Raw genomic sequence first — 278,222 nt, forward strand, 5'->3', positions numbered from 1 at the left:
TGGAATGGGCTGTTCTTCCACCTTGTTTGCCTTCATTCAACTGCATGGTGCTGGTTTTGGTTTCTGCCTCACCAAGGCACCTAGCTCTATTTCTGAGTTAAACTACTTTATGGAGGCTAGAGGGAGACCTTCAAACAAAAACCTTTCTTCAGCATGTCCTGTTGCCTGGCTCAGTGCCCTGAATATTGAGATGCCTGACGTCAACATCAGCTTTAAACATCTGCCCGTACCTGCTTGTTGTGTAGGGCACCCCACTTAGCACTAGGGACCTCTCTGGAGGTGGGCACACACAATTTAGGAATTAAATATCACAGTCCTCTGAACCATTTCAGAGAGGGTCTTCTGAGATACTTCAGAAACCATACACCGTATTTCAGATGCCCCCAATCCTGCTTTGATATGAGCCATCTAGGAAGGACTTTAAAACCCAGGGAAGATACAACACTTAAACAACAGGGGAAGCAGAAGTCACTGTGGAAGAAACAGCTGGACTGATAATCATGGATTTGGGAAACCCTAATACATCTTATTACTTGCACATTAAAGCTATCTGCAAATGATGTCTCAATGCCTTATTTTCTCCTCTGCAAAAGGAAGAAGAGTGTTGGTGTGTCCTACAGGAGTGCTGTGAGCTTAAACGAAGTGTGGAGATAGCATGGGAACAAAGTTCTAATACAGAAATGATAGTCGAGTTACAAGTTGTTAAGTCAAGTTACAACAACTACTCACATGCATAGCGAGACTGGGAAACATGTCCACCTTGGGTAAAGCTTTTTCATTTGTCCAGGCACTGTCATGTTGCAGCTATTTACCGGCTTCTGGGAACACAGTAATCAGTAGTAAATTCTTTGAGCTTTACTGGGAATAAGAATCCTCACGCCTGAGTTTTTCCTTTCTGACCATCCTGATTAACTGCCAGTATTTGAGTCCCAGTCTTACATGTGTTCATAGGTAAACTACAGTTCTGACCCACAACACCCTCAGGTTGCCTCCACATCTGGGTCTGCAGAGCAGAGAGGTCCAGACTTTGTCAGGAACAGCCATTTCACAGGTGATTGTCAAAAGCTCAGCAGAACGTTAGGATCTGTATGAGAGCTTGGTTTCTTTTGCACCCTCATCAGGCACAGTTTCCAAGTCTCTTGAAGCAAGGTAAGAGCAATGGCATTGTTCACTATTATAAATAACTCCCATCATTCAGTAGATGTGTTTGTGTCCTCAGATGAGATCAGGTGCAGCTGTATGTCTGGAAGGGAGGTGCCTAAAATGTTAGATGTCAGACAAATGGTGAAAGAAACAAATTAATTGGAGCGGGGGTGGGGGGGGTGGGGAGGGAATAGTAGAACAACAGAGACACTTTTCAGCTGGACAGTTAAGAGAAGGAGAATATCCAAGTCATTTTCTACTACTTTACAAGCTTGTATTTGGTAGATTATGTTATAGAAACAACCTTCTGGGAAAGGTGTGGTAGGAGAGACACCAGTATTATAAACAGAAGGGGAGGGGTTTCATGATAGAAAAGAAAACAGAAAGGTGAGAGAGAGAGACTTTGTTCATGGCACAGGCCATTGGCTTGCCCTTACTGTTCATTTAGAGGAAGTCACAGAACTTTTCTTTAGTAGCAGTCATCCGTTTTATAATAGGAGTGTCTCAAATTCACATGCTTATCATATTCTACAAATGCACTAGAAGATAATTAACCAACTCTAATAACCTTCTGCACAGTCAAATATTTTTCAAAATCCAACTGGGTAAAGGTCACCATGTCTGAAAAATTAACTGTCTGATCTAATAAGGCCCTGCATCACCCTTCATTTGAACTCCTCATATAAGGGGTTCAAATTAAGTGACCCTAAGATATTATTTATCTATCATTTATATAAAGTCAATTTTATCCTGTTGTTTCTAGTACCTTACTTCAATTAAGCTATTTTGTAGCATCATTTTCTAGTATTCACTTTATTCCTCCAGATAAATCTTAAAAATACTCTCTCTGCCATCATAAAGTTGGAACATTTAGCATTCAAGTTCTGCAAAAATAAGGTGATAATTCTTGTTATTATTGGAAATCACAGTGACATTACAGTAGTAGTAGAGCAGCAGTAGCCTGCTGGGTGCCCAAGAGGAAATTCCTACTGCTGGGGAGAATGGAAGACATTAAAAATCAGTGTGTTACGCTGTGCAATCTTATTTCATGTGGTCTTATTCGCCAGTCACCACAGAGAGGTTGTATCAAATGGGGAAAGTGCATGATTTTATGGCTTCAAGGAAAGAGAGGATTTAAGCATAGCTAGAATTAAGGGGATGAAGCATGTGATAAAGGACATAAATGGGAAGAAATTGAAAGACCAGAATAACATAGGCAGAAAAGAAGTGTATGGAGAGAGAAGACTAGGATTAGGTGTATAGGAATAACATTTTAAAGCTGTTTACACTTGTATTCTTCACCTGAGCTACTGGTGGACAGTACAGACATCTCTGATACATAACTGGATGGATATCCTAACTGGTTCTGCCTGTCCCTGACAGAAGCCCTCAAACCCAGACACAGAGATCATATGGGGAGGGCCAAAATCTACTTGAAATAGGGATGCACTTGCACGGGCTGCTGGTGCAGGGTGCAGCTCCAAGTTTTCCATAGTTATCCCATCCAGTGCATGTCACTGTTTCTTTAAGAGAATCCATACCAGCAACCCCAAATATTTCAGCCCCCATTTCTATAAATAACAGAAGAATCACTTGGAGACCATATAGCCTCCTTTATATTTAACTAGTTGCCATAGCATCTCTCCTGCAAAACTGTGATAGCTGTGGCTTCCTAAAGGATTTCTAACCCTCGTCAACTGTGTTTCTCTCTTCCCTTAGAGAAAAGGAGTAAGGATGGAAAATTAAGCTTCAAATAGTTTTCTTGAAGCATAGCTAAGATTATGTGATGAAGTCCCAAGTCTTTTTAGAAAGAAAGTTAGAAAGTTAGAAAAATAGAAGTTTCTGAACACTAGAAAGGAAGAATTAAAGTACATGTTCAGGCAACCTTTACCCTGCCTGGCTTGTGCATCCCGGCTCCGGGAATCGCTCCCATACCGAAGGGTGGCTTTGAACTCTGCAGGGGGGTGGCTACGTCTGCCCTGCAGCCAAATTCCTGACGCAACTCACCCCCAGAACAGCAGATCACTCACATTTGATAAACCCTTTGCTCCTCTTTTGTAGTCTCTCTGCCTTGATGTACTTGACACATCCACCCTACACTCACCTGCCATTAAGCCTCTGAACAGAAAGCTGCTGGGACCGATTCAATGCAGTACTTAAATGAGGTGTGTAGGAGCTCTTGAAGTTACAATAAACCCTCTTTGGTTCAATTGAAGGACCTGGGAAGGAATTTTTTCCTCCATTCACAGGTGGGAATGGTCCATCCACATCAGCTTTTAACATGAATCAGCTTTGCTGAATTGCTGTGACTAATCCTTCTGGCTAATCACGCCTTACACAGGCAAGGTAGCTGGATGATTTGCATATCATTCCAGTGCTACTGACAGGGAAGGTCGAGTGTCAAGGTTTCAGATATGTCCTTTAATCCTTTATTTCCCATATTTTCAGATGTAGGTGCTAGACTTGAAGAGCATGAAATACCAGGAGACAGTTTTAACTCTGCATTAATGCTGCTTTTTCTCAGTGACTATAAGATCTGTCAATGAATTTTGGAACATCCCCGACGTGGGAGCCGTCTCCCACTCTAGAAGTACTAAAATGAGGCAGAAGGCTGACATGGGAGATGTTAAATCATCAAAGGTTCGTCCTTGTTATTGCAAGGATTAAAAGGGAGAACTCAGAACACCCTTCGAACTAGATGTACACGGGAATTTGAATTAACAAGGTTTGAGGCTAAGAGATATTCTTTTCCTGCTATTATCTTTTTAATGAAAATACCTAATCCCCAGTACATCTATGGCAAACCATTCCCCAGTACTATTGCCTAGAAAAGACTGTTCAATCATTTGTCTCATAAAAGTGTGCATCAGTTTTATATAAAAAATATTTTTTATGTGTTTCATGATTCAAATGAGGATGAAACATAAAAGAGGATTAAATGTACCTCGTTTATGACAGTCCACTATTTTAAAGTTCACCCTGTTTTAGAAGAAATTACTTTTAAGTCATAGGAATGGGTAGCTTTGGTTTCCTCTGTAGTATGTCAGTGAGCACTTTGGAAGTTGTGAGCTACAGAAGTAAGTTAAGTCAGCTGCTCAGAAAATTAAAAACAGCCTCATGTTCTGCTGTGTATCCATCACCTGGCTGCTTGTTGTAGGTCTCTTTCTTGTGAGTCACTGTGAGCAAGACAGTTTGCTCAGTTGAATGATCTACCTGGGCTCAGGCTGTTATGAGCAATGTGTGTTAAAATGAAGTTATAGGCAATGTGATGCGACCAGATGTTTGCATACCACTCGGGTATAAACGTGCTCTACAAATACAGAAAAGCAAACTGACACGGTGTTTTCCCTGGGGTCACATTGGTTATTTACAAAAGCAGGTGTCAGCCTCTTGAACAACTAAGATACCAAGTAAGTTTAGAAATGGCTTGTATTTACTTATTTCTGTCTGTCAGGGATGCAGGTAGTACTGAGAAGTACCTACCACTAAAGGGCACTCATCAGCATTGCCATTTCCAAGAGAAGTCTGCCATAAGACAGTAATACCCCTCAGAGCTGTGCTCCTCGCATTTCAGTTTTTCATTAGAACTTAAGAGAACATTTAAGTCCGCATTTGTCTTCTAGCTTTTGTGGGCATGTAACAAACAGGAAGCAAAATCTAAGATTATCATGTGGAAATTTCTAAGGAACTAATAGAAATTTGTTCTCAGTAAACGTATGAGTTTGAGGTTAGAGCAAAAGACCAGGAGCTAGGCTTCCGGGGCTTTGTTCTCTGGTCTGTTATTAATGCTGAGCATTCTTGGATGAACCCCCTGACAAGCTCCTGGGGTGAACCCCTGAAAGCACTGCCCTACATTTGCATTGTCCTCTCTTCCTCCTCTGAGGGTGCATTTCAGCCTGAGACATGGAATGGATTATTCCTGGTATAGTACTATGAGATCCACTGAGGAAAAGGACTAAACAAATTAGGCATATGGATAGAAAAGAAATATGTGCATGTCCACATGACTTCGCTTCTTTGCCCACTCCCTTTTCAATACAATAAAGAACTCACAACAGACCCCTACAGACACTAAAACCACTCAAGGCAACTCTGAACACACTACAGGGTTATCAGAACTCACAATTTCTTTCCTATTTATCATGTTACAAAGGAGAATTACATTTTAAAGCCCTGCAGAGAGTTGATCAGCAACTGAAGTTCTTCAAAAGATTAAATTCTAACACATCTTAATATAACAAAATATATCATAATATTATAAAGGCTGATTATGGACTTAATTTTAAGAACTCCTCTCCTAGTATCAAAACAGAAAGTACAGCTGTTTTCCCAACTTTCTCCATTTTAAGTGGAGGACAGTAAGAGCCTGCTTGACTGCTATAAACTTTTCATCTGAGATTCTGGGGTATATCTGGATGCCAGGGAATACAAAACTTTTTTTTTCAGAGCTGGATTGGTCCAGATTTTGTTCAGTCAAACTGAAAAGGAAAAAAAAAAAAAAAGGAAGAAGGTGAAAAAACCAATTATCTGTTTGGCTGTTTTGAATTACAGTACCTGTCTTCATCTTTGCTCCCCAGCTAAGATAAGGAACTATTGTCCTGCAGAAATAATTCCCTACCAGGTTGGACCTACACTGGGAAAAATTGAAATTTCTCTTTTCAGAATACATTTTTATAATGTATCATTACATTATAGAAAGAGTTCCATAGGTTTAAGTAGGAGATAAATTGATTGCACTAAGATGGTTTTTTTTCAGCTGGATTTTTCTGAAGTTGAACAAGGGAATTGTTACAATTCTTCTGCGATAAATACCTATTAATTCATAAGCATGAATTCCTCAAAACATTTTATCTAACACTTTACAGCACCAAACATTTAAATCCAAAGAAAGATTAAGTAAAGATTTAGTTTTTTGTGGATAAAGTGGGCAGAGGGAGCTTCAATCATCAAAGGGTGTGCAGTAACAACTTTCTAAACCAATAGCTGGAGCACAAAGCCTTCATGAAAGAGTCAAAAGGGAATAAATGTGGGCTTTCTAACATCTCATAGTGGCATCTCTTCACAAACTGTGGCTGACATCTGTTCCTCTTCTTCCAGGTTTCCTCCTGTGCTATTTTGTTAGACCATGCGCTGGTTTCCAAATGATGATCTACCTCTCATGGCACTGTGATCAATGCTTGGATTGTCAGTTGTAACTTCAATGATATATAAATTAATTGTATTGATTTTGTGTGGGCAATGCAGGCACACCTGAACTGAGAAAGACCGTCAGTGTGCTTTCCACTAACAGCACATTTGATCACAGATCACAAAGCCTATGTGACAGTGTGAGTTTGGACCCAATTCATTCCCAGTGAGCTGAAGTTGAAAGCAGTCCACTGAAAGCAATAAAATTTGCAGGCTTGCTTTGGAATCCGTAGTCAGTGGCTTCACTTGCAACCAAATTTTAATTTATCTCACAAAGCACAGTGCTTTCCCAGCTGTAGTGTAAATTCCATGTAGCAGTTTTAGAAAGCTTTACAGAGTAGCTTTCACTTTTGTATCTCTCAGATCCTTCTTCATTCCCAAAACAGAGAAAACATGGCAATTATCTTCTTTCACTAGAAGCAAGACAGAGCTTGTGATTATACTAGGCATGCTGTGGTAGATGGTAAGAGTTAAAACAAAGCAGGTCTTCATTTCCTACCATGGCTAACTTGATTCCTGAAGTGATAGAGCTGTGTGTGGGGAAGGGAACTGCCAAGAACTCCACAGTGACAGAGAGAGTGGTAGGAATGAAGGAATCTGGGAACACAGAAGAAACTTTGGATTTTTTACTACAAATGTGCAGTTTTCAGATGTGAATGCCATCCATATCTGAATAAGGTATATATTGCCCACATTTCTGTTTCAAAATACTTATAAAGCTTTTTTCCTTTTGCTTCAAAAGGAAAACCTACAAACCCTCCTTCTGTCCCTCTATGTCTATGCTGGGCTGGGTCAATATGCTCCTGTCCTCACAGCTTTGGGCTGTGGCAGTGACTGACATGGAGCTGGGACTGCCAGACCTCTTTCAGAGCTCCAGGACTGGGAGCCAGCAGAGAAGTGTCTGGCAGTGACAGCACAGCATTCAGCTGTGCAACAGTCCTACCTTCCTAATGCATTTCACACTCAGCAGATTGAATTGCTTTGGTCTTCTCGTTTCTTTTTCTTCCAGCAAACAAAACTTTCCGCCCTCCTTTTCCTTGACAAAGAGTTTTGCCATATGCTCCAAATCAATTGCAACCTTTCTGATGCTTTGTTACCGCCCACATCTTGGGCTGCATTCAAGAAATTAAAAAAAAAAAAAAAAAAAGCTGCTTAAGTGTTTCTGTTTCTGCTCCAACCAAACTAAAATTGAAACATTCTGTTCATTAATTCAAGGGTTAATGTGTCTTATCACTCCTTTCTTACTCTGAATTAACTAGAACTGAACCATTTCTTTGCTGTAACTGACATATCTGTCTGAGACATTTTTGTCTTTCTGCATGGGTAGTTGTCATGAATAGAAAAGAATTTGCTCATATTCTTTCACTGATCGACATTATTTGTTGACTTAAGTTTTACTTCCCCAATTATCTTAATTTGATTTAATGCTGCACTTCATGCAGTTCTGTCCCTTCCTGTGTGCTGCCACTACACATTATGTGCTGTATACACACGGACAGTCAGGCCAGTCAGCTGAAGAAGAAGAAACAGAAGCTTTTTATTGATAAAACTCATTTTCGAGCAGGAGCAGTTCCCACATGAGCATCCCCTCATAAGCATCACTGTGGCCCACAGAACGGGCAGAGGTGGGGCTGCCCTCTGCTTTCAGCAGCAGTGGGATCTGAGATCAATTTCAGCTCCTGCCTGAATCCGGCAAATAGCTTTCAGACTACGTTATTGTAGGTGTTACTTAGGGCATAAGGCTTCCCTATCCCATACTAAGGCATAGTGAGGACACATTTACAGTAGTAGAACAGTCATACATTCACATATTATGAACCACCTATTAATTGCACTGACAAAGGCATTTCGTTTGGGAAATAATTGAGTCACCCCCTTGGATATCTGCTGGCACAGCACATATTGGTGAGGAATCATGCCTCTTTCCTTCCCACAGATGATAAAAGTAAACCCACAGAAATCTGCAAGGTACTTCAGGATGTGTTTTACTTAGAGGGCTAGGAATAAGAAGGCAAATATTCAGAGCATGAAAAGGTGATTGTTTGGATTTTATCCAAGATTTCTATTACTCCACTTTGTTCCCTCCTGCTCTTCCTCCAAGGGCACAGGCCACTGGGGAGGTCACTCTGTACCAAGGGATGGGAAGAAGCGATGTCAATGCAGTCCCTCATACTCTGTGTCCAGCCCTGGTGTACCATGAGTACTGCTTTGTACTCCCAGCCAAAATGTGTTTTACAGGTACCTGGCTGCTACTTTTGAGATGGTTTTCACTGAAACCTTCCAGTTATTTGATATGTTTGGTTTTTTTCAGTGCAGTTGTTCTGGGAATGGAGAGCTGCATTTTCAAGATCTATATTAATTTTTTATTTGCTACGAATTTATTTTGTTTCTATTAAACTACTTGAATCTGCTAATGAGAATTTTCATAGAAAGCAAAAGAGAAGGTATGCAAGCTCAGAAGAAAGAATGAAAGATGAAATCACACCTCTGCTCATACAGATGAAATTAAAACAGAATTAGAAAAATCAGTGGAAGAAATTTAAAAAAAGGAAAATGAATCCTTTGGGTCTTCTGGTTTATTTAAATCAGCTAATTAGTTTATACACATTAGGTACAACTCCATTAGGGAGATTGTCAGTGTAACTATTCTGGTATAATTATATTCATGGATAAAACCAATTTAAATGTTTAAACAAAAGGCTAAAGCACATTTTTCCTCTACTACTCCAGGTTTACTTTTACACTGTAAGAGCATATGCAGCCAAAGTAACCTTAGTTCATGTGATAGAAAGCTGTCACTGTCACCTTTTAAATCACAGTAGTTTATTTAATAGGCTTAGTCCTTAGGTAAAACAGATTAAATACCTTCCTAATGTTAGGAATTTTATATGACTGCAAACAGAAGAAAACAGCTCTTCCAAGAGGAAGGAAAATGTAAGCCATTTACTGGAAAATTTGAGAACAGATGAGTATGGCAGACAAAACTCAGGAGGAGATAGGTATTTTCTCCTTGACTCAACATCCATCTTAACCCAGTAGATCCCATGGAGCTAAAGCTTACAAAACAGACTATCTTTCTCTCTCTGTCTGGAATGTTAGGAGTTAAGTTCTTGAAGCTGGTACAGTACCTTTGCTTCTGGAGACACTGGACCCATAGAAGTATTATCACTTCAAAGAGATCAGCAGCTCAAAAAAAGGATGAGCTGAAATGACATGAGGCTGTGAGGTGAATCTGCACTCATCTGAGTGAGCAAAGGCAGATGTTATTCAGACTCATTACAGATTATTACATTTATAAGGCACAAAGCTCTGAGTAGCCAGTCTCTTCATTTCAGTTCAGTGTTTGTTTCCAATGGCTGTTTCCATAAGTTTGCAATTTAGAGAAGGTAAAGCAGATATTCAATCCAAATGCATGAGGTTTAACTCATTCGAACAGCTCAGTCTCCTAAGGGCTTTGTTCCACAAATGTCTCAATGTTCTTAACACCACTACACCCTTAAAGCAATTTACACATTGTAATTACAGATGCATTGCACAAGTGTAAAGAAGGAGCTACACCAGTACAGATGTGCAATTTTCTAGATTAAAATTTAGACATTTTGGTCTATCCTAAAGAGATTATGAATACTTCAACCAGACACACAATATATTGTTTTTAACCAGACAAATGTTTAGACCCTAAATAAAGCTTCTGACCAATATAAACTTTAGTGCTTCTCAGGCCAAAATCAACTGTGCAGCACTTTCAGCTGATATCTTTATATTTGTGATAAAGTGTGGGGAAAGGTTGCTTACCTTGACTATACAAATACAGTAAAGGCTGCAAAGCTCCCTATAACTAAGAAGCTCTTGCTCATTGAACTGCCTTTTCCTCAATGCAATGCATGTTATCCTGGTGAGATTTTTTTAGTTCAGTGAAAATAAGGTTTTATCATCCATCTTGAGTGCCAAATGTTGGGGCAATTGCAATTAACCCTTTGCTGGCAGAAGGCAGCTGCAGGGTGTGTCCCTACAACTTCAAATTTTTCATATGCATCAAAGCTGGATAAGGAAATGGGTCTCTTTGCCTGTAAGCAATAACAAACATGGAAGAGGAATGCTGTTTATTTGGTGCAGCTGGAAAGAATGAAGATGATCATCTTCTTTTATCCCTTTTAGGAATTCAGACTGCTGTTAGGTAACAAGAAAACTATGCTAATAATTTTCCACGTAAGTAAGCAAGCATTTCACCACTGATGCTGCAATGGGCTTCTCTACTGCTGCCAAGTTGCACAGGTAATGAATAAAGCTTGTACAGCGATTCCAGATCCACAGACAAACTTTTTGCCTAACTACACTGTAGTGATTAACGCATTTGGAGATGCTTAGCAGAAGACTCTTGAATTATGGCTTTTTTTTTTTTTTTTGTTTAACAGAAATAAAATAACATATATGTTTTAGCTTTAAAACAAGATCCATTACTAGGCTATATTCCTTCTCTTGCTCAGACTACAGTCCTTTTCACACCAGTAGGTGTAAACCTTGAGTTTCTCCCTTTAGGATGTGATTCCCAGAAGTAATGTTTTCAGGTTCTTTATTCATCTCCTAGTTGCACTGGACTTGGGGACCCGGGGCTGGGAGCTGCTCCCAGTGTCAGGGCAGCTGGACATGGGAAGCAGCACTATGCATTGACACGAGGGTCTCTCTAGACAGGCAGATGCAGGTGGTCCCAGGGCTGCTCTGCCTGCTCTCCAAGCTGCCAGGACATGAGCCAGTTCTGGCACAGAGCCTTAGTGTGGTACTCACATCTGAGCTCAGATGCTCTGCTCTCAGCAAGGCTTGTGTGCTCGGGGGCAGGACCATGCTATCACGATTGCTCAGTTTCTGGTTTAGGTCTGGTAGCCAGGAGAGGCCATGGGGATAGCAGATGTGTGGATGTCTGCACTTGGAATGAAGCTTCAGTTTCAGTAATAAAGGATTCCATTTCAGAGGAACCTGGGAAGACTGACAGAGATATTTTGGGTTGGGCAGACAGTGATTTTACTCCTATCCACGACATGAAAACCATGAGTATGGAAAAACAGTGGTGTGGGGTGATGCAGTCTTTAGACCAATCCATGAGTGAGTCATATGGGCATCCACTGTCAGGAGACTGAGACACGGAAGGGAGAATTGAACAGCGAGTTATGGGAGTGCCAGTGGAATTTCCAAAGGTATTTTAATGGAGGTCCTGAAGAAAAGGATTGTTGTAAGCAGGAAAAAGTTCTAATCATGAAATGGCTTTTTGTCATGCCAGAAGATAAAAAAGCAATCTAGTTTCAGAAACCCAAGATATCCCTTATATATTGTGAAAGGCAAAGGATGTAAGAAAAAACCACAAGGGGAAAAGTTGGTAGACTCTGTTATTCCATTTAACATGCAAAAAAAGCCTCATTTGTGGGACAACAACCTTGATTCAGTACCTCTGTAGCTCCAGACAATGCTGCTCCAAAAAACTCCACGTGCCATCTGCTCCACACCCACCATGGGCCACAGAGCATTCTACCATACTCCACAACAAACTTCCACAGAGAAGACTACAACAGAAACTGTGCCATAGGAATACATCAGGGTATCAAAGAGTTCCTAGTTCCCTGCATCATTGCCCTATAAAGGATATATTAGATAAACAATATGCAGAAGATTTAAGAGTGTGGCCCTACATTACCGGAGAAGATTAAATGAATAGGCAGATAGATAATTAGTTAGTTAGTTAGTTAGTTAGTTAGTTAGTTAGTTAGTTCTTAGCAGGTTGATCCAAGCGAATGTTCTTTCCATACTCCATGTTTGGTAATGAACAGATCTTAGTCAGATACTGGAGGGGGCATTTGGCTTTTCCAGTGCCAGTATTACTGGGTGTAATGAGGCATGCCAGTGGCCATCTGGCCAAACTGGGGAGGTGCCAGTAGAAGCAGAGACTTCCCACAGCCAAGTGATAGGAGCAGGGAAAATTCTGAAATGGCAAAACAGAACTGTTATGCACCTCTCTGACATATGGGGAGAACTCAGGGCAAATGCAGTATTTTCCATCATCAGCAGACTTTTGAAGCATTCGAAACAGGATACACCTTATTCTCTGCCTATAGCTGTTTGGAAAAATGGGACACTGTTGTTAGTGCTACTGTAACGCAACTCTGTATCATGGTACAGCCCTTAAAACAAGGCATGTTTTTCCCTCAGGACCTTTGCCTGACAGACAGTCTCACTATCACAGGAATAGCCCACATCTTTTCCTTATCTCTCCTGAGTCAGCACAGTCAGCCAGTAATTCAGCACTGACCCCACCTTCAGCTGGGACTGGGTGTTGTTTCAGTGGCACCATCTGCCCAGGCTGCACTGCCGCAGTGCAGGCACTCAGCAATGAACTCATCTGGCTGGGTTGCTCCTGCCCTGATCCCTTCCATCTCCAGATGCTCCTTCATGCCAGCCCCTCCACAACCACTCACGGGTAAAGGGAGGGATGCAGCCTCCCTTAAAACTCATCTACATTCAGTGGTCTAGCTCATGGCATGGCACCACAAATTGTTGTCAGCATGAGAGAGGGACTAGTCTGCAGAGGTGTGAGGATGGTGGTCCCCAAACCATAATAGGGTGGGGCCATTTTTACCTTGTACAGGTAAAGATGGTTCCGCACTCTGTTACCAGAGTGCTTATCCCAATCTATGATGGTTTCTGTGCTTCTGTTTCTTTCAACTACAAAAGGAACAGGTGGAAGGAAATTGCTAATGTTGATCTTGTCAGCAGGTGCAAATTTGTAAGATAGAGGCAAAGACTTATCCAGTATCTCTTACATACTCTTAATCACTTATTTTTGAATGACTAAAAATAAATAGCCTAAACTCCCACTACCAGGTTGAGAACAATCTTGCATTTTCTTATAGGAGCATGACTTTGCTCACAGTTTTATGTGGAGGGTTTGGAGGGTTTCATTACATGTGGGCTAAAGTAGAATTCAAGAAAAATTAACTAATCTTGTCTAGGTCTGAGACTGGGAAAGGAATAGCAAACTCTAAACAAAAAGGTGTATCATTTAGTTAAACACTGCAATTCTGCATAAGGACATTCTGACATTGCCTTATGTATTGTTTTCTCTGGATGTATGCCACAGAAGACAGATATAAACTAAAACTACACTTGCCAGTACTGGAGGTTGGAATGATATAAGACACAACAGCATCATAACTTCAGTTTAAAACCGCAAATCTTTGAAAGATACATGCTTTAATTCTCATGTATATCAGGAAACTCTATCTTCATGTGGGATCTGATTAGTTCTTGATATGATTAAGACATAGCTTGATCTTGCATGAAATACTTTTATGTATTACATTTTAACCAGGTATCTTGGTACAGATAATGCATATTCTACATCTGTAGAATAACCTAACTAAAATAAATCTGCAATCTTATTTGTGATTGGTGCAGTGTGTGTGAAGTGACTTGCAGGTTGGTCAGCTGAAAAATGAAAAAACAGATTTACAGTATGGTAGATTTATTTGTCTAATTCACAGGGAGAATAAACAAAACAAGGAAAGACAAAATCCCAGCATGCTATTCCATGGTCAATTAACATGTAATATTGTTTTGCTTGGGTGATGGCTGCTGACAACTGTGTGGTCGCAATAGCTGGGTGGTCATTTTTCAGCTTATATAAACAAACACTGCAAGTTCTGATATGGCTGACCAGAGTGAGTATAAATGCCATCCTCACAAGAGAAAATACATGATGGCTGAGTTGCTGGCAGGCACTTTTTTTTTTCTTGGGCTGGGCTTTCCTGTTATGGTAATTCTACTTTCAGGGTACATAGTTGTGGACCTAAAACCACTGTAGCCTCAAAATGCAAGGCACTGAACTATTCTTACTCTCTTTGCTGGCTCAAGGATGTCCAAAATGTTTTGAAGGAGTAGCTTAGCAGGTAAGATCTGCTCTCCTACAACTAATACGCCCAAAATAGTATCCTGAGCTCATGATCTATCCGTATCAAATGTGCACTGCCACATGATCCTGCAGAGCACAAAAACTGGCATCGATGGACAGGCAGCTGCAGCTTCCTTGTTCCTGCTCAACTAGAAGATGGATAGTGCATTTCTCCACCTTTCAGCCCAGACTCCATTTGAATTAATGAAGGAGCATTTTGGAGACTGGAGTGGGAGCTGAGTAAACAACCTCAAGGGTGAATGTGGCTCACCGACTAAGAAAGGCATACTCAGAGGAAGAAAAAAAGAAGTCAAGGCAGACTTTAAAAAGTTATCTCTATTAGGTAGGGATGGGGATAGACACCTATCTTAAACACTGTATAATATCTGAAAAGAAAGAAAACTCAAGATGAAGACTGTCAGGACTGGTAGGTGAAGTTAGGATTCGGATTCCTGTTTGTTCGCTGATCAGATTTCAAAGTAGCTTTACACTCAGGAACATAGTTCTGCTATTTTGGCAGACTCTTGGCACAAAAATGAAAGTTATTTCCTTAATATGAAGGCAGCAAGACAGAAATTGCTTGAGATGCTGGAAGTTTGGCTTCACTGCTTGTTTTGGGGGTATTTGTAACATTAAGCACTTCAGTGTCTGGGGTCCCTCTGTAATCAATGGAGATAAGGACTTCTGCTCTCCATCACTCTGAAACAGCTTATCTCTCCCTAGTGACCACAAAGAAAGCCCAAGAAGATGAACTGACTTCAGCTGTAGTTTACATTACAAAGAGTTTCACAGCTATTCTGATTTAAAATATACTCTCCTTCCTCTCCTTACAGACTCCTCCCCAGAGATGAGAGTCTCATTTACACCCTGTCCAGTGGCATGCTGTCCCTCAGTAGTGCAGCTGTGCTGTAAACAGCTTTGTGCAACCACTCCAGTCAGAAAATAACAAAAAGGAAATTATTTTTCAGATGGAGTCTCCCAATCTGGTTCACACAGTGACCACACAAGCAGCTGTATCAGCACAGCTGGCGCACCCTTTTCAAGGGCAGAATACAGCAGCAGAGGGAAGAAGGAATAGCACTGGGTTAGCATAGTCCTAATGCCCCACAGCACCTCAATCTGCCTCTGTGCTTCTGGAAAACACATTTGTATTCTTAGGGCTGGGATAGGTTCTAGTTAGGTCCAAGGCCTAACTCTTCTAACAAAGTAAAGGCTCACTCCTCTTTCTCTTCCTGTTGTCTCTGTGTTCATGGGAAAGAAACCCAGAAGCGTGGGTGAGAGCACAGCTGGGATGTGCTCCTGTGCAGTGGTGCCAGAGCAAGATCCTCTGGCATCTGTTGTTGAATCTACAGGTATCTACTGTGAGCCAAGTCAAGCGCCTAAAAACACAGTTCAGCAATTCCAGTCCTTATATTGATGTGACATCTTGGGTCAGCATTTACTTGAGAAACTCCTTTTCCCATATCAAACTGGAACAGTAACTCTATTCCAGCTTTCCAACACATAGCAATGCTGCTATGAGGGCAGAGGTCACTAGATCACTGAGGTTCAGGCAAACTCAGAAAATTTAGAAGAAGATTGCGATTCCTTTGATGCCAAATTTGTTGATAAGAGAATTCAGTGTAGTGTGAGCCAAATTCTTTTGGCTGCCTATTAAAGGCAGCCTCATGACAGATCCTCCTTATGATGTGGCTCTACTCTGTAACTGCTGAGTGTCAGCCTCTATTGTAACATCTTCTGCAATAAGGCATCTGTTCCTTGGGGGCAAAACAGAATGGATGCTCCATACCACTAATGAAAGTGCCATTGATTTTGTTGAGAATTGTTATTACAATTATAAAAAGGTCCCTTCAGGCTTGCAACTGACACATAAGGAAGTGAAAATCAAAATCACACTCTCAACTGCAAACAAGCAGTGTACTGGAATGGGATGAAAGAGAAATGGGATTCAACTAAAACAACTATATAGTCATATTCTGAGATACTGTCAGAAGCAAAGTTTGCCGGGGCTTTCAGAAAAAAAAGGGGAGTGACAGCCAGTGTTTGATGGTGGGCCCAATATGCATCAGAACAAGAGCATCAGATTTTTTAACTCCCTCAATGGAAAGAGTTACAAGAAGTGTTCATAGTTTTAAACAATAACAAAGTCCCTTGCCTTCAAATGCTTCTGCAATTAGACAGCCAGAAAATATGAGTCCCGTGATGGGGGGAAAGCTGGTAACAGATCTTCAGAAAGGATGTGATAACATGCACTTTCTCTGTGGCTTAAAATCAGTCATAGGATAATACAGGTATACAGCAGGTACCAGCTCTCATCTCATGGCAGGGGGAAAAGGGTGAGTGGTCTGCAGTTACATTTGGGGATCTGTGTCACTTAACCAGGGGCTTGCCTACCACACTGGACTGAGCTTATGAGGAGAGGACACATCTGCACCCTGCTACAGCTGAACAACAGCTCTCCATCAGTGAACATAAAAGAAAACAAACCTAAGTGGTCTATATTCAATAGCTGTATTTCTATTTTCTCAGGATTAATGGTGAGCTATCACAAATGCACCAGGCACAACTGGCAGTGCAAACAAATTGACAAAGAGTCATTGGTTTAGACTCAGAAGAAGACATTCCCGATTTTTAGGAATCCTTGATGAAGCAACACCAATTCTCCCTCAGCATTACTTGGCATTTTCCTACTTTTTGTTCCTTTACATTTTGTTTATGAATAAGTGGGAAGCAAAAGGCAAATCTATTTGTTGGCGTTGGTGCTTGGCACCAATTGATGGTGGATGTGAACTGACTGCCACCATTAGTTTGTTAACAGTGATGTTCTGTCTGTCAGTTTCCATGGGCAGCTTCTCACAACACTGACTCCTTTTTTTTCTTCTGCACAGCCAGCTGACTTCTTCCTGTCCCTAACACGAACACCTGACCCTTTCTGTCCCTTGCAGCACATACTAACCTTTACTGTCCCTAGCACAACCACCCGACCCTTAGTCCTCACAGCAGCACAGCCAACTGACACCAATGCCCCTCCCAACCAGCTAACCCACTCTTTTATTAACCCATCCTTACTGGACACAGCTGTGACCTATTAAGGGCAAGGCTATTCCTACTCTTTGGCAATTAGTACAGCTGCAACTCCTCAGGGGTAAGATTGCCTTCAGCACCATCTCTACTTTCCTACAATCCATCCTCCCACATGTATTCACAGAAGCAACAAAACTTAAAGAGTCATCACTGATGGCCTCTTTTTATTTAGTTGAAAAACACACTCAGGGAGACAAGTCACTACTGACTGCTCTGCAGTTTCTGCAGACATGTGTCACCCCCCCTGGAAGTGACCACTTGAGTGTAGAGGACTGACAAAGTTATTCCATCCCTGCTGATTTACCTTGGGGTTTTTTTTGGGGGGTCTTTTTTTCAACAGAACTTCTACTTGTGATGCCTAGATGTCATTTTGCCCTTATTTAAATTTAACTAAAATATTTGATCTTTTGTCTAAATTTCTTATACCATTTTATCATATATACCTGTAATCTGGACATGATGTTCAACGTGATTGTTTATCTCCTAAGGCTGGTTAAATCTATCTCTTGCAGCCTCTCACAAGTATCTTCACTGAAGTTCTTTACTAGTCTATTGTCATCTCACACCTCGATGACTAGCATTTCCTCTTTTCCTTCCTTCTTTACTCTAAAAGCAATTTTTATTGAGTCCTGCTTAATTCTACACATGGTTTCATCCTTATTTAATGCTATCAGGATTTCCTGCCTTCAAACAGCCCGATGCCTCATAAGAAATATATCTTAGGGTGAAAGTACTCAGATGATCCATCTCTTACTACCACTCCAGTCCTGAGATGAGTTTCATATAGTATGTTTGCACTCATCCATCTGGACTCTGCCTGATTAGGGGGGCTTGCTGTCAGTGGTAGAGTGCAGATTCAGGGCTTGAGAAGATGCTGTTGTGATGACTCAAAGTAATATAAGAAACCAGGGGAGAGTTTAGAAGGCTGATGAATGAAATCTGATGCTTTTGCTTGTTTCAAGATACAAAAGCTCACTGTGAGCTCAAGTTCTCACAGGTTTATGCAAAGAGTACTGGGTATATTGTTCTGTACAGCTCTCTTTGCCCTGTGAAAGCACAAGAAGGTCCATGCAAAACATTAGCAGAGTTCAATAACATGTAAGTATGTTGATATGCAAACTACCTAGACAATTCATACAGTATTCAAGTAACAAATGTTCAATCTGGAAAGAACCCGAGAGTATTAATGCCACCGAACACAAGAAATTGCTTCTGCTTCTTGAAACATAGAATGTTTGGCTTTAATACTGTTTTCTGCATCCGTATGCTCAACTTTTTAAGCTTGTGTCTTACGTTTTTTTCATTAAACTGCGTACAATAGTGTAGAAGAGAGAAACAGTTGTTCCTTTGATTAAGAAAAAAGCACAAGGTTGGAGAGACCATCCATGTGCAATACACAGGAGGCTCTCAACTGAAACACCAAGGCATGAGTACAGGGTGGGACTTGTGCTCACACTCACGAGTAATGATGCTATTACCTAGTTATACACAAGTTCATAAAGGTTTGATATTGATAAATGCTAAGAAATAATGTAAAGGTATGTGGAGGAGAAGGAAGAAGAAGAAGGAAGACATGATATTTCCTATAAATCAGGGGTCAAAGAAAAAAAAAAGGTATTGCAAAGAATGGGGACTTTAAAGCTACAGAACGTTCAGCCATCAGAGATAATGAAGATCTTGCAAGTGAACTGATAGCTCCTGTTTGAAGTATAAAGTTAATTACAGAAGGGAGCATCTGCCCTAAAATTGATGAAACTGTCCTGTTGGCAGATGTACCCATATGCAAGCATTCAGCCTTAAACAGCTTTTTCTTTTAGGGCCTGCAGAGCATCCCCAGATTGGGTGCATGGCAGTGGTGTAATGAAAACTTTGATGACCCAATTGAAACCAAAGCAGAAATCTCGCTGCCATGTGGGAACTTGCAGGTTCAAGGGTCTGTGTAATCTAAGCTGAGCTGCAGCCAGGAGGGGAGGAAACTCGGCTCTGCTCTAGCATTGCACTGCCAGCCAGCTAGGGACAAAGTTCTAAGCATCTGCTCTTGTGTAAGACGTCTGGGTTTTGGCAGATTTAGATGCAAAAAATGTTTCTAGCTTGTTTCTGGGCCAAGAGATAACATGAACAAGAAAAAATAGAATTAACCTTTTATTAGAGAGTTGGATCATTATTAGTCCATGAGGCTGCTAAAGGGACTTTTCTGGATTCAGAGTCTGAGTATTAATATAAGGTGGAGCACACAGCATCATAACATCAGGCACACCAGCTAAGCAGGATGAATTGCAGCATGACTTAGTGTGTATGTAAGGCTCCCAGGGGAGGTGTATGGGAGCAGCTCTTACCATGACAAAAATGAATGACAACATTTTGAGAGGACATTTTTTTGTGGGAAGACACAGGAGCTGAGGCTACTCAGTGAGGACTGAATTTGGATCTGGCCAACAGGAGGAAGTGTGTAGTTGGGAAACATCAGCCTTCCAAGCAGGGTGGTGTTCAGACACCATCGAGGCACTGGAGTGAGATAGCTGGTGCAAGGATTCTGCCTATGGCTGTGCTTCACAGAAGTGCAGAAAACAGACCTGCCCTGTCATAAGAGACTGTCCTAATCCATTATTGTACTTGGCCAAGGGCTAGCTGAGAGTGATACTGGACATTCAAAATGCTTGGGAATACGCCTATTGCACGAGCAATTAACCATTTACTAGAAGATGAGCCCAAACACAGGGAAAATTCACCCAGACACAGGCAGGAGTTTGGTCTCATTTCACACTCAGAAGAGAATGATAGTTAGCTTTACTTTCAGGTGCTCAGGCTGTTTCCAGAGAGATCACTTCTCACTTCTGTACTAGCACTGTCAGCTGAGGGAATACCTGTGTACTGCCACTGCGTTAACTAGGCTGGGAACCTCAGATGGAAAAACTGTAGCTATGAATATACAATGAACAGCATATGAATAACAACAATTAATTGACTATTTTACACTATGCCTGTGTATGCATGTGTTTGTGTGGGTGGAGAATGCAGACAAGATGTTCCTACAGATTCTTGTAGAACGGAAATTTGAAAGTGGAATTGAAGGTGGTGAAATTTACTGTGTGCTGCATAGCAGTAATAGAAATGCGTGGAGCCAGATGGTTTTTCCATAAGTGTTTGCTACAGACTGGTATTGGCCTCACTTATTAGTAAAATTATGCTTGCTCGTAAATGTCCATACCAAACTGATGATGCATTAAGGAATATTGTTTTTAATCAATAAGTGTTTGACTGTCCATCATATTGATTTTATTCTCCCCAGCATATTTACTTTCATTCTGGAAAGATCTTAAATGAGCTCCAGTATCGAAGGAAGATGTCAGAAGAATCTTTAGAGGTTAGCATCTTTTATGTGGATTTGGAGGTTTTAGACACTTATTAAATTTAGGACTTAAATGAGAACAGCTTTGAGTGATGATGCAATGTGATGTTTGGATTGCAAGAAAAGATCCCAGCAGAAGGCCAGCACACAGATGTGTCAGATGAGACTGCATTCCACACACCAGAAGTCACCATCTCCTGACCCAGCCACCAGCAGCAATGATTTGGACTTCCTTATATTTGAAAGCATTCAAACACACTGGAAGAAATTCCAGTCATTGCAAGTAAATTTAAGCTACCATTAAAAAGCCAGAAGGTATCTTGCAAAACATCCTTACTTTTCTAGAAAGCAATTGTTCTTCACCAGGAATCATTACCCTCCAGACAACAGCAAGCTAAGAACAAAATATATAATTTGGTCCATTTCAGTACGTATTTATTTTCCTTATTTGCTCCAATGGGGTAAGGGAATATTTTTGGTTTTTGATATTTATGTATATTTTCCTGTCTTCTCTTTTTGGGAATACACACAGGAAAGAAAACCCATGAAAGACTCTCAAGCCCCAACACAAGAGTCATAGAACCACAGACTAATTCAGACTGGAAGGCATCCCTGAGGCCACCTGACAGGCTACCTGCTTACAGCAGGGCTAAATTCAAAGCTAGGTGGGGTTGCTCAAGGCCTTGACCACCTGAACTTGAAAATGTCCAGGACTGAAACTCCACAGCCTCTCTGCCCTGTTCCAGTGCAGTGTCATGAAATACTTACCCCTGCAGCCCCCTGGAGTTATTAGGCTAGCCCAGATCTGAGAGAGCTTTGGGGGAAATATTTCAGGGTTAAGGCAAAAGATTCCAAAAGAGGCTCTAACCCCCGATGTGGTCCAAGACGTTTATTCCATGGGAGGAAGAGGGAAAGAGAGCGAACAATGGAAGAGCATGGCCTTTTCTAGCCTCCTGCTCAGGAAAGGACAATTGGCTCCCAGCACAATTCTGGACCCAGCCAATTGGGTCCAGAAAGGAAGGAAAAAACTAACATGGTTACAGCTACAGGGGTCTCTGGGGGGGGGGGGGGGAGAACCATTCCCCAGAGTGATGCAACAGTGTCACTTTCAGGACCACATTTTCTTTTCTTATATTTGGTTAGAGTTTGCTGTACTGCAAACTGAAAACATTGTCTTTTGTACCTTCCTGGTAAATGTCTGAGAAGAATCTGGCTCTGTTCCCTCTGTAGCCTCCCCATCAGCGGAAGATGGCAATAGGCTTTCCCATTCTCCTTCTCTTTCTTAGGCTAAATAAACCTTGTTGTCTCAGTGTCTTCTCCCATGCCCTGTGACTTGTGGTCCTCTGCCAGATGCCCTCCTGTAAGCTGGACACAGTTGTTCAAATGCAGGCTCGTTAGGCTAGGAGCAAATTGTGTTCCTAGCAAGGCTCCTGCTAAGAAATACACTCCTTCTTGCCTTTCTTGGAGGTGGGTGTGACATTTGCCTTTCTTCTTGACCTTGGGAACCTCATCAGATTATCATAATTTTTCACATGTGATAGAGTATGGCCTTGCTATACTCAATGACACCAGCCAGCTCCTCCTAACTCTTGGATCCATGCCATCACATCCCAAGGACTCACACACGTCCCCATGCTTACGCTGAAGCATTTGTTTACGCAGTCTCTGACTTAATCTTCCCTTCCCATTAGTAATATTTGTCTCCTTCAAGCTCTGCCACGAGGCACGCAGCTCTGTGAGGCTGAAGGCAGACTCTGACAGCAAAGACTGAGGAAAAGAAAAAAATAAGATCTTCAGCCTTTTCCATATCCCCCATTACCAGGTCTCCTGCTGTATCAGGGATTGTTCTGAGCTGGCGACACTTCCTCCAGGAGAAGTTTGGATATCCAAGTTCTGCGGATTTTTACTTTTGAAAATCTGGACTGTTTCTGTCATAATTTTTGTTAAAATGTTTTGTGAGAGAAAAGAAAACAGGAGGCTGTGGATGTGTTTGCAGCAAAGGAAAGTTATGGACACAGACTATCTTTTACTAGGCTGTTACTAAACAGATTATTCCTCACATAATGGCAAATATTTCCCATTTGTAAAATTCAGTTCATAAAAAAAAATCATTATATAGGGAAAAAGAACCCCACAAACCCAACAATTCCTAATTTATTCCCCAGACTGTAGCTCAACACAAAAAGAAAACACAGATGTTTCATAACACAGCTGTAGAGTGAGCTTTTCCAGGTTTGTGAATTTGGCACCCTCCTGCCTTTTTGGGACCCAAATTCACAGCTCAGGGCAGACAGCCCTACTCTGGATGTAGCCCTGAATGTGCAGCTTGAATAGGGATCAGGAGGCAAGCACAAGCTCCATCAGCACAAGCTCTTAGGATTCAGTGAAGACTGAACTAGAGATAATTTGTGCCATGGTTTACAGGCTTATGTTATTCCACAAAATCGTAAGTAATTTGTATAATACATGAGTAATAGACACTGATTCCACAGCCCTGTGCAGGCTACCAAGATTAGAAATATGTCACAGGGGAATCTGTAGGGTTTGTCACCAGTTGAAGCCATTTGTGGAATTTATATGATAGTGAAAGGGTGCAGCTTTTGCTCAATCCTATGTGCATTAGCTGCAGTTGTAATTCAGTTGCCTGAGGGCTGCAGTGACTGCTGTTGATGTAGCTGTAAATTATTACTTGCTTCAAGTGAAGAGAGGGTAGGAAGGCTACTATTGTCCAAAAGGGCGTTCCTGAGGCAAACCCTTGATCGTTCCTGTGAGCACTGATGATAACAGTGCTGTTAACATGTAATCCTTGCTGCAGGCAAGGTAGGTACAACTGTTTGCCGTGTGGCTGCCCAAGGTACGGCTGCTTCCTACTCCCATTCAGCGACGACACTCTGAGAATTTCACTGCTTTATGAGGCACTACTTTCCAAATCTCTGCCATTCATTAACTACATCATGTAGCCTTTTTCATTTCCTTTTTCCTGCAGCCAGTTCCTTCTGGATGTAAAGTCTTCCCACCTCTCCCTGTGTCTCAAACCCGACTTGAAATTCACCTGCATTCAAATACAATTTTTCATAGCTAAAAAGACCAGAATTCTATGCCTAATATCAGGGAAATTAAGGGACATAATGCTTAAGAATCAAATTATCATTGTTGGAGTGAATTATCTGCAGTCTGATCCTGCAAATTAATCAGGACTATCAGTTTCCAGTGAGAAGGAATGTTTACCAGTGGTTCATGGGTTCAGCTACACTACAATACAGGACTAAAGGATTACTTGTTGGACTACTGAACAAAGATTTCCTCTGTGAAGAATTAAGATTAATGCTTTGTAGGAAGGGAAAAACTCTGGGTACCAGGCAGAACCCTGTCCTGTAGTCACTACAGTTTATGCAAGGAAGCACAGTTCAGTTCAGCAATGCACTGAACTTCCTCCCTTTGAATTGATAGGAGGAGGAGGGATAGATCAATCCAGGAATGGATCAATCTTATCTTTTTGATGTGTTATATCCACATTTGTTTGGCACACCAGCAAGCAGACACTTACTGATTTCTTCTGAGCTTAGAGTTCCATCCTAATAGAGTCAGATTTTTCACAAGGGATTACTTAGCCTCAAGGCACAGAAGCACACAGGAAACCAACATGAAATTTTTAAGAATCAGACACTGCTTTTCTGCAAATGGAGTGCACAACCAAAACATGCTTAACTTGCTTCAGGAAAACGGATGAAGAAAAAAAAATTGGATCAAGCAGAAAAGAATGGGATTTGCTGGTAGCAAATAGAGAATATTTTTCACCTTCTGAAATACCTAGCATGCTATTTGAAGTAGTTGTAATTATGAGCACTATGTCAGTGCTCAGAGAGACAGAAGAGAGGAGTCACACTGTCCCTCACTGGATAATTAAGCTCCCATTGCTATTCAAGATGGTGGGATGAAATAAATTGTGTATATTGCAGGTGGGAGGAACAGGGCAGAGTGAAGAGGGTCAGAGATGTATGAAGGCAAGAAGCCAAGCACTATGAAAAAATGCAAAATAAGAATACAGTAAAAAGAAGTGCTTCAGCTCACTGCCTCCTCTTTTCCCTATGGCAAAAGACACAACATCAGATACAAGGATGTTCTCGCCATCCTCAGGTCTACCTAATATTCTCTAGCAACACTGGTGCTCCAGAGCTCTTTATTTCCTAGCAAGGTCTCGTCATTGCCTTTAAGGAAATGGGCAATTATGATAGCTTTCATTTCACTGATGGGGTAACAGTGACCAGAGATGTAAATGCATTCAGAAATCTTCTTTCTAGGATTTTTTCAAAGCATTAAGTCATTTGACATTTGCTTGATAGAAGTTACATACAAAACTACTCTGAAATATTCACTAACTACTTACCTGCCTTTTTAGGCACATAAATATCCTTAAAAATGAGAGGCAAGTGTCTCATTTCTGAAAGTGATAAAGAAGCTTAAAGCTATGCCTTATGGTAGGTCTCCAAGGAAAAAAGTAATAGGAGTTAGGCTTTAAGCACCCTCAGGCATCAGGTCTTTGCAAGTCCTCTGTGGGTCCCAGCTCTCTACTTGCCTCTTAGGTCAAGTTTGTTGCTTAGCAAGAAACCTGAACTTCACTGTTCATAGAAGAAAATAAAACAACAACAACAAAAAAATCTGGCTGGTATAACATGTACATAACATCCTCAACTCGGGGCCCTTGTTTTCTCTAGAGAATGGCTATGTCACCTGTGACATGGAGCGTGCTTTCTTCTCAAAACCCTTTAAGCTTTTTAAAGTTCAGGAACAAATGTTGTTACAAGGCCCAGTTAATAAATAGGAGATGCTACACATGGGAGGGCTGATTCATTTTGTTTGGCTAACTCTGTGGACCAAAGAGGGAGGCTTTTCACAAGGACTCGCTTGGCTTGGCCTTGTGTCTTCAGTTTCCTGGGTCTGCTTCATAACAACAAATTCAGGGTCTATAAAATAACTCTGGGGCATTCAATATATTAATCTTGTTGAAAATACGGATGTCCATTTCTTCAATGGAACAATAATAATAATAGCTTGTCTTCCTTAGAGACTGGAGTGGTGTGAATAAAAGAGCTCTGCTAGACAGTGAAGTATGCCAAATAGACATATTTTACTAGATGAGAAAAACAGCTTGTCACTTCTAATTGTTCAAATTATGTGTGATTCAGTTCTTCCTGCAGTTATTTTAAAATTGTTGTTAAGAGGGTATTATGTGCAGCTAATAATAAAAAGTGTGTGAAATTGTTAGCTGCCCTGGTAGGTAGGTGGTGATAATGAAGATTTTAAAAAGTTCTTGTTAACAGATAAATCTCTGTAGTGCTCAGGAGGACTCTTACAGCATTACCAGTCTCTGATGGTTCTTAAAGAACACACATGGGTTTAGATCTCTTGTTTTCCTTTCTTTTCCTTAATTATAGAAATGAGCTGAAATCAGAGTGATGGGTCAGAACTCCGGGATACTAAGTGTTATACTGGCGTCCCAAAATGTCATCTAAAACTGCTGATTGGGACCCCAAGGCATGATCTGCAGCTGTCTCACCAGTCACATCCTGTGCTTGGCACCATGCCTGCCTCTCTCCATTAGGAGAGCTGCAGCAGTCACTCCTCAGCATGGCAAACCTCCTAACACAGATTGCTTTCACAGTATGGGTCACAAGTCTCGCATCTGGGAACTACTGGCTTAGACCCCTTCTGGCCTGTTGAACACTGTTGCTGTAAGGTGGGTATATGAAAGGCCTGCTGTGGTAGCTAGATTTGTCTAGGATAACAGAGGAACTCAGCTCACACTTATAATGAAGACATTGGTCAAGACTATTTAGGTTACTGAGCCACTACAGCAAACAGCCAGATCTCACACCTGCCCCTCTGCCTAGTGTGGCAGGGCTGGGGCAGAAGCGTAGGACAAGGTAAACTTGAAGAAGCACTTAACAGAGCATATAGGAAAAAAGGATAGACACTGTAAGGTAAACATCCCAGTCCTCATGTCAAGGCATTAAACCACTGAGCAGGACACCACAAACAGGTTGCCTCAGCTGACTTACGAAGTCCTGTTGGTGTCAAGTGTTCCTGTCAATGCAGCTGATTCAGCAGTCAGGTTGTTGTCAAAGTCAGAAGAGTGTTCGTGGAGTGCGGACAGGAGGCAGCTCATCAGCAACTGGACTGGTAAAGTTTCCAGGTGGAGTGCACACCTGAGCTGTCATCACTACAACTCGTGCAGCAGTGCTGGAATTAACTTCAGTCATGTTAGCCTGGGTGCAGGGAGATACTGACTTGGATGCGGGCGATGGAGTCGTGGCATGAAAGAGCTCAGCAGGAACCAGCTACACCAGCACCTGTCCAGACTCAGAAAGGCCACAGCCATTGCTGCTTGCAGGGCTATGGTGACTACAAATGGGGACTTTTTGTTCTCTGTGGAGAAAGCCCAGGAGCTTACTTTTAGTCTTTCTGGGACACATAAATCACTGTATGTAACAGAGATTGAAACCTGGGATATGGAGGGGATGGGGAGAGGGAAATGGCAGTCTGGAGTGCACCCACTGATGGGAACTTGAAATCCCACTCAAGCAGCCCCAGTGCCCTTGGAATATGACTAATTTATAATGTGTGCTTTGGGGGAACACCACATCCTCACACATGCAAGTGCACACACGGCTTTCCCACCTGCATCTCTGGCTTGGAGGTATTTACAGGCCAGGTGTATCGGTCTCATGCACGCACCCGAATCTGACTAAAGGGCTTTTTTCATGCAAGGTTCCTGCATGGCCTTAGCCTGCTGACCTTTGTTCTTGTTCTGTTAACCAACCTGGTGGATAACCAGACCCTTTCAGCCTATACAATAGATTGCTTTTCTAGCAGGTATCTTGGAAATCTTGTTATTGGCATTTTAATACAGCTTCCTGTACAAACTGGAGCTTTTGACTGTGGGCCTTGCAGGGGGTGACTTCTCCAGCATAATAATTTCTTTCCTGACTGTGGGCTCTGGCACTACAGAGTTCACATTGCAGGGTGACCTCCACATTTCTATTTGTGGGATCTCATTCTCTGAGGGATCACATCACCTTTAGACAATTGTTATGTGAATGTCTACCTAAGGTAATAATATGAAGTTCATTTTATAGTTAATGGAAATAGATACTTTTATAGTCAGATTTATCTGCTGTCCTTTCATCAACAGTTTGGGAATTAAATTAATCATGCCCTAGGTGTATCTTTTTTCTTTCCATTAACTGTCATGGGCACTTAATATCTTGTTCAGATGTGTCTGCACTGGGTGAATCTCACCTCCCTCTGCCAGGTACCTTGTAACATCACACGGTTGTAATTTAGCTTTCACTGATATAACCGTAACTAAAAATCTCATCATTTGGGTCTAATTTGAGGTTAATGAGGGTTTTTCTTCCCATGAACAACTTGTCTGGGTATTAGAATTGTTCTGGCCTACAAATTGATCTGGCCTACAAAGCAGAATGAAAAGGCATGGGAGTGGGCTAAGGTTTTTTTTTGAAATTGTCATGATATTTGTCCTTAAAGAAATATGGATAACATATGTTTGCAAAAAACATTACTGAGTAAGAAATAGTTTAAGACTGGAAGAACTGTCATAGAGACAGGATTTCTGAGTCTGTAATATTGACTTTGCAGCCTTCAGGTCACTTACAGCTAGCCAGATTCTCAGGAAATAATGTGTACTTACAGCACAGACAATAAAGAAATTAAATTAATTCTCAGCATCTTGAAAATTAGTTCAACAAAAGTCTCAGACTACATGTAATTAAAAACAATTCAGAGAGCTGATCTGAGGCTTTTCACAGCCATGAAAGTCTCTGTGACCTAGAAAAAGACAAGAAATAGGAACCCCCAGTCTAACCTCACTGATGTCAAGCTACAACTAACTAACATGATCTGATCTTCTGAACCTTATTTTGAACCATTTGTTCTTCCAAGCACCCACAAAATAAAGGGCACCTGATGGACAGTTCGATAGGTATTTTTAGGTAGGTTTCTTTCTTGCAGCTTGCCACGCTCTTAGAATGCACCATTCATAAGCCAGTTTAACTTTGAGGTAAAGGATTTTGGCTGTCCACCCTTTCCGGGAGAAGCACTCCTTTTGGATGATCTTATTTTTAATGATGTTGATAGTACCACATGAACTGTGATTCAGAGCAAGAAAGGGAGAAGGGCTTATGAGTACACAAGCTAAACAAAAGCTACAATACCAATTTTCTGCCCAACCACTTGAAAAGGAATGAGGAAACACCATTTACTTTCTTTAACCATGCGGTCATCTTTCAGGTTCCTGGTTCACATTCCCAGATAAAGGTTAAACTATAATACAGTGGGCAAATGACTTTAAAAAGAGTGATTAATTTATTCTGGTGAATAACAGATGTTTGTCTCATGGATAGAACACATCACTGATCAGATCTGTATCTTGAATTTTCAGGGTCCCTATGTAGTGGTGTAAGGAAACACTAACATGGGTGGAGAAATAAGGGTGTTCAGGTGGATCTTCCTACATCTCAACTCATCATCAAAACTGTCATAAACAGTCACAGTTTTGGCACAGGCAAACTGAGTCTTGTCATACAGTAGCTGAGAAACTGGGGCAGCAATAGTGTTAGTTTTCAGACATGAAACACAATGTTTGCCAGCAATAATTATTGACTTTTAACAAAAACTGCCTAGTAATGAGAGTGGTGAATCATATTCTCTTAAAATATTATTAAAGTGTTAAGAAATTTATGGAAGAACAACTACTGTACTATCTTGCCAAGAAAAGAGACTGAAACCAGCACCAGTCATGGATGTGAAAGACTTAACTTGTGCAACACTTGGGAGATAAATGGTCTTTATATCAAACCAGTACATTTATTTGCTAAAGTAATTCAAAGCTGAAGTAATTCATATCAGTTAGCAGACATAAGCTAAAAATGAAGAAAATGCTCACAGTGGGGTGGGTCCTACTCTGATGGGAGCATTTTGGAAGGACTCTGCAGGACTCCTGACCACTTCTGTGAGTGAGGGGGCAGGAGAAAGGGGGACAGATTGGAAATTCCTGCAGTCACTCACACCAGGATGCTTCACTTTGCTACAGGAATGAGGTACACTGGCCCATAACTGCATGACAAAGATTGTACTGCTCGTAGAGAAATGTATGTATGTATCTCACAAATAATGTTGGTGTCTGCTGTATTTACTTGGCTTTTGCTTGGAGGAACCAGCGGCTCCTGTGACCCCGGGCACAGGATGGTGCCTGGAGAGACAAGTAATTTTAGCCAACAGTTCTTGTCAAGCCAAGAATACATAACAAAAGGCACTCTCAGGAATTCACTGATTAGCAGCTGGGAATAGTTTGAGCTTTATCACTTAATCCAAGCCACATAAGCAAGATTTTTGTGCAGACACAGTAGTGGGTTTAGGCAAATGCACAGGCAGGAACACAGCTTAAAACTGCAATTCAGATTTATCCTGAAACCCTGGTTCCCTTGAGTACTTCCAACCAGTACAGACTTGAGTGAAACCCATCAATCCGAATAGACAAGATGAACAAAGAAAGGTCCCGGGGTCAAGCACCAGGTTAAAATGAAAACAGAGAACAGAATCCAGACCTCTAAACTACCAGCCAACTACACAGTTCACTGGTTTCCACTCATCTTTCTACAACACATTGCTGAGATTAACACAAGATAAGGCAAAGCAGGCAAAGTAAAGCAAGTAAAGCAGGCAAAGAGAAAGCTGAGATTTAGTGTATGAATACAGCTTTTTTTAGTGTAGATTTACATGTAGGCATGCATGCTTTAATAACAGAAAATAGGATCCAAACGGATACCTGGCTTGCCTGCATGAGTGTGTATGAATGACATGTAATAATAAAGTAATCCATGATAACCCAGCATTCACAAACAATAGTACAATACAAAATACCACATAGGCCAGATCTTGCAGGCGGCACTGTGATAATGCAAGAGCAGGCATAGCCAGCATTCACAAATCACCTTAAGTGATTCACACCTACTACATATGACTTCCCCAACAGCAAGACAGCTTGTGCATCTCTTGACTCTTACAAGCACCCCCTCATCCCAGAGTATCACAAAATTCCCACCAGAGGCAGGCAAAAGCTGGGATCAGGTAACCTTTATACTGCATGGCTACAAAAGATGTATAAAGAGAGGGAAAAAACAGTGACACTGAAAGTAATGGAAAATGTCATCTGAGATGCCTGCTGCAATAAACAGGGTGTTTTGTCTTTGTTTCAGAGCTATTGAGACCTGTAACAATAAGCAGTGGGATAACAGCAGGCCTGAGTGTGGCATCGGTAAATCAAGCAGTGGGGAAAGAGAGACATGTTTGTAGCTGTTTATAGAAACCATTCAAAAGAAACCAAAGCGTTTTACAGCCTGGATAACCTACATCATTTAAAGCTGGGAAATACTGCCACACATCTTCACTTCAAAACACTTGTAAACTGTGCAAGAAGACAGGGTGAGTTAGATTTCATCACTGCCTCACCAACCTCAGTGCACTTTGCCACTGGCATTACTTCACCTCACCTCTGAGTAGCTGCTCTGCAATCTCATTGCCAGGATCTCATTACGCAAAACATCCCTGAACAGCCTTCAGGACCCAGCTGCCGTGTGGCTCTGTAATGCCTGGGCAGCCCTGAATGAAAGGCCTTGCCCCCAAGGCAGCACTATGTCAAGTGAAGGAGCTCACAGCAATTCCATAGCTGAAGCCTTAGTAGAAGGATAGGGACCTATCTCAGGCCCCAGGGACAGCTCTGCCTTTTGGTGGGCTGATTCAGAGAAGGGGGATGGACCTAAACCCACCATTGCCCACAGTGGCTTAATTGGCATCCCTGCATCCAGCAGCTCCCTCCATTTGTGCACTCCTGTACAAGGCAACCATGATTTCTGAGCTATGCTCATGTTTCACCCACTAACTTGCTCATACATCTATCGATCTACTTACCAATCTATCCACCTTAAAAATCACTTAGAAACTGAAAGTGCATTCCTCAGATACTGATGACAATTTAAATTAATAAATCTGGATAATAATTGGGTCTGATTCTCATTTATATTTAAAATCACATTTCACAGATCCAGAAAATGGAAAATTAGGTCTTTCCAATTAAATTGTCACTTTCCATAATGCCAGAGGTCTGTTTGGTGTGGCATCAGCATCAAACAAGCCCGACATGTTGATTTCTGTGCTCTCCAACACTGTGAAGAAAATTATCTTTAAAGAAAATGATTGAAAACAATTTTTCAGCTGAAAAGACTAAACCATCCAATATGTCTGTTAAAAAAAAAAACAAACCCCAAACCACATAACCAAACAAAAACCAAAAACAACTTAGTCTATGCAGATAACATTATTTCATTTGGGGGTCTAACGGTGTTATCTTTGAGCTGATTCCTTCTGACCTGCTTTCTTCATCTCTGGTAGTGGTAGAATTGCTGTCTTTCTTACCCATTGGGAGTCATCCAGCAGGCCTTATTCTACTCATTCTTTATTATTCTATGCAGGAGAAGTCTATGCTCAAAAGATATAGAGTAGCAAAGCCTTTCAACAGTCTCTATATGGAACACAGAAAACAAGGAAAGAATTAAAACAGATATACTCCTCTATCTTATATCTATGCCCTCAGAGAGACTGGAGAAACCAAATAAAAGACAGATTTGTCCAGCTTCTGAACAAGAGAGTATAGAATTTTATGGTCAGATAAATTCCTAATTTAAAACCATTTGATTAAAAAAGAGAAACTGCTCTGGGTACAGATGGACTCATCAATGAGCTAAAAGTTGCTCTTGGGCTGCTTTACAAGCACCCCTTTTATTTGGGTTAATTGTGCAAATGAGAATGTGAACATCCCAGATGAAACACTCCTTGAACAACAGCACAGACTGACCAAACTATTTCAAACAGGTAAGTGTCTTGTCCAGATTCAGTGCCTGCTTTGCATCACAGGGAGTGTCTCTTACTTCAGTGGATGTAGCAGCTGCTGTGTGTGCAGAAAAGGAAAAGTGTAAGTGGAAATCAAAGGGGTCCCTCCTGCACCAGGAATGTGAAAGACACCACTATGAGACTTGGGGCTTAAGTGGAAAAAGCCCAGAGCTTCTACCTGGTCTCCAGCATGAGAAAGACTGGACAAGCCTGATTGACCTGCTACCTAAATCCCTCCCATTTATTAGTTAACTTTCAATTCCAATTGAAAGTATGACCGTGGGCATACATTCTTGGCTGAGGTAAGTTTGTACAAATTTACATTGTTTGAAGATATGATTCACTTCCTTTAATGACAATATGCTCATTTATCCCGTCAAGTATCTGGCATATATTTAGTATTCTTCCATTATCTTGGAAGTAGATTATCTTGATCTCTAGACTTTCATGAGTGGGAGGAAGCATGAAGACTGGATTGGCAGTTTAATGGAGAACTTCTCAGTGGGAAAACAGCTGAAGTGAGACCTGGCTTTTATAAACAGTGATGGCTTTAAACGCTCCCTGTGATTCCTCTTTGGAGGCTCCTCAGAACAGCACTTTCCACTGCATGGCAACAAAGCAGGGGTGACAGCAGTGCTACATGGTGGCTACTGGGACCTCTACATCACCCAGCAAAGCACAGGCACAGAGATACCTAACCCAGCAGCAGAGCAGCACAAAGTGTGAGGGTCCCAGTGCAGCACAGCACCTGGAAGGGAGCACCTTTCCTAGGAAATCTGCTGCTTTTACACCAAAGCCAGCTCCTCCAAAGAGCTGCTCCGCATCATTCAGACACATCAGCTTAGGTAGCAATAGGTCAGCCTTAGTCCATGTGCCTGTGATGAACAGGGTGGATGCGTCCATGCCTTTTTCAGCTTCTAAAATGTCTAGGCTGCTAACAAAGAGCTAAATATACTTCTACCTCCATAAAAGTCGAGCACAGGGCCACACAATAATCCTGAGTAAAGTGTGGAAAGAGGAGATCTTTAAATATGTGAATGGTATAGGAACTGAGCCTGGGCCTTTTTGGGGTAGAAAAACAAAAAAATGTTTTACAAAATGTGAGAGTAAAGAAAAATGTTTGAGTTTTTGTCTCTTTGTAAAGAAAATAATTGGCTTGGATTGAGCCCTTCCCTGGGAGTGTTTGCAAACCAAACATTACACAGCTGCCAAGTGCCTGAATACCAAAATGTGAAACTGACCTAAAATAAAAGCAAAAGTGATTGCTTTATTAGCATCCACACAGAACAGTACTCAGAGGCCTAGGTGCAGGTTGGGTAAAGACCTCTAGGCTGTGATTCATCTGCCATCTGAATGTGCACAATGCTGGAGTCTCCTGTAAAACCAACTGAATGACATACACTATTAGGGGAAATTCATCTTATTCTAGAAGTGGGTCAGAAAAATCATTAAGTCCTTTGATTAATTTGCATATAGATGTCTAATACTGGCTGAGATTAATTCTTTCCCTGATCTTTAACAAATCAGTCTGCTACATCACAGTGCCCTTTTCAAGCAAACTAAGCGTTTTAAAGAACAGTAGAAGCAGAAGGAAGACTGGAACTGTTCTGTGGTATCTGTGCAGTGACAGTGATTCCCTGGGTTTCTTGTACATCAAAAGATTTTAGCAAAGCTGCCTCTGGCATATCACACAGGACCACATGCTTACAGCCACATGCACTAGCTCGAGCTTCACATGATGAGTCTAATTAAGCTTTGGGTGTGATTAAACACTTTTTTCCCTGTAGAAATTCAGTATTTGGGAACTAGATTATCGCCAAGTAATTGGCAGCCAAGCAGACCACATCTAATATTCCTCAACTGCTGCCACCAGCTAGAGACAGCAGGCAGTCTAAGGGATTGTGTGAGTGCTCACAGCATGCTAACAATACACCACTGCATCAGTAGAGTGAATTAGAGATGTACAAAGCTCAAGTAGTGACTTCTCTTATTATTCTAGGGAACTATAGAATAAGAAACATTAATCCCATTTCGTGATTGAAGTTGACTTACAAAGAAGTGAAAAGATAAAGAAAGGTCTTACGTCTCCTTCCAAGATTGCCAGCCTAAATGTGTTGGGCTAGAATACAACAGTTTTTCCAGCAAGATAAGCCTTTCTTTCCTTGTGGAAAGTAATATGAGCTTTATACTTGCTAGGAGGGTTTCCTGGTACAGCAATACCAATTGAAGTTACACTGGCAAATACTTCCTTGTGCTGATAAGGTTTGAATTACTCCAGAAACACATGTTCTTACAATATGATCTTAGGTTCTCCCATTCTACTTCACTGATCCTCATAGACATATCCTATTGCATTCCAAATCCTGCTCCTACCATATTGCACACACCTGTGTGTGTCTGTGTGCAGGCAGTGTTTCATCTCTCATTTCTCATGCTAAAATTGCCCTGAGCCACAGCAACTTGCTGAACTGTGTGGCAAGTTAGCAGACATCTAAACCAAGACCTAAAATAACTCTCCCATGCCCATCTGAATGAGGGCATTGAGGGCTGCAAACTTGAAAGTTACTGCCTGTGTTAGAATGAATCAACAGGTTGCTCTGCAGGTCTCTGACTGACCTCAGATACAAGGTCAGTCACACCAGACGCTGCTTAATCAGCTGGCTTTGCTCAGAAATACGATAAGGGAGGGCAAGGCTGGGAGACACAGCTCCCATTGGCAGTCTCTGACAGCTCCCTTTTATTGCAAAGCAAATGGTAAGGAAGATTATAGGTGAGAAACTTGCTCACCCACCCACAGGTTGATTTTATTTCTGCACGTCATTTATTTGTGTAATGGCATTGCACAGTTGATCCAGCTGTATGTACAGCTACATCCTTTAAAACAGATCATTCAGGTCTGATGTAATCTAACTGAGCTTAGCAGAGCTTAACTGTGCTCTACTGCTTTGTAGCTGGCATCCTCAGGGCTCTCCAGTGGCAAATGCTTTGTAGGTGCCTCCATGCTGACCTTCTCAAAATTGCTAATAGCTACTCAGCAGGTGATCACTTGGGATTTGAGGCCAGGATTTGAAGGCTCTGCCCCACCTGAACTGGAGTTGCTTATGTACCTTGAATTAAATCTTTTTCAGTCTCTACCAGTACACTTATCCCACTTGGTGTAACTATTTAATATTCACAGGAGTGGATCCTAAATGTCACCTTTTCACAACCCCCATACTTCTATTGCTATAGTGAGCAATAGATTGAACCACTGGCTCTCTATCCCTGCAACAAGTATCTAGCAAAGGAGACTGTGAAAGACAAACTTCCATTTAGCCTGGGGCCTTTACTATCATACAGATTTAAACCCTTGGATTTTAATCACACAGAAATATGAACACACATTGCTTTAACCTAAATGACTTCCCTAACCATTTAGCTACTGCCTTTGTAAGGTGTCTCTGTTGGGTTTCTACAAACAGAAAAGTTGCAGGTCGGTGTTTGCCAAAGAAATTGTGGCTGCATTCTGTGTGGAAATGCCAGTCAGCTACTTCTGTATCTATCCTTTGCTGTTGTCACTTCTTGTTTTGCAAGCTCACATGGACAACTCCTTGGTAAAGAAATGTCTCTGCGTATTGCCATACATTATATGGGGAACATGTATACCATTCTTAGGGCTAAGGGCTCCACTATGGGATAAGTCCATCTAATACCAAGGCATTCTTACAGTGCCTGAGAACCAACAAGCATCTAAATTCATGAAAGCTAACTTGGTGACACCTGTGATGACAATCCTTTACACCACGGACTACTGCTATCCAAACTGGATATTCTTTTGCTTCCTATTGTAGTAAATCCCTAAGGACTAAATCCACATAAAGATTTACACATATAATGATTGATGAAGCAAGAGAGAGGATAACTAAAGTCCTGTACCTCACAGCCAAGTTAATAATTTATGAGCAGTGAAACAGCTTCAAGAGTGGCAGAGATGGCCTGCCCATGAACCTTAAGTAGGTGGCAATCATGTCATACTGCTGGCCTGCCCTACCTGTGTCAGACTAAAGACTTAAAAACAGATCCCTCCTTCCCAGATACCAGTTTCAAGCACTTTACTCCAATTTTGTCATGACAAAGCACTGGCTTTACACCTAATATTTGGTCCTAATTCAGAGAAAGGTATTTCACTATGATTAAAAGCAAGGTTCACATGTTTGACTTTTTTTTTTTCTCCTTTTTTTTTTTTTTAACTGACTTGGTTAGCTCCTTTAATTATTTTCTGGATTCAGTGATTTCCTCTGTTAGCTACTCCAGGCATAGCAGGGAATATTGTACTGCTGTCCTAAGAATTAGAGGTTATCTAGGGTTGATGCAGATAGAGTGGTAAATGTTCTTATTTATGAAATCATGAAGAAATTCTGGGACAGGTTCTAAACTTCAAAAGTTTTAGTCCAGAGTCATAACAAGAACATTATGCAGTACACTCTCTTGCAGCTACTTGCTGTCATCATTAATTTTATGCCACATCAAAAGATATTCTCAGATTCAATCCTTGTGCCTTCAATGCATTGCTCAGCTGAAACATTTTGTTCTAAACTCCAAAGGCAACACTATCATGGAACAAATAGCAATAACATACAGAGCTGCTGGATCTCAAGAGAATCCATGGGGAGAACTATTTTGGGCTCAGTTCCCGGTGTCACTCGTTGCCGCCTGGCACTTCCTGGAAAACTACAGCTAGCACTCTCTCAAAAGGAAGACAAACTTGTGTGAAGCCATCACCACCTTCCTCCAGGCTTTTCCTGAAGATCTTAAGTGTTGCCATTCTTTCAAATTCTCCATATGCCAAATGAGCTTGGAGCATGGCTGCAGCTGACAACAAAAGCTTCAGCTTTCCAGTACATTACAACCAACCTGAAAGCAAGCCAACCACCTGAGACTGTCTGGACCCCCTTACTCTCCTCAGAGTAAAGACCAGCAGACCAGAACTGGTGCAGATACTGGGGAGATCTCAGCCCTCCTCAAAGCTAGCATCCTATAATTAACATCATTAAGAGAAGAGAGCAGGAGCAGGAAAAGTAGTTCCTACAAACCCTCTGCTCCTACCTTTTCTCTTTGTATTACATACAGACCTGGCCCCAGCACAGTAAAGTAGTAGAGAAGACTCTGCTATACATACCCGGCACAGGAGAAGGGTTTGAGCACACAGAGGTAATACAAGAAGAGCAGAGCTGAGTTTGGCTCAGGAGTTTTGAGGTAACTAATGTAGGATCAGAGCTGATTAGAGCATGGTGCCAATTATGCCAAAGTTGCAGATCCAATCCCAGTATGAGCTATTTACTTAACAGTTGGACAGGATGAATCTTGTAGGTCCCTTCTAACTCAGAATATTATGTGATTCAAGATTGAAAACACTAATTAGAAGCAAGACCAGAAAAAAATGATGAGAAAGAAATCATTTATGAAGAATAAATAATGAAATATTGTTTTATTTGCTAGGAAAGTGGTGAGAGCCATATGGAGAATGCACTGTAGGAATTAAGATGACCATAATATGATTTGCAACACTAGCAGGACATACTCTTTCACTCTTTCATATAAACACAGAGATACAATGTTGTGTACTGCAGTAACAGTTCAAAATTCAAAGGGCAGACTCAGAAAAGTGTAACACAGGATTTTTGGAATCCCTGGACTTCAAAGTGCTGTAAGACTTCAAAAGTCCTCTCATCCAAATGGTGTCAACACTTCGGTCTCCTAATTAAGTAATATCTGAGATGAAGATTTATTTTGAGTGCACCCAAATGGGCTGTGTTGCATTAAAGTCTTGTCTTACATTCATTGATTACTAAGGAGCAATTCTCCCTTATTTTAAAGCCCACAACCAATTAAACTCTGCATTGTGCTTTGTTGACAGCAAAACCATATAAAAACAAGAAGCCAGACACTTTTAATGATACTTTCAGTACAGCATGCACTCATCCATCCCACTTGCCTTCTAGGAATGTATTTTTCTGTACTATACTCTGTAAAATTTACATTTTTATATTCTAACCAAAGCTGAATCAACAGATTTAAACCTGTATTTGGAAGACACCCTCAGTTTGAGGTGCAGAGGATTGTTAGTACCACAACAGTGCTCTAACTCAGCAGATCCAAAAGAGTAGCCAGAAAAGTGATTAACATTTACCTGGAGAACAGAAATGTTATAAAAACAGCCTTGCAACTCCAACCTGTAATAGAATTAGGTGTCAAGTAACAGCAGTTGTGGTACAATCATGACTTTTTGATCAGTAGTTAACCAAATTAGGTTACTTCTAATTTTTAATTATACTGAAAGTTCCCTCAATGACCCATTTCTTATTTACCATAGTCAGCTGGGCAAACACTACCTCACTGGATTTCTCCTTTCCTCAATTAATCCTTCCTTTTTGATCCTATCCTTACTGTGTGCCTGTTTGTTCAATTTCCACACCTGTGTCTTCTTTAGTTTTGCCTCTGGGGCTGCTTTGTACACCCTAAATTTAAGCATTGGGCCTTCCTATTCACTCAGATATGTGGATGTCTGAAGCATTTCCATAATCACTAACTAAATACAGTTGGATTCATTTATTTAAGGCATAACCAAAAAAGAAGGAAAAAAAAGTATGAACCTAATCAAATTTTATAACCAGGTACCTTAGGAATGAGTAATAAACTCCACAGCCTTCTCTCCTCAACGTTTTCTTTCCTGTTATTTCCCTTTCCTTTCTGTTTTAATCTGTTATAGCTTTCTTTGGTAAGCATGCTCTTGTTTTAATTTAGAGAGCTCAGAAACTCATATTACTTGAGAACTAAATCCTCTGTTCCAGTGAATTAACTCAGTAGCAGTGAAGAAACAGGTTGCATATTACCATAAAAATGAAAACATTTTCAAAGCCTCTCTAGTTCACACTCTGTATTGCTTCTGCTTTAAGAGGTAGCTCCAGTACCTAGACTCAAGCAATATAGATTTATTGATTTTCTACTAGGAATATTTTCTTGTACAACTTCCCTTAAAAATAAAGGTACCTTAGTTCAAAATTTGAAAGGGAGTTTTGAAGATCACATCTTCACTTATATTAACATAAAGAGTTTAAGAGTATGGTAACTCACGTTGCTACTGTCTCCTCCAACAGTGACAGCTTTTCATTGGCTCTTACTGCAACACACATTCACTTAAGAGGTACCAGAGATCCTCTCTACCTGTTTAGTACTAGCTTAAACACTTATCAGTTTCTCTCTGAAAAAAACCCCACCTAAACATCCAGTTAAATCTCAGTCCTGAGAAATGAAGATTTTTCAGGGCATAGATATAATTTCATTGTAATTACCCATCTTTCCGAGAAACCTTCGCCCAGGATCATCCAGTGTGACAGCTGCCCAGATGTTCAGACCCAACTCCATTTCATCTGCAAGTTTTCCAAGTACTTTTCTGAGATATTAAAAAAAAAAAAACAAAACAAAACAAAACAAAAAAAGAAGAAGAAGAAAAAACCTTCTAAGACCAAAAAGGTGCTCAGATGCAATCACAAAAACTATCTGCCCTGATGCTACTAACCACAGCCAGGACCCACTGGAAGGGAAGACACTATCAAGTACACAGTTCCCTAGGCCATGGCATTAACAGTACTGAAAAACACCATTTGTTTATTGCATTCACCTTTTCCATCAGACAGAATATTTATTTTACACAGATGACAAGCTTATAAGACCTCAATACATTAAAGTTTTGCCCTAATTCAATTGGTAAGTAGCCACCTGTACCAGTGTAAGCCTCTACTTTAGAAAGGGTAAACCAAAATGAGGTTTGCCTTACCTGAGGTGTGTCAGAGATGAAGTACCAAATCTGTCTTCTAGAACTTGCAGGCAGATACATAACACTGACAGGAGGCTATACCAACCTGAAAAGCTGAACATCGTTGCACATTTTTGGAATGGTACAATGGTATCTAACATATGGACAAGATACCCTCCCTACCCGCAAATAATTGAATTTGCTCCCTTCTTACAAAGTGCATTTCTGACTGTGAGATAAAAAAAATAATTAGCATCAACAAAATTGCAGGAAGGTCTATCAGGCCTGCTGGCAGTGCAACCTGGATGTTAATGGAGACAGTCTGGAGAGAGGGGAAGGTTGTGTACAGTGGACTACTACAAGGAGGATGGTTTGAACTTAAAATGCATAAACATGAATGGTTGTGGTTGGGAGGGATCTCTGGACATCATCTGGTCAAACTCCCCTCGTCAAGTAGGGTCATCTAGAGATGGCTTTTGAAGATCTCTGAGGATGGAGACTCTACCACCTCTCCATGGAATATATGCCAGGTCATCCTCATAGTGAGAAAATGTTTCCTGGTGTTTCAGTTTGTGCCCAGCGCCTCTTTCCCTGTCACAGGGCACCACTGAAAAAGAGCCTGACTCCATCCTCTTCACAACTTCCCTGCAGATATTTAGATACATTGATGACACATCCTACTGAACCTCCTCTAGGCTAACAGATTTTGGTTCTAAACTTACCTGGGATATCAGTTGTAAGACAAGACAGCATCAGCCATACACTGCAAGAAAAAAAACATCCTGGACTTTTTCTGAAGCCATAGACCATCATGGGAAAAGAGCCTCCTTGTTCTACTCTAGGGACCTCAAAATATTGTAGTCAACTAGACAAAAACTGTGTAGTTCTGAGCAGTCTGTACTACATTGCTGTGACATCCTGTTGTGGACTTCTGGGCACATCTCTCCCCAAGGAGTAAACATCTCTTCTGGCATAGCAGAAAGCCAGCATAGGAAATACTGAGGTTGAAGCCAGAACTTGTCCTTGAAGTAGGGGAGATAGCTCCCTCTCTATTTTCTTGCTTCATGGGATTGATTTCTTGGGAAACTGTATAAAGGTCAGAAGCACATTATGCTCTATGTGATTGTGAAAAAGCCTCTGGAGAGTGATGTTACATAAATATTTACAACTACCACTACTAACCAAACCTGTTTCCAACCTCTGCTCTTTCCAAGGAAGAAAATAGGATAATAAGGAAAAATTGACTCGTGGAGAATAATAGCAGTGAAAGTCAATTTGAAATTGCTAATGAATACTGCATACTTATCTGAACAGAAAGAGACAAAAAAAACCAAAAAAACTCCAAAAAAACCCAGCAACACAAACCAATCAAGGAGCATCTGTAATTTTCCAATGCAGACTACAGAAGACTGCAAGTCAGCTGTGACAAGAATGATTAACAGGACCATGCTTTTGTTTTCTTTATTTTATCCTTGAGAAGATAACCTTTCATATTTTGGTATAGTAGACACATTGATGATGGTGTTTTTGTGATGTTGTAAAACTCCACTTTCTTCTCATCCCCCTGGGAACAAGTACATTCATATCATTTAACCACAACACATCTTTATAAAGAATAGAAATATTCTTTATAAAGAATAGAAAGACCAGAGGCACAGCACTTTGTGGGGACTCAGATATACTAATATCCACATCGAAAGCTAACTGAGAGGAATTGTCAGAAAAAGGATATTCATAAGAGACAACATGCTAATTCAGTGTCAGAGATCCCAGTCAGAGATGGTATTTGACTCATTTATTCCTAAAATTTTTGGTGAGCAAAGATCCAAGCAAGAACTTGTGGCTCTGGAGGTACGTATGGCCTGCTAGCAGTTCTGACATGTCTCCCATAAAATATGGGATATCAGACTGTGGGTGGCAGGACTCTGCTGGTGGTGAGTGGCTGGCCAGCAGGGCTGCAGAAAGATGTGACTCAGAAAGGACAGCTGGGGCAGATAATGAGGCACCATGAGACGCAGCCACGTGCCTAAGTCTGTGGCTGAACCCTGATATACAGTGGAAGCACAGAGATCTGCAAAAGGCTTTCATCCTTTTTTTTTTTCCAAGACTATTCCTTGAGTTCCTCTCCCCTTTGCCTCTCAGAAATATACATTAGCTGCCCAAAGACACGTAACTCTGCTCTTCAGTAGGACCAGGGTGCCTAAACTTCAAAGGCACTTTTGAAGACCCCACCCACAGCCTAAAAATAGATGAGAACATTAATTAATGAGATTAATATAATAGACATTCAAATCCAAAAGAAGAAACTCTTCACAAATCTTCTACAAGCATTCTCATCAAATAGCAGAGTTGGTAGAAATTCCCAGAGTCTGTGACATTTCAAGTAAAAGTTGAAACAGATTAACATAGTCACCCCTGTCATCGTTTTGACAGCAGAAACTACTACCTCCTGGGCATCAGGATTTTACAATACACCTATACTTACTAAGTTTTGCATGTGAAAAAGGGTGCAAAGGATATGCATTAAAGGGTATCAGATTTTGTGAAGTGAATTGTAATTTACTCATGTTTCAAGAAATACACTTTCTTCTTCACGTAGGCCAATAAAACCTACATTGTGTATCCATCAGTGAAAATAAGCAAGATGAAACATGGAACAGAAAAGTTTATGCTAAAGGTTATTAAAGAAATTACCCAATGTTCAAAAATTTGAAATGTATTTATTTTGCATCAGTATGATCCAAGAGGTCCACTGCCTCCCTTCCTGATCACTGCTGCCCCTTCAAATAGTATTTGTGAGAACATTTAATTCTATGCAATCAGAAAAAGGTCATCAGACTGAATTTCATTCAGTTGATGCTTTTGCTACATTTTTTTCTGTAATCAGTTCCACCAGATAGCAATACTCAGACTGGCCTCTTCTGGAAACACTTTTTTCACAATGTATGTTTCAGAACTTGTTTTCCTGAAGACTGTACACTTTTCACTCACTCCATTTCTGTGAACATAGCTATGGATATTTCTAATTCCTCAGCCCCATACTCCAATAGACTCTGTTTTCAGTCTTTTCTCTAAGAACCCCATCAAACCTTGGTTCATTGCAAAAGCTGAAGGTTCAACCAAATGCTTCATTCTGGTTTGCTGCCATGGTGAAGTTTTCAAAGTTAATGCTTAGGATGCAAATAGCACAACAGGAACTACAAAATGAGAAGAACAGATAACGGAATACAAACAGCACCAGGAGTTAGACTCTGTTGCGCCTTTATAAATGGCATACTATTTCAAAAGATTTTTGAGAATTTAATGGAACTAAAAAGACCCAACTAAGTTCTGTTTCATGACTGACACAAAGACCAAATAAACATGTCATTCCACAGATCAAAGACAGTTGTGATTATATATATAGGATATTAGATAGAACATGTGTGCTAATCATTCATGACATGAGAAGTTCATCACAATAGCATCTCTTGACCATAATTGAAGAAAATTCAGTTTCTAGACTGAAGTAGCCCTTGTTAATAGTGGCAATAGGAAAATGTTGGAACCACTGACTTTTAAAATTGCCTCTAGTCCTCCTTTTCTGACTTCCAAGATGTGACAAAATATAAATCTGAAATGTGATAAAATACAAATGAACTGTCACATTCAGCTGATGACATCTGGTCTGCAAAATACTTCAAAGAATGAACACACATGTTCTGACTGAAGTAAGGAATAGCATACCCAGTCTCTTTCTGTTAGCAGACTTCTGATGTAGAAATTATTTTTTAAGAAATGGAATGATCTGTTTTTATCAGGCACCTCAACAAGCTCTTCCTCATTGCCATCCCTCTATGAATGATCAGAGAGCAAAACCATGTTACCACCTTTTGCAAGCACAAGTATATAGGTGATGGTGCACATCTGCCATGACTGCCAGATAGCTTTAAACAGTGCTTTTCATTTCTTTTGGCAATATGCCATTTGTTTCCTGCATTAAATGGCACTTGCTTTTATGGCTGTGGCATTTGCAAAGTGCCATACGTATAACTAGAGGCTGCAAGAATCACATAAAGAAATGGACAACAGCGGTGTTGCTCAGGGATGCCAAAGATTACCTCATAAGTTGAGGTGGGAGGGTAGGTGATATTTCCTTAAATCTACTTTCAGCTAAGAGTCCTGTTGGTAATACTTGGTGGTGCTGGAAATGAAACATTCTGTCATTGCTCAATTAAAAATAAAAGCATTTCAAACTCAATAAGCGAACTTTCACCCCATTCACAGGTCAGGACAGCTCCACTGACACATTTCTAATGGTTCATCTCTGTGCACTAAAACCTACAGGACACCGAAAACATTTTTCTTCCCTAGAGGGCTTCTGTAGGAGCTCTGTAAGAGTGAGATTCAACTGGTCCTTTCATTTTTGTGTCTTTGTCACTGCAGATCTCCACATTCTGAAGTCCAGTCATGCTATTTTTGTTACCATCCATTAAATCTTCTGCCATCTCCATGTTCTTCTTGTTGCATTGACAGAAGTCACTGGAGCTCTCTAGAATGTTGATGCAAAATTTGATAACCAGTGCTAGCCAGGCCATCCCAAAGAGGATCCACAGAGAGATTACATTCTTGTACCAGCTTGGATAGGTGCGATCTGGGTTCATCCCTACAACAGAATCACCCAAAACATTTCTACACTGGATCAAGAGTGCCTCAAAGGAGACATTACATGTAAAGCAAAGACAGTTGAAATATCAGTGAATATTGGTGACTTCTACATAAAACACAAGTATGCCATCTACTTAGTATGTGAACTGATGTTGTAAGTATGTTTCATGACGTGTCAACAACAGCCTAGTACTCCTTAGGAATTGAAAATATCACTCTCAAGAAAGAAAACTAAATCCTAAATTACATTCATGTCAAAGTGATTATTCACATTCAAGCACACAGTTTAGTTTCTCTGCTTATCACTCAGCACCACCATATTCTATTAGCATGTAACAGAGGTCCCTTCAGGCAGAGAGGTAAGCAGGTTTTATGTACCACTATATGTATTTTGTTAAACCAGATACAAGCAGGAGAGTCTCTGAGAGCAGGAGAAAAGAGGCCTGAGCAGTCCTAAAACCTCCAAGAACAACCAAACCTTGGAAAACAATTTGAAATTATCACCAGCCTTCATGGCCACAGAGGCACTCTCTGCAGGATCATGGACAGCTTGGTGCTCATCAGGACTGCCAGGTCCTTTTCTGCAAGGATACTTCCCCGCAGGTAATTTATTCCTCCCAGCTCTGTATCGCACTAGTGGGGAAACAGTGTGAAGGTCACTTGAACCTTATTTTTGAGGCATAAACCACACATAAAGGATTGTAAGGCAAAATTCTTTAGCCTCTACACATACAACAACTGACATATTCAATTATTCCCAAACCAAACCTAGTGTCTCTATGGCAGTATATTCCAGTCACAAAGGTACTACGCAGGGCACACCTGGAAGAGGAAGGAATACCAAATGCATTACCAGAAACTGAGAGAAGTAAAACTTTTGTAGCACAGAGTTCAGCATCAGATCTGTAAAATCAGTATAGGAGAATGCTGAGCTGACCCAGCTTTTGTCAAGCTCCATCTGGCTGCCCTTGCCCAAGCTAACTTTATTCCAAACTTATTTACATGTGCCTACACAAGCTCTAATCATAAGTTTGATGCATTACAGACAAGTTCTAAAGTAACTGCCACTAAGTTGTCTAAGCATCAAGCAAGTGCTATCAAGAAAAGAAAATAGCAAATCCATAATAGGATGTTTTAGTCTTTCTGTCTCTCAGGAATTCAAGAGTGCATGTGTTTCTATAATCAATTTGTTTATAATGCGAAAGTCTTTATCAAAGAGGCATGTCCTGTGTTTCAGCAAATGCAGTGGGTGTGGATCCAATCCCATTTCCTCTGGCAAAGGGGTTTGGCATCCAAAACTAAGTAGTGCCTGGTGCTTGACAGTCTATACCTAACTGACTTAAGTTGCCTTTTAGAAAGTAGTTATCTAGGGTTTTGACAGAAGAAACAGCCCCTGTCTGTCAATGAAAATGCAGTGTCTTCTGCTTAAAACTAATGGCTGCCAATGCACTGAAGTGTGATAGGAGTGCCCTCAGCAACCACTGTGATTAAACCATAGCATTCCTGCCTCATGGTGTAGTCATTCAAGGGACAGGCCACTTCAATGCCACTTACTGACTGGGAAACAATGCCTTTGTTCTTCCGCAGGTGGCATTGCTATGGCAGAAATCATGTCTTTTCCAACCTGCCAAATGCACACCACAACATATTAATCATCAGGTCTAGGGATTGCTACTGGTGCCTAATTGCCAAGTGGGACGCTTTGAAAGTCATGGATTTGCTGTTCAGTAGGTGAAAGCAACGAAATGTGAACTACTCACCAATCACATAGTCTCCAAACCCAATAGTGCTGAGGGTAATGAAGGAATAGTAGAAGCCTTCTTCATAAGACCAGCCTTCTTTGTCAGAAAATAACAAGGGAGGTAGCAGGAGGAACAATAACAAGCCGGTTACCAGTGCACAGGTCTTCATCAGGAAGGAAGCTTTATTCTAGTAAAACAGGAAGGAAAAAAGGAAAAAAGATTGTCACAAGAAGTGCAGCAAGGAAAGTCCAGCTTGTTTTCCAACTGGAGATGATGATGATATGATGATGATATGATGATGGACTCCACAAAAGCATACAAACATTAATTGAATTCCATTGAATTCAACAAATGATGTGTCCGTCCTACATGTGAGCTGGCTTCAGTTGGGAGTTAGTTGGGAGTTACTTCTTCACAGTAGTTAGTAGAAGGTTGTGCTTTAAATTTATGTTGAAAACAGTGCTGGCAATACAGAATGTTCTTATTGTTGCTGAGTAGTGCCTGCACAGTGTGAAGGCTTTCTCTGCACCCCTCCAGTGAGTAGGCTGGGGATACACAGGAATTTGGGAGGAGATACAGCCAGGACAGCTGAGCCCAAGTGACCAAAGGGATATTCCATACCATATGGCATCATGCTCAGCATACACAGCTGGGGAAAGAAGGAAGCAGGGAATGTTCAGAGTGATGGAGTGTTTCTTCCCAAGTAAGTGTTATGCATGATGGAGTCCTGCTTTCCTGGGAATGGCTGAACACCTGCCTACTGATGGAAAGTGGTGAACAAATGCCTTTTTTGTTTTGCTTGTGTGCACAACTTTTGCTTTACTTATTAAACCGTCTTTAAACCCAACCCATGAATTTTTTACTCTCTGGATTCTCTTCTCCATCCCACAGGGAAGGGGTGAGTAACTGTGTGGTGCTTAGATGCCAGCTGAGGTTAAACATTGACACCAAGCCAACACAAATCAGGCATCACCTTCATAAGTCCTAAATTCATGCCAGTTTAAAGCCTGTTCCACAAATGTTCCCATATAACTTACACATGCAATTCTAACTAAAACTGATAATAAACAGACTAGATAGTCTAGGACTGTGCATTGCTCACATGCTTTATCACTTCTGTTGCTGTATGGGAAGTCATTCATCACAGAATTTCCCTCAATTAATAAACAACCTTATCTGACACCTCATAGGGCTGTCATAGACTAAATTTATTTGCTTCCAGTTATTCCTGAGTATTACTGCCTTTTTGGTCAAATAGTCAGCCAGGCTGTCCTTGTTAGTCATAGGATCTCAAATACCAGACAATGTCCCCTGTCTTTTTTTCTTTGAGCTATGCCTATCCATACTGCTTACCTGCCAGTGAAACACCTCCTCTAGGTGACGGGCACAGTGCTGAACCCCAAGCAGCATCAGGTGCCCAATTTCGTTCAGGAGTACAAGGTTCAAGGGGATCCCAAAAAGTGCAAACATGATGCAGAAGATTCGACCAACTGCAGTGCTGGGGCTCAGGTTTCCATAGCCTAGACAAGGGAGGAATGAAGCATTAAATCTAAAATATTCTTTGCTTACCTCTTCCCCCTGGAGGGGTGAACCTCCATCATCTACAGAAGTTAGGTGAGAAGGTCACTGCTCCAAAAGGACCTTTTTTATAAATAACTGTAAGTTACATCCATTGTTTGTCATATCCTATTGTGGGCTGGAAAATAACATTTCTTTCCCTGCCAATTTTGCTTAGTTCTTTTCCATTTACCAGTCAATTTCCTCTCCCCTACCCACTGCCCTGGCTGGGATCTGACGTAAATGCAAACCTTCCGTTTAGTTCAATTTTTGTAAGCATTGTTGGCATGGGCTTTACTGGTACATGATCCTGCATCGCTGTCAGATGGTCTTTGAATCACAACAATAGTGTTTTAATTATAACAACCACCCTTTTCTACCTCTGTCCCACAGGACTAGTGAATTTAACACTGCCTCTTTGCTTATACTCTTTTGCACCACAAGTACCAAATACACCTTAAATTGTCAAAAATATTATCTAGAGTCAATATATCCAGAGAAATTATATTTAACCTGTGTAAAATACTTCAATTTCCAACCTAAAGAAAAAAATAAAGTGCTTTAAATTTTTCCTCTTTCTTCTAGTCATAGGAAGTGATCTAATAAAAGGTCCTGCCTTGCAATCAGAGCCTTGCTTGTATCCCCAGATTGTTCTGGCTTCAAGATCACTTGTCTTCATTCGCCACATGTTCTTTTTAAAATGTCCCATAAATTTGCAGACTTGCATTTGTAATTTCTAGTGTTTTGTGCCACAAGAAAGTCAGATTTAACTGAGGTATATTTCAGAGAATACTTTAAAAGACAGAAGAACTAGCACACCACAAGCATTACAACAATGACTTAGCCAGTCAGAGACCTATGGCCTTGACTACATTCCAAAATCACCTCTGCTCATTAGAGATTGGTGTCCACAGAGGAGATTATCTTTTTACCACAAATAATGTTATCCCCTCCCAGCACCACCCAGCCACCGACACAGCAAGCAGAGAGGTGCTCTCTCCACTGCTGCCTTGCTACCCTGCTTTTGAGTGCTGTAGTCTTGGGGCAAGTGAGCAGTGCCCAGCAGGGAGAGGCCCCAGGGCTGGGCTCTGTACCCCAGATAAGTGAGAGTGCAAACATCTGTGGTTAACTCAAAAGTCCCATTTCTTCACTAACCTCTGTCACATGCCAGATGCAATAAGCCACTGACTGATGATGTAGAAATGTGTGCAGCTATGAGCTGGAGATATCTACACATACAAAAAATATCTCACCATGGACAATTCTGCAGTTAGTTGTGCATATCTGCCAGCAAACTACACCCAGAAAATGGTCTTTGGGCAAACTATTCCTAACTATGCACTCCACAAATCCCAAATTTGATTACATGGAGGACATTCCTTTTGATAATTTTATGCACACAATACACCTCTACTGGAGCCCCAGGAGCATGTCCTTGGTAAGGGGAGAGCATCCCCAGGAAAGAATGGGATGCTGTTATGTAACTAGATGTTTTGAAATATAGTCCAAAAAGGGGCTAAATTAAGACTTCATGCCAGTGCTACTTCTTCTTTGTTTGTGACCAGCTTTGCAATATTAATGCATTTTTCCCCAATGACTGCTAATTTCTGCCATCTTTCACCATTTCTAGACTACCAAGTGTGGTAAATGAGACATATAGGCAAGTACATCTGGTAGATGACCCCTTCTAAGCAAATTATAGAAAGATGTGTCTGGTGTGATGCAGTTCACACTGGCTGTGACATTTCAGTGGATTAGTTCCAATTTTTCTTTTATGGGATTAGGGTGTTTTGTGACCTGACCTGGCCCAGGAGAAAGTGCTGGGGGGCATTTACTGTAGGGCTGGAGGCTGAAGATGAGTCACATACATTTATGGCCAGTTATTCCCCAGGTGGTTTCCCCCAACCCTTCTCCCTTTTTTCCTTCTATATCAAGTTTTAAAAGACTGTGTAATGTCTTGGGCAGTTCTTTTAATCACAGGTTTCTAAGTTTCTCTGCAGAAAAGCATAAAAGAAAAAAGGCCCATGTTCTCTAGTCACTGTGTGAAGCACAGCAGCATTCAGAATTGTGGGGGTGCCACAGAGTGCTGGATGGCAGAGCACCTAAACTTAACTTGTATGTTGCAATTCATTTGGAATGGCAAATTGAATAATGTAGGAAGGTCTAATGTACACAGTAAACCTATTATTCCAAACACTAGATATGCTTTGCATTCAATTTCCCTGGCTTCAGTTTCCCTTGGATTGAGCAGCTTGAGACAATTTTCTGAAAACTTGGTACATAGTTGCTATACACCAAAAAAACCTGCTGTACATGCCAAAAAAACATGCTATACATGCAAAAAAACCCATGCCCCACCAGCTTTTATATAGGATACAAAGTATAATCAAATAGGAGACTTTAGATTATGCAAAATACCCATAAATTTACTCCTGTCTGGTTACATCCACTTGTCCTTGCACTAGACAAAGAAATGCCAACCTAATTATATATAAAACTCAATTGTTTTAAAACTCAAGCAGGAATGGGAAAATAGGATTTACCCTCTTCAGTATGAGTTGGTGTCTTAAATCATCATGAGCTAGATATTAGAAGATCTGAACCAGATTCAGAAATTAAAACTAAACTGCCAGTTGTGTCACATCCCTCATGAGCATGCTGCTAGGATGCCATGTGGTACACGTCTGAGCAAAGAGACACTGAGACATGATCTCTAAAAACTGCAGAGACATCAAAGTGTATTTCCACTGAAGCAGCTGGATAAAGTACATGTATAGCTCCTCTTGTTTTGAAATAAGGTGTAATGTAAGTCAAGTTTCTTTGGAGGAAATAAAAGAGTGGTTTTATTTCTAAATGCTCATAACCATGTGCTTTAACTCATGTGCTTCTGTTACACGCATTAAGTAATTCAGGATTTTTTTCCTTCTTTCCCGTTACATTCCAGCCCATAAGGGATTCAGAAGCTCTGTAGACTTCTTAAGAAGATAAGACTTATTAGTAAAAGATCTTTTCATTCACAAGACAGTACTTGCAATGCCCTCAGTTAACTGAGGCAGCTGCAACTTCCTGCTACCCACAATGAAAGGTTTGTTCTCACTGTCCAGATATAAGAGTATTTTCAGCAAAAAGTGCTTAGAACAAAAAGTGTCTGTCATAGGCTGAAAAACATCTGAAAATTTACCAAAAAATTTCACATGCAGAAAATTCCAGGGTTAGCATAAAACCAAATCTACCCAAAAATGTGTTTGAGTGCTAAAACCACTGATAAAGCTACTGGTTAGAGAAGCAACACTTCTTGTTTTATTAAATATTTTCTCCTACCTCAGAGTATACAAGCCATCACTTCCTACAGACATAGGTCTAATCCCAAATTTGCAGATTGCTCTTGTTGAAAATATTTTGCTTTGAATAACCAGGAATTCATCTAAGCCTGGGGGCCAGGTATCCATTGTATAGTTCACTGAGGGGTGTCAATGCCAGAATTATTTTATTTTGCATTACACATTTAAATACTCATGAAAACTTCTCTGCTTGGCAGTTGGGGTGATGTTCAGTGAGCCACAGGCCTATTTTCCCAGGCACTGGAGGAAATTAAGTCCTTAAGCCATCCAGCTCCTCCCACCACTAGCTCCTCCTCTAACACTTTTCAGGAAATCTATAATTTCTTTCCTTTGTGGTCTTTACAAGTGATCTGGATGTTTTAATCCAGCAGAAATGAAAGTTTTTTTCCATTAAATATTCAAATGTTTCATTAAAAAAGATTCACTTTATATGGAAAAGACATCTTTGTGTAATTCCAAGTGGAAGCACCACAAACACACCTACTGATCACCAACACAGCCTTATGGTAATGTTTGTCTGGTTCCTTAAAATGTGAGCATGGCCCCAGCTTAGCTGGAAGGTGACCCTAACAAAGCACTCATTAGCCTGCTCTGACCTCATCGTTGACTGCTTTAAGCAGACAATTGTACTGGAGATCTCCTGAGGTACCAGGAAGCCTGAGTTACCTTATGATCTTACAAGCATTAGGATTTTCAGAGGTCATTTGGTACCACCTATATTCATGGGAAGATCAGCAAGTCGGGGTTCCTATCCTCCCTCCTGCTTTGAATGCCTCCTTAGCTATAAAAAACACATTAACATACTTGGCTTCTCAACCTTCTTGTGAGATTTCACATTGTATCCACCAAGTCTGCACTAAGTTCAAGAACGCTTATCAGCTGGACACAGCTGAGGACACCTGGCATGGGAAGCCAGTTATTTCAAATTCATCCATCCAGGGAGGATGCTACAGGCATGGAGCCTGTACATGTAGGACAGGAACAGGACACAGTCCTGAAGCAGCCACACTGCTTGCATTGGCTTCTCAGTTTTATGGCTAGAACAAATCAAAAATTTGAAGAATTTCATTTTAAAGCTAGTGGTGGCAGAATCTCAGGAACTGTGTTTATATGGGGAAGCTCACTGGGATCCAGGCAGTTGAATCAGGGAAGTTATTAACAGTTTTAGCCCTATGAAGTTCCAGATGAGATAAAATTTGGTTGCACGCTCCTTCAGTGAGTGAAAAAAAATGCTTCAGATGAGTACTGCAGTCTTTGACTCATGCTGTGCGTACACTGAAATCTGTATAGTGGGCTTAGGCTCAGCTGGGTGAGATAGCATGCAGTCAGGAAAGCAGACCACATTTCCAGTGCTCAGGAGACAGCTCAGAGGATGCTGCTGTGAGTGGCTGTCCCCAAACCCATCAGTGACCTCCCACGGAGCACTGTGCCACATCCTTCTTGGCCAAGCCTACAGAGAAGCTCTGCCAGCTGGGCAGGGTAAAGATCAGCACATCAACAGTGGCAGCTTTTCAGCAGAGAACTCCCCTACACAAGAGGTTCCTGAGGTTCACAAAGGATTCAAATATGAAAGTGGTCCCAAGATGTTACTCTGTATTTTAACCACTTTGAGACATCAAGTTAGTTTAATTGAATTCCCCAACAGAGCATCAGCCAGCAATGGGCAGGAACCTGACCATTCTTCAGGAGCTCCACCAGACACTGGGCGGTGTCTGCAGAGGGTCAGAGTCTTCACAAAACTCTTGCTGCCCAAAGCTTTACCCTACCAGAATTTCACAGCCCTGAACTTGCTACTGTTTTATTCCCCGCACTGGAATCCTCTAGGGCAACTACTAAATGTCTGTAACAGTGTGGTTAATACTATCACTCACTGAATAGCCCGATCCATGCCTCTGTTGTCTCCCAGTCCTCTGGGGTATTGCCTTTAGGAGCTACGTACTGTGCTAGCCAGAGAAGGAAAGAAGAGGAAGAAGGTCTTTCCCTTCTTTTATTCACTGTGAGATGGTTTACTTGCCCCATTTTATATTTAAAAAAGGGCCCTTGAAATTCACACAACTGAATTCTGGTGGCATCAGAAAATGGCAATACAGCTCTAGGCAGTGGCATCCATCTACCCAATATTAAGTGGGATATTCAGGCTAGAGAGGACAATACTCCTTACTCCTTCTACTCTACTTAGGCTTGCACAGATGAGTCAGCCTCCTCACTGACCACAGAAAGAGCCTTTCCCTAGCACCTTCTCTGAAATTACACCACCCTGTGGTCGTTTGACTTTAGGAACTTTGATCTTGTGCCCCACTCTGAACTTGCTTTGACCTCTGCCCTGTTAGTCCAAACTAAGTAGGAGGAAAGTAAGCACAGAAAGGAGAGATTTTGTGTCGGCAAGGGATAAAGAAGTCTGAGAGATAAAACCAGCAGCAAAAGTTAGCTTTTCTTTCTTTAATCATGTTTAGTACTACAGCTCCACAGGAACTCTGAGGATGACCCTTCAAGGCATTGGAGAAAGGTTCTTATGGAAAAATCTGCAGAAAATGAGATAACATAAAATCTGGCATGATATGACATGTCAAGGACAGCAACAAGGAAAGCACAGAAGCCTAACAGTGGGGAGAAATAATCAGCAGGTGGCCAGGGCTGCCCATCCCAAATTTATAAATGCAGTTCCATTGAAATTATGAGATTGGCCAAAAACTACATAAGCTTTGAGGCACTTCTTTAGACAAGAGATTTTAGTTCATACCTATCTGCTCTTCAAACATTTGCGACTGAGGCACCAACTATGTCCAGCCTGCAGGTTAGAACTCACCTTGTTTTTAAGCAAAGTTCATATGCTGCTTTTAATCACTAGTAGTGAAAATAGATGAGGCTTTCATTTAAATGGAAGAAGGATACAGTGCAGAAGATGCTGCAACAGGAGACAGGAGGATTTAAACTTTGTCAGTGAAAGAAGCTAATGCCCCTCAGTTGGTGTTAATGGGAAAGAAGTTAACATCCCCTCCTGTATCCCAGTGAAAAAATGTTCTGGTAAGGACTTGAGAAATGGACCTAGCCTTCTGAGGTGGGGGGGGGGGGTTGGTTAAAGCACCTAAAGTAGAATACAGGACCTGGCAGAACAGAAAGAGCATCTCAAAGGAAAGTGATTAAGGTGAAAGTGATAGTGGTTTTGGCAGTGCTGTTTGAGAAGACTAAGGACAAGAGTCAAAAAGATGTTGTTTTGCGTAAGAGGCCAGCAAGGCATGAATGGCATTAATTGCAAAGAAAAAATGTGGAAGAGACAAAAAGGCCAAAGGGCTTGCAGCAGCTGGAACACATGGAATAGAGGCCATCCATATTCTTCAAAATCTTTATATAGTACCCCTAAATTCCTGAGAATCTCTCTTCTGCATTATCATCTTAACTCTACCCTTCCTAAACTCATTTGCCAGAATGCCTTGGGTTTTAAGTCCTACAGTGTAATCTTGTGCAGATGGACCTGCTTTCATTGGCTCCATAATCACAGCCTGAGATAAACCCTTCCTTGCCATGTAAGAATACTAAAACCTCTACAAATCCTCCAGAAGCCTTCTCAATTGTCATTTATCTCATTGCCATACTTATACACGAAGTTTCCTATTGTGACTCACCACTTTGAACTTCACTGAGTTCTTTGGAAAGGAGCTTGTCTCTTTACTTGACATAATCAATTATCCTTCCCAGTCACACTGTGGTATCCTCAGTGAGGCTGAACACCTCAACTATCTCAAGAATTTGCATAAAGAGAGATTATGATAACAGACCCAGAGTGAGGCTCTGTTAAACTATTTGTAGTTTTCTCTTCTACAACATACTGTTATCAACAGAGTGTTATGACACTAATCTGTATGCAACTAACAATTTCACTTGAAAAAAGCAGAATGGAGGGTCCAGTCAGCTAAAGATTTCTGCACAGAAGTCGCTTGTATGGCATTCTCAAATCTGCAACCGAAAATCATTAACAAGTGTCTAGAATCATAGCACCAGCTTTAAAATCATGAGATAAAGAGCTGTAAGATTTGGTCCTTTTCAATTCTCAATTGCCTCTGCTATCAATTCAGCTGTGTCATGCCCTGTCCTGTCCTCCTCTCCTATAGCCATCAGGGCAAGGAATTTACTTAAAAAAAAGAGGGGAGTGGGGGCAGGGAGTTGTGGTGCGAAGAGTAGTTTAGCAGCTACTCTTAGTATAGAAGAGCAGAAATGCTTAGTTTAGGTCTCTGCCAACATCACAACATCCCCTTTTATTTTAACATGATAAATTTGATTCTTCCTGAATACCATTAACTTAAATTTGCCATGGTGAAACAGTCACTCTGATCGCTTAGAAACTTATCAGGATTCACTACTGAGGCATGCAAAGCAGCTCTGAGCAGATGCTGCTTTGTACCAAAGGCTTGAAGGAACCGACCAGGCTCTCCTGGAAACCCACAGCCCTGTGTAACCCTGTCTAATGAGCCTCCACTGCCATCATCTGGTGCAACCCTTGCCTGGCAGTGCAGCACACTGAAAGTGTGTTCCCAACCAGAACAATGCATGTGCAAAAGAGCAGGGCGGAAAGACGTACTGAGTCACAGGAAGATGACACACTACCACCCACTCACCTCCACCCCCACAGAAAACCCACAAGCCCTCTCTTTCTTTGAGCTCCTGCTTTGGGGCTTAGTGTTCTGGAGGCAGTGTATCTTCAAAAAGAATCAGAAATCAAAAGAAGGTTCAATTTGGGTACAAAAAGAAAAATCTTAATTTTAAAATATACTTAAAATTGAAGAGAGCTGACAAATCAAGAAACCCGTGAAGGATTATTGATATTCAACAATCATCTCTCCACATGCTCTCCCCTCCATGTTTTTTTTTTAATTCTGAGTCACATCATAAGAAAAAGACATCAGGGCAAGTTATTAATGGTTTTGGGGACAGGGACACAAACTGACAATAATTGACAGCATCTGCCTTAACTAGCTCTGTACCCAGTACATTTTATTTTTTTCACTTTCCCTCCCTCTACTTATTTCCATAATTTATTTGTGGTTTTGCATTACCCATTTGCTGAAACCTGAGTCAACTGAATTGTGATGTTCTCCCAGCTATTTAACTTCCACTTGAACAAGCAGGTCCTCATCTAATACAGGTAGTAACAAGGAAGAATAATTCATAAATACAGTCTCTGAAGACACAATAGCCAGTATCAAATTTTCCAAAATCATTCCTGTCCTTGTGACTGGAAAAGCCCATTTCAATGCACAATTCACCTCAGACCTCTCAGAGTGCATAAGACTTGGGAAAGTCCAGGCAGCACAGCACCATGAAGTTCAGGCCCCAGAAGCCATGTAACTTAGCAGGAACATGTCCTGAGCTAATTATCCCTGTGTCTGATCAGTTAGAGATCATTACTGCACTGGTACTGACAAAGCACTCCTAGGGCTGGGTTCATGGGTGCTTCCCTACTGCAAGCTCCAGGGAACCACACAGTGCTGGAGCAGCATCTGAGTACAGGCCCTCATTCTCACGCTCTTCCCACCTATGAGGTGGCCCTGTAAGCAGGGAACTCTTACCAATGGTTGTTATTGCAGATATGGAGAAGAAGAAAGACCCACTGTAGTCCCACCTGCCCAGGCTAGTGGTGTTTCCCTGGAGCGTTATGCCACTCTTGTATGCTTGGATGATACCCTGCAAAGAGACAAAAACATGAGATCTCACAAACCCCTTTAAGGCAAGTTCATGTGACTGGCATTTCCACTTCTGGCTGGTAAAATCCCAAACTACAACCACTTCTGATTCTGTTGTTTCCCTTTTAGTAGAGGAGCTCTTTTGCCTTAGAGCCCAAAGGGCTGCAAGGTCAGAAAAGCCAAAAGCCAGCATACTTCTTCTAAGAAAAGGGCATCTATAGCAATACAATAAAGTTGCACATGGTAGATTATAGAGATAAATGTGGAAGAGATTGGAGGGTAAGATCTAACTAGAGAAGGCCTAGACAGACAATAATTAAGACTGCCTTATAACATATTCATTAAGAAAAATCAAATGTTTCCAGATGGGATATTTCAATGGCAGAAGTCCCAGAGCAGCAAATATATATGCATATGTAAATTATACAGATCCCTTGCAGGGAAGACCCTGGACTGGGGAGGAATGTATCTGGTGTGTTACAGGAGACTGAGACTACTCAGTTTGGTCAATATGTCCCCACACTGGGACTACAAATGTGAATGAACACATCAGATTAGCATTATGCCCAATTATGTTCAATCCTCCCAGGAAAGACTTAGACGTCATTAGCCGAAGTGTGCAGAGTTATGCCAAAATAAGATATCAGATATCTTTAACAGTGCCCATATCTGACTACACCTTCCCATGTCAACAAAATGAATTGTGTCCAAAACAACATTATTCACAGCACGGACAGTAAACATTTCACACTTCACTTGACAGTTGATTATCTTTGAATGCAAAGTGGAAGACATCTTGGAATGCCAAGAAGACATAAAATTAATAATCTCTGAAAAAGACATGTAAATTCTAAATAATACTATCCACATCCTAACAAAAAAGACTACCAATAAAACTTTCACCACTGATAATAAAAGGAATCACACTCAGACTTTGATCAGTTTTTGGTTTTGCAAAGGAGTTGTCGTTTATACATCCACCAAGCAAACTGGCGTGCCAAGCCTGCAAAGCGAGGAAGCTTTGTCCCATTTTACTGATGTAATGTGCTCTACATAATTGATATGATTTATATGGTATTATACAAGGCTGTGAATTAAAAACTCTATCCAGGGTCTCAAGCAGCAGCTTAACTACAAGGATCATTATCTCTTTTCTCTAGAGCTACTAATTCTCACACTAAGAACAAGGAGCAGCTCAGAGATCAACACATTTTTCTAAGCAATAAACACAGTTTGATAATGCATTCTCAGAAATACCTTCATTTACTTATAACTGAAGGCAACTTAAACCCCTCAGAGTCACATAATAATCTATTAAATTCTAAATTATGAGACAGAGCAGAGAGCCTGTGCTCTGAGAAGGGCTAAGGACCACACATGTTGTATTGCATTTTGCTTCCTTCTGCAAATTGTCACTATTATGTTGAGTGGGGCAACTCAAAAAAAAGATTTTGTATATAGCATTAATGAGATAAAAGAACCAAGCCCTGCTTCCCTTCTTCATGCAACTACCCCTGAAAAAAGAAACAAAAGAGAGAGAAAAGGTTGTTTCAAAAGCCTCCAGAAGGATTTGTTTTGAAGAGTTGTGTGTAATTCCCCCACTCATCGTTCTTCTTCCAGGTCTGGTGTCTGCATTGAGGTTTGTCAGGTTACATGGGGTGCAGGCTGACAATACTTGGCCTTCGGTTTAAGAAGCGTAAGAAACTCTGCAGACAATGGCCTAGACAGGAATCAGTGTGAATGAACATAAAAGAACTCCCCAAGTAAGTTAAATGGCAAGAGAGACACTGGAAAATTATACAGTTGACCTATTTCCCTCCCCCCCTCCAGAAACCAGTAGTTAAATTTGAAATAAAAAGCTTGATATTTTCCTCAAAATTTCCTTCTGTAAACTGTGATCTCTGCAGTTCTTAGTCTTGAACACATTATATACCTGCTGGAACAGCAACAGTCCAGTTATTGGATAAATTTATTATCAGCTGGATCAGGGATACTTGAAAAACTCAAACATGCAGCATGTTTGTTGTCCATTCTCCTGCCTGATGTCTTGCTGGTACAAGCTCAGCAGTAGAAAATATTAAACTCAACATCAAGTTTTTAAAGCCAGAAACACTTAAGAACCAGAGAGGACTGCAAGAACCTGTGGCACAATTGGCCCAAAGAAACAGAAAAACCTTCATGCAGAAAAGGGAAACAAAGAGCCTGCAAAAGACATAATGCAAGAAGCAGGCAGCAGTAACCAAGTCATTAAATGTTTAATTTCACATTTTTGCAGCACTTCTGTTCTGCTTGGTTTAGAAGCAAGAGGCTGAGCAGTTGTGAGCACCTATGCCAGCTTTGCAGAGACTTGTAACAACTCAGAATCCCAAGGTCACTATTAACCTTCCCCAAGTAGTGATGCTACTGCCAGGAAGCACAGGATGTGTCTTGAGGCTCTGAAGACAGGCCACAGCATTTGCCCTAAATGGACAGTGACCTGCACTGCTGGCAGTGGGAAGGAAGTATCATGTAACCGCTACTCACTGGCAAAGAGCGAGTCCTGAGCTTGCAGCATGCCAGCTGCTTTCTGTTTCTGCTACTGAGGCACTTGGCATGCTTGCTGAGGTCTCCAAGCCCTTTCAGCAAGAAGTCTCTAAGAACTTATTTGTTAAATCTTGTTATCAAATAACCAGATAACATCATTAACCATTACGCCCACCCACCTGCTGAAGCCAGCCCAATGGGGACCACATTCATACAAATCAAAGCCACTTGAATAAAGCAACACTCCCAGAAAAAAAAAAAAAAAGTCAAGTTCATTACTGTTAGGAAGAAAGAGCTACTGATGCCACCCTTAAAAGGGAAGATTCACAGTGGCTGGAGATAAGGATACAGTCTTTGTTTTCCTAAAGTAAAAAATGTTTTATTGTACTATCTAGAATCAACCTTTGACTTAGCAACAATGACGACAGAAAACTAAAGATTGACTCTCCAGAGAATGGTAGAACTAATGGAGCTTGCCTTCCTGCAGATGTACCCACAGGGGCGAATTCATGAAAGAGAAATCCATAGATGGCTATTAATGCACAGAAATTACTTCTGGCACAGGAAGTCATTGCATTGCAAACTCCTGAAGGCTGACCGAGCATTCAGGGAGATATCGGTGAATATTCTCCTTAGTTTATTATATTCCTTTATACTTTTGCTTTCAGCTATTGTTATTTTGCATAGAAAAAATAGAAATTCTTTATAATTTTAGAGAGAACACAGGAAAAAACCCAGCCGATAAACACTCTATCAGAACAGCTGAATTCTCCCTGCTTTTTCCATTGAAGAGGTGTTGAGGGTTCAAGAGGTACTAAAAAGCAAGTGAATCATACACATTGCACCATAAGTGCTTACTTTCCATAGCCAGCCTTTTTGAGAACCAGAAACTTTGTTTTACTTTATGGTTACTTTGAGGTGAAATCCTAGGGGTTTTCCTTTTTCTCTTAATTAGGCTGATTTGTACACTGATTAGGAGACAGGATAGAGGATTAGGAGATTTGTACAGTGTCTGCCTCAAAACCAAATGCATTAAAAGGTACTACTAGAAGCAGCATCTTAAATCTAGCATGCAAAAGCAGTTATCTGCCTAATCTAAGACCTCAGTCAATACCACCAGCTGCTCAAACCCAAAAAATACTGAACTTGCAGAGCTTGGGCTTGATGTTTTGGGAACTTTAAAGGTCATGTGCAATTCAAAAAGCAGAAAGGAAACAGGTGGGTGGTTAAAATAATAGGAAAAAACCAGAATGCAGTGGTTCTTTGGTTTCTACTGGCAGACAAGCCGTACAACATAAAACCATAGTTTCACTTCTCTGCACTTATTTCCCCCTCTCTAAAGTGGTAATAATTTCAATAAGTTCATAGCAACTACTGCATATTTAGCTGACAATACTTGCATAATTTTAAACTACAGATAAAGGTTTGTGGGAATTATTGTAACTCCTATAGGATTTATAAATTGAGATTTAAAATTCTTAGACCTTCAAGGGTCAATGAAACTTCATTTGCAGGCTGCTGCATTTTCTCATCAAGTAGGCTGCTCTGGTTTTTGACCACGCAAGTAGGCTTTGCTTGGTGCTACTTAATATTGCCATGGCTGGTGATTAGAACACCAGCATGATGTCCACTCAAAGAGGTTTATTTAAAGTATAGATGCCTATTCTGTAACCTTTGTTATAACAACGTTATAACAACGTGCCTCGGAATAGTCAAATTGAGCTTCTAGCTCCACCTTTCTCAAGTATAAGCTCTGAAGTTTCAGTTAGGAATGGCATAAGCTAATGCTTGCAAATACAAGTTCTATGTTAGATTACATCCCAGTACAAAAGCCTACTTCATGCATATTTTTGCAAGGAACTCCCTCCTTGAATTCAAGCTAAGCGGTAACCCTGTGAGGAAGCTGTGGATTTCTGTTGACTCCCTTATCACACTTATTTTTAGGATTGCAATACTCCTCTCTTTCCTTATCCTTTACTATCAGTTGCTGGTTCTTTCTGCAGCAACATCCAAACACAACACACGGTTACCACAGTTTCCTTATCTGAGTCAAAAAATAAGAAACTAAAAAAATTAAATCATTCCTACAGCCTGAATTTTAACCCTTCACAGCTCTGGGGCTGCATTTCCAAAGATGACGGATAACGTGTGACTCACCTATACTGGAGTTTTACCACTCTACACAGCTCTGCAGTAACAAACCCAAAGTAGTTATTACAGTCATACTAGCAAAAATTAAACCATATACTTTGAATTACACTCAAAAGATCTGTTCATGCTGTCTAGCTAAAAGAAACCAACTTCAAAACAAAACCACCAAAACCCAGCCCCAACAACTACAGTTTGGTTCCCACTTGACATTTGAGTATTGCATCTTCCTCCCCAAAAAATGTAGGTTTATTCTTTTGTATTTGCTGCAGAGCCACTCTATCCTTCAGCCATACCCATAAGTCCCAGTTACCATGTTTGCTGTGTTATCAGCTCTGGGCAACTCCCAGCTTTCTTAGCTTACACACTTCCTCTCTTCCACGATTATCATCACATGTGGGCCCCTCCACCACCAGTCTGTGGCTGCAGGACAGCTTCTGATCACCAAGTACTGCAAAAGGAAGGACCATTATTTAATCTGACCTCCTTGACACCAGCTAAAAGTTCCATCTTTCACCTCTGCACTGAGTCACAACAGCATGTGACTAGGATACAGCTTTCAAAAAAGGTACTTAAGATCAGCAGTAAAGAGTGAATGAATGTGTATATGTAAACTAAGGCACTCTGTTCTTTACAGTCTCTTTCTTCAGAACACTATGCTTCTCTTTCCTCCCATAATCTTTACAGCAAAAAATAAGCTTTATAGAAATGATTAAACAGACTGATTCTAATCTGCCTGCCCTCCCCAAAATTAGCAAGTTAAGTGAAAATGACAAAAGCAAAGCCCCAAAAGATTATGACCCTACCAAACAGATCCATAAGAATTCATGACTTCTTTTTTCTGGAGGAAACCATCAGGGAAAGAGTCGTACAAATGACCTTTTTATAAACTGTGGCTCCCATCACTGCTGTTGTCCCCTGCTTCTGAACTGTGGCATTCTGGCCAGAGGTGACAGTAATCTTGAGATACCTTTAAAGGCAAAAGCAATATTTACTAAGTGTATTTGAAAGCAGTTCTCCAAGAAGGCAAAAACTGATTGGTGTAAGAAACTTTATTCTCAAGTTTAGTTGAAGTTTATATATTCATGTACAAAAATCAACTTTTCTAGGGCATACATGAAACTCCTGAAACTGGCTTGCCTCATTTCAGACACTTTTTCTCACCTTTGCCATATATAAAGGAGGAAAAGAAGGCGTTCAAAAGGCACCAAGCTACTATTTAGATTAATGAGAAAATAACTCACAAACTTTGTGCACTGGAAATTCTGTGTAATGTTGACATTCATTTATGCCTCACAGAATACCAGATGTAAATCAGAAGAAAATGGTTAGCATTAACCTTGGTCTCAGATTGCAAGGACACAGGTAAATTAATTTCCAAATAATTGGCAAATAGATTATTAATCACATCTTTCCCAGCCATAAGCTCTGATTCCTTATCTTTGTTGGAAGAGGAAACTTACATGAATTCTGCCTGAAAGAAGAACTGGCACAAAATACAGAAAAAAAAAAACACAAACAAAAAAAACCCCAACAAAAAACCAAAAAAAAACAAAAAAAAAATCCAAAAAAACCACACACACACACAAAAACCTAGCTGGGTTCTTTTGAATTCATAGTGTTGGGGTCTTTTTTCTTAATTTTATGCCACTTGAATAACCTGAAAGCAGATCAAGTAACTGCTCCCCTGTCTCCCCAGCAATGTTTGCTAATGTAATTGGCAGTAGTTCCTTGAAACCAAAGGAACCCTGAGAGCAAAAGCACTTTTACTTTGCAGCTGGATGTGCACTACAGTTTCTAGAATTCATCGAGACTTACTCACCAACAGGAAAGAGCAAAAGATGTTGTCTAGTGCAGTAATGCTGCAACCAATGCTACTGTAAACCACTAGTACTTTTTCTGGAAATTAAGCTTTTATATCAAGGAAGAATCGGTGGCATGATTAATGAGACAAAGTGTTGCTGAATTCCAGTCACTTCCCAAACCCCAATGAAAACAGTTACTCGACAGCTGGGCTGCAACAGAAATAGGCAGGGCCTGTTGAAAGAAGTTCAAAGAAGCTGTCTGTATAATTTACAGAACACAGAAAGGTTGCATTGTATTATCCTTGTAAAACTGAGATTTCTTTCCCTAGTTGTTTTTCTTTTAATTGCATTAAAAAAGATAAAGTATGAAGAACAAGTACCTATAAGAACAACCCACATCTTCAAACAACTGACAAGAATTATAATTTCTCTTTTTAGAAGGCACCCCCAGTCTTTAGCTATTCACTGCTAGTTGTGTGTCTCAAACCTTCTGGCAGGACAGATTACTGAGACACTCGCCACTCAACGCCAGCTGGCTACACTCCCTTGTTACTTCCCACTGAGCCTGACCAGCTATAACTGGGAATTTACTAATATCAAAAGAACATATCTCTCTAGGCAGAGGTAGAATAGGCTGCCCTGCTTTTTCCCTTGCCTTTCTCTTTTTGAACACAGGTACTAGACACTACCAGAAGACCTAGGGCTAAGTCAACTAACCAGAAAGAGGTCATCAGTATGTCTCCTCAGCACCTTCCATGAAGTCTGATGATGTAGTGCCAGCCTGCTGCCTTACAGAATAATTTTACCTTCAACAACTTCTGTCAATCATATGCTAGAAGATGGTATTATTAGCACAGAATGCACGTTCTTGGTATGGCACCCACAGCTCTTTTAATCAACAGGTCCAGAGAATGATGAATTGGCTGTAGCTTAAGCAAAGTAGTAGTACGTTTTGATAATCATGAAGTTGGAAAGAACGATTACAGGGGATCAACCCTATTACATCTGTGACAAGTTAATTTGACCAAACTGGGTTCTATATAGGTACTACACCTCCACAATACCAGGAGCTATTGCTGTTCCTTAAAGACCCTCACCACTGTCAGGTGATCTCTGATGCTCACCCCTTCCCTGTTGCATTGTCTGAGCACAGGATTATTTTAGTAAATTTTGTTTGCAGGGTTTTATTTCCTGACAGCTGTCACAATTCTCTGCTGGTTCAATGTCAGTTCAAGCCAAGGTATTGATGAGGATCTTTCAGTCACATGGGATCTCATAGCTCTTGTAAACATCTACTCAAACTCTCTGTGTACCTCTAGCTGTTGACTCTGGAGATAAGAGTATCTAGATCCACCTGCAGCCATTTAGTTTATAACCTGCCCTTTAGCATTAGGCCCTTTTCACTATACCATACATCTTTCTAGGCAAAAAAAAAATATTAGCTCAGCTTTCATTTTCTCATTTTATGAAAGCATTCACTGTTGTTTTTGTTGTTGCTATCTTAACCTCCTTCTGTCCTCTTCTTTCTTAAGTAGAAGGCAGCTAACCCAAGCCACAGAAATTACTGAATGATAATTCACTCATCTAGCTACTACAGCATGGTTTGTTTGCTTTGCTTCCCTCCTGCCCATCCTCCCTCCCTGCTCTCCTGCTAGCTCCTCAAAGCTGGAGCTCTCTGTTGCTCTCTCATCTCCACAAGGGTTGGAACAGTGGATTTCCCCTCCCGGTTGGTAACTAGGAACTAAGAGATAAACAGGTTGTAAAATTACATTTGTACATTGCTCAGCAAACTAGGATTTTATTTCATATTGGCCCATATACACTTAAAACAAACACAGTTTAGCATTATCTGGAATCAAAGAGCTATAAGAAAACAATGAGGAGTTGCCAGTAATGTCAAGGCAATTAAAATTCACACACTGCTTTACCTTTTCACAAACATTCTTTATGTCTTTCTTAATTAGCAAATAATCAGTTGTGTATCTAGAATACAAGTTTCTTATCTGAAAAGAGCCAGTGATGACACTGCCTGATAAACTATGTGCAATGTACTGCAATAACAATTACTGCACAGAAAAACATTTCTTTCTGAGCACACCTAGAGCATGCCAGTGATTGCTGCATAGGAAAATAGAAAAGAGTATAGGAAGGCATCAGTTCTGTGGATTTTTAAGGATTAATTTCTCAGCATTAAAGTTATTCAAAATAACACACAAAGCCATTCAAACTCAGAGTATGGCTTCTCAGAGCATGAAGGCGCACGCACAGACACTGCATAAAATGAAACAAAGCTCATTTGTAACTTTCCCATCAAGGGCTTACTCAGTCACAATTAACTACTTACACAGCATATTGTAACGACCTCTGGGGTCTAAAGAGATTTGAGTGGCTGTCCTATTCCCAGGGTATCAAGAACAAGCAGCGGTCATGCTGCAGTAAAACAAACTGCCAGAATGACATTTCTACCTATTTAGTTGTGATTATCTTCTCTCCACTACTAGCACCTCATTACCATAATTCATCAAGTGCTTGCAAACTCCGGGCAAGTGCCATACCAGGTGCTCACTACACAATGCTGAATGAAGCCAATGTAGTGCTGAATGAAGCACTACAGAGCTGAATGAAGCTTAACTAAGATCCGCGTTTATGAAATGCCAGACTGGACTTCTCTGCTATATTTCTCACTTTTCTTTATTTAAATTACACAGGTAGCATAGCCCACACCATAAATAATAAAAATGGCTACTACAGTAGCTTACGAAGGCCCAAACGTATAGCATATTATCACTTTACTACTGACGGCCAATAGAGAATATGCCACTCAGAAAGCCAAAGGTTGAGAGTATGACATAAGGTATCAGCAGAATTTTGTCTGCCAGAGCCTTGCTGAAACACCCATGATTATCCTATTTGATGGCTTTTGTATTTTCCTCTCTGCTGAAGTGGAAAAAAATTTATATATCCAAGTTCCAAGCCTCTTTTAGATTCTTTAGAACTGCAGTGACCAGCTGCTATGGTTTCAGTCACCAACATACACTGCTTTTACAAACAAAAAAACAAACACAAACCCACCAAAACAAAACAAACCAACCCCAGGTTTTCTTTGTGTTTGACATCTACTATTTGAGGCAGACACACAAAAGCAAGGAGTACATACTCAACTACTAGCACCTACTGAAATCAAAGGGTTTGGGTAAGTACTCAAGACACTTCAATATTGCAGGTTTTTCTTTTTCAGGCAAAAGTTGAGCAAAGAGAACACCCACTTATGTCACTTTGCTTGTATCTGTATCATAAAAATGCAACCATCCGTACTTCAGTAAGACTGCGTTTGTCGTTGCTTTACGTTTTGCAACCATCCTGCAAATATCTTCAGAAGCATTTTCAAGGATAACTTAAGAGACCTAAGGACTTTCTATTTCCCTTTAAACAAGCAAAAGATGGAAAAAGTTTGACACAAGTATAAACACCAACCAAATTCACCACGACAAGGCCTTCCCATTAGAATTTACAACTTGCAAGACGCCACAGACTATAACTTCCTAAGTGCAAGAGCAAACCTAAACCACCTGTAATTAACCGCAAGTAATTGTCACGTAGCGGGACATTCCGCCACCACCTGCCTTCGGTCAGGACGGCGGCGCTTCAAAACCCACGACCGCCGCAGCTCGTGGGCCGCCAGCGGAGACCGAAAGCGTCTCTCTATCAGCGGGGAGCACAGGCGGCCGCAGCGCGGCGTGCGGGGCTGGGCGAGCCCGACGCGCCCGCGGGCACGGAGCGACGCGAACGAGGCGGCTGCCCGCGGAAAGCTCCCACGCCGTGGGCGGCTTCTTCGGGATGTGTGCGCATACACTTACACAAGTAAAAAGTTTGCTGGGTTTTGTTGGTTCTTTTTTAAAGTTACTCTCGGGCTGGAGGCACTGTTGGTGCCGCTCCCCCCCGCGCTCTCGCCCCCGGGCCGGAGGCAGCGCCTGCCCCGCAGCCCCAGCGGGTGCTGAGCTTCGCTCCGCCACCGTGCCCGGGCTCACCTCGATGAGCCGCTGCAGGGCGGGCCCCTGCAGGCAGGTGTGGTTGGCCAGCAGCTCCCAGTGCTCCCGAAGGAGGTGCTGGGCCGCCTGCACCTCGGCCGGCCGCTCCAGCGCCTGCAGCACGGCGGCGCCCAGCCCTAGATAGCCCACGTATGCCGCCAGCAGCATCAGCATCCCCCAGCGCCGCCGCCGCCGCCGCGCCGCCACCATCGGCTCCGCTGCCGCCTCCGCCCCGGCGCTGAAGCAGCGGCTCGGCCTGGGGCGGGAGCGGGGCCGCCCGCGGGAGGAGGGCAGCGCCGGCCCGGCAGGGCGCCCGGCCCCCTGCACCTCCCCCTGCCTGCCCCTTCCCACCCTCAGCGGCGAGGAGGGGAGCCCAGAGCCGTGCTGGGAAATGAAGATGGTCGTGTCGCTTGTCTTGCGGCAGCCCATCCCACCGTCCTCGTCCTTGTCTTGCGCCGCTCCGCTTCCCACCTGTGTGTCCCAAAGCGCGAGGCTGCCCGGGGCTCCCTGCTCCGCGCCGCTCGTGCCTGAGCAGGAGCCGGCTCCCAGTCGCGTTCGCTCCCCCGACGGATGCTACCCAGTCCCTCTCCCGACGAACCAAGTGCTTCCCTCCCCAGCTGGCACTACTTAAAGAGAGCAGTACGCTAGCACTCTGCATAAATCTGCATTCCTCTTTCACTCAGTTGCTAAGCTAATTTAAAAGGCAGCAAACAGGTGTTTGCAATAACAATCCTTTGACAGAAACAAGTGAAAAGGTAGCAGCTTTTTTAGAGTCCTTTTATAATTTGTGATTTTCCTGTGAAAGATTGGACTACTTTCTTCATATAGGCAGTTTCTGAGACCTATTTGATTAATTACTTTCTTGTATAGGACATCATCCAGTGTTCCTTTCTGTTTTCTCACTGGTAGATAAAACAATCAAATCGTTTTGGGTGTATAAGAAAATTGTAATTTGCCTATTTTGTTACATAATATCTCTAAAGGTGAATAAACCCAGTAAGTTTCTGCACAGGATGACTTTATGCACTGTCAGAGGGTAATGTCTTCTCACTCTGCCCTGTGACTATTTTTGCCAGGGGAGTGTAGGTACTATTGCAAGTGAGGCAGCCTCCAAACATGTACTACCCCCCTGGAAATGTTCTGGTAATGTGCTAATTAATAGTTTTCTGAGATGTACTTTAAACTGTCTAGCATAAACACATGATTTCACTGGCAAGATGCAAAAATTAATATCCAAAGGCTAGACCAATTCCAGTGTAAAGATATAATCCGGAGCACAGTCTTAGGAAAAAAGAAAACAATGCTGCTTATTGCTCAGTCTTAATTCTGCTTTTTCAGGATATTCGTTACTCAGTGATATTTAAAGAAAAAATTAGAAAAAAAATATATATATATATATAAATTCTCTATAAAAATATACATAAGTAAGAAAAGATGCAAGGATACTAAAAAGTATATATTTACTCATCACATTTAAAATCAGGAAATAGACTCATCTGAGCTACATTTTGGCATTTTAGCTGTATTTAAACCCAGACAGTTTATACAAAGCACACTGAATATAACCACGTTGAAACATTATGGACTAAACATATAGAATGTAATGTTTATGCTAAAAATATATAAAACTAACTACAGGTGAGACTTGGGGTTTTTAACTACACGACATGCTGTGAAAACTCGGGATATCAGGCATGTGCTTACTAGACAGAATTTGGGAAGAAAGAGATCAAGTTGCACAACAAATCCATACAGAATCATATAATATTTAAATGGCTGTTTCCTTGAGTATTCTTAGAAACATCACTTGTCTACATTTCCACAGAGACTCGCTCAAGTCTTTGCCAGTGATACTTTGGTGTTGTCTGGAAGAACAGCATGTATATCTGAGGATGAAGAAGGGCTTGTTGAGTAGGCTAAAAGTAAGTGTAAGCCTGGAACGACATTTGCTTCTTGTCCTGCCCTGGACTGCAGGTGGTAGCTGCTCAGGACAAAGTGCTACTTTTCCACAGCACAAATGAACACTGCCTGGGCCATTGCTTCTGCCATAGCCTGCAGAGCCACATTCAGAGGCTGCAAATGTGCTGTTTTCTATGCTTGGAGGGGAGCATGTGTGCTCTCCATTCCGGGCAGAAATATACCATGGGTAAAATGGGTTATTAGACCAAAAGAATCCATTTTGTGTGCTCCTCTGGCTCATAGCAAGTTCTTGTGATTGTGCAGTTCTTCCATGTTACTTTTCTTAGATGGTCGGTTGACGCTTGATGACTACATTTTTATTAGAGGAGCACTACCAGAAAGCACTTGGTCTATCCATGCTCAAAACCTGGCAGCCAGTGCTCCCAGTATGTATCTCAAAGTAACTTTTATTATAGATATGCATGACCTTTAGGAGCTTTTCAGAACCTTGAAAAATTGACAAAATAAACAAGAAATTTCTATCGCTTATGTAGCACAGGAGAGGGCATCAGTATTCTTCTCATTTCTCTTCCAGCATGGCCATATGCTTGATTTAAAGGTAGCTTTCTGAATCTTCTGTTGGGCAGCTGGAGAACTGCTGCAGCTACTGTCAGCTTTAGTAAATGCAGCAGTAGCAAAAAATCCAGGAGGTAGTCTCATAATTTGCTGCTACTTTGCAAAATCAGTATCAGATACAGGAGCAATTTTCTGGACTGCAGTAAAACCAATCCAAACTTTCTACAGTCAGATGTCAAGTAAGGATAATTTTAAGAAACACTTTGTCAGTAAGTGCTTTCTATCGCTGATAAACCTCTTTATCATTTTTTTAATGGCACGCAGCATGGTGTAAAACAGTGGATAGGATCACCTTTAGACTAGTGTATGTGTTGTGGCTGACTGTGGCTTGATAAAGTACAGAAGGCATGGAAAAAGGCAAGGTGAAGAAAATAGGTTAGATATAGAAGTCAGCAGAACTTCAGTTTTGTCTTTTACATAAAGAGGCCAAAGGTGTCATGGTGTTAACCCAAGGCAGTTACAGAGTACAGTGATGGTGATGATGTTAAAAGTGCAAGTGCAAACATTGTGTCTGAAGAACAGAAAATACTGAGACACGGTTTCCCATGAGATTTGCAAAGATACAAAAAGCCAGACAGAAGAGAGTTGGCTGCTCCCAGTGAAAGTCTACAGAGAAAACCATTGCATAAATTTATGGGAATAGCTGAGGGCATTGAGAAAGATCAGTGTAAAAACTGAGGAGATAAAAATCTGTGAGGTAGGTAGTGGTAAAACATGAGGGAAATCTTGGATGGGATAAGCATTTGAACATTCATTTTTAAAATTAGTTGAATAAACCATTACCAGTATTCTCATATGCCAGCATTTCAGATTTGAGTAGCCACACTGCACTATGCAGGAGCCAGCAACTGGCAAAGAAAACATGGACTTTGTCAGGTGTAAGAACAAACATCTGTTGTGACCCTCCTCAGAAGTAAAAAGTATGAAGGAAAGAATTAGTGACCTACACAAGTCTCTACATGTTTTATAGACACATCTCCAAAATGAAATATCAAAGCAGCTGCCAAAAGGCTGACATTTGATGTTCCTATAGTCTGTCAGACATATGCTAGCTTGGGGCTAGTCTGTGTACCCAGCCATATTTAACTCATCTTTTACATTAAAGTTCCACTTACAAATGAGTTCAAAGGGATTAATTGATGGTTACTATGAGATATAAACATACTGAATAAATAGCAGTGAGTATATAATTACAAGCACACCCATGGAACATGTTAGTAATGATTGAGCATGGTACCCAAATGAATGGATAATTGTTTTATCAAGTTTCTGGAGTCTAATAGAAAGTATGACTACAGATCTGCATCTCAGTGACTAGTGCCTTATTAGGTGCTTTTTTGTACTTCTGTTTTTCAGCTCCTTTGAGGGTGGCTACTGCTTCTTTTCACTTACAATAATTGGGATAAATTCAATCTCCCTAATTTTGATGGGTCACACAATGGGCCTGACTGAGGATCAGATTTAATGCAAGAACCTATCATTGGCCTTATTTAGAGGTAAACATACAGCATCAGTGCATAACAGCTCTTCCATGAACCGGCCCGAAGCAAATTCCAGACTCTAATGGTATTTGTGATCTGGCTGGAAATAAAGATGCCTCCTTGCTTTTAGATTTAGTTCAAAGTGCTGTTTTCAAGCGGCTGTGAAATGAACTGTGATAACGACCTGCTTTGAGCTGGGAGTTTGCTCTGAGACGAGTTGTAACAGTCTAGGCAGAGCTGGACAGACACATAATTTCCTCACAATTAAAAGAGAAGCATTCTAGCCCAGAAAATAAAGAAATGCAACAGCATTTTATATGAAAGATGTTCATTTCAGACAATATCAACTGAATCTTAACTGAGTGGCTATCATTAAGCAGGCGTTCATAACTGATGATATTCCTCTGTGGTTTTGTTTGTTTCTGGATTGGAAATGAAGAAAGATTTCTGTACCTGACTTTTTCCACTTGAGATTCTTGGTGAAATGACTTCTTATTGAAGCTGGGAGGCAGTCACTCTGGATTTTTTTGAAAATGAGTGACCATAAGAACTGAATCCCACTAGAGAAAGAGAAAGGATAATGATTACTTCAGAGGAAGTTGCCTTAGAATGAGAAGTGTAAAATGAATCCTGGGACAGTTGTGTAACCATGTATTCACCTTCCTTGGGGTTTTAACTGGCTGATGCCTATGCAGGGTGTGGAAATTTCCACATATCTGAAACATTTCCTCTTTAGGAAACAGTCACCAACCTGTGGTTTAGTCCTTTATCCACAGGGGTCACTTAGTATGAGATACAGATGGAAGATGCGGTTTCAAGACTGCTTTCTTTGTACCTTACTCAGCTAGGGATATGGATTCTAGGCTGCTCAGGTTCATCTTCCAATTTGGTGGTGTCTCCTTCTGCCAAGCTTAAGTCAGACTTGTGCCACTTTAGCTGAAGGTATCTTTCCATCAAGTCAGCTCCCACGTTGAAGACCAGAGCCAGCCAGGCCAAGCCAAAAACAATCCATATTGCAGTTAGGCTCCTGTACACGGGGATATAGTGCTTGTTGGGGTTCGTGCCTGAAAAATCCAGGAAAATGTCTGTATTTATCTTGGCAGTTTTGGTTTGCTAAACATACTTATACATAAGTATGTCTGCTAAACATACTTGTACATACTTATACACCCTCTCCACTCTTTGCAAAAGTGTTTGTGTTAATGAGCTTGTGTGATTCATCAGCAGATACATTTTTTTTCATGCCAACCCTCAGATTTAGCTTAGCACAGTTAATATGAAATCCCTGAAGCTGAGACTATGTAATAAAAATAGCTATATCTAATATTAATTAGGGATGCTCAAAGTTAATGGTTCCTAGCCAACAACAAAGGAAAAAAATCTTGGAAATTAAATGTTGAATCCATATTAACCGTATGTTACTCAAGAGGCACACAGGGGATTTCAGATGATTCAGACAGCTACAATTGAGTGAATCAGTGATTGCTTTTTGGAGGGTGATATTACCTCAGTGCCTGGGATTCACAATCACTTGGATAATATGGTAAATGTAGGCATTTTAATTGAATGGTTACGAGGATCTTAATCCCTAGTTTGATATTTCCACAGCATGAACAATCAGTGCAGTTGATACAGTCATGAAACTCCACAGTGCCAGATTCAGCATGGGATTCTTTTTTATCTCCTTTTGGGACATAGTTTTGACCTCTAGGAGATGAGAGCTAGTACTTGTGAGTAAGAAACCCTAGTGATTTTAACAAATAAATACATTAGACATAATCTTTTAAGATTATGCATTTTTTAAATAAGTGTGTGGAAAAATAGCCCCTCATGTTTCTACCATGATGTTCTCAATCTAGAGGTCTAAAGACTATGTAATGTCACTGGGTTTGTTTTCTTTCAGCGGCATCCTGTGGTTGTCAGTAATCTTCTCCCCATTTTAAGTACTAATATTTGATATGATTTGTTGTTGGGAATGGTAGGCACTTGCTAAAACAAATCACTGTTAGGAGAGTATGGTTCAAAGACTTAATACTGAAAAAGGAATTTTATTTGTATTCCACCTTTCACTCCTGATAACGTTTGTACCAGCCTGGACACAGCCACTGTTGAATGAGTGTTCAGTGGCATGTGTGAAATGAGTTGGGTGACTCTCAGGTTGGCTGTCAAGAGAAAAATGCTCATATCCTGTAATACATTCGCTCATTGTTACCAGTCTGGCTGAGCTCACTCTTGACCAGATCTATAGTGGGATGGATATCTATACTCCCTGTATTTAGTTTTATATTAGGGTTATGAATTTCAACAAAGCTCAATCCAGTTCATGCTCTTTTTTACCTACTACATAGTCCCCAAATCCAATGGTGCTCAGGGTGATGAAGGTGAAGTAAAAGCCTTCTCCGTAGCTCCAGCCTTCCACATAACTGAAGACTAATGGTGGGAACACCAGGAAGAGCAAGGTCCCAGCGGTCAGGAAGATGGCCACTGCCAGTGTTTGAACTACCTGAAAGAGAAGAGGAAGATGGCGCCTAAAGAGCATGGAGCAGTTGTCTTGTCAAAATTGCTGTGTCTGTTTTACTCTTGAATCCCAAACCCACCCCACCTGGGAGTGATGGCAGAAAAAGAAGGATAAGCCAATGCTTCCATGTACTGAAGGTTGAGCTCACTGCTTACTCTGCACATAGATATTGTACCTAAGCATGAAAAAAAAAAAATCTTAAAATTAGGAAAAAGAAGGAGGATTTTTTAAAAGCTTTTTGCAATGAGTTTTCAAGAATGCTCCAGTCATATTTTCAGACTTATTATGACAGCCATTGAAATGAAATACTCATTTTACAATTTCAATTCAAGTAGAGATGCTCTTGTAGTCAACTAGCTCTTGTCTTTGAGGAAGATCACCACGTACTACATAACTTATGCAGCAAAGATGGGCAAGAACAAATTAGGGTTCTTTTCACTATGACTGTTTCCAAAGATTTATAAAGTGACTTGCAAGTTCTCAGCCAAAAATATGTTTGGATGAAATCTAAGTGAAGTCAGTTTCCCTGCTTTCATTTTTAACTTAGAAGTGCTCAGAACAGAACAGGTGTGTGTTAGCACAGAGCAGATCTGTGCCTCTCAGGACAAACATCTGCCTTCAGGGAGATAAGTTACTGTGATATATGTGACTGCAGTAGAGAGGTACAAAGAATGGTCAGTGCATGGGTCCTGAAGGGATTTTAGGACTTTATGACAGATGGTCAGGAACTCAAGGGTTTCCAGGGAACACATTCTGGTGAATTTTTGACTAATGATGTATGGGCTGATGCAAACTCATTGTAATTATTTTAAAATGCCCTCAAAGGCAATCAAACCAGAGTATGATTTTCTATTAATGAGCCTATTGTGACTGGAGGAAAAGCCAAACCACTGTTTATAAAGTGGAAGGTCCAGATATCATGTTTTAATTTCTCTCTCTGAATTATCTCACATAAAAATAATGCTCTGAGCTTGAGAAACATGGCTTGAGATGACTGAGTGACTTTGACAAGTCACTTCTATGTTATGTGTCTTGTCTCTCTAGCTGTGTAATATTTGCCTCATTTGCAGAGGAGTTTGAGAATTACTGATTGACATGATTATAGTTAATATATAATTCAGTTGTTCTCATTTACTTCATTCCAGTACTGCAATAGAGTTTAATTACATAATAAACTTTGTATAAAAATGTATACTGAAATGAACAATTTTACTTTTTAACCTGTCTTTTAAGAACTTTCTTGTATAAACCTGTAATGTTGGGAACAATAAGTCATGAATAACAAAGAACTGATTGTAATTAATTTTCCAGAGCATGACAAAATTCTGTTTATAAGGAGATAAACCAACTTCCTTGAATAAACTTTTCAGAGCAAACAAACAGATTCAGCTCCAAAGGTTTGTCTGATCATAGGAGTTCTGTCAGAAATGTCAACTCAGGAGTGAAAAGGGAAAGAAAAAAGATCATATCCCTGAGCTGCTATCAGAAATCTCAGGAAAGATGGAGCTATACTAGCATGAAAATCCTTCTGGTGGTAGAGCTGTATGTGTTTGGGGAACAGGCAGAGGTTATGCAGCTAAAGAATTTCTTACTTATATAATTTAAGTCTGCATTTGACAGTACCTTTATAGCTTTCCCATTGTCTATAAAGAATGTAGTGACCCAAGAGATTTTATAAATACAAAAGAAAAAACTTATGCCAGAACTCTGAAATGTTTCAACATATCTCACATATCTAATCTCCCTTTTCCCTAACTGAAGGGGTTAATTCACTGAACCTTTTCTCAGAAACATGCACTAACTTTGTAATAAATGACCTTCATGTACATTCCATTATCAGTGCTTTTCTTATTAAAAAATGTCTGGACTAGTTCAATGACTCACCAATAAGCTGTAAGCAAGGAGGAGTATTTGCATTTTAAGAAAAGAAAGGAAGGAAGTGCTCAGTTGCTGGCACAAACAGGAAAATTAATTCCAGCCAGATCATTAGGCCAATAAAAATAAGTTGCCTTTGCACAGTGTAGAGCTAAACTCTGGACAGATGCTGGCATAGGCTGGAGAACAAGAGCTTGATTTGGCAATGTGTGTACATGCATGTATCCTGCCAAGGTCACCAGGTCTATGGTTTTGCTGAGTAAGGTTTTAAAAAGGCAAATCTAGGGCCCCTCAAGCAAAAGCCTATAGCTTTAAAGCTATCGTAGGTAGATTAAGTGTATCAAGTTTCTGATAGAGAGGACCACGTAACTGCTGTGGTTCCCATGAGGAAACCTAAGCTAGCAGCAGCAGCTATCTGAGAAAAGAACTTTAACTAGTTTTAAAATAGTGAAATCAAATGGTAAATTGACACTGTACCTGGGCACGTCCTGGCTTTTGCACCCATCTTTCCAGGGTAAGCAGATGAGCATTGAGAGCTTTCCCCAGCTGATTAAGGAAGGCCAGGTTGAGGGGCACTCCAAATAAGGCATAAAACACACAGAAGATCTGCCCTGCCACTGTGCTGGGGGACAGGTTACCATAACCTGGAAAAAAAGAAGAAAACAGCTACATGAAAAGGCTCTACAGGCAAGCTGCAGGCATCATGGAATGTTTGTAAGCTTGAAAGCTCAACTACATTAAGCTTCAGGAACCTGTGGATCTATTATTTTCTGCAATTAAATCTGTCTGCAAATTGCCATTGCTTATGATGAAGCCTTTTGCGTTCATGACTACTAGCTGAAAATGAAACATGAAAAGTATTACTCTTCCAGGTGCTATTGTAACTTTCTATAGGTCTCTGATTTTGTGGGGAGTGCAACTCAGTGCTTCAAAGCAGCCTAAAGATGTGCTGTCCATGTACAAAATGATCTTGCATGTATCAAGTAGGCACTCAGCTTTTTTTGGGAATATAAAATACTGTATAGAGAAAAATAACAGGCATAATTGGAAACCAATAGAAAACCATAACCCACAGTAGTTGATTGTCTTGTCTGTCCACTAATTACACATTTCTGGGGGCTTTACAGGACAGTTGGAGGAAACACCAGCTTTTAAGGAAAGAGAGTAGCTCACCTATAGTGGTAACAACAGTTCCTGCAAAAAAGAAGGAGTTGCTGAAGTCCCAGTTACTGGGATTTGTAGAGTTTCCTTCTGGGTTGACCCCTTTTTCCCATGCTTCCATGAGGACCTGAAGCAGAAAAGGTCAGAGGAGCAAAGATGAGGAAGAATGTCAGAAATAGAGACAAGTAAATACTGTTTTCCATCTTGAGCAAGCAGAGTGATAAACAGTGTAGATAACAGGGTAGAGTTGGACTAAAAAGACCTTCTGCTGACATGGCAAAACTTGGAAATAGAGCTGGTCAGGAACTTGAACTCTTGCTACAGGAGAACAGGTCATTAAAGTATGATAGGTTCCCCAGCTAGATGAAATCTAAGGGGAGGGGGTGGATGATTCCCCAAAGTGATCAAACTGGGAAAAAAAATAAAGTTGTGCCATAAAAAAAATAAAGTAGTTGCTCTTCTCTCCTTCTGTAATCTAGTAATCTCATTCAAGTTTTTAATTTAGGCATGTGTAATTGTATAGTTGTGTCTGTGGGAAGGGGCATGGGGAACATGCTAATTTCTGTTTCTTCCATGTAAGTACTTGTAAGGGTGAATTACTGGTTTTGTCTATGACTTCCATATAATTTTCAGTGAAAACTTCTCCTAATCTGAAAGATTAACTAATAAAATATTCGCTGCTATTCCAGATAGTTCTTACCAGACAAAAACAGTATGCCAAAAAATTACTGTTCCTGCATCAAATATCTTGTCAACTGCCTTAATAAAGATTGTGTTCCTTTGCTGTCCCCAAGGATTTTTCTGTGGGAGATTGGTTTCCCTCTGCTCAGTGGTTGGGGTTTTAAGAATCCCCTTGTTTGTCACACACCTAATAAAGGCTAAGTCACAGCCTTTGTAATTTTGCAAAATGCCTGAAGGAATTACTTGTACATCTCTTCAAAAGACTTTGTATGATGCAAGACATGAACAGGAGGCAATAGCAACCCCAGCTTTAGTTGGTTCCAGGAGTATGAGACCAAAGATCTCTTGCTTGATTCAAATGTTAGCTACTCCCAGAAAGATTGCTTTTCTAGTGAACATAACTACTACAAGGTATCTGATTTGGACAGGTTCTGCAATATTAGCTGATCTATACTGGTGGACTGAGTATCCTATGTATAGTAGCTAATTTGATTCCTTCAGCAAAAAATCCTACAGCATTGGTCAAATTTATCAGAGGGCTGCTGGACATCATCATGTATGACCTCATGACTGAAGTGTCAGCAGAGCTTATTTTCAATATGACAAAGAATTTTGCATTATCCATTAAAAGCCTTTTCTTAGAATGGGAAGAATTCAACATGTCAGATTTTCTAGTCACTTATTGCATTTGCTGCTTAGAAGAAACACACAGAAGCTACTGAGGTGTGAGTATTTTGAAATATGCATAGGTTTAATTTATTCCTGTAAGGAACACTTGACAGTTCTATGCATTTCAATGCACAAGAGTTCACAGGAGTTACATTCACATCATGAGGACCAACACAGAAGAGAAAGGCAACTTTAAATGTTGAACCTTTCAGACACAGTCTGACAAGGCCAGATTTCTTGGTGTAATTGATGCTGTTAAGTAAAACCCCATGAAAGAACCCCATGAATGAAATGGCATCCCGGTGCCTAACAAACATGTTCCTGTGGGACAGTTACAATGGCTCCAGGCTCCTTTCATCTACAGCTCAGGTAAGGGTTATTGCATCTGTGAATGGTTGGTGAACATTAGCTGCTGCCTTTGGGAGAGAAGTTGTCAGTATGTAAAAGCAACGTGCTGTAATTTACAGTAAGAATATGAAACCTACATTAAGTTATAGTAGGGTGTGGAAAGAATAAAAACTGCCTGCTGTTTCTGCTCCTGTCCCCCTGCCAATGCACATTGCAGCCAACTGTGGTCATAGACAAGGATTTTGTCCTTTTGGTCTGTATTTATATCACGTCCTTTGAGACTGAGAAAGTATGGACATGATCAAACACGGACTCCTTACGCAATGCATCTGCTTCTCAGTTATGCTGTCAGACTGGCACAATTTCCTGAGCAAAGTATGCCTACCAGAGATGCATTAGATAAAAGAGTTTGGATTTGCACTTTCCCAAAGCTCCACGCTGCTCATGTTAGGAGCTGCAGCTCAGAACCATCTCTCAGCTAGGCAGTTTTAGCTATGCAGAATCAATGCAGTTTATTGACATGGAATTATAAGAATTTGTTTCATGCACAATAGAGTCAAAAGTTAATGAATTATAAGTGGTAACTCATTATAAGTGATAATAGATATGCAAAAAAAAAAATCTGTGTTGAATCTCACATTGCAGGATTTAAGTTTAAAGAATGGGTATTAAGACAAGACATCTTATACTTGGTAGCTGAATAGACTGAGTCTGGGGGCTGTGTCTCACTGCAGTCTAACTACTGTGAATTTTCAGACTGGAATTTGTGACATGAGGAGCAGGCTTCCTTAACCATATAGTTAAAAGATGCAGAGACACAACTGCTCCTCTGCATTAGAGATTTAATATGGGAAGACTAGTGTTCTCTAATATTAATAAGAGTTAGACAAATTTGTTAACAGGTCTTAGAAGCAACATATGGGTGAGCGAGTACCTGCACTTACATATACCTTGTACGCTGAAGCTTGGTGCATTGTAGATGATTTGGTGCCCTCAGCCGGTTTTGTCTGGAACAGCTTACAAGTGAAATTGTGTTTAATTCAGCAGAGACACAGCAGCAAAATGCAATTCTATGAGTGGCACAGCCGTGGACCTAAGAAAAGTCCACTGGAGTCAGAGAGAGAAGAATTTGGACACGTGTGACCTTCCCTAATGTTTTGAGGGTAGTGAAGATTTAAATTAATCTTTCAATCCCATAAAGTATCACAGTTAGGTTTAGAATGAGAATCAGGGTTTTTACCTCTGCAATCACTATTGGAGAGATAAGAGAAGGATAGGTTATATCACCAAGTCATGAAGGTGAAAAAAATAGACATGTTTTTAGGCACGAAAGTTCTTGAAAGCTCTAATCATTTTCTTGCCAATGTCCAAGGTTCCACAAGTATTAGTAGTCAGAACAATGGCTTTGTAGATGTAGGGGTTCAGGCACCTTTTCCACCATTTCTGATCTGAACTTCACTGTTTGCTTAAATCCATATACGAAGTCTGGGCTTTTTTTTTTTATCAAAATCATATACCTCCGTAGAAGTCCTCTGACTTGGGCAGTACAAATTGTTTTGAGTTTTTATCTGTTTTAATGACATGGTAGAAAGAGTTCAAACTGTTAAGGCACCCAGCTTTGCAACTGTGTATGTTTTGAGCACAAAGAAACTCAAGGATTCAAAGTTCAAGGACTTCTGTCCAGTTCTCACACTGCTATTACGAGAATATATCTATAATACCAGGAAAGGTCTAGTAATTTATCTCCAGCCAGTTTTGAGGAAAAGATTAAAATGTAATTGAAGTCATTAACTGACAACCCATATTGAACAAAAGCCCTTTATCTCTTCTTGTAGGTGATAGATAACGGAGTTTGTGATGATTGACTTTATCTTTTCTTTAGGCCTGAAGTGCAGGACCACCTGCAAAGGTAGTAGACAATTTCAGAGAATCACAAGGTTGGAAGAGACCTCCAAGATCGAGTTCATGCCCTAACACTTCAACTAGACCATGGCACTGAGTGCCACATCCAGTCTTTTTTTTAAACACATCCAGAAATGGTGACTCCACCACCTCCCCGGGTAAACTATTCCAATACTTCATCACCCTTTCTGTAAAAAACTTTTTACTAATATCCAACCAATGTTTCCCTTGGTGCAGCTTAAGACTGTGTCCTCTGGTTCTGTCAGTTGTTGCCTGTTTACATTGTTGGTTTTAGTACGAAAGGGCAGAATTTGCACAGGTTTGGACTGGAGAATCTTGGAAGGGCAACCTACTTCTTTAGGTTTGATTCTTGTTTTTTGTTCCCATTCATAATTCCCAGTAATATTTAATGAGGGAGATGAGAACCATGAAGTTGAAATTATTGCAGTGTAGCACAAGTGCATCACTAGATGCACTTATATTTTGGGAATTCATGACTGTGGAAAGAAACTAGTTCCATAGATCAAGATAAAGAAGTATATGAATGGGCTTGAGTTATTTATAAAGTTAGATATTTAATGTCATGGACAGCTGATGGGTTTATATCATGCTAGGCTACTTGGCCCTGATAGTATAATTTCTTCTAATGAAAATAATGCTTGAGCCAAAATAATGGGAACCCTTTCCTCTTACCTGTACAAACTGCTCCAGGGCTTGTCTGTCCAAGCATGTGTAATTCTGCAGGAACTTGAGCTTTTCCAGCTGGAACTGGTCCCGAAAATGTGTTTCTGCCTGCTTCTCCAGCAGCTGGAACACCATAGCACCCAGGAGGAGGTAAAAGAGGTACCCTAGTACCAGCAGTGGAGTCCAGCTGATCTGCCGGCTGTGCACGGTGAGGAAGGGCATGCTGCTGATCTGCCCTTGCCAGTCCCTGCTCAGTACTTCATAGGTTACTATTCCAAGATGTGACCTACCCAAAACACCAGGAATCACACACCCATGTTCCCAGCTACTGCCCTGGAGAGTTTTTCAGTAAAACAGCAGGGTATCAGGGCTTACAAAATGAGACTATCAGAGAAATTTTATCCCTCCACATCTGTTCTCTACCCAAAATAAAGGGTGAACATTTATAGCTTAATAAGACTGTAAATCATATGGTCTTTCTTCTATTAGCTTTTATCCAAAGATATCAATAAAATGAATAAAGCCCTCTGAGGTTGGTATTGGTTTCCAGGGAAGCTGAATTAAAACTGTGGCTATATGACTTACCCCAGGTCATATGAATATAGAGCCACATATAGACTCTTAAAGTCTCGACAAGTAAAGCCTTATTCTAAACACTAGACTTCTGTACAACAAAATGCTTTAAACTCTCTAATTACAGCAGACTCCCTGGAAGAAAGAAAAGTATGGAGCTGAATAAATGGAAAAGTCAACAACTGCTGTCTGTACCATACAAACATTGCTGGCACCAGTAAAACCAGCATGGTGAAGCTTATAAACATCCTGAATTCAACTTGGTCACACAGAAGAACCTCTTTCTTTTCTAGTCCTAGTAAGATCAATCCCCTCACTGCCTGGCCTACTGCTCCTGAACCCTGTCAGATGACTCCACCCTTTAGTCCCTCGAGCTAGCGAATAAACCACTCATACCTACTGCCTTCAGTCTCTGCATTGCCCTTTTAATCCAAACACTTAAGGGGAAGGAGGGCTTAAGGTTAATCATTAGCTAAAAAGGTATCAGAGTTTCACTCATGGGAGCCTTAATAATTATTATGCACTAGAAATGAGCTGGGCTTGCATTTTTTCTGTAGGAAGAGCTTTATGGCAAGTGTCATCTGTGTCACACTGCTTCTGAAAGAAAACAAACACACACACACACATGCACACAAAGATGGCCAGGTGGCTAGGGCTGCAATTTTGTTATCATACTCCCTTACAGTTAAAATGTTCTGGATATAGATATCCCTAATTTTCTTAGCATTCATATGGTTTTACTCCTATCTTCAAACAGGAGGTAGTGCTCACAGAAAAAAGACTGAAAAAATGATTTAATTCATATCTGTATCTGGGAAAATCCCTGGATTTGCCATTTGTACTGTTCTCATAACCTGGGGCCAGCAATCATCCAGAGGAGGATGACTGACCAGCAGCAGAAGGACAGTTATCACTCTGAAAAGTGAAAACTATTGTGGATAATTCCCAGGAGACCATCCTGGTCTTTGTCTGGGACTGCTCTATCAGTGTGAGTAGGGGAACAGAAAGATTTGAACAGGGAAGTGCAATGTGTAAGGACTCAGAAACTTGGTGGTCTGGTATTTCTTTTCAGATGAAAAAGTGAAACATTTGGGAGATGAAAGTTGTAGTAGCAGCGCTATTACTGAGCACTGCAACAACATTATGAAGCAAACTGATCTGAATCAGCTGAGACATCCAGCTTATTACCACTGATAGATGGTCTTCTCTTGTTCTGTGCTAAGGATGACACTTACACAGTATCTAACAAGAACATCACTCTTGTGTCTGACTTCCATAACTAAAAGGTACAGCTTTTTATTCTGTTCCCAGTGCAATGATATGGGGTAGACAAGCCTGGGGTATTGCACTAGCAGGGCTGTCTCTGGTGGGAGATCCAGGTGGTCGTTGTGTTGCTGTTGATAGGATCTATGACTACCAGAGAATGCCAGCCTACTGGTTTTCTGGAATGGATGCAAACCATGGAAGAGTGCACAGCTGTGCTGGGACAAATGTTCTCAGTTGAAGTACACTTCACAATTAAGGGTATGGAACTATAAGATACAAATGAACAAATACAGCACATAATCAGATTTTTTGTTACCTTCTGTTCTTTCAGTTCATATCAACAAAGCATGCCAGCTGACAAAGTTGGCAGCATAAATTATGCATTAGAAAATATGTCCACTCAGACTTACTTTTAGGATCTTAATTTTCTAAGGTTTTGCAAACTGAGTCACTAACATCATCAAAGTGTGCTTATTTCTATAATAAGCCAGTATTTCGTACTGGTTTGGTTCTTTCCCCCTCTAGTGTCAGGCTGCAATGTAGGAACCAAACAAAGCCAGAATCTGTGCAGCAGCCCAGAAATGATGCCTTGCCACAGGAAAAAAAGAAAGCCCAATATATACATTTGGAAGCAAACTAAAGATTTATGGTTTTTGTGTGAATTCTGAATCTGGAAGTTCAGCATGGCTCACCACACTGGAAATTAAATTTGGCTTCCAGGTAAAAAGACATCATATACAGTATGCTGAAATAACAATACTAGCAAATTGCTTTTCATGACAGGATGACAAAGCACACTCTCTGGTCTTAACTTCTCTTGTTGCTTTTCTGTCACCAGATGACACAAGGAAAAACGATGCACCACAGCTTTGGTCACGATGAAGAGACTAATTTATTTTCTCTGACTCCAATCTTTTATAGTTCTCAAAAGGTGCCAGTGGATTGGAGGGTGAACGTGCCACCTCTCCAACAACACTGGACAAACTACCTGTACATCAAATTTCTCTGCCTCTATGAAAGAATGCAAAACAATAGGTTGTTTACAGAAAGTTGTGTGGGAAAGTTCTCTACAAGAATGTAAACTCAGAAGGCTTTAGAAAACTCTTGAAAATCAGGGCGACACTTTTCTAATGCTTTTCTGATTAAAAAATAAACAAAACCTGAGTTCACAAATTTTAGGAATAAAAAATGTGGAATGCAAGAACTTTTTAACAGTAGCTGAACATGGAAGTAGACTGTTCTTCCAAGCTCCTGCTTTTCCAGTGCTCCCTGCCCATGTAGAATGTAAGAGTGTATCTGGTCTCAAAACTAGGGAATGACTTCTCACAAAACATATTTTGAATGGGCATGATCTCCTTGATTATTCCTTCACTTGTCTTTCTTCCTCAGTGTGACTGACCCAATAGGATCCAGCTTTTCCTATAGAAAATCTGAGCCATTCTGGAAAGGACAGATACCAAAATGACATCCTGGTTTACAATATACATAATAATCACTTTTCATGTATTACTTGGAGCAAATCAAAGGATTCAGTGTTCTCGAAATGCTTTACCTCTTGTTCTTACAGCCCCTAACAAATCTTGAACATGGATAGATGTGAAATAAAAGATAGGCCAAAGAAATAAGTGACATGGTTTGCTCACTTTCTTCACTGGTTTTCAAAAGCCAGAAAAAAATTCCACTGTGATCAGAAGTATAATTTACATTAACACAAATAAGCTGTTTCTAAATTAAGTAATAAAATAAGTTGAAAGATATCTTGACTGATCCTGTTATTATCAAGCTTCTGATGGAGAATGATTTTTGGACTAGTTTTTCTGGTACAAATGTCTCTGTACAGAACTAGTTGACAAAGTGGATGCAAAGATCCAGGGATTCATGCTTTCACATGCTAAGCATTTCATCCAGAACAGTTTCTACAAGGAAATACTGAATTATTTTAATTAGTTTTGCTCCTTGAATAACTTTTAAACTCTGCACTGCAGAGAAGAATTAAGGAAATTATTTTAGAACCATTGAATTTCTTCAGACATGCCAATTTACTTTGTTTGTCTTATAGATGGAGTTTCAAAGCAAACATTGCAGAAAGTGAAAATATTAAGAAAAAAAAGTAGAAGAAGGTTGTTTAACATTGATTAAAGCAACAAAAAAAGTGATTCATATGAAATAAAATAAAACCAGTGCTTTGATTGTTGTGGTTATTAAAAATTCACATTGAAAAGACAAACACATTCTATACAGAGCTACCAAATATGCTGTATGTAACAAGGCATTTCCAGATGTTCATCTTCTTGGCATCCATATTCACCAGCTGCATATTTGCAGCAACATTTATAAGATCTTGAGATTTTATTATGTTGAAGTGCTCTCAGTTTATACTAATGACATAAAATATTTGTATCCCATGATTGATTAAACCAGGTAAGAATATATTACATTATATACTTACGCTGTTACACATGTGAACCTCATTACTCCTCTTCAAAGCTTCTTTCTTTAAAAAACACAGGAGTGACAGAGGGAGATTGAGTTAGGGCATTCTATCTTCCAAGAACAAGAAACTCAACATAAGGTTATGCATTTTCTTTTTGGAGCTCTCTGGAAAGCAGCAGTAGCCAGGAGGTTGTGAAATGCCCAAGCCACTAGCTCATGGGTTAGCTCATGGGTTTCACTAATGCAGGTCCAGACTGTGTACAGGTAACCCTTGGCCTTTATTGTAATCTGGGTCATATCCTGACCCTCCCAGAAGCTACAGTGCTGTAACACAGCAGAGGACATGCATCTTCTTCTGAAATTAACCATATAGAAGATTAGAAATGTGTTGAAATAAAAGATGAGATGATGTACAATGCCTGGCATCAATTAATCCCAGAAATATCTGTATGCAATCTAGCACTCTAGAGCTACTTCTTCAAGAAATCCCCACCAAAAAAAAAGAAAAAAAAAAGGAAAAAAAAGGAAAAAATATTGTTTCTTCAATGTAGTAAATGCTTGGGATATTTGAAATTAATCTTGAAGTTATATGAAGAGAGATTATTAAAAGAAGGAATTTTGCTTGTCTGTGGCCAACAAAAATTTCTTGAAGCAATAAATGCTTTCAGAAAGACCCAGAGGCTTAGAGAAGAGATCCAGAAGCCCTTCAGTACCCAAGAGAAGGCCATCAAAAGCTGAAGCCAGGCTTTTGACATTGTGGTTTGTGAGAGGAAGAGAGATAATGACAAAAAGAAAAGTTCAGGCTGGACATAAAGGAAAAACTTTTTGTCACGATGACAGTCAAACATTAGAATGAATTGCTTAGAAAGGTTATGTGGTCTCCATTCTTGGAGGTTTTCAAGACCACATTGAACAAAGCCCTCAGCAGCTTGATTTGATCTTGTAGCTCATGCTTTTTTGAGGAAGAGGTGGGATTAAAGACCTGCTGAGATAATTTCCAACCTGAATTTTCCTGTGAACCCAAGACACAATTTTTTAAGAGAGGAGCATTTTTTTAAAAAAAGAGAATGCTTTATGTCTTAAGACTATTATTTTCTAAATGAGCAATCTTTTCTTTCCACATGACCTTATGAAAATTTTCAAAAGATGCAAGAAAGACTTTCTATTTATTTGTATGGTTTTGTATATTAATACGGTTTTCTATTACTGGATGCACTTTTGTCAAAGATCTTAAGTGTCTGGTAAATCTTAATCTTAGACCATTTTGCCAATCAGGTACTACTTTGTTGATAGTGATTGAATTTCACACCAAATTTATAATAGAGTAAAAAAACACTAGAGAATTTTGAAACAGAAGAGTAAGGAATTCTTTTCTCTCTGTGAGTGAGATGTGTGGCAAACTGAGAACAGAACACTGAATCATTAAGTAATAGCAGCATCACATAACTCATATGAAGAGAGCACTGAGATCCTTCTTTTAATAGCTACTTAAAGCTATTGGAAATGCTTCAATGTCAAAAGGAAGGAGATGTTGGACCAGTGATTACCTTTCAGCCACCTTCAATAAATTCACCACAATGGCTGTTTCACTGGAAACAAAAAAAGGTGGTTGCTTGACCCAGCAACATTTTGGAACCTGGCTCTTCTCCAGCTAGCAGTGTTGAATGGAAGCAGGAATGTGGCCCTGCTCTCCACAACAAAGATGTATGAACAATAATACAGTGCATATTTAATACAGTGGTTATATATAAAAGAGTGAGAAGAAGAAAAATAATGACAGACATAAAAATTCTGGAAGAAGGACATTTTAATATAATCTCCAACAAAGCAGACATATAAAAGGGAGAAGGCCTGTGGAGTTTTCAAACTCTGACCAAATCGTCGAACCCTTCTCAAAGCAAGAGTAGATCTGACTTTTATCTCAGTTTTCACATACTAAATTCTGCTAAAGCTTACTAATTTATATGGTATCTGTGTTGACTTTTACAGAAAATTAAAATGCAAAAAAAGGTACAACTTTAGTATTTTTAAATTGATTGCCTATTAATTGTTAATTTGACAAACATATCTTCTGTAGGTTTGAACACAGCAGTTCAACATGTACTTCTGTACAATTATGAATTCGACAAAGAATTAGGTATCAGCATGTATATAAAGAAATATACATCCTTGAGAATATGTGACTTCTGCCAATATATTGTTTTATTTTTATGCGACCAACCCATACGCTTCTACGCTTCTAAATGCATGACTGTAAGATTATCACTAGTATGAAAAGTGACAGCTTCAATGTGGTAGACGTATATCTCAGAGAAATAGACTGTACTTTGCGTTGCATTTTTGATTTTAATTTGATGTGCAAAACAAATTGTTTCATATCTGGATATTATGCAATAAAATAGTGCCAAGTCAATAATGAAATTACATTGCATATAAGGTATAAATGCATTTAAATTTTCATATCTCATTGATGTTTCAGAAGTATTGGCTTTGTTCTGTTTAAAGCCTATTTAATGTAGTTGTTTCTTCTGAAACCTGTATATTCTGGGAGGGTGTGCATTTTGCACAACATTTAATCCATTCTGCACAACATTTAGTCCATTTAAATAAAAAGAAAACAGCTGGGAAATTTTGAACTCTAGAATTACTTTCTAAAATACATTTGGTTTTATATTACAATGCAATCTCAGTATTCTAATGATCTGATATGAAAATTGTTATTCCTTGAGGGGGAAAAATCTCAAATTAAATTTTATGGAATTTTATAACCCAGATAACTACTGCTATTGAATGGATATCTCTTGATGTTCGATAGGTATAATTAATAAAGCCTTATGTAAATCAATGCAAAAACACCCTACCAGCAGTAATAAGCCTTTCTCAGATTAAAGATGTATAAGAGCACTAATACACTAGATAATTTTAACATTTAGAAATGCACAATGAATTCTCATAAACAAACATATTTGGCAAACTGATTAGTTGTTTCAGTTTTGTTAATCTTAATACAAGGTGAAGATACTGAGTGCAAACACTCAAATATCTATTGTCAGAGAAATGGATTTTGCTGTCAAAGATAATTTATATGCCGATATCAATTAAACCTGTACATCTGAAATACTTACTTGTACCTGTTTCTAAACAGAAGAGGAAGAGAAAAAAAATAAAGGTCTTTCACTGTTTCTAAAAGGAAATAGTGGACTGTGACAGGAATTTCATTTGTTCCCCAAGCCTGAAAAGAGATAAATAAATACATTAGACTGCATTTCACGTTGCATTATCAGTTTTAAAACAAACTTCAGAACTACAAAACAGAAGAAAAAAAAATCCTTTAATTTAAATATTTTAAGACACAAAAATCATTCATCTACTCTTCTGCATTTTCATTTCTCTACCCCAACACTGAACATGGCATCAAAAGCATGTTTGCCAAGTAGCCCTTTTCAAAAAAGCTTTCCAGTGTTAGTTATTACAATGCTCTAACAGTCCCAGCAAGAGCCTGTGAATGTACCTGCTTTAATTCCGCTCTGTTTAGAAAGCAAATGGTAATAACCCACAGTCCCTGAGGTAATCTTTACTGAGACCTCTCATTCCCACCCCTGCATTACTGTCACTAAGGATATTGAGCATTCCCATGCTTTCTATTTATGAAACTTATTTTCCACTCTGTTGGCTTCTGCACACACATATATATTTTTTTTTCTTCCCCTCTAATGTATAGTAGGGCCCTCAGTTTGCTTCTGAGATACTAATATCACAGTTTGAAAGGGTCAGGATCAATAAAGGAAAGCAGTAAGGATGTTGACAGTTTTTAAGCCCAGCAGACTTTGGCTTGGCTGACCCTATGCTTCCTCATGTTTCCTGAAGGGCACTGTGTGTGTAACAGTCATGCAGAGAGCGAATACATTTGCATGCAAATATAGAAAGGATTGTTCAACATCTCAGTTGAAGAGAGTTTAATAAGGAAGCAACAGAGCACCGAAGTGGGACTCAGCACACCTAGATTCTGTATGAAAATGTCTGACTCAGCTTAATGGTTCTGGGTAAATAATTTCTCTTTGGTTTATTTTTCATATGTTTGAAATTTCTTCAGGAAAAGTTATGTGACTGATGACACAGTGTTTTCCCCCCAAAGTTTGAAGTGAGACTACATTCTTCTTCTATTATTCCTCTCTACCTAACACTACTTTACGCCTCAAAGTTTTATTTTGTGGGGGCAGGAATGGGGACATCATAGCCCACATCCCTGCCCCCTGAAAGAAAACCCTCTAGTTCTCCTCCTTTATCTTGCTAAATTAGAATTTTCAAACTTTATTTGCTCAATGGTTCATACTGTCAGTGGCTCCATCCCTTAAATCTGGAAGGTTTTGCCTTTCCTCACAAGGAAGAAAAGCCTTTTTTTATCTGCTAGGTTGACTCCAAATCCTTCTCAGAACTTGCTGTTAAGCTGTCTCTTGTCTGTGACACATCAGGTCCCTACATATTTGTTGAACTGACAAAGCCTCTTTACATTTTTATTCTCTTGCTTATACTTAGCAATTTGTTGAGTCATCCAGCCCTGCACTGCCAGGAAGATCAAATACTACTCCATTTCTTTTTCATCTACTTAGGGCAGCTCATCTTGTCTTACTGAAATTCAGAATAATTTTAAAAGTGTTGACTGTCCTTTGTTCTGCAAGAATATCTTTTATGACTTGGGATCTAAATAGTTGTCAATGTTGATAATGTCTAGTCCCTTCTGAAACTGATGGATGATTCCAGGTGATAGCCACTGGCTGAAAACAATCAGGATGGAAAAGGCATTTGAGAGAGACATTCTTGATATGGCGTGATTCAGGAGATGATCATAGGATAAGATGAGCTCTTGTTAATTACATTACTCTATGTCACAGATTGAGTCAGATTTGGGCCTTCTGAAGGCCCAAAATGTTTGTAAGACATTTATCTCTAATCTTCTTCTGATGAGCTGCCTATAAATCCAGTTTAATTTCATTTGCAAAAGAAACCTGACAACAGCTTTTCTAAATAAAGACAAAAGGGATCCCAAAGCCTAAGCATGCTAAGTGTTTGCTTTGGATGAGTGTAGGGAGGCTGTTTTTTTAGCCAGTGTGTGTTTACCTGACAGTTTTCTGATAAGCAGTGTGATACCAAAGCCCCACTTTGTGACAGTGCTAACACCATCTGCCGGGTGCAGATAGCTTGTTGAAAAATGCTGTCATCAGCACTGAAGTGCTGATGGAAAGTTATTGCTTCAGTAACCACGAACATGCTCATATTCTGTCTAATTGGTTGCTGCCACTAAAAACTACTATTCAGGAAAAAAAGAAGCACAGATCATTTTTCTTTATCATAATAAATTTTAGGTTACCTTGCAGTGCCACTGTTGTTTATTTATTGCTTTCTGCTTCCTGCCAATTTTACTTATCTACACTCCAGAGTGAACTTTATTACCTTCCTACAATTGCTCTCAGTACCTGATTTGGTGACAAATACTCATGGAAATTTTCATTAGATCTTGACATAGTGAAATACCTGTTAAGGATATTCCCTTTGCCAGGCACAGTGCGCCAGTCAGCCTCCTGAGGCAGGGGTACAGTGCAATCATTTGAATTATCTTTATTTGGTTTCAACTCTTACAACTAAATTTGTACCAGGTGAAAACCGGGACACATAGTTTGAAGAAAATCTATACAGGAAAATTTGGATCATCAAGGAACTGCATTCAAATGCATTTGCTTAAGAGTAAAGTAATATACTATGCAGGTTGCACAGACATGCATGCCCCAGACATTCACTGGCTTGGTAAAACAGAGAGTCTTCATAGTTTTTCACTGCAGCACTGAGGTAATTAAGAAATACATGTGAAGAACATCAAGTCTTTAGAATGGATGAGAACATAATGTAGTATAACTGAAGCCAGAATCAGTTTTCATTTGCATCAGTGTAATGTGGACTAAAGCTATTTTGACTTCAAAATGCTGTACTGGAGATTTTGGTTTGGCTTCCTAATTTTTGGCAGGATTTACCTTTCTTCTGCAGGATGTTCTGTCTTGCTTTAATGAAAGCTAGGATATCAGCATCAGCCTGGCTGTCTCCAGTCAGAGGAATAGATGTACTTGAACTTGGTGGAGTCCTGAAATAAGAAAGTATGCTTGTGAACTCAAGGGAGTAAGAAGGTTAATTTTTCTGTCTCCTCTTTTTTTCACCATAAAGGATTTTATTCTTTAGGTGCATTGTTAGATATAGAACAATTTAGCAGAGACTTGATCTCAGGACTTCTTAATCATCTTACATAGGTTCCTAAGATTAGCCGCCATCTCTTTGGTGTGGGAAGGCTATTTGCTTATCAACTATAGATTTCTCAGAAAAGGTTAGAAATATTGTAGTGCTGAGCCAAAGACTTAATTCCCAAGTGGAAAAGCTTAATCTAGTGAGTTTACCAAGGAAATGGTGGATGTAACTATGCTATGTGTTTGATTGCTTCAGGCTGCTATACATCTGAACAGATCAATAGAATTTTTGCCTACTGCGGGGGAATTAAGTTTTCATACATACACAGAAGTAAACAATCACGTGGTACTCAGGACATCTCCTGACAGATGGAAATCCTTTGTGCTGCTGAATGTCCGGTCCGAGCCGAACTCATGTACCTGTGCTGTTAAATTATTGCCTTATGACTGCTTTTGACAGATCCTCTGGTGGTGTAAGATGACGTAATACAATGAAGCTGTTCTAATCAGCTGAGAAAGCTAAGAATTTCCACCTGCATCCTTAACCTTATTTAAAGATTGAGCACTAACTGGGAGATGAGAAATACAGTGACAAAAAAATTACAATACAGAAGGACAAGGGGAACTGAAGGGAAAAGCTTTTTTTTTTTTTACATACCATACCTCTGTAATTATAGTTATTTTCACTGTTCCTTACTGACTGTAGCAGTAGGTGGTTTCTATGACTGACATATGCAGCAGTGCAATATCCTTGCTTTTGTGCTACTAATTAAGGTCTCAGTTGCTGAATCAGTGAACCAAAATGGAAAACCAAAGAAGGATTTACTCTGAACTTAAAACTCCCCTATTTTTATGTAATTTACAAGGTAATCACAGAACACCAATAAGTGACTATTGATGGATTTTCATTTACTTCACAACAATATAAAAAATAAAAAACCCACAGTATATTGAGAAGGTACTCTCTAAATTCCATTTCAGCTTCTATTTTTCTTCTGCTTTTCTTAAACCCAAATGGAATTTAAAAGATTAGGTTTTGGGGATTAAATTTTCCATTATTTTTTTCTGCTCTAGAAATGGATTGTTGTGGAACGTGAAAGAAAAAAAACCCTTATGCTTTCTTCTTACTATTGCAGTAGGAAAAAGAGTAACTTGACCATATTTTCCTAAGGGCATTGATAGCCAGAACTGTTGAGCACAATAAGAATATAACTTCTGGAAGTAGAATAACTTGGCATAATGTTTCAGTGGGAGAAAAGAATGTGGAAATAAACACACTACAAAAAATAGAGAGGCTCAAAACCCTAGTAGTTTCTGTTAACCTGATAAGCTAATTTTCACAAAGCAGGACCTCTTTTGAGAAAACATGACATAACCTTTGCCAAGCCTGAAACTGTTGCCATTTTATTTTGGTATAATAATTTGTGGGAGGGAGATTAAAAATATCTTAAAGACAAAATCACAACTATGAAAAAATCTCTGCCTCGTTCCTGCATTCTACAATTCTTCAATACATACACACTCTGATTTCTCTTATTTTCAAATGGTTTATTTACTCTTTCAGATTCCATTTCTCTGAGAAGGCTGGGAAGGCACAGTCATGAATATTCATAAGCTTATAGAGAAAAAAAGCTTCAGGCCAAACATGAAACCACCTTTGTAATACTGATGATGCAGCAGATTGGTGTAAAGCTATGTGTAAAGCTAAAACTTGGAGGAAAATCTTCAATTTGTAATTTTTTAAATTTTTATATTTCAAGGAGACTGTTTTTAAATAGACTGATGGAGGATTGTGAAGGCATTATATTATTTTGTACTTTGCTTTTTCCTCTGAGTAGCCAAGGTATAGGTCTTACCTTGTTTTTAAAGTTGGGCTACCAAAAGTGACTGAATTCTTTTTCACAGCTGGATCTTCATTAGGGCTGTCTCTACTGCTGTCTGAAAAACTGAATGGGAAATGAAGAAATTAAGGAAAATGAAGGAAGTAAAGAACAGAATATAGCCCTTGTGTAGGCAATATTAATACATACACTAATTAACTACAAAGAAGATGTTTTTCAAGATTTTAAAATCTATATAAAACACTTGTTTACTGAAAGATGATTTTCAGTTTAATCCATATGATGATGATGTTTATGTAGAGAATGTAGCTTTGAAAGAATGACAAATACCTTCACAAAAAATATACTTTTAGTATTTGCCTTCTAAGCCAGACTTGTAAAGCACTTTGATATATCCGATGTACAATTTGTAATGGTATATTTAGTTCTTAAACTGAGTATTAGCCAAGTGAGGCCCTTGCTCATTTTCTATTCTTTCTTTAGTCAGGCAAAATTGTTACCAAAATCAGTGAGAGACTGGGAAAAAACTCAGTGAGGACTTTGGGATGGGACTTGTTGATGACAGCTAAATATATTGCAAACAGCTGCTGTGCATTCCTGCCTCTGCAGATATCATTACCAAGGAAGCTCACTGTTAGGGAGGCAGTTTTCCACCACTGGATATCTAGGGACTCTCTGCTTTTCCTGAGGGTTGCATCTACTGCCAGATCTGGTGCCAATCTTAGAGTGGAAAAAGTAAATTACTCAGTGTAAGGATTTTTCCAGTAGATGGCAGGATTGGCAAGTTCTTGCTTTTCAAACTCTGCAGTAGTTTGTTCACTGTTGGCTGATGAATTGATATTTCTGGCAGAGAACTTGAAAAGGGAAAGAAATTTATTACTAAAATTTTACTGTATTACACTGTGCCAGGTTCAGTTTTGCAGAAGATATTGTGCCCAGGAGTATAAGTCATTTTCAGCTGAGCAGCTCCAGGTTTGCTGAATGATTGTCTTTTAACTCCTTGAGTCCCATGCCATTCACACCTGCCTAATTCAACTAAAACAATATCTTATTTAATGTCAATAATATTCTGTATTTTATTACATCTACATATTACAAGTGCTAGAAAGGATGTGTGATATTATTACCTACTATGTGGTTTAACAATATCTGGGAACCTCATATCGTCATTCGGCTTTAGAATTTCCTGAACATTTTTTCCCACTGATTTGGCAGTTCTTAAAAATTAAGTGATTTATGTTTTAAAATCAGTTTTCTAAAAGGCCTCTGTGTCTGTGCCCTGAGATACTGAGGCATCCAAGTCACATAACCAAGGTTTAATAAATTGCTACACATCAACTGAACCATAGCAACCATCCCTGACTCTATTCTTAATCTGCAACAAACATAATGTGACTTAATGTGATTCTTTTTCATTGCTTTCTTTTTATTAAAATAAGCATCTTTGCTTTCTCTTTGCCATGGACAAAATGTATGATTTACAAATACTGTGAGTCAGCTGAAGTATTTTATTTTTAAATTGCAGTAGTTTATATATTTGAACTACTTCTTTTATTCCATTGAAATGAAAAAAAAAATATTGCCCAAAATGTTAAATCCCCATTTGAAAGGGAATTTAGATTTAGACTGATTAAAAAAACCCACTATATACTACAGGTGTGGCATGATTGGAACTCTAGGGATGTCAATTTCAAGTACATTCCTGGACCCGAGGACAATATGGCAAAACTTGCCTCAGGGTGCTCTGGGAGAATTTGGCACAGAAAGCAATATTAAAAAACCCACTTAAACTGAGTGAGATGATGCCCAAAGTCAGGAAATTAACATTACTGTGCTTAGAGATGGACCTTTATCTCCTATCCTGTGCCTGTGGGGTTGCAAGCAGACATTTTTATTGTGGCATGCAAACTGTTCTCCTGCAAGTTAAGGAAATTTATAAGGAAGCTTATAACTATTTTTTGAAATGACTCAAAGTTCTGCTTCCATGTAAGAGGTTAACTATTAGTGTACTAATCTAATAAATGAGTCCATCAGTTTGGCACAGCTCAAATCCATCACTTATATCCTAGAGATTTCTCTAATTCCTAGGCTAGAGGGATGGTCTGCCTGGGGATAACTTGCATCCTTCAAGTTGAAGCTTGGATACTGACATTGCAAGATAGGTTGAATCATAAGGGGACAAAAGAGTGTAATTTTGCTGTGCAGTGGTTTGTACGTTCAGATGAAACTTGTTCCTAGCCTGTTCTTAGAAGTCAGGACATTTCTTATTCATCTGAGTGTTAGATGCTGTTCTAGTAATGCAAAAAATGGAGAAATGTTCTAGTAATGCTTTAGATTTAATGAAAGTCATTATGCCAGCATGGGGTGGAGGTAATGATACCCCTCTCTGTGTGACCAGCATGAAGGACTGGACATCTCAGGATGCTCCAACAAAGGCAAACAAAATGACGCCTGACACACTTTAGTGTGATCAAAGTCTTCTTCAAGCAAGGGGTTGATCCGGAGATCTCTAGAGGTGCCATTCAACATTTCTCTAATGTGCAAACAGGCATACCTGGATCACATTTTGGTTTTGGGTGGATATACAAGGAATGTCAGTCTTGCTTCTGTCTGTCATACAAGTTTTAACCTCTAACATTATTCAGCTTGTTTTGACAGTGTATAATTCCCATTTTCATTCTCAATCTATCTGATTTTTCCATGAGTTGAATTTAAGAAATCTCAAAGACTTTCCTGACAACTTCAGTAAAATTCCTACTTTTTCTGAAGACTAAAGATAGTCTGTCAACTTTATATGTCTGTTTGTTCTCATAACCTAGTACCTGATGTTTCACCCAGTGGATAACTTTCTTTTTCTGGGAGGTGATGGGGGAAGAATCCTCTGTTGAGGATGTATTTCTCAGTCAGGCATGGGGCAGGGGTCATAGAGATGTACACAGGGTTGCATAGAGATGTACACAGGGTTGCAGCAGCTTTTCCCTTGCTGCAGGAACTCAAGGACCGGAAAGAACTGATCCACGGACTGATCAGCTCCATCAAGTACATGGGGTAGAAGAGCTGCAGAGATGATGCATGTCATGGTATAAGTGCTTAATTTAGCAGCTGAAAAATAATGGAAAATCAGGTAGATTAAAATGGAAATTGAAAATTTGAAGGTGTGCAACCTCTGTAATGTTAAGAAAACCTCAGCTGCAGTTGTCCAATTATCTGAGTTTTGGACATGAGGGGAACAGATGTTCAGTGTCCCTACAGGGAAGATTCAAGCTGCTTAATTCTGAGCATTTTAGTAGTTGGCTACAAAATTAGATTTGGCCTAACTTGCAAATTCATAGATAAATTGTTCCAGTTGTTACCAAAGAATGTGAAAACCTTTGAAATGTCACTAATTGATGATGTTATTCCCAGATTATGTTTTTATCATTATGTAACGCTGCAGAAAATTGGCAGGAATAAAAAATTATTAGACAGAAAGTGCTGTAAGATATGTAAACATTGACCTTGTTTTACACAACATTAATATAGGGAGCAATTCTTGGAATCCAGGACAATATTTGTTAAAAATATCTGATGCTCAGAGTCATCAGACAACATGAAGATTTATTTGAAAATGGCTCCAAGGGAATTTAAAGTGCCAAGAATATTTTGAATAAGAAACAGAACAGCCGAGGAGTCTGAGGTTGAGCATACCATGGGGCTTGCTGGAATAGGACAAATGAGATGCAGTAAAAGGAAATGAGTGAGGTTAAGAAAGATTTGACTAAGATAAAAAGGAATGCATTCTAAAAGGAGGAAAAAAATCCAAAATTTTATAAGATCTATAACTAATCTATAACTATCTAACATTTGTATGATTCAAAGGGAATACAAGAACCGTTCAACACTACCGAAACAAAATGTTCAGTGAGAGAAGCAATTTGAATAGACAAGGATCTGATAAATTCCTTAAATGAAAGCCATTGTGGGAGAGACTGTATGAGGAAGAACAAAAGGCTGTGCTCGAATTCTGAATGTGTGGAGCACATATGGAGTGCTGAGCCCGACATGCATTTTCAGACTTCTTGCAGATTTGACAGGAATCCATTAAGAGACATAAACATATATACAGTGTGAGTTACAGGTAGCACCACAGCTTTCAGACCTCACTGACTGAGGCAGAAATGGTCACTATTCAACTCTTTTATTAACATAGACTCATTTTGACACTTTAACAATTCAGCCGTTTTTTCAGCTGGAAAAAAAGACATATTTGGCCATGAATCAAGTGCCTTTTAGGTGTGTGTATCCTTCTTAAGCCTCAAAATGATTACCAGCCTCCCTTCTGTGCTATTTTAGTTATAAATTAACTTAGTATAAAATAAAAGGTGAGCTTTCCCAAGGTGTAATTTTCTCTAGAAACATGACTAAGGTGTGTCAAACAAGAACAATGCACACAAGTCACACACTAGAAGGTGATCAAAAGATTTTGTTCAAACACATATAAAGATTAGGAATACATCTGTGTCTTTTGCATGCTGAGTTATATAAATTATTATTTCTAGCCTGAAGATTGTATTTACATCTTGATGCTGTTGAGCAGGATGGGAATAAAGAACTCTAGATCAGAAGGCAAAGAAAATGAACTCTCTCCTTTATTTCAAATGTACCGCTCTATATATAGAGAACATCGAGAAGACTGATTTCATTGGTCTTAGAGTAAAAACATCCCACACCATTGGTGGGCAGCGAATGATGCACAGTGGCAGAACATATCTATAAACAATGTGAATAACAAGATAGATTAGAGAATTATTTACATTCCCAACTGTTTCCCAGGCTCTTGCCTGGTTAGAAAACCTTTCTCTTTCTCTCTGACTGAGCTGAGAATATCCACAACATCTATTCCCATTCAGAAGTTTGTCTGAATGGTTTTACTGCATACTTACTCTGTCAAGAGTCTTAGAATTTAGCCTACTAAGTTTTAGATCTTATATCAATATGCCCATTACTTAGACACAGAGAAACTGTTCACTGTAAAGAACATCTGCTTTTTGCAGGGAATCATGTGGGGCAGTACAGGACTCTGAAGTAAGCTTGGCAGCTGAAAGCAACCATGCACCTTTCCCCATTCTAGTCAAAATGCCAGATGGACTTTCCTTAGACTTGTCCTCCAGTAATAAACATGAACAGTAAAGGCATTTGATAGAAAAGCTTAAAAAAAAAAAAAAAAGAAATTAGTTATGCAATTTGTTTCTGAGCTAGGGTAGGGGAAAGGAGGATTCACCACTGCTGGAGGCCAGTCCCCCATTGCACTGGAAAGTACATGGGCATTACTACATGCTCTTTTCAGTTCAATAATTTTTAAATAGAATGCAAAAGGTATTGCTCTCCTGAGCAATGCATCAGCACACCAACTGAAATTTGCTGTTCCCAAGATCAGTGGGGCAAAGAGGTTGTGCAAAAGGTGCTTAGTTCAAAGGACAGTACAGAGAGTGACAGTCATGGATTGCTTGAGCTAATTTGGCTGAATTGTGCTAAGCTAGACCAAAAACGCTCTCATGCTCTGTTCAATGGGCTTTTCTCTGGGACAAGTAACCTTCAGCCTGAGACCAGAAATGAACAGCACAGATTAGGCCTAAAACCTGCCAACCATTTGCAAAGTGATTAATGCCTTAGTCTTGTGAGGACACAGAACAAGAACCAAAGCAAAGTAGAGAAGAATGGAGTTGGTTTTCATAAGTTTGAGAGATCTGAAAATGTCTTCTCAGAAAACTTTAGAGGACTATGTCTATAATTTTCTTTACTGATTATGGAGCATTTACTACAAATACATGAGAGTGTTAAATAAAACTTAGAAGCTATTTTACAGTTTTAAGAAAACAGGAAAACATCATTTATGCAGATTACTGTCATAAAAATGTAGGTAAAGCCACTCATCAGAAAAATGTTAATTGCATAACAAGAAGGAGGAGAGAGAGGCAGGAAAAGAGAGCAAGAGAAAGGTGGTGAGGGAAAGAGGAAGAGGGAGGGAGAAAGGAAGAAGGAAGGGGAGAGAACACCTCCATTTATTGTCCTTGAATATGGAAACCTGCACAGTCAGGTATGTGGTTTCTTGCACACTACTTTCCCTGATAGTTATGAAAAACCTATTACTGCAAATTTAAATTAGAGCTTTTGAAATCAGAGGCGACTGTTGATGAAACAACCAAGATGATTACATTTTTCTCCTGTAGATGACACATCACCATCTTACAATATCAAATATAATACCATTGTGGAATAATATGCTGCATAAATGTAGTACTATGACATTTTTCAGGAGCAAGTCTATCTAGGATATATATGAAATAATTTTTTATATGTTTTGGTTTGAAGTCCCCTACATACATCCTAAAGGAGATATAGTCTCCTTATATACGAAACTGACTGATAACAGGCTTGCCTTTCTTAGCTGTTGTGGGGCTCCTAGAGAAAGGTTTCCAAGGTTCCAAGACCAGCACGTCAAAATAACTGAGGTCCTACCTGCAATAGGACTTCCAAATAACTGAATGATAAAATTTCATTTTCTACACAATTGTTTCTGTTGTAACTGAAAATACAGTGTTTCAGTGTGATATTTGCAAAAGCATTCTGGACAACTTCACTTTTATTAAAAGTGCATTTTTTCCCATGTAAGGAAGGAAGAGAAAAATAAACAATTTACCTGATAGGAGATAGATGCTGCGAGGATCTGATAAACTGTGGATAAACAGTGACAGTATTTGGTGAGGTAACCATCTCTGGCTTTTCCTGCTGGGTTTAGATTGAAAAACAAAATTATGAGGCTAGGATTTTTTTAAAGTGCTTCATATTGGCCTATACATTTCAGCAATAACAAGGTAAGCAATGACTCATTCAGAAAACACAGAGCCTGAATCACACAGTATTTTCTCCACTTGTACAAACACTTCTGAACAAAGAGAAAAGTATTTAGGATTGGTTCAAGTATTCTTAAGCTCAAGTTACAGGTTTTTAATATGTAACAGCATATGTTAACTGATTTCAGTTTCTTAGAGAGCTCAGATGTATAGATAGGTCAAGATCTAAGAAATAATCCCAATTATGTTTTCCAGTTTTCTAATCTTCTACTGATGAATCATAAGAGGTTGAATCCTGGAACTCTCCTTTTAAGGGATCGAGAAAAATGTGCTGCTGTGGATTCAAGAATATTACTTGCAGTGCTTTGCAAAGCCTAAATATTTAGACAGGAGTGTGACTAAAACGTCATCTTCTTTGCCATTAATATGGATAGGGATTTTAACTGGAAAAGTATTTGGTAATGCTAACTTGCAGTTAAGCTGCTTAGGTGGCAGTGTATGGATAACTGAGTTCCCTATGGATAACTAAGGTCACAGTTCTGTATTTATTTTAGGCTGTTTTCTTAAAAATATGGTTTAAATTTATACTCATGAGAATTAACCAAAATATTCTCTTTTGCTTGTAACAACCTTTCCTCAAGGAGTAAATCTTCTCTTCCAGTTAATAATAAATTATATGGGATAGACTGCACTCAGCATTCTTTTTCATGAGGCTGATGTACGTTCATGGCCGAGCTCTGCTGTGAGTTGCCATGTCACTACTTGCAAGTCATTAAAAACGTGTCAGAAGGGGAGCACAAGAAAGCTAGGTTGTTTCAGTAGAGCGTAGTTTTTAGACTGTGTTATGAACTTCCAATGCACTGGTTAAAATGGCAGGTCTTTAGTTCATTTTTACACAAGTCATTGTATTAGAGCACTCTGTGCTTAAACACTGGTGGACTTCAGCTAGAGAGTGAGAAAACACACTGTGCTGGGAGTTGATGACCCTCTGGGAGCCTAGGGAAGCTGAAAAGTTACTGGAGTCTTTGCAAGCAAAGGAAGCTAAAAAGTAACTATATTTGCTGCAAAAAATGCTGATGAAATAATAGTTTTGCTAGCAGTAAAAAAGATTATTTTTTGCAATCTGATAATATTCTTTCAGAGTTGCTGGTATTTTGGGCCCATACTTCCCTAGTAATCAAGTTGTTTAGGAGAACATCAAAACAGAAAATAGAGCAGGAAAAAAATGGGTTTGTTTGATTTTTTTTAGCTTCACACAAGTATAATTCACATTACTTTTGTCCAACTTACATTGGCATAAGTACAGGTGAACCAGACCCTGTATTCCATCCTTCATACTCCTTTCTAACTAGTCAATTAATGACTTTGAGAAATTATTGAAGATGTTATATTTACATGAAAATGGAAGAAATACAAAATTATTTCATACCTGGAGTTTTTTTGCCTCTTCAGACCACCAGATTTCAAAGTCTTTTTGCAACTTCATCTTCACTTTTTCCATAAGAAGCTGCAAGTGCTCAATCTCTACCTTCAGCCCTTTGAAGCGACTGTACACTGTTTTATAGCTAATAAGAGATGAAGAAAGTGTATTACAGATTTTCCAGCATATATCTGAATAAAGGCTAATCCTACCTAGAACTGTTGGAGATTTAAACTCTAAAATAATGTATAATGATCAGAGATGCAGAGGACACAGACAGATGGTAGAAGGAAACATCTCATATTTTACAAAAGCTTCATGGGACAGTAAGTGCAAGAAAGTTATTCCACAAACCTTTTATTTCATAATGAAGTTAGTGAAATTTGAGTGAGATCAACATTGATAAACAGTTAAAATATGTGTTTGATCAACTATGAAAATTATTTCTTTTGAATTCTCAACATGTTACCATTTATAAATAACTGATATCTAGGATTCAGATAGGAGCTGAGACTGGTTCTCCTGTCAGATGGAAGCTTCATTACCCTCTTGGCTATTAGACACTTGGAGTTTTACAAGGAGTAAGAAAGAGCCAGAAGTTTCCTCAGAGATTGTGAATAACAAACGCTAGCAAAATACTTCATACTGACATCCTTGTATCTATTTTTTATCCTTCTGGCAAGGATTGGTTAACCAATGTGTGTTTTGTGTATTATTTACACTTAGTGAGTCCTGTATAACCTAAAGGTTCTCTTTAGGTCAAGAAAGGCAGGACTTTTCTGAATCCACCCAAAAGGCTCACAATACTTTTGGATTCAAACAACAAGTTGCAAACACTAATCCTCAGGGAGGACATTAAGCTGTTTTTATTTATTTTTAACCTTTAGCTCAAGCATAAATTTTCCTTTCTCATCTACAGTAGCATCTGACAGACAAACCAACAGCACATACACAAATTTAGAACTATTAGTGAACCACAAAGCTGATATTTTTAAAATGTCAGAGAAAACCCTGAGGGTAGCTGTGTGTGCAGAATTGTAATTGGAATATACTATCAGTATAATTTATCTTCTGAAGGATGGTAGAAATCTGAGGCAGAAGTAGTACCTTTTTTTTTCTTCTTCAATTTGCATTCGAAGATTCTCTTCTACTGGATCAAATGTTAGTTCTTCAGAAGGATTTGAAACAGCTATAGGGTAAATGATCAGATTTAAGCAATGACTATATGGTGTCCAAAGAAGCAACTTCTAATTAGAATAAAAACTATCCTTTCAGAGGCAGTTAACAAAATTGGGGTGATTAACCATTTCTCTCTTCTGGAAATGCTTCTTCAAATTCCCTATTTAGGCCTTACTTAGTAGAGGACATAGTCAGTAACTAGTGATTTTTAGTGCTTATAATTAGTTTTTTTCATCATTAAAGATTGGAACATTAATTTTAGATATAAATAAAAGCAAGTTAAACATTCATATTTGGCATCAAACGCTATCAAATGTGTTCAACCACTTTTTGCAATGGTTTTGGCAACAAAAACAAGACCAGAAGCTGTTGCAAAAAGAAGAGATACCAGTAGCTCTTGAAAGAGAGATTAACTTTGGAAAGCAATAAATTAGTATAAATAAGGAAAATATCCTGAAACTATGTGAGAAAATTTTCAAGGTAAAAGCTGACTAAGGAAATACCTAAAGAGGAGCCTAAGTTAGCCTAAGAAAGCAGCTTATGATTTCCTTATCCTGTAACAGAGCAATACACAATATGCTTATTCTGAGAGACTGTGAAACAGTCTTTCCATCATGGTTTATATGTTCAGTGGTGAAAGGAAATGTAAAATTACCTACTAATGTTACAACAGTTTCTGTTTCTGGGATGAATGAGAAGAGTTTTATGTTGCCAAGAAAGTATGTTTGACCTTTTTAACTCAAGAAAAATTAAAAAACCAAAAGTTTTGATGTACAATACATACAAGTTTCCACCCCAACTCTTATTTCTGCCAAGAAAATAAATCCTATGTCAGTCTGTCACAAGGCCTGAGGAGTGCACCCTCTCTTCAAGGAGAGGAATTCTGTCTGGAACAAGAGGGCAGCAGTGACCCCTCTCTGCCTGTCAGCACACCAGCTGAAACCATTAATCTTTTGTAGTAGCACTCTATAGCTTAATACAGATGATGTTGAAAAGCATTTTATTTCATTACTTAGCTGAAGCATGTTAATACAGACAGTCAAGGTGGACAAAGCCCATGGACAAGTCTCATTTCATACATTGAAAGGCCTTGCTGCATGTGATTACAAAGAAGGATAGGGTGAATACATTTGTGGTGGGGAGAGTACCCTTAAAAGATAAAAATATAAACTGCTTGAAATGTTAAAGTGAACAAACAAGACAGGAGGCAGAGGAGATGATACAACAGTGACATTGTATAACAAGTAATATCTGAACATAACACATAATAAAAGGTCATCATAACCATGCCAGAACCTTTAAGGAAAGGAACAGACCTTTCCACGATTACAAGGGATGAGGATTTTCGGATTTCTCACTTTTCATCCCCAAGACAAGGCAAATGAATAATATTCTGCTCTAAAGACTAGACCTTTGGAATATACCTACTGTAATATATACAAGGGATCATGGCTCTTTTTCCTGATGTTCCAAGCAAAAAGACATCTAGAGTCTGGTGGATCATATTTCAACACTTATGTTTCCTGTTACTTCTGCCTTCTCCTCATTCCCTGCTACTTCTCTTCTCCCCTCCCCTTTACCTTTCCTGATGAATCCCTGCAGTGGCCTCTTTCTGCCCCATGGCATCTGCTGCCTCACACCCCTCTCCTCTTACCAGTCCAGGCATACTGTTTACTCACAAATTCAATTTAGACACCTAAGAAAAAAATTATTTTGGCTACAGCTTTTTTTCCTCTACAAAGTTTATTTTTACTGTATATATCTGCCTTCTCACGCAGAAACAGAAAATATATATTAACCTACATAAATATATATTAATCTACATATACAAAGTACATGTAGATTATGAAGCACTGAAAAATCATGACATCAGCTTTCCCCACATACATGAAAAAATTTGCAATACATTAAAAATGTAGTAGAGGTGCTATTGCTGTAATATTAACTCAGATATAATTTCTACAGATATAATTTCTACAACTGCACAGAACACAAAGTGGTATCTGCTTTGTTCAGTCAGGATTGACCTTTAATTAATTGATTGACAGTTTGTCATATGAAACTCAGCTCTACAGTTTAGCTCTATGCTTTTAGTGCATCAGCTGAGATTATTTCATTCAGTTGGAGTGTAATATCACATGCACTTTTCATGCCCCACTGACTTCTCCTGGGCAACGAATGCAGTTGCTGCAATTTAATCCTGGATAATGCAGCCCCAGGTTTCAGGGGTGCAGGGGAGTATGACATGCATGCTTAGGAAAACATTGGCTCTGTGTATACTAGGGGCTTCTGTTGGCATCCAGTTCTGTACAACAGGACTATTTTGGCAGCAGTCAGCAACATACTGATGAGGAGTATTAGTTTCTTTACATTAACATAACTGCACATAGAGCTGAGTGGCAAAAATTATGAATCCTAAGTTGTGAAGCCTTTTTTAAGAATACTGAGTCATAAGATGTAAAGAAGAGACTGACAGTGCTACATGGGTAAGGAAATAGCTGGCAAATTTTGTGCTTACTTTAAGGCTAACTGGTTTTGCTTCATCTTCATATACAACCCATTTGGTGAAGTGAGCACAGGATACAACTGATATCAGCTGCCTGCATAGAGATGAAGGTGAGCTCTGCATGAGTTGACAGTTCATATAATAAGAGTTTGTAATTTTTGGTGCTTTTTTTCTCATAAAGAAGACTGTAAGAGACATTTTAAGATACAATTATTTTATTCTAATGAAATGCCCAATTTTGGAGTACAGGAAGTAGTAAATTTTACAGCACATTCCACATGATCAAACCACACAGTACCAGAGAGAAATTGTAGCACCTGCTAACTGGATCACTATTTCAAAGCCATGTGGAAAGCATGGATGAAACACACTATTTCTAGAATGATACCAAGTGTTATCACCATAGTTTACTGCAAACTGGCAACAACCTGAAATACTCTGGCAGATTCTTGTCTACAGTCAGAAAATTTTGCAAGAAACTCTCTGTGACCCTGAACTTTATACTCTCTGGGGTGTTCATATATTTCTCAACCTGAGTGTATCCTGGAAGTCAAACTCCTAGGGATTTATTGTCTTGTGCCTCAAATAACATTGTGTCTTGCCCTCCAGCTGTACTTTTGCAGTCAAATATTTTCTTTTTTTCCACTGGATAGTCTTGTGTTTATCTGCTTAAATTTATAGTCACTTGAAGTAACCAAATTTAGAATTGACTTTAGTATCCCATTAATATATTTACTGCATTATTTATCAGCTTTAGAGCTTTTGGCAAATTCAAGCATTAGTGCTTTCAAAATGGAACATATGTTGTAAGTTCATTTTTTTTTTTAAAGGAATACCCATCTATCATTATTCAGCATCATCTTACAAGTAATTCTCCTCTTTTTCTTTATATTTCCCCTGGGCCATGTCAGCCTATGTTTGTCACTGGGCACCATGTGTGTACTCATCTTTACAAAAGCAAAATGAGTAGGCACAATGTAACTCAGGAGAAGATGAAAATATCCTAATGTATGGAGGAGTTTATATTGTGGGTTTAGAGCAATTTACTTAACCCTAATGTAATAGATTAAAAAAAAAATCAGCCAGTTTGTCATAGAATACACTGAAACACACTGTCCTATTTTCAGCATTTTACAAGTTAACGGATGTGAAGGGGATTTAAGGACATTTTGTTGCTTTTGATCACTGAATTTAGTAAAAGGGTCCATTGGTATGCTGCTTTCTTTGTTTGTTTGTTTTGTTGGTTTTTTTGGTAACATTTCATTGCTTATTGTTTTACTGGCTTAATACTGGCTCAAACTATCTTCCAATGTACACCTGGCAAACAGAACTATTTTTCCCATCTCAGTGAGTTGTTTTTCCTAAATGCAGTCACACTTTAATTCCCTCAAGTTTCTTCTTTGAAATCTATATTTTTCTTCCTGAAAATACATGGTATACAAAACAGGAGGTGTGACCTTAATGTCAGCTGCACTTAAGCCATGTAAGCTTCTGAAACCATCACAGCTAAAAATTCCCTGTTGCTTTCCAAATGTACAATTAAACTGGGGGGAAAAAAAAAGCAACAAAGCAGCTTCAAGTTTAATATGTTCCATACATGCCAGTTAATCTAGTGAAATAGTAACATAGCTGGGTCTTAGCCAGGAACCCCCTACTAACTGAGATTCTTGCCTAAACTTAACAAATTCTTTTTACCATTTGATTACATGCGATTCCTCTTGCATAATTTATCTTGTTCATAATATTAGATAAAATCATACCTGTTATGTTTGAGTGATCTTTCTCTGCCTCCCAAGAAGGGGTGTGATTTGTCATCCATAAGCTTTGAAGTTTTGTAAACATTAATTTCTACAAAATTCAAGAGTTTTCATGGAAAAAAAAATCTCTTTTCTAAGCTTTGTCATGAGACATTAGGAATACCCCATCACCAATATCCAGACTGCAGTTCAATAAGCACCACAACTTTTGTAAAGTAGTGCCTAGTCAAGAGAAAGATTTGATTGAGAATAATATAACACAACTTTCCTAAGAATAAGACACACCTAAAGGTGCTAAAGGTGCAGTCACAATGAGTGTCACAGATTACTATGCATGAACAATATACACAGGCATGGGCAGCAAAGTCTGTGCTTGCAGATCACATTTAGGAATGCAATGCACATAGCAACTGTGGGATTAATTCAATAGGCCTAGTGTTCTCTAAAAATAGGGGGTGTTTTACCTGCATTCTGCATAGAGCTGTCTGTAGACATAGAGCTGTACTATTGTTGTCAGTACAAATGCTTGTGACAATGCATAGAAGCATTTATTCTGGACTGTACACTAAATTTATAGCAATGTCATTTGAAAGAATGTTAAGGAAAAACAAGCATACATGCTTATCCTTAACTGCTTCTGTTTCAGCTGTGTATAGATATAGATGGGCCATGAAACTGATGTTTAACTTCAACTTCAAGTTAGACAATAAAGGAGGTTTTGATCTTGATTCCAGAGTGAACAGTAACCAAACAAATGTATATGGCTGTACTAGTCTGAACAATTTTGATCTTTCTGCTACTTTCATCTCAAAAGAGTAGAGAAGATGGAAAGTGCAAAGGAAAGACACATCATTATTGGTGAAATCAATAGATTATGAGCATGAGGTTGCACTATAAATTATTTCGTTTAACTCTTGGCTCAAATAAGACAAAGGATGTTAGGCTGAAGCTCCTCTATCATGGATCTGATGGTTTTTTTTCTATGCAAATAGCAGAGAAATGTGCTAAAACCCCACCTCAGTTAAGTGTAGAATAAAGACAAAAGTATTACAGAAAGTTTAGTTTCCACTCTCCCACATGGCTACTCCACTGGTCCTCTAAAACAGTTTCCTAAATGCTTTTTTAGATGTTGGTATGATGTATGAGTTTTCCAGAAAATTTCTGAAGCTACAAGGATAGGATTTAATGTCAACAGGAATGTCATTCTTTAAGAAGATTAATTTTGATGTTGTTCAGTGTTCTGACATGTGTATTAGATTAGGGCCATGTGCAACTTGGGCAGTTTTAGGGACCAGATTATGGTTTTGAGACCCTCTATCCCTACTGGCCACACTCATATCCCACATGGAGTGCCACGCTTTTGCTGGTTCTCCCATGCACATACCTGCTGGCTGCAGAACAGCTGAGCTCTGTGCTGTGCTACCAGCTCAAGAAGGAACAAGAAATACAGAGGTATCTAGGGAGTTCTCATAACTCAGTTCTTTCCTATGACCTGTGAAGGAAAGGACACTGGGCTTGATGTTCTGACAGCTGTTGGCTGAATTACACTGTAGTGTATAATGAGAAGAGACAATCTTGACCTATCCAGAAGCAATTACAACTTAACCACAAGATTCTTATCTGGAGAAGTTATATCCAACCTCTGCACATTTGTGGGATATTATTAGCTACTTGTTCCAAGTAATTATTTATTTTGATCTCAAATATGCAAACATTTTTCAGCACAGAAGGAATGAATTAATTTCCATTAGCTATTTCAGCAAAAAATAAAATGGCAGAAGTTTTTTACCAGACCTGCAGGTTATTCTGAAATGCTGGATATCACACTCACAATGGTATTTCATTATTCACCCCTTGTCCTGTCCTTTACATAATCAGCTAGACAGAAATTTCTACTCTAGGTCTGACCTTGAAAAACTCACAGAAATACAGATGTGAAAGAGCTCCATTTGTTGTTTATAGTTCATTAGATTACAGAATTTTTTATTACAGAGAGCTTTCACGGAGGAAACCTTGACTGAAACAGAATTAGTCAAGGTGCCTACACACTCACACACTGGACACAACCACTGGACATGGCAAGAAGAAAAAAGCCTACAGCACTTTAAACTTCATATTTTTCTTAGTTAAATATTTTAACTGCTATTTAGAGGCAAAAGAGAGATGTACTCAAAGATATACTGAAGATAAACAATGAAGCTTAGGCCTAGAATCTGTAGTCTGTGTGCATAGAACCAGATTTAATTTTTGCTCACTCCACCTCAAGTCCTATTTTAGAATCACAGAATCATTCTGGTTGGAAGGGACCTTGGAAGCCTGTGTTTGGTCAAACTGCTCAAGGGTGGGTGAAAACGGAACCAGATTATGTCCAGAGATATTGTGTAAACTCCATGAACAGAGATCCTGCGAACTTCTTTGATGACTTTTTCAATGTCTAACTACCCTCACAGTATCTTCATGTCTTATCTTAATAGACCAAACTAGAGAATTGAAAGCTTCATCTCTAGATTCTGTCTTGTGAGACACCAAAAGGAGTTTCTAAATAATAATACAACTCCTACTGAACTTTTCATTATTTCAGAAGAAATACTTACTACAAGAAAGCTTACAGAGACTGCAAGCTGTTCCAACAACAGAGAAATGCCAAAGTCAATGTCAAAAAGCTGAGTACTGGGTAGCTGCGCTACAAATTCATGACTCCTAATAAAAATATCACTTGATCCAAAAATGTCTTTGCTCTTTTCTGAGATCTGATCATTGGATTTGAGTGGGTCACGTGGGAAACTTAATAGGAACACACAAGTTATCTCAGAATTTTCTCTGACATCTCAGGAGGACATATTTGCAAAGACTTCCAGTAAATATCAGTATTCTCTTTCTTGAAGACAAACTGAAAGAGAAGACTCATGCCTGCCTCTAGGACCTAATCTTGGATATAGTAAATCCTGCTAAAAAAAAAAAAAATAACAGAAAAAATACAGAAAAAATAAAACTATAAACACCCTAGATGGCCTGGAGAGAAACCTGTGGAAAGAAAAGTCGGTGTGGGATTGAGGCCTGAAGGGACAGGTGGAAGAAGTATCTTCTTATTAAAACATACTCCTATAATTTTAAATTTAGTTCCTATGTAATACTGGGAAAACCTCAAAACACATTACCTAAGAAGAAACCTCAAGTACTGCGGCAAGGGCATCATTGCATCTTGTCTAGGTGCTGCTTTGAATCCACGGCTTTTTTCCTGATTGTGACCATCTTTACAGAAGAACTTGGTAAATACAAAAATAAAAAAACTCTTCAAGAGCTCATAGTTTCAGCCATAAATGATGCTGTCTTGAAGCACAAAACAGCATGCAAAACCACGAGAGTAAGCTTGTTACAGTGTGTAGCTTCACAGTTACCAAAGGATATAGTCTAACAACTTGTAATGTCCAAACAACTGCTTTTATATATTCTCAAAATTAATTGTCCCTAACTGTTTCAAGCATTTGATTCAAGACTACTTTGGTAAATATTTCTAAAAGAACCTAACATATTACAATAATTGTACAAAGGAAATTCAAAAGTATCTGTATCTTTGGCAGAGTAAAACTTGTTAAAAAAGGCAAAGTGGTACTAGTTTTGAATTTTCATATAGTTGTGCTATTGGTATCTTTGTCTTAGCAACAATGAAAAATAAATGTCCCTTTAGCAAGCACAATCTTACGAGCTTTCTGTCACTCAGAATTCCTATTTCCTTTGAAATAGACTAAAAAAATTAAATTCATCCCTAAAGAAAATGGCCTTGATGCCACTAGAGGTCATCCTAGGAATAAAAGTCAGTGTGCTGCATGCACAAGAAATACAAAAACACCACTGCTGTTTGACACTTCAAGCGCAAAGGTACAGAAGAACATAACACACACAAAGATTTTGAATCTTTCCCTTATTCTGTGACTATTGCAAACTGACTACACTGCTCTCTAGCATATTTTAGCCCTTGGATGCCTGGTAGTACTGGGGACATTGCCTTATTCCTTTCAAAAAAAACAAAAACAAAAAAAACCAAAAAAAACAAAAAAAAAAAACAAAACCCAACCAAGCAAAAAAAAACAACCAACCAACCAAAAAAAAAAAAACCAAACAACCAAAAACCAAAACAAAACAACAAAAAAACCCAAACCAAAACACAAAAAACCCAAAAAACCAAACCAAAAAAACCCAAAAAAACCCCCCCAAAAAACCAAAAAAACACCTCCTTAAAATTATGGACATGAGATTGTTTCTCTAAAGTGCTTTATTTAGCCCATACATAAGATATCATTTTTCATCACCAAGAATGATGGTCTTAAAACAGGCCATCTATTATTCTCCATGGACTATGCTGGATTTGTGTGGGAAAACACAAACTGCCAGTTTCCTCAGCTTCTGTCATTTTGTGATTGAAAACACTTGTGTCTCTTCATTTCATGGCATTAGTACAGATCAAGACTCTTCTGCTTCATATGAAAAAAGTTAAATGTCATCTCAGTTACAAGATGCAAGGCAGTGAAAGAAACCAAGCTCATTTTATTTAAATATGGATTTATTTAAAGAACAGATTAACTCTGATGCAAACCATCAGTTTGGAAGTGCTATGTGCTTTCCATTCACACAAATCACAGCAGATGAGTCCAAGACAATCATAATTATTGGACTAATTAATGTTATATATGTCTAGAAGAGGCCACAATGGTTGCAGAGAGGACTACCATACACTTCCTGAACATACCTTATAACCAGAGCAGGTACAAACCATGGTGGACCTGTATTTCTAGTGGCATGAACCACACTGGAAGGGTTCAATGACAGGTTGGATGGAACTTTGGGCAACCTAATGTAGTGAAAAATGTCCCTCCCCATGGCTTGAGGATTAAACCTCCTCTCCAACCCAAATCATTCTGTGATTCTGGGATCTGACACTGGACAACTGGGAGCAGCAGTTCCCCTTTGTAACTCTTCTGATATGCAGAAATTTGTCAGACAACATATTTGTGTCTCAGTGTCGGATATGTGGTAGTGGCAGCAGCAAAGCATTGGAGGAATCATTGCTTGAAATCCCTTCCTAAGACTGGCTGGAATATTCCTGCAGGGGTACCCTGATGCATTCATTATACAGCACTGTCTATCCTCTGTGCTGATCATGTTCATTCACTTCCAGACAAGGAAAGGTGAGTAAGCAAAATGAAACATGCTATAAAGAAACACACAGTATGGAATGAAAAAAGGCGCAGACTGATATTAACATCTTTAGAACAGCCATCTAGCTTTGAAAATGTAGGAAAAGATGGTACAGATAAAGCTGTAAAGGGAAGAAAGATAACCAGGAATTTCCCTATATTTGCTTAAAACCAAATACGTGTTACAAATCCAAATATAAAAATAACATGCCAAAATCTTTGCTCGCAGGCATTTGCCACACCAAATCAAATGCTGGTATGCATTTTCAGAAACATATCTGTTGTTTCTGACTCACCTCGTCATATTGGTTTTTATGGGGAATTAGTTTTTCAAGGGAATTTTGCTTAAAAAAGAACTTGGGAACACCTCTTTGAATAACATGAGAAATACAGAATCTTATTTCTAAAATTCAAGTTACAAAACCTGGAAAAACAAGTGGGTTTTTTATATGGTTTGGTTTAAGTTTTTTTAATAAAATATTGATAAAACTGTGCCTTAATACTGTATAAATCTGTATAAGAGATGCAAATTTCTTACAAAGACCCACGTCCTTTTTTTTTTTTAATTTTAAATAGCTTTACAAAGACAACAGAGTTGGACAGTAATTTGCTCCTAACAAACCTCCCCAGAAGTAAAAAGGTTTTGCCATCAGGCTCTGCATTTTACAGAAATACTACTTTAAAGCATCATAAGATAATGCTACACTAGAATCAAATAAAACACCAGCTTTTCTTCTAAAACACTGCAAACCCCAAGGAAAGCTTTTCTTGCCATCCTTTTCTACTGTCTTTTCCACCCTGAAGCATATTTGTGACCCAGTGTTTTTGCTGTCAATACTCAGGCAGTGTGCACATTATTTCATTTTAAATACTCCTGAAGTGCAGTTAGGCATGCAAAAGGAACTTTAAATCTGCCTAAAAATGTAGTTAAGTGTGTTACTCTGAAAGATGTTCATAAAGATAATTAAAATTATTTATTTACATAATAAGGGTTTTTTTTGCAGTTAATAAAGATGAAAGGCACACTGAGATGAATCCTTGCAAATTTACATAAAGTATTCAATGTTTCTGGTAGTGCACTGACAAACTTTGAACATCCCTTGTCTCTGATGATACCTCCCATCTATTTGAGTCCTTTTTAACTCCTAGCATGTGGTGTTTTAAAAGAGATAGCTAAGAGCAATGGGCTGGGTAGTGGTGTTTTCCTTCAAATAGAAATCTACATCTTAAGCACAGCCATAAGGGAAACAGATCTACACTCTCAAATCAGACTAGAATAGTTTCTTGAAGAGTTTTAACCATAAAATGCTGTAAGTTAAGGGAAAGACAAGAAAGGCAGCTGGAAGATGTTAACTCAACTTGGTTTCTAGTTGAAACAATGGTGTGTTTTATTTCATGTTGGGATTTCAACAGACCCTTAATTAGACTTTTGACCACACAGCTTTCATTTAAAAATATCTTGATGACATTCTGATCATCAAGAAGTTCCTGGGAGACTTGGCACCTGTTACTCTTTGAAAAAATATTCATCCAGAAAGGCAGGCAGGCAGGCAAATAATACTCCCCAACTCATAGAATAAATATTAAGTTTAAATATCCAGAGTATTTCAAATAATAATGTAAATACTGGAAAATACTTTGTGCAGTCCCGACTTAGTGAGAATAAGCAGACAGCAATGCTCAAAACAAAAAGGCAAAACCACACAGGTTGCCTGCTATGAGGTGAAATACTAATAGAATATTCACACTGTGACTGTATAGCTGGTAAAATCACTACTATGGCATTTCCTATGGACATGAAAAATTATACCTACCTATGTTATGAAAAACAGCTTAGTTATTGAAAACAGCATTTGAAACACAATTTTTCAATGTAGTAAAAAAGTCAGTGTACAAGGCCATATATTATCATTCAGATTGAAATACACATTCAGAATATACTAGTTAATTTTTCAAAACATTGAATAAGGAATTCTCATAAACAGCACTAATTTGATTTATCTTGATAAATCAAAGTGTTAAAAAATTACTAAATAGATGGTATTCAAACCTGGAGTGAATTAAAGAAAAAATTCCATGTTATTCTGAAGATAGTACCTTTAAACTGAACTTCAGAGGAGGGAAGGGGAGGGCAAGGAAGGGGAGGAGTTGGACAGGACTCAGCAATCATCTAGTCCTCTTCAGGGCTGACCAGAAGTGAAAGCATATTACTATTAAACCAGGATGCTCAAATACTTTTTAAACAGTCAGATATGGGACACTGATCACCTGTCAAGGAAGCCTGTTCTTGGTAAAGCATCTTTTCCTAATATCACATCTGAACCTCCCCTGATGCAGCTTTGAACCTTTCACATATGTCCTGTCACTGCATAACAGGAAGAAGAGACCAGCAATTCCTTCCCTTCACCTTCTCATCCTGATAAAAAATCAACTGAGTTTGATTCCTTGGCTTTATTGAAAGACAAAATTTTTTTTAGTGCTGATTTTTAAATCAAAATAAAAAAAATGATAAATGTATGAAACAATAACATCATCACCAAAGCTTGAGATGCAGGGGTAAATTCAAAACAGAAACAGTTTTCTTATTCTGAAGTAACTTACTCACCTGACTTTTGGAAGAAAAGATAGTCCCCAAATTTTCTCTCTCTTATTAACAGATAAGTGTTTTCTATGTTATGTATACATAGAAATACACATATCAGCTGCAATCTGGTCTGAGTTACCTCCATCTTTGATGTGAAGTAGGTCCATGAAGGCACATTTTGGGATTCTTCTATGGATCTAAATGAGGGGGTATCTAAACTGATTGCCCCAGCGGTTTTCTGTCAAATTTTGGCTGAAGTTTACTGTCCCCAAAGTGGAATTCTCTTATGAACACTCTTAGGCCAATTTAGTACAAAGTCAGTGAAGTCAACTTAAAGCATCTTAAACCAAATTTGGATGACTTTACACTTTTGTGAACAACTTACACAGACAATTTTAGCTTTACAGCTGTGTCAACAGAAACTGCAAGAATAACTTCTCAAATTCAATAACTAGATGTGAGAGAAATGAACTGTATATGCCTTCAGTACCTCTTGGAATGAGAAAAATTAAAAAGAATCTTAGGTTGTGGCAACATGGCTACTAGCTTAGCCTCAGGACAAATCAATGTCTGTTAATGGGAATTCAGATTAGACTAATCAGAAACCAAACTCCCAAATCTGTAAGAATCATGTATTATTTTTCTCACCACACATAAAATTAGACACCTTTTGAGTCAAAATTCAGGCAAAGTTCACATGTTCTTTGTGGCATGGACTATTGTAGATATACTGTGAAAAAAAGTCTGTCATAGAAAATGCAACCTGCCTCCCAAGCAGATTCAGCCCCGGGGAGAGAGCTTGTCCCTGTTGTATCCTATCTGAAATGTTACACTCTTACCTAGAGCTGCTCTCTGTATCTGCCTCTGAATTATCTTTCCTTTCAGATGGTCTGTAAAAGACACAAAATGCAAATAATTAGAATTCAAAATGTCAAAAATCAATGAAGTCATTGCCTATTTCCCACCATTTAAAACTCCCTGTGCTGCTGGCCAACTTTAGGGGTTTTTTGTGATCCATGGGACAAGCTGATTACTGAGTTCTGTCCTTCTCTCTACTGCAAGTAAACAAGTAGGCATGGTGTGACTCTACATATACTGAGATTTAATTGTCCAGTAAGAAAGACTGAAAATTAAGTATTTACTGTCAAGCACTTTCACAGGATAACAACCTCCTACTGCTAGATACAAAAGAAGTCCAAATGGGACCAGAGGACATATGGAATTCCAAGTATTTGTTCAAACAGACTTAAAGGCACTTACGAGATAGTAGGTCACTAGTCCACCCCTTTGCCAGTGAAAAACTAATTCCCCAAAATCCATTTTTTTTTGTCTGTCCTGCTCAGTTTTACATATCTCATGTACTAGAGCCTCTGCAAGTTCTACTGACCTAGTTCTGGGCGGGGTTACTTTTTTCAGTGGCTGGGAGGGGAGCATGGGGTTATTCTGTACTACCTCACATCATTGCTGGGGGCAGGGGAAAATGACACCCTTCTCAGGAGAAGGGTCAAGTAAACATGGCAAAAGGAGCCATCCTATATTGTCTAACATTGAGGAGGTTTTCTGTGTGAATTGTTTCTTTTCCTGTACCCTCTGTCATTAGCATTGTTGCTGTTACTGTTCATTTTCTTGTCTTATTGCTGTTTCCAGTAAATTGTTTTTATCTCAACCTACGATCTTTGCCTTTCTTACCTCCAATAATTGTCTCCATCCCACCACAGCTGAGAAGGCTAGGGGAAAATGGGGCAGTGAGAGACAGCACTGTGTGGTTTGGAGAGTCTTGGTGGGGGGCACTGAGTTGGGCAGTAACATTCCAAAATCATGGCAATTACTCAACAGGACTCACTGTGTAGATGTCATTGGTTTTCAGTCAAAAATTAACCAATTCCATTATCTCAACATTCCTAGTTAAGACTCCCATGCCTCTTATAACTCATATAACTCATTTTTATCCTTTTATCAATTTCCTACCTGATTTATGACAATGGGCCAGTTCCCAATTATTCCAAACAATAATTAGATTACCACATGGGAAGCTATTATTCAAATACATTAATGGAATCAATAAAGGAAAAACATAATCTTAAATATGGAATTTCAGCAGTAAATGTATTCTGAAGAGGGATGGGATTATGTCTCTCAAGTTTTCAAATTAAAACAATTTCTAAGCAGAGATTTATTAATAATATGTACTAAGATGTACATCTGGATACCAGTGAAAGAAAAAACCATGCTGGAGTTACTTTTTCCCCCCAGACCTGTGATTTTCTATATCATATTAGTGTGCATTTTGATTTAAAAATATAATTCTGCTTACAAATGAAGTCTTACAGAGTAAGCTAATCAGAGGCAAATCATGTCATTAAAAGGTGGCAAATGCTTAACCAGAGAATATAAAAAACCATTTAAATTCACAAGTCATGAGAATTAGATTGTTCTGTGAGCACAAAAGGACCATAACAAATTGAATTTCCCTGGAAATTATGAGTATAGTTGTTAAATATTTAGTAGCATTGTAGGAAATGCATTATTTGAAATACATGGCAGTATAACAGTCAAGTTTTGTTGTTTTGAATGTTCATAGAAAACAAACAAAAGAAAACACTCTACCTACCATTTGACAATAAAATAGAATAGTATTTTTCTGCAGAGGAAGTTTTATTCTTTTAAATTATTTTTAATTAAACCAATGACTTTTTCTGTAATTAAAGTTACCTGTAAAATTAGGAAAATGTAATATGTAAAACAATGAAAAGCCTTCAGCTACTGAGAAACAGGTTAAGTGAAGTAGCTAACTTCATCTAACCCTGCGATAAAAATAGATAAATCCTCCACCTCAGCTGTACTAACACTTGACAAAAAACACATTCAGTGAAATAAGTTGATTCCTGTAACTATAGAAAAAATACCCTTGATTACTAATTTTACTGATATAAACCAGGTTGAATTATCAACATTCTTGCTATTTGTGCTTTGAAAGTTCTATAAAGCAACTCAGTTTCAATACTCAGTGAAATGTGGTTAAACGTGCTACTTTTTCCTCAGATTGCTTTTTGCTATTCTGACTATTTAGATCCTTGTATTCTATGGCACTGTTTCAGACAGTGTGGTGTTACTCACCCAATATTGAGCCATGAGACAGCCATGAAACAATTTGTAGTAATCTTGAAACTCATTTCAATGGATCACCATTAACAGAGGTGCCTCAGAAACAATCTGTACATTTATCTTTGTGTAAGGGATCAGAAACTCTCTTAAGCACTGTGAGCTGCAAGAGGCAACTGCACTGTCATTTGAAAAAAATGGTTCCAGTAAGAACAGGCTTTTCATCAAGAGCCATCTGAAAATAAGGGTGACATACAGTTCTCAATTTTGTCAATAAATGTCCTTCTTTAATGTTGCTAAAAACAGATCATCAGCAATCTAAATGTTTTGCATTTCAAGTGGCAACGAGGCCAACGGAAAAAAGCCAAACAAGTCAATGAGAGTAAGATCAAGCAGATAGACAACAGCTTGCCATCAGTATGAAAATGTGGAAACACAAGAACATTGGGACTGGTTTTAAATTATCATAGCCAAGAGGCTTGACTTCCAATTACATAGAGTTTCCTCTGAGCACAACTGGGATAGACACCAGAGAGGCTGCAGAAGCTCTGTTTGTATTGCGAGCTTTGTCAGACCATTCAGCAGTGTGAACCTATCCCAAATGTTCTTCTCTCCCTTCACTCTAGCCTTTGTACACTTCTGCTCCATCCATGAACATGGACTATGATGTTGCAAGAAAACTTCTATTTGGCAGCTTTGTGAAAGAATGAGAAATTTGAATCAGACCACCTGTAATCGGAGAGAAACCAAAGAAAACTTCTCCACCAATTAGAAAAATAAAACTTCAGCCTTACTATTCTTCTAGCAAAAGAGTTTTCTTTTTCTTCTTTAAATAGAAATAGAAAGATGACATTTGTCCAATTCACATAGTTCAAACTGTCTTTTCAGGGCAGCAAAAACTGAACTTCATTTCCCAGAAAACTTCCTGAGGAGAAACTGAAATTGTATTATGGGAAAAGTAGACCAAACACAAGTTCAGATTTGGGGGACATGGTAGTATCATGAGGCACCTGACTATAATTCCATACCAATACTTAGCCAGACAGATATGATTTAATCTTTCGTTTTGTTTTAATCCAATTTGAAATTTGACAGTTTGTTTAGATTTCATTTGGGGAAAAAATGTTTTCACTTAGAAGCTCTTATTTTTTACAAACCCTTAAGATTTTCTGTATATGTTTTTCATTAAAGTAATCTTGTTTTGTTTTCACTATAAATACTTGTAGGGGAGAATGAATGTTTATGACCTGCTCTACTTTTCTGCCTCTGAGAACACCATTGCCCCAGTGCTAGGCTTGAAGTTCATAAGTGACAGAAGTAGGGGATGATTCCAGTACCATTGCCTGCACAAATCTTCCCATATAAACAAAAGGAAGATTTCAGTCTTAAGTACTGCCAGTTCTACAATCTTCATAAGCATAAATATATACCCAAAGAAATATGAAGAATCACATTCTCATAAAAAACCCTACCATGTCCTCTGATTCTAAGTGTAAAGTTGTGGAAGAGGTAGTGCTTAAATGTGGTTTGGAAAAATTGAATTTAAGATGTGGAGAACATCTCTCAACATATGGCTAATGATATTTTCTGAAGTTTCACCAAACAAGAAGCTAAAAATAGGTCTACAGCTGATACCAAATAATTTTTTCCAGCAGAGTCATTCTTCATCTGGAGATAACGGCCCCAATAAAATGTTGACTGCTGCAACTCCACATGTTTTGGCAACAAAAGTAGTTTTGTGGAATTTAAGAATTCACTCAGCATGCAGCCAGCTGTCATTAAGGCTGTGATAAATCTGTTGGTTTTGGCCTGCATTTCTGGAGACATGTAGGTATGGAAAAGAGATGAGCTGGTAACACAGAACTTCAGTTTTGTGACAGGAGACAAAAGCAAGGAGGGTGATGGAGAGGACAAAATGGAATAGAGAAATCTACCTAAGAGTGATGTAAAGCAGAGGAAAGTATCCCATTTGGTGACTAAATAGGACAGAATACATAACTTGAATAATATGGCTTTCCTTTAACTTCTTGTCTTTGCATTGTTCCAGACTGTTTCAAGGATCTGAAATTATCTTCCAATGTATTACAGACAAGGAATGCTTTAACCTGAAGAATATGCTTTGGGACAATACAAAAGTGAATATGTTACAATTAAAAAAAAACCCCACTGATTTAAAAAGGTGGGGTTTTTTTTGTTTTGTTTGGGTTCACATTACAGGTTTTGAAATTTCTCTTATGTTTTATTAGATCATCTATAATTATATAAGGTTATAAGACCTTATATAATTATAAGGTTTATTAGACCTTATAACTATTATAAGGTTTCAAAGATCGCTAACTCAAGAACTGACAGGCTGAAGCCTTTGTCAATGATTTCTCATTTCTTGTAATTTTTTTGTATTTTTTCTATTATTTTACATTTTTCAAGCCTGCATTTATCCTAATGCATCCTTTCATCATGGAGATCCTGAAACCTTCACACCTCAAATAGGATGCTGCAGTATGTTTCACTTTCTTTATTGTTAAATCATTTTTGGTGTTACATAAAATATCTAGCAGAACATCCTCCTATGCATCCAGGGCATCTGATTCCTGGAATTCATCCTCCAGGGATTTTGGGTACCTAATCACGCTATATGGTATTAGATGTTGTTTTTTTTTTTTTTTTTCCCTGTTTCTCACATTGCCACACCAGTCAATAATCTGGGGGTGCACAAGAAGCTGCAATGGAACACAGTTGGGACAGCTGACCCCAATTGACCAAAGGGATATTCCACAGCATGTGCCATCATATGTAGTTAAAAAAAGCTAGAGGGGACGAGAATGAAGAAGAACCATTTGGAGTGACAGTATTTGTCTTCCTGAGTCACTATTAGGAGAGAAGGAACCCTGCTTGCACACACACATTTTGCTTTACCCATTAAACTATCTTTATATAGTTTTATGAGTTTTCTTACTTTTAGTTTTCTGGTTCTTTCCCCAGGCCCACCAGAGGGGAGTGAGCAAGTGGCTGTGTGGTGCTTTTTTGCCAGCTGGGCTTAAACCATGACAGGAAATAAGTGGGGGTTTTGTTAGTAATGCAATGCCCCTATATTTGCTGTTGGACTCAGCTACCACCCAACTGTGAAAACCAATTCAATACTCTGAAACTATTAAATCTGATTCATGAAGTTGCATGTACCCACTTGAATCAGATAAGAAATCCTGCTGAATGAGCAAAAATTAAAGATGCAAATTCAGCAAATAATCACTCAGAGAGAGGGGGGAGCAATCACATAACTTCCATGAGCCTTGTACAGATATATTTTTAACTGCGTTTGAGGTTAGAGTTGTAACAGCTTACAAAGTATTCCTGAAAGTAGGAGACATTGAACCCAAGTGTAGATATTCAAATGGAGCAATTTCTCAAACTAAGAAGATTAAACAGAGATAGTTATAGGAAATCTTACCAGATGTGTTAGAATACTTTTTAAAATCTGGTGATGAAATTGTATGAGAACACAATCTATGATAAAAAGTATCTGACAAGAAAAGTCATGGAATAAAAGAAAATATTTTGTTCTAATGCAAAATCCTGCAGCACTAAGAACAAATAAACCATTCAGCCTTTCTCTGACCCAGAGAAATATTTGGGACAAATTCTGAATTTTCTTTTCAAACTTTGTCCTTCTCCAATGGCAAAAACATGTCAGTTGGCTCTACTAGGACAATGTGCAGAGACAAAGTAGTCTGCATTAGTAAACTGGCTCAACGCTATGTCTGATGGAAATGCTTTATTTTGTAATACATGGTTGGCAAAATCCCCATGTAATTTGATAGCTTCTCATTTTCAGAAAGCCCATGGTGGCATCAGGGAGGAAAACATATTATTGCAGTACTCAGGGCCTCTCTGATGCACATGCATTTTTCCAGGTATGAAACAAGGCCCTCATCAGCATTAAAAATATATGGATGACTATATACCTGAACGCCTCAGGTAACATACAGTAGAGTACAACTTGCCACAGCAAATTTCTGCCTTCTGTGTGGGTTTAAGATTTTACTGCCTCTCCTTTCTCCTCTTCCCTCTCCCCTCCCTCCATCCCAAAGTTTGCTGTCAGAGGTCAATGCCCCACAGCAGAGAATGTAGAAGGAAATGTCTGCCCATGTTCTGGTTGCCCTAGCAGCAGAATTTGGTGCATCAGCACAGGCATACCAGCAATTTAAGATGAGACACTGTCATCAACTCACCTACAATGTCTGAAATACAAGTAAACATTCTCTTTTGCCAGCTGGGAAGAAAAGATTGGAGAAAGTAACTGCCAGCAAAGAGATGGGCGAGACCATTGGGAGCAAGGAAGCTGATGATAGAACTCTGCAGTCAGAGCTCCCAGAAAGGACAACAGGTTTAGAATTTGAAGCACAGCCCCGACTTCCACAAATTCATAGTTGCAAATCATAGCCTAAGCTCAGCACATTACCAAACACACATAGAAATACACAGTTTTCCCAACATAATCTCCTTCCTTGGAATTTAAATATCCCAGATTTAAATGGATACATTTTAGTATGATGTAGGATAATGCATATTTTGAGATTACTATTTAAAATATCTGACTGGGGCATGTTTCCTTCCTTGCCATACTCAGTTGAGACAATAATATTGACAAATATTGACACATTTAATACCTTCAAGCATGATCAAATTTAAACACTGAAAGCTTATGGCATAGCAGTCTCTTCCAGTCATCGCTACAGGATGACAATGTACTTGACTTCTCAGAAAGAATTTCTTCACTGAAAAGGTGTTCAGGCATTGGGATGGAATGTCCAGGGAGGTGGTGGAGTCATCATCCCTGGGGGCATTCAAGAAAAAACTGAATATGGCACTTAGTGCAATGTTCGAGTTGAAAAGATGGTGATTGGTTAAACGTTGGACTCAATCATCTTGTGGTTCATTGAGCTACTCAATATACAGTCCTCTAAACTCTTGACCCATTTCAATGCATTTACTTCTAACCTCCATATTAAGCCTCCTCCCCTTTTTCTTCATGTTCTTGTTAATTCTGGCCAGATTACTTCTGTCCCCTCACAAGATGATGACTTACACTTTATGATTGAAGGACATTCCTGTTTATTGTTTGGCCTGCATTTCCACAGCATCCTTTATCCCAAATCCCACTTTTTTTTTTTTTTTTTTCTGATAGCCTTTCATACATTCTAGCTGCTAAAGAACAAAAAAGAAGCTTTGGTAGGGTTAAACAGCAAAACTGTACAGAAACTAACTTTATTTTCCTGCTGACATCATTCTGGACCTCTATCTTCCTCTAAGTACAAACTGTCATAGGCTACATAGGCCTTAATTGTTAAAGCGTTCCCAAGGGAATGCTTCAACACTTTTTTTAAAAATCCAGATACTCAATACTGGGACATCTAGGATAACTAACATAAACCACTAAGGGTCCTGGACTGCAGCTCAGCATCTCCTTGAAATTGGAAACAATAACCTGGATGCTTTCTGAATTTAAAAACAAATGTTTGGACCTTTATTTTCATGTCCCAAGGTTGGCTGTCAATACTTATTTCTGACTAGGCATTTTTAGCCAATCATGGATATATAGCAGCAAACACGCTCCAAGGGACTTCAGCAGAAGCACACATTATGTCTGGATACTCCATGGGGACTGGGTAGGCAGCTCAGCCAATAAAGTAGTACTTCTGTTTGTGCTGTACAAATGGCAGTTTGTTGCATTCAGGAAATAAGTGAACAGTTTTTGAGAGGGGATTTATTTGGTTTTGTTTTTCCTGGATAGCTCTCCTGAATTTAGGTATCTAAATTTCACTTAAAATCTATCTTAGATGCCAGAGTGCTATTTTAGGTATTGTCCAAAGTGAAGAAATATTCTGTTTATCTTCATATGGTAGAAAAGAAACAGAAATGAAGCACATCTGGAAACTATTGTTCTGTTGTTTATCACATCTATTTGTTCATGAATTAAATATTAAGCTGGTCCAAAAAGCATGACTGAAAAGCAATGCCATATGGATAAGGAGCCATAATCTGTGAATTTTGTGCTCTGGATGCTTATATGATTAAATGCCACTTATCTCTTGATTATTTCTTAGAAATTAATGTGAAGAGAAAGAATAAGGAAAATAGAGAAATAGCTTTGTATACAGCTCCTATCCTTTTCACATTTTCAAATATGCAAATTTAAGAAGTATAAAAAATAAATAAAGGATTCTTAAAAGCACAAACAAGAAAAGTCCAAAGGATTTTACCTCCAACAAGTTTTCTGGTAATAATACACTGGTCTCAGTTAATATTTTAAGCAAGGAGTGACTATATCAGAGTTTCAGATGAACATGGGTATTTTCTGTTACAACACTGCCTTCGTGGCTTTGTAATTTCTATGCAACAATTTGATGTCCATTTCATGACATTTCTTCTGGCCAGAGCTGTCCAACATAAAATTAAATATAGAGCTCCAGGGCTCACTTTATACTTCAGTTTCAGAAACTTAAAATTTTGCTCTTACCAAAGGAATTGTGCTGTGTAACTTCTGGTCAGATGAGACAGACTGATATTAAGAATCCGACAGATATGACACAAAATTAAAAATAAAATAAATTTTAAAAAATTACTATGCTGAAGCTGATTAGATATGCTACCATGTTTTGAGGCCATGCAGATAAACATTTCAGGGTGATGGAAACAAGTCAGAGTAAGAATGAGTGTATGACACATTTTTTGATGCACATTTACTTGTAATCTATCTAGCAAAGCTTTAAGAAGTGACTCCTTGCGTGTCAGACACACGCTAGCAACCCAGTAAAATCTGAAATAGCTTCCTGTGAAGATACAACATATATTCACTGTTGTAGATGAGCCCGAGACTGCTTCTTGAATTGCTCAGCAATTTAAAAGACAACCTGATTATATATAAGTGGTATAATGATGTAATCAGATCAGAACAGACATCTTCCCTCAACCTTAAAAAAAGTGCATGACAAAATCTTCATATTACAGCTATTTGCTGTTGATTGCATTCCTTCTGCAGCATTCACAACCAACTGTAGCGACATTACATGATTTAGGAACTAGTTTGATTAGAAAAAAACAGCTATTGTCTTTTAGTATGTGTAGGTCTATATGCCTATGCTACAAGTCTGCATGAATGCTGCCTAGATGAGATACTATGAAAAACAAATTTCTCTTTCTGTGCTCAGGAAGGAATATCAGTCTTGGACAGTACTACTCTGAATAAGCGGAGATCTACTTCTCTAAAATGTGAAGGTTTGATTTTTCACTGTTAAAATTTCTGGCCATCCAATACTAAAGACTTAAATGACTTGGATGCAGGACTTGAGGGAAGACTAAGTTTACTGATGACACTAAATTGGGATGAGCTATTGGCTCCCTTGAGGGCAGAGAGCCCCTGCAGAGAGACCTTGACAAATTAGAGAGATGGGCAATCACCCACTAGATGAAGTTCAATAAGGGAAAGTGCTGGATTCTGTACCTGGCGTGGGGCAAACCTGGCTGTCTTATATGGTAGGGAATGAGAGGCTGGAGAGCAGTGCTGCAGAAAGGGAACTCGGCTCTTGGTCTGTGGTAACTTGAAAATGAGTCAGCAGTGCCCTGGCAGCCAGGAGGGCCAAGCACGCCCTGGGAGCATCAGACACGGCATAGGGAGAGGTTTAGGTTGGATATCAGGAAAAGATTCTTCACCCAGAGAGTGGGTAGGCACTGGAACATGCTCCCCAGGGAAGTAGTCACAGCTTCAAACCTCACAGAGTTTAAGAAGCATTTGGACAATGCTCTCAGGCACATGGTTGTCACTCTTGGGGTTGTCCTGTGCAGGGCCAGGAGTTGGTCTCAATAATCCTGATGGGTCGCTTCCAAGTCAGTATATTCATGATTCAAGTCAGTGATTCTATGATCAAGAAAAACTTTTTGTACAAAAGATTGTAGGATTTAACACACACCTCATAATATAGCATCAACTGTCACCTAACATTTTTTCTTTAAAAGAGCAAATTTAATAGATTGACATAAGAACATACTATAGCCTGATAAATAGCCCAATAAAACAGCAAAATGCAGCATAGCAATCTAGCAATGACTCTATTTTCAGTCAAAAGACAACTTGCAGTATTTTTCCAAGTTTATAGTCAAAGCTTGATTAAATCCAATGAGCCTGGTCAATTGGTTTTAGTTATTCTAGTGAAACCTTAAGTAAAAAATGTTTACTTGGTTTCTTCCTGAGCATAACTTTTTCCCCTGAAAATAGTTGTAAAGAACAGAACATCATTTGTAATAATTAGAAAATGATTCCTACATATGTACATTCCAACTTAGAGCCAAAGAAAACATTAACATCTTGGGCCTGGAGTGACTGTTACACTAATAAGGTTCTTCTGTTTAAAGAATAGCACACCAGGGGAGCATAATAGAGCTGTTCAAATGAGTCTGTTCGGTTTGGTATTTTCTGAATAAGTCATTTGACAAATCATGTTTTCTCATTCTGAGGAACCATTCAGAATACGCACTGTAACCCTGGGGCATTGCCTATTGTTTGAAAGTAAAAACAAACATATGCAAGCGACTCTGAAACAACGGACAATATTTAGTATCGCCATTAACATATGCATTTCCCCCTGAAGCCAAAAGACTTCTACTTTCTGAAATAGGTTTGCTGAGTGCTGCTGCAAGGACGACTTTATATTACCAAAGATGGTATCCTCTTCTTATGAGGAGGACCAGAAAAAAGAGAAAGGTCTCAGCAAAGCTACTAGAACTGCCTGGTTCTCTTACCAGTCTCATTTACACCAGATCAGATAAGAAAAATCCTACACCAGCTAAGGAACGAGGAAGATAGAGCAATGACATGTGTCCTTCTCTCTTTTCTGAAAATGGCCAGAGCATGACTGTGCTGCAGCAGCAGCAGCAGAACAGACACAGCTCTGGCACAGCTACCATAAATGTAGGTGTACCTCTGAAGGGAGAGAGCCTGCACCACCCACATGCTGGACATGTCAGCCTCACAATAAGCCCGATTTTGCTGTTCTCCTTGGGGTTAGGGTTATGCTTAGGGTTAAGGCAGAGGAAACTTGAAAGTCCAGAGATCAGGGACAGTGCACAGGAAAAGGTCTGCCAAGGGGACCATGGCAATAAAACAACATTGCTCCATCCATACCTTACACAGTGAAAATTCTCACATGCTGGGTATCTATGCCTAAGAAAATAGTCATTTTTTCTGACAAAATTAGGGAAAGGCTTAAAAAAACCAAAATGCTTTTGAAAATATCTCCTTTCCAGAGTATCGGTTCTCTGGAAATAATTCGCTCTCTGGTTTCAAGATTTAAATTTCTTTACGGAAAGAAAATACTTCCTTTGCAGAAAATAAATGAAATATTGCAATTTCAAAGAGGAACAATTCAGCAAGCCTTGGTCTATTACTTGCAATTCATGGCATCCCATGCAATTTCATTGTTTTCCCCTTGGTGAATTTTTTTTTTTTTTTCATAAACATGTAGTATATAGATATCCTCTCCTGTCTTGTCATTTGACTCCATTGCCAGATTCTGGGGTTTCAGTAAGGCTAATTTTAAGAGGAAAAATTACAAACACTCAGAAAAGGAGATTTGAGGAAATAAAATGCAATTCTAAAAAAAAAAAGAAAATTTGGAAATAGAGAGCTGACAAGGAAATAGACCAGGATGAAATTAAGGGCTGTGAAAAGGACCAAAACTTTCCCAAACTAACCTCACTGAAGTTGTAAAATCAGGAAAAAAAATAAAACAGGAAGACAGAAAAGACAGGAGGAGAAGAATTGAATGAAATTACCTGACTAATCTAAAAAAATTTAAAAATTGTCACGGAAGGGAAAACAATAAAAAGACATGGGATGCCATGAAGTGCAAGGATATGGACCAAAACAGAAAAGAAAGCATTACAAACACTCGGGGAAGGAGCTATGATCAAATAAAATGCAATTGAAAAAAATTAGAAAATTTGGAAATTTAGTGATAACAAGCAAATGGACCAGGATGAAATGAGTTACAGTGAAAAGGAACAAATCTTACCTAAATAAACCTCACTGAAGTTGCAAATCAGGGGAAAAAAAATCAGAGAAGATAACAGAAGAGACAGGAGAAGAATTGAATGAAATGACCTGCCTAATTTAAAAACATTAGAAAATCTTCACCGATGGAAAAACAATCAAAAGGCATGGGATGCCATGAAGTGCAGGGATATGGAGCAAAGCTTACTGAGATGATGCTCATTAAAATCTTGCAAACAGAAAAGAAAATGTTACAAACACTCTGGAAAGAAGATAGGATCAAATAAAATGCAAATCAAAAAAATAAGAAGATTTGGAACTGGAGTGATGCCAGGCAAATGGACCGGGATGAAATGAGTTGCAGTGAAAAGAACCAAATCTTACCTAAACTAACTTCATTGCAGTTGAAATATCTGATGAAAATATCAATAAGAAATCAGAAAAGACAGGAAAAGAATTTAATGAAATGATCTGCCTAATGTAAAAAATAAAAATAAATCTTCACTGAAGGGAAAACAATCAAATGGCATAGGATGCCATGAAGTGCAGGGATATGGAGCAAATCTTACCATGATGATTCTTATTGAAACTACAATATTTCATTTCCTTTTCTGAAAGGAAGAGTTCTTGTGATTTCAATGAGGACAAATTTAGTAGGGTTTGATTCTTTTCTTTGCCCTTTATACATCCCATGCCTTTTTATTGTTTTATCTTTGTTTTACCTTTTTTTTCCATTTCTTTCAATGAATTTTGTCTCTTGTTTCTTCTTTTAACTTCAGTCCCTTATGTTTTATTTGGTATCATTTTGGTAGGTTTTGGAGCATTGTATTTATAAAGGAACATCCCACTTCCCAAAGATTGCTCAACAGGTTTGTTCTTGGTGCAATTTATGTTCCAGGCAACTGGGCAAGAAGCTGCTTTTGCTGCTGCACTTAGAGTTAGGGTTACAGTTTGTGTTGAGAAAACCATAGAGCCTTAAAGTCCATGGACATTGCAACTAGAAAAGGCATGCCAACCCCAACATTGCTCTCTTCACACCTTGGCACCACCCACAAGATGGAAATTCACCTTGAAAAATTCTTATTTTTCTGCTCCGCTTAGGGTTAAGCCTGAAAAAGCCACAAAACCCAGAGCTCCAGGGACACTGCAGCTCCAATAGGCATGCCAAGGGGAGCATGGTGCTGCCCCAACATTGCTCCCTCACATCTTCCTTTTTGGCACCTCCCTCATGTCTTGATCTTCAAGCTTGGAAAATGCTGATTTTCCCTGCTCTGGTCAGGGTTAGGACCTATAACATGTACAATGCCTACTGTAAGTATAACAAAGACAGACTTTCTCTACTGTTTCCAGAAAGGGATAGTAACACTTCACAGGCTTTTATAATAGACTTTATAGTTTTGGCTGGTTCTCTTTCTTATTTGCACATCTTACTATCAGCTTTCTGGGGACTCAATTCAGCTAAAAGTATTATTATATTATAAATTACCTAGTCATAGGTTTTTTAGAATTACACAGCAAACAACGGCACTACTTCAAGACAATTTTAGCCTTGCTCACTTGGCAGAAACTTTTGAGATTCTAAAAAAAATTTCACATGAATCAAAATATGATCTGTTGATTACGAACAAGGTTGTTAATTGATTACTCTCACTATGAACACAGTGAAAAAGCAAACAGACAAAAAATCATTAACATGAACCTTTCACTGAAGTGCTAGCAAGAAAGAAAAATACAATCCCATCTCTCTGCTTTATATTATGATCCAATTGGATGCTCAAAGGACAAGAAAATAGGTTGTGAAAATGTCCATCACAGCATTCAGTCTGCCCCAATAGGATAGTAACCAATTACCTGCCAGGCCTGTGTGAAAGTCATGACACCAATTCTGCCTTACAGCACCTTGAGAGAGATCTTCCAGAACACACTGTGAAAGACCATGCCATTTTAGATTATACTGTACAGATCCATGGTTAACTAGGCCATAGGAATCATGCCTGAAGTGGTAGAAAAAGAACCTGGACAGAATCAGGATGAAAGTAAGCTATTTTTCATGATGGAAAGAAGGAAATATGTCAAAACTGAAGAATTTGTAACCAAACAGAAAAAGAAGATGTAGCATCCTACAAAGCAAAGTAAATTACATTTCTAACAAAGAAGAAACTGCAGATGGTGACAAAGTAGTTAAGAAAATAATATCTTTAGAAACTCAGCTGTTTTCTGTGTTTTCAATTCCTTGCTTCTAAAAATCAAAGGGTAACATTAAAAAAAAAATAGATTCCAAGACTGCTGTCATAATGGCACAAAACTTAGATATTTATGCAAAACAAACACACGTAGGAACTTGTTTTTTTCAGCATTAAGTTGCCAAATAATTGGGCCAAGAAATTAAGGAGAAAGATTCTGAAGACTGTGTCAGTCATGCTGAATGGCTTCATCTTTAACAGCTACTACTATTTTTGGTAGACACATAAACATGCCTCGTTTATTACAAAACTGCTTTGAAACTGACCTGCAGATCAGAAACAGACTGGGGCTTCTAGGCACTGGGCCACACTGAATAACATCCCAGCTGGGAAATTACATCTGGGGGACTGTTTGTCCCCATGGCCTGTTTTCTCTTCTGTTTTTCTCACAGATGGCTGCAGGTTTTGCAGACTAATGTGCTTTGTTATGTTAGGTATAAGCCACATCACTCAGGAGTAAGCAACATAGTTATACACCTGAGAATCACAGTTACACACCTGACATGAAGTATGGAAGAAATAATGTTTGTGTACTATTTTCTGATACAACTTGTGTCCTGATACCAAGACTGCTCTCTGTTAAGTGAGAGAGGACATCTGTAACGTACAGCCAGCATTCCAGGAGAAAAGAAATCAGCGGAAACTATGTGTATTGAAGTTTTAATTTTCCATATATCCTAGTTCAGGACAGAAGTGGCGAAGCAGCAGGCAGGCAGGCTTTTTTGCTCAGAGAGCTTCCAGTCTACATGGATGTGTTTTTGTCAAATCTCCTACTTCTCATAATAAACTATTGTCTCAACTTCTAGATCACTAATCTGGCTGTTCATCTGGAATTTCTCAGGTACTGAGCAATCCAGCTAGGGATGTTGAACACATAAATCATGGTACATGCAGCCTGACACCGAACTGGCTTTGAAGAAGGCACACACAGTACACCTGATAGAGAATGTGCTGAATGAGCTGCACAGCATGTGCTGCACCAGGTGCCCATTTGCACTGGGTGGGATAGGGCTCAGAGCAAACTGTTCAAGTGGAAGATGACCCTGCCCATGGTAGGAGGGTTGGAACTGATGACCCCTAAGGTGTCTTCCAATCCAAACCATACAAAAATTCTATGACTCTACAGCTAATGCTTGTTGCCCTTGATCAACTAAGACAACAATAAAGATAAATGTGGAAATCTTTTCAGAATCTTCTTTTCAATCCATACACAAGTATTGCGTAGAGATAGATAGATATTGCGTAGAGAAGACTGACCTCAGCTACAATTTTTCCTTAGTGAGGATTACAAGATTTCAAGTTGCATGGATTTTAAAGGTCTCTGTGGAGAATACAAGCTACCTGAAGAATGAAATGCTGTGGAAAGACATTACTGACTTATCTGCTCATTAAATCTGCATACAGAATTAATTTATTTAGGAGTTGTTTGCATCTCATTTGAACCATATTTTTTGTGGAATGTAACCTTTCTTCTTGAAGTTTCTCAATCCCTTTTAAAACCAAATCTTACCATTTTTCTTCTACACTAGTCATTTCCAGTAAAATTTGCTGAGCACATATAAGTTTTCATAACTATTTGATAGTTTTTGGAATTACACTAGAACATTGAATTAAATCAGCAACTAGGAAGTCACGATGTTTATTTCCATAAAAGAATAAGTATCTCAGAATATTACACTAAAGAATGGAATGCATTTCAAAGCACTTTCTTATAGTAGCCTCACTTCATTCATGGCTGAAACAATGTCCAGTAAGTTAATGTCTGTTACTTAGAACATTTATATTACTGTAAATAAATAGATAATACTACCAATACTATTAAGTTTTAAGAAAGCAGAGCATAGATTTTGATGGGTTTTCTCTGCATCTAGCAAATCATCACAGCTTTTTAATTTCATCTAGGTTCCATGTAAAGCACATAACTTTTCTTTAACAGAGAAATTCCATCCTTCCAAAGTACAGATACTTCTTCAGCAAAAGTTTTAAAAATGCTATTTGCTTGTGCATGACTTCCCTCAATTCTTTCAGCACATATAATCATGGCTTAAAATATGTGTAGAATTCCTACTATCAGCCTTGGTATTCTAGTTCTTAACGAGCTGATCCTTCTTTTTCCAAGTGATTTATTGCCCACATGTGAAGTTACAGCAATGTAGATGTACACCACAGAGTGCTCTCAGACCATCTCTGCCTAAAAAACCATAACTTCATCTATCTTATTTATTTTTCTCTCTGTGCAAAAATGCTGCTATCAGTGCCCTTCAAAAAGCTGAGTAGGTGTAAAGAAAACCCTTGCATGAAATAATCTTACTTTGGAGTTTAAAGTAGATCTGCTTGGCTCATCAAGATGGGGAGGAAGAGTGACAGTAACAAGATTGATTTTTATGTATATATACATAGAATCCTGCACAAAGAAAAAAAGGTAAATAAAAATTCTGGGTATATATTAATTCGGTTTGGAGTAGGTTTAACATCTACTGTGCATTCACAGAAATAACAGTGTGACATCCAAGTTAGTGAATCAGTGCGGGGAACGCTGGGTTCCGGGACTGTTTGGACGGATGGAGATGAGGGATCTCTGAAGTCAGATCTTAGAAATGTGGTTTATTATAAAGGGTGAAGGGACCTGCTTGGAGTTGCTAGCCACAACTTATGGCAGGCCCAGGGAGAGGGAGGGAGAGAGGGTTCCAGGTGAGGGTTCCAAGAGGAAGTTCCAAGAGAGCCTCCAGTCCCTCGGGCACACCTTATCAGGGGGCTTCAAGGTGTGCTGGATCAGGACTTGGGCCAATGGGGTTACAGATACCTGATACTTCACGGGAGGTTTACAGGTGTGGGACGAACCATACATTGGGAGGGTGAGACAGAACATTCCATTTGACCTTCGGGTCTATCTGTAGGTAAAGGGCATTGTTTAATCAGAAAAGGGGGGGTTGCTTTCAATCTGGCTATACTATTGTTTTCTAGTTGCTCAGTAATTAAGGTTTGGTATCTCAAATCTTGTTCTCATCTCAATATCTGTATTTCCTAAATCTTTTGCCAGGCAATCATATTCCTATGATAGGCTTTCCTATTTCATCTTCCCCAACAAATCAGAATCAATATTATCTCTGAGCACTGACATGTCTTGTCCTCGCTCTCCTCCATCCTCACCATCTCAGCTTAACATGCCATTAACTGTGATACATATGAACAGTATTTGAATAATTTGCAAGTAAATTAAATAAGGACTCTTTAATAACCTTGCTTTGCAGTACTAGAACTGCTGTCACTAAAGATTATAATTTACTTTGGTATTCTATGATCTTGTGCACAAAAATTAAAACCTGAAATGAAGCAGAGCAGTGAAACAGCTCAGCATTCCTGTGGGTATAGATGCACCATCAACATCATGTGCACATAATCCACCCACCTACCCTTTTTCATTCCAAGAGTGCCTGTTTCCTCACACAGTTATTACTCCCACATGAGTTTGCCCTTCCTCTTCCAGCTTCAATCATAATGTTAGCTGATTTCTGGACAGACTAAAAACAACAGCTGCTTCCCTCTGGGCATTAAATACCATTTAGTATATTTTTTTCCCTTTAGGAAAGAACTAAATCTAATAGTGGTAAAAATAACCCAAAACAGTCAGACATTTATAGGAGTGAACTGGAAATCTTTACTACTCTTAAAGGCTTCTAACATACAGCACGTTCTTGCACATAGGAAACTTTTTGTGGTGGTAAAATTCTGAATGAATGTATCAGTTTAATACATATTGAAAATAGAAGTTGTAGTTGCCCAACTCACTCTTTGATTAATGTAGTAGCAGTTGGGTCTTTGGGTCTTTTTTATTATTTAATACTTTACAGTTTGTTCAGATGTAGAGTAGTCCTTACTGTCAGAGTACTTTGACACAGAACATTTGCAGTAATAGTGTAAAACCACCTTGTTGACAGCAGCATCCTAGGAAAAAAAAACCTCCTGCTAGCCCTGATAAGGGGAGAAGTTTTTATTTCAGAGGTTTTGTCTGTGCTTCTCACCATGCAGCTCTATTTTAATTGACAATAAATTAAACTAATTTTCTCTGATTTCAGTCTGTTTCACTTGGTAGTTAAGCCATGTCCTCATCTTTATCTCAACCCACAACCTTTTTCTTCTTACTTCTCTCCCCTATTCTTTTGAGGAAGGGTTGTGAGAGAGCTGCTGGATAGTCAGCTGAGGTTGACTCACCATACTGTGCTAGGCACAATCACTCAAATTTTTTGCAATGAAAAATTTTCTTCACTATTCTGAAATAAAATCTTCAGCTTCAGCATCAAATTCCCTTCACAGTCTTCTTCAGTAATACCAAAAGGATCTACAGTTCTTGTTAGAGAACCTAACTCTCTGAAAATGATACAATACAAAAGCACATGTAGTCACACAGCGCTTTTTTTCCCAAGAAAAGAAACTTTTTTTTTTTTTTTTTTAGCTAGCAAAATATACACTTTTAAAGTTCTTAATGTTGATCTAGAAAGGCAAAAATGTACTTTGTGTCAGTGCTGGCCCACTTTTCACTTCTCCTACGCTGGTTACAGAGTTCTCATTATTTCCTGTTCTCTCAGTTATTTTTTTCCAGTTTCACTCATGTTGGTTTTTTGTATTTCTCTTTTAAAGCCCAGTCATTGGGTACATTCTCCAGCCATATGTAAACAATTCTGAATAGCTCACTCAAACAAATCCAGACATGTCTACATGTTCAGAATCTATACAATTTCTCTGCTTTTTATGGTGTATTTATGCAGTGACTTGCAAAAAAAATTGCTTGCACCAAAGCCCTCAGCTCCTTTACTTGTGTCTATACAGAGTTTAGTGTCATAATGCAGCAAAGTGTCACTAAAATGACCCTTAGAAACACTTCCCTGTTTTTTTTCTTTTTTTTCCCAAGTATCAGAAAAAGACAATTTTCATCCTCAATAAAATTCATTCTCTTACTTCTAGTATGTCATTGTGAAAAGTAAGCATAATGACAAATCTAAGACATATTTTTCATTAAAAAAAAAAAAAAATCCCTGTACTGCTATTAAACATAAAAGGAGACAGAATCCAGGACTAAGTGATATAGCAGCAAAGAGGCATGCTGGTCACAATGTCTCATTTCTGATATTATAGTTATTCCACACTTGAAATCCACCTTACATCTAGACATGGTTTTTCTTAATCTTTTTGTACAAGCAGTAACATTTACAAAAGTCTACCAAGAAAATCCTACCACAAATTTCTTTTTACAGCCCTAATTTCCTGATGTTTTTGAAATGCTAGTGTAATTGAGAAGGGGTTAGAGTATTGTGGGTACTTTTCACTGCAAAACGCTAATATTTCCAAAGTCAAAGTATTTACGACATAAAAGTTACAGCCAGATGCTGCTTTCACTATCTCAAAATATAATCGGACTGCATGAAATGGATTATTATGGCCTCTGTGGTACATAGCTTTATACTATTAAGAGTAACTTAGAAATAATGGAAACTGATATTGATGGGATCTGTTCTTGATTGTGCACAACAAGGCAGCCAGGAATGCTTAAGGATACCAAAACAACAATAAAAATAAATTAAAGATCTAGTTGCAGGCCGCAGATGACTCTTATTTCTTGTACCACATTTTAAGTAAAAATTTGGCAGGTTAGTAAACTTACTTAGCACCTTTAATGGTCCTTTGAGTATGACTTCTATGATGAAATAGACTTAACTGAAAAAAATGTTTTAGGCTGTTAAACTGTATAAGGTAGTGTAATTGAATTGACTAAGCTGAACTGGATACAAAATTTGAATACTTCTTAGGAGGTGCTTACAGGTAGATACATTAACAAATATGTTCTAAACAAAGCTGGACAGGATGAAAGGACAGATGAATAAAATCTAATATTTGTATTAGCCAGAGTGCTAATCTTCACATGCTGCAGAGCATTACACAGCAAGAACTGAAGAAAGGAATTTACAGTATGATCACTTTTAAGCCTCAGACATCAGTGTATAAAAACCATCCACAAAGTAGTTACATCTGCATAATCTGCATCAATCAGGATATAGATAGCTATAAATGGATACAACATGGATAGAATTTCTTGCTTATACAATAGAACTAGAGTAAAAACTAAATGAAAATACTATTTTCCCAATTTGCTACCAAAATAAAACGAGAGTAAAGAAATTAATTTTTAATTTGAAAATGCTTCACTTGTAGCTACACTTATATACCAAAACAAGACCAAAATGTGCTTTGTGCAATTTTTCTTAGAAATTTGGAGATATTTCTAGCTTGATTCTTAAAGGACATTTCCAGCATTCATCTGGTCTACAACCTATTACAATTTCCTACAGGAGGCATATAGGCATTGTCAAGCTCAGTGCAGTACTACTGATTTGTTACATGGCTGCTTGCTTTGTTCAAAGCATCAGTTTGGTTTTTTAGTTTACATATACTGTTGTCATATCGCTCATATTTCCCACATATACTTCAGTGTTTCAATGTTAACACTGAAAGACTTAACCAAAAGCAAGTTTTAAACAGATGTTTTTAATTGCAGCTAAATGCATACTCTACTGCACTATAGCTATCAGAAGTTTTGCCTAACTTAACTGAGGACAAGTGTAGCAGTCAGAGGCCCTGCAAGGCCTCCATGGCGGTCACTAGCCTAAGATAAGAAATGCAGAGTCATGATGAGTGGACCAGAGCTGCCCCTCTTCTGTACTCAGACCTCTGTTATCTCTCGGTAAGGCTATAGGTCGTATTCTCCTCGACCCCAGCCACTGGATGATTTCCAATCCCTCAGTACCCTACTTAAACCCTCACCTCTGCCCAGTTCAGTGGAAGAGCTGTCACTGGAACCCCTTGCAGAAGCTGCCAATAAAGACATCTCCGCAGAACTCCACACAGCCTTCACCTCTCTCCATCCCTGTGTCTGCCGAGGCACTTCGCGAGCACAGAGCTGAAATCACTGAGAGCTGAACTCACTAGAGCTGAAATCACTCCACAAGTGCTCGCTAAAGTTGCCTGCAGCTGGGAGCTAGCCGGGGGGCCCAGACAGGCTGTGCCCCATCTGCACAGCGCTATCCAGGACACCTACGGCGGCTGCCATAGACAAGCACACAGCAACTCAGTCCAAACTTAGGGTTTCTTCTAGATTTTGCAGCAATTAATGGAAACAGTCTTGAGAGAGGATGTCTGCATTGCATTGTTACATTATTTCTGCGAGATTCAAATCTCAAGGGACTTAGAGATCACACAAGTCTTGTCCTAGCATGACACTGCAAGTGGTACCTTCAGGACTGGCCTGTGTCCTGCTGCATCTTTTACTGTCTCCCATGTCCTTCAAACATTTGTTCTCCCTCAGGTAAAAGATGCATTTAGGGTGGCTGATAGGCTTCTCTCTTCAAGCAGCCCAGTTGCAACTCCAGATACTGAGAAAGATGTGCTTGTGTGTAGCTGCTTATTGCTGGTGTTCACTGTTCCTGCTCTAAAATTCATTTCAACTTCTGTATGAGAAAAGCTTGGCAGTCAGGGCTGACTTTTGGCTACACCTTATTTAGGCTAAGGAATTTCTTAGGTATATCATAGATGAGCAAATCTAAGAGACAAAAGGAATGCAGGACAACGTGGATTGCAAGATGGTAGCAGAGGAAAAAGAATCCTCCACAGTATGTTTAACTTGCTTTTCCACATTTGCCACTGTAAAAGCCTACTTGGCAGGAGTAAACTGAGTTTATATGGACACTGCAGAAACCCATAGTTGTGAGGTAGATACTGAAATTCTTCTTGCATGGGTCAATCTATGAATATCTATGCACAGGTTCTGTACTGACATTTATGTTCTGGCCAGCCTGACAGAGGCAAATTAACCTACTGAAAGAAGTCAGGTGAATTCCAGTGTCATGTCTTACAGAAATAACCAAGTGTTCAGAAAACTCCTGTAGGAGGGCTCAGCACCTGATGTGTTTGCTTCTGGATCTATTCCAAACATCAGTTGTGCCGTGGTTTGAAAATACTTTGCCAACATGGCTGAGGCTTTCCGCATACCTGACATAATTTAGATATACTGCATAATATCTCTGAGGGACTTGTGGTGTACCCAAAGGTGACTGGGAGGGGAATCCAGCAATAATTATCATTCATGACCACAGAGAATATAATCATGGCTATGGTGTAAGTACAGAGCACTTGGCAGCTGTGTTGTGAGATATTTGCCCTTTCCCAGAAGTCAACTGCTATTCTAAGACATGAAGTGATTACAATGACTTCATTGTCCATTGTCCATGTTTTTGGTGCCACCCAAAGGAGGAGGCTAGAAAATAAGAGCAAGATCTACACCACTTGCTCTGGATACCAGATTACCTTTCAATCTGGTCCCTCACAGCCTGCATCTGAAAGGTTGAAGAGACATGGCTCACCGGAATGTGTGCAAAACGGAGGACATGGACCTGATCTCCAAGAACTTTAGGGACTGAAAAAAGCTGTTTAACATCTGACAGAAATCCTGGGTAGCCTCCAGGTTTGGTAGCAACAGAACTCCAAAATCAACTAGGAACATATCAAAAGCTGCTAGGACGATCAAATAAGACCTGCCTTGGGGTTCAATGTATCTATGGGTGATTTTTGACATTGAAGAATCTGAAATTGGATATCAATCATATACTGGGGTCTTAGAAGAAAAAAAGATGAAACTCCCAACCAAACTGAGGCACTCCTCAAAATTGCTCCAATTAATCTGTACAAAGTGCAGATCTTTTTATCGAGTGCAGAGAATCTTTTATCGGAAGTCATATAAATCTATGGATTAGTCCAATCCTTAATCCATAGATAGGAAATTTTCAAATTATGGTTTTGGATCCTTTTATTCCAAAATAAAATCCCATGCTAATGCCTTAATGTCTCTTTTTGATAAATTTCAGATATCTTGTTAAATAAAGAAGGGAGCTGGTTTTTACATTACAGTATTTGAAATAATCAGAACTTGTACATAAAATTATTACTGCTATCATCAGCTTACAGTTTACCTTATTGGAAGTCTTAGCAATGCATTGACTTTTTTCTTTTAGAAACTAGAATCTCCTCCCATATATTTGAATGCTGTGATTTCATCAGCTAAAGGTAAAATGAAGTTAAAATGTACTCACTTATTTTATTTCTCACTTCATTTAATTTCTCTCCAAGGCATTTAGCTTCATCAAACCTGTCAATGCAAGCATAATGATACAGAATTATTCTAAAGAACGAATAGTTACAGAAGCTTATCACAATAAAATACAGAATTACTTAGTACTAGCTTTTCATTTGTAAGTAGAACTAATTGGAAACAATTTTCCATTAGGAGAGATTGTGTGGTGTAAGAGAGACTATCTAGAAGAGTCTTGATCTAGACAAAGAAACTGAAGAAATCCACAAACTGTACTTCTGTCAAACACAAAAAATACCAAAACAGAGTAAACAAATATGTCTTCTCCCTACAAAGGTGGGATGTGAAAAATTGCCCCTTCTCAATTAGTTCATTTCTTCATAAGACTGGAACAAGTTAGAATTTCAAGTGCCTACATGAGTATCTGCTCACAAACATACGCTTTCAAGGCTGAGTTCCACAAGGCTAAATGGCTGAAGCTGGAGGGTTCCTGGACACTTACTCTTTATTATATAAAAAAGGTGGATGCCATTGAAGCTTCTGTTAGACTTTAGAAAAGCTTTTTCTACTGGGGTTAACTTAGAGCCCCGAGCAAGCATTAAGGATTGCATAAATATAAAAGGAAAGAAGCCCTGAAGTACCTCTCTCCTTCTTTCCCTCAGGTCCCATAGTAAGTTCATAATTTACTTATTGTTTATTCATTGCTGAGACAAATCTCATGTTGGCTGTTGACTCTGATTCATGTTCATAGAGAGATTTATCTGGAAAAGTTGAAGCCAGATATTTACCCAGCCTTTATTCATAGGTTACTGCCAATAGTTGAATAGGTTGTGCATCTGTTGTTCAAACACCATAGTTTATAAGCCAGCACAATAACATAAACTGAAATTTGGCATGAATTTATGACATTTCAACAGATTCCATCTGCGACTATGATTCCTAGTCAAACAAAAGAAGTCAGGTAAATACACAAAACTTGACTCTAATATTGAATGGGACAAAGCTAGTTTCAATACTTCTTTAATAAAAAAAGGGTGATATTATCTAGCATTAAGGTGATAGTGCTATGCATAGTGATGACTGAACAATTATATTGTTAGCTGAAAAAACTTCATGTATATCTTACATGGAAACCACTCAAATGAAAAGGCTGAAATTGCCAAATCATGGCTTCTATTACCTACAAGATAAATACTCCACAATGAAACCCCAGAGCGAATTTAGCCACTAATTTTAGTGGAAAAAGCATTTTTGGCAAAGATTTCACTCTTTGAATGCACATGCCAGTAATTAAAATATAAACATCTTGGAAAACAAATCTCTAACTCATTATGTAAACTAAGACAAACTCATAGGCTGTCTAATGAGAGAGACATTCAGTGAATTAAATGAGTATTCACTTGTTTTTAATTATTAGAAATTACAGCAACAAGTGACCCAAGTGAAACTCATCCTTTCCAGGAAACTTGCCCATAGGTACTGAAAAAACAAGTTAACTGTTAACCAGCTAAAAAACAGAAAGTAAGGAAAGAAGAATATGGGAAAAAAAAAAATGGAGAACAACAAAAAGGAAACTAAATTTGCAACTAGTAAGCTCAGTAGAATTTTACTACTGGAAATATTGTCTAAGAAAAGATTTAGAAGCTTTGTGCAATATGCATTACATTGGAGTGGCACAACTGTAAAGATTGCTTGGTAGCATATTTCACCAGAAAATGGGATGCATTTTTCTCCTCTTCAGAGAAACAATCCTAAGAGAACATGATTGCATTAAGAAATAGGATATTATTAAGTTCTCTGGAAGGCATGTATAGAAAGTTCAAATTGCAGAAATCTGATTCTGTCCGAGTATCAACACAGGGTGGTTTCTTTTAAGCAGGGAAGCTGTTATTAATGTATGGAAGAAAAATGAAAAAGAATTGCTATAAAGCTGTAGAAGATCACATTTTCCATCTTACAAAGGCACTTCCCGTAGGCAACTTGAATTGAAGGCAAATTGAATCAGGTTTGTTTCACTTGAATTATCTTTGACTATATCAGTTTTCCCACTTTTTAAATTCAGAGACATTACTGAGTTACAGTAAAAGCTACTGCACTTGTGAAGAGCTCTGACGAAGTAGGTGAAAAGCTTTATTCAAAATCAGATTTTTTCTTTTATATTTTTAATAAAACGAATGCTTTTCAGTATTTGATTTAATTAGTTGACTGCCTTTGATCATTTTTACACCAGTAGTTACAGAAAAAATACAACTATATTTTATATGTATGGCTATGTATGGTCACACCTATATGAATAATTTCACAGCCCAAGCAACAGTTGTGACCTTCACAGTGAAACTTCCAAGGCTCACTGACAGTTCACCATTCAATTACTATAAGAATGATATAATGCACTTACTGAGATGTGCCAGGGGCTCCTGAGGAAATAGGAGCCAACAGGGGAACACCAAGGAAATACTTCAAAGGTGTGCTCTTCTAAGAAGATGGAGCAGCCAACAGCTGAGGTGCCTTTATACCAATGCATGCTGCGTGGGCAACAGACAGAAGAAGCTGGAAATCACCACACTGCTAGAAAACTGTGATCTAGTTGCCATTACTGAAACTTGGTAGGGTGAATCCCATAACTTGAGTTTGTCTACCAATGGCTACAGATTGTCTGAAGAGACAAGTGAGGAGAAGGGGTGCTCTCTAAACCAAGAGGTGGACTGAGTGCAAAGAGCTGCCTCTGAACAACAGTTATCTGAGCAGACTGATAGCTGATGGGTAGGAATCAGAGACTGAGGCAACAAAGGGAGCTGAGTGGCTGGCATCTACTACAGGATGCCTGATCAAGGGGAGCCTATTTATGAGGCCTTCGTGCTCCAGCTGATGGAGGCACTGTGCTTACTGGCTTTTGTCCACCTGGAGGACTTCAAACAAGTCAGCATTTGCTGAAAAAGTAGCATGGCAAGCAGTAGGCAATCAAAGAGACTCCTGGACTGCATGGAGGATAACTTCTAAAGCAAGGTAATAGACAGCCTTACCAGAGGGACACAATACTGGACCTATTGGTCATCAAAGTAATGAGCTAATTGGAGACATCAAGATTGGAGGCAGCCTGGACTGCTGTGGTCATGTGTTGGTAGAGTTCACAATTCAGAGGGATATGTGTCAGGGGAAGAGTAAAGTTAGAGTTTTAGGAAAGCAAACTTCTAGCTCTTCAATGAGTTAGTCAATAAGATCCCCTGGAAAACTGCCTTCAGGGACAAAGGTATAGAACAAAGCTAGTAGGTCTTTTAGAATGTTTTCCATGAAGTGCAAAAACTCAAAACCCCCAGGAGCAAGAAATCAAGCAAGGAAGGCAAGAGACTAGCATGACTGAGTTGAGATCTGCAAATCAATCTAAAATGCAAGCAGGAAATGCACAGGCAGTAGCAGAAGCATAGACGGATAACCTAGGAAGAGTACAGTGGTGCTGCCTGTGTAGGGATTGGGCCAGAATGGTTTAGGAATAGTATTTTCTGATTTAGGAGTACCACTACAAAAAACTACAAAAAACATACTTGATCCCCCTCCAATTGGAAGCATGAAAGGCAAAGATTATAATTTGAGATAAGAACAATTTACTGGAAACAGCAATGAAATAAGAAAATAAATAATAACAACAACAATATTCATAACAAAAATGTGCAAAAGAGAAAGTTTGGAGCTTAACCCAACCACAGCCATGCCACCCAAAGTGCTCCCTTCAGCTGGTACCAGTGTTACCCCACCATTCTCTCTTCCCCCAAGAGAAAAGGAATGCTCTTTTCTGAAATGAGAGAGGGGTAGGGTTAGGTTAGGGTTAGGTTATCCTGTTTTTCTGCTCCTGGCCATGACATCGCATGGTATTGAATAAGATAGGGTTTTGGTTACACCCACATGGCTCCAGGTCCTGCCCCATGGCTACTACAAAAAATTAACCCCGTCCTTAGCCAAAACGAGTTACACTCTCATCACCTGAGCTAGGACCAAAGGACCTTTGCAGTTAGTGAGCCAACAAGTGAACTACTTGACTCCCTGCACTTATCACACACAGACAACGTTTCCTTACAGGTTCAACCCTGAGTTTCCCATAGCAAACACTCAGATGTCTGAGTCCTTAAAATAATTTAATCATGGTGTAACAGCAGGATAACAGCTTAAGCTGGCGCCTCTGAGAAGGGACCCTGAACAAAGGAAATCCTGGATTTTTATACCCTCACAGTCTAAAAGCACGAAAGCCTCTGCTCTTCATCCTGAGGCATGGGCTACTACAGTGTCTCGAAGTGTCTGTCCACCTGGCTGGAACCACCAGGTCCCTATGTCCTTTGTTATTCGAAGGGTCAGTGTCAGTTCAAGGCCTCTTGCCTCAGGCTCCTGCCAACCAGAGCTCAAAGTGCAGCTGCACACCAAGCTACCAGCACTCAATGTATTCAACACCACTGTGTCCAGTGCTGGAGCACGGGAAAGACAGATCTGTTGAACTGTGTCCAGAGCAGGGCCCCAAAAATCACCAGAGGGCTGGAACACCTCTCCTAGGAAGACAGACTGAGAGAACTGGAGTTGTTCAGCCTAGAGAAGAGAAGGCTCCAGGATGACCTTACTAGAGCATTTCAATATTTAAAGGGAGATTATGAGAAAAATGGGGACATGTTTTAGCAGGGGCTGTTGTGATAGGACAAGATGTAGTGCTTTAGGGTAGATTTAGACTAGGTCTAAGAGAGAGCTCTTTTACAATGCGAGTGCTAAAACACTGGAACAGATTGCCCAGAGAAGTGGTGGATGCTCCATCCCTGGAAACATTCAAAGTCAATCTTCACTTTGCTCTGAGCAACCTGATGTAGTTGAAGCAGGTTTCAAAACCTGCTTATTGCAGCAGGGTTTGACTAGATGACTGTTAAAGATTCCTTCCAACTCAGCCTATTCTCTGACTCTATGATAATTAGCAAACCAAGAAAATCTACCCAAAATACCCAAAGGAAAAAACAAGACAGCTAAAAATAAGTAATTTGTGAACCAAACACTGTTTGTGGTATGACAGAAGTGGTTATGCAACTATAAACAAAATTATTAACAAGAGAAGCCTACATATAAAGGGCAGCTATGGTAACCTTTAAACATGTGGTGCCCACACTCTTCCTGTGCAATTTGAACACTGGCTGGGTAAAAGAGCTTTTGTGTAACTAGTAGTTGAGAGGTTGCATTCCAAATTACAGACTGGATTTGATACAAATCCATTCTAATGAACTCGGTAAACTTGGAGCTAAGCATCTTTGCTAAAAATGACTGCAAATGGCAGGGGAAACTGCCTATTTCAAAGTATCAAAATTCACATTAGCACTGATTTCAGGAATCAGCTGATGTCTATTAGAGAGGGGTTTCACAAGGCATTAGAATGAATCTTTGTCCTTTAAAGAAAGCAAATCTGTCATCAAACTTAGTAGATTCTGCTCATCTCTATTATATATTCTGAAACCACAAGGAAATACTGGTTTGCCTCATAGTAATAACATACAGAAAAAATATGGAAGAATTGTGATTAACTAGAGGAAGGGCAGAGCATGGTTCAGAACTGCATTGCTCTCATTATCGTGCTGTAATTATTAAGTGTTCTATTGAATAGCAGCACCAGAAATGACTGCAGTGTAATCATTTATGCAGTGATGAGGTAGTGCTGTGGCATGATCTGATAAATTGATCAGAAGAAAGGCATTACTAGATATCCAATTTACATGGATAAATGCTTACATATGTCCAATACCTTAGCAATTTGCGTTCCTGTGGCCGAGGTATAGATCCAGGTAAAAAGTAAATCAGTTCAAAAAAAGTGATAAATAGCAAGAACTTGAGTAAGTCACAAAGATGTGGAGATAATTTCTTGCCTCAATTTTACTGAAATAAATGAGTATAAGACTTGGTGAGCCTAAAAAAATGTATTCCATGCCTGTAAAGTAGAAAACTGTGTTAAAGAAAACAGAAGAAACCAGAAGAAACCTAGAGAAGGAGAAAACCTCAGGACAAAAAAACTCCACAAAAACCAAACCAAACCACAACACCCCATAATAACACAAACACCTCCCTGAACCAAACAGAACAAATCCCCAAGCAACCTTTAGAGGAAATATTAGTTATAAATATAGATTGATAGATTTGCTTTTGGCATCTGACATCTCAAAGCCGTGCATTTCTTTTGCAGTACTAAGAGGGTTAACACTTGAAAAGCTGACACTGAAGCAGTACTGTCATCCAACCAACATAGACAAATGTTGGTGGTTTAATGTGTGAGGTTTAAAATCTGTATGAAAATCCATGTTTTCAATGTTTTGCCATTATCACTATTTTCACCAGATGCATGAAGGCTTTTGCCAACATTAAAAACAAATGTGGAGGACAAAAGTATTATTTCTGTTTGCGAATGCAAAACTGGCAGAAAGAAGCTAAAATCACTTGGCAAACAGGTTAGGGACACCAGACATGCATATGTTAAACATCTCCTAGCTTACTATCCAATTCAGTGCTGAAGTCAGGAAAGCATTTTTGACAATGGAAATTGCAGTAATTGATTCAGTCCCATGGATTTTACTTCCCCTAGATAATTCTTGATCATGAATGTCATTGCCACGTTGCTTCAGCACGGCTGTGAAGATGAATAAAACCAGTGGAAATAGGCACTAAGATTCCTTATGCTATTTTCATTTCTATCCAGACTTCTCTTCTATCACCACTCAGTGAATATGAAATGTCTTAAGTAGGAAAAGGTAAAGGGCCTGTAACGAGTCCTCAGTAAAAGCCTGGGATATCTGGTGTAAAATTATGTGCTCCTGCCCAGACTGCTAGTGAACTTTCAGATGTTCTTCCCCCAGCTGTATTTTCCTATGACACCCACCTCTGCTTCAGAAGCTGTTTGTTGTCCTCAATGGTTATACTGTCAGCATGGTCCCGCTTGAAAACTTCAAAAGCTTCCTGACATCCAAGTGATATATTTCCTCCTGCCCCAAGGTAAAAAAAAAAAAAAAAAAAAAAAGAACTTCTTCAGTGTCATCAAAAGAGAGATTTTGCACTTATTGAAATCCTTTTTAGATAAATGCAGCGAGTCAGCCCAGAGGTCTTAAAGCAAAGAGAAGATGAAGTTCTGTTTTCCACTGATTGGAAAGCATTTTGACCAAAGAGTTCTATTATCTGACAAATTACTTATATTTCACATCACTTCTCTAAAGTCTGAATGCTTGAGGTGTATAATTCCTCAAGATAATTTTAAATGTTCATAAGTAAAACTGAACTTTGAAAATTTAAAATATGTGAAATATTCTTAAGCGTGAGCCAGAGGTATTTTCACAACAGCACAATGAAGTTTGCTTCTGTATTTCTTTCATCTGTTTCACACTGGGCCCTAAGTAAGCCTCAAATATTTTCAATATTCTTGGAAGAAAAAAATCAGGCATCTTTAATAATGTATTAGCAAATACTTTTCCATACCCATGTAAAGAAAGAATTCTACATACACAAATGGTTGGTGCCTTTTTCCATTTACAACATGGTAGTTGTTTCCTTTTGTGCACCAGAATGTCAAGACTTATTTGGCCTTCAAATCTTTTAAAATCACTACAGAAAAATATTAGTTTGTATTATTTTCAGTACTTACTGCTAAATGATCTACATATTCAAGTAAGATATATTGCATCTGTATTTTTATTAACAAAAACATTCAAAGGCTTAAGGAGAATGAGAGCTTATGCCAGCATCTGTGTTATCACCTGTACATCTACATCAATAAATAAGCAAGAAGAAAGGATGAGACTCGCACTTAAATAAACTACAGGAATGAAGAAGCAGAAAGGGGGAGGACTCTAACACAAACTTTGTGAAGAATGCCAAATAACACCACCTTTAATTCAACCTCCAGGTTGCAACTTAAACCTCGAAAATTATATTCCTTAAGTTGGAATTTGATTATCTTTTGATTTTCCCCCTCTTGAGTCTTTCTTTTGTCCTACCCACAAGTCTGCCTTCCTGCCTCAGAGCTATCCAAGAACCCCAAATCCATTTTGAACAAGAGCTGTAAAACTCCCTAGGATTTTTGCTGTGCAAGAGTTTTCTCTATGTTTCATGCCAATGGACCAGCATTACCAGTAACATATGCACATATACCAGTTCTTTTCCAGGCAACCTGCTTTGTAATTTTGGTGTAAGGTTTTTCTCCTTCTTCAGGTTTCTGCAACACATTTCTTTAACACATTTTTTTCATTTCATAAGCATGAAATACCTTGTTTTCAGGGTTAGCATCACCAAGTCTTATTTACGTCAGTGAAGCCAAGGCAAGAAATAGGCAAAATATGCCTAAATAGGCTGGGATGTGCAATACTGGGATGTTACCCCTTACTGGTCCATAAGCTGCATTTTAAAATAATTTCAAATATATTCTAGTGCACCTCATCATACATATATCAGGATATGTTCCTATTGACTGCGGCAAGATTTCTGTGATATAAGATACTGCTTACAGAGAAGGCTGGTAAGAAAAAGTAGGACTCAGGGTTCAATGATAAGTAAAAGTGTAAAAATATTTCTTTAAAATACAGAGAAAATTTTACCCCATTTCAGTCAAAAGAAAAAGGACATCTGTTACTAATTCAAAAATTTCGAGTTGAAAATAGAACCACTGGGAATGTCTGAATGGCAAAGCATGCAGGAATGCTCCACCCTTTCTGTATATGAAAATCAAAGAAAGATACAGTGCACTATTTACTGTTGTGTGACCCAAAAGAGCAAGAGAAATCAGGAAAATATACTTTTTCTGTGGTGATGACCTGAGAGTGTAATGTTCATGTTTCGTGCTTGCCTTGTAGAAAAACAGGCAGATTTGTGAGCAGAATTTTATAGTACATTCATCCCATCTCAAGCACTAATTTTAACATGCAGCCTGAATTGACCCCCTAGAATTGCTTTTGTTGCAGAAAAAGCTTGTATTAAGTGCACAAAGCCTAGAAAAAATTCACGATCAAGCCTAAGATAAACAATGACATGCCCTTACTCATACATAACACTGCAATGTAAAGTATGTAACTCTTCTGGCCATGTGCTGCCTTTGAGAGTACAAATAAAAACAGTAAACTAAGTTTGGAAAACAAAACTATTACAGTGATTATTGCTACTGCCTGGCAGAAATGCAACAACCAAGATTAAAGGTAACCTGATAATAATTTTCCAGCACTAGCTTGAAAAGGCATCAAATGTGTACAGCCAAAAAAAGCACACAAAAATAGATCCCCAGAACACTTAGGAAGGGGAAATTTTCTGGATTATGCTGTTCATTTAAACAAAATACAGAAACATATGAAGTAGCAAACAAACCCATTCTGAAAATAGTATAAAAGGAATGAAACTTAGAAAGGACCACTGAAGTTGTATTTCAATATAATATGAGCATACATCAGCTACAGAATAACGTTGCAGCCTATGGGTAATGGCAGCGACATTTATGGAGAAAATAAGGGAAGACAACAATGTAAATAACAGTAAAAGACTGCAAGAGATGTTGAAAGCTTGATGGAGTAGTTGTGTTTTCATTCTGCTCAGTAGTGAAGCTTATTTCTTTATCATGGTTGATGTGGTATCCTCAATCATGATGTTTACACTTCCTTAAATAATCTGTAATTTCATAAAATAGCCTCACCTTCTTTCAAATGACCTTTGAGTGCCATGGTGCATTAACATTATTGGCATGCTGTTTCTCCTGCGCTTAATTCTAACAAATAAGCTTTATGTTATTTTAAACCAAGATGTTATTGGATTTGTTTTTCTTTAGCTTTGAAATTGAAATCTATGTACAGCAATACCTACATTATATAAACAAAAACAGAATTACGAGAAGAAAGCAATGATAAGGACAAAGTTTTGGCAGGACAGTGGAATAGCTAGCTAAAACTTGTAGAGAAAACTATTTCACTCGAAGAGCCAAAAAATTCCTCCTCTCTTTCTTAATTACCATGGCATAATGTTACAAAATAAATATTTGAAAATTCTTATCTAAGGAAGAACTATCATATCCTGCAGGATGAGAACCAGGAAACACATGTCATCAAGTCATTACAATGTGACCTGGAATAGTCATTACCATAAAAATAATTCAGATCATTGGAAAAAGCATAAAATTTTCTTTCAGTCACATTCATGAAACCCCAGTTGACAGGATTGCATAAAAAAAGAGATAAAGTTTGTATCAACCTAATTTTAATGATACCTTTCCTGTTAGATTGTGTAACTTGGCTTGAATACTAAAACACAAATATGCCCAACTCACACAAAGAGAAATTTGCAACAAACCCATCATCATTTATAGCAAATTCACATAGCTGAAATTTTTGGTAAAATTCATGTTCAATCCACATCATGAATTTGTGTGTTTAGGAATGTTCTCATTGAAGGTTTGATTTCAGTCTGTTCTCTGACCCAGTGAACTCTCTCAGCTTTCATATTAAGCAAAAAAATTTGGTTCAATAGGCTCCTCTGCTGAAATGTGCAAATTACAACTGTCCCACTGAACTTGGGCAAGTCAGCAGGGTGACAGTGGTATCTCCCAAACTCTGAACTAGACCAACAAGATCTGACATGATCAAGAAATAGAAAGGTTTCTGTAGTATTGATAATGGGCTAAACTCTCAAACCCAGTAATTATTCAAAATACAGTGAGCAAAAACAGAATAAGGCTTTTGGTTGCTGTTTTAAGGTGCTTTACTTTTAAGGTGAGAAAAGACAAAAGTGATTTAAGGACTCAGTTTTATGCCTATAGGAGGTAGAAGCCTGCATATCAATCAAGACCCTGGCAGATATTGTGCATGCTATTCTATCACTCACCAATTTAGAGATTTTAAGCATTTATTCTATGCTGTTACATACACAAATTCTATTTACAGCATCCTAAACACCAAATGTTAATTTTAAAGAAACTTTAATTTTAAAGGAACATGTAGGGTAGGTGTGTGGCATCCAGGTGTGGCGCTGGGTCTTCAACTACCAACAAAGAAATTATTTGGCTGAATGCTATTTTAAAATTAAATAGTATGGATTGGAATTATTCAAGGACTACACTGAGTAGGTAGGAGCATGCAAGGGGATAAACATAGAACTTACTTTGTTTTTAAAAGTGATCAAACACAGTTGTCTATTTACATGACCATACTGGTTTTTAAATGCATCTAACACCAAAAAATCCTACTGCAGCATGTATTAGTGATCAAAATTTATAATTATCAGACATTTTTAAAGTACTTATTTTAGTGTTTTTTTCTTTTTTTTTTTCCCCATACAAATTTCAAGACTGCTCAGTCTGGAAAGGGCACTTCCAGTCTCGAGTCTGGCATCTTCTGTTTTTTGGTTTGTTTCCTGTAAAAGGGTTATTTCTCAGAGCAAGAAGATCTTCATAAAGTTTAATGCATGAAACCTACAGGAAAAATTTACATTGCTCTTCAGTTAGGTCTGGGAAAATCTGTCAAACAATAGCATGAAATTGACATCATCTCTGTCTGAATGAAGAACCACAGTGTCTCCTCAGAACACCACCCTGTAACCAGATTTTGGTCCTGGTATGAGGGCTCTGAGGAGGTTTCAGCAGCCCTCATGCCAGAGGCTGCGGGTTTAACCCACAAAAAAATTGGAAACAACTCTCCAGAAGAGAAGTATTAAGATTCCAAGTTGATCTGCTCTCAGGAAGGAACATTAAGACTGTTGACAAAAGCAAACTCTTGGGAATAACTGTTCAGACAATATATTCTGATGAGAAAGGCATCTGTCCACATATCTGCCCATGTATCTGTTTTGCAGAAACTTCATTTTCACAGTAAAAGACTTTGTCATTCCATTTTCTTTCCATTTTTACTGAGTGGTCTGTTAGACAAGAGCTGTCAACCCTTCCACTGAAATCAATAGAAGCAAAGAGTCCTCTTGGCTCAGGGAAAGCTCTCATTCAAGTGAGGGTAGTCTGAAGAATTTCAGGATACCAACTAGCGTGAATTGTGAGTCTTCATGCTTATGAGGACTGTCAGCCTGTTCGGGCTATTATGTATTTCCACATATTATCAAATGGGAACAAAGAAACAGCAAAAACTTTCAAATGAAACTAAAGACAAATTATTTGGTCTTTGCTACAGAACTAAGGTATTAGGGATCATGTAAGCATAATTCATTGCATCTTTATCAGGATCCATCAAGATGTCATAGCCATCTGTTCAGAATGGAAAAAGATGTAACAGCTTGCAATAACAAGTCAGTCAATAAAGAATAAATACTTACAAGTAGGCAGGCAAAGGGCAAAAGGATATACAACAAATACTTCCCCACTGCAATACTCAGCTACATTTCTGATGAAAAGTGTGTGCATTACATCTTCACCCTATCTTCACTAAACTACAATTCAAAAATGGGAAAGACATAAAACAAGGTTGCTCACAGAACTCTTGCAGTATTAAACAGTTTCTAGGGAAGTTAAAAGCCTTGAATGAAAACCAGAATATTTAGATGCAATGAACTAAATAAAACATGGGCATAAATTAATTTCTCTGGCTGTGGCGTTTCTTTGCTTATTTACAGGGGAGGAAGAGGGTAAAAGAACTATTTGTTGAAACCCTGAAAATGATGAACGGTAAAGAACAATCTTGTACAGGAGCATGTTAGACACAAATCATAGACAAACACTATTTCTAGTGTAATTAATATCACTAAGAATAGAATTATTTAAGATGATTAAAATAAAACAGAAAAACCCCTAGATATTACATATAATATCAACTCTGTAAAAGTCAATTTTATCAAATTTAACTGAAATGCTTCCAAAGGACAAAGCAAGTAACTACTTACAAGAATCTCATAAGAGTAGACTACTACATTAATTAATATTCCTCTGCTGGAGTATTAAGAAAAATATTGAACTGTATCTCAAAACCAAGGGTTAAATGAAGTATAAATTTAATTTTAAAGAAGAAATTGACTATTTTAAGACTAAGACCACAGAAAAACAACAAAACTCTAAATGAGACATAACAGCTGAATTTACTCACATTGAATTTCTTCAGTTTCATTATTTTAAGAAATCTCAAGTGGCAGTGCAGGTATGTTTTTAACAGGTCTACTTTTGCAACAAAAGCCACTTGACCTTTAATGTCTAATGAAAGGCAGAAACGTGGTTTTAGGCTCCTTACTGAAATATGGTAAGTCTGACATCAGGTTGAATCGTAGAGTAATATCTATGTGTAAAGATTGAAACTATTGAAATATTGCTCCTTCACTTTCCTCTTCTGGAAAATTAGTATACCAGTTTGCCTTCCTGTCAAATGTTGCAAAACACAATTTTAGAGAGAACTGCAGGATAAAAGGAAACAGTTAATAGCAACTCAATATGGTCATGACTCCACCTGATAGAGCACATATTTTCCTAGATGTCAGACTCAGTTAACAGGATCATTTTGGTCTGATTACATTTTTATTTCTTACAGATTTCTCAGATATAATTTGTTATATTTCTCAGATATAATTTTTAGTATAATTTCTCTGATTACATGGCATGGAATCAAGCTGCTCTGGAATATTGGCACTAGCATTGATGATTTACAGCATGCCTACTTTTCTGTTGCCTAGTTATGTTAGTATATTCTTTTTAAGAAGCCAGTGGGCACCAGAGTTATCAATGCCAAGCTGGAGCATAGAAACAAGAAAGCAGTTAGAGGCTATCTGGCAGAACCAAAATGTTTGAAGATCTCAGCAGTGGGGAATAAAATAGTTGTGTTCTGACACAAATATTATTGGAGAAATATTTTGCATTTCATGTATGACACCCTATATGCTTCAAAAGAAAAAAAATTCATCTGCCATTTGCAATCATTTACTTCTTTAAAGCTGCCTGTGAGATCATATTTGATTGTATAATACACACACACATTGGAAATCCTTAATTAGTAGGTACAAAGGGAAAGCATGAAATGAAGCATGGTAGGCTTGGCAGAAGCTCAGTGGGAGGATACGAAGGAAAATATGAAGTCAAACCCACAAGAACTTTAGGAGACCCACCCAATGGTGCTGACACTTCTAAGTAAGATTCATTTCTGCATATGACAGAATCACACATTTCACATAACTTCTCATAAAACAGGATATATATATGTCATACTGCACTGTGCAGTTTACATCAAACACCAGCTATTACAAAGAAACTGTGCATTTCCCTTGTTTTTAGGAATCTAAATCTGTTCCCTTCAATGGTTGATGCAGTTGTAAAAGTTTTACTAAGTACAAGAAAGAGCCAATATTTAAGCACTTGTGTCAACTCTGAGTTGATTTAAAATGAAATTTAGAACACTGAACTTAAGATGAGGATTTCAATTAAGATTGAGTAATAGCAAATTAAATTAGCTTTTACATGATTCATGTACTTGACATGCTGTAGCAGCAACATTTGCCACTTCTGTTTTAAATCTGAAAATGGGCTTTTAGGCTCAGAAACTTTTCTGCCTTTTTCAACCAGACCAACATATTTATAAAAAAATAGAATAGTCTCAAAACTTTCTCAATGTACATGTTTTATTCTATTTTGAGTGATAAATTTGGTATGTAAATTCTCCTTTTCAATATATCTTTCTCAATTTTAGAAGAAATACTCCAAGTGGTGGATAAGAATATTTTAAGAGCTCTACAAAATTACAGCCTACATCAGTGGAATCATGACAGCTTGGACCAAATGCAAGTGAAGTTTTTTGTTAGGGACATCTGTAGACATCTGCATGTATTTTTGGTGTCTAGAGAATAATTTCTACCACCAAGTTTGCCAGTAACACCATAAACCACAAAAGAGGCATATTTCATTTTCAGAACACTTTAGGAGAGGGAAAAGAACTTGTTATAAACATCAATCTGGTTTTGGAAACTTACTGTACTTTTAATTTCATACTACATTTTAGCTATTTCTTTATTAAGATATTGAGGTTTTCTGAAGTAGAAGCCTCTCTATGCTACGCCTTAGGTAGAAAAGAAAAAAAAATCCTCTGTAGTGGGTACACCATTAATTAATACCATCTTAGGGCTATTTTTTCTTTTAATATTTCATGCTATAAACTACAGGAGTGCAAGGACCACTTCATGAGAAATTAATCTTTTTTTTTTTTTTCTCTCCCAGCAGGAACACCAGCACTGAATGGAGTATGCGGAGGTAGAGAGCTCAAAGAGCTCAGGTAGAGAAGCTCAGAAGATACCATGAGATAAACTTCATGGTAAGCTATTTATTTTTGCCAGGCAGCAATCTAAATTAACTAATTTTAAAATTTACTATCTGTTTATATTCAAGATGAACAGCTTTACCACTTCCATCACTTATATCTTTTGGAAGCTGAACATCAGCAATTAAGAAATTAGTAAAATTGATCTGCTAAAAAATGAAATTTGATTATTGCCCTGTTGAAGCTTTATTGGAGTTCATCTCTGAGAATGAACACAGAAGCCTGTTATGTACCAATATCCAGACTTGAAAAATTAATTAGGCATGTTATACCTCAGCAATGATCACAACAAATTTCAAGCACTCACCTACTGAAGAAGCATTTTATCCCTCTCTGAAGGAATCCTGTAACTGCTACATTACAACCTGCATCAATGTGTAATAACTGCACTTTAAGTATACACACAAAATAAAGCCTTCAGTAGTTTCAACTAATCTCACAACTGAGGACTTCTAGGCACATGACAAGCTCCAGAACTCCTGATTTAAAATGGAAGTCCTGTGCCCAGAAATCAGCAGGCATTTAGAGAACACTTGTGTAACTTGCATGTTCCAAAACACCTACCCTGACAAAAGTTGTTGAATTTGCTTTGGAATTAAGGACATTGTGCCTCTTGTGTTACACAAAGAGTGCATTTTAGTAACACAAAGATTAGTGAATGTAGAAAGAGAGCATTTATTGCCAGTCCAGGCACATTCATCTATTCCATTTTTTTATCTATAGTGGTTTTGAAATAGCAGACAAAAGCAGAAAAGGAGGAGATAGCAATGGGGTCTGAAAAATCAAACTGGCTAACTTTTTTCCTGAACTTTCACTTCTGCTTTTCAAATTTTATCACACTGTTTTTTACAAAACTCTCAGCTATCTTTAGGTAAAACTTATTATTTGAGACTTTAATCAGCTGTTAAAGGCTTTTTACTGCTTTTAAGAACTCTTTTGACTGCATTTCATTTTGGATGGGGAAAAAATCTATCTTGAAGGATTAAATTGTAAAGGAAACATTACATCTTTGTAGTCTGTAGAAAAAAACTATTCTGATTGCCATATTCATCCTTTTTTAAAACCAGTTTTGCAAAGCCCATGCAGTAAGAGTACTTACTTTCTGAATCAGTGTTAACACAGTATGGAAGGCTGAGGTTTAAGTAAAGTTGTAATTTGTATTTTTAATAAAACATTTTGAGCAAAGGAATTCATCAAAATAATTTATTACTGCAAATTAGAGCTATATTTCAGTTAGTTTTACCAAAATCGTACTATTCACTAAAAATGGGATAAAGTAAAACAAATAGTTCAGAATTTAAATCCATTTTTCTGACAATTATGACAAATAGCATGCTCATCACATTTTTATGTACAAAATTATGCAACACATCAGTAGTATTTCCTTTCAGTATTCTAAGAATAAAACCTTCAGATTCCATGAGCACGAATATAAATATTAACTTGAACATTCTTAATATATAATACTAAATTTACTTAAGTTCACATGGTTTTGATCTATAGTCATTAGGAGTCATTTGCAAAAAGAGAAATCCTGCCTCTATGGAAGTATTGATAAATTAATCAAAATGGAAAAGTAGTAGCTGTCCTTGTTAGAAAAATATATATGAACAGCTGATCACATTTTTAGGATATCAAATTGCATCTATAGCAAGACAGTTTGAAATGCAACTGAAAACTGTTAAAAGGAAAGTTGAATTTCCATCCCTAGTACATTCAATCTGTAGAGAAAGGTAAAAGAATGAGGTATCTTCCCTTTGTTTTTATCAAAAATATTTTGTCTGTGAAGACTGAAACCATTGGCTATTTCCAGTGCCACTGGATATTCATGTTGATTTTATGTGAGCTGTACAATAAGAATATAGAATCACAGAATCAATTACGTTGGAAAAGAGGTCACCTTTGAGAGCACTGAGTCCAATCTGTGACCTAGCATTACCTTATCAGCCAACATTACCTTATCACCTTATATGTACTGATGTTATGCTCTTTAACTGTTCCTTTCTTGTATTGGGCTACACAAAGGGTAACATGTAAAGAAATGGCTTAAGAGAACAAGGAGGACTTCTATACATATACAGGTGACAAAAGGAAGGCCAGGGGAAAATGTGGGTCCCCTGCTGAATGAGGTGGGGGAACCTAGTTATTAAGGCCATGGAAAAGGCAGTGCTTCTGAATGCCTTCTTCACTTCAGCCATCACTAGCACCACCAGCCTTCTGTTATCCCAGGTCCCAGAGACCAGTGGAAAAATCTGTATGAAGGCAGAGACAAACTCCATTCCAACATTTCTTTTGCTATTCTTCTAATACAGCCCAAGCTTAAGAAATTTTAAGATAAATCTATGATTTTCTTTTCTTAGTAGCTTACAGACAACTTCGAAAAGTTTCATTTAAATAAAAATACATTCACAGTCTACTAATATAGCAACCATTGCAGGGAAAAATTCATATACTGAGCAGAAATACTGTTTTTATCAACAAACATAAAACTGACAACAAACTCAGCTTGACAGCTAGGCCTTTGTGAGGTGACCCTTTTTTTCTGGTTATAAATGAATGAGACATACATTATTGTAACTGAATATCTGCTTTCATGCTTCTAAGTTCTTATCCTCTGATTGCATCCACTGGTATCCCTCTTCAGTTACTTTAGGTGTGACAGTACTTCTGCTCTGGCAATTTCACCACAAAGGAAGTTAAAAATGGTCATTGTAAAACCACAGAGCAACTGCAGAAAGTTAAGTATGTGGATGTATTTTTTCTTAGAGGGCATATATACTTAAGTGAATACTCAAAATGTGTAACTTGCTATTTCAGTGCAGCTCAAAAGAAACACCACCTAAAGGCACATTTGAGTGAAGGAAGATGGAAGGAAGTTGGGCTGAAGTGTTATCAGGGTCAATGAAAGTTAGTATTGCACTACCCAATCCTATGTACCAGCTAAAAGCCTCTAAAACCTTGTATGTGGTATATCTGGGATTTCTTATGTATGACAAAATGATAAAAGCAATAATCTCATTTCTTATATCAAGACTAAAAGTAGTAAGTGGTAAGAGGTGTCTCTAGTTTAGATGGCTTGAAGGAATAAAAAATGCTTGAGAAATTTCATTAATACTACAGAAATATTTCTGGAATTCAAACAAATATCCCTGTTTATTCCTCTTGGCACAAGCACTCCTCAGAGAAGATTGAGAAACCTTCGAAAAAATCCAACCCATAGGATTCTAATAACCCATCTGACCTAGAAGCAATGCTTAAAATCTATATTTTAAATTGAAAGTGTAATTAAAACCAGTCATGTTAAGTTCTACAACTAGTACTATTATTATCACCTGAAATACAATCCTTAAAGTCCACCATTATTGTGAAAATAGCCACTCAAATATATAAATATCTCCAGGTTTTGAATTAATAAGACCGAGAGTTCCCCACCGCCAGTTCTGCAATCTTCAAATAGCTAAAAAAGGATTATTCTTTACTATATTGTATGTCTAGCCCTTTGCAGACAGATCTCAAAGGCTCTTCCTTTCAATCCAGGGATTCACCTGGACCTTTTCCTCTTTGCACATTCGTCTTTGGAGCATGGTAGATGCCCTCTAGGATGACGAATGAAGAACAGCTTTTATGCCTAACTACAGTACTGCTCCCAGAACCAAGAAGTAATATAAAGGGGAATGGAGGAGGACCATATTAATCAAAAGTTAGTTCTCCCCGTGACAGTCTCAGGCTTGCTACAGTAAGGGGGGTCACGCTGGCCATGAACAATATTTATGTTATTGCTACTGTAAAAAGTTGGAATGAGATTTTTTTGTTAAATATATCTTGATGCATTTTAAAGAAGAACTACTAAATGAAAAGAAACTTAACGAACTCTTAATGAAAAGAAACTTCTGTTTTGAGCTTAGAGTCATAAAACTGTGAGCACTGTAAAATTACTGGACAATTAATTCCTACTCTCCCATACCCTCAAGGTAAAATCCCACCCTATTGGGATTAAGAAGGGATTAAGACACCTTCTTTGAGATCAGGTCTGCTGCAGAGAATGGATTTATATCATAACAAAGAGAGAATGAATAGCCAGAGACAGCTAAAGCCTCATAATTGCCGCAAAGTTGACCAAAAGATCTGTGCTATTCATGCTATTTTTTTGTCTTCAGAGTAAATATTAGGAATATCCAGGTCAGGGTTTACAAGTATAGTTTTGAAACAGAAGTGCACATATTAACTCTAAATTAACCCTGAAACCTCATCATGCTAAAATTAGTTCAAATTTTGGATGAAGCTTCCATCTTAAATTGTCCCTAAAGGCAGGAACTGCCTTTTGCCCTGTAGTTGTGGGTTAGTGTGGCCTATCCCATTAAAAGCAAGTCCTGCTTCCATAACAACAAATAACCACATTCAGCAAAATAACCATTCATTGTCTTCATGTACAGCGGCCATTCCCCATGATCTAAAAGTCAGATGTGATACTGGAGTGTGGTAAAATAAACCTACAATTTGGCAACATCTACTTGCTTATAATAATTCACAAAATATTTGTCTTTCAGAAATGTATTCATGCATCTTAAACAATTTCTTGGCCATTTTTTGTCTTTTTGTCTTATTGGTGGGTGCCTATTTATAGAAATATATAAATTCCATGAGCCTTTGAAAAATTATAGTGATTCCAAATCCCTTACTATTAGGTGTATATTTGCACTACATGATTACACATTTTTTCCCATCCTTAACATTGAGAACGGAAAGCAAATTAATTTAGAAGCTAAATTTTTGACCCTGCAAACAAACAGGTGCAGATATTTTTTCCCCCACATATACTCATGGCAATTGAAGAGACAGCCAACATATGTACACAATAAACCTATGGATAAGCAGAGAGACACAAAGCCTTTCTTGCTCCTGAGAATAAACAAGTGAAACTCCCTCCCCCAAAAATTAGAAGGACGTCTTCATTATTCAAAATACAAATTATTTTTCTTTTATACAATATGCATACAATTACACAATAACATGCAATGCATTTGACATAACCTAAATATGTTCTCTTCAGAGAACTGCTTGCACTAATTTATTGTCAGCTTTATTTATTCTGCCTATAGACTCCCAGTAAATAAAAAGAGAAAAGTAAAACTTTGTTATGATGCCTAACATGTCTATTGTATTAAAATTGAGAATAATCATAATTAAAAATAAACTAATCTGGGTTTGTCCAAATTATAATTATTGACTTTTATTTCTGTGATTCAAAAACCTCTCATTTTAATCAAAAGTGATGACATTCTCATACCAGAGATATTAAAGGCAAAACTGATTGCTCATGGAAGCAAGAATGCCCTGTTGTCTCTCTGGCTCATGATACCACAGAGTTTTTCTGGTGAAAATTCAACGGTCTCGGAAGCTATCTGGGAGAATTTCTCTTACCAAAAAAACAAAACTAAATGAAAAACCCGATAATGTAATATAAATTATCTGAATCAAATTCCGTTTTATATTGGCACAATTCCCACTGTGAAAAGAACCTTCTTTCAATTCCTTTTTAACCAAAATTTGTAACCAACTGAACTATATAATTAACTTGCAACAAAGGATCAAAAGACAATTTTTGAACCAATAACCTCTGTAGCTCTAAATCTGCTTATGTCAGGACATAGAATTAAAAGCAGCTTTGCCCCTTGAAAATCTGTTGAAATAAGTGACTATCACTAGAATAATAGCATAATTCTTCCTGAAAGCCAAGTACCCTATGTTTATTTGATGGCTTTAAACTGCTTGTTTTCCTGAAGATCAAAAGGGGACAATAAATTATGGACATTCCTAGTCATTCAACCTTACTACAATATTAAATGTGCTGTATCAGAGCCATGAGCTCTTGTATCAGGCTTTAGTTAATTAAATAAACCTGCTGAAAATCGAAAGGATATATTCCCGGAACTCTTTTTCTTCTAGTATTCCCTAATGCAAAGTTGTTTTAACAGTTCTGATACAAAGCTACGACATTCTTCTGTTTCCAACCACTGGTCATTATTCAAACTGATGTCACTCTCTCTCTGTACACTTAAAGATCAAAGGAAATTTCTAAAATATTTAGAATTATTTCTCCCCAGAATTATAGCTGGATGTAAATGGCATAAATAAAGAGTGCTGATCAAAGTGGGGAGGTATTGCAGAAGAAAAGATTCATGATAAAATATTCAATAATTTTAAGACAACTTTCTCAGCCCACTCTGAGTGCTTTTCTCTCTCTTACTGAGCAACTAGAGACAGTTTTGCATGTAGCTTACTCTCAGAATTTATACTAAATATCAAACATACCATGTGTTTTCCCATGCTTGTATAGAATTTTAAGTAGCCAGCATAGTCTAGAGTTTCAGCAAAGCTTCTCAAACAAATAAGCTATCAATGAAAAGAAATAATTTCAAGAACTAGGTTGTATAATTATTTTGACTAAAAATGAAGAGTCAAGACTTCCAATATTTTATATTAATTTCTGCATCTTACTGTCTTTAATTCACTGTCTTACTTTCACAAATAATTTCAACTGCTCCTCAATGTTAGAAAAACAAGGTTTTGCTCTTACAGATGGCCTTTGAACATGAAATCTCAAAGTGATCAAGAAAGATAAGCCACTCTTAATTTATTTCACAGTTGAAGAAAGTGATTCAGAGAGATGAGGTCACTTGTATAAGTTCACAAACTTAGTAAATAATAAGGATTGAAATAAAAAACAGATGCCCTGCATCTCAGTCTAGGATCTTATTCAATGCAATGTATTGCCTCTATAATGCAGTGGAAAGCTGAGTTGTTTTATGACAAACAACAAGAATAAGCCAGCTAACAACCTCTGTTAGACACTCCACTTTATCACAGGCATTCAGTGAAAAATCAGAAACATACAAAGGCAAATGTTAACAGGAGCTTGTACATTAATCTTACAAAGAAATTTTATTTCTTTTGGAATAATGAGAGTGGCAAAGTTGTCAATGGGCACAACTGCTAACAACAACTGTCTGAAGCGTGTCTGCTTAAGCAATAAAAATGTGAACATTACAAAGCCAAAAAAATAGATGCTTGCATGAAGAATAAAATATAAAAAGAAGTAAATATGAAAAGCAAAAGGTAAAGCTTTCACTCCCCTCAAAATTTACAGCAGCTGCTGTTTATGACAGAGCAAGCACAGCCTGTGCCACTTGGGAAAGGTATGCATGTTTGCTTATCTTTACTTATGTTTTAATTATTGTCCTGAACTGCTTCCAATGCATTTTTTCCTATCTCTTCATCCACTAACAGAACCTTTAGTGACTGGATAAAGACTCTACATAGAACAATGGTTATGCAAAGCTGTTTTATATATTGTCATTCTGTAGTAAGTAAATACATCTACTACTAAAAATATATATTCTGATTTCTTGATTATCTGTGAAATTTGCAGCTTTATCTGAAATTAAGTGCTTTTTTTCTAAGTATTTACTTTGCTCTCTAAAATTTAGGATTTTGTAATACTATTTATAAGAAAGTGGAAATTTAAAATTTTTTTCCAAGGTTCTTATCTGATGCATCACAGTATGACTCATTGCTACTACATTTCTCAATGTACTTTGTCCCTATTAGCAATTCTGAAATAGTCCCTCATTAGCAACAACCCTTAAAAAATTATTTGATGCAAAACAGCTTCTGACTACTGCTTTTTAAGCATCTGAAAAATACGAATGATTTGACCCTGAGATTAAGGGTTTAGGAAGATGAAGGCTGTGCTTATATTATTGGCAGCTATCCAGCACTACATTATAGTGCAGGCACTATTACTGAAACATTAAGGTTAGTAACTTTAAGAGAATAGGCAAAAAAAACCCCAAAACCCAAAACACCCCGCAAAAAAACAAAACAAAACAAAAACCGAAAAAACCCAACCAACCAAAAAAAGCACAAAAAACCCCCAAAAACCCAAAACAAAACAAACAAACAAACAAAAACCAGAGGAAAAAACCTGTGGTTCAAATCCATCAAGTTAGACTAGAAAAAGATGTACTCGCAATAGCGTGCAAAAATAGCACTGACCAGTCAGATAACATGCTCATATTTTTAGCAGAATATGTTTAATATTGTATCAACTCATGTGTCCTTTATATCTGAAAATTATACTATTCTCTATTTTTTTTTTTTTAATGACAATAAGCAGAAGTTTTACTAAACCTGAGGTTGCTAACAGGTCCTTTTAACATGAGTGGTCGTTCTCTTTATCTCAGACACTTTGTGGCTTTCTTGACAGTAAACACTAACCAGACATATAATAGACCATGGTTAAATGGACTGTAATAAACATAATGGTTTCACTAATTATATGTAGTCATGGTCAATAGATTTTAAATATTATTTTTACAATATAAATAAACTATCAATTAAAAAAAAATATAACACTGTTGTGACTATATCTAAAAAAAATGGAGTTTGATAATTTGTGTCTTCTTCTCAGAGGCTTTTAGGGGTGATCTTTCCTCTACCACTTAACATCCCTCTTTACACTTTCTTTCCTAAAATCCACATTTTGAAAAAGCAGATTCCAGGAAATGAAGTTACTTGTTTGGATACAACTGCCAAAGCCACTTCCTGTACGCACTTGGCAGAAATGTTTGGGGAAAAAAAGTCTTATGACATTTTTCAATCCAACCAAGCTGGGCATTCCATTCAGCCACACAAAACCTCAATTTAGCCCCAGAACTGTACACCAGTAGTACATATTTAAACACTCAAAGCATTACAGTCCAGTAATAATAAATTCATTTTTACATTTCTCAGGAAAAATAGTATCAAACAGATTCCGAACAAGAAACACACTGACTACTTCATCCATGCATGACCTGATACTATTGCATTTTTTTCCATTTTGCTATTTTTCCTCCCCTCTCTCTGTACAGCCTCAAATGAAAATGCACTGTAAAGAGTCACTTATGAAAAGCCTGCAGAGAGACCATTCATTGGAACATGACACAACATAGTCATTGTTATTCTTGGCATTGACACTCTTAATGCCTCATTCAGAGGCAGATAAAAAAAGGAAATTTTAATGAGAAAGCCTCTATAACAAACACTTGGGCTGCTGCAACAGAAAATCATGAAATACATGATCCTCATCAGACGATCTGAACAGGCTGTCAATGACCAAATCATATTTTTTTGGACTTTGTTAACAGGTGTTTTACCAGACCTTGCCCTGCATAATATCTATTATGACAAAATTAGGTCTTTGACTGTAACAACACAGTTTTTCACAACAAAGCATTTAAAAATATCAATAAAGAAATAAAATCTGCTATTAATCTTGTTGCTTTGGCTCCAAACCAATCTTTTCCATCTTAAAGACTAAGAAATTTACCAAAGGGATCACAATTATATATGCATCAGTTTAAAACTGTACTTCTTCTTCCTACAACACTACTAATTTAAGGAAGCCCTGTTAAACCCAAAATGTAACTCCTCTGAGGCCTCTGTCTTTGAACCTTCAGTTCCTTTTGGGTGCTACGGTAAATTAAGGATGACAAGCAGCCACTTCCCAACTACTGTTTCCATTTTACTGCATGTGTAATTTCAAAACACCTATTACTGTCTTGTCTCTCTACCCATTTTCCATTCATTAACTCTCTTGGGTTCACTTTTCATTTCCTAATAACTTAGTTCTTCTTTCCCTTGAATCTACAGTCTCTCTCATTTCTGATCTCATTCATAGCTTCATTAAGAACACATCCTAAGCCACATTTTTGCTCCTTTCTACCCTATTTATAAAAGAGAACTCAAATCCATACCTGCCCTTTCTTTTTTACCCCTTCCAAATCAATTTTCTCCTCGCAAAGTTTAGACAGTCTAGTGTGAGGTACAATAACTATTGTAGTATGAACTGCTTTGACTGTCTACTCCTACTACAGTTTCCTGGCAGCCACAGTATTTTCACAAGAAAGACAAAAGTAGTATTCAGAAACACATTTGCTATTTGTAACCAGCACATGGTCTCTTAATTTATTCCATTAAACAGATCAAAAAGATTCCTGACATTCGAATCAAAAAAGCCCAGAAACAGAGCATAAGAGAGAATAAAAGACCAATCGTCTTTTCAATTTTTTCCCTTTTTTTAGTCCCCCTCCACTGTTTTAGACATTATCATAGAAATTTTCAACCCAGCATTAAAGTTATTTTACTCAAAAAGTTCAAGACATGACTCGATTTACCCAAGCTTTCTTCCCGTAAGTATAAATTCAATGATTTAATATTAAGAGCTACAGTTAACAAGTTCAGCCATAGGAATATAAAAACGTACATCTCCTCTCATGGTTGGCACCCTTCAATCTATTCCTTCTTTTTAAAAATTTGGAGAAAATCAGACTTAAGTGTGGAAAACAAGAAAACTGGGGCACCTTATGAGAATGCCAGCATTGAAGACATTTCTGAAACAATAGCCTGACCACAGATCTTCCCTTTTGTAATAGATGCAACTTCTAGCAGGGTTTCTTAAAAAGGCAGGTCCCAAATTACTGACATTTCTAGGCCAAAGGCTGAATTTGAGAAATATTGTAGAACTGTGCCATTACATATATTCAGAGATCATTTCTGTTTAACAAACAAGCAGATACTTTTAATACCAAATTAAATTTCAAACCAGTTTAAATGTGTAGCTCTACACAGAGTACGCTGCAGGAATCAAACCTATGGCAACAAATGCATGGAAGGGTGTAGCAAAATAATTTATTTGGAAAAAGCTCTATTCATGCAGGGCTTGTCAGTCACAGATTAAAACATGCCTATTTATTGGAGCTTAAAATACCACAAAGTTGTATTACAAACTACATGTAAACTTTCTCTTCAAGAATGGTACTCTACATTGTGAGGAGTTCTTCCCATTCTCCTATAATGCTGCATAATAATTTTGTGGATTGAAGTGGATATGTTAATATCCCAATCTCAAAGAAGCATTTGCCAAAATTTTTAATCAAAATCAAACAGGCCACATTCCAAAATATAACTATTCCAGGTAATTCCTATCAGGGCTTTTTCTTTTTTTTTTTTTTTTTTTTACTTTGAAAAATACCTTAATTTTTATATCCAGTCTTATTTACCATTAAATCACTCAAAGTCTCAAAGTCATACCTAAGAGCAACATATGATAGCAACCTGCAACAATTTACAAGGGAAGTTACGAGGGAAAGAAATTCTCTGGACTTAACCTTGCTTCTTCAAACAGTAAGGATAAATACATTAAAGCTCTAATTCATAGAGTATCAAAACATTACATGAGTGTTTGGTATGTGATTAGGTCCAACTGACATCATAGGGAACTAACAATATGCCTACAGAGATAACACCACTGGCTGTTTACAGATGCCCTGACAGTAAATCCTGCTTGGTCACACAATGATACAATGAACCTCATGACTGCCTTGGACCTATTTTTCTAAGCAATTCTTTTTCTGATTAACTTAGCTTTACAGGCTATGACCCCAAACTTGGGATTCCCCACAAGAGTTGGACATTATTTCCCTTAAGTTATTCTCGTTCAGCCATGTGGTTGTTTTAATTATCAGGCCGAGTTGTTGTGCTCAGAAAACAAACATACAAAAGGCTGAGCTATAAATGTCTAAATAGTTATCATTTTAAATATGCATATGACACATCAGAAATCAGAAGGGAATTGGCTACATACATGTACAGAATTATGATGGCAGGTTAAAACAGGAAGAAATAATAAATCTTGTGCTTTTGCACTTAATCTAAACATTAAGTAACAGATACCAAGAAAAAACCCAAACTGATCCACAAGTTATCAATCAGCAGTTTATGCTGGGTTTTTACCCTTCCTGTGAATTATGTGGCTTTGGAAGAGATGCAGGTATTTCCAGCACTTTTATGCCCAGGAGGTGGTGCTGCTGTCTATTTTGGCAGTGACACAGGAACATATCCTCTTTGTATTCTCTATATTATTGAGATATATATATGGAGAAACTGGTTTGATAAACTGTTGAGGAATAAGAAAAAAACCTGCTACTCTCTTCCTAAAATAGAATGTAAATCATAGATACAGAGAATTGTTAAGGTTGGAAAAGATTTCTAAGGTCATTTAAGTCCAAGATCAAGATCTCTTAAGTCCAACAGTCAACCCAGCACCACCACCATGTTCACCACTAAACCATATCCAACTGCTATATCCACACATTTTTTAAACAGTTCCAGGGATGGAGACTCCACCACTCCCCTGGCCAGCCTGTTCCTATGCTCAACAACCCTTTATGAGTAAAATTTTTTCCTAATATCCAATCTAAACCTCTACTGGCACAACTTGAGGCCATTTCCTCTTAAGATGTCACTTTTTACCTGGGAGAAGAGGTTGACCTCCACCTCATTATGACCTCTTTTCAAGTAGTTGTAGAGAGCAATAAGGTCCACCCTGAACCTCCTGTTCTCCAGGCTAAACAACCTCAGATCCCTCAGCTGCTCCTCATAAAATTTGTGCTTCAAATACATAACAAATATTAATCTCCCCATTTAGATTATTGGGAAAGTTTATTGCAACTTCCAGCATAATAAACTGATGTTCTCAAAGGTTTTTCTATCTTGGTAGTAGAAAGCCTAAAATGGAAGCAGAAAGCAATAGTGACATTATAATATGTATAATAAAATAAACTGCAGAAGCCTTCAAACACAGCATCTGATACTAACAGCACCAGATTTTCAGATTACGTGTCTGTATTAGTTTTGCCTTGCGCTGAACTTCAGAATGCTGTTTCTGAGATGATCTTTATTTTAAGGAATTACAGGGTTACAATAAACATTACAATAGCTAAGACAGTAACCATAAGCAAGTTAAGTAACATGAACATGCAGCAGCAGTTCAAGGGCCATGAGGTGACCAAAATAAAAAGGCCTGAGATAATTACAGTCAACACAAATTAAAGGCTGAGAACACTGGTTATAGAAAATTCTTGGACATTAGTATGAAGATTAGGAAACAGTGAAAGATTAAATTTAATTTTACTTGTATGAGGGTTTAGTAAAAGTATGCTGAAAATCAGGAAGGGGCTCACAGTGTGATAGGGTTATTTGTGTGAGTATTTAGCATAGTATCAATAACAACAGCAACAATAACAAAATCTTTCAGCAAATGTTTTGCTCAATCATCACCAAATTACTCACCTCCAGGAAGAATATTACCAGGAAAAATGGAAAACAGAGAAACTACTAAGGGAGAGAAGGTTAAACATGAGCACAGTGTAACAGAACACAAAAATAGACAGAGTTTTGTCATGCCTATCTCCACCATTCACTGCATTCAAGTCAGATACAAGTGATTTGAAGAAGAGCTGGAATTACTGCTGCATGCTTACAAATGTTAAATAATTTCTTCAGTCACATAACTTCTGCTACAGGAAAATGGCACAATTACCTGCATGTGAAGGATCTTTGATATGCACAGGTTTACAAAGAACAACTTCAGCTCTTTGTATAACTCTGTGTAATCATTTCAAATGCCAAAATTGCCTTAAGTAAGTCTTAGACCAGCTGCTACCTGACTCTGAACAAAAAGATCAAAGACTGTTTTCAGCGTAGCTTGGTAGATGGTTACAGCAGAGCACCTCAGTCAAAGATTTGTAAGACCAGCCCTGCAATGAAAATCAGTAAGATCTTTTACCTGATATAGAAGTAAAATCTACCAAACTTAGTGTATAAGTGTGGAAATTCTCTTCTTCCACACAGATGTCAATAATGGTCTATTTTTTCTCAAATTAACCTAAATATACAATATATAATAAATTACAATATAACCTGTGAACATAATGTTATTCTTTTGAAAGTATCCTTCTGAACTTATAGCAGGGCTGAAAATTACTGAATCGAAAGGCACAGTTACTAAGTCGATATTTCAGAGTTAAAAGTGTAAGTGAAAAAAAGATGATGCATCAGAGGTAAGTGAACTGTGCAATAATTTTTTCAACAAAAGCATCCAAAACTTAAGAGCCAATTGTGACTGAGGCAAACAGGCATACAAAACTTCAATGGAAAAATTGTACAGGAACAGAAGCATGAAATTGGCCTGAAACATTGGTACGAAACTTAACCTGCTTAAATGTACAAATATCAGGGAAAAAAGGTAGGGATTTGTGGGATATTTCCACTAATTCCCACTCTGGTTTTATAGTCAAATATGCTGAGACAGAAGTCTCAAGAAAATATCTATTTCTACCAGGAACAAAATGAAAATTTTTTTAATGTTAAATTCACAAATAAAAAAGAGCCAGAAATCTAGATTATTATATTATTTAGCAGAATTATTAATACCTGTACAGAAATATCTAAAGTTTAAGCTAACAGAAGAACTTTCTAGTATTCTGATTACCCATATGCATACATAATGTGCATGTAGTGGCTCTGGGACTGGTGTTCATAACAACAACAATATGGAAGAAGTTTTACAGTATTTGCCAAACCTGACAGTCAATATATAAAGGAATTTGATCACCCTTCAAGCATGCAGAAACTTTCAGAAGCATATTTTACCTCTAAAATATCAAGAGTTTAAGAGCTTAAGCCACCAAAGAAAAAACCCCAAAACAACTTTAAGGAGTTAGTTTGAAGGATCCAATAGTATTTTTAGACAGCCAAAATATGGCTAATGAAACAGAAAGCCAAAAAGATTTGAAATAGCAGAGAACTTCCAAGGAACACTAGGTTCATTTAGCAGACTAATCTGGATAAGAGAACAGTAAACTAGTATAAAAATACTGCAAAGTTTCCCCATCTAAACAGACTCAAGGGGAAGGCAGTAAAAACTGCAAAAAGTATCTTTAAAAAGCTTCCAAACACTCGTTCTACATCAGAAGAGATTCCCACTTGAGAATTAGAAAGAACAACATGATGTGAATCTTAGAAAAAAACAGAAATGTTTTGTAAAACCAAAGAAATGTGGAAAAAGAAAAGGCTGTTGATGGAAGAATAAGTTTTTTTACATAACAACATTTTCAATATATAAGTAAAGTTCAGTGTCTCTGAAAAATTAGTGAAACTACTGCAATGATCTTCTCCTCACTCTCATTAAGTCCTTATAAGTTATAAAATTTGCCTATGAAGTTGCAAATGGGGACCAAGGTCCTAAGAGGAAAATCTGGGCTGCATCTCATAAAAATAACCCTATGTTCATATTTATAAACACTTAGTTCAGATTACTAAAATTGCAACACACAGGTTTTTTTCACCGAATATCAATTGCAAGAGCTCACTTTAAATCCTATAACATGTAATTATATTTCTTTGTCACAATGAATAGTCATCTGTTGCTCCTTACAGAGATGTGTCTGGAGTCTCAAACTTCTTAACACAGTTCTTTTTTTGCTGTTCAATAACCTCAGTGAGTTCAGTTCAAAGTCCTCACTCAAGCAAAAGTCACAGTGGACTTACAGTGAATTCCAACTGAATAAAGCCCTTGGAAGCAGTACAGATAGAAGAAAAGATTTTGTAGAAAAAACCCCAAACAAACAAAAGAGCAAGCCCCAGGAGCTAGTTGAGTCTCCTATAAATTTAGAGAGTTAGTCTGCTTGGTATTTATTGCAGTCAGTGTACATTTAAAGAGGGTAATTTTGCTTTAGAAACTACTTTGGGTTTTAATTTTTACTTTTTGTTTATATCACAAGATTAAAAAAAGAATAAAACTGTGATCTTAAAGACAAGAGATACCAAAATGTGTAACAGCTTATGACAAAGTAAAAAATTTACATAGCTACATGCTACAAATGTGTCTCATTGATGATAGACAGCCATTCATCATTGTGACATAAATTGGAGCCCTAGCAATACATATTTTATCTGGTAACTTGAAATACCAGAAAATAACTTTGTTAAGCTTATCAGAAGTAAAGTTCAATAAAATTGTTCAAAAGCTTATGCTGACTGTTACCATTTACTGAATTTATTTCAAAGGCTTTTTAAAACAACTAAATTAAGCAGTGAAGTCTGATACTTCCTGCTTGGTCCTTAAACTTGGCAATAATGAAAAATATATTGTAGCAAATAATCACTCTACATTATAGAAAATATTTAATGCTTAGGAAATTAGCAAAACAGCACATCTTGTTTTAAATAGTTGTTACAAAGATTTAGCAGTTTACAAAGATTTAACAGTAGCAATGAAATATGTACTACATCTTACTAGGAGCTGGTAGAAGTTCAGCTGGAGAGCAAATGGAATGTATACTTTTTCCTGGACCTTTAACAGAAAATGTAGAACATACTTTCTTTTCTGACTAATGAGAAAGATCAACAGTAATTCTGAATAGTGCCTTAAATGCACCAGTGAGCTCTTTTATAGGCCAAATAGCAATAAAATGACTACATGTGTTTGTTAACAAAAGATCTGTCATGAGCACAGTGCCAAGACTCTGCCCCCAGATATTCCAAAGCACTACTGGACACAGAAAATGCTCCAAGAAAACATATGGGTTTGCTAAGCATTTAATTTTTCTGAAGGTTTGAGACCTGCCTTTTCTCTGAACTGAAAGACATAAGAGAGTCTGATGGAAAATCTCAGTCAGTCCTTTGCATTAGAGAACTTTCTGTTTTCAGACAATAGAAGGAAGCATTTTCTCCAAATTATTACAGAAATATATAAAATATACAAGATAAATATTTTAAAATATCTTAATACAAGACAAAATATTTAGCTTTCAGAAATGAGCAGTATGTGTGTTATCATTACTTTCATGATATTCATATGCATCATCTGTTTATAGAAACCATCTCTCATCTTACATTTCAAAGCCAGCTTGTCAGTCCTTCAGCAGGAATACTTTTTTATATAGGTGTTTTCATAGCATTGAGCAAAAAGTGATCTTAAATCATGAATGGGATACAAAGGAGGTAAATTCTTCAAAACTCTCAAAACTCTCAAAAAACTTCACAACTTCTCAATGAAAGAAAAAGGAAACGGCTCAAACTGATCACAACATTATCCTAACCAAATCTTTTGTGAGAACAAAATAATCACTCTCAAATCCATCAGCATGTACAATTGCTTGAACCTCTTACTTTAGATTTACTGTATTTTTAAACGTCACAATAATCACACTGTTTTCTGGTAACCAAACTATTTATATTAGAAGAAAAACAAATCAGGAGGAAAAAAATATATCATACATCTTCTATGCTGACAGAATTATCCTAAGAGGTAAGCAGCAATTATTGAAATCAGAGACTGAATCCAAAATAAGAAGTACAGAAGAAGTGATATAATGTCATAAAAGTAAAATACAACACAATATTTATCACTCTAACATCTGATGATGTTTAATTTTTTTCTTGTTTTGCTAGACTCATTCATTCTCTGATTTATCCTGAAACTACTAATTTATTATTGACTCAACTCCTAAGGAAGATTATATGTAGTTCTACAATTATATGTCTAGAAGGTATGAATTATTTACACAATTAAAGATGAAGTAGATACTTTATGATGAGCTAAATGATTATATTAAAAGCAAAATTGTTGAAGCATTTGTAATGCTCAGTCTATTATCGTAATAACTTATCTTTGCATTTTCTGGAATGTTCATCTGAAACAATTTAAATTTATAGCCAGTTATGCCTCTTTCAGATTCATGAAAGATATTATGATGCAATAATAACAGTGGCTACTATGTCAGACTATTTTGCTCACTCTCCCTCATGTAGTTATGGATTTATAATTTAGAGCTCTCTGTGATGGAGGATGGGTATTAAAAGGCAAGTTATCCCATATTATGATGTACTATTTACACTGAGATACCAAGTTCTGGTCTGTTCACTGTCTGATGCCATCTGACTTGACAAAATGACAGCAGCAGGCAGCCTTCCACTGCTTCTAGGCAGCCTGCCTACCATACACTCCTTCCTAAAAGAAGCCTTCTGAGATCCAACAAAAAGAAATCTGACAGCATGTAAACTGGTATCATTTTAAACTAATGCAGAATTCAATGCTATGTGACCCAAAACCAGCAGAGAAAGCTAGGGCATTACCAGGACACTGCATTTGAATATTCCTCTGCTGTAGCTGTCAAGAAGAACAGCCTAATCCAGACTTTGACACAAACTGAAAAAAGCACAATACAAAACAACAATGATCCACAAGTTCAATTTCAACTGTTCTTAGTTAGGTCTCCAGTGGTATCAAACCTCATTTTCAACAATGTCACTTTTACTAGTGACGTTATTTCAAATATGATATTCAAACAAGCAGCTAAAGACATACCTGTTCAGAAAAAGTACCTTTCAACATTAAATCAAGACACAGGCAAAGAGAGCTATGGTTACTCAGCATGGGGAAGAGAAGGATCCAGGGAGATCTCATTGTGTCCTTCCATTTTCTGAAGCAGCTTATAAAAAGGAGGGAGAGGGATTTTTTATATGTACAGGTAGTGACAGGATAAAGGGCAATGGTTTTAAACTGAAAGACAGTGTGTTTAGAATACATGTTAGGAGCAGATTCTTTTCTCAGAGGGTGGTGAGGCACTGGAACAGGTTGCCCAGAGAGGTTGTGGATGCCCCATCTCTGGAAATGTTCAAGGCCAGCTTGGATGGGGCCCTGAGCAACCTGGTCTAGTGAGTGGCATTCCTGGTGATGGCAGGGGGGTTGAAACCAGGTGATTCTTAAGGACCTTTACATAACCCAAAAAATTCTATAATTCCATGGAATAAACTCTTTAAAACTTAGTATTATCAGCCAATAATATTATATAATGGTGCCCAAAACCTAAGTGGAAATTAAACCTGGGTGTTAGGCCTTGTTAATCCTTGAGTCTGTACTGCCATTAAAGGCATCTGTTTAGAGTTTCAGGAATACACATGGTGGGGAAAAGGCAGAGTGTACAGGAAGGTAAATAATACCATATGTCAAACCAGTGAAGATTTTTTATGTTCACTCAGTTTCTTCTGAAAAGACCATGCACATTCAATGCAGGATGGACTTAAAAAGAGATAAATTACAGCTGTACCTGTAAAACATTAACCATTGTAGGAGTCACTACTCATTTACCTTCAAAGTCAGCCTGCTGAGGGACAAATTTGGACCAGGAATTGTTTTACTGCTGTGATGAGATCAAGATAAATTTCCTGTTATCACAGATTATTACATCAAGCTCAGCAGTCAAATAGTATTACTGCCTTTCTCCTACTTCAAGAAGTGTTTGGATAGGATAAACAAGAAACCTGGTTGCACATATCTTTCAATTTAGATATGGTCCTAGATCATATAGGAAAAATGGTAAGAATATTATTCTATCACAGAATGGTAAAGATCTGTTTTTGGGCAAGCAAATGTAAAGCTACACAATAAATCAACTGCAAAATAAATAAATGGTTCTAAATATTTTTTTTTAACAAATTATTAGATAGACATTCCAACAATTATTTTGCTAAACTAAATATTTTTTTCCTATACTTTCTTTTGATTTCCTAATTTAAATTTCAGGATAAGGAAATGAGATAGGAAAATGGAAAACACATTAGAGACACTAGAAATATGATGTTATATTGCAATAAATCAGGCTGATAGCAGGTTTGAGAGTACAGAATTAAATAAAAAGAAAAGCTAAATTGTTCAATATTTAGCATATCATATAGCCTTCATGCTGTAAATTGAAATCTTCATAAACAATGTAAAGGATGCAAAGGATTTAAATGATGAAGAATAGCTTTAATACTACATGAAAGCTTCTACCTGGGAGTTTGACCCTGCCTCAGGCCTGAGCCCTTTCACAATCTTTAGTGAATTCTTAAAGCCTATAGACAAAATAGCATATATATAGATACAGTTCAGATGGATTTTGAAATGGATAGATAATTTTATAGTGATGCACATCATTTTCAGGCTTTCAAGAGTTGAAAAATGAGGGTCTGTGCTTGAGTGAGAACGATGCCCCATCCAAACTTAGCAAAGGACCACAAAATAGTTTGGAGTGCAAGGGTTCGAAGTTCCAACCCCCCAGCCAAGAGCAGGGACACCTTCCACTAGATCAAGCTGCTCAGAGCCCCATCCAGCCTGGCCTTGCCAGCACAGAGTGAAGGTGATAAGGTCCTACAATCCAGTCAATTTGAACTGACATGCTCAAACTTCCTACTTTACATTCAAAGAAAACTCATACAAACATGCCCATACAATGTTTGTAAAAAGGGACTGCATTGATCAATACTAAGAATTTGCTAATGCTTATGAGGGTTTTTTTTAAAGACTGAAGAATAAGTGCCACTGTATAAAAGATGCAATTATACTAGCAATTTGTGGATAAAATATAGCTATTATTTGCTGGCATATTTCTGAGATAATGAAAAGCTTTGTGTTATAAGGGCATGATTATATTTACTTTATACTATTGTGACACCAAACCAAATAAATCCTTCCTATAAAATGAGAAGGGTGATAAATAGGAAAAGTAGAAGGCAAAGGGAATTCCTCAGTAACTGAGCAACCAAAACAAAATTACAAGTGTGAAAACTGACTAGTTCAATTACAATGCAATTTTAGAGCATAATTGACAACCTTACATAGTTTAAGAACTCCATTCCCACTAGTACTCTAGCAAAATCTAAGTTTCTACTTGCCAGCTGCCATGTCTGAGTTTCACATTGAAAACTCTTTTCTTTCAGCTAGCCACCCCAAAAATGCATAAAAAGTATATAGAAATATAAACCATGAATATGTAATAGTCATATGTAACAATCTAGGACGAGGTATGTTCTTTACTAACAAAAACATAAGCACTTCTAGAATCTGCTGACACCAAAAACATATTTTTATTTGAACAATTAAACTAGCAAATAAAGAAAACATGAAACCATGCAAGAAAAATCTATCTACATTTATTGGAAGTTTTGTAACGTGGATTTTGAAATTAACAACTTGCAAGAATATTGTTACCTATTTTCATAAATAGCCAGCTCAAATGATGCAAGGAAAGAAAATTGCAATGGTCCATACTTAACCCTTTTCAAATAAGCACTATAAAAACTGTCCTACTTATGCAATCCATGCTAACTGGTCAATATTATTTCAATTGTTTGAGTTGCTTCTACAATGATTTAAACATGAACTTAAATCCTGTAGTATCACTTATACAGATAAATTGAAATGGGTCGTACAGGGGAAAATATTATTTCCTTATATTTCATAATGAATTATGTTCATACCCCCATTTCATTATGTGAAGGGGGAATTATGTTCATTACCCCTTCTGTGAATTTACTGAAAGAATCAAGGGCCTGCAACTGAATTTATATTATGGTTCCATAGGGCTGTTCAACAGAGTAGTTACAGAAGTTTGTAAAAGCCATCAGCACCTTAGAGGCCTTTAAATTTAAAACCCTGCATTTGTAGATATAGAATTAGCACAATATTACTGGTATTGAAAATAAAACTTCTTTGTTTTGGTTCACATTTGAAGGATATACTGTAAATCATATTGGAATGATCCAATAACTGTTCACATAATTAATTACACTAACCTGTTGCTCTGGGAAGAAAAGGTAGTCTGGGAACAGAAGAAGTCAAAACTTTTGCCTCTTTCAGACTAAAACATTTAGATGGACTCTGACTTTCTTCCAAGCTCATAGAAGGAGACTGCTCCAAGGCTGTGGAACCAACAGAGGCAGCATTAAGCTGGGAAAGAGCATCTTGTGCTTTCTTTTTTTCTTTCTTTAGCATAGTTACCAGAATGTCTGCAAAATATATTAAGGAAATGTTTGGTTTTTTTTTTTAAGGCAACTATCATCATTGTTTGTCCATAAGCCTTTTTTTTTTCTCCAACGTGAAACAATTCACGTTATGGAAGCTTATGTGTGAATGTGAAAATAAAGCTGGACGTATTCTTTGCAATCATTTTCATCCACCTCAGTTTTTCCAAACAGTAGATTAGTTCTTACTAAAACAATAACAAAGTCACACATGGACCACAATGGCTGATCCCATTCAATCAATTCCTCATAAAAGCATTTACAGACAAACAGGATCTTATTGCCATTGTGGTAATCCCCTTTTATTTTTTAAATTCTGTAATAAAAAAAACTTGCAGACAAAAGAAAAAAATCTTAATTTACAGGTAGCCTTGCAAGTATATCCCATCTATAAACTTTTAACAAAAGGTTCACTAAAATTCAGAAAAAGTCTTTAGGAAATTTCTTGCAATAACACTGTGAATTCACTGGAAGTTTATTAGATATAAATACATTTTGCCTAACAGCTTATAGGGGACATAATGGAAATCCTGCATGCATTCAGTTAGGAACACTGAAGTCCCTGGGATATGTTTTTTTATATGCTACTCTTTTTAATCCTAATTAATCTTCTTAATGAACAGCAGAAATTCAAAGTAATCTTTGGGGAATATTATTAACTAGACCAGGTAATAATAATAAAACACTTTCCAATTCAGTTTTTATGACAGCTTCTAGCTACTGTAGGCAAGAGGGAACTCAGTTTATTCAACAGCTTCCATACTTCCCACCACTTCATCACATTAGACATGTTATTAATGTTCTAGTGATGTACTGTCGCTTAACTACTGCAGACTCCCTAAATTGGTCTTGTTTTCAAAGTCTTCCTATATTCTTTCTACTTAACTCTTACATGGATTCGCACAAGTTTCCTCCTTTTACTTCTGTGAGCAAAGCTGTATAAATCTGTTCAGCACAAGTGCATTTGATAGAGATCTTTTGCTTTGAAGTAATTCATTTCAGAAGGAAATGTTTCTGGGAATTCAGATATTAAAATTTACATTAAAAAAAACTGAAGCATTTTTTTAAAGAAATTAGTTAGTGTTTTAGCTAAATTTATTTGAAACTGCACCTTGGAAAAACACAATCTTATAATTTGTGAAAGAGAAGAAATGGGGAAGCTTTCCTGCCACCTCAGTTCAGACAGGTAACATGCCACACCCCAGTGAAAAATACCATTCTCGTTTGACATATAAAACTGAGCTGGAATTGTTGAGCACAAAGAATGCAACTGACTCTGCTCTTTACCAATAACTGTGAGAAAACGCCTGTTACCTTTATATTAAATAACCCCACATTTTAATTCTTCTGCTGTATTACAAACTTTCCCCACTGAGTAGCCACAAAGCTGGGGCTGCAGTGGCTGTGTTTTGCCCACAGGTCTGCCAACCTGCTAAAAATACCTCCCACCCATAGTGCTACAGTGCAGCTACTCACGTTCCCTGTGAGGCAGTGAAACGGACAAAGCACGCCTGAGCAGTTTAGTGCTTTTATGTGCAAAAAGATTTAAATTTAAATGTAAGAAGTTTTATATTTGTTCTAAGGGCAAATCGCCCAGTAGTCCCCAAAGCAACACTTCATTTGGCTAAAAATAACACATACAGGAAATTCTATTCTTTATAAGGTAATAGATCAGTCTTTATATAGCATCAGAGTTTCTCTCTCTAAAAAGTAGTTTAATTTGCTTGAGGAGAATGTTTTAGGTGTAGCCTGATCACGATATTTGGTTATTGGCTGGGCCATTCTGAAGTTAAGTGGTGCTTGGATGCAGGATTTTGATTTTGGTAAAAACAGAAAGAGAAGCAGGTGCAAAGCAGAAGTCCTGTAACATAAAAGCTGGGAATTGAGTATTTCCTTTAACACAGTACAGCCTCTCTCACACAAAGAAAAATGGCTGTAAGTAAGATCATGTCAAACTCAAATAATACTTTTTCCCCCATAAAGGATACTGATTTCATTGTCTCTTTGTTGCAGAAGCCCTTTCAGTTTTTCCAGTTCTTCATTACTGTTTTTTTCTTCAGAGAGGTCTTGTGAAAGCAGTTTTTTACCTGAAGTCATTGGATGATTTATAATTTGCTATAAGGAGAAACAAAAAAAAAAGCACACCCCTTTAAATTCCCTCCAGCTCTGTATTCTATTCTGAGAGATTCTAGCTATAGTAAGACAAGTAAAACCTTTCTATACTCTTGACAGAAAAAAATCATGCCACAGTTGACTGTCAAATTATATCCATTGTATCAAGTATGAAACAAATTGTATTTTTTAATCTTCATTAGCAAGGGTGCAATTTATTTTACTCTTTCTACACACAAACTCCGGTGTTCTCTAGTATCACAGAATTTTCAGTACTAAAAATATAATTAAAAACTAATTATTTAAGGACAATACATTAAAATCAGGAATGTATACACTATTACATTGGAAAATCTATATCCCAAAATACAGAAAAGTATTATCTTCTATAATTTCACAATTGTCAAGTGTTTCTTGTTTTCTCAACGATTCAGAAATTCTTGCAACACCATCAGAAGAATTAGGGTAACAGATAAAGGGATATAGTGTTTTTAACCTACATTTTTACCTCTTTCAACATAGTTTGTCCAAAACAAAGCCTCAGTAATGCTGGAAATACAGATGAGAATATCTATCCATATAAAACCAACCTGTCTTGGTTCCAACAACTTCCAGTGCTCTTACAATTTTACTGCATGCTGGGATCCTTGCTGATGTTTTCACAAAATGCTGCAGAATTTTCCCAGCTAAATTTAAGTTTTCTATGGGTCCTCCACACTATTTAAAGTTCAGACGCTTTACCCTTTTCCAGTACCTCTCAACTGCACTGAATTTCTTTTAACACTTTTCAACCATGAATATCTCCCAAGTTATTTTCAGAATGTCAGCTGCACTTCCATCTCCACTTAAAAAAAATACCTTCATATGAACGAAGGAATACTTGATCTTCCGCATGTCAGCACCAACATCCAGAGAGCTATCAGGATCATTATCTTTGAGAAATGTTTCAATTAACTCATCCAACCTGGAAATGACATTTTTAAGAGAAAAAAAAAATCACAAACAAGCAGACAGCTTTGCAAAGTGGCATGTCAAATACAATAAAAAATGTACCAAGCTGTCTAATACTAATAGGCTATTTTTCTTCAAGGTCCATGCATTTGAAATGTATTTTGTTCTGATTAATGAAACCTAGATTTGGTACTGAAGATTCTACAACTGCATATCTGAACATAATTGCACATGCTAAGGAATAGTTCTAGGACTAAAAGCATCTTAGAAGTAATCTTTTCTTTTTCTCATTTATTTTGTAATCTTTTGCTCTTCTGCTATCTCTTAATTGAAAAGACTTAAAACCTGCTCTCTCAGAAGACTAGACTTTAAGAGATTTTGGGCATAGGATTTGTTACTATATATGATTATTTGTGCAAAAGAAAAATCTATTTCTTTTTCTATTACAATAGTCAGCAGATAGCATAGCTTTCATGCATAAATTACCTGCTCCAATCACCAAGTAAGGCAAACTATCTTTTAGTGCAGAGATTTATACACTTCTCAATAACCTACTGCTCTTCCGAGGAATGAAATGTAATTAGCATTTTATTCTCTTGCATTCTTTACAAACAACTGACCAAGTCTTACTTAGGGAGAAGTAGTTAAGTAACTTGGTCTTTGCAAGACACCCTGACAGAGAAGCACCCTCTTTATTTTTCAAAACCAAATTAAAATTATCAGACCAGAAACCTATACAGGCATAATATACCATGTTTTAGGCCAGATGCCACATGTCTACAGATAGATTCAGACTTCCTCTTACATGCTGTCACCATCTTTCCAGGTCTCGTATTTTAGGATGCATTGCAGTTCATTCTCAAGACAAAGGGAAGATAATATAAGCCACTTAGTAAGGTATATTTCTGGGAAACTGCAAGTGCAAATTCAAACTCCATCAACTGGGTTCAGATTAATTGCTTCCTGGCTCCTGACAAATGCTATTTGAATTATTTAAAAGGCAAATAGTGGACAACAATGACAGGCATATGCCCTGTAAAGCATAATTTTATAATTTTAAATGTTTATTTAGGTTATCATCCTCAGAAGATGAACTTAAGTTCTGAGCCTGAGCCAGGGAACCTAAGGAAGCTGCATCAAGTGCCCAACTGCCCAAGATGGGCAAGAGTTCATCTCTGTGCTTAGTGTTTCTTTTGGACTAGTTTTGTTCAGCTTCCTACTAAATATGCAAACCTTCTGAATGTCACTTCCTAGTTGCGGTGTTGCTTTGTTTTTTCCCCGGTCTCGGGCAGCTCCGGAGTGCCCGGCACGGGCGCTGCTTCTCTGTGGGACCGGGGCTGCCACAATTCCTGGGCACTTCTGCTTTTCACGCACCAGGGCGGGCTGGCCGTGTTCTGCCGTTGGCGTGAGGGGCAAGACAAAGAGGCGAAGGAATTGTCCACTCCGTCTGTGTGTTTGGCTGGAGAGCTTTAATGGCCTCAGTGGAGAAGCTGCGACTTGCTCCCAACGCCATGTGGACGAAAATGGCTCCAAACAAAGCAAAGCGTGAGGTTTTACAGGGGGTAGGCCAAGGGAGGCGGAAGCCCTCCCGCCCAATGGGGGCAGGCTATGGGGGTGTGACGTGGGCCAAGGTAACCAATGGGGATGCGACAGGGGTGGACCAGGGCTCTGGGGCAAATGGGTTTGCGGGAGTGGGGTGACAGGCACCGAACTCTCCAGAGCGGACAGGGGGGTGGTTACAGGACTGGCATGGTGAGCTCCAATGGTAAGTAACCCAGAGCGGACCACCGCGGAGGGGGGAAACATGGAGGGTGCACGGGGGTGCACACAGAATCGGCTAACACACATCAGAACCCCTAATCTGAACCCAAACCTGGGATGCAACACCAAGTCATTTATCTTCTTCAGTTACAGGACTGGAAACCTTGTTGCCATTTTATTATCGACTATTGTTGCAACAACATAGAAAAACTGTAGGCATTATAATATCACAGCATCCAAAGCTGACCCTAGAGTATGCTTTGTGGTATTTCCCTGCTTCTGAAGACTTTTCTCACTGAAATTCTTCACATTACAGTAATAGGAAATCCCTGCTCGAGAGTGAAACAATAACATACATGACAACCAGAAAAAAAAAAAAACCCAACATTATTTTCAGGAGATAAATATCTGAAAAATCAGTAGCTGCAAGGCTGGAATGAAAATTGGAAAACATAAGAGAAAGTTTTAGTATTTATCTCCTCTAGAGATAGCTAAGTGGCAATACTCAGAACAGAAGAAAAAGGAAACAAGAGGGTTAGTTTCAAACTTTGCTTTACCATTTTCATCATTTCACTTAGATCAAGACATATATGCCGTGCATTCCACTCATCGAATATCCAAAATTTACAACATCTGAATTCATAGGACAATCTCTGAAGTCAATGTGAGCTGTACATGTGGAGAGCTTGAAGGAGAGGATATTTAAAGAGAAATATTAGCTATGGAAGTATTATTGGCATTGACTTGCTTCTCAACTGAGGAGATAACAAAATTTACTCAGTAAAAGAAACCAAAATTTTACTTGTTCCTACATGATTTTTCACAGCATTAAGAATACAACAGAACAGAAGCCAATAGTAGAAAGTTACTCATACTCTCTGCAGACACACTAAGCACAAAGAGCAGGAGAATTAATCCTTCATCCACGGAGGCAGGCATTTGTGTAAGCACCAGGAAAAGAGAGGCATTTATACTATTAATGAGAACATGATTGTGATTACACAGACACAGAGTAAGTCAGTATTTGTCACTATCTTAAGCACCTTATTGGTTTCAGTAAGTAAGAGGAAACAAGTAAAAAATTATTTTTGATAATTAAATTGTCTAGACTGACTATATGAAGTCATCTACAAAATTGTGCCTTTATCTTGAACTAGAAATTATGAAGGAGATGTTTTAACCTTTCAAAGATTATCCGGTTGCCAGGCATTTACCCATACTCACATTACAACAGATTTAGGCTATGGGAATCAATCAAAAAAATTACTATAATGTGAAAATATTTCAAGAGAAAGATAAAGAATATATAATTTATGAAACATAATGCTCTATGTCTTGAAATTATTTTTCCAGTCAAGAGTCAAGGTTCATTTGTTGAGTGTAACAAACTAGACAAGTTATAGTTATAGATATAAACTTTTATTTCCTCTCTCTGCTGTTACCTGTTCTGAATTCTTGAAAAAACACAACGGTCCAATTCATTTTTTGATTTCCAAGTAGTACATAAAAGCCAAAAGAGATCTGAGCACCAAAAGACCAAGTCAAATCTAAAATAGCACAGTATAAATTTGAAGTTATAAACCAACTCAGCCTCTTTCCCGGTTGTAGGAAGCCCTAGATTTTTAGATAAATTTTCAATATTTCATCATTAAGAATGAGAACAAGAAAAGGAAAAGACCATCCAAGTCTAAAAGCTATGGATAAAACAAAAATAAAAATAAATAAATAAAAGAAAACCAGCCATGCAAATCTCCATGAATTCTAGCAAAAGAAATCACTGCCTCCCTTGCTCTTTAAGGTTTCCGTGTAAAAAACTCCAGAACTCTTTCTAAAATAAACACAGTCTGGCAACACACTGGACATTCTGGGACTTCTTCCAGAAAACTGAAGCACTAAACAAAGGTACAAAATAAACAATGCAATACAGAGGCAACTTGAAGACTCTCTTTTCAAAGAGTAGATCTTAGTAAACTGAACCATCTTTTGTTTAAGTGATTTAGCAGCTCAAAGACTGTCAAAATAACATGAATTTATACAGTTCAGATATTCAGTTTTAAAAATTAAAAGAAGACAATGCTACTTCATTTCCAGAAACATTCACAAGGTTAATCAAGGAGACAATAAACAAACACAGGGCAAGGGGAAAAATGCAGAAGAGAATAAGCATAAAAAAGGAATACTGACTGTACATATACTTTTTCCTAACATATATTAGACAAGGTATATCTGTTTGCTAGGAGGCACAGAAACTAATGACAATGGAATTTATAAGATGAATATCCTTTTAACTTCTCATATTCCAGACAAAATCAGTTTACTATTTAGCTCTAAATACTCCATAAAATTAAATATATAGTATATATGAAACTAGAGCACAGAATTATATAAAATAGGGCTGTAAAAGATTTATAAAATTCATATAGGGCACCTACAGTTACAAGTCTAGAACATTCTTTCTGGTCAAAACCATACACAGGCTGTAGTCACCCTCCAATAGGAAGACAGTGAGGAAAACATTTTTGGAAATAAAGGTGATCCAAAATAGCGTTTCTTTTTCATTCTGTTACTTTCAAGAGATGGATAATACCCATTCTCCTTTGCAATAATAGCATCTTCTGAGATAGTTACCTATGTTTGATCCTTAGTTTTCTTCAAGGAGCATGCACATTGAACTGTTTTTCTCAAAGACTTTTGCAAGAAAATATGTCAGCAAGAATTGAACCAGAAGAACAGATTAAACATTTCAACACTGAACAAAGTAGGGTCTAGCTGATCAAGAGTAGCAAGAAACTCATAGAGACCAAGAAGTCCAGAGAACTTTCTAGCAAATCTTGCTTTACTGGCCTATTCAGAGGCATGGGTAAGTGGCAGAACAAAGGTAATATGAAATAATGATGTAAAATAAAATAATTCTTTTTCTAAAGGACCATTTTTCAACTTAGTTATAGTAGAATAACAAAAAGGCATGGGAAGTAAAGTATTTTTAGTCATCTATCGTGGCTCAGCCCTGAGACCAGATGCCTAGTCAGTCAGAATGTTCTACTTTCTGTAAGAGTTGTGAACTTAGTTTCTTTCAAAAAGACCTGAGCAATTAATCTGTATATTTACTTATGCTTTTATGCTGAGGAGAATGGTCAACATTTTCATATCCTCTCAAAACAGAAATTAGGAAATAAAGCTGCCCAAAGAAGGGTATTTTGATTATAAACTTGCTAAAGAAAAGAGCATTCTGGACACAGAATATATACTATGTTTGAAAATTTTCTAAGTATGTGACTGAGCTTTTCTTCTCCCCAGAACAACCCAGGCTGAACCTTAATTTCCCCATTACACAAATTGCCAAAAGTCAATGAGAAAATAATTTAGAAAAATCATATATGTAGGTTCTACAACACGATTAAGAGTGCCAAGGTAACTCATAAACAAGAGGGAAGGAAAAAAATGTTCAAATGCTTTGGTTCAAGCATATAATGAAAATCAGCTAGAATCAAGAAGAAAAAAAATCAACTAACAAACATACCAAAACCACTTTCCATAATATTGAATATATGTGAACAGACCTGCTTGCAGTACGATAGTATGTTTTCCTTTCTTGACTGTATTTTTGGAGATTAGCACTACAGCAGTCCTGGACCTCCCTGTTATATGAAAGATCGACTACAGAAGAAATAAATTCCTGTTCTGACATTCTATTTCTCTGTTATAACTTACAAACTGAGCTTTGCAAGGTTTCAATTGGTAGCAAAAAAAAAAAAAAAAATCCCCCAACTAAAATTAAAATTCGAGATAATTGAGCCAAAGACCTAGTAATGAAATGACACCAAAAACCTTGGAACAAATACCTATCACTCACTGGAACAGAAAACCAGATAAAGAGATGCTCTCTGTACTATCATCTGAAGATCAAGACCAGTAATTTCATATCACACTGGAGAGACCCTTATAAAAAAAATACTTAGAGCTAAGAATTACACTGCTCTGCTTTTCAAGTCAGCTTGATAGGAAAAAGCTATGATGGAAGCCGTTTAATTAACTGAAATTCAATGGAAACCTAATTATGGAGCTAGGTACAAACACCGAATAGAAAATTACTGAATTGCTTACTTGTCACACTTAACTGCTTCAGTGGAAATATGCCATATATATATATATATGTATTTTGTACTCTTCTAACATAAGATGGTCAATTTAATTTATTTAAATTTGAAGGAATTTTCTTATGTTGATGAGTTACATCAGAAAAGGCTCCATTAATTTGAAATAGAAGTACCCAGCCACAAGATACTTGCACTGAAAGTATTAAACTAGTATTAAAAAATCCCCAAACCTAAAAGTATGTTTTAGAAATCCTAAAAACTCTATTTTTTGTGTATAAACAAATACTAAACTAATAATCTTTCATTTGTTGTAGTTAATAACATTAGCAAGCCAGATGCTGTATTCTTCATTAGTTTTAGCTTAGTAAGGCTCTCAAAAATGTTTTCATGCAGAATTTGTGCTAATCAAAACTGGAATGTGGATGATCACTCTTAATTTCACATGACAGGAAAATAAGCATCATATGAAGATGCCTCTTATAACTCATGGACATCCAAAGTGATTCCCTTTTTTCCCCTTTTCTCTTGTATGTTGTAAGGTAAACTACAGATCAGTAAATATTGTTTGATGTTATTAAAACAAATGAACATCCAAGGTAATTTTTAATAGATTTCTGTTCTTTTACTACTGCAAGGCTCTTCCCTGAGAACAGCAGGCCTAACTTACACTAATAAGAGCAAGGGTATGCTGAAGACTATTGCCAGAACCCTGCTGTATCAGAAAAAATAGTTTTCCCAACAGAAATTTTCAGAAGGATGAAGAATATAGAAGTATGAAACAAAGACCCATTTTATGTGAAAAACAGCAGTAAACAAAGAATGGGGCTTTCTTTCCCACTGCTCATCAGAAAAAAAAAAAAAACAAACCAACCAAAAAAACCCCAAAACAACAACAACAACAAAACAAAATCAAACAACAAAACCCCAAATAGGAGCAAAAGATTACATACATGCACAAAAAGTTTTTAAGTCAATGTCAAGGGAACAGTTTTAAGTGATTTACAAGATTAATTTAAAACTAATTTTGATATTGACCCTTTACATTTCAACATAGTACAAAAAGAAAGCTATGACAGTGCTGATCCAGGCAGGTTTGAATCATGACACCAGAATGTGAAACCACAAGCTGCGTCAAGCACAAGTCCTTATGCTGATGCTTGGAAGAAAACTCACAGTAGAACAGTCATAACCAGCTGGGATGGAAACATGTTAAACTAACACTGCTCTTTCCGTAGTGACTGTATATCAGGCCCAAGTTCTTGGTGAAGCCTTTCCCCCTCTTGATAGTTTTTCTTTTGCAAATAATGTAAACACACACTGTACTGCAGCTCAGAGACAGCTTTTATATTATCAACTTTATTTCTCTTCTGTTACTTTCCACCCTTCAGAAATTCTTCTTTAATGAAGACTGCTTACTGATTAGACTACACATAAATCACAAAACCTTTCAAACCATTCTACCCACATAACTTCAGGTTCCATGCAATTTTTCTGATAGCACAACTGCAGAATGATTAACTGAGCACTCTACTACTTCACTTACACCCATTCACTAAATAACACGCACCTATATTTTTTCTAAAAATCTGCTTCTGAATCAGTCATTTGTTTGGATGAACCAGGATGCAAATTACACAGCTGAAATGCATCAGAAAAGCACTCCCAGCCAACTGAGTATGTTTTTAAAGTTTGGAGCTCTCAATAGCTTGCAGGATGCACAGTCTTAAAACACAGATTTGGAAGGACTTGTTTTGACCTTGCTTTATGTGCCATGATTCATTCCTGAGAGAACTTGCCTTTTAACCCCTGATCACTGACATTGTATATTATGTATCAAAATTAAGTTCACTTAAATAACAATTAATTTTGTCAGTTGTGAACTCTGTCACGAGCAAACATCTAAGTTTATGCAAACTAGGCTGCTAACTAGACAGCTAATGAAGAACTTGTGGTAATTAGAGAGTTCATTTTAATTAAACAGGTTTGTTTACTTTGACTTTGCAATAGTTTTCCTATTGGTAATATAATTGGTATCAATTTGTTTTAAAATATATTCATTCCAAAAATTATCATTGAGTTAAATAATGATATCTACGCCATATCTCTACAAGTTTCATGAATCCATTGATCTAAAAAATGCATGATAGTGGAAGCAGAACGACTATTACATTTGAGAACAGCTAAATTGAAGCTAAGTTAGCTTCAAGCGTGCATCAGCATGGGAAGACCATGGAGATTCAAAGTAGTGGATTTTATGAATGCTATGGAAGAAAAGGGAAAAAAGGAAAGGTATTTCCAGGCACTGTTGTGAATGAAATGACAGAAGGTAAAAGTACACAGAATACTTCCAGCTTGCCCTGAGAAAAGCTGTTACACCTTACTGACAGGTAGTACACAACAGCATAACTGACATTTATAGAGGATAATCCTTTATTCTGTGTCTAGAAATAACTGCTTAACCCCTCATTTAACAAAAGTGTGCTAACTCCTGGGTGAAATAATAATAATTAAGGTAACTAAATAGTGGAAGCAATTACATAAGCCTTTGTACAATCCTTCAGTAGATATTTCATAGAATAGTTTTATCATCATAGCCTTGTTATAGGCTGCATTGATTTGGTTCAGTCTTAGACCAGGGTAGTAAGTAAGAGCAGTAAGCCTTTGAGTGTCTTACTTTTACAGTCTGGAAGATTTACACAGTTTTAAAAAATATCTATATAGTGCTCTAAAAACTACATATTACAGGAGATTCTTCTGAATTAGATGGCTACCATGTGGCATACAGATGTAAGATGAGTTTCCAAACAGTTGAAAAGCATTCATTTCAATGATGAAATGCACACAGCTCTAAATCTTTGTATCAGTAAGAAAAGGGGTGATTTGGACTGGAAAATAATAAGACCAAGACTGGCTTATGAGATAAAAAGGTGCCTACTGCCTGTAATTCTACACTTGCAATTTTTTTTTTTTTTTTTGCAGAGAAGAAACATGTCAAGTAGCTTGCTGCGTAGATGATTTCCTTCTTCAACAGCACTTTATAAAATCAACCCGAAAGTGCATACAGAAAGGAATGCTACTCACTGCCAGCTAATACTTGCAGCCATAACAGTAGTTATGTTCTAATCACTGGAGTATATCTAAAAGTAGCAAGAGAAAACCAACCTTTAGTTTATCAAAATTTTAAAGAAATCAAAATATCTTCAAAATAGGAAGAACTTGAAATAAAATGAAATTACATAGGACAGGCATAACAGCAATTCAAAGAAGCCAAAAGTACTCATATGGATGAACACCAAGATAGTCCTACAGTATAGAAGACAGAAGTAGTTTTAAAAACTCTGTAAAGTATCACTTACAGGTTACTACTTATAAGCTCAAAAGAAAAAGACTATCAGAAAGTATTCAAAGTTCGAAAAGATGCAAACAGATATTTAGTAGTACCTTCAGAAAAACTCATCTGACCAAATATTCAATGAATTTCAGTGAGATTCAAAAAGCTTCTATGATCACTTTTGGTCATATATATATTTGAAAATTGGCTTGAAGATTTTTTCAAACATATAAATAATCAATGGAAGCTATGTTATGTTTTCGCCATACACCTCACTAATATAAGTTTACTTCACTATTACTGTTGAAACCGTATAACATTAGATGACTGGTATAATTTTGAACATTAAAAAACAGGATATAGTATATCATCTACCTCCCACCTCCCTCCCACCCCCATGCTGAAACAAACTTGCTATCCTTTGAAAAGAACTTTACAGTTTATTATCTCTGAATAGTTTCAATCTAAAAGGTGATCAGTTTTAATGAGATTTTTTCCCCTACTTTCAGTGGCCTTGAAAAAAAAAGCAGGATCACAGAAAATTATTTACACTTTAAGCATGTAGCTTAGGCACATGCATTAGGAATCTGAACTTTCTGTGCTGTTGCTACAGTTTTCATAACATGTAGGAGAAAATATATCCTCTACAAAAATACATTGATTTAATAGCATTCTAAATCAGGCATCTAAGCAAGCAGTTAATGTGAGACATCTTGAGACTACTTTATAGCTAAGGTAGCTGGTTTTTTCTTGAATATTGCCTACACAGTTCATGTTGGTCAATCTGCTAACTTCTACACAGATCTATGGTCTGCAAAACTGTGTTGACAAAAGGTAAGGTGATATGCCTTTATTTCTTCCACCTTGCAAATGAAATTGAACACTGACATCAGCAAATAAGAACATTTGCTCTGCTTTGTAAAAGAAGCCATTTGTTCAACAGCTTATCTGAGTAACTGTTAAAGGTCTATATTGTACAACAGTGCAATATTGTTAATACTATGATAGCATACAGATGTCACTGTGTTGAAACAGAAAAAATGAAAGACAGAAGTAATGAGATCTCCAGGACTTTAAGATGAACAATATATGACTGTTGAAGTAAAAAATAGAAGCGTCTGTAATAACATATGTATCTGAAAGAAATAAGGTAAAGTTATTAATAAATTAAAGTGCTAAGCCAGTACTTCCGGTGCTGTTCTTGGAGATTTCCAGCTGGCAAAAGCTCTGGAAGCGTGGGTGCTCTGGAACATAGGACGTTGATTTGAAATCCTGACTTTCTGGGCACACACTGAGAGTTGCTAGTGAGCTCATTTATATTATTAAAAAAAAAAAAATCACAAATTATTCAAACAAAAAAGACCTTCTCTTTTACTTTTGGCATACAATTCACAAAAAAAAAAAATCATTTGAAGGTAATTTAATTCTATTCTAAAGCATAATGCTGAAACCCGAAAGAGTACAGTTTCCTTGTATTTGGGATGTATGATGTTATTTTCTACTTTTTAAAAATAGTTCAAAGAGCTCCTTTTCTATTTTTTTTTTCCCCTTAAATATGAAACTAATTCTTCAGCTCAAAGAAATATTTAGATCAGCCTTTTACTGCTGAGGAAATAGAAGGTAAGATCCAAAGCAAGCAATTCACATTTTGGAAGTATTTTACTAACTACATTCTGAACCACTTATGGAGTCTAGCTGAATTTTTTAAGCCTTGCTTTTTAGATAAACAAAACGAGAGCAGAAGAATTAATTTATGTTTACATTTATGAGAACAAACTAATAAAATCAAAAATATGACCCAGTAATGAAAATGCTCACCATTTAACACAGAATTCTGAAATCCAGACAGCTGTAGCTTTAGTCACACAACTGATAAGGTGCATCATATTATAATTTACCATTCCCAAAAAAAGTCAAGAGCATTTGTTTTCCATTTTGTTTTAAACTTAGTGAATGGTAGCATGACATTATAGCAAATATGAGGAAAGCCTATTTGACAGATTTTTTCCTTCCATTAAATGAAAAAAAAATTAAAATTAATCCCTGAAGAATTTTGATTTTTGAGGAAAACAAACAATAAAAAATGAAAACCAGCTTATTAATATACTACCTGCAAATATTTAGCAATTCCAACTGCATTGAGTAGCCCACCAATTTCCTTGGGAATGCTCTGAATGTAAACAAGTGGAATGAAGCCCATTGTTGCAAGAAATGTTCGGCATTTCTTGACTTAGTAAGTCAAGAAACATACAAAATATAATTTTCACATATTATTAACACTTATTTCCTGGGCAATCACTGACACCTAGCTCCTGCAACACATGTAGAGAGCAAAAAAATCTATGCAATACCATAAGCATTGTGTTAGACTAAAAAATATTGGATCTACTACACATGCACCACTGAACTTGGTTTCATTTTGGCATCTGCCTTCTACTGAAAAGTGCCTGAGATAAAGTGTTGTGTGGAGCAAAACCAATAAATGTGTACTCAGTGCATGAAGGTTTTCACTGACATGTATTGTACCTTTGACCACCTGTACTCAGCATTAAAGAATTAAAAAAAATCCCAGGATCAGAATACTTTCAGCAGATCAGTTTTGCTGTGACCTCTGTTAAAATACGTATGATGAATCAAAAAAAGAAAAATTAAAACACATTCAAAGTATAAGACTATCCTTTCTAACAGTTCTCCTTACTAGTCAATTATTTGCAATAAAGTTAACCACAGTTAGACTTCAGTCAAAGTCTAAGAATTTGGAAAAGAACTATATAAACTTGAATTATTTACATAGATATATATACACATGCATGGTGAGATATAGTTTAAGTTTAAACAGAAGATATCCTAAGTAAGCAAAAATGTCTAAGTAGTATTTGAAATCCATAATGACCTTAATTAGACTTTCCTCTCTGACATTTAAGAAAAGCATCAATAATAAAAAGCATAATAATAAAATAATCCCCTACAATACTAGTGCCTTAAGAATCATTCTTGGGTGGCCACTTGAAATAAAGCACAACAGTGTATGTTGCATTATCACCTATACCATGTTTCTTTTCTTCTTCTCCCTGTCATAACAAACTGATCTGTATGGCTCCTGATAAATAATATTATTTAGGTTTCATTATAGATGCAAAACCAGATGCAAATCCCAACATAGACATTTTCCAGTAATAGTCAATCATGATTTTATCAGCCATCATCCAGGTCCATACTTCTGTTTGGACTACTCACTTGTATATTTATTCTTTAATGTGTACAAACTCTCCAGAAAATGAGTAGCTCCAAATTCAGATGGCCAGTCCCAGTAAACAGAACTGTCATGGAGATTTGCTGTTATGTGTTGATAGATTCTAACTGGAGACAGAACACTTAGATGTTGTCTGCTGATTGTCATAAATGCTCAGAACATTTATGGACCTCAAGCTCAGTCATGTAAATCAGCATGGTCACAAATGTTATTGCCATATGAAAGCAAGCTCAAAAAGTATAAATGTTCAAAACCACAAAAAGATACTTTCATTGAAGTAGTGGCTTTTACAGTATAATTTCATTATATTTTCATTTGGGTCGTTGAGCTGCATCCAGTTGTTTATCTGTGAGCACTCTGTTTGCATGAACACAGACAATTGTAAAACTTATAAACCCTGACATTTGGTATTTTTCTTCCCTTGAATTGTTGTAGAAAAGATTCACTTAGCTTTCAACATTCCCATTCAACTGCAGCCCAAAGCACTAACAAGCCAGTCTGACTCATGTATGTGACAGTTATTCTCTAGCATTCTTTGCCTCTCTGTTTGAAAAAATTCTATATATCCAATTTTTTTTTCACTTTAAAACATATTAAGAAAACAGTCCCTGAAAAATGTTATTGTATGGCATTGATGGCTGATGAGGTTAACTGTTTGAGGCCCTTCTTGTTTAGTATTGATCCTCAGGAAAATTGCTATATCCCAGTCAGCAGTACTTAAGTGCTCTTCTATATTTTAATTCCACAGCTTTTGTTCCAAGAAAGAACTTAATTTTGAAACAACGAACACATGTGCTACATGAGCCTGAATAAATATAAATAAATTATAAATTTAGAAACATTAAAATTTTGCACTGACCTAATGTAGCTGAGGTCCTTGAAAGTTATTTATCATTATGTGACTTAATACAGGTAGAAACTCATAAAAGTCTACACCCTGCTTCTTTCTGGAGTAATGAGATGCAAAATTCCTTGTTATGAGCTCAGAAGAAACCTTTTCTGATAGTGTAATGCACTATGTATTGTGCCACGTAGATAAAAAGGAAAAACATTAATACACTTTTTAGTCACATTTCTGAAATCAGGCCTCCCAGATGTATGCTATAATGCAATTGTACGCAGATAGTACATTCCTAGTTTTCCTTTGCATAATCATAATGAAAAATTTAATCAACCATTAATCCATTACTATTTATAACCTATTCCTATTTATAAGACTGCCGTTTCCATGGCAAAAAGGTAAAAATCTTAGGAAATAAGATTTGTGACTGTGGTCTTAGAAAACCCAAACCATTTTCAAAACCCCAGTTTCTCTATACAAAGTAAGCAGCAAACAAGACCACAGTGGAAAATTAATGTGACAGTTTTTTTACAACAATTCATTGAAAGCACTTATTTAAATCAACATATAGATTATTTAAGTATGTCTGCACAAAATCACTGGAAGTCAGTCATCTTTTGAAGATTAAAAAGGCTTCTTTTTACACTTTCTGTCAGGGTAAAAAGAAACTAACTAATAACAGCATTTAATTCTGCATATAATGAAAAAGAAAGGTACTTTTCTTTCTATGGCTAGCCTAGTGCTAATCTGCAATGTTATTTGTGCATTTGACTCTCGTGTTTGGGCAGATGATAAATATATATTAAGTCCATAGGAACTGCGGGGACATTTCTGGTTAGGAGAATATACTGATATCTGCTGATGTAAATAATAATGACAACAATCTACATGAGAAATTCAAGGTTCAACGTAGCAGCTTGTCCTCATGTCTCTAGACTCTCCTGTATGTCAGTGGAAATTGTTAGCCCTGGTAGTTGTCCTCTGGAGCAGTCCCTTGAGAAATTAGTACTGTTAACGTACTAATCAAACAAAATTAGGCAGCTATTTCTTTCTTTATAGACTTGAGGTACAGTAATTAAATAGGTCCATACTACAGACTCAATTTTTCAAGCCTAGAAATTGAAATCAGTTATTGTGAACATTTAGACCTGAGTAAATACATCATATTTAGAAAGTTTCTATATGCTGTACTCATCTGTTACCAAAAGCTACAGAATGTTACAATATTTACATGAATTAATAGAATATTTCAACAGCATGTTCAGTTAAAAAAAAAAGGACTATTTGGCTTTCAAGACATTGATTAATTGTGGATTCGAAATGCGAGATTTCTTTTGGTTCATGTCAAACTAATGCTGCAGTGGGATACATAGCACAGGAATATTTTTTGAAATCTACTCAGATTGCATATCCAGTTTTGAGAGCGACTGTTTTTCATTCTGCCCTATTATACAACACTTCTTTTTGCCTGGCATTTGACAGGCATCCCCATCCTTTGCGTTTACTTCACTTCCTCAGTGCTGAGGCTGCAAAAACACAGCCAGCAGCCTCATAGAGCTTTTCATGGAAATCTGCCATTCTAAACTAGCACCTAACGCCACTTTATTATTCACAAGGAAGTTTAAAACTCTGAAATGAATTTAAATATTTATGCCAATAAAGAAATTGATGAAAAGTATAATAATGAAAGAAGAAAATGAAAACAGTGTAGAGACATTACTGAAGTAGCTCTTCTTGGGAAAGCTCCGATGCTCTTTGCTTGCCAGTCACCAGCGCCAACTCATCCTTCAAATCCTGAATCTCCTTTTTCAGCTGGACAATCATCTGCAAACAGCAAGGCATAAACCAAGCATTACCTACAAATTAATAGTTTATGATTTTTTTCAGTAGAAGGTTGAGTTTAGGTAAATATAATTTAGTTTTCTCCTTTTTTAAAAAATATGTCTTTTCTAAAAACTGTCAAAATGCCTTTAATGCACGAAGCAGCTTTTTTTTCTCTTTTTCCATTTATAACCCCAAGAAAAGTCTTCCAAATACAGTAAATTCCTGTGTTAGAATACTTGGCTGTACAGAAAGAGTTCAAAAGATATTTTGCAAAAGAGAAATATTATTTAACATAGCAATAAAAAGTTTTTCTGACTCATTAGTTTTGCCTCTTAATAGTGAAAACACATTTAAGAACTGACATCTTTGTTAGAGTAAGGCAACTACACAACAAAAGTGATTTTTTTGCCTTCCCTTATAGAAACAGAAATTTCAAAGCAATATCAATTTTAATCTCTACCTTTTTTTCTTTTTCATATGGCATTTCACTATTATTGGAATTACTGTATGCTATACTTGTAGGATGCATCAGTTGCTAGCAACAAACTGATGGCATAAAGCAACATAATGAAATGAAATTGTATTAATCAATAGTAATGTGATAATATTACATGGAAAACTTAACTAGATATTTAAATTCTAGGAAGTCATTGTCAGAATTTGCACTTTGGGAATAAATGTCTGTATAAAACCAAATTTTACAAATCATTAAACTCTCAAAGCCAAGTTGTAAAGCAGGGCAATATGCAAATACCTAAGCCTAAGATATGAATGAGTGCATTCTTGGACACTTTATGGTTGATCATTTAATGAAACCTCCCTTTATATGGCTCAAATGCATCAGTAGGCCAGTGATATTTTTAGGTGGATTTGCATACACTGATTCCATATGCAAAATAAGTTTCCAAAAGAAGAATGTTTTTAAGGAAAATAAATCAGTTTTGATTGCATCCACTTCCCAGTAATGAGATTCTCAGTAATCATTACTTCCCAGTAATGATTCTCATTACTTCCCAGTAATGAGAAAGAAATCAATGACACTGGATATTAAAGCTCCTTCAAACATTTCTATTTCTTTTAATCGATAAATTTTATTATAACTTCCTAAGTTTTTACTTTGAAAATCAAATTATTTTAAATGTGCATATGATTACTTCTTTTAACTCTAAACCTATAGTTTACAGGGTATTTTTACAATAAAGTTATGGTTTTTTTACAATAAAGTATGAAAGTCTAACATACTATTTTATTTAATAGTCTATTAAAATTATGAGTGTTAGAGAAATTGTAAGAACGCTTAGAGGATGTTGCAGGCCAAACATTTTACCCTAATTTTATGTTGCCCCATTCTAGTGCCACACTCTGATGTAGTTTGTGGCCAGCTGCTGAGTCAATAAAATTAAATTTGGTGCTGGAGTGGAAAATGGTAGACAGTTGAATCACAGTAACATTTCTGTTCAATGTTCAAATTTGTTAGGATGATTAGCTTCAATCTGACAACAACAGAAATCCCAATTTCAAGACGGATAGAAGATTCATTTTCAAATATTATTAAGACAAACAAAAATCTACAGAAGAAAAATAACTTAATTTCTATTTTTACATGAACACCAGAAGAGATCACGTTTAATTCAAGACCCTGGTTTTCAGTTTAAATTATGTCCTTTAGCCATGAGTGAGAGAGGTTCAAAGATGAGTCACTTAAAAGTACAACAGGTACAAATTTATTTTCTTGGTAAGATAAAATGTCAGGAATACTCCATTATGAAGAATAAAGTTTACACAACAAACTGACTTAGATCCACCAAGAGGTATTGTGAACCCCCTTTATAAAGCATGCATTCAACTCACAGATGATAGATATTGACAATAAATTGTATTTTTATGTTTCATAAAATTAATATTATTTTATTACAAAAAAATTTTATTTTTATGAAGAAAGTCTAAAATCCAGCACTTTGAATAATAGGGTTGCACCCTGGGAATATACTTAGGATAGGCAACAAATTCCATAATGAGCACAGGGCCATATAAATTCAAAGTACTTGTGTTCCCCTGCCTTTTCCACCAGAGGGGATGGTTTTCTAACTCTCATGTGTCCACTTTTGCTTTACTTGCTAAATGATCCTGCAGAGCGAGACATACCAAACTCGTGGAGTATAGCTCCACAGGATGTAGTAAATGTTCAGAAGCCTGCATGTGCTTTACCTCAATCAAAGCTTTCTGTGGCCACGGAAGAAATGTTTTGCATGATTTGCTACTAGAAAGTCTATGTAGAAAAGAGAACAGACAGAAATAAAGAAATTGTTCAATGCCTATTGGTTTGGGGTTTTTTTGCCTTTTTTTAGAACTCTGTGATACTATTGTTGTTAGAAACTGCTTGCAAAGAAAAATAAAAATAATAACAATGAAAAAGAAAACCAGCTGAAAACCTGACAAGGATCATCTATTCCCTTTGAAAGTCAAGAAGAAGAGACAATAAAAAATAAAGGCACAATTATTAACAGTAACTGAAATATGCTAATTACCATCAAGTAACAATGAACAAAATCACTAGCTTCATAATTAGCTATTTCTGTCTCCTTTGCTTGTTTCCCTCTTTTTTTGCTAATGGTAACTTTACAGAGTTCTTTCTTCTTATCTAAAATATTCCTTGAATCAATTTCCATGAAGGACTTGGTATATTTCTCAGCTTTTGAATATACAAATTGTTTCAGTGTAGCTGTGTGCCTTCATGAAGCAACTAGCAATCTTAGTACATTCTTAGAGTTTTAGAACCACCAAATGATCTGTGACTATGATTTAGGAATTATTACATTAAAAAAAGAACACTAAGATGATAATGAAAGTGACCATTTCTCCTTGATGCTTTAAGAATTGAGAAAGCCTTTAGAGATTTGATAAAGATCCACTTAAATATAATTGCATCCAAAAGAAAAAAAGTTAAAGTGTCAGTTATTTTAAAGAAAAAAAGTTGGAGCTTGCATCTGAAAACAATTTAATGGGACGTTTCAGTATAAAATCCCCAACATCACTTTGACTGCTATTGATTAATAAAACTTAAACCAAGGAATCTCCTTCCCTCTTCCCCAGACAGTTCTCACCAATCTGGGGTCAATTTCTTCATTAAGAACTGCTTCATTCTTAATAAGAGCAACTCGCTGTGCAAATCTGCAGGTTGATATAGATTCCTGGAAGAAAAAATTTAAAAAAATGAGAGAGAGGAGAGAATTCCAATTACCTTTGCACCAGGTAAGTAGCCAGACTTCTAATGAAGCCATTAAACTATATTTCCATTTTTTGAGTATATTACAGAAATATTCTATCATTTCCCATTCCAAAGTAACAATATTAAAGGGAAATTAGGTTAGCATATTAATGACAGGAGCACATACAACTGTTAAATCAGGACATATTTTACAAATACAGTTTATCCCCTGACAAACTGTGTTTCAGGTAAGTCCCCAGCTGGAACTGTAGGATAACAAAGTCATGCTACTCAGAAGACAATAACCTTTGAATGACGAGAAAAAGAGAAAATTAATAGAAGTCGCGTTTTTGTTGTTGTTATTTTGGTTTTGGTTGGTTGGTTGGTTTTTTGGTGAAAACGGGACTAGGTAATTTATGTAAAAGGAGCTAGGAAAAAAAGATGGAGGGAAGAATAGTGGAAATCCAGCACTACTGAGAAACAAGCTAGGAGACTTGAAACTGAGAAGCATACAGGGGAGCTGTGATACCAGATAAAAATCTGTCAGATGAGCGAAGACAGGGATCAGCAAGAATGAAAGGCAGAACAAGAAAAGATACAAGATTGAGTTTGTTGGGGAAACTCTGTGATAGTCTTTGTGTACTCCCATCTAGTGCACAGAGACAAAGCAAAGATGCTGATATATATTGTTCTCACATTCCATATCAGCTTATATTTAAATGCCAGACCCTGCTATAAGACATATATTTAATGAAAAAAACACAGCAATTATCTCCAGTTCAGTCAAGTAATAAAACATAGAATGCCAGGCAGCAATACTCTTAGAAATTCAAATGATGCTTGAGAAACTGTATGATAAACCCTTATGGGATATGGCAGCCTGCATTTAAAAGAGAATTTGTACCAGAGACCCTAATTTAATACACTACTGTAACAGAACTGATTTTCAGAATGGAAGTAATTCCGTAGTTTTCAGTCCTCCAATATAAGAAAATACCAGCTGAAGATTTATGTTCATTCACCTTTTTCCACGCAACTTCTGTCTCCTTAAGTGCTTGGAGGTTTTGCTTTGGAACCCTGAATAAAGGTTACATGAGGAAAGATGATTCTTGCTAAAGACACAGTACATACTGTGGAAAGGAAAGGAAGGCCTTAGAATTAAGAGAATTGCACACTGTTGGGCTCTTGGGCTCTATGTCTGCCTCTGCTTTTCCTTAGCAATGATGATCAGCCAATGTGATTTTAATTAAGTTCTATATGTATAGTAAGTACAGTTTTATATACAGTACACATGCATACATTTCCACTGGATTTCTTAGCCCTGTTTAGTGTGCAGCACCTCAGGGCTTTACAAGAATTAATCAATTAACCTTTTTTGCTGCAAATATGTGGAATGATTACACTTAACAGAATGGAAACTGAATTCAAAAGTACCAAAATGTTATACTCAATAGTTGTCATTTTGTGATCTGCTGTTCAAAACCGCTTCCATTCTGCTTCAGTTACAGCTATATTGAGTAATGTATCTACAATTCAGAATCAACATCTTCATCCAAGCACTCCAAAAAACTAGCACAAAAAATCTGACATAGTGACTTAAGAAATTCTGTACAAACTCATTGGTAGAAGTAGGAATATAATTTAGTTATCTAGGATAATAATCTATTTGTCCTCTTCATATGAGCGCCCTTTCTCACTCTGAATTTTCTGCTTCATTGTTTTCATTACAAGAAACAACACTAGGTCCTTCAGAAAGTGGCTTTTATTATACAACTTCAATTCATACTGTGGGTAGTTCTATCTTGTGCATTGTTTGTGAGTGAAATGTGCACCCAATGGAAAAAACAAACCAACATGCAACCCTAACATAGCTATGGATAATGACTCATACACCTATCCTAATTCTGGCATTTTGTGATGATTAGCAATTTACTTATCTTTTTATAGTATTCAGACATATTAGCTTATCATCCACCTTTATTATTTGGACATTTCAGGTTTTGGGGAGCAAGTTGTTTTGTTGGTGTTGGGTTTTTTTTGCTTGCTTGCTTTTCGTTTTTGGGTTTTTTTGGTGGTGGTTTTTTTTTTTTTTTTGGTTTTATTTTTGTTTTGTTTTTTTTTTTTGCTTTATTTTATTTTTGGGAGGACTGAAGAATAATATCTGTTGTGTAAATAGTATACATTAAAGCAAGAACATGAAAATTTTCATAGCTTGTTCTGGATAATTGCTTGATCTAAATATTTCCAAAATAGAAATCTAGAACACAGTGTGAGATACACCTGATGAATTGATATATGAAAGGCTTCTGATCTCACAGAGCTTAAAATAAAATTAACAAACTTACCCAGCTGCCTTTGTAACCAGACAATATGTTTGCATAATTATGTTTGCAAGTCTGAACAATACGTTTTCATTTAATAGCAAAGTCCACTTTTCTAAAGGAAAAGTCTACAACTAGATGAAGTATGGTTTGAGTATAATATTTTCCACTGTATTTCAGAAAACAGTCTTAGACTAAATAGTTTTTCTTTTCTTGTTTATTCATATTAGAATGCTTTTATGTTAGGAAAAGCAGGAAATAGATTATAAGTGGCTTTGAGCAGTGTTCTATATACTCACATTGCTACATGTTCTAGTATAAAATAGACTAGACTATTTCAGTTGGAAGAGTCCTACAATGATCAGCTTGTCCAACTGCCTGACCAAGTTAAAGCATGTTGTTCAGGGCATTGTCCAAACACCTCTTAAACACTGACAGGCTTGAGGCATCAACCACCTCTTCAGCCTGGTCCAGTGTTTGACCATCCTCTCAAAGAAATGCTTCCTAATGTCTAGCCTGAACATATCTTTGAGAAACCTATGTCCCCAGGCATATCTTTGAACTACACACATCCTATCACTAGGTACCAGAGAGAAGAGCTCAAAACTTCCCTCTCCACTTTCCCTCCACAGGGGGATGCAGAGAGGAATGAGGTCATCCTCAGCCTTCTTTGCCCCAAACTAGACAAGCCCAAATTTCCTCAGTTGCTCCTCACAGGACATTTTTTTCCAAACTTTAGTCAGCTTTGTTGCCCTCCTCTGGCTGTACTCAAGGATCTTCACATCCTTCTTAACCTGTGGGGCCCAGAACTGCACACAGTGCTCAAGGTGAGAACGGCAGAGAGCAGGATAATCACACCTCTTTTGACCTGCTGGTTGTGCTGTTTGATGCATCCCAGGATGTGGCACCCTCTTGGGTGCTTGGGCTCACTGCTTATCTGACCAGCACCCCTGGATCCATTTCTGCAGGGCTGCTTTCCATCCACTGGTCTCCCAAGTTATGCTTGTGTTGGGCATTACTCCACTATAAGTGCAGAACTCTTGTTAAATTTCATCCTATTAACCACAGTCTAATGCTCCAATATATCTAGATTCCTCTGCAAGGCCTTCTGTCCCTCAAGAGAATCAACAGCATCTCCCAGTTTGGTATCATCAGCAAACTTGCTAATGGGCCGTTCAACTCCTGTATCCAGATCATTGATGAATGTATTGAACAGAACTGGCCCTGGAACTGAACCTTGAGGAATATCATTGCTGATCAGTCTCCAGACAGATGTAACCCCATTCACTACAGCCCTTTGATAAAAACTACAGACCTATTTGTAAAAAAAGAGAAGACATCACTACACATAATTCCAGTGCAGGAAATTGGTGACAGGACACAAAATATTTGAAAAATTTCCATAAATCCTAAACTACCCCCCCCAAATTCCCTTTCTTTCCTAGTGAACTCTCCATTTGTCTACCATAATCTATAAAATCTTGACTCCAAAGAAGTCTAACAGAAGTTCTGCCAAGGTTTTCAGTGGAAATGCACTTTTATAACTCAAAAATTTATTCACCAGGAAATCAGTAAATTGAAAAAAAGAGTAGTTCATTACTAGGTGCAAGTCATTTCCCAACTGCTGCTTGACTTGAGATTACATAAAGAAAAGCACATTTTTTCTAAAGGATTTGTTTTTATCCTACAGTAATTTTAACTGATTATCTATTTCTATTCTAAATTATCTCCTAGAAACAAAATTAAAATGTCCTTTTAAAAGGATAAGAATAAAAGCTTACACACTTCAATTTTTAACTATATTAAGAATCAAAAGAGCAGGATCTATAGAGAAGTGACAAGGTTTTTGTTCAAGATAGAAATAACATACATCTATGTTTCTTTTGTCCATAGCAAGCATTGCTATCATGGTAGTCATGCAGTTTCCTCCCAGGCTGTCTCTTAGCACTGAGGTCATCATAGAGTTTCGGTAAGGAATGTGGGACCGGTTTTTCTCTGCAAGGGCAATTATTACCTGAAACAATAGCAAAAATAAAAGATTTAAATTTATATGTCTCCTAATGTTTGAAACATAAAGAACATATCCAACATATAAAACATATGAAGAACAAATCCAATCTGCTCAGGAACTTTTGACACAACAGAACTGGGATGCTTATGCACCCCACTGTTAGCTGCAAACCCACTGGCTTTATTGAAAGAATTCCAAGTTAAATTTCAGTATGTTTATATGTCTCTGTAGGAGCTGGACCTGAAAGACCAAATACATTAAATTTTATCATGCCCTAGCCTTACAGTCTTTCAGCAACATGGAAACCGAACATGATAAACTCAAACCCACAGATTTTCCTAAGACACAGGAACTTAATGAAAATCTTCCTCATACTTTTTTGTAATGACTACAAAATATGGATAGTATTAAAGTAAAAACTTCCTCAATATTTACTAAAGCATGCTTTAAAAATTACACATTCTTAAAACATGCACTACTTACATAGGCCAATACATTTATTTCTGAGAAAATGTCTTGGAAAGCAAAGCACAAATAAAAGAGTGCATGATTACAATGTACGGCTGGAAAGAAATGATTCAGTTTAGAATATATATGCCTAGGCCAAAAAGGAAATTGTACACCTACTATTCTCAGTTTCCCTCCTCAGCTGTTTACATTATGGGACCTAATTATTAAATAAAAAGCTAGATTACCCTGTCATGTCCTGTGATATAAAAGATGTGAACTGTTATCCAGCCAAGCACTGTACTGAAAAACTTTAGCTATATGAGTTGTGCAAGCTCTCCTAAATGATTAGGAGTTGGTTTTTCTTTAATAAATGTTACATATCAGTGTATATTTTGTTTATGCTACAATTAAAAAAATCGCTATATTAGAAAATTTAGTAGCGACTTTTTTGTGGCATTAGTTTCTCTTAATGGTCTTCAGAAAGTTAAAACTATAAATCATACACTGGCAGCCCTGAGAGACACAAATGCATGATAAGAAAATTACTGTTTTGTAAAGGAATCTGGAAACCCATTCCTGGATCAAGGTTTTCAAATCTCATATGTTACAACTTGTTATATAGAAACATGTTAAAGCTTTATAGCTTTATAATATTGCATAGAAACCTCACAGTAGTCTGGCACATACATTAATAACCACATTCCCTGCCTCTTCTACACAGAGACTATAATCAGAATAGACAAGATGAGAAAAGAGTCAGAGAGAAGATATGTTATTTCCATTAAAAATGGCAACATTGTTATGGGGAAGTTAATTTTTTCTGAAGTCCATGCAGGAAGTCAGCAGCCCAGTTAGAATCTGAACCCTCTCACACTAACGCTGAAAAGCTGTGACCAGCAATCACAATGCAGAACTCATTGCACTGTCATGTGACAGTCCCATAACACAAACTGTTTTAGTCTAAAGTCCCATTAGTAAAAATTCATCTTAATCACTAAATCAATCTTTACAATCCAATCAAGTAATCTGGAATAGAAAGAGGAGAATCTGAAGGAGAAGGAAGTAATATACTTTGACAAAGTTACAAAGACCACCTGCATAGAAGCTGAACCTGGATTCTCTAAGAGGCACCAAATGTGATAATCAGAAAATTGTCTCATTAAAGAAGGTGTTATTATCCTTTAGATATAAAAAGATGTTTTTTAATACCTGTAATTTTTAGCTTAACAATGCCACTAAAGCAGAAAGTTACATTTTGAGTGGATCAAACAAACTACTTTAAGCTCTAGCTGCTGTCAGAACTCTTGTCACTTTTTGTAAAAGTGAATCCTATATGAAACATCAATCACTCACAAATAACTTGTTTGTACTCACAGGTACAATTGTACTCACAGGTACAATCACTCACAAATAACTCCACTGACACATGTGGAAACACTGTTAGCACAACAGAAAGTGCAAGTCTTGCAAGTGATTCTGACATGATCTTAAGTGTGCCCAAGAGTCCCTGTCTCCGTCCACATCCTTTGTGCAAGGAACAGATTTGCACCAGTATCTCATGCCATCATGTTCTCAGAGAATCCTCAAGAGATGGGCATTTTGGTGTGCATCACTTGCAGAAACAGAGCTGTCAGGTACACCTCTAGCTGCTGTTTAGGGTATCACATGCTCTGAAGCCATATTCCTGCTTCAGAAGGCTTCTTTTTGTTTCCATCCTACTTCCCACTTCCAGTGGAGTTTAGAACATTAAACTGTGGTCTTTGCAGAAAAAAAACAACCAACCAACAAAACAAAGCAAAAAAAAAAAAAAAAAACAAACAAAACAAAAAACAACCCAAACAAACAAACTATTAAAAAACCCCTTTGGTAAATTTGGGCAGCAACCATCCATTAATGGATAAAATCATTCAACATTCTGTAAATGGAACACATGTTAGAAGACAGTTAACAAACACATTTGTTAAAGCAATGAGAGCATTATAACCTGGGTTTTCTTGGGGAAATAATTCCATCATAGTGTCAAATCACATGGCACTATAACTTAATTTGCAACTCTAAATTTGGTCCAGGATCCTCTATATTTCTATCATAATGGAACATCTACATTGTTATGCACAGTTACATTGCAGTTGTAATTCCAGAATGCACTTGTACATCTCAGACAATAAAAGCTACCCAGATACAGTACTAAGGACTTCCAAATTCCTGCTATCATTTCAGACCAGCTGCATAAAACTATCTTCGTTTTTCTCTAGATCTAGAGGCTGCTTGGAGTAAAAGTGCAGTGGATTTGTTTGAAGACTTTTTTAACTGTGGATATTTAACAAGTAGATCAAGTGTGGTAACACAGAACTGTATTCTTACTGTCATCTCAATACAAATAATTTGACTATTTTACTGTGAAAAGTATTTCAAAATGGCAACACTAGTATTTCAAAATCAACACTAGACTACCAATAGATAGCTAAAGAGTTGAGAATTTAAATAAGCTGATTTTGAGGTATTTGTGCACTTTAATATTATTCACTGCAAGTTCAGAATTGAATGGTTCAATTCCCACAGATTTGAGGAAAAACCATATTTTTACTGTCTTTGATGGACTTTTATTCAATATTAGAAAACCTTACATTTGATACACAATCCCAGACAGAATCCAACATGCCTATTTCCAACAGTATTTCTCTAAAATAGGAATTAAAAGATGCATAGAAAAATAATATTTTTCCCTGCTAGATACATAAAAATCATACAATAAATAAGTAAATAAAGAAGATCATGAGTATAATTTTTATGGTTCTGAAGACGTCCATTTTAGAGTCACTGATCTTTATCACTTCCCTTGAGTACAACTCAAATACAGACATTAATCTTCAAGGTAAAATTTAAACAAATGAGCAGCATGGAAAAAATCTGATGTGATAGTAAATGACTGACTGCCACCTGCTGTACTTTAAGCTTCTTCTTTTGACAGATGAAATATCCCTGATCATAAATTAAACGAAATCCAAGAGATTAGTTTTTGTTAACAGAAAAACATGTAACTCCCAGCTGAAAAATATTCTTCCCAGCAAGTAGAAGAGTTATATTCGCTAATCATTATTATAAAGAATTTTCACATATACACACCCACAAAATTTTCAGGTTTTATGATCTCCTCAAAAGTATATTTTAATAAACGGCACCTGTACTGTAAGGCAAAGTACAGATTTGAATTTTAGAGTTAAGCCTTTTTTCTTCTCCCTATCCTCCTTAATTGTCACCCTAAATGACAGCCTCACAGACCTGCTTTGTTTCTACATAAAAATTTTTAAAGACGCCTTAGGAGAAAATACTGTATTGTCCATCAGAATTCCCAAAATAATTAATTTCTAGCAACAGGAACAGTGTTTGCTGTACTGTTAAAACAATATTAAATATTCAGTCTTAGGAAGAAATTAATTTTTCTTACAGGTGCAGGATCTGAAATGGACACTTGAAAATCTTCAGTGATTGCAACTTAATAGCACAGCATTCACAAAAGAGATTTCTTTCATTGCCAAGTGTTTCTTACTCTAACCTGCTAAGCATCATAAACATCAACCATATAAAACATCATGGTGGATCAGAGAGAGATGTATATTAAAGCCTTAAAATATTTTTTAAATATAGTATTAAATAATTGTTTTAATAATTAATTTAATAATTATCTAATTATTGTAAAACACATATTATTAATAATAATCATCATAATTAACCAAATATTTTTACTGGAAATCTCCGAAGTTTCCTTTCACTCCTGCTGCTGAAGTGGTATTTTTTTGGGGTTTTTTTTTTTTTATTTTTTTAAATGAATAAGGTTAGTTAGGAGCAATCTATTTGCTCAATATTTGACTTCTCCAAAGGGGAAAACCAAAAAGCAACAGTGAAAGAAGGATAGGGACTTTAGTACACCTTAAATTATGAGGCTAAATCTTTTTAGTAACAGCTGAATGGCAAAGCTTTGTGGAGATTTAATAATAACAAGAATAACAGTAATAATAATAACAATATTTATTTGCATATTATTATACTGCATCTATGAGTACTATTGGTATAAATCCAGTTATGGCAGTCAATCCATAAATACATTACCAATGATAACTTCTGTCTCAAAAAGATCAAAGATTTAAATTGATAGAGGAATAAAACAACACATGAGAGAACAGCCCAATAATTTACCATATTACAATGTTTGAATCAAATAAAGCTCAAACACGTTATTTTCAGTGATACATCCTGATCCCAGGTGTGGAAGGGGAAGAAGATTATGAAGCATATTTTTAGGAGAAACATAGCTGAAATCTTGTAAACATCTTTAGTATTCCAAAGAAAACAAGAAAACTATTTTGGAAATACTACCCTGTATACCTACTATAATCTTACTGCTTAATTGTTAAGTTTGCCCTAAATTAAAATATTTTATTTTAAAGGAAGACATACCAATTCAATGATTTAGAAAACCATGCAATAAATATCCTAAGACTAAGTAAATACTGGAATAAAGTTTTCCAAAACATTCCACATTGTTAAACAGGAATTTAGTAAAGGGAGAAATGTTTTACTTTTTTTCAATTTTACCTGTTCCAAATAATGTAATGACAAGTTGATATATTTGGCTTCTGTCAGTAAGTGGCCTCCAATTCCAGTCTTTGCAACACGTTCTGATCCAGCAAGGTCTACTAAATGCAACTTGGAGCGTCGGATCACTGCAGATCCAGGTTCCTTGCTGGAGATGTGAATCGTGAAAATGCAGTGAGATCGGCTTGAGGCTTGATTCATTGGTGTCTACAGTGACAGGAAAAAAAGAACTCTCAGTGTTCAGTGGATAAATAAATATAGCTTTTTATAGCTCAGTAATCTGGCAACTGAAATAATCTATCCCTGTGGAAACCCAGGGCACTGGGAATATTTCTCTGTCTGCTCTGGGGTGTCCTGACCCCCAGGGGAGCACTGAATTTGACCCTCATTCATGGAGAAAACTTCCAAAGTCTCAAGGTAAACAAGAAACTACAAAAGTGTGAAACAGATTGTAGAGATTGCAGATAGTAGTGTAGTATGTCACATGGGTGAGAAATTTAGGTTTTAGGATTTTTAGTATGTTATAGATGGGTTCAAGATGGAGGATATAGGGTGTTGTCTTGAGTTCCTTTCTTCTTCTTCCTTCTTCTTCTTGGGTTCAGTGGTATCTTGTGATTGGGTAGAAAAATCCGCATTGTGGGTCTTTAGGGGTCAGTTATTGTGTTAGAAAGGAAAATAATTTAGATGTCACTTCTTAATTGGGTAGCTTAGTTTTTGATTAGACTTAAAAAACCTTGTAACAAGAGATAGCCATTTTTGTGTTGCTTTTCATGCACGCAGAGTCTGGTGCAGACGGCGTGCTGAAGTTTTGATAAGGTAACAATAAACAGAAGCTGAAGACCAAAAAAGTCCAATGTGTCTCTTGTTCCTGACACAGAACTGCTCCAGGAGGGTCTCCCCTGCCAGGGGAGCCCCAGAGAGTTGCCCAACTTGGGGCCCGCAAACTCACATATGTCATTTTTTAGCTATTGGACCTGTAATGAACATGCAAAAAGAACCCAAAAGGATTTACCTGGCATTCATATTCTAGAAAAATACTTGGATAATTTTAATCTGGACAAAATTGTACTGTAAGCATTTAAGGTTGGTCCAAAATCCCCTAACATCAGCAAAACAAGTGGCCTTAATACTTGAGGAATACTAGAAAAGGGCAGCTTGACTGGAGGGAAAGTTACTGAATGCTGATCTCTGAGAACTTATTAATTTCTTCATTGGTACATCAACTTATTTTTTTTTCCAATAGATAGCTACTAGAGTAACAAGGACTAGGACTCCCCATAAGGCTTTAGACTTCTGCATTATTACTTATATGAAAAAATTCTGCTTGGCAAAATTAATATCAGATTTTTAGGTGGCATGAGAGAGTTTTCATAAAATGTTTGGCTTTAAATGTATTTTTTTGGGAATAACTACAGCCACACTTCCTTAATTTAAAACACAGAAAGTCTCGGTCAATTTTTAGAAATGAGCAGTCTTAGCATCACTTCAGATGTTTTCTCAATATATTTGAAATACAGAACCAAAAGTTTTAAACAGCTCTCAGTTATTTAACTTTATATTTTAAATGATCATATGCCATCACATATGTATTTTTATTAAAAAACATATAAAATATCTTTAAGCATCTAAAGCACCTTTGGTTTAGTTGTATCAAGGTACTGTTAGAAACTTAAATCTAAAATTATTCTACATAATCCTCATTTCATAAATAGCTAAAGCTTGATATTATATATGGAGATTAAAGGTTTAGCATACAGATAGTATTTTTATTCATAAACTATAACAAGTATGACTACATTCTTTTCAGGACATAAATGCTGACCCCACAAAAAACAGAGTAGTAAAATAATAAATCAATATTATGGAGTCGGCAACTAAATCTATATTTATTTATAGCCGCTGAAAAAAGTAATAGAAACATGCTAGTTATACTGTCTACATTAATCTCTGGTCTCTACTTTATTCCTCTGTTATTCTGCAGTAATTTTTTATGTAGATCTATCCTGTGGTTCAGACCAGCTATATCAACATATTGCCTTTTTTTTTTTACATAATCTGCCTTGCCTTACCATACAACACCACAAATGTTAAAATGGCCTGCCAATTGCAGGTCCTGAAGATGTTTTCTTATTAATCCAGAAAGGATAGCTCTTAAAAGAAAGACTACAAGCTGAAGAGTCCTTTAACAGGAATAATATGGATCATTTGGTTCAATTGTCTCCAAGTTCCCCTTTTTTTTTAAAGCCTTAATAGTGCCAGCACAACTAAATGGGTTTTGGGAACTGATCCTCAAAAAACAAACAAACAAACAAAAAAACCCAACAAAACCAACTAAAAAAACCCAGTATACTATAGATATTTAACCTGAATAGTTTCTTGATTCAGCCACAGCACACCTATAGAAAACAACTGTGGCAGAATACCTGAAAATGACAGCATACTGGATGTGAAGAAGTAGGTAGTGCGCAGAAATAGCATACACTTGTAGCTGTTGGTGAAAATTCTGTGAGGAAATTTCAGCCTTTGCAGTATTTTTTTGGGGGGCTGCTTTACCTAATACAGGGAAGCTCAGAGGGAGAGGGAAAAAAATTTTTGATCATTAGTCTATACAGATGAAGAATTTTAGAATTCATGATCCTGTGAAATGAACAGCGTGCAGTCACATGCTATGTTGTCCTCAGAGGTGATGCTGGGCAAATGAAGAGGAAGTGAGTTGTAGTGTTGGGATGAAAATAAACAGGCTGAGGGAAAGGTGTCAAACAAGAAAACACTCCCAAACTTAAAATGCAGTTATACTAAGAAAAAGTTATATGCTGTGAAAACGTACTCTATTCAGCAATTCTGATTCCATGAATTATCAGAGCCAGCTTCACTTATTTTACTAGGACAGCTATGACTTTTTTATTTGCAGCTCTGTGAAGCAGGACTGGATTTTTTTTTCCAGCTAAAAATCCACAACAGAATTAATATTTAAGGACATTCTCTTTGACAGAATTGATATTTAGGCACATTTTGCACTACAGAGATGGCATCAGTCACACTATACTGCAGACAAGCCTAAGCCAGACTAAGTATCAGTACAGGTGGAAGCACAAAGCAAATGTTGCTATGACAGAAGCTGAAGAAATAATCATACTTCTGAATAAGTATTGTTAAGCAAACTTGAGATTCACACTGCAGCAAAACTATATCTATTTCAAAAAGGGCTTTTAGTCACACCCATTTAATACCAACAGAGGCAAAAAAAAAATTCAAATCCTAAAAGAACATAATTTCAGGACTCTGAGTTCCAAACAGCACATGGCAATATTTGCTCTACAGGTTTTTATTATCTATTCTGATACACTAGCTACAACTTTATTTTGAGTGTTCCAAGTAGATTTGGCTGGACTAGCCATTAGGAATTCCATTGCTTTTCTCTTCACAGCTTTTTTTTCTCCATGTAAATAAAAAAAAATTAATGAAGCTGATTTAGAAGTCACTGGCTAGAATCCCACACTGGTATTTTTGTGAAATCCTTCTTCAGAGTAGAAACATGGCTTAATCAAGACACCAATATTCCTTTCTGCAATAGGATTCTATCTCTGCTTTAGAGTTCCCATATATAGGAAGCTCTGTTAGAACTCTTGCAGAAAGCATAAAGCAATAAAAATTTAACCTGTTAAATGGGATGCGACCATGAAACGTTAATTTCATTATCCTCTCACACTTAGCTACTTTTACCACACAAGTAGATGCACAGCACACAATAGAAATGATGATGTGCTGGCATCTCTAGTCCAAGAACAAGCCTTTTCTTTTACTATTTGGTTGTTATCTTACATATAAAACTTCTGAGTATCACCATTCAGCTGTTTAGAAAGTTTGAAAACAGAAAACAAATACCATTTTCTGGACAGTGTCTCCGAGCCTACTAAAATGTTCCTTTGGTGGTTTTCAGAGTTCATTTTGGCTTTGTTAGTAGTATTCAAACCATATGTATATGAAATCATCCTAACACTAATTTGATGTGATGAAGGAAAAAAAAAGAAAGAGGGGAGTGGCCTGGTTCTCAGCAGATGGTTGCTATTGTGAGAGTTATATATAGAACAACTGATGAGCGGCAGTTACTTACAAAGAATAATTTTTTCCAGGAATTCTGTGACATCATAAACCACATAAGCAGACTTCAGATGCTTTGTGATATCACGTGAACACTACAAAGGACTTAATGCCAGGTCATCTATTGCTGCCCATTTCTGGCATGGTAAAGGACAAATTCAATAACATTGACTTGGTAAAGCATCAGCACTTCATTTGATCGTGGAAAATATGTACAAGGTGTATTTCAAGCCATAGAAGCCAGTTTTGTTTTTTTTCCAGGACAAAAATATACCTGTGTCTGCTGAAATTAAATAAATTGCATAGAAGCTTTGTGACTTTAACTACTACATCTATTTATACAATGGTTGCAAGAAGATGGATTCTACTTAAATGAGAATCTACATTACAGCCATACTGGAAGAAACTTCTGAGTTGGATATTTCTGTCAAGGAATACAAGGTCAAGAACCATCCAAAAACTTACTGGAACCTAAGTTGTCTATCTTAATCTAATTCTTACCCATCTTAAGTCAGCGAAACACTGCAGGAATTCTTCCTTATACAGGAATTTATGTATTTCCTAAATCCTGTATTTGTTGCAGCTGCTATTATAAATGTTTTCACAAAAAATAGCCAAAAAGGGATGCTACAGGTCTAAATAGCATTCTTAAGGATTAAGGACTTAAGAAAAAGAAAGTTTCTTAAATAGGACAAAGACATATGAAAAGCTGTTTGAAAATCACCACTAGACTAACAGAAGCTGCTACTATCTGGAAGAATAATGTGTTAAGTATGGCTGCCAAAACACTCTGACAGAGATAATACATTAAAGAGTTCAGGACCACTGGGACAAAATAATTTTGCAGGTGATAAATGCAGTTAAGCCCATATTGCAAACCATCTCCACTTGGCAACTCATACAGGAAAATCATGTTCTTCTGCTGTCTAAATATTTTGATTCAAGGAAGAAAAGATTCCACTGGAAAGGTATGAGGGAATTAGCAACTAGCCAATGAATAAAGAGAGGCTGATTCTGAGTGTTCAGAGTTTTTGGAGAACGTGTCTCAGTAAAAGGTACAAAATTTTCTTTTAAGGAATGCTTCTTTTTCTTCTTAAGGTTTTTTTTTTTTTTGCCTCTGAACATTTCAAAGAAGAGCAAGGGGAAAAAAAGAAAGTACTGATAGCATCCAAGATGGCTATCAAATTAATTTTCTCCAATCTCATGCTACAATCAGAGGGATATCTGTAGGAAGATGTTGTGACAGCTACAGTCATTTCACAGTTCAGATGGATATCTCTATCTAATGAATAAAAGCTCCAGTTCCAACAGAATTATGCTATAAGGAAGAACATGCAAACTGAAGAAAAGAAGTTGGCTGTCTTTATAGCTGGTAGATGAGAGAGACCCCAGTATGTCTTTAGTTTCCTTTCTAAATATGTTACAGGTGAAGGGGCTCTTCAGCTGTACTTAGGTACACTTGTCATAGTTGAAATTGAAAAATTGTTGCTGTGAAAATATCAGGATCAGAATAGGTGCAATCACTTCCTGAAAGCAATAATTTATCTTTCCATATTTACTACCAGTACAGTTTCACAGTTAGAACAGGATAACATTCAAACTCAAGTAACTTTTAAAGTAATAATATTCCCTACTGAAGACATTATTAATCTTATGTTATGTAGTGCTTTTTGCCCATATAAATCCAAAAGCATTTAAAGGACTGCTCAAAGTAGTATGTATGACCAGAATTTTTTTACCACACATGGAAATGAAAGCACCTGTGCTGAAATAACAATGCTATTTGGTGCTCTTAAGACAATATTACAGGTTTGTCAGAGTGGAAATAATTAACACCAAAGAGGAACCTAGGAAAGCAGAAAGTTGTAATGCCTTCTAGACTGCAGCACTAACCCAGATAGCATGCATTTTTGTCAAAAGTGACATTTAATCTCATATGCTCACACACTGAAATCCTATCTCATTCAATAAAAAATGCAGTCAAATGCTACCACTGGCTTGCTAAATATATTCAAGAGAATATTAATGTACAATAAATACAAATCAAATTAATTCAATTCACAGGTCGTCAGTCCCCAAAACTACCCTTAAACCTTTCATTTTCATTCTTTCTTGAAATAAACACATGTAAACATTGCCAAAAGCTTACTGATTGCCCTAACTGTATTTCAAACTTTTTAAATGATGGAACAAATACTGTGTCATATACACTTTGTGCCAAATTTAAAAAATGGAGTGCTACAGGTATAAAACCATGCACTGAAACATTTCCTTCCTCATTAAAACAAAGCACCTTTCAATTAGAGGAAAAATAAATTCTAACTGTACATGTAACTACAGTCCTCAGACATACTAATCTCAGAAAAGGATTTTACAGTTTTGAAATTGCTGCACATCCTTGGGAGGCTACCTTAATCTATTGCTTTTAGGGAAATAGTAAAAAACACTAAGAATTCTCAAAATCACAGAAGTTTAGGCATGTTATTTCAAAAGGCAGAGGTCATATGGGATTCCCATCACAAGAAAAGACCACTTCAGCTGAAGATATATTAATAGTATACCCAAATAAAATGGTTTGAGAACACTACCTAAATGGCCAAACACTTATTTCCACTTAGGAGCTTTTTTAGATGTTGATGCTACCAATTGCTTATACTGTAGATTTGGTTTTTAAATCCTTAGCATGCATTTCAGACAATAAATCATAAAGTTGTCTTAACAGATAGAAAATATAAGAAAACAGTTCAGATTTTATAACCTGTTGCTGCAGATTCTTATGTATTCAAATGTATCAAGAAACTGCTTTATCAGAAACCAAACAAAAATCTAGTCCTTATATTCAGCAGAGCTGCCAACAAAATACTTTTTTTTTGGTTTTGATCTCTGCCAAAATATGAGACAAAAAAAATCCTATTTGTATTTTTACATTATGAATTGTCTGTGCACAAATGTCTCCCATCTTACCATTTACACAACTCGTAGTACACATCAAAACTAGAGCAAAGGACCAGTCCTACATTGCCTAGTAAAGCAATACTGCACAAACTAGATTAGTTTCCTTTTTCTTCCTTTTCTTGGGCTATATAGTTACATGTGGGAAAGAAGCATTAAGTTATAAATGTTCTCTTAGGTTCTGAAATTTAATGAATGAACAAATGTTGCCTATAAAGTACTTTTAATATTGTGATGACTTTCTTTTTTTAGCACAATCAGTAATAAGGGAAAAATACACCCCTCAAATCACAAGTTAGACTGCATTAGCATAGGCAATGCAGAAATTAAACTGTCATTCTTATTTTCAAAATAGCCAACTCTTCAAAGAAGGATTATTCAGGGTTAAGGCACAAGATTGCAATTTTAGAGACTACAGATCTCATATGTGATCCATGACAGTCATCTGAATTTTCCACAGCCAAACTCATCAATAAAAAAGATTAATCCAGCATTTATTTTACTTTCTTTTCTATTTAAGTTTATTCATGTTGCTTCTTTTTCTTTAAAGCTTACTTAAGAGGGTTCTAATCTTCAGAAGTCAGAAAGTATTATCATAACTCAAGATTTAAAAATATGGATCTCTGGACGAGTTATGTTTTATGTCATAAGTCCTCTTTCTTAGATCTCTAGATTAACACTTTTCTCTTCTATTACATTTTTTCAAGTTCCTCTCCTCCACACAGTACCAATTTTTCTATCTCAATATCATGAAGCAGTTCCTTGCCTCAATGCCCAGGTTGATGAGCAGCCCTTATGTTGATTATCTCTTGCCTTAACATATTTGTACCTCTCAAAATATAACTGTTAAAATAGTCATCCTTAAGAAAGAATAAGTATTTGTGTTATCAATTTATTTTTTGTAATCAAATGCTTCTTCCCTTGTGTCCAGGTATATGTGGTCATCCAGCAGGAACATAGTCACTACCTGACTATTCATATACTCTAAGTGTCTCTCGTCAATAATTTGTGATATATCCTTTTGGAGATACAGAGGAAGAAAACCAAAAAGTTCTAAAAGAGAATTAACTCTATTGCAGTAAAGACGACACATTGCCAGCGCTCACATTATACAATACACTTCTTATATTTACAATACACTTCTTATATTTACATTCCATACCTAAGCATGAAGGGAAAAAAGAACCTTACAGATGTCAGATATGGAAACATTTAATTTGAATTTTTCAGAATCAGTAAAATTATCCTTGTGCTTGAATATTGGCACATATTTATTTTGAATTTCCTATGAACTACCATCTGGGGTTTTGGTGGGATTTATTTGTTTGGTTTTGGGGGTCTCTGTTTGGTTGGGGGGGACGTTTGTTTTGTGCTTTTCCACAAAACACCATGGGTTTATGTAATAAGAAGGAAAGAAAGAGGGGACTTATATTAAGTATTTCAAAGGCAATTGAGTGCTTAGTCATAGAATGTTTTGAGTTGGAAGGCACCTTAAAGATCATCTTGTTCCAAGCCCCCAGTCCCCTCGCATTCCATGAGTTAGGACACCTTCCACTAGAACAGGTTGCTCAGGGCCCCATCCAACCTGGTGTTGAACACTTCCAGGGAAAAATTTCACTGGGAATGTTTGACAATATTTTGCAAGGACATATTTTCTTATCTTTACATGTCTGTGTATGTTGATACATACACAGACATGTGTATGTTGCTACATTCAAAAGTAAGTCTATAGTTTATGAGAATTTCTGTATTCTACTTACTTGAATTTCAGTAAATTATGACATCAAGAGCCACTAATCAGATCCACTATGGAACACTATCATCAGAGAAATGCTTATTTAATTTCACAGTGGAAATACACTCAAAAAGAGGATACTAATTTATGTCCAAGGTCTTCTAAAATACACATTTAATTTGAGAGAGGAGGAGAGATGTTTTTGACCATTTTAACTTTGGTGGTGTTAAGAAGACTGGAGCAGCAAATCTCACCTCAGCAATCATTCTGTTGGTGTCCCCCAAAAAGAGTAGGTTTAAGGCTTCCTCTTCATTGGTTGCTTGCTGAAGAGACAAGTTTTTCAGGTGAATATTTTGATCAGAGTCTTCCATTATTGTCACTTTTCTACATGCAAAATAAAAACAACAGTGAAAACTAGAGTTTTAATGCAATGTTGTTTCATACTTTACTTTTGATCACACCTAAAAGATGAACTCTAAAACGCAAGCCAAATCATAATGAAAAAACATGAAAAATAAATGATACGCATTAAAGGAAATGTTGATTTCTTTTTCTACTGTCACCTCCTTTTTATTCCTTTATTATGAAACTTCACATAGAAAAGGAATATAAGAAAACTAAGTTTTAGAGAAAGCTCTGGGATTTTTATTTATTGAGATAGTAAAATTTCAAGAGTAAGAGATTAGATGAATCATCACAAACAAATAATGCGTAAGGGTTTGTTTGCTATTACCAAGCACAGATGATAAAGCATACCATTATTTTGGCATACAAATATACATGGAATCAGAATCAACACATCTGTAGTCAACATGTTTCTAATAACTTTAGAAACATTTGTCAAGCCTATTTGTCTTTTCATTTTTCTTAAATGGTAGTAACTACAACTGTAAATTATCCCTTCCTTAAATTAAAAGCAAGCCAACAATGATTTTATTTATTCCCCTTGTTAGAAATGTTCTTAGTTACACATAAGACTAAAGCTGTCCAAAAGGAATTGGATGCAAGTATCAAGGATATGGCAAAAGCTCCAGAAGAGCTGCTAAATATTACTGAAAATCCTTTTCACTTCTTTGAATAGTCCTTCAACATAAGATTTTGTTTTCTTTTGAAATGGTTACTGAGAGTTAAACTTTATTGGCATTACTGAGTAGCCATTAGGGTCTCCTCTGCTGAGACATCCTATAGTATCCAACATGGAGGCCAAGTAGTTGCCTCACTGGATTTGGAAAACTCAGAGAAGAATCTGTTAAAACAGAAGTACACTAAATCCGAGGATAAATAACATGTCTTTCAGAGTGAATTACAAGTTCTGATACAATTTAAAACAAATTAGAGCTTTTTTTAGAAGTTAGGAGTTGTTTTTATTTAAACTAAAACTATTGTCTATGTAAGTGTAGCTAATATTTTCCATCTATACATACACACCTATATGTATACATGTATGTATTTAAATATTTTTTAATGTTCTTCAAGATAAACCACAAGAGGGAGTATGGGGCTTGAGTTTTTATCAGTAGGTAGTTCTTACAGGTTAATTACTCCAAGTTGCTTCAAAACCAGAGAGATTGGGTTTTGTTCTGCTTTACTTTCCCTTCCACACCATCCCAAACTGAGAATGAAATCAAGCATCAAAGCAGCATTCCATAGTATTACTCTTAAACATTGTGGGAGTAGTTCACAGTCTGATGGTCAAAACACTCAAATGAATATAGAGAAATAATTTTAACACATTGCAATGCACTCACTCTTTTCAAGAAAAATTGCCCATAAGAGTACACACAGAGCTTCTTTGGTAGTTATAACAATTGCTCTTCCAAGTATAATTGCCTCCCACTGTTAGCCTTATTTTTGTGTGGTGGTATAAAACATTTCTCATATAAGCACAAAATTCAGCTTTCCCATTCAAAGCATAAACCCTGGAGTAGAATTCTGGTCTTGCGTATCAAACTTTTGATAATGTCAGATTGTATTCTGTCTGCACCTGTGTGTGCATCACACACTAAAGCCCACAGCAGTTCTGATTAGCGAATACCCTTATTAACTTGTGCCCTTTCCTGCATCAGCTGAGCTGCCACCAATGCAGGAGAGCCTTGCACACTGAATGCTTTCATTTATTAAATTCTTGTTACTGGTAAACATTGACCTTAAACTTCCTTTGATTAATTAATACTACTTCATTAGCTTGTGTATTATAATTATATTAAAAAAGCCACTTAATATATTTTGGAAAACAAATTACCATTTTAAAAGTCAAGCTTCCTATTATTATATATGTCTCTAGGGCTTAGAATTGAAGACATCGAAAATAATCTCAAAAACTTTATAAACATTTAAAAATTAATCATAATGATGCAAACAAACAACATATGGAGATATACAACTCCTATGCCAATACATGAGCAGAATATAGTGATATTACGTCATTGTGAGGAGACTGTGGAGCCGAAAATAAATTTAGGATAAAGTAAAAAGAGAACAGTAGCAAGTATACATCTTGGAGTCTGTTCAGAAGAACAGAATAAATTAATGGATACATATAGGCAATGCTTTGTAAAGCTGCAAGGAACTTTAGCTTTTAGGAAAGAATTGTCAGGATAATAATTTTATATATCATCCCAAAAAGATGACCTTTCAAAAGTACAACTCACTGAATACCACAACAGAGGACAAAGTCAACATGTATTCAAGAGGCAAGGTCACAAAGTTATTCAGCTACCAGCACCACAACAGCACACAGATTTGATTTTCCATCCAAGTAGAGATTTAGAGCATAATCTCCTTTATGAGACATGGCAGAACTATGAGATGAGTAAGGGCTTGTGCAGACTGTTTGCTTGACACATCATATTGTGATAGGAAATCCTTCCCACTGTCTCCAATGGATTCTGTTTTGAGACAACAGAAACACAGCTTGGCTGTTCTGGATGTTATGGACGTGACTGGAGACTGTTACACATTTAGGGGTTAATGATTCATGTAACAGTGAACCTGAGCAGGCACAGCCTGTGAGGTGCTGTGCACACAGCAGGGCATTCAGGCCTCAGTTGCGCTGCACAGATCCCTCAGCTGCCAGATAAATTCACTGAGTTCCCAGGAGAACACCTTCTAGAATGAAGCTCTTTTTCTTATAAGAAAATTATACAAAGGCTCAAAAGAGCAAAAGGGACACCTCCTCTCCATGGCCAGGACCTGTACTGCTCTTATGCAGTGCACCATAGGGAAGTCATTCAGGCTCTGTCCAACACTGCATGGATGCAAGGCACCCAGCAAGTGATGGGATGCAAGATTCACTTGCCATCTATCTCCCTCCTCTTATTCTGTCTTACCAAAGCAGTTACCCTATCAAGATATTTGTTTTAGCGACAAATTTGTTGCTAAATCTTTCTTACTGACATCTGGAAAAAGCTGTGCACTCTTTCTCCCCCGTCACCCTACCATGTAGAACAAGGAATCAAAACTGAAACAATGAGATCAGTGGTTCATGTACGAATAAAACATACAAAATCTGTTAGAATTTGCAGACAACATCAATAATCTCACTCACAAAAAAAATTTGTCAAATAAATTTTGACATTTGCTCAAATGCTTATAGAAAAGTTACCTTTAAAAAGCTTCACTGGACTTTATACAAATCAAATCAACATAAAACATGGATGTGAATAACCAATATATCTTACATGCTGAAGTTATTTTATGCCTTTTAAGAGTAATTTGTTTGAACTGTAATTTTTAAAAAATCATAACCTTAGAAGAAATTTTTCAAAACAGGTTTTAGCTGGCTCCTCATTAACAAAGTCTAACCTTACAAGACTTTGTATACTCTTAACCTTGGGTATTCAGTAGTAACACAATGAACACTCAATTTTGAAAGAATGTATTTCATATTAAAAAAGTGACCTAATAATATTATTAGCCTTAGAAGTTCTAAGTTCTATACTGATAATTCTCAGAACACTGGAAATATATTTCTTGTAGGTTTATGGTTGGTGGTCAGTTTCCAAATTACATAGTTGATACAGCCATTAAAAGGGGCTGACATTAACAGTGTTGAGACTGGAGGGGAGAATTAGGTTTATCTGCATCAAAAAATCAGACTGAATGAAATATATTTCCTATATGTTTAAAATTATTCCTTTAGCCTTTATTTGTATCCTTCTTTGTTAAGGAAAACAGGAATTCTTTTAGTAGTTATTTTAGCTTTCCACGTCAGCCTTTAAAGCCCTTGGAGGGCAGTAGAGAAACAGAAGAGTATAAACTAATTTGAGGTAATTTTCCAATATGCAGCAACAGGTTTTGTTTTAAAGGGAAGTTTTTTCACACTGACCCCATGGAACATAACAGTTCTGCATGTTACTCACATATATTGATATAGACATCATTGCTGATGTTTGAAGTTAATTGGTTCTGAGCTTAAAGTGTGATTTTCTTTAAGTCAGACGGCATCACACTAAACATTTCCCTCTCAAAGAGGACTTTAAAGAACCTTCACACAAAAATGGGGAATCCATTTAGCTGACTTGAAATTTAGATTCTATTTTCCCCTGGCCACATCACTGTGGAGTAATGGTTGTCTGAGCTCCCTGACAAGTAGCTCCTCAATTACTGCAGCTTAGATTGTCATTCTAAGGCAAAACAGCATTAATTGTAGTTTGCCTTCACATGCCATTAGACAGGTAAAGCAGTAACTTATTATTACCTATAAATAAATCTAGTCATTCCTGACTAATGGTTCTGTAACCTCAGTCTTTACTTTTGTGTTATATATGTTGTCAAAAATTTTCTTATTTCTGGATAAATAAGAACATATTAGGAAGAGCTTTACTCTTCCTAACCAAAGGTTGTAGGTTGTAACCAAAGTGAAATTCAGTAACACTGGGTTACATAAATTGCAAATACACTACAACCAAGAACCTGTTGGAGATAAATGCTTTAGAAAAGTATTCCTAATTTGAACTCCTGCAAAGCTTTTATGAAAGCATAAGGTGGCAGTACGTATTTAAATAGTCTTCTACCAGCTTTATTTTATAGCAATAATTTCATACCTTTATGTGTTGAAAACAATCAATTGCCTTATAGGAACATGGAATTCTCTACAGCTACAAACAGAATTAGATTGTCAATATTAAATTCAATTTCTTCATAATTCTGTGTAGGAATCTGTATATGTATACATATAGATGTGCAGCTATATGGCCCATATTCATGCATTTGTCAGGAATTTATTTCAAGAAAAGTTGTTTTGTGATTGATTTTGTGGTTGCTTTTGTGAGAACCTCTACCGTTCTCATCTGGAAGATCTGGATGAAATGAGTAAGTAGTGCTAAGATGAAAATTTCATGGTCTACAGAATATATGAAGTATGGCTGCACACAAAACCTTGACTTCAGGAGCTGAGATTCCAAGTCTAATCATGTAATGTTTAGATGCAATGGACAATTTAAAAAATTTATTGTTCCCTTTGTCTTAAAGCATCAAATACAGTTTTAACATCTCATTTTTCAAGTACTATCAACAAGCCTGTAGTGTATCCACAAGCCTTTCATAACTTCTATCCACCTGAATGCTACCTGTATTCAGTTCTTATATTGAACTGGTAACATAAGGCTAAGAACAAAGAGTTTGCTGGTCAGAAGTACATATCTTTCATTCAAATTACATCCCCTTCTTTTGCAAGACTATGGATAGCAATACTGTTCCAGAACAATTTGCGCATTATATGACGTTAACTAATCTTTTTGCTTATTCTTCTAAAATGACACATTTCTTCAATACTCTTGTCCATCTTAAATGCTTAGAAAAGTATCAGCACTGACAGCTAATATTTATCCAAGAACATAGGGTGAATACCCTGCCTTTGGCATTTTATGGTGCTCAAAGTTTAGATGATCCACTGTGGAGTTCAACAGAAAATTATGTATGATATGACACTTTTAAAGTACAAAAACCATACATTTTTTTAATAGTCTCATTAAGTACAGGTTGTCAAGCAAACAAAGTTATTATTTTGTATTTTGCTCGCTGTCACTAAAATATTAAGATGTTTTAAGCACATAAAATTCTCCAAAAAATATATATTAAGTGATAAACACCTGATAAATTTTAAAATGTGATTATTATTTACTTATAAGTAACCTCTACTTTATCATTTAAGAAAATTAATCAAGTAATTGAAATATAGTTAATCACGCAACAACTGATTCCTACAGCTTTTACTCCCTTTTTAGATCAGAATGGCACTAGATATTAAGTTTTGAATCCCCAGACTACAATATTAAAAAAAATAAAACATTTTATTAATTAAATACTTTTACACGTACTAAATATGAGTCATGTAGGTATAGTTTTAGTTTACAGAACATATTTTATTGACACATGATGTAGTGGAAATAATAGTGTCCATGTACAGTAAAACCTTAAAGCACTTATTAATATTACTCTGCAGAGAAAAATCTATTTTTTAACTAAAACTCGTCGTACAGTATGTAAGTTTACTATCTAAGTTTACAGGTAATTATGATTATCCCAGCATGATTTATTCCTAATTTACAATCAAATTATCTATCAACTTTTACATTTTAAAATAACCTTACACACAACAGAGAGTTATTCTTTACTTTAATTGAATCACCATACATAGACCTAATTGGATGATTCTATAAATCACAATTATTAGCAAATATTCAGTACCTGGTTTTAAAATACTACATCTTCTAGAGCATGTGACCCCAAATATCTGCTTCAAAGTTGCAATTAAATTACAAAAATCCAGTTTCTTTGAATTGAATAAATTAATTCTTATAAAATATTAATTGGAATGAGTTCAAATAAAATATTTCAAATAACTTAATAATGAAATTAATTATGCAATAAACTTGAATAACTTAACAGCATTAAATTTAATAAATAGAAAAAAGTGTAACACATTATTTACTATTTTTTGTCCATGCAAAAATGTACACGGAATTAAATTATATTATCCAAACTAGCTTCTGATGAAAATTTTTGTCTGAATGCCACAGGAAGCAGATGATAAATTAAATTAGAATCCTAAACTTCATATTGAAAGACATTGGTAATGACACACAGTCCTCATAGCACTGATGTGTTACAAAGCAATAAATTCTACTTCCACTTTTCAGGTAAAGAAACTGAAACAATTAGACCAATTCACAGCCCAGTCTCACACTATGCATTTAACTGCTGCCTTCCTAATCTCTAGACTAGATTATTTCATGAAGATCAATCTTGAAAAATATTTTGTACATACATGTCCTAGATACCCCATACTGTGTGGAAAAACAAAGCTCCATTTAAACACAATAAAATAGTGTGCTGCAAGATTTTTTAAATAAATAAAATGGTTTAATAATATGTCAATAACAATTAGTTATTCCAAAATAAAATTGTACTGATTTTCCTTTATTGCCCCATTGAAAATTTTCAGTATGTTTCCTGCTCTTGTATCATATATACATATATGAATATATGTATATATTCATATACATGAATACATGAATGTATTCATGTATCTTGTACATGAATACATAGTATTCATGTATCTTGTACATGAATACATTGTATTCATGTAGCAATGAAATAGTGATTTCATTGCTATTTACAAGTGTCTGTTACTATCATGTTGAGTGATAAAATTCATGGTGCCCAGCATTATTTCAGGGCACTTGCAAATCCAGTAAACAACTCACTTATTCACACCTATTTAGTGTTTGCCTAGCTATTTAAAAATAACACAGACCATAAACTATTATTTCAGACTTGAGGACTAGGATTTGGATTTCCTAAAAATTAGAAATCTAACTTCACCAGCTGGAGCATTCATGACCTACAAACCCTTGTTTACTGCCCTTCTCCAAGCATTAGTAGGTGCTAGTGTCCGATCAATGACTACTATTATAACAACCATCCATTTTGAAGGAAATATATTACTCTTTGGAGTTCCTTGTGGCCCATTTTCTAGCTGTAACTTACCTTATTTCATAATTGCGTATTCTAGAAGAATAATTATCCTTGAAGGAAAAGATCCAAATAGAAGCAGGGAGATTTTCTCATTACCATTGCAAGGAAATACCACCTGTTACATGTCTCTGCCACACACAGTCATACATGCCATACAGAGAGACAGGCTGCCATGAGAAAAACAAGTCCACCTTCTCCTTGTCAAGGGCTGCAAGAGATCTCTTCTGCATAATAGCAACAAACACTTTTAATCCTTTCACCTTCAGTTACGCCCTACCCTCCATGTACACAAAATAACAGAATATTTAGACACCATTGACAAAATTGTAAAAACAAAGTATTCTGATTAAATTAACACTGAGATCAGTAGCACAACTTCAGAAAGTCCCTAAACAATGTAATAGGGTATATGAAAATGATTCCTCTTGGTTTTGATGATTTTCTGTATTTATTACTTACGGCAAATCTTCCATTCTGGAGGCCTCATGTCTTGGGTCCAGCAGATCATAACCACATTCATTGTAGATTTCTAAGTAGGAAACATGAGTTGTGTACACTTTACTGCTATCCTGGATAAGAAAAAAAATAATGTTATAAACAGAAGTCAGAGGTAGATTAGGAGACAAATTTATTTCTAAAGCTTCTAGGTCACTTTCTCACTTTGTCTCTTTTCCTGGGTATGGTGCACATGTTAAATTTTTGATACTTACATGTTATGTGTTACCATATGCATAAGGACTCAAGAAGAAGAAAGGAAAAAAACCCACAAAAATTCCCAACCAAAACAGAGACACACACACAACCCACTAAAATAAAAATCCCCCACAAAACCCCACCACTACCATGAGTTTAGTCTGGGATTTTTAATTGATTCTGTATACTTTAAAAAGTCTGTGTATATTTAGAACATGGGAGCTGCTTACAGAACTATGCAACATGACATTTTTCACTTCTGCACTAAAAAAAGAAAGTTATTATAAAAAGGTAAATGCTCATATTATAGATAAAAAGACTATGCTTAAAGAAAAAACAAAGCAAAAGTAAAAAAAACAACAAAAATAAGATTTACTTTATTTAGAAACAGTGACATACTGCTTTTCATTCTCTTCATCATAACATTAGAGCACTGTATATGATGTCAGCTGTTCTCTACAATCACAATTCTTTTGGAAATTACATTGCCAAAAAGTAATTCAACACAACTGAGTTTTGCCGACAATTTTCCCCTGACCCAAAGCCAAATCCAAACAACAAACCTCAAAATAGTGGGCTATGATTTCCAAAATTAAGGAAATAAAAGAGAATTAAAATAAATTAGTCACTTATTTTCAGCAGATAAAACCAATGTGAAAGCACTCATATCTCAGTTGAAATTTAATAATTCAATCCACTACAGGCTTTTTTTTTTGCAAAATACTTTGAGATATAACTTGTCACTTTCATTTAATAATTATTTCCCATGTTTTTTTTTAATTGGTTATGACAGTTCTCTATTTCAAGGGACATAATTTAAAAGATACGCTACAGATGGATGGCAAAAAATCTAGTAAGGAACAGTTCAAACAGGATGCCATGAGAAGAGGAGAATTTCTAAGTTAAAAGGAGATGTTATTAAAAACAAAGGGCTTAATTTCCTTCTCATTTAGTTCTCCAGTTTTGTTTCTTTGGTTTCGAATAGCACTGTCTTTGTCCAAGTAAGAGCTTAACAAGTCTTGTATTTCATGTCCCTGATTTCACTTTCTCCTGTTTCATCCTACTTAGGGTTAGAAGGCAAACAATTCTTCTCCACTATTTGAGCAGCTTCCAAACCACAGTTGTAGGTACAAAGAAGTGCAACAGGGGAAAGATATGAAAAAAAAGGCAAGAGGAAAGATAAAACACCAAGAAGAGATCCTTCAAAATGCACTAAGAAAAACAATTATACAAAACTATAATTTGGAAGTGGGAAAACTGAAATAGCTCTATAAGTGTAACTAAGTATAGCTTTTGATCCAAAATCTAGTCTGAAGTGAGAAACATTGTTATTTCTGTGCAGAGATTTTGACAAACATACTAGTTATTTTTCATCCTATTTTGTTTTTATTACATAATTAACATTAGAAAAGAATGTTGGTGTGTTAACACTGTTGTTGACAATTACATGATAAACCTGTTCACTTTCCACAAAAAAAGTCCTCCATGGAGGTTGTGTGAGTACAGCAGAAGGTCTGAGATAACATGGTCATGTGGGTTTTTTTCATTTCTGTTCCCACAATGGCAAGGTTTTGTGCACCTGCCACATGCTGTGTACATTTACCTGCCGAAGTCATACTTCCAAAGAGTCAAAGTAAGTAACTACTCTTGTTAACCCTTACTGAGACAGGGCATATTAATGTGACTGAGCCATATACCCTTATGCAAGCAGATTGGTACTCTGTAGTACATAACTGAAATAATACAAATGTACAGTGGAATGATTTATGTTAATGTCAAATCATATTTAAATTGTCTTAATTAAATAGCTTTTCTAAAATGTGAAGATTAATGAGTCATAGGCCTGGTAGAATAAATGAAGGGACAAAACATAAATTACATGAGACTCCTCTCTTCCCTTTTTCCTATAATTACAAAGGCACTGGAATAATTTACTGTATTGACTCATGTAAGTATTTCAGACGCTAAAATAAATTTCTCAGAAACATAATAAACAAACAAAAAAATCAGTGTATTTACTCTGGCACATCCTTTTTCTTATTGACTCATTTCATTGCATAAAAAGTCAAAATGAAGTGAAATGCATGCAATACAAAACCAGAGTGGAGCTGATCTAAGTGTCAGACAAGGACAACCACTTGTGTGATCTGAAGGTATGCTGCACCAACTAAAAATAACCTGAGTTTTAAAACTAGAATAGCCCCCCACAATGATGCCCATAATTTTCAGATTATTGCAATAAACCAGGTAGCCAAAACAACTACAAATATATTCTTGCACACAATAAGTACCGTGTCAAGTATTTTGTTAATTGTTAGTTTTAAGATTTCCACTAACACTATTATAAAAACAACCATCAGCAATAGTTAAATATTTGAAATCAGATATTAAAAATAAACAGAAAATAATGTTCCATACCTTCTGCAACTGATCAAAAATATAAGATAAAGTCCTGGGAATGATGCCTCGATCACTGTAGCGTTCTGCTCCTCCTGTGATGGTAAAAGTTTTGCCACTGCCTGTCTGACCATATGCAAAGATAGTACCATTGTATCCAGCCAAAACACTACACAATTTAAGAAAAAGGAAGATAATTAATATTTAAGTCAGAACTTATTGTCCATTATCAACTTTGTATAGAACTAAAATATAATTAACAGTAATTCTTAATTACATAGCAACTGTCTTTGATAATACAAGAGTACACTTTAATATATATATATATATATTCTAGATTCTATAGCATTTCAACTATCTAGAATGGAAGAATTTCTTGATGCCTTGACTCATCCATTATTAGCTGATCATGCTTGTTACTATTTACACTACCTTTTCACACTTTTTAGTTTGGCAGATGATTTTTTGCAAGGATGATATTTAATCTCTTTAAAGACTGTAGATGTCAGGAATTGTGCCATTCATACACTAGAAGAATCAAGAAATATTTCACATAGGACCTCATTAAATGCAAACAGAGAAAACTATATTATGGTTAGAAACTCATGTAAGGATACCAGGGTCCAGCTTTTATTCTGAGAATACAACTATACTAAAATACCAGACTATGCTTTGAAAAGGATATGCAGGAGAACCTGTGCTTAAATCAGTGTAATAGATTCTTCATTTAATATGAAAATACACAAACCCACATTGGTAATAGCAAACTTTTGTGTTATAATTATGACTGTACAAGAAGCTTTGATAGAATAGACAAAATAGCTATTTATGACATAGTATGAAATGGCATTCAGACTCATCTTTTTCACACCTCTTACTTCTGTTTGCAGAAGTTCCTAATGAAAGTCCAGTTCAAATATTTTTCTCTAATTCACCACACTGCCACCATTGACTTCCACCTTATTTCCACTAAACAGTAGATAAGTTTAATCCTCTTAAATTTTGGATTGGATTTACTATGCTTAAGGACCTACCAACTTTGTTCAACAAATTGAAAAGCAAAAACTATTCTTATGCATTTTATTTAAAGATGAAATGATAAATAAGCTACAATTTTAATAAATAAAAAGAGGGAAAACAACCCTTGCGTAAGAGGAAAAGAAACATGTATATAGATAGCTGCTGGTCTGGCGCCACGAGAGATGCAATGATTCTCCAACTTAAAGTTTATTTAAAGGCCTGGGTAGTAGCCAAATTGCTTATTTTAATCCATTACAGTAGGATGTCAAAGACAACAACAGAAACATGTTGAAAGGAGCTACAGTGAACATCTGCTCCCAAAACATGCAAGGATGAAATATATATAGATATTAGATACCAGATGTTACAAATCAAAACAATTATTATGATAAAACACCTCATTCATCTATCTTAGGAACTTCTAGTGTCCACTGTCACAATATCTGAATGCTGACAACAGTAATGAGTTGTCAGAGGGTGAAGGGTATCAACAGAAGTTCAGACATGGCAGATTCAAACCTAGCAAGAGGAAATGATTCTTCAAGCAAATTGTACTTAAGCTGTGCAACTCTTTGCCATGCCATGTTTTGGACATTAAAATGTCACACAGGCTTCAGCAGAGATTGGAATAAATCACCAAAACATTTTTCTTCAGGGCTACTAATCACAGAGAAATCAGAAAGTCCCTAAACTACAAATAACTAAAGACTAAGAGGATACATACAGGAGGCAGCCCTACATGTTTACTTTATTTTTTTTCCTCTGAGCATTGTCTGTTAGTCCCTGTGAGAGACAACACAGTGCGCCAGATGGAAGTATAGTTGCTCTTCAGCTCTTAAAGAAGAGTTCTCTGGCTCTTCAGAGCTGGCAACCAGAGTTGTTAAATTTTCTTACTCCTTCTCTTTTTAAAGGTGTATCTTGCAATGTATTAAGAACTAGTGGATGTGTGGCTGCAAACTATTAACTCAACATGATTGTATTCTGATTTCTAACCACTTCAGAAAAAGCTGTTGATTAGAATCACCTCATATGTAAACACAGGATAAAGCATCACATACCATATGCTGTCAAAACAGCTGCAAAAGTCAGTGAGTTTTCTTTTTGCTATTTGATTCCTATATATTCTTATATTTTCTGCAGTTGCATCAGCGCAGCTCTGAAAAGTTTTCCGGAAAACCCTGACAGCTCATAAAATGTGAATATATCCATGTCAATAATGCATTCTTCTAATCCAGTACAATTATAGGTTATCCTAATATTGCATTACATAGATTACTTTGATTCCACAGTTATGTTCTTTAAACTCTGAGCTAAAAGTCAACCTTATTTTCTAAATTTATGTGCAAGTATCTATATATGTCTGTATATAATTATATATGTACAAATAATTGCATTCTGTCCACATTTACAGCACACATTTCTTTCATTCAGAGTATGTAACAGCTACCATCAAGTCAATTCAAGGACAGCCTGCTTGAGGTGCTAAGGAAGCCTGGAAGGAAAGAAGACTACCAATAATACCAGAGAAATTGCTGGCAAAGCCTTCTAAGAGTAACATACAACTTCATGAGGACCAGATGGAGAACAAATTCCCTTTTTAGGTCTGACAAGCAAAACACTTATTTATATAAAAGACAAGGGACTAGGAGTTCAGGCAGGAATGACAAAACTGCTTTGGCTCAGAAGCATGAGATCTTGCCTCCTGAAAAGAGTAGAGGGGAAGATGCAGTGAAAATGAAAAGCCTTCACAGCATTGGCCTGTGGAGAGAAAATTAAACTTATGAACTACACAAAAGTTAAGGGTTTATGCATATATATATATACTTATGAAAGAACATATTCCAAACCTGAAAATATATAACTACCATTCTAAGTATAATAGTGCGAATATTAGTCAAAGTCAGTTTTGAAGGTCTGTATGTGATAACATGGATTAAGTCAAAAATCCAGGTCTGATGTGTCTTATTCACATTTATTTTAAGTAACTTAATTTGGAATCAATGGCCATACAGGATGTTTTAGCAATGAGCCTTGTGGACAACTTATTACCATAGGAAATACTTGTTAGAGACACACTTTGCTCTTTTCCACTTCTAAGTACTTCAAGGCAAAAAAAAAAAAAACCCAACCGAAACTCCACCAATCTATTTTTAGTTCATTTTCCCAAAGAGTTTAACACTGAACGGGTAACTATATGTAGATGGACCAATACCAAATTAATCAATAAACCAATACCTATTTACTAAATACTCAAGAAGTTCAATATTTGTACACAGTATTTTCAACCCAAGATGCACAATTCCTTTAGGAAAATAAAAAGCTCAAGAACTTTCATAAACTGTTAGGCACCCATAAAATGCTGTTTAAGAAAACATCAAACTATACTGCATAATTACCCTTGGCAAAGAGATGGGTCCCTCAGAGGCTAGAAGTCAGTATAGTGAGCAGAAAATATACATATTGTCTCTTTCATCCTGAAATATAACTGCAGCAGGTACCATAAAAGTTGGCAACACCCATTATGACAAGACAAAGGAAGAGGATATTTTCTAAACAGCACCCACCAAAGGGCTCTCCAAAGATGCTCACTTGCAAATGAAAGCTGTTCCCAACAGTACTGGAAGTGACTCTTGGCTGGGAAAGGTTGGTAGAGAATCAGCAGCTTTTTTCTGCCTTTTCAGCAAAACCTACTTTGCAAGATGTCAGTTCCTACAGACAAAGTCTGCATCTTTGCTCTTCAGAGTCCCTGAACAAAAGTCCCAAATTTTTGTTAAACTCAGTATTTGAAACTGCGCAGGTTCACGTGGATAGTGATGGTAGTCATGTGAGGACTTAAAACTATGCATAAATAAAAATCATACAGTAAAAGTCTATTTTCAGTCATGCCCCCTTGGTGTTATCAGAATACCCAGAATTTGGTTTGTTTTTTTTTTTCCTCTCTGAAGAATGAATTTTGGCATGGTTAATGAGACATTTTATTGAATAAGTAATCTCTTTGCTAATTCAAACAAAACACGAAGACTCACAAACCAAGGAGAGGCTTTGCAGAAAAGATCTTTCATGCACTTATACAACATTGTATAGCACCCTGTTCAGAAGTTCATGGACAACTTCCAGACAGATTAGCTGAAATCTGTCTCTATCATATTTTACCCAAGTTACAACTGCCAGAGTTACTGGAGGGTCTTGTTTTTTTATCAATATCAAGCTAGACCTAAAAACACCTACTACAGAGAAAAGTAACTTTAAATACAATGACTAAAAAATCTTCTCTAAATTTGTATATTTGTTTCATTCTATTAGAGAATTCAGAGGGATCATTTTCATTATTCACTAAAACGTGCAGACATATATTTGTAACACTTGATGATAGACTTAGTTTCTATGAGAAAAGAATAATATATATTAAAAAGTCAGTTTCTAACAAATTGTTGATTTGGCTTTGCTTGTACTGCTTATAACCACATACTCCATGTTTCTATCTGGAAAACATGGACCAACTTAAAGGAAAACTTTAAGTTGCCACATGCATGAGCAGCAGGTCTGACTTGCTGCAGTTCACACGTGTGAACAATAAGATGCATTGAATGGGAACAAATCTCATTGGCCTGAATTTCTGCATATAAGGAATTCTCAAAGAAACCTGGCCAATACTTCAAATTCTGTCAAGGTAAGATTTCCACAAAAACATGACATTTCAGAGAAAACATGGACATGCAATAGGTCTGCAAAAAGTTGTATTTCAATCTCATTTAATATACTGAGCTGTCTTCACAGCTTATTAATGTGTGGAAGATCTGTTTCATGACTAAGAAAGGCCCCAAAAAGTCAGTTGCAAATTCAAAGAGGGCAGAACTAAACAGATAGAATATTAATATTTTAGATTTAACTCATGATACTAGAGTATCAGGATTTCCAGATTTTGTAGCATAAGTGATAATTATGTCAACACTTGGTAAATATATCTTTTTAGACTAAATATTTTTGTGTTTCAGTGAAAATACATGTGGTCAAGTCATATGAAGTTTCATATATTACAAAACTGAATATAAGAAAAAAAAGTCTGCTTGCTCTATTGGAAATGTAAACATGTACATCTATGTAACCATTTCTACATACATTTCATACATGTTAAGGTGGGTAGGATGATAAGCGTTAGTCTTGTCTTTTTGATCACTGTAAGAAAAGTTGATTTAAATCACAATATTGATGAAGAAACATCATGATTGTCTGCCAAGTATTATGAGCTCATCAAGAAGTATTTATGCAATAAGAAAGTCTCTTTAGCAAAGTTAGTATCACTGAAAAACACAAAATAGTGTAAAAAGATTTTGCATGGTGGAAATCAAAATAAGAGTGCATGGGAAAAAACACCATAAATTGCAGGCAAACAACTCCCTAAGTATGAATAATTATTGTTTATTACATTCCTAAATCTTCTTTATCCTTTTATTCTGCATTATAACTTATCATCAAATTATATATTCTTTTCAAGATGCTTATAATTTAGAAAAGGATTAAATCTGTTCTTACATTTTACCCGAAGAATTGAATGCTTCTTTTCTGAACCCTGAAAACTTACTGCTGGTTTTTAGCAACACAACAGCTTGTGCTTCACCATACAGAGCTAAACAGCAACAAGTTTAAGCAAAAAGAAAGCATTGAATATATCCTCTATGTTGCCTAGGATTTAAATCACACTGTTTCCAAGCAAAAGGTGGTTTGTGCACACAGCTGACTAAGGAGGTTCATTTAATACCACTGCTAAATATGCCTAATCATGTATTACAGCAGCAACACAATGAGATAAATTAAAAATGTTCAAGTTTTACCTCCAGCTATGACACAGACTAGGAAAAAATCTCCAACAACAACAGTTTTTGAGACAAGAATTGCAGTACTTTTAGTATTTTTTCTAACCAGAATATTAAGGGATAAGTCCCCCCCCACTGGGAAAGTTCTCTACCTGGAAAGCGTTAAGATCGATCATGATCCACAGCTTATTCAATTTGATGACCACCTTTCTGATACGTCACTGAGTTTTAGGGGAAAAATTTGATGCAGCAAATCGGTGTGCATCAAAAACCTTAGAAACTCCCAACATACATTCCACAAATATTTTTTTCCAATTAACATGTAATACTCTTAATTTTAGTACTTCTCTCATTTTGAAAAAAGGGTATAACAGAAAATCAGAAGGCTGAAGTAAATGTTCCTTATATATTTCACTTTCAGTACAACCTTAATACTACCTAATAACCCAAGTGATGTCACATAAAAGCTTATGTAATGATGATTGCTCAAGAAAATCAGTTTTGGCCTTATGAAAAATTAATTATGACATGTGTTCTCTGCTGCACTTTGGACTTTGAGAAACTATCCATTATAAAGCATAGGAAATTTTTTTACATTGATATAAAGAAGAGCAATACCATGTTTTTTTTTTCCCCTCAAGTTTCTTACTCACTTATCAATTAACTTGCATGTTCTAACTTACTTGTAATTAGTGGTGATTTAAAAACATGCACAGTGAGCTATGAACTTTTAATTTGAAAATTCTGTTCAGACCCCTGTTTAAGTGAATGCTGTTACAGAGCTACTGACTGGCATTTCAGTCACTCCAATGCCTTGTCGCATTCCTGAAAGCTGTCTAACTCCCAAATATAGTGTGATACAGAAGTGTAACTCATGGAAGCAATTCCACTTAAATTGATAGATAAGTTATGCTTACAACCACCTAACATTCCTCAAATGAGAAATTCCTCAAGTGAGAGCTAGACAATTTATGGGTAGTTACTACAGTCTAAAATATCATTCAGTACTTTGTCCTTGAGTATCTGAGACAATATAAATACTGGTAAAAGCCCAGTGACAGTAGACAGAGGTTGAAAGCAGACTGAGGTTGTTTTATTGTGGTTGGGTTTTCTGACTACATTTTGTTTCAATTTCCAGTGAAGATCATTTGTTCTATTTAAAGCTTACAGACACAAAACTTTTCATTTGTTTCTGTGCTCATTGTTAATGAGACTTTAGGGAGGCTTTTGCTTAAGTATAACCAAGAACTCTGCTTCCTCTGCTGCTGCACTGTTTTTGCTGAGTCAAACAGAGCAGTTACCTTCAAAATTAGCAAAAAAAAAAAAAAAAAAGAAAAACTCTCCTCAAGTTCTGTCCCCACTTTTGGGCTCCCCAGCAGATGAAAAATGAACTAAAGAAGGGGGGTGAGCCTGCCAGAACCAATTGAATTGAGGTTGCAGCATATCATGCACATGAAGCCAAGTGAACTGTTTCCTATCAACCCAGATAAGAGAAAGCCTTACATGTACCTAATCACCACCTTCTGCAATGGATCATTAGAGACGGACTCAAACTCCTCCCAGAGGTTTACACTGGTAGAACACAAAGCAGTGGTCACAAGTGGCAAGAGAAGAAACTCCAAGTGGGTATAAGGAAAATATTCTTCACAGTGAGAGTAGTTAAGCCTTGGAACAGGTTTCCAGATGGATTGTGGGATTCCCATCTTTGGACACTTTTGAATCTCTATTGGACAAGGGCCTGAGAAACCTGACCTAGAAGCCAGACTTGCTCAGAAGATAGGTCCACATGACCTACAGAGATCCTTCTTACTTAATTATTCTAATAGGTTGAAAAAGTTCAAAGTGAAAGTTTTGCACAAAGTTTATAATATGAATAAATAAAACAATGAAAACCCCTTATTAAGTAAGACTAAATTCTGTAATTGTTTTTAAGTAGGTAAGAGAAAATCCTGAGAACCAAAAACAACTTTGATCTTAACTTATCTAATTTTCTTAGTTTATTTTGGCTTCATATTATTTTTACCTGAGTTCTGCCATCTTTATTTTAAATTAGTAGTAACATAAAAGGCATGTGGTCAAACAAGTATTCAATACTATAAAATACTAGACTAATGAAAAAAGCAGAAGAAACCAGTATCTCTGATATTTGGATACTGTTAGCCCTCTCTTTATCTCAGTTCTTGCAGACCTGAAGTTTTTTTTTAATCAGTGTCCCTAATTTTCCTTCCTTCTAGCTCATGAAACCTCAATTCATTGATACTAAAAAAATAAATTAACCAAGTCCTGGCAAAACCAGCCCCCTCCACCCCTTCTCCCCCCACTCTCCCTTCCAAATTATATTGAAGATAAAAATAAGGAAGAACTTAATTTCAAGGATCTGGAAAATAAGTTTTCAGGAGAATTTGTCTTCACAGAGACTCAGCTTTCAGATATCTTCTAACACTTGGAGGTTAGACTAAGGTTTCTTTAGTTACAATAAACAAAGCATCTCAGTATGACTTTTTTTTCCTTTATGTCTTTGCCAGATTTGTGGAACAAATCCAAATTGGTAATGCCTCATCTTTAAAAAACAAAACTGATTTCCAAATGAGCATGTAGCTGTTTTTGAGAGATTAGTGCAGGCAAGTTTCCTTAGAAATTTCAGAAGTTTTCCTGCAGAAAAAAAAAAAAATATATTTTCTTGTTTTGACCAAGATCTCTAGATATATTTCAAATTTCACCATAAACACTGTAACAGATAAGTGACACAAAGATATTCTGAATCAAAGCTGTCAAACTGTAACTTAAATTAAGCAACCTTTTTAAACAATTCTAAATTGCACAATTTACATCAAAACAAACAAACAACTAATAGTTATTTGAGACAAAACATCAATGACACTTCTCACTTCTTATTGCCTCATAATTGTACTCACTTTGAAAAAGAACAGCTAGCATTGCTAATTTCTCAATTTAGAGGAAAGTTTCAGCTATATTTCTTTCAAGATGACATGTGAAATAATGTGTCCTTTTGCTCTATATAGATTCTACAGGTCTTGGTGAGGCAGATTACTCCTTTCAACATTGTGTGACAAATTTATCCAGGTACAAAATTAATAATTGTTAATAAAAATATTTTTTACTACATTTTCTGTAAGAACACACAGCAGAGAAAAACCCCCACAAAACAAGTTGAGAATAAACTTAAATAGTTTATTTTTTACAAATGCTAATTCTTAGGATAAATACAGTACACGAGAAGAAACCAGAACCTGCAGAAACAGGAGTATTATACTCAAGGCCATCAGATTTTTCAAAAGATCACAGGTGATTGACATTCAGTTTATAAACAGCTGAGCTATTTCTTATTTGCATCAGACAACTGAAAATATTTTCAAATGTTATTCTTTTAAAAAAACCTTATTCTTTAAGAAATCTAATACCAAAACATTGAGTTTTCAGTTCATATTAGAAATGAAAACTCTAATTGAAAATGGTTAACATTTTCTACTTAATTTCTGATTGCATACATAATCATAACATTAATATTTGAAAATATTTTGAGAGCAGACTTGTTTAGTTGTGAGGCTACAGCAATGCTTAGTCATTAGCAAACTTTTAAAGCAGGGTGTTATTTATTTTCTCTGGTTTTGATACAGTAACAGAATTAGTGTTGCTTCTTAAACTCTGCACAAAAACATTATCAAGAATATATATTTAAAATTAGAAGGAAAAGAAACAATGTAAGATTACTCAAGGATAGAAAAAAACCCTAAAGTTCAAGCAAGTCATATGCTTATAATGGTTTGCAGAGGCTGGCACTTTTGACTGAAGAAGCAAATTAAACAAACTAATGTCTGGTGCCTGTGAAACCACAGGCAAGATGACAATGTAACTGGACTTACAGAAAGAGAAGTAGTGGCCCAACATCAAAGAAAACATACTTAAAAAGGAAAAAAAAAAAATGAAAAAGTTGCATCCAGTTTCCATCCAAGAACAAAATAGAAAGACTTTAGAATCCTGAGCATTGCCTTTCTGGTTTTAGTTTAAACAATGACCAAGTTTTTTTTTTTTTTAAGCATTCAAGTCTCTAACTGAATTTTCTCAGGACTGTAAGAATGCATGACAAAGAACCTCAAAAAGTTAGTGAACTATTTCATTGATATTTTCCTGCTATTTTCTTCTCACTGGCAATACACATACAAAAACTGTTCCCTTAGTAAAGTGATTCCAACAACAGAAATGTGTGTATTTGCAACAACTTTTTCATGCAAGAGACTATTGACTGTGAAAAAAACAAATAATGATGGACATTGTACTGTGAAAAACTGTGGTCTTTAAGAGAAACAGGGCAATTCTTATTCTTTCCATGGAAAGAATGGAAAAGAGAATGGAAAAGAAAATGGTATCATTAACCACAGAGTGAAACAATTTCAGGCCCAGTTCAGGACTCCATTAGTAAAGGAACTTCATGACTGAATATATTTTGAAATCTATATTTTTGCCTACAAAGAGGTAAATTAAGGAAATGGCTAAAAAAAAAAAAATGAACATACTTCAGTTATTGTCTACTCTATTATAAAAACACAAGTAAAATTACCAGTAACAACACAAGCATAATTTAGAGTACAAGCTTTAACCTCATTATAACACTCAGATAATCTTTATTTCATTAAGAATGATTTTAAGTCAATTTTAGCATTAAAGACAAAAACTCAGCTATTTAGGGATAGCTGTCTGCCTAAACACCATTGGTTTTAATAGCATTAAAGTACTTTCAAGTACTTAAAAAATCTAAACCCTGAAACTAAAGCCTACATAATGAAGAGAATCTATATCTAAAACAAATCTTTTATCAGCTAACACTGAAATAAAGAAGAAGAATACCCCTTCCTGTTTATTACAGCACTGTATAGGTGATCTGTTCAATTGGAAAACATTTCCATATTCTAGCAAAATACTCCAAAGGGAAAAAAAGTAGCCAGTTTCTTACTAGTTAATTTTGATATACTGAGCTTTTGCTGAGGATAACTAAGTCCATAGTATATAATGAGACTTTTAACGTTTCTCTTTCCAAACACACTCAAATTTGATAAAGATTTTTTTCTGCAGTAAACATTAAACCCAGAAATACTTAAAATTAAGTGCATGAGTTAATGTGAAGCTATATGTGATAATGTCAGATAAGCAAAGAAATATCTTTTGGATGAGAAAATAAGCATTATTTTTAAGTCTATTTATCTTATTATAAAGAAATTTCAAATGCACTGGCTTGTCATTTTCACTGTCAGTTACATTTCTGCTTTATGTGGGACTTTAGAGAAGAAAACTGGAGAGGTGGGGAGAAAGAAAATAAAAATATAGAGATATATTTTTCTTCCTTGTAACAACTTGAGAAAGGTTTAGTGTCCAGCTGAAGTTGTTTGTTTTCCTACAGTGCTAAACATGAGACTGTTCAATAGATTGGGAAATAACTTGCAGAATCATGACTTAAACCAACAGATGGGTCAGACAGTGAATGAGAAAGAAGAAGTTGGCACTTGAAGTAATACTTCCCAACTCACTACTAGTCTGGATTTTGAGCAGTAAGTTTGATAAACAAGCAAACACTATGCAGAAATTCTGCTTCCTCCTGCATGGGATTTTCTCCCACACTAAAATCTCCCACAGTACAAATTTCAGCAACACAGACAGTAAACTGAGCAAAGAGAATGGCATAGAATCAATTTTCCATTGAAAAATCCACCCGTTTCAGAGTGGCATTCAATCCACAGAATGAATGCAGAAGTCTTCATCAGTCTTAAATATCTGCCTCTGCTACCTGTCAGATATGAGCATTGTTTGATTATGAAAATGGAGAAGAAAGAAAAATCAGTGCCAAAAACATTGCCTTACATGTCAAAACACAAGTACTGACAAGACTTAGGAATATCACCACAAACTTTAATGACAGTCCCTAGCTTAATGAAAATTATATGGGGGGGATAAAATTTTCATTAGGTTTACCTCTACATTAAACTATATAAAAAAATACTATTCTAAGGCAATGAAGTCAGCTTATATTACAGGCAAAAAAAAAAAAAGAATTGGGCATGGATTTCTATTGCTATACAACAAAAGAGGCAACACTAGCATTGCTATTTGAAGAGTCAAAAAAGGAACCTTAGTATGCGTAACATTCTCAGGGGATTGTGTATCTCCTGGATTCAGATATGTCAGTATTTAGTAAATTAGAACATCAATTCACTTTTACAACAAGAAGACAAAGACTTGACAGCTCTCCTTCAAGTAATACAACAAAAGCAGAAATAGCTTTTCCCTGGTTACTTGTAGGATCAACAACATACCATTCTGCTACTGGTTTGGCAATGCTGTCAAAAATCACATCTTGTTTTGCCTCTTGATCAAAAATTTTCTGAAATCTGAAAATATTAAGCAAATAATAATTGCTTAGAATGTTAAAACAGTACTTGATTCATACATTTTTGTTTGTGTTTGTAATAGTCAATGTTTACATCATTAGGCTTACATAACTTAGCACAATGTTTTCCCTGTAGTCTTAACCACAGCTTGCTGTTGTGCTATTGTACATAAATAGGCTGTACACAGAGCTGCTTTGACACGATCTGTACAATAAATTCCTCTGATAAAATGATGTAGCTTAGAAAAAAATAAACCGTATTTTAAATCTATCAAGAGAATTAGTGTTTGTAACTGGCACCACATTGAATCCTGGATAAATAGATTACACTATAACCAAATACAGCATCCCACCAGTACAGCCAGGCTCACATTTCTTCAAGCTATTTCCTTCATTCTGCTGCACAATTAGTTTAGGTCACAATGAGATATTTAATTAAATATGTTTTGTCACTTTCTATATAAAATATCTGCAGTTATTTTACAGAATCAGAATTCTTGAGGTTGGAAGGGACCATTTCTTCCAATCCTCCTGCAGCCTCTGCATCACTTCTGTTCATGTGGATGGAGTGTTCTTGAGCTTGGAGAAGGTAATCCTTGAAAATCAGCCAGTTTTCCTGGTCATCTCTCCAGGAATGTATCTCAGAATTCTTTCAAGCAGATCCATGAACAAGCCAAAGTCTGCATTTATGAAGTCCAGGGTTGTGATCCTGCTTTTTGCCTTACTCCCTTCTCTCAGTAGCCTTAATTTCATTATCTCATGGCCACTGCAGTCAAAGCTACCTCCAGGCTTAATATCTCTCAGCAGTTTGTCCATGTTTGCAAATATCCAGATTGGCTTAACTGTATGTTAGGAAGTTGTCATCCACATGGTCTACCAGCCCCCCTGTACCTACTGTGTTGCCCCCATATTTGGAACTCTGTTCTTGCACAGAACTTCCCAGTTCCTTCTCTAGAAAGGAAGGCCTTACAGGCACTGGGTGTGTAGAAAGGCACTGTGCTGACCCATGCAGTGGGTGCAGTATCACAGACAAATGCAATACACAAAACATGAAAATATTTATTCTATCCTGCTAATCAGTCAAGTAACTCAATTATTCTTGCATTGTCTTAAGGATAATAAGGCATAGGGTTTCTCAAAATGCATCTCTGAGTTTTTAATAAATTATAAAGTCAGACAAAAATATCAGCATTTATTAAGTCAGGCTTGGGCATCTACAGATTAAGGTAGTGCTGCATACAAATCTATTTGGAGAGGGCAGCTCCTCTCTTTTCAAACACGTTACTTTAGCTGATGTAAAACTACATCAGTCTGAGCTGCAGTTGTTCATGTGGAGCTTTCTTTTTTAATAGCATAGAGAAACAAATTACTTGTTTACTACAAAAAAATGAAGCATATCCAAATTGGAAAAAGACAGTCTTGACCTCATCAGAAGAGGTTCTTATATAGCTAGCTTTATTCATCATCAAAATTTTAAAGTGTTGCCTCACTTTCCTGTTGAAGTAATAAAAATGTTTGATATTGCTGTACTGATTTTAAGTTCCTAAAAAATATTTACACTCTCAAACCAAGGATTTATTTCTGTCAACAGTTTCTGGTTTTCTTTACTTTGCTTTGGCTATGTACAAAACACAGTTTCTAAATAGAACGTTTTGCATCAAGACTTCTTTAGCCAGTCTATGACAATTCATTAGATCACAAGAAAACACACAGTCCCAATTCAGTTTTCATACACAAATTCAAAACAAAGCGCAAAAATAGAAGAACTGATAAATGAATCCTTGAGATAAGATTTAGAAGTGCATAATGACTTGCAATGGACAGACAATAGTATGACAATTTTATCCAACGCTATCAGACCTGTCGTGGTGAAGAGTGTATCCCGAAGTATTCCTCTTTTAAGGGTATTATATAAAAATAAACCCATCCATACTATAAATTTAATTTTGAAGTTAGACTTTTCCTGATTCTATATATCTGTATCACTACACATAGCATTGTCAATCACTAAAGGCAGAAGGTAGAAAGGTAAGGCTTCTACTCACTTGAACTTGTAGCTTTCTCGTTTATTATTGATGAACCCATCTCCTAAGTCACGTGGCACAGTAATCTCCAGACTGGGCAGAGCTTCCTCATTATCAACTGAATAACTCTAATAAGCATGGATACAAATTCATGGAATAACTTCATCAATAGAACAGCATTACCCTTAGATATGACACTTACCTAAGCTTAGCACCTCTAATTGTCTGGAGAAAAACTTGTTACAAATTGCACTAAATACGTCAGCAGATCTCCCTTAACTACTACACAACAAAACCAGCACATAACAGCATTATCCTGTCACCATGTAAACACTACAATAACACTTTAAACAAAACCATAGCCTCTTTGACATAATTTGCTTACTAAACCACTTTAATATCTGTGATGTTATAAAAAAGACAAAGCACGGCCCCTAGTGCAAACCTCTCCAAAAAATCTGGAAGAATACATTAGGAGAGGCTACAACGAGACAAAGGCTGCGATGAGAAGAGCTGGTCTAAACTAAGAAGGCAATTAAGAGACCTAAATGCACGGTTGCCGAGGAACACTTTCATTATCTTTATTATCCCTTGGGAGGGCAGCTGTACACTTGGAGGAACACGTTCCCCTCCCTTGCTCAGAACACTGCTGAACTGCGCAAACCCAGTGACGCGTATCAAGCGTTTTCCTCCGGAGCCTTTCTGTAATAGCGGCTGAGGAAGTTCCTCAGCCACTCCCCCAACAGTTACAGCCTAAACTCCTCTACTTCGTGATTTTATGGGCTTCCTAAGGCTTCGACAGCAGGAGCTTCTCGCCGTACACCCACCCGCGTACCAGCCTCTCCGCCCCACCCAGCCGCCCGAGCCTCTTGAAGGGGATGGGCTCTACCTCGCTGCCCCCACCTGAGCGGGGAACGCGGGTCCCCGGGCAGCCCTTGGCTCTCCCCAGCTTCCCCAGTGCATCCCCGGAGCACAGCTCCCAGCCTACCCCCGCCTGCTGTCGCCTGCCCAGCGGCTTCACCCGCGCGTACACCCGGATCGTTTCCTTCACCATCGCCGCCGCCGCCGGACCCGGCAACGGTGACCGGGCGCGGCCGGCGGGCACGCGCCGCCCTCGCACGGCCCCAGCGAGCGCGGAGCCGCCCTACCTAGCCTGCCCCGGGGGGAGCCGCCTGCCCCGGGGGGAGCCGCCCTACCTAGCCTGCCCCGGGGGGAGCCGCCTGCCCCGGGGGGAGCCGCCTGCCCCGGGGGGAGCCGCCCTACCTAGCCTGCCCCGGGGGGAGCCGCCTGCCCCGGGGGGAGCCGCCCTACCTAGCCTGCCCCGGGGGGAGCCGCCTGGCCCCCACCTGCCCCCCGCGGCCGGAGCTTCGCTGCTGAGAGCGAAGGGAGCTCGCAGGCACTGCACGGCGCAGAGGTGCGGGGGGCGTGCGGAGCGCTCCGGGCATTCCCCGCCTGCTCTCTTGTGCCGCACCTGTTTGTCTGCAGGGATCTCGCGGCTCAGCCCACCTGTGTCATGCTCAAGAGAAGGTCTTTTGCCGTTATGCAGTTGAAACACCATGGAGAGAAACACCAAGATTACAGGCACTGAGGACATCAACTCCTTAGTTCAAATATGAAAAAGGTTGTGAAAAAACCAAAACTATTTCTAGTGGAAAAAGACGTTGTCTTGCTACAGGAGCTAAACTTAGAAAGCTGTAAGAGCAGAACCCCATTATTCTGTGAAGTGGTTACTGAAGAGCCACACAAACAGCAGGATTGTATTTTGCCTTAGATTTGGTGGGATATAGTGGCAGGGACCAGACTACTGTGATTCCAAGCACACTAATTTAAATTAAGTGGAAAATCAGGGACTTGATTATGGAGGAGGAGAAAAATCTCTCTAACTCAGATATGGTAAAAGTATGTAAACTTGTATCCCGAATAGAAAAAATAGTAGGGAAAAGGTTTTCTCTCTCAGCTGAGCAAATAACTGTCTCAGAAATGTATGAGGCATAAGTAGTGAGCCTCCAGGGAATAAAATAGAAAAAGGCTGACCACCATCTAAAGTCAATTGCAAAAAGTCAAAAGGGTAAAAATGAAAACAAATGGAAAATATTACTTGGTGATTAAATAAAGAGTGAAAGAAAAACAGGACATTGCAATGGGATAATGGAATAAATAGTAATTATCTTCTCAGCATTGCTCCAAAATGATGAAAAATATTTGTCTCTTGTCAGTAGGGATGCGGATGTTGAAGGTGATGTTAGAAGGAGAAGTGACTACAAGTAGGGAACTGCAGCCAAGAAGGAAGCAGAACATACAGTGTTCAATTAATTTAGACTAAGAGATCAGGATTTGGGAGGGAAGCATAAACAATTTCAGTTCCAGAACTCTGAAAGAATTGTGATGTTTAATTGAAATTTTGGGAACTGAAATGTTGATTTGCTTGTTTGGAATTGAAATTATCCAGGACAATACACTATTTTATATTTCTAGGCAGAAAACTGCACATTTAACAGTTAGCTGTGTTATTTAGCAGCTTATCTGGACTGTGAATTAGTCAGGCATCAGACAAAATATTGCAGTTAATTGTGAGGAAAGCCAGTTTGTGCCTGCCCATGTTCAGTAGCTAGAGTATGGAACTGGGTGAATGACACTATTGCTTCTGGGGCCAAGCCTACTCTGCAAATGGTTTAGGTGCCTTTCTTCAGCCTGAACTGTAAACTCTGAGCCAGTGGCACAGTGAAGACACACTGTTTTATTACAGGACAGTCTGAATATGTTATGGCACAGAGAAGCCAATGAGCCAGTTTAGACTCAAGCTGCTTCCAGAATAAAAGAACGGCCTTTCAAGAAAGGCCTGAAGGTGACAGCTAACTAAAAATGTACATGTCTAGAGATTATACCTTATGCTGGAGGCATGAAAAGTTTTGGTTTTACTGTGAGATCTTCCTGTATTCACTGGGAAATCACCTTGTACTTGAGGAATTTTCAGCATTTGCATTTATGTTAAACCTCAAAGATGTGATGATTTTCTTCAGCTCCAGGATTTGAGGAAGTGCACCACACAACACAAGCGACCTATAGACTTGAAATAATTATATTACTGTATAACTTACAGGATCTGGCAATTTCATGTTTTAAAAATACATTAAAATATTTTAAAAAAACCATCTACCGTTGTAATTTTCTTCCATTTAGAAAATAAAATTGGTCATAATATATACTGGACCTGGCAATTCAAGGACTTGTGTCCATTATGTCACCTAGCAACTTATTGTGCTTCCAAATAAACAGCTTGATAAGTTTTATAATAGACCAAACTTTCAAGTCCTGTCTTTTTTTTCCCCCCAAAGTTTTACTTTTCATAGACTTAACTTATTCTTGGCAACTATCATACCATTTGGCTGAGATAATGATTAGAAGTTAGAACACTAAAATCTTTCCATGGATCAACTGGGCAGGATGAATGCCCAAAACTCTTGCCAAAGCCTGAATTTGTCTCATCATCCAACTCCTGAAAACATTAATGCCAAATATCTATCTTTTACATGACCAAAAACACTTCTTAAGTGACCAGAAATTAAAGTCTGAAATCTGGCCTAAATTTAGGTACAGTATCTGTTGAGTTTGCTATGTGAGCACTGCCAGAAATAGTATAACCTTTATAGTAAAAGGTGTGGTAATACAGAAAATTAGGTTTCTGAATATTAGGTATTTGAATGGAATATTAAAAGGTTGAGGCAATATTTTTTGGTATTTCATGCATCATGCCAAACCCTATAACCCTTGTTTTCTTCTGCTTTGTGTTCAGCATTAAAAAGTTGAATGCTGTCATGTAGACAAAACTGCCTTTTTCAGCTTTTAGAAGTCCAGCCCTGAGAGAAGGAGAGAGATGTTTTCCTCTTTTAGGCTACTGTTAGAAACTGTTTCTTAGGAAACAGGGCTACATCTTCATGTATGTAAGAAAAACATTTGGAACGTACCTTAAAAATGTCACTGTTCTCACATTCTTACCCAACGCATTTCTACGTGCCCTAAAAATGTGCATCTTGGTAGACTAAGTCAAACTAGAAAATCTGAAAATGTCCTCCTTAGGGCTTATGCATATGCATATTTATGTGTCTTTAATTGCTTGGCTCTTTTAGAGTAAACAAAAATTCCATAGAGAAATTTAGGGATTCTTTGGACTCTGACTGCAGTAGACAACAAATCTTTTTTTCAAGTTGGGCATTTTGTTTCTGGTTTGGGGAATGAAGTGGGCCGGGGAGGGGGGGTGGTTCATCTTCTAAATGCTAAACTGGAGCCTTTGTTACAAACTAGGATGAGAAATGTTAACAGGAGACAAAACTAATTCCAATGCATTGCAAATGTTATCTGCCCAGTTTTCTCTACCTCCTTCCCACATTTATCTTCAGCATAATAGTTTCTTATTGATGTTTTATTATGAAACCTTCCAAAGTCCATTGTTGATTTGTCTCTGACTAAGGAGAGATAAAATTCTAGGTGACTATGAATAGAAAAATCTGTAGGATTTGGGCTTTTTTTTTATCTGAAAACTGGTGAGAAATTTAGAATCTTATGTTCAATTCTGCTGAATAATTTCTTTTATAGTCATTGCATAACTAGTTTGTGTATGCTCTTTTGAAGAGGATTAAAATTCCATCACCTTCAACAAAACATTATAAAATTCAATTATTGGATACTGTAGAATTTACAATAATCTTAAATTAATGCCAAGGATTAGAAGTTTTGTTGAGCACTGTGTAAATTTAGTGGCATACCAAACAGCTCTTGCTAAGTTTAGGACAGGTGGCAATGCTAGGAAAGGGGAAAATAAATAGAAAATGTGGGTAATATTAGCAGAATGGTCAGAGGCTAGGATTTTCCTGTCAAGCTGTTACTGTAAAGAGAATTTAAAGAAAGAATTATAATAATTCTACAGATCTTTGCAGAGCTCTTTTGGGAATGAAAACTAGCATCACAGAAAGCAGTGAAAGGTATGTTTGAAAGTGCAAAATGAAGTTGATACCATTGATAGATCATAGACAGAAACTTATTTGTAAGGTGCTCATGAATATGGTGTTACAGTACGGACAAGGACCTTAAAGAAAAACAAAGTAATGTGGTAAAGACAGGAGAGTTGCTGGAGGAGGCACAGCTGCTGACAGTGTGGAGCAGTAACTGAAAGGATGATATTAAGCAAGAGCACAGAGTCTGTATGTGGGATAGGGTGAGAGGGGAGGGTAGAGAAGCTGTCATTCATTGACTACACATGTGGGGAAAATACAACAGAAGGTGATTACAGACAGGGAGTGAAATTAAATTTTGTAGCTCAAAAGGGTAAAGATAAAGGTTGATCTCAGTTTTACAATTATTGTTCATTGGGAATAGAGGGCATGATGCAGGGAGCTGTAGCAAAAGAGTCGCTAGAACATAAGTATAAAGGAGAACTCTAGCTGGTAAAAATAAAGTTCATGGTTTAGGTAATGTAAAAATGAAAATGATAAAGTAAAATGAAGTGTTACTTTGGAGGCAAAGGTAAACAAGTAGCAAACCCCTTGAGGGCTTTTTGTTCAGCCTTTTTATTTGGATGGAATAGTGTGGAGCTAGTATGAGGAAAGTGAATAGACACAGAAGAATAATTAAGAAAAATACAGAAGGAGAATAGTTGATTTCATAAGAAGATGGATTTGGATGGGGTAACCATTACTTGAGTGAGTGAGAGGATAAGTGTTTTTATGGGATGATGAAGGGAGTTGCACAAGAAAAGATGGCCATCTTTAAGGAAGCAAAAGTTGACATCATAATCTAAGTAGCATGGCATGCCTAAAACCTAGAGAAATTATACTACCCAGGTCCACTGATCTCAGGAAGCTTCCATAATGAGCATTCTTTTATTATGCTAATACTTGCACAGGCTCACAAGTCCTTCAATTTGGATGTAATAATATGCTCCAGCCAGGTGTGCCAGACATTAAAATGTTTAGAGTTGGTACCTGCTTTTTTCTTCAAGGAAAAAAGTTAAGCCATGGAATAGTTAAACAGTATGTTCAATTTTGCAAGCACATTCTGCAGTGAAGCCAGAGAAAATGGTTTCTTAAGTAGTGAGGCACTAAATACCTTAAAATACCAAGATCAACTTTCCCACTGAAGTTTTCCATGTGCCTTGCTGTAAGCATGACAACACTGGTTTTCCCCATACAGTTCTGTAAATTAAGAAATTAAGAGGCTCTCTTGATCTGTTTTAAATCAACTAGAATAACTCTCATGTTAGCACAGTGCAACAGTACCTTACAACCTCCTTTTTCTAGATTTTTTCAGGTAATAAAAGGAAAAAAAGAGGATTAGTTTGGTTGTTTTGTGGGGTTTTTTCTGGGTTTGTTTGGTTGGGTTGTTTTTTTTTGTTTGTTTGTTTTTGTTTTTTTCTTTTAATATTCAGGTTTTAGCTCAAAATAACCCAACTACTATTGCTTATTCAACTAGTATTGCAAATTCAGCCTGGTCTAGTGCCCTGTCCAGGGCAGGGAGGTTGGAACTAGATGATCTTTGAAGTCCTTTCCAACCCAGCCATTCTGTGATTCCACATCTCAAATACCAGATACTTTTAAGGCTGCATGATTTTGTCATGTGCTGACAAGACACATCTGCAGTTGAGAAATCTCATAAATGAGCAAGGGTTGGTATCCAGGGACTGCAGACCTCAGTTATTTGCCAATGTGAGAAGGCAGACTTCTTGCCTGAGTAATTATATGAAAATACAAAATGTTCATTTACCCAGTGTTGATCTTCTATCTCTAGCTTGGCCGTGAATTGTTACTTAGTCATTGTTTAAACTTATCTAGAATCCTTCAATGAAGAATCCCCAAGAACATAATGAACTAGTGAGTTGCAATTCTCTTGCATTTGAAATTAATCCTCATCAAATTAAAGCTGTGTCTCAGATCCTAATATTACAAGCACAAGTGACCTGTTAAAAACAAGTAACATAACCTGCATGTTACCTGTTTTTCACATACAGCTGAAAAGAACATAGGAAACTTAAACCAGCCAAAGGTGAAAATAGAATAAATCCCCTAAGTTAGTAACTGCACTGCACTTTATGTTCATTATTTAGTCTCCAAACTGAAGTCTTATTGTAAGCATTGTCAAGAGTTTCAATCTTTCACAGGTTGTTTACAACCAAGATGGCGAGTTATAAATTCACATATTTAAATTCCACATACTGTGGATCCTTGATTCAGAGAGTAAGCTTCCTAAAAGTCTTGGTGGTAATTTGACAAACAAATCTACATGTTAGCAGCAATTTTTTAAGTCATTATTGAGCTAATAGTATATATTTTACTGAAGAATTGTTGACAAAAACAAGACCTATTCTTCTCAAGTTTGCATTATTCTGTGACCTATGAGAGAGGTCAGTGGTTTGTACGTGCTCCAGACAGATTTTTCCAGAAATAATAATCATGAAGTACTAGATACACTAGTTGAAAACAGGTGTATCTGATTGTTGACATGAATAATCAATTTCTGAGACTTTCTTCAGAACATATTTTTTCTTGCAGATGACTAGCACGTAGACAATTTTAAAACAGCAGATAAGATTTTTGACAGTTACTTACCTTGAAAAGGCCATGATTCTTTAGACTAAAAAAACCCATTTTGCATGGTGTAACTCCAGTAGGATATGTAAGGACTCCATTACATTTTCAGAGATCAATGCTAATCCACTGAGATGCATGAACAAGAAATCCTATTTGAAAAACAAAAGAAACAACCCTAAAGCTCTGTCTACTACCTACATTCAGATAAATATCTTCACTCATGAGCAGACATCCAGATAGATGGAATAGCACAGACCTTTCTTAAGTGGGACGATCCAAAAGCCTTTCTTGAGACCTAACTGTCCTCCTAGGTGAGTCACATGGGTAGTTCAGCAACTAAGTTGTTGCTAGTAATGTAACATTTACTTTTCAGTAAAGCTAACATTATTTACAGTTTGCATTGAACAGCTTATCAGGAGAGTCACATAACTAAAGCATGCAGTCTGCTACAAATCTCAAACTACAAGAGGATGAAACATCTTTCCTTTGGAAGGTGATTATCACAGCATATGCTGCCGTTGAGATAACTATAATACACACAGAGTGTCACCACAAAATTTCAGAAGGCTGTAAGCATTCATCCATACAGAGTAACACCACTCCAGACAGTTTCAAGTGTCTGCCCGTCTTGTTCTTTAGCCCAGCCTTTTATACCCCTCATTGTTCATGCACTGCACCTGTGTGCCCTCTGTTCCCTTTGGTGGTTGCTCAGTGCACCTGGGCACTCCATGGCTCATTGCTGTCAGTGCTGCTCACCTGCTTCTCACAGCTGTACCCATTGGGGATGAGGCTCGGCTGCAGCTCCACCCCAATTACCACAAACTGTGTGCCTACAGGTGATAGTGTTATTTTGGCTCATATTTAATAGTTTAAAAACAGATATGAATTTAATCCATAATAGCAGTTTAAGTATGCTAATTTACATCTGATTTTGTTATTAGTTATTAATTGGTTTGAATTCTTGTTTTACAGTTTTGATATAATTGCATGCCCTCATAGGGCTTACCTAGGCCCTAGTGTATGCCAAAGGACCTCCAGAATTTTAATCCCATATTGCTGAAGAGAACATGGTTTAGAAGTAGGGGAAATGATGGCTGCAGAAGGAAAATGGGAAGAAGGATTGTATAACATCTCAGAAAGCACCTAGGCTGCCTACAAGCAGTTCTTTAGATTATGTATTGGAGTTTCAGAATAGTGCTGAGTAAAACTGAATAATATTGAATCAAGGAATGTAGAAATAATTGTTTTGCATCACAATTGTTAACCAATTTGTACAGTTATTGAAATATTTTTCTTAGCATTTTAAAGTCTCCAGATGCCAAGTGTGTATCATGATTTTCTTCTGCTGTACATAAAATTACTTAATGAATATTGGCTTGCAGGATTATTATCCTTCCAGCTAATTCCCAATCCAACTCAGCTTGCCTTTTCCTGGGCTTCTTGCCACATTCCAGTTTTCCCTATGCTGTTGATGTTATGTAGGACTGAAATGTGGAACTATCTACAGTTCAAAAAATAATCAAGTACCTTAGGCTTTTGTGTTCATCTATTATTAATGGACAGTAAATGCAAACATGAGCTAACAAAAGGCAAGGGATAAGCACATTTAAGTCAGATCAGTTCCCAGAGAAATAATTTCAAAACTTGTCAAACAATTCTTGAAACATGGAAGAATAATGATTTCCCATAGATCCACTGTATATATTCTGGCACTGCAACTTTTCCTTTATATAATATTTTTATAAAACTTGAATAGTAATTTCCATTGGAAGATCTCAAAGAGATTTACAGACATTAACTAAATCTGACTTGTAACACTAGTGTGAAGAAAAAAAGCTGGTTTAGCTATTTGTTGTAAAAAAACATCTTTGCCACAGTCTGCTGCTTTGTGCTCTTCTGTCAGCAGTAAGGTTCACAAAATACTGCATTCACCAATTTCTAATCATTCTCCTGCATTTGGATTCCTTTTACACTCCCTAATTTCTGGGGATGCTCATGGGCTAACCTCTCAGATTAATGAACTATCCTCAGAGGGCTTGATTCTATGTGAAAGAAGCCACTCGCTTGTGATCCCCCCTGCTGCTTCCAAACATTACTGCACTCCAGTGGTCCTGTGCTTCTGGAATGACATCAGAGAGCTACTATGGCTGGTTGTAACACAGAGTTGTTTTCGTCATGTTTCAGAGACGGGGAGGAAGTAGAAGCGTCTTCATTCAGATTTTCAGGGAAGCCAGGCATCGATGCCACTCCTTTGTTGGCAATCTTGTGGTTGCAATTCACGGGTCAACAGTCCCCACACAACCCAATCTCTCCCTGCAGGTTCACAGGCCCTTCCATACCTTACAGACCTCAATTTAGTTTTCAAATTATTTAGCTGATATAATTTTTATCTAATCATATGTTTAAGGTTTTAGAAAGTGTCTCTTCCTCCAAATATACTATTATTATAATTTCACAATATTATAATTCTTACATATAACATGATACTGCATGATTTTATATGTCAGCTAGAGACTGAGTATTCAGACTTTTTGAGTATTCAGAAGTTTGAAGAATTTCTCTTATGAGAAAATTGTGTTTTCATGTCTTGACAAACTTGATCAAGGGCAATTAAATTGTTATACCTTCCTAGATCTGCAAAATTAATGGTAGGGGGAGGAAGGTGGGAGGAAAAAGAACAAAACTTTCAGGTTTTAGATAATTCCTGTATCTAACTGGGACAAGAATCATATAGTAACAACTTTTATGACATGAAATCTGTGAAATGAACAAAAAAGTTATACAAATATTTGTTTAAGTGTGTCACCTTTCTGTCTATACTTGAAATGATCAAAGGAAATGAAAAATCAAAAGTACAATAACCTTTTCTTGTGAAACCAGTTAACAAATTTTGTCTTAATTGGTTCATCACTGATAATTTCACCAATGGTGTGTCTTCTATAAATAGTTATAGCAGAACAAAATAGACTATTTTAGGGCACATTTGACAATATGTTGTACCTTGGTCTTAGAATATGCTGAGCATCCCAACTTTGTTTATTTCAAACTGCTTTGGGATCCTAAGGACCACACTATGGGATTTGGGAGACAGTGGGTTTAGACATATGAGAATTGTTACTCTGGTTTATTTTTCAGAATTTCCAGCTCATTTCCAGCTCACTGTGTTTTTGTGAAGTGTTTTTGTCTGTTTTAGTTAGTTTGTTGGTTTTATTTTTTTAATTTAAGCACAATAGCCATCCCATTACATAATGTAACCCCCACCCACCCACACATCCACCCAGCATCATTGCTTTACTTCAGACACAAAATCCTGGTGCTGTGGGATATTGAATATGTTGAACCATGTGTAAATCAGCAGTGACTAAGACCCTGGAGAAGTCAGTATGCTTAGTGTATTTTTGTAAAGCTGTTTTTTCTTGCCTGTCTTCACTAGAAGACCGATTATACTTTTGTCGTATTTCACTGCCTCCCCAAGACCAGTCTAAAACCTGATTCTTCAAATGAGTATTCTGTCTTCAAACTTTCATTCATTTATAACATTAGGTTTTCTTCTGTCTAGGAAGAAGTAAAGGTAATCTGGACTTTGGTGGCCTTCTGTTTAATCCTGTAAATTGACACATTCCTATAGGCTACTGTGTAGGTGCTGGAAACAGTGTTCACAATAAATGTTACGTGTCACATGAGAATGACTTTGTAGTTGTGTTTTTAATAGGTATTTAATAGGTACAAAAGAAAAAGAGATGCCTATATGTTTCATTTTGTTTTGTTTGCTTGTTTCATTTCTTACATGATAAAACATCAGGAAATGTTTCTTGGCATTATCAATCAAGATCCTGTGCTCTTACCCTATAGACAGGCTGTCTTAATTTCTTCTTCTGCAGGTGGGGTGGAACACAAGGTCACTTTTGGCTGATGTGGTAATAAAATTTAGGGCTGAAGCATAGCAGTCTCTACAGTTTGTATAAATTCCAAGAATACTTGTGCCAAAACTATTTGCCTATGTCCACAATACTGTAGCATGTTTCAGAAGTAAAGCTCAAGAACTTTCCTATGTTTTCCTGCCTGAGAAGACACATGAATATGTCATGGCTAAATTGAATTGCTTCTTGAAATGGCAGCTTCACAAGAGGAGAGAAGTACAATAACATGACAGCAGTGGAGTAAAATTGTATTCAGGGGACCTTGGGGATTATATTGATATCTCAAAAATTCCATAGGATTACGTGGGCAAAAATTTTGGAACTGTTGGGAGTTTTTTCTTTAATTAGCAAATAATACAGAAAGAGCTGCAGTAAAGAGCATAAGCATTGGTGAACCAAAACACCTAAAAGTGTGCAAGAGGAAAAATTGCAGCACCAGCTCCAAATGTGTTTGCATTTTTAGGTGCTTGCTTCATCACTGAGCTTGCATCAGGCTCACATCAACTGTGGCAAGAGCTGCAAGGAAAGAGTTGTTTTGAGCTAAATATCTTGAACTGAAATGCAGGCAACTGGATCCCATCCCACATTCTGCCACAGCTGTTATACATGGGTAGTGGCTAAACATATCCATATTATAATGTGTTTGCTATCTATCATTTTTAAGCATTTGATTTTCCATCCTTGACAATCTTTCAATGTAATTAAAAATGTGATGTAACTAGCTGTAAGTTATTACTCTTTTCAGGTTTACTGGTTCAGCTCTGTGGGCCACTGATGTACTTTTGCATTCATGCCCACAAAAAAGATTTTCTGAGTTTTAAACCATTATAGGAAGTGGCTCAGGATAATTGCCAGTCTAATAGGTTCTCTTGGCTTCCTGGAGTCTTTTAAAAAGAAATCTTCTTGCAAGAAAAGAGAATGTCTAGGAAATAAAAGAAGAAAAAAATACCAGTCAAGAAACTTAAATTTGATACATTCCATAGAATTGAACTCTCATTCCTACCTAGGCTCCCCTGTAATACATGATGATTGCTATTAATATGGTATATAATTGCTGGCATTTCTACTGAGTGCATATGTTTTTCTCTGGCTTCTTTGAAGCATCTCCACTTTAACAGTTGTCACTACAGTATGTGAATAAAAGAAGGCAAGAAACTGTTATCCCACAAAGCTCTCAAAGGACTCTGGTTAACCTGAATTCACTATACAGTTTTTGGTGGAAAACAAAATGGATTTAAGGTGCTGCTGGGAATAGCTGGTCAAGCTGTGATATATTACAAAATGTTGTTTAATTCTGATATTATATGTCTGCAGAACAATTTTAGTTACCAACTGTCCAAATAGTCTTGCCTACTCAATTCTCTTTGGTCTAATTGACTTCTGCAAAGGAGTCAGAGCCTAGCCACAGCTCTTTGTGTGGGACAGAACTCACTCTTTCCTGCTTTCTCTTCTGCTAGTGGTGGAGGCAGGGTGTTCTCAGCTAGTGCTGCCTCCTGTCTACTCTCATGTATGAACACTGTCCATCTAAGTTGTTGATTTACTTTGAGAAGTCCAGTCTGTGCCTCAGGCTCTGAGTTCAGTAACAATGTACTGCAGAGATGAAGGTTCTGAAGTCTTACTCTACTTAACACTGCATTACTTTTAATTTGAAATGTTCCTTCTGTTGTGTGAGCCTTATTTTCCACAGATTCTTAATTTGTGTTACCTCTGATACTGGAGGAAACTGAGTCTAAAATGTTGTCAGTTCAGTGCTATACATTGATTATGATACTCAGACACTTCCTGTGCTCTGCACGGTCCTTTGTGGCTAAAGAAACACCTCAAGTACATACTGTAGAGCTCCAGAAAGTGTTTTCTTCCCCCTTTCCTGAGTAGAGTATGATGCCTTAAACAGTTCAGAGTAGCTGTGGTAGTGTCTTAAAACAATCCTTCTTGCTGGCACATGTTTATCTGCAATATATCACCAGCTTTCCTTCCAATCACTTAAACTGTTTACTAATCCTTGGTAAGCCATGATGCTGCTTCAAGCCTTGGAAATGAAGATTCCTGTAGGTAGTTTCCTCCTGGTCAGTGCAATGAAGAATTAAATCTGGGGCCAAGAGTACACAGTGAATAGAATCCCATCATTCAAAATGAAAGGAAAATCACCAGCTGAATTTAAAAACTAGGTCCAAGGCCGTGTGCATCTGAGGACAAAGAGCTCTCTGCATGCTTTGGTGTGTGCTATTCTTTGAAACATATGTCATAACTTTGCATTTCCTAAATTCAGTGGATTGGAAAAACACCTGGCAGGTTCCCAAACTGAAATATATGCAGAAATAACATACATAGCAATACCAGTGCAAGGGAAAAAAACCTGAAGCATCTGAAATAACCTCATACTTAAATGTGTAAGCTGATCATCTATGGGGTTCAAGAAAGAATTTCTCTTCTCTCTTCAACCACTCATCCTTACATAATACTCCAGCCCACAACTGGCTGGATGTATTTTCCATTCTTCATGCTCTGAATCATCAGGTATCTAACCACTGCTTGAGGCAGACTAGTGAGCTGAATGGCCTGTTCCACTATGGCAGCAAGAATAGTATTTTAATAGGGTTTCATTTCCTTTGGTTTATTATTTTGTTATGTAGCACTAAGAGAGTGACAACTGGACTTCTATAGTTGCTCATGTGAGCATGCACTGGACTGGTTTGGATCTGAGGAGTACATGCTGTCTTGTTTCAGTCATGTGCAAGTGATGTAGAGGGTCTCACCCGGTTCTCGGTATTTTCTCTATGTTTTAGGGCCAAGTAGTGCCTATGCTTGTGTTGATCCAGTGCCCAAAGTTGATTCTCCTCACCCTCCAAAAGTGCCTGTCTATAGTGTCTTTTGGGAGAATTGCTGTTTTAAATAAATTCTGTTTAAAATGAAACAATTTTTTTTCTCTTGCATGCACATTCCCAGTCTAATGGAGAGGATTCTCAAGTATAGGAAACAGGAGTACAGATTGCCCACAGAGGATTTCTTTGTGCTCTCATATCATGGTGTTATGTTCCAGAAAGGGCTTCTGTGGCATCTTGTGGGATTGACTCCTGTGGGATTCAGTGCAGGGGCTATGAATATACAACCATATGACTGGCTATTCTAACTTTCATTTTCATATAGAAATGCAACAGGTTCATAGAGATACTGTCTTAGTCCACGGCAGCTGGAATGTAACAGCATTTCTGATGGGATGAATATTTCTGCCTTAACAACTACATGGTAAGGGGCATATCCCTTCAGGACAGAAATGAAATGTGCTACTGGACACAGGTTAACTGTCACTGTCCATGTCACGTATGGGTAAACAGAGTATTTCAGTCTCTTGGCATTTCAATCTTGCTGAAAATTCTTTCAAAATAAAGGAATACCATTTGTTCTTGGCTCAGCCTGTAAGACAGGCTGTGGTTATTTATGCTTTACTTCTGCATCATGGTCAGGATTTCCATGTTCCTCCCACTCCACTCTCCAGGGAGAAGATGTAATATAATATTATAAACTAAACAGAAGAAAGAGGAGTCAGAGATAGCCATCTCATCTTTAGTAAACACCAGGAGCCTCTACTGTGCTTTAGAGGAGCTCAATGAGTCAATGAAATCTGGTGGAATGTGGAACTCCCTGCAAGGAACAGCTTGGGTATCCTACAGAAAAGCCCTGAATCACTCTGCCCTTCAGAGTTCCTGCTGGATATCCATGGGACAAACTGCCAACAGGTAGCAATGTAACTCCAGGGTTGATCTTTAATAAGATTAGCATGCAGCATAACAAGGCAGGGACTCATCCCTGAGTGATTCTTGTTGATGCTAAGTAGACAAGTGACAAATCTTATAGCCAGATGGGACAAAAACACCACTTGGTCAGTGCTTGGATAGCACTGTCAAAACTGGGTACCTTTTAATTTTTTTCTTTATATATAAAAACATTTTACTTCCTTCGCTTGACTAAATACTGCTTTGGAACTGGGATAATTTTCTTGTTCCTCCATCTGCCAGATTCTTAGATCCATCTTGTAAGTATAAAAGTGGAAATCTCTTCAAAAAGATACCATTTTATTCTGGAATGTATCTCAAAGCTTTTGGTCATAGTGATGATATTACAGTGCATGGGGGAAAGCTGCCATTAGAAAGTTATCAGAGAAAATTTGATTTTAAGCCTTTTGAAGTTGATCAGATGATTTTTATTGATTTGAAGGTGATAATGGTAGAGCAGAAAAGAGAGAGCATATATATAAACCTAGTCCACACAGCCCCAATTGGTAAATTTGCCCTACTAGTAAGTTGCACAGAAAAGAACCTTGGCATGTTTTGAAATAGCAATTGCATCTCCAAAAATGGTACCTTAACTGCTTACAAATGGAAATGATGTGGTATAAAAATAACCAAACCCAGCTGCTTATAAGAGCAGCATATTTGTACACTCCTGCAGAAAATGTTGAATAAGTTTTGAAGTTAAAAAGGTTTGTCTGTAATAAAGCAAAGCTCACTTGAGGACTTTCACTATATATCACTTCACCGTCAGACTTGTTTCTTCTCTTAGATGGGACTACTGATACTTACAGACTTGTAGCCAAATTCAGCCCCTAAATACAAAACAAAGAGGTCTTATCAGTCCAAATTTATCTCCACTTACCTCAGAAGGATTATACCACGAGAGCATTTCACTCAAGTACTGATTAACATTAATGCTAACACTGTTTTAGCTTTTGCTCTAGCATCTCTTCTCTTCCTTGTAACAGCTAAGTGGCTTTCATAGCACATGAAAAGTGTCATACTGTACAGTAGCAAAGGAATAATGGAAAGATGCAAATAGGCAGAGCATCAATAGAGATCAAAGAATAGATTCATTTCCTGAGCTGGTATTTATCTGAGATGACACACTTCTAGAAAAGATATTTTGAAGTTGGGAGGGAAGATGGCCAAAATGGTCCACATGCTTGAGAAAACAATCCAGCTAGAAGGGGTTAGTGCCAAACTGAAAGAGGATGTGGACAAGGTGCTTGGAAGGCCTGTTTCAGTCCTGTTTTAGTTAAATCCAGTCAAAGCCTGGACACAGCAGAGGGCTGTAGGCTTGGAGTGTGTATGTGAGAGACCTCTAGGTCATGCTTGATTCAAACCCTGTTTAAGCACAGCTGAGAGACTGGAAAACCACTTTCCAAATGGGGACTTTCATGACAGATAGTTACAGCCTGGGTGTGGATATAATATACCATGGATGGAAAAGTACAGGTACTGTCTTTTGCCAGGGACTTATACAACCACATCTGTAGTTCTCCAGTTTCCTCCCTGAACCCCTTTGAGGGGTTTTCTGTCCAAGAGTGCAAAAATTACAGATTCCCCCCAAACTGCAGTGTTAAATTCACCTAGAGAAACTTTTAGATTGTTCATTCCATAATGAAAAATCTAAAATGAGCAGGCAGTCTGACGTCAGAGGATTTGGAGAGAGAGGCTGGTCTGAAAGTGAAAACAGCAGCAGTTCCAGTCTCACTCTAACAGCAGTGCCAGCGAGAGGAGCAGTGCAGGCATTTCTCTGTGAGGATTACGGGACTGCAGAACAGGGAGGATCCGCGCAGAGACACGGCTACTACAATGTAAGTGCAGCTGCTGCAGCAAAGCTTCTCATGCTTTTGCTTGTTTTCAAGAACAAATCCCTGCAAGTACTGATTGTCTTTTTTTTTTTTTTCTCCTCTGAAATATCATGAAGTCAGCTTGGCAGCATACACAATTCAGGTTTAGTTTGATTGCTTCTCCCAAAGGTATGCAGAGGGGCTGACAGTGCAGGCTTTTGCTCTCTTCTGTATGTGGATGGGGTGACAGGGGATGAGGGAGGTCTGAGGAGAGTGAGGAGGGGACAGTCATATTTTTAGAAGACTAAAAAATTAACTGAAATTCAGCTATTTCATGTTCTGGTAGCAGGAAAGGAAAATCCCAAATAAGCCTTAGGCAAAAATCAACTTCCTTAGGCAACTGCACAGAGTAGGATTTCTTTTTAACTCTTTAATCCCTTGTTGTATTTTGCAGCAAGCAGTTCCTCTTTCCTTATGAGGATGACAGGCAATTCCCTGGCCCCTGACAATGAAGTCCTGTCCCACTCAGCCAAGCTACTGGTGATAAAAAATACTAAAACAAGTAAGGGGAGTCACTTGACTAAATCTGCCAAATTTAGCACCTCGAGCCTGTACTTGCTTGATACTAAGGGCTCTCCAAAGAACCCTCTGCTTCTGCAGAGAAGAGGTGTCTCTCACATCTAAAACCTAGATGTAACAGGGTCATACATGAACAAGTCACCTACTACAAGGAGAATCTTCCTGCAGATACTGATACAGGCACCTGGTCCAAGTCCAAACTAAAAGTAGTGATTCTTAGTAATTTTTTTTTTATACCTCTGCAGTCCAGAGATTCCCAAGCCTACTCCATAAGAAGATGATGTTTTCAGTGGGGCACACAGCTGTATCTATTTGCAATTAAAATTCAATGCTGCATTTAATTAACCTTACCTCCTGTAAGGTTGAAAACAACCTCACACCTGGTTGTCTGCTCATTCTTCAAGCGGAGAAGGGAGCAGTTTTGGGGATAGCTGTGTAGGCAGCTGTCCCCTTCATTGGCATCTTCTCTAATGAGACCGATAACAGAAGCAGCTTGCTTCCCCAGGAATAGTTTGAGGCCTCCTGCATGAAGATGACACACTTTGCAAGCACTTGTAACTGTAGGAAACTCTTGGCCAGCAGGAGCATTGTTGGCCTGTGCAGTTGCTGGAAGGAGAGATGATGCCCTTGAGCATAAACACAAAGCTGGGCTGAGGAGCATAAGCCATGTGAATTGCACAATGCAGTCCCCATGCTGTTAGCAATTGGCTTCAGCCAACAAGCAGTCACAAGAAAGGCCGCTGCAAGTCAGCATTCCCTGCATCAGGCTGTTTAGACAATGGGAAAAGTCTGCAAATACTTTTCCTCTTGAGGGTGACAGAGTGGGTTATTGGGGCAGGGAGAAGGCAATAAAAGAGGAAAATTGAGGACTGAGAGGAGGGAGGGTTACTGGATCTCCATTGCATATCGAAATTGAGCAAATGTAGTTAGCTGTGCTGAACAACTGCAGGTTGATGTAATCACTGTGCTGGCTAATGTAATGAAGATAGCCTTTACTGGGCAGGTGGTCAAGGTCTAATCCCCACTAAGGGATGCCATGAGCTGGAGAATAAGCAACTGTACTGATGCATGTGTAAGGGAGCATGAGTTCTCAAAAGCAGATCCTGCAAGGATGTACTTTGGAAGTGAAGTCTTCAGACTTGGAAGGAATCATACTGGGATCTAAGATACTTTGCTATGACATACCAGAATTTTTTCCTCTACCCCATTTGTTTCTTACTAGATTTTGCTTCCAGTGGGCCTAGCAGCTCCTTTTCCAAGAAGTTGCTTTTTTTCCTTAACAAAAGCCTAATCACATTGGCTGCAATGTAAAAGAAAAAAATTCTTAAGGTATGTAGTAACTTGATAGAACTCTTTATGCCCCAATAAAAAATTGAGAGCTGTCACAGCCAAGGCAAGTGTCTGGAGCCACAAACGCTTTTTACCTGGTTCAACAGTTAGTCTCTCTGAAGTACTTTAGGCAACTTAGGACTAATATATTCAGAACTGCTGAAAGCTGAGAGGGTAAAAAGAGGAACTAAGGAGGAGATAATTCCACATTTGGGATGTTTTCATCTGACTGCTTCCCATCTCTCTCATTATTCCTCTCTCTTTCCTTCAGCTCAGCATCCAACAGGTTAGCAACACTACCTGTAGGGGTTTGTAAGTCTGGAAATTCCCTGTGGGCTGTCAGTTCTGGTTCATCAGGAAAGTTGCACACTGAGTGGAAGGCTGGGAAGAAAAATGGGAATGGAGATATTGATCTGGCAGGACATAAAGTCAGTTCCAATGAGAATGCATGGGTTTTAATGTCCTTGAATTTGGATGAGATTATACTAGCCAGGAAATTGCTAGTTCTTCTATGGATGGACTTACCCTGGAAGCAAGATAAAAAAAAAAAAAAATAAACACAATATGAGCAAGGCAGGCATCTTTTCAGTTTTGTTTTGTGGAACAGAAAGCTATTGCCTGTTGCAGCTTATGACAGTCAGTGTAACCCTGAGGTTTTAAAAGTCTATATTATGTGTTACGAAGTGAGGTCTCATGGTTTCACAGAGCTGAGTAAGCAAATTCCCTGGATAGCCTAGTGGCTTTACCACACCATATCACTTGTCTGCTGCTATAACTGCTGTTTGTTTTAGTTGTGCTTCTTATGGGTAGTTCTGTTCATCCTGAAAATCAGTCAGAAAAATTTTTCTTACCAAGTACAGTTATGAGGTGCACTTACTGTACTTCATTGACAGGGAGACTCATCAAGAATTGAATAGCATCTTGAAGGGATATCCAAAATTGTTTGGGTTTGCTCCATCTGCTCTAGTCGATATAAAATTCCCCCAAGGTCTGATGGTATCCGAGAAACCCATTGAGTCCCTCCAGGCCAGCCATCTGACTTAGAGATTGAGCAATCAGGGGACACTATTTCCTGACACATAGGGGAAGGATGTGTGGGAGGCTTGGCTTTCAGCACTTTAGTTGCTGTGAATTTTCAAACCTGGGTCAGTCCTATGGAGAGCTGACCTTCTCTCCCTTCCCTGCCCTTGCAACCCCCAGGCAAGCACAGCATGTTCCTAAATTAAAAGAAAGCTGACTGCTCTTATTTTCATTGGATGAAAGAGTTTATGTGTATTTTCCCATGCTTTTTGGTTTGTTGATTATTGACGGTGGTGTCTCATGTGGCTTTTCCATTTGCCAGTTGTGATCCCTAATATCACATTCCTTTGAACTCAGGCATGTACAGAAAACTGGTCATTTTCAGTATACATACTAACATGCAGTAGGTCTGAATAATTTATCATATTTCTGCAATTCCACTTAACAATGACATCACTTCTGTTTGGCACAATTCTGTGTCATTATCAGGCCAAGGAATTGTTATCTTCCAACCTGAGTGACCTGAGACACAGAGAGTACAAGTCAGCTCTCATCTAGTGAAAGTCTTCTGGAGCTTTGTATTGTTCAAGAAACTTACTCCATGCTTCAGTTCTAAATCCAAGTAACATCAGTACTTAGTACAGAGAAACTGAGGCCCAAGTTGTGCAAAGTAACCTGTAATTTTGGCTCTTTATTTTTAGTGTCTTTTAAGACACCAAGACACTCAAAAATTGAGGCAGCCAAAATTATAAGCTGTTTTTGAAATGCTGGCTGAGGGACTTGGGCAAATCTACAGAGTGCATTTGATTCTGCTCACGTACTTCTTACAGCAGAGGAACTCTCTGAAGATCCGTGAAACTACTGAAACTACTGCTGGTTTACGGCAGTGGAAGCCACAGACAAATGTGTCCCATGTTGCTGGAAGCTCCAATGAGCTTTGGTGTGTCAGTTCTGTCATCATGGTCTATTTCTCTTGACAGGATGTTCCCAGCTGTGATTTGCTGGGAACCACGAAGGCACATGAACACATCATACCCTAGGCAATGCTATTGGCTGAGTAGCCTCAAGTTATCTTAGTGCTGTGTGCTGTTAAATGGGTACCTGGTGAAGGTCAAACAGGCTTTTCCCTCCCTGAGGCTTTGTGTCTGGTTTATATGTTGCTCAATGTTCATGCTCCCTGTTAGATATATATTTTCAGTTTCCTGCATGATATTTCAACACTTGAGATTTTGGCTTCTCTGGTGATTTCTATGGTGTCAGATAATGTCTTCTAATAGTAGGAGTTTACGAGACACAGGATAAAATCTATGGTGACCAATGACAGGACCGGAGGGATGGCCTGAAGTTGTATCAGGGGAGGTTTAGATTAGATATTAGAAAAAGGTTCTTCACCCAAAGGGCGGTTGGGCACTGGAGTGCCCAGGGCAGTGGTCCCAGCACCAGCCTGACAGCTCAAGAAGCGTTTGGACAATGCTCTCAGACACATTGTGTGGCTCTTGGGGATGATGCTGTGCAGGGCAAGGAGCTGGACTCAATGATCCTTGTAGGTCCCATTCAACTCATATTCTGTGATTCTGTAACATGGAGTAGCAAAACTGACCAGAAGAAGCTCAGTGTTTTTTTGATTTAGTAGAAAATTTATTCTGATAGTACAGCAGGCTTATACCAGTGATAAGGCTTTTCTGGAATTAAAAATTAAGGACTTCAGGTAAAAAGAAGGAAGTAGATAAGAAAGGGGTGAGACCAGAAGACGTGCTGGAATTCAAGGAACGGGAGCTGGAGATCAGAAGGATGTGTTTAGACATTTAAATGGAAATAGGGGTAACCTTGAGGAACTGAGAAAAACTTTGGCAGCAAGAAAGAAATAGGCTTCATCCCTGAATAACAAGTGCTTGCTGACTTCCCAGTAATAATTGCTGAAGTTGGTATTTCTGCTCATGAATTTTGAAGTTCACATTTGTTTTTGTTGGAGAGTATTTTTCTCTTCACTGTGTCCCAAAATGACTAAAATCCAGGCAATGTATGTGCCAGCCCAGCTTTTCTTTGAAATAGGGACAAACCGGATTTGTGAGACACAACAAGTCTATTCTGTCTCCTTGGTACAGCACTTTTACAAAGGAGGCATAAACAAGAACTCATTTCTACTGTTTTATAGCTTTTATTATTCAAGACAGTGAACAAGCCTGATTTGGGGGGCTTTCCATATTGTTTGCTGTTTGGAGGGGAAATCTTTTTAGCTGCTTAAAGAATTGGATTAATGAGCTGTGAAGTCTTAAGAGATAGAAACTTGTACAGTCCCCTATTTCTCTTTGAAGAATATGATCAGGTCCAATTCAACATTATAAGATCTGACATAAAGATGTGTTCCCAGGACAGTTTCATAAAATAAATACACAAACCCAGGCAGACAAAAGAGAAGGAACATTTCTGCCAGGGAGCACAATCCAGGCTGGATTTATTGTGAGGAAATCATGCAAGCATACATTTGAAGGTTTAAGAGCACATGGCAATATTCTCTTCTGCTAAGACAAAGATGTGGGAAGAGGTGAAAAATCTTGGATGATGCGTCCACTATTAAACATGATAATCTGGCTATACTCCCATCTGCAAGTCCTAAACTGAAAGGATTGAGCAGAGGTAGGATCAGACTATATGTGGTATTTTTATATGCTTTCCCTAAACAACTGCAGCTGACCTTTGCTTGGAGATATGGTACTGGTTTAGACAGACTTCTGACTCTATGTAGTCAATTTTATATTCCTGTGGTCTTTGTGAGAGAAAACAATGTGAAGATCCTCTGATGTTTCAGCAGTCATATCTGTAAGACGTTGACTGAAGAAGCTGACCAGACACATCATGAACCTCCAGAAACTTCTTCATATTTTGGACTCCTTTAAGTGTCAAGAATGCATGTGAAGAAAGTATACCTTCATTTTTAGCACTATCCATGTCTTCTTGACATTGAAAAAAGGGATCAGCATCTCTGTTGGTTCTCCAGTTGAAAAGTAGATTACAAAGAGTGACAATTTTTCAGAAAAGATTTCACATGCTAACCCTTCTCTAGTTATTTTTTGGAGATGTTTTGTATTTTCTTTTGCATTTAAATATTTCTTAAAATATTTCAAACAGGCATACTCATCAGTAGCATATTGTTGCTGATACTTTTGTAACTAACAAATATTTGAGTTCTTCCATTTTCCAGGAAAGCTCAGTGCTTTAGAAATTTTTTAAAAATTAGGATATTTTTAAGTAAATCATGCTGGTCTTTAAAAATCATTAATCTCTTTGCATGCTCTTGGTCCTGCACTGCCATCTGTTTTCTTTCAAATCTCCAGAAGACTGTGACAGAAATATGTGGGAATCCATGTTGTTCTGCATTAGCCTGCCAATTCTGCTCCTTTGCTTGTCAGGTCAAAGCAAACAACCTTTTCAAGAAGGAATGAAACAACTGGGAAACTGTTTAAGCATCTTTGTCTCTGCTGATCCTTGCATAGAAGTTTCCTGGACTCTTCTAGAGGTGTAACATAATTTCCCTTTAACATAAATCCGTTGTTGTCCCCCTAGTGTGTTATAACAGTCCATTCCCTGTGAAAACATGTAGTCAATAAATTATCAGCCTATAAATACAGCAAGTTCTCTACTTTCCATTGGTTTAAGATCAAACCCTGAATGCTGTGGGTATTGTATGACCATTAGTCAGATTGTTTCTGATAGAGCTGGGTCATGTCAATGGACTGTTCCTATTTGACTAGAAGTTAAATGCTGAGAATATTGTCTTGTGTGCAATCATACACTGTATAAAAATGTGAGGATAAATCACATATATATAGCCGATAGAGTCAGCAATTTGTTGTTTGCATTCAGCACTTTCCTCTAGAAAATTTCCAAGCACTTTACAAATATAAGTGGATTTAGCATTTTGGGAAACTGAGGCACAATTTTCTCAGAAGCCTGAAAATTAATGGGAGTCTGTACTGTCACATAAGTACTCTCACTGCAGAGTTAGACCCATTTTTTTAATACATCTTCACTGCAGGGTTAGACCCATTTTTTTCATACATCTTGATGTCTTCTGAAGTATTATGGTAGCAAAGCCATAGTTACTAATTAAAATATTATAACATAGTCTTAACAATTATGTTGCTTTTAGTCTCCTGTCTATAGACAAGCCATATATTCACCAAAATCATACTTTTCCCAGAATGCAAGAATGTCACCCTATTGCAGAATGGGTACTTCTTTCAATTTTTACTCCCTCCCTCATATCTTCCCAGAGCCTTTAGTTAGAATCTCCTGTTCTTCCTACACTCCACACTTCATTTAGGTTTTTGCCTATATTGAGACTATGGAACTTAGCTACTGCTAATAATAGTTGTAAGAGAGTTTCCCTACTAGGTGGAATGGATATTTGTTATTATTATTTATTATTATCTATTATTTATATCTATTATTTGTTATTTATCTAATATTTGTTAGATAAAACAGCATACATCTGTAGAGAAGGTTTGCCAGGATATCACTCTTCCTTACAAACTTTAGGAATGGAGCTATCTGCTAGTGCAGACAATTTTGGTTTTCTTACTGAGTCATCGACCATTAGCTGGGATGCCTGGACTGTGAGTACCCTCCTTAAATCCATTCGGCAGAATCCTGACCCCCCTCCAGGCAGGTGACCCCCATCAGCATCTGCACAACAGATGAAAGAAAGCAAGATCTTGACCAAACATGAGGGGACTTCAGTCCTTTGCTACTTTTGCAGCCGTGTATACAGCGGGAACCAATTAAACTGTTTCTAACAGCTGAGTGCACAGCGAGACAGTTGGTTTTGTTCTCACTTGCGCTCTGATGTGTCAGCATCCTCCTGCACTGTTATGCAGGGATAGAGTAATAACCATGCTAGGGCCCTGCCAATATGACCTGTCTTCCAACTGTGCCCTACTGAGATATGAACTTGCCCTCTTTGCTTGTTTCATATTTTTACTGCCCTGTGGGTCAGGCGTCCCAATGAGTGAATCTCTCTGTCTCTGTTGTGGAGGCCCTGAAATGTGTTGCCAATGCCAGAAGTACAAAGCTTGACCTTAGCCTTTCATCGTCAGCAGGATTCAGGCAGTCTGTGTGAATGTTACAGTCTTTGGCACTCACTATTACTAAATTATGGAGAGAAAAACAGATGCATTTTCTGACTGAAAAATTCTGAAATTTTCCTTGGGGGACCCATGAATTGTTTTCCAGCTGTGTCTGGACTTATCTAGAACAGCTTCATGTACCTGCTGGGGGACATGTGTTGTGCTGTAAATGCCCTACTGTGTCCTTCATAACACATTTTCTGTTAAATCAGAGGCAAAATTTAGCAAGTGACTCCTCACTGTCATCCCCTGCTTACTTTCAGTGGTGATGTTTACTATGTTCACATCTATTGGGATATCTCTAGGGGCCCCTACACTTTCTGATTTACACATCCGTTAGTGTAGCTAAGCTACTGTGGAATGGGAACCTTACCTAAGGAAATACTGTAAATACCAATTACAGTTGACCTATCATAATGTAGTAACATTTTCATAGAGTATCACTGTACTTTTATCAAAAAACAATATAAGATTGCCACTTTGTTAGTTTTGAGAATTAGTTTTTCAATTACTGGCTTTGATTTTTGCAAGATACATCAACATACAATTCAGATTACATGCATATCAATATTTAGGGTTTTTTTTTTAATTTTAACATAAATAAAATGTTATCTTTAGCTTTATGTATTTTTAACCACAGAGAGGACTACATTTTATAATCTCTAGAATCAGTTAACAGAAGTAAGGAGATCAGGAAGATGATATTATACCTCTGCACAATGAAATACATAATTTGTCATTGTCAGCTGCTTTAAACTAAGAATGAAAATTGCTGCCTCACTTCAGTCTGGGAAACTTACCTAATTGTTTCCCACTGGTCACTTGAAAAGGCCTATGTTAATGTGTGATAGTTTTGGAATAAATGTGCTGTGTAGACTGCTGGACTGCGTGTCTACTACACAGTTGTCTATGATTGTAGGATGTGATGATCTTGTAGTCTTATACTGCCATGAATGCACATGACCCAGAATCCAGCTGACCACCCTACAGACTCTGGTGACATGTGGAAGTGCAGCAAATTAAAATAGAAGCAGATGGTGAAAAAGTACCCTCTGTGTTTTGCCTTGTCTTTTCTTTGAGGCACGTTGCCTGAAGTCTTTGATCCAAATGGCCTGCTGAGGAAACATGTCTCTGAGCTAGGCTGAAACAACACTGGGAACACTGTCTACAGTTCTGGATACTCAGTGCTAAGTGGTTACACAGTGGAGGAGAGAGATTGGCAACTTTCATTTTTTCTTTGAGCCCTTTTTAGTCATGGTCTCGGGATTCTTCAGCTCCTTCAGGAATAGACCTCATTCACAAAGAAGCTAGAAGGAGATGGACAGTTTGATGCCAGACTGGGAGGCAACGCCTCCAGAGAAATGGGAAAAACTCTTTAACTTCCATTAGGAGTTCCTTAATTGTAAATCATGGGCTTGCTTCTGCTAGCTGACCACTGCCATTAATTTGGGGCACGTGTTTTTCAGTGTTTTATCTATCTCTTAGTTTGTCTGATTGCTTGCTTGCAATGGAACAACCAAGGCTGCACAGAACTATAAGTTTCATTTCTTAAGTTTTCTGTAAAAACTGTGTGAACTTAAATCCATGAGTTCTCTAGGTTCCTATATTTCTTGCATTTGGAATTTTAAATCTTCTCAACAACATTTGGAAGGCCTGTTTCTAGGGTTGAATTTTGCCATTTGATGTGGATCATACACACTGCTTCTTGTGATGCTATCAGGATGGGAAATAATGGGCCCTATAGCCTCAGTGGAGCTCATAGAAAAATTCACTCATGGGTGTCACAGAAGCAGTTTTCCCAGTTCTATGATATTTTGTCTAGAAAATCTCCATGTAGAATAAGATGCCATGCTGGATTTGTTTAGTAGCTCTAGGCTTCAGTTATCTCTGACTATCCCGTGAAGCTTTAGGGTCACAGCAAAAGCTGTACTGCTCCTAGGCAAATGCAGCCAGACTGGAGTTTGTTCAGCGGTCATTGTGCCTGGCTCTTAAAACACCAAGCTCACTTTTACATATTCACTGAGACACAGTAATCACCACATTATACCAGCGTCTGAGTATCTGACACACCCAGTGATTTGTTTGCAGACTTTCCCACACCCTCGAAGCTGCTACTTCTTAGTTTGGGTCATTTTTACCATGTCTGTGTCAGGTGTCTTTTTCCCTCCAGATATTTTTGGGTGCAGCAGGTCGAGAGGATAACACAAGTTTGCCTTTTGCAGTTCACCTGTGTTGCACCATTAGAGAGCATTAAAGCAATCAGGGAACTAGACTGATCATTGTAGGTGCCTTCCAACTGAACTGTTTTTATTTTACTTCTATTCTACTCCTGCTTTTGGAAGGTTTTTTGTTGTTGTTGTTAGGCTTGGTTTGCTTTTTTTTACTTTTTTTTTTCTATGTGGCTTCTACCCATGTGTTTACCATTGTTCATTCTTTTTGCCATCCTTTCTTTATGCAGCAGAGGAATATCATAGCACTGAGGATCTAAGATGGGCATAACTAAACCTCACCACACTGAACCACTGGGCCAACAGAGGCCTTTTATTTTCTTACTGTCGTTTGGTATCAGCACAAAGACTTTTTTAGACTTCTTCTTTAAATGGTCTTTCCGATGTGTGGTTATGTTTTTCAGAAATCTGTGTGGTTATGTTTATCAGTATTTTTTTACTTTTTTTGTCTTGTTTGACATGTGTCAGCTACTGAAGGTTCTCTGCTGTAAAATGCATCAGAGGTGACTAAGTGGCTCCTTGTCCTGCCTGCTTTGCTAATTGTGCTGAGCCAAGTAGTATCTGTTGGGTATGCAGCATGGAGGGTGAGGAAGGGCTTCGTCAACTCAAGGAAACTAATGAGTTGTAGGTAAGAGCTATGATGCTGGTTTGGCCAATAATTACAGGCTGCAGACTTCACAGGTTCCAAAAGCTAAGCAAACTCCATCTTGCTTAATACTTTGATGAAATACTGAAGGGTATATGAAGCAGTGCTGATCACTTAGAGGCACATATCAATTTTGAATCAGGTCTAAGAACAAAATCTGGGGAATTCGGTATTATAGGATATCAGAGTTTCTTGTCTGTGCTCCACAGTGCTTTTGAGCACTAAACTAGTAATCTGTGAGGAAAAAATACAACAGTTTAGACTATCAGAAAGCATAACTTATAAAATAAAGTAACAATTTTGGTCAGTGTGTTATTTGATTCAGCAATATACATAGTTCTCAGATACTTATGATTAGGTACACTAAGAATGGGACACAGCCTAATATAACTGACTTTGATTTCTAGTTTCTTTTTGTCTTATGGTTGCTTGTATCTGACTCAACACAGATTTTGAACAAATTGTCCACTTCCAAAAATTGTTAATATAGATGGTCCCTTGGACTCCACTGCTATGTGTCTGGGAGCTGGGTTCTACTGGTACAATTACATGACAACATTTACAAAAATATTTCTTATCTGTTGATGCTTCAGTTTTTGTGTTAAAAAATTATATAATTTATGATGCAACTCAAAACACTGCAGCTCTAACATATTTTGGCTTTAGCCTGTAGGGCTTGGGTTTTTCTTCAGAACTGTGAGCATACACATCACCAGTTGACTTCAAAAGAAATTGTGGGTGCAGAAGCATTCAGTCATTTTCCCAAGGTCACAGTGATGGTGAGGATCAGAGCTCCACAGGGCAATTCCTGGCTCCAAGTAAATAAACACACATGCCAGACCGGTAGAAACTTCTGATCTGGGATCTTGTGTAGCTGCGCCTTTAGAAGTGGGTCTTGTCTTTCATGATCAGATTTAAACAGATACAATTTTCTAATTATAATAGCTACTGCCACCTGTGCAGTGACAATAACTACCAGGTGAATAGGAACTATTGTACACTATTGAAAGTGTCTTTTCAACTGTAATGATTGTTTTTGAAATATCACAGCTTGGGAATTGCTTGGAATGCTCCTTCTGTGTTGGCTTGACCTACCTGGTTGCAAAGTGTGAGCCAGTGCTTCATTTTCTATCTCACTTACCATGACTGACCTTGCACCAAAGATGTGTGTGAACAATACAGCAAGCCATGCTGCTTTTGAGTTTTTTCCCGCTTTTTGATGGTTTTTTTTGTTTGTTTGTTGGGTTTTTTTTTTGTTTGGGTTTTTTTTTTTTTTGATTTTGTTCCTCATATCCACTGCAGTAAGTTTAAGGCTTACTAGAAAATTTAACAGCTATAGAAAGCAACATGTTGGAGTGCCATCACAGCCTCATTTTTCCTTATACTGTCAGCTGAATTGGCTAGGAAGTTCTGACTGCACCTTTTCACAAAGTCCATGTGCTCTCATTAGCACACTCCAGTGATTGGGGTGCAGTGTGCTGACCAAAACCTCCACATACTTCAGGAATAGTATAATCTAGTTCTTTGTCTAAAGTCTAAACATGATTTATCTAGTGGTCATTTAGAACTTAAATAGAAGCAAATCTGGAGAAGTGGGCTAAATATTTTTCTCATTTAGCTGAGTTGTCTAAACACTGGGGACTAAAATGAGCTTATGCAGAACCTTCTAACGCTGAGTGAGTCAGGCATGATTATCCCTCTTTTAGAGAGCACAGAGTCAGAGACATGAATTGGCTTGCCCATGCCCACACAGAAATGCGCAGGTAATGTCAGCATTACAACTTGGTTACTCAGAAGCGCACAGATGTGCAACATGTACTGCACTTCTTCCCACCCTAAGTGCTGTAAAGACTGCTTGCAAGGTCACACTCTTATCTTAATATCTTATCTTAAAACTTTTCTGAGTATGGGTTTTCTTTTTCATTTTGATTTTCTTTTTAATATAAAAATAATCATGACTAAAGCAAAGTATTTCAACATGCACATTTTCATCATCATTGAAAAAATACAGTTCCTTGGATCTGAAATATTTGTACCTGTAGAACATTCTTTTATTGGCTCTTCTGAGTAAACCTGTACACACTGGTGAAAGTTGGGAGAGAACATATGAAGATTTTCAAAAGTGATCGAAGAAAATTTCCCTGGCCCTAGCAAAGTACAACACTGAAAATGAGAGGACAATCAATTTAAATGAAACCAGTAAGTTCTAAAGGTTCAGAAAACTTCAGGTTGATGCTGATGCTGAGACTTAGGTTTCCTGTCTCTTGACAATTTATGAATACTTTTGTCTCTCCCTTGATGTTGGGCATAACTGTTTGTGTCAACTTCCCTGTGTCCCAGAGTAGAATCTGCAGGCCCTTTCCTTTAAAGCCTTTGGAATTTACATAACCCTGCAATTGTAGCAATGCAAAATGTGGCTCTGGTTACAATAACAAGGGTTTAGGGAACACAGGGAGAAATCGTAGCAGCAAAGGCATAAAAGTAAAGCAAAACAAAACTCTACATGCTGTTTTAATTTTCAGCAGCCACGTGAGAACTGTCCTGCAGTTCCCGGCTATAAATAAATCTCTGCCATCATAGGAAGACAAAAATCAAAACAGTTCACATTCCTCCCAAATTTTCTTAAGGTTATAAAAAATAAAGGAATGGTAAATATTTCAAAAGTAGAGTGTGTCTTTGCTAAGGAATGTCAAATTATTACTCAAGGGGGTTGATATTTGCATTAAGTAAAGAAATTTGGCATTAAACCTCTCCTTCCCTGCTCCATCTCTGCCAGCTCTTTAAAGAAAACCACTTAGGACTGCATAGAGAAAGTTTGCCAGGCAATACTTCTTAGAACTCCATGCATTCACTGCCTTAGTGTCAGCTGAGGCAGGAACTTCCTTTGAGATGAATGAGCATTACACACAAGTATGACTGTTGCTTCTTGTCAGATGCTATATCCTAGTTCTTTTATATGGTGTGTTAGGAAGGTGGAGACGAGGATCACTTCATTGCATAGTGGGATGCTGAGGCACTGACAGATGTAGATGTGAATACAGAATCAAACAATGCTCACACCAAAAGTAATACTATAAAAAGAAGCAGGCCTGCTTGATAAGTAAGGTTAGAGTTATTGCATGTGGCTAAACAAAGATTTGGTCTCTTGTTCAAATCCAGTTTTTTCATCAGAATGAAAAATTGCAAATGTTGTAGGACAAGCTATCTCACTTTTAGACTCAAGGATGAGAAGATGTAATGCCATGTGAATTGCATGACTAAAGATAGCTCTTCAAGGAATATAAGGACAGACTGAATCATGAAGTGGTAGCAAGGACATTAATGGAGATAACCTCTAGTAGAGAGCCCTAGAGTAAACAGGCCCATGTGAGGGTTTCTGTATTTTGATGAGATGAAAAGGTTTTGTTGAAACTTCTTTCTCAGAAGGTAGTGATGCCTTAAGTTTTAGCCAGTCCAAGACAACAACAGAGGTAAAAGTCTACCAAGTGTTAGTGTGGTGAAGTCCCAAGCAGTAAGACTGGAGACTAAGAAAGAAATATCAACACCAGCAAACTGGGAAGGAATTGTGGTATACAGGGAAACTGATTTAAATTGACCCCGACCTGTGGTATTGATCTGAATGGGCATGAGGTCTCCCAGAACAGGATCTATTTGAATTTCTGAGTGTTCCCTAAAAACATAGGAAGGAAAGCTGCAGCAGAGGAGCAGTCTGATGTTGCTGTGAAATGGTTCTCCAATTATAGCATCTGTTTCACACTACCTCATCATGGTGATGGACCACAAGGCAGTTGAGAGCTTGTGGGAAATAAACCAGAGCTTTGGTGGATGCCTCTTATAGATCAAAAGAATGAACAAAGAAGACCTTCTTCAGACAACTGGAGGATGCTCATGACCACCTTAATATCTGCTGGAAGAGCAATACCACAGAGCACAAGAAATCCGGGAGGTTTTTGGAGTGATGACAACTTCCTAACACAGATAATGATTGAGCTGAAGAGAAGAGTCACTCTACTGGACCTGGCATTTACAAACAAGGAAAAACAGACTGGGGGTGTGAAAGTCAAGGGTAGGTAGCTTTGGCTGCTGTGACCATAGGATGGCAGAGTTAGGATCCTGAGAGGACAGAGCAGTACAAAAACAGGATAACAACCTTAGAATTCAGGAGAGCAGACTGTAGCCTGATCAGGGACCTCCTTGAAAGAATTCCACCAGACATGGCCCTGACAAGAAGAGAGGTCCATGAGAGTCCAGTGATTTTCAAGGATCACCTCTTTTAAACTCAAGTTCATTGTGATGAGCAGGGAATGAAACAAAGGTGTCAGGAGGCATGTGTAGGTAAGCAAAGAGCTTCTAACTAAACATAAAAGGAAGTTTACAAGAGGTGGGAGTATGGTCAGGTGACTTGTAAGGAATATAGAGTCACTATCTGAATGTGTGGGGATGGAATAAGGAAAACCAAGACCTACCTGGCCTTGAATCTGCTAAGGGACATACAGGACAACAAAAAGGATGTCTAAAGGGAGAACGATTGCAAAAGAAAGAAGAGGGAAAAAATAGACCCACTGTTGAATAGTCTAGGGAACCTGGTGGCACAAAAAAAGGATGAGATGCTCAAATCTTCTTCACTGTAATCTTCACTGGAAGTACTCACCTTGAGAAATCCTGTGCCTGTCTGACCTGTCAGTACAACGTATGAAGTAAGGAATACTCACCCTTGATTAATAAGAACTGGATGAGGGAATATTTAACTAGACTGTACAAATAAACAAGTAAGTCCCTGGTACCTATTGGGAACCACCCAAAAATGCTGAGGGAGCTGTTTAATGTCAATGTGAAGCAACTCTTGATTAGCTTTTAAAGGTTATAGTCACTGGGGTAGATTCCTGAGGACAGGAAGAAAGCAGTTGTTATTTTTACCTTCAAGAGGGACAAGTAATGTTGTCCATACAGGATGGGAAGCCTCATCTCAATCCCTAGAAAGGTGAAGGAATGCACCATCCTAGAAACCAATTCCAAACATATGACGGACAAGAATATGACCAGAAGTACTCAGCATAAATCCATAAGGAGAAATCATTCCTGACCATCCCAATAGCCTTCTATAATGAGATAGGGAGAGACTGGTAGATGCTGTTTATCTTGACTTTAGTAAGGCTTTTGACACTTTTACATAATGTCCTTATTGCCAAACTGATGAACTATGGGCTAGATAAGTGATTAGTGACATGGCTTAGTAGCTAGTTGAGCTGCTGGGCTAGAAAGGTTGTGGTCAGCAGCAAAAAGATCAGCTGCAGGCCACACAAATACACTATCCCAGTTTAGTTCTGGGATACAAAACTTTTTAACATCTTAATTAATGTCCTGAGTGATGGGACTGACTGTACCTTAAGCAAGTTTGCTGACAACATAAAACTGGGAAGCAAAATGATAGACCAGATGGTTATACTGCTGTTTGGAGGCATCTCAATAGTAATCTCATGGAATTCAACCAAGGAAAATACCAAAAATACCTTTTCCTGAGGAGGAAAAGCCTCATGCATCAGTACAGGCTGAGGCCAACCAGTTCGAAAACAGCCTTGTGTAAAAGACTTGGAGTTCTGGTAGGCAACAATCTGAACATGAGTCTGAACTGTACCACTGTGGCAGAAAACAGCCTTGGAAAATATTAAGAAAAACTGCCAGCATGTCAAAACAAATGATCTTCCCTCTCTGCTCAACATTGGTGGGACACATCTGGAGGGTTGTGTCCAGTTCTGGGGTTCTGCAGGGCAAGAAAGAGACGGAGAGGGTGCAATAAAGGGATGCAAAGATGATTAAAGAACTGGTGTATCTGACATAGGAGGAGAGAATGAGAGACCTGGGACTGCTTATCAATATATATGAATACTTGTTGATGTGGGGATTAAAGAAGATGGAGCCAAACACTTCTCTGTGTTCCCCAGTGGCAGGATGAGAGGTGATAGGCAACAAACTGAAGCATAGGAAATTCCATTTAAAACATAAGAAAAATATTTTAATGTGTGTATGATCAAAACACTGAAACAAGTTGCTAAAAGACATTGTGGAGGCTCCATATGAGAAAACACTCAAAATCTGACTGGATGGGGCTCCAGATAACCTTCTCTAATCAACTCCTCTTTGAGCACAAGGTTTGGAGGAGATGATTGCCAGAGGTCTTATCCAGCCTTAATAATTCTGTGCTCTGTGATACCTATTTTTTTTTTCATGGCTGCATCAAAGCAGCTCAAGAATTGTGATCATAGCTGGCACTTACTATTTATTTTAGCCAAAGTACTATTTGTGATGGACTGTCCTACTTCTTCTTAAAATAAGTGACACACAGAGCAAAAATCAGGAATTTTGGTGGAAGGTTTTTGGGGGGCGAGGAATTTCTTCCTGTGCTATATACAGTTTGAGGTTGGGTAGAGGACTTCACTCTCTTGTGATTTTAATGTGGTGTCTTTCCCCAGTATCAAACACTTACAGAGTGCTGGGGAGAAGAGAGAGACACAGAGAGGCCTGAATTTGGCTAATGTTGATAGACCTGTGTTAAAGTTGATACTGTTACTTCATGGGGTTAATGAGGGAAAAACAAAGCTCTGTTTTTCTGTTGTCCCCCAAAGACTACAGTTTCTATGAATAACCTTAAGGCACACATGGAGAAACTGACAATTCTAATGATGTTTCTCCTAAAACAGATTAGTTAAATACCATGGGAAGCAAACAAGGAAAAGGTTGCCTTAATGGTATTTCCTAAAGTGGCAGTACAGCAGCATTTGTGGAATGTCCTAGAGCACACTCATTTGGCTTTAATAAAAACTAATGAAAAAACCCAACAACAAGAAAATTAGCTGAATGATAAAAGCAAATAATTCAAACCAGATTTCCTTATAAATCCTGGAAATCATCTGTTTAGAGCATCTGATAGAAAGAAATAGTTCTGTACCATCTGAAAAACATCTTTTGTATGTTAATCACACTATGTGCAGCAAAAAAGGTGTTTCTTTTTCTTTATAAATGATCACTTATGATCCCTATACTCACAGTTAACGTATAGAGTAACAAATCAATTTGTCCGCAGCACAGTTGCAATCAGTGTTGAAGATATAGTGGAAAAATGTGAGATATTCATATGGGATTTGATTGTAGCATATATTAAGAGCACTGCTGACTGCTTCAGTGAAGAAGGCTAGTCTTGCATTGAAAATAAAAGAGTCCATATAGGAACTTCTGTACATATTTCTTCTGTAATGTCATTTGAAAGTGAAAAAAACATTGGAGATGCCTTTTATATTGAGAGAAAGCTAAAAAGAACAATTTATTTGCAATTTTTTCTCTAGATGACCATCTGTGTAGTCAAAGCAGCTGTACTAATTCATCTGAAGTGGGGCTCTTCCTACACAGTGAGGACCTGAACTGAACAGAGACTTACAGAGAGAGAGAGAGAAGAGCAAGTCAGAAACTACGCAGATCATCCAGGTTAGTACTGATTTGCATATGGGGAATGGGAGAAGAACAGAATACCAGGGAAAAGAAAAATAGCTATAATTTTGTTTTCTTAAACATGTATGATGTGTCCTTCATTCACCAGGCAAGAGGAGCCTTCTGCATACTGCAAGGTAGTAAGATGGCTTTTCAACTTTAGAGCAAAGTTACAGCAAACAGGGCCTCACAAGCCCCAATAATGGAAAAACAAGGTGTTCTTAGAAGCAGTACATATCCTAATGGCAAAAAATTGTAACCTTCAATCCCATCTGTGTTTTTACCCCATCACCATTTCAGCAGAACAGAGCTGGAATCTAGACTGTACTACAAGTGTTAGTCACACCATTACTCTGTCTGAGGGCCAACATATTAACTTGATTTTGATTATAATTGTAGTCAAAACTGGAGACATTTCTTGTAAGTTAGTAAATAGATTTATTGGAAATGGTAGTTTAGTAACGTTCTTGATTTTACTTCCTTCCTTCCTTCCTTCCTTCCTTCCTTCCTTCCTTCCTTCCTTCCTTCCTTCCTTCCTTCCTTCCTTCCTTCCTTCCTTCCTTCCTTCCTTCCTTCCTTCCTTCCTTCCTTCCTTCCTTCCTTCCTTCCTTCCTTCCTTCCTTCCTTCCTTCCTTCCTTCCTTCCTTCCTTCCTTCCTTCCTTCCTTCCTTCCTTCCTTCCTTCCTTCCTTCCTTCCTTCCTTCCTTCCTTCCTTCCTTCCTTCTTCCTTCCTTCCT

General features: G+C 37.5%; 3 protein-coding genes across 7 annotated transcripts; all 3 read right to left on the bottom strand.

Moving 5' to 3' along the window:
• Positions 1–42,113: 42,113 nt before the first annotated feature.
• On the bottom strand, positions 42,114–68,140 carry KCNK17 (potassium two pore domain channel subfamily K member 17). The gene is made up of 5 exons (XM_053973891.1): positions 67,931–68,140; positions 57,313–57,427; positions 48,204–48,370; positions 46,869–47,037; positions 42,114–45,106 (listed from the first exon to the last, which is right to left on the bottom strand). The coding sequence occupies exons 1-5, from the start codon at positions 68,138–68,140 to the stop codon at positions 44,811–44,813; spliced, it is 957 nt and encodes a 318-aa protein (XP_053829866.1). The 3' UTR covers positions 42,114–44,810.
• LOC128805309 (potassium channel subfamily K member 16-like) lies at positions 57,343–82,006 on the bottom strand. Its single transcript, XM_053973892.1, has 7 exons — positions 81,794–82,006; positions 77,513–77,627; positions 76,817–76,983; positions 74,284–74,449; positions 72,782–73,010; positions 72,400–72,506; positions 57,343–57,427 (listed from the first exon to the last, which is right to left on the bottom strand). Exons 1-5 carry the CDS (start codon positions 82,004–82,006, stop codon positions 72,787–72,789), a joined length of 885 nt encoding a protein of 294 aa, XP_053829867.1. The 3' UTR covers positions 57,343–57,427; positions 72,400–72,506; positions 72,782–72,786.
• A 1,627-nt stretch (positions 82,007–83,633) lies between these two features.
• KIF6 (kinesin family member 6) lies at positions 83,634–243,051 on the bottom strand. Of its 5 annotated transcripts, none has more exons than XR_008436374.1 (23): positions 242,977–243,051; positions 242,010–242,116; positions 239,891–239,965; positions 227,752–227,899; positions 225,100–225,209; positions 216,915–217,044; positions 207,873–208,079; positions 202,686–202,829; positions 198,391–198,477; positions 195,183–195,286; positions 180,087–180,192; positions 179,105–179,231; positions 176,889–177,101; positions 147,014–147,116; positions 140,129–140,184; positions 116,441–116,491; positions 103,488–103,569; positions 102,390–102,525; positions 100,807–100,895; positions 94,143–94,232; positions 92,083–92,189; positions 89,188–89,288; positions 83,634–83,889 (listed from the first exon to the last, which is right to left on the bottom strand). XR_008436374.1 is itself a non-coding variant. In XM_053973890.1 (22 exons), the coding sequence occupies exons 1-22, from the start codon at positions 243,040–243,042 to the stop codon at positions 89,272–89,274; spliced, it is 2,352 nt and encodes a 783-aa protein (XP_053829865.1). In that variant the 5' UTR covers positions 243,043–243,051; the 3' UTR covers positions 87,846–89,271. The 5 variants fall into 5 exon arrangements, 3 of the variants coding, with proteins under 3 accessions (XP_053829865.1, XP_053829863.1, XP_053829862.1); XR_008436373.1 differs by having other exon boundaries at positions 89,182–89,288; XM_053973890.1 differs by lacking the exon at positions 83,634–83,889 and having other exon boundaries at positions 87,846–89,288; positions 100,807–100,892.
• Positions 243,052–278,222: the final 35,171 nt, after the last annotated feature.

Source organism: Vidua macroura, chromosome 3 (genome assembly GCF_024509145.1).
Source record: "Vidua macroura isolate BioBank_ID:100142 chromosome 3, ASM2450914v1, whole genome shotgun sequence".
Taxonomy (NCBI): domain Eukaryota; kingdom Metazoa; phylum Chordata; class Aves; order Passeriformes; family Viduidae; genus Vidua; species Vidua macroura.

What these genes read in the sequence shown, in the direction of transcription:
- KCNK17 (XM_053973891.1), bottom strand. Translation starts at nt 68,140, where the DNA reads ATGGTGGCGGCGCGGCGGCGGCGGCGGCGCTGGGGGATGCTGATGCTG. An exon ending in ATCTGCAATAACAACCATTG is followed by an intron (nt 48,371 to 57,312) that starts GTAAGAGTTCCC and finishes TCCCTTGTCTAG; the next exon opens with GCTATGGAAACCTGAGCCCC. An exon ending in AGGAGGTGTTTCACTGGCAG is followed by an intron (nt 47,038 to 48,203) that starts GTAAGCAGTATG and finishes CTGTTTTACTAG; the next exon opens with AATAAAGCTTCCTTCCTGAT.
- LOC128805309 (XM_053973892.1), bottom strand. Translation starts at nt 82,006, where the DNA reads ATGCCCTTCCTCACCGTGCACAGCCGGCAGATCAGCTGGACTCCACTG. An exon ending in AAAAGCCAGGACGTGCCCAG is followed by an intron (nt 74,450 to 76,816) that starts GTACAGTGTCAA and finishes CTTCTCTTTCAG; the next exon opens with GTAGTTCAAACACTGGCAGT. An exon ending in ATTTGGGGACTATGTAGTAG is followed by an intron (nt 73,011 to 74,283) that starts GTAAAAAAGAGC and finishes TGGATTTTTCAG; the next exon opens with GCACGAACCCCAACAAGCAC.
- KIF6 (XM_053973887.1), bottom strand. Translation starts at nt 243,042, where the DNA reads ATGGTGAAGGAAACGATCCGGGTGTACGCGCGGGTGAAGCCGCTGGGC. An exon ending in TGGACAAAAGAAACATAGAT is followed by an intron (nt 198,478 to 202,685) that starts GTATGTTATTTC and finishes TTTTTCTTCCAG; the next exon opens with GAATCTATATCAACCTGCAG. An exon ending in TCCCAAGAAGAGCTACTTCA is followed by an intron (nt 180,193 to 195,182) that starts GTAATGTCTCTA and finishes TGTCATTTCCAG; the next exon opens with GTTGGATGAGTTAATTGAAA.